Raw genomic sequence first — 288358 nt, forward strand, 5'->3', positions numbered from 1 at the left:
TTCCAAATTTGGGTTGTATTTAAGAGATGGAGTTAAAATCACACAAAAGACTTATGTCTACCAAATAAAATGAAGTTTATTGCAAGGAGACACACACACACACACACACACACACACACACACACATATATATATATAAACAGGGAGCAATACTATCAGTCATAAACACAAGTCCTGTTAGGTCCTGGCCCAAGAGACTGAGTGGCCATTTACCATCCATCATACCTCAGATTTCTTGATGATTAGGGACAAATTGGACTCCATCTAGAGAAAACAAACCCTGATTATAGGGGTTGGACCATAACTCCAAACATAAGAGTTAACCCAAGGCTTACTTTCAGAGAGAGATTTTTATATCAAGGGACTCCATTTTTGTCTCTCCCTCCTTCCTTCTGCCTTCCCTGCTCCCCAGACTAGTTCTCAAAGAGATAAGCAATATATTTCAGTTTCGATCCTATTTTTGAGGCTTTATCATTTTCTCTCACCCTTTCAGCTGAGAATCTTGTTTTATATTTTGTTGAAAATATTGAGGCCATTTTCCAAGAATTCTTTTTCTTCCCTCTTCACTTCATATCTCTCAGGTGCCTTCTATAAATATTGCTTTCTTCATCTTTGTCTTATATAAATAGGTAGCTCTTCTCCTTATTAAGACAACCACTTCTACATCTACAATTAATTCCATTCCATTTTCTGTAGCAGACTGCCCCCTTTATCATCCCCACATTAATCTTCAATCTCTTCCTGTACATTGGCTGCTTCCCTATCGCCTATAAACATGTCCACATCTCCCCATCTTTCCCCTCCCCAAATCCAGCTAGCCACAGTCATATCTCTCCTCCCTTTTGTGGCTAAATTCCTTTAAAAACCATCTATAACTATCCAACTCTGCTTAGCTGCCAAACTTCCTAAAGCACCGATCCGGACATGTTACCCTACCCTATTCAATAATCTCCAGTGATTCATTGTCACATTCAAGATCAGTGACAAAAATCATTCAAAACTCTTCATATTCTGGTTCCTTCCTACCTGCATAGTCTTTTTATACCTTACTCCCTTCCATGTACCCTTCGAGCCAGTGACAATGGTCTTTCTGCTGTTCCTCACCCAAGATACTGCAAATTCTGACTATGAGCAATTCTCTCCTTCCTCACATCCATTTCCTGGATCCCTGATTTTCTCCAAGCCCTAGTAAAAATCCCATCTTCTATGAGATGCTTTTCCTGATTCCCTCTTAAGGCTTTCTTTTTACTGAGTTATCTCCAATTTATCCTGCATATATTTTGTTTGTACAGAGTTACTTTCATGTTGTCTTCCCTATTAGACTGGGAACACTTTGAGAATAAGTTCTGTCTTTTGCTTTTCTTTACATCCTCAGTAGTTGGTATACTGCTTGGCACATAGTGGACATTTAATGTAAATATACTGACTGACTGATAGAAACATTTGATGCCATATCCCCAAATTTGTACTTCAGATGCAATAGGAAATTTTCCCTTTTTTCAAGCCTAAATCTGTCTCTCTAAAATTTCTACTCATTGCTCCTACTTTGGCTCTCTGGAGATAATCGGAACAATTTCAATGTCTCTTCCACAGAGTAGCTATTGTTAGTCAAAAATCATTTATTAAGCTCTTGCTCTGTGTTAGACACTGTGTTAAGCACTAGGTTATAAAAAAAGGAAAAAGATAGCTCCTGCCTTTCAGGAGATTTTAATGTAATGCCGGAGACAACAAGCAGAAATGTACAAACAAGAATCAGCAGAAAAAAACTTACAGAGGGAAGACACTAAAATTAAAAGGGATTGGGACAGGTTTCCTATAGGATATAAGATCTTAGTTGGGGCTTGAAGGAATCCAAGAGGCAAAGATGAGGAGAGAAAGCATTACACGCATGCCTGAGAGCCAGAGAAAATGCCTAGAGCTGAGACTGGGTCTTATTTCTGGAACAGCAAGGAGGCGTTGGATTGAAAAGAACATAGAGTTGTGTGAGGTACAAGAAGACTGGAAAAGTGCGTTTGTCTGTGTGAGTGCCCATGTACCAGAGGATTTCGTATTTGATTCTGGAGGTGATGGAGAGCCACTAGCATTTATGAAGTAAAAGAGCAATATGATGTGACAGGCACTTAAAGAAAATCACTTTGGCTGTTTATTGGAAGATATAACAGAGGAGCCCCTTGTGGCAGGCAGACCAATCACAATATTGCAGTAGTCCATTCATGGGATGATACAGACCTGCACCAGGCTGATGAGAGCATTAGAGGTGAGAAGGGGGAGAACTAGAGAGCTGATGCATGGATGAAAGGGACAAATCTTGGTCCCAGGTTGAATGGAGGAGGTGAGAGACGGTGAAGAGCTGAGGATGACATCCAGATTGTAAGCCTGGGGTATTGGTGGTGCCCTTGATAGTAATAGGGAAGTTGGGAAGGTAAGAGAGAAAGAGAAATGTATTGATTGAGGCAACATAATACATCAGAAAGAGGGTAGAATTTGGAATCAGAAGACTTGAGTTCTGTTCCTGGCTTGGTCATTTATTCCCTATGTGGATTTAAGTAAATAAATTAATCTCTTAATCTCTCTAGGTTTTTTTCCTGAGGCAATTGGGACTAAGTGACTTACCCAGGGTCACACAGCTAGGAAGTGTTATGTTTCTGAGGTCATATTTGAACTCAGGTCCTCCTGAATTCAAAGCTGATGCTCTAGCCACTGCACCATTCTTCATCTTTAAATTTTTTTTTTAAATCTTTAAAAGAAGTTGGATTAGATGATCTGCAATGTCCCTTTTAGTTTTAAATCCGATCCAAAAAACAGGCTTGGAGACATTTATCATGTCCATCCCTTTTATTTCTGAAATTGATTTTTTGAGTCAGTTTTGGGGCTGGTTCACATAATTTCTTAGCTCTTTGATTGTTTGGAATCTTGACATTGTCATGAAACCTATAAGCCATTCTTGTGTGATTTATCAATGATTCCTCCTTTGCTTTAATAACGGACTTCTCATAGGCAGCTGGGTAGTGCAGGGCATAGAAAACCCTAGGCCTGAATTCAAATTTGAATTTAGGTCATCTCTAACATCCTTTCTTCCTCTCCTTCCTCCTCCTCCTTTTTTTCTCTTTCTTTCTCCTTCCCTCCCATCTTCTTCTGTGGTTTCCAGAAAGGGGGCATTCCCCGAGCCTTCATTTGAAGACACAGCCAACATGCTTGGTGCTTTTCCATTTCCCAAGGCATTGATGAAAAAAAGGAGGGGGGGTAGGAATGAGCGTTTAGTTTTTGCGCATGTCCAGTAACGTCACCTCCCCCATCATCTGCTTTTCTTCCCCCCTACTCTCTCCCTACCGCCCCAAAATGCCCCGCGGCAGACTTCGTGTGGGCTGTGAGCTGCATGGCGCTGGGGCTGCCTTGGTGGGTGAGGCCTGGACCTGGGTGGTTTTGTGTACCTGGAGGAGGGGCTTCAGAGGATCCATCAGCACATCTTCTGTAGCGGGGGCTCTTGAGTGCTTCTCCAGTTGAGTATGAACCCCGCCCCTCCCAGGACTCATGAATGCAGGTGGGTGGGGGTGGGGCCGGCACCCCACCTTAGCCTGGGCAGGAGGACCCCGATTCCTCCCCCTCATCAGTTGACAAATAAACCACTAAACGTCCACCTTGTGCAGTGTTGGGGGAGCCTTCTGGGCCTTATTTTCTCCTCAGTACCCTGAGGGGGGGGGTAGTGACCAGCTTAGACCAGGCCCGACCCTGAGAGCAAAGGCAGCCACCCAGCAAGGCCTGCCCTCGGGGAGCTCTACTTCTCCCACTGTAACTCGGCCTTGGCTGGATGGGAAATCAGGCCTTCCTGACTCCAAGTGCCGCCTGTTCTTCAGGCCCCTCAACTACTCACCTTCTCTCACCCCTCCCTTACTTCTGGAGGATTCCAGAACAGAATTCAGGAATGAAAAAAAAATCCTCATTTTATGAAAGCCATTTTAGCACCTTGTTTATAGAGCCCAGGGTGAAGGGGACACATTCTAATGGTTTGTATAAACCACATAACTCTCCCTTCTTAAGGATAGCATTTTTGCAGTTAGAAACAAAGCCGGTAAATGTGAGAGCTTTCCTTGGTCAATTCAACTTTCATGAAGATATTTTCTGATCGATATGTGAATCTTAATATGATTTTTATGTGTATTTTAAAAAAATACCAATTTTCAATATTCTCAGAAAGAAATTTAATAATTTCAGAATTTTAATTAGAAAATTAATTTTTTAGAAAATTAATAATTAAATCATTGTTCTTAATACCGTTATTCTAATGATAGTTACTATTCATGTAGTCTTTTTAGATTTACAGGATGATTACATTGCTCTTTGGCACTTAATTACCATTTTTCGTTTTTAAGTGTCTACTACTACCATTATTCTTATATTGAAAACAGACATATAACCTAGAAAAAACAAGCACATTCTTTCAGGAATGGTTTATATTTATCTGTTCTATGAATCAATAACTGTGGGGGTAATTCAGTATTTCTAAACAGAACTTTTCCATCGGAGCTACAATGAATTATTTCTTTATTGTTTCAGGAGACTAGAATGAGAGCTACATAGTAAGTTTTCCAGGACTGCAGGAATAGAAACATAAAATGTTACCCTATCGGGAAGCCTGGGGAATGGCGAGGCCTTAAATGTTTAAAAAATCAGAACCATCTGAATAATCTTCAAGGCGAACATTCCAGAGACCTAGATCAACATGACTTTTCCCACTGGAAGGCTGGCTATTTACACTTCCATAAGAGAAACTACAGGTGAACTTACAAGGAAAAGGATCCAAAATTCTGTAATTTCAGGAATTTGTACCATTAACTCCAGATTCAGGGAAAGAAACTTATATGAGTGGGACAAAGGAAACAAAAAACAATTTGCAAGCTAAGAAAATCTTGAGAAAACATAATAAGTACAAGTAATTCTTCCATGGAAAAGAGTTCAGAAAAGCCCCTTAGTTCTACTTTTTTTCTGACTTGGTAGCCTAAGTGCCAACTGAAAGTCCCTTTTGAAAAGAAATTGTGTGGCTACAGTGACAGTAAGAACACATTGATTTCAAAATCCCATGTCCTTCATCTGTAGCAAATTTTTTTTCCTAGAAGAAAAACCCTCTTTGTTCATCAGAGAATTCACACAGGAGAGAAACTGTATACATGTGATCAGTGTAGCAAAGGCTTCCTTTGAAGGGCATTTCTGACTAGTCATAAGAAAGTCCACACAGGAGAGAAACCTTATAAATGTGATGAATGTGGTTAAGACTACATTCAGAGAGCTTACCTTAGTGCTTATCAGAGAGCACAAATGAAAAACCTTATACTTGTGACCAGTGTGGAAAAGAATGAAAAAGTTACCCAAATTTTCATGAAGTTACTCAAAGTTTAATTAGAAACTCCACACAAGTGAGAAACCCTTTCAAGGGGATGAATGTGACAAAGACTTCATTTGAAGAGGATGTCTTGTTGATCACCAGATAATCCACACAGGAGAGAAACCCTATAAATGTGATGACTATAGTAAAGGCTTCATTTGAAGAGCATACCTTGGTGTTAAGAAATATCACACGGGAGAAACCCAATAAATGTGATGAATGTGGTAAAGGCTTTATTCAGAATGCTTGCTTCAGTACTCGTCAGAAAATCCATACTGGTGAGAAACCATATGCAAGTGATCAGTGTGGAAGAAGAGTTCAGGATTACTCAAATTTTTATAGACTTCAGAGTCTTCACATCAGAACCCCTATCAATGTGATGACTGTGACAAAGGCTTCATTTAGAGGACTTGCCTTGGATTCAGCAAAGGATCTACTCAAGTGAAAAACAATAAAGTGTGTTGAATGTGGTAAAGGCTGCATTTATTCAGGTTGCCTCAGTTTTCATCAGAGAACCCCATACAGGAGAGAAACCATATATATGTGACCAATATGGAAAAATATTTCAGCTAAAAGCTGCACTTTTAAAGACATCAGAGAGAAGCCCTGTACTTGTCATGGTGGCAAAGGGCAAAAACTCTTAATGTTCCTTAGAAAGCCCATTGAGGAGAGAAACTCTTTAAGTGTGCCATGGTTGCAAGAGAAGCAGTCCTCACATTTTCATAGACGTCAGGTAATAAATATGGAAGAAACCATATTAATGCAGTCTTTGTGACCAAATTATCTAGAAGACAATTAACCTCACTGTTCAATGGAAAATTCACAGGAGAGAAATTATAATTCAGGAAAAGCTTTAGTGTTCAGATATTTGTTTAGAGAATGAACACGTGGGAGAAACTGGTTAAATTGTGGCATTTGTGGAGAAAGTTTTGACTTCTCTTTTATCTTTAATGCTCACAATAAAGTATAATCAGCGATGAAATCCTATATATCGTATACCTTATCTATAGTAACAATTTTTCTTAATTTCCCCTTGAACAGCAAATTTTGAGTTGTTGCATCTTTACTGTTGATTGAGCAAGGAATGCTGTTTTTGTCTTTCTTATCCCATCCCTGCAAAATCTCTTTAAAACACTTGTCCTGTATTAGCTGTCAGACTTGATTTACTATGTTACTATGACATTGTCTCTACACTTGAACATTGGGAACATCAGACAGGTCACAAGTTAGGTCTTTTGCTGAATAATTTCTGAGCTCCTTACCTTTATCATATTTCATTTCAAAACTTATAATTTTGGCATATAAGATCTACAATTCCACTTAATCATATTTGTAAAGGAAATTAGTTTTCACAATTTAAGAGAATATAAGTGAGCCCGCATCTCTTGTCTTCTCAGGCTTTTAACATTTTTTTTTTTTTTTAAGATGGTAATACTCCCTTATTGACCTGGTTGGCAAAAAAGGAAATGGGAATTGGGGGGAGCTGAATATCTGTCTTAAACCTGATGGAATAAAAATGAAATATGGGAATCCTGAGATTATTGTTAGGGGTATTGTGTTGTCCAATTCTTTATATTCTTGCCACCATGTTTTTTTTTTTTTTTTTTTTTAAAGAATATGTCAATTTAGTCTTAGAAACATTTGTGTGTTCTTTAAATATGTAAATTATATAGTTGTACATAAGATCATTACAGAGTAGTTGGTTATTTTAAGGATGTTTTTTAAATATATATATATATATTTTTTTTTTTTTAGAAAAACAAGACTGAATAGGGAAAGAACATACCCATGTGACCTACTGTTTGTGTTCTATCAAAATTTGAGGAGCATATAACTTCCACATCAATAATTTATCTCATCAGTTTCATATTCTTAGTCTGACAAAATGTGCAATGCCAAGATTAAAAAAGGATCACAATCAACTAGTAAAATGCAATTGTAGAGTCAGTAGGTACCATTTTATAGAGTCCCATTGTTTACTTTTACATAAGACACAAAAATTGCATGCATTATGCAGCTATTTAGCTCGTCTAGTTCTACATTAATAGATATCATTTACATAGTGCTTTAAGGTTTGCAAAACATTTTGCATATGTTATCTCATTTGGTCCTCCCAACAATGTTGTGAGAGCGTCATTATCCTTATTATATGGACAAAGAAAGATTAAGGGACTTGCTCAGGGTCATAATAGTATATGGCTGAAGCAGGATTGGAATCCAGGTTTTCTTAACTGATTTTAACACTTTATCTCTACTATCATTTTTCTATTTTAACATTAATATTTGGTGTTTGGTTGACTAACAACTACAACTTAGCATGTCAGAATTAATAGCTGATATACCCTTGTGTCTGCTCAACTCTTGCTAAATCTCTTTTCCAACCTATTGGTCTATGTTTTCATGTCTGGTAAACCATAATCATAAAACATTTCAAATGAAAAATCAGTTAACGACAAAAGAATATAAGGAACCAATAAAATAATTATAGGGTATGCCAATGTATAAATTTAAAATTATTAAATCAACAAGGGTAATTCCACCACTCACTCCTGCAATCTCATGTTTTATAAATACATCTAAAGTCCAAGTTTGAGTTACTTACTAAATGGGGCACAGGGGTGCTTAACCTTCAAAATATATTGGAGTATTGGGGTTTTGGATTTCCTTGTAAGGCCACCAAAATGATGGGATATGGCCACCAAATATTGGGGGGAAGGAGTGTTGGAACCCAAAAGTATATGGAGTTATAGCTTGTCTCAAAAAAATTTGTAGCCTTAGACTTTCTCCAAAAAGGGGCAAAGACTTTATTCAAGTATTGACAGTGAGCTAAATCCATAAGGATAAATATCAAAGGAAAGGGTTTTAGCAGTTAACAAGGGAAGTTCCCTAATGGAACCCACAAGGAACCCCGGAAGAAACTCCTAGGTAAGTTCCTAAAGCTAAAGTATACTTAGCAAGCTTACTAACCCTAAAAGGGGTTAGCTTCCTAATAGGCATGTGCAGGGCAGTGATTATGGTAGAATAGATCTTTTATAGGGAGAATATAAACTTCGGGTTTGATACCATCACTTGGTTTTCTCATTGGATACAGTAACTGAAGTTATGTTGTTTTTTCAGACAGAGGTGGGGCTGTAATAAAAGTAACAAAAGACCTCATCAAAATTATCCTTGCTCAGGGAGAAGCTGAACTTCTTGGTACCACATCCTGCTATCAAAGGCTGGGGTCTCATTCAGCATTCACCACCAGTATTGTCTCATTGAGGGAGGCTTCCAGAAAGGAAATTGTAGAATTTCAGTGTTTTTTCTTAATCATATTACTTGAGTGACATCATAGCATGGCTTGGTAATGATTGCATAGTTCTTCACAAGTTTTCAGTAGGATCATAAATTTAGAGCTGGAAAAGACTTTACAGAATTTTACAGAAGAAGAAGCTGGAACACAGAGAAGTTAAAAGTCCAGGGTCACAGAACTAGTGAACAAAGTTGACTTTAAACCCAGTTCTTTCTGACTCCAAATCCAATATTCCATCTCCTATATTATACTGCCTCTCTGTCATTTTGACTGTTTACCAACTAGTATTGGTAGACTTTATTTTGCTAAAATGCTTACCAGTTGAATCTACCTAATGTTATAAGGTTTTAGTTCTAAGAGATATTTTGCAATTAGCTAGATAATGACTGTTTCTGTCTTGGGATCTGTATTTCCTATTGGCACATTATGTGTGACCTCTATTTGTGACTTCAACAAAATTGGCATTTGCCCATTGTAAACTTTAGTCTAGCATCTTCAGATCTTCCATGTTCATTTAAGAAATATTTATTTTGAGCCTTCACTTATTTTTAAATTTTGAATTCCAAATTCTCTCCTTATCTCCCACTTCCCCACCTACTGAGAAGGCAAGTAATATGAGGTAGATTATAAATATGAAATCATGCAAAAGAATTCTATTCTAGACATATTGCAAAAAAGGAAGAAAGATAGAGGAAATTACACATAAAATTAACACTAGACTTTATAATTTCTGTGAAGGTGGATAGTATTTTTTCAGCATAGGCCTTTGGAGTTGTCTAGGATTATTGTATTGCAGCCAAGTTCTTTCATGGTTGATCACCATTGCAACATTGTTGTTACTGTTCAATGATCTTCTGGTTCTTCTAATTTAACTTTACATCAGTTCATACAGGTCTTGCCATATTTTTCTGAAACCAACAAGATTATCATTTCCTGTAGCATACTCTATCACAATTATATGCTCCAACTTGTTCAAATATTCCCCAATTAAAAAAAATGCCCTTTATTTCTAATTATTTGCCACCACAAAAAGAACTGCTATATTTTGTACATATAAGTCTTTTTCCTTTTCCTAATTTTTTGGGGATGCAGTGGTAGTATTGTTGAGTCAAAGGATGTGCACAGTTTTATAGTCCTTTGGACATAGTTCCAAATTGTTCTCCAGAATGGGTGGACCAGTTTACTACTACATTTAATGTACCTATTTGTCCCTCATCATCTTCAGCATTTATCATTTATGATAGGTGTAAAGTGATGCTTTGGAATTGTTTTAATTTATCTTTCTCTAATTAATAGTGATTTAGAATTTTTTTTTCATATGGCGTGCATAGCTTTGATCTCTTCTTAAAAGTGCCTGTTTATATCCATTAAGCATTTGTTAATTGGAGAATGGCTCTTATTTTAATTTTTTTTATTAAAGCTTTTTATTTACAAGACATATATATGGATAATTTTTCGACATTGACCCTAACAATTTGGACTTCTGTTCCAAATTTTCCCCTCCTTTCTCTCATCCTCTCCCTTAGATGGCAGGTAGTCCAATACATTAAATATGTTAAAGTACATGTTAAATCCAATTTATACATATTTATACAGTTATCTTGTTGCATAAGAAAAATCAGATCAAGAAGGAAGAAAAAACTGGGAAAGAAAATAAAATTCAAGCAAACAAAAAAAGAGAGAATGGTCCCCCTCAGTTCCCACTGTCTTCTCTCTGGATATAGATGGCTCTCTTCAATCACAGCTCTAATTCTTATAAATTTGAACCCAGAATTTCCTTACTCTGATCTAAGGTAATGCGTCATTTTTCTTTATAATTTTAATTATATATAGGCTCTTTAACTTTGACTTTTAAAGTAGTTTAATAATTCTTGAATTTCTTCTGAGATATTTCATATTTTCTTCTATTTTTAATTCTTTTGATTTTGTTTTATTGTTTCTTGATGTTGCATGAAGTCATTGATTTCTAGTTACCCAACTCTAATTTTTAAGAAATTATTTTCTTAAATGATACTTTTGTATCTCGTTTTCCATTTGGCCATTTTTGTTTTTTAAGGAGTTCTTTCAAGTGGATTTTTGTGCCTCTTTTAACTTTAGGACAATTCTGTTTTTAAGATATTATTTTCTTCAGGTTTTTTCCCCTCTCTTTTATCAAGCTAAAAGTTAATTCTCTTTCCATAATTTTCTTGCATTACTCGTTTCTTTCCCAATTTTTTATCTACCACTCTTATCTCTTTAACTCCTCCACGGATTACTGTTAGACTTGGATACAATTTGCATTTTTCTTTGAAGTTTGTATGTACATGTTTTCATATTGTTGTCATCTTTTGAGTTTATATCTTGGTCTTACCTCTTTATAGCCTGTGTAACTTTGGGCAAATCATTTAACATTTGTTACCCTCAGTTTCTTCATCTTTAAAATGAGAGATTGCACTAAATGACCTTTGAGATCCCTTTTAGTTCAATATTTTTGATTTTTTGATTCTATTCTAAGATTGAGGTCAAATTAACTCCATCCTATTTTATCTTTGATACCTTAACTAGCTGAGAATTTTCCTCTCAACTCCTCTTTCCTTTTGACTCCTAGAAGCCTCTTTTCTTCCTTTGCCCTGATTTTTTTGGACAAGTGATAAGATTTTTTAAAAATTATTTTTATATATTTCATTTAGTACTTCCCACATACATGTAAAAATGTTTAAACAATATTTTTTAAAATTTGGAGTTCAGAATTTCTTCTTTCTTCCCCAACCCTTGAGAAGGTAAGCAATTCTATATCAGTTATACATATGAAGTTATAAAAAAAATTTCCATGTTAGCCATGTTGCAAAAAAAACAAAACAAAAAACCCCCAAAAAACATGAGAAAGAAAATTTATGAAAGGTGTGTTTCAATCTGCATTCAGAGTGCATTAATTCTCTCTCTGGAGATAAGTAGCATTTTTCTTATAGGTTATTTGCAATTTTCTTGGATCTGCTTTTACCAGAATAGCTAAGACTTTCACAGACCATGTTTATAAAATTGCTGTTACTGTGTACACTGTTCTTATTTTCCTTTGTGTGAGTTTCCAGATTTTTTTTTCTGAAACCATTTTGCTCCTTATTTATTATACCACAATACTATCATATCACAATCATATATTGTAATACCTTCAATCATTCACCAATTGATGGGTATCCCCTCAATTTTTAATTTTTCTTGCCACCATAAAAAAGAGTCACTCTAAATGTTTTTGTACAGATAGGTCCATTTCCCTTTTCTCTGATCTTTTTGGGATACAGACTTGGTGGTGGGCTTGCTCTATCAGAGGGTATGCACAGCTTTATAGCCCTTTGAGTATAGTTCCAAATTATTCCTTAGAATGGTTGGACCAATTGACAATTTCACCATCAATGCATTAGTGTCCCAATTTTTTTTTCCCCTCCAGTATTTGTAAATTTACTTTTTTTTTTTTTTGCTATATTAACTAATCTGATAGATATGACATAGTATCTCTTGTTTCAATTTGCATTCCTCTAAACACTAGTAATTCAGAGCACTTTTCCCATGTGACTGGATGGCTTTGATTTCTTTTGAAGTGGTATGTTCATATCCTTTCATTATCAACTGGGGAACAGCTCTTAGTTTTTTATAAATTTGGCTTAGTTCCCTGTTGAGAAATAAACCCTTTGTTAGAGAAACTGGTTATACGTTTTCCCCTTCCAGTTTCCTGTTTTCCTTCTAATTTTAGTCATAGTTTTGTTTTTGCAAAAGCTTTTAATTTAGTGTAATCAAAATAACCTCTCTGTCCTCTCTGTCCCTTTTTTGGTCATAAACTCTTCCCTTATCCATGAGATTTGACAGATACATTTTTCCATATTTCTATAATTAACTCATGATATCACTTTCTAAATCATTTTGACCTTATCTTAGTAAACAAGATGAGATGTTCTATGTCTAGTTTCTGCCAAACTGCTGCCCAGTCCTCCCAGCAGTTTTTCTCTCATAGCAAGTTCTTGCCCTAAAAGCTTAGATCTTTGGGTTTATCAAGTACTAGGTTACTGTAGTCCTTAACTACTATGTATATTATATATCCAATTGCCTATATTGATCTGTGACTTTATTTCTTATTCAGTACTGTATTGTTTTGATTGCCATTTTATAATATAGTTTTAAAATCTGGTACTGTTAAGCCACCTTCACTTTGTTTTTTTTTTTTTTTTTGGTTTGTTTGTTTGTTTGTTTGTTTTTGTTTTTTTGTTTTTTTCATTGATTCCCTTGTTGTTTTTGATCTGTTCTTCCAGAAAAGTTTTGTTATTCTTTTGTTCTAGATTTATAAAGTAATTCTTGACTGGTTTGATTGGCATGGCACTGATTTAAGTAAATTAACATAGTAGGATTGTAATTTTTAGCGTATTGGCCTGGCCTTCCCATGAGAAGTTAATATTTCTCCAGTTGTTTAGATCTCTGTGTGAAAAGTGTTTTATAACTATGTTCAAATAATCCCTGGGTTTGTCTTGGCCAGTGGACCCCTAAGTATTTTGTAAGTCTCTTGTTATTTTGCTTTATTATTTGTTATTTTAAATGGAATTTCTCTATCTCTTGCTGCTGGGTTTTAGGAGTATATAGAAATGCTCGTGATTTATGTGGGTTTATTTTATATCCCGCAACTTTGCTGAAGTCATTGTTTCAGTCAGTATTTTATGTTGATTCTCTAGAGTTCTCTAATAATACCACATCATTTGCAGAGAGTGATAATTGTGTTTCCTACTCACCTATTTTGTATTACGTCAATTTCTTTTTCTTGTCTTGTTGCTATAGCTGACATTTTTGTTACATAGTGGTGATAATAGACAACTTTGCTTGTCTCGTGATCTTTTGGGAGATTTCAGTATCCATCCCTATTATAGATAATGCTTGCTCTTGGTTTCAGGTAAGATATTCTTTATCATTATAAGAGAAGCTCCATTGATTCTTACAATTTCTAGAGTTTTTAAAAGGGAATGGGTATTGCATTTTGTCAAAGGTCTTTTCGGTATCTGTTGATATATATATATATATATATATATATATATATATATATATTTATTTATTTATTTATTGATAGGGTCTATTATTCTGATAGTTTACTTAGTACTGAACTAGCTCTGTATAACCAGTATAAATACTAACTCATCATAGTGTATGATCTACATGATAAGTTACTGTAATCTTCTTGTTAGTATTTTACATAACATTTTTGCGTTGATATTCATTAGGGCAATTAGGAAAAATTCTCTCCTTTGGCTCTTCCTAATTTAGGTATCAGTACCATATTTGTGTCATCCAAGGAATCTAGCAGAAGTCCTTTTTTGCCTATTTTTTCCAATGGTATCTGAGCTAATTTTTCTTTAAACATTTAGTAGAATTTACTTGTGAATCCTTCCTGGGGAATTTTTTCTTAGGGTGCTCGCTGATAACTTATTTAGTTTCTTTTTCTAAGATGTGTTAAGTATTCTATTTCTTCTTATGTTATTCTGGGCAGTTTATATTTTTGTAAACATTCATCTACTTCACTTAACTTGTCAGTTTCATTGGCATATAATTGGACAAAATAATCCCTAATGCTTTATTTTAATCTTCATTGGTGTTGCATTTATTTTTTTCATTTTTTTATACTAATAATTTGGTTTCCTTCTTTATTGTTTAAATCAAAGTAACCAATGATTTAGTTATTTGTTTCCCCATCATGAAACCAGCTCCTAGTTTTATTTATTTGTTCACTTTTTTTTACTTTCAATTTTATTAATCCCTTTTTTTGGTGTTTAATTGGGGATTTTAAATTTATCTTACCATGATTTTTTTTTTTAGTTGCATGCCCCATTCATAGATCTTCTTTTGTTACTTTTATTCACAATTGTCTAGAAATACAAATTTTTCCCCACATACTGCTTTGGCTGTTCCCATTTATTGTCATTCTCTTTGATAAAATTCTTGATTGCTTCTATAATTTTTTCTTTTACTCTCTTATTCTTTAGCATTGGATTATTTAGTTTCCAATTAACTTTTAATGTATGCTTATATGACTCTTTATTAAATATAATTTTTATTGCATTATGGTCTGAAAAGGGTGCATTTAATAATTTTGATTTTTTGTATTTGGTTGTGAGATTTTTTTTTAATGCCCTAATTCCATGATCATGGTTTCTGCTTCCATTCAGTTTTCTACAGAGGTCTATATTTCACTTCATTATTGTTGCTTAATATTTCTTTATTAGATTTATCTAGCTCTGAGAGTAAAGTTGAGATCTCATATTAGTAGAGTTTTACTATTTATTTCCTTCTGTGATTTAACTTTTCTTTTAAGAATTTGGATGCTATGTCATTTGGTGCATATATGTTTAGTACTGACATTTAGCAAGATAGACTTCCCTTGTTCATCAAGTTATCTCTTTGTTTTTGCTTTGTCTGAGATCATGATTGCTATTCTTGCCTTTTTTTACTTCTTGCATAATAAATTCTGCTCCAGTCCCTTATTTTAATTCTGTGCATGCCTTGTTTTTTTTCCCCACGTGTTTCTTATAAACAACATATTGCTGGATTCTGTTTTGTAATCCATTCTGCCATACACTTCCATTTTATAGGCGAGTTCATCTTATTCACATTAACAGTTATGATTACTGTGCATTTCCCTCAGGCCTATTTTCATCTGTTTATCCTTCTCTCTCTCTTCTTTCAACCTGTCTCTGAGGTATTTTGCCTCTGACCACTGTATTTTCTTATCTGTTTCCCTTTTAATATCCCTTCTCCCACCCTTCTCTCTCTTTTATTGGTTTCCCCTCCAATCTATTGCCAATTAAATATGTATATATTTTCCTTCTATAAGCCAATTTAGATGTAAATGAGGTTTAAACATCCCTCCCCCATTTCCCCCTCTACTCTAAATATTCTTCCTTGTGTGTTTCTTTTATAGGAGATAGCTTTCTCCATTCTACTTCTTCCTTCCCCCTTCCTCAGGATATTCTTTTTTTTAATTATCAATTTTTTTTACATTGTTCCAACATAATTGACTCCTATACTCTCTTTAAATGTAGAATCCTTCTAACTTTCCTAATAATGATAGTTTTTAGAAGATACATGTATGTATCATCTTTCCATAAAGGTAAACAATCTAACTTTATTGACTTCCTTATAATTTCTCTTTCATGTTTACCTTTTTATATTTTTATTGAGTTATTATTTAAATAATATTTTTATTTTATAAAGGTAGGAACATAGTATTCATCTGGAAGAACAAAAGGTCAAGAATAGCAAAGGAATGAATGAAAAAGTACAAGTGAAGGAAGGTAATGTACTTGTACCAGATTTCAAACTGTTTTATAAAGCAGTAATTATCAAAACAATCTGGTACTACCACAAATAGATTGGTAGATGAGTAGAATAGATTAGGTACCACTATACATTTTAGCAGATGTCCATAATAATTTACTGTTTTATAAACCCTAAAATCCAAACTTTTGGGACAAAACTCATCATTTGACCAAAATTGTTGGGAAAATTGGAAGACAGCATGGCAGAAACTAGGTATAGACTAATATCTTATATCATGTATAATATCAAGATAAGTCAAAATGGGTATATGATTTAGAAATAAAGGTGATAGAATAAACAATGTCTGCCAGATTAATGGATGAGAGAATAATTCAAAATAAAAAATATAGAGAGAATATTATTAAATCTAAAATGAATAATTTTTACATATATAATTAGAAAGTATTTTGCAAACAAAACAAATTTGACAAAAATTAAGAGGAAAGCAGAAAATTCGGAAAACTTTTACAGGAATTGTCTCTGAAAAAGATCTCATTTCTCATATAAAGTCAAATTTACAAGAATAAAAGTTATTTCCCATTGATAAAATGATCAAAGGATATTAGCAGGCACTTTTCAGATGAAATCAAAGCTATCTCTTGTCAAATGGAAAATATTTTAAATCACTATTGATTAGAGAGAACTGCAAATTAAAACAACTCTAAAATATATCTTATACCACTGAGTTAGTTCATAAGACAAAAAGGAAAAATGTTAGACTGCATATAGGAAAACTGGGACACTAATGCAATGTTGGTGAAGTTATGAACTGAGTGAACCATTATGGAGAGCAATTTGGAACTATATCCAAAGGATTATAAGACAGTGTCTATCCTCTGACCCAACAATACCACTTCTAAGTCTGTAGAGATCAAAGAGATCAAAGAAAAATCAAAAGGACCCATTTTTACTAAAATATTTATAGCAACTCTTTATGATGGCAGAGAATTGAAAGTTGAGGGTATATCCATTAATTGGAGAATAATTGAACAAATTATATTATGTGATTGTGATGGGATGGTATTGTGCTATAAGAATTGATGAGCAGGATGGTTTCAGAAAAACTTGGGGAGACTTATATGAATTAATACAAAATGAAATGAGCAGAACATTGTACACAGTATGAGAAATATTACAATATTACAATGAAGACCTGTGATTGACTTGTCTATTCTCAGCAATACAACAATCCAGTTTCAGAGAATTCATGATGAAAAATGCAATTCGTCTCCAGAGAAAAAAATTGATATTGTCTGAATACAGAGTAAAGTATATTGTTTTTTACTTTCTTTTCCTTTAAGTTTTTTTTTGCATAAAATGACTAATATGGAAATATTTTATATGATTCCAAATGTATAACCTATATTGGGCCATTTACTATTTTAGAAAGAGATGGCAGAAGGCAGGGCACTCAAAACTTAAAAAGGCAGCACAATGAATATTAAAAATTGTTTTTATATGTAACTGGGGAAAATAAAATATTTTTAAAATAAAAAATTGTCTATTCTGCTTTTTTTGTGAGAAATGTTCAAAGTCCCTCTATTTCATTGAATATCTATTTTTGCTCTTGAATGAACATACTCAACTTTGTTAGGTAGGTTATGCTTGGTTGTAATCCTAACTTTTTTGCCTTCTGGCCCCACAAATTCCAAACTACTAAATCTTTTTTTTTTTTTTTAATAATATTATCCCTTGTATTCATTTTTCCAAATTATCCCCCCCCTTCCCTCCACTCCCTCCCCCCCGATGGCAGGTAATCCCATACATTTTACATGTGTTACAATATAACTTAGATACAATATATGTGTGTAAATACCATTTTCTTATTGCACATTAATTATTAGCTTCCGAAGGTATAAGTAACCTGGGTAGATAGACAGTAGTGCTAACAATTTACATTCACTTCCCAGTGTTCCTTCTCTGGGTGTAGTTATTTCTGTCCATCATTGATCAACTGGAAGTGAGTTGGATCTTCTTTATGTTGAAGATATCCACTTCCATCAGAATATATCTTCATACAGCATTGAAGTGTACAGCGATCTTCTGGTTCTGTTCATTTCACTCAGCATCAGTTGATGTAAGTCTCTCCAAGACTCTCCTGCTGGTCATTTCTTACAGAGCAAGAATATTCCATAACCTTCATATACCATAATTTACCCAACCATTCTCCAAGTGATGAGCATCCATTCAACTTCCCCAAACTACTAAATCTTATGTGATGCTGACTGTGGCTCTATAATATTTTTATGTATCTTTCTGGCTGTTTGAAGTATATTCTTTTTGATCTTGGGAACTTTGGAATTTCAATTATAATATTCCTAGGAGTTTTCTTTTTGGGATTTCTTTCAGGAGGTGATTGGTTGATTCTTTCAATTTCCATCATTCTGGTTCTAGAACATTAGGGCAGTTTTCTTCAATAATTACTTAAAATAGGATGTCTTGGCTTCTTCTTTAATTTTGCATTTTAGGTAGTCCAATAATTCTTAAATTAGTGCTTCATAATATGTCTTCCAATGCAATTTTTTTTGTAATGAGATTTCTTTTCTTTATTATGTAGTTTTTTATGTTCTAAGATTTCCTGAAAAATAGTGTCTAGGCTCTTTTTTTCATCATGGATTTCAGGGAATCCAATAATCCTTAGATTGTCTCTCCTAGATCTATTTTCCAAGTCAGTTGTTTTCCTAATTAGATATTTTACATTTTTCTATTTCTTTTCTTTTCTTTTTTTCTTTTTTCTTTTTCTTTTTTTTTCTTTTTGGTTTTGCTTGACTGATTTTTGCTTTGAGTCATTCATTTCCATTTGTTCTGGTCTGAATTTTAATGAATTATTTTTTTAATTTACTTTTTTTTTTTTTACTTCTTTTTATATTTGTCCAATTGAATTTTTAAATGAGTTGTTTTGTTCTATGGAATTTTTTTCCATTTCCCAAATTCTGTTTTTCAGGGAGTTGTTTTCTTTTTCCATTTTATCAAATCTATCTTTTAATGAGTTATATATACCTTTTCCAAACCCTCTTGCAAAGTTTTTATTTCCTTTCCCCATTTTTCTTCTAGCTCTCTTTTAAGATTCTTTTAAATTTCTTTTAGGAGAGCCTTGTTTGATGCGGATCAGGCTATATCGCCTTTTGGGGCTTCATCTGGAGATGATCTGCCATTAGTCTCCTCAGGGTTTGAAATCTGTTCTTTTTCACCATACAACTTGTCTATTGTCAGAGATCTCTTTGCTTTTTTACTACATTTTTTTTTTTTCTAAGTTAGGATCTATTTTTAGGGCAGGGGAGGTTTTCCAAGCTTCTTCTAAAAGTGGCCTCAGCTACACTGAGTCAGTGGTGACTCACTCCCAGTGCTGGGTGGGTGTGGCCAGATCCCCTGATACTCCTGAAGGGGTTCTCAAACTATGGCCTGTGGGCCAGATGCAGCTCACTGAGGAGATTTATGCGGCCCAGGTTATGGCAAATGGGCTGAGGGGCAGAGACAGTGTGAGCTTTTGTTTTTACTATAGTCCGGCCCTCCAACAGTCTGAGGGCCAGTGAACTGGCCCCCTATTTTAAAAGTTTGAGGACCACTGCGAGTGTATAGTATTGGGATTCACTATTTACCTTTTGTGTCTGTGTTGGATGTTTTACATCTTCTCTGCTGATCTACTCCCTTGAAAACAGTGCAGAGTGGCTAACACTGCTGTAGATTCCTCCATGTAAATTCTCCACCTCCAGGAGTTTGCACCACCCATCCCAGAACTTTGAGCTATCAGTGCTGGAGTCTGTTCTCAGTTTGCTTGTGCTTGGCTGCCTCCCTCCATTTCCTTTTGAAATAGAACTTTTCAGGTGATCTTGGAAGTTATCTTACTCTCCCAATATTTGTGGATTCTGCTTATCCAGAGCTAATTCAGAGGCTGGATTTGCTAATTGGTCTGAGGATTGTAAGGAGAAGGTTAGAAAGAAGTGTGTCCTTTCCACCATCATTACTCTGCCCCTGGAAGTCCCTTGTTTTGTTATTTCTCGGTTTCTTTTGACTTAGTGGCTTCTCTTTGTCCAATTTTAATTTTCAAAGAATTATTTCTTTAAGACGGTATCTCTTTTTCTAGTTGGTTAACTTTTATTTTTTTCATAATCTTATTTTGATTGGATGGTTTTTATTTTATTTTTTTACATTTTTCCTTAATCTTCTCATTTGATTTTTAATCATTTGTTTTTCAGGTTTTTCTATAAATCCTCTCTGGGCAGGAAGCCATTTAATGTTGGTCCCTGGGATAGAAAAAGCTCTTTTTACTTCAGTGTTCTCCTTTGAAGATAAAAATCAGGTCTTCCCTATTCCCATAGTAAGTTTTTATAGTTGGGTTCTTCCTTTTTTCTTTGTTGATTCATTTTTTTTTTAATGAGAAGTATTAGTGGAAGCACCTCTAGTTGTGGGCGAAGTCTCTAGCTTCTATCTTGTCTTGGGCTGGTAGAATATTTTATTCTGACCTTTTAGGCTCAGAGTATAGTGGTGTGGTAAAATGAATGGGTTAATCCAACCCTGTTAGTAGCAGGCTGTGTCAGGTGGAAGCTATGATATCAGGCAGGAGACATTCTTCCAGGCCCAGGGTGATTCAAACCTCCCAGACTAGCACACTCAGCAACAAGAATGGGCTTGCAGACTTGGGAAGGAGGAAGCACTTTGGATAGTTTATTTATTTTCGAAGTTTTCAGCAGCTCCATCATTAACTCTGTAGGATCACTCTACACTGAAAGTGGTTTTGAGCTAAACTAATTAGAAGAGAGGAATAGTGAGAGAATCAAGGGAGAGTGGGGCAAGGAGGGACAGATATTTCAGGTTCCCTTATTCTTGGCTTGAGGCTGGAGAGTTTGGAGAGGATACAGAGAGATGGACTGAGGTGGGTGGGAATGCAGGTGTTTGTGAAGGCAAAAAACCACCCTGAAAACAGTATATGTGAAAACACAATACAGCTTTTGGTGGGCATGGAGACCTGGGGAGATAGAGTAATTAGGTTCAAAATGTTTCTGCAATAATTGTAAACTTGGTGCAGGAATTGTGTGGCTCCCATCGGTACCTACGAGTGCTCATTAAGCGTCTGCTGCCAATGGGCAGGGATAATTATGTGCTAGAAGCAGTGTGGCAAAGTAGAGCTGGCCTGAAAGCCAGAGAGACCCAGATTTGTGACTGGGAAAGATACTTAAACTTTCAGTGCCATAAGAAATTGTGTGGATTGTGTAGAAAATTCCAAGAATTGCCAGCCTGACTTGGTAGAAGGGATTTTATCATCTAGAAGTTCCTTATGTTAATGAAATCAGGGGGCTAATCATTGCTCCTTGTACAGGTTAAGATGGTAAACCCTTATTAAACTGGCATTAGTATTAAGCAGAGGAAAGAATAATAACCTTGTTCTTTAGGTAGAAATATCCTTATAAATGGCATCAAATAAATACCCCAATAATTGGCTTTTCTTAATTCCATGACACCTTGATAGAAATATCCCTTATGATTTTCCAACTCCTGGACTTTAATTCTGTGGTCGCTAAGCAACTTTCAGAGGGCATCCTGGTCCCATGTAAACACTATCCATTCCTCTTCACTCTTTTAAATTCTCATCTGTAGTTCCTTACCTTCCACATTCTACATTTTGACACAGTTGAACACCTCTTTCAGAACACTCTTTCCTGGGTTTTTGTGACATTATTTCTGTTTTCCTTCCTCTCTTAGTCATCCTTTCTATCTCACACATTACTATCACTACTTAGCCTACAGGCACTTTCAAGTAGATCTTTCAGATACTAAAAACAAAAAAAACTGCTTCTTTTGACTCTGAAAAATTTTTACAAATTGTCATTTTGTTTCTTCTTTCTCATTGCAAAGTTTCTAAAAACAAGTAACCTGTACTCAGTTTTCATTTGGGTATACCCATGATAGTTAACATGTTTGTTAATAAATGTTTTTAAGTTGAGTTGAATTCTGAAGGTGAACAGATTTGAAGATACTTTGCAATAGACTCAGAAAGAGCTTTATTTTTTAAAAATTTGAAGCCATTTTGATACCTTTGAAGAATTGTGCAACATCCTTTTTATTTCTAAAATTAGGAATCACTGCTTAATATTATTACTTCTGTCTTATTAATTTTATTTGCATAGTACCTTATTCAGTGAAAACTGTACATTTTTATGTGCTCATTTATATACATGTACACAAGCGTAGACTGTAACATTTTATAATGACATGTTTTACAAATCTTTCCATTTTTTCTGGAAATTCAAAAGAGAAAACATTTCATCTATTATTTCAGGCTTTGTATAAGCAGACTAGCTTAGGCTACAGGGTATTGACCAGCAAACTTCACCTTCCTGATACTATTTATTCTTAAATTGCTGTATTTTTCTCACACAACAAATTGCTATGAGGTTGATCAAAGCTACCCATGGCTTTGATGATGAATGATAGGGGAAGAGAGTCCAGGAATCAGGACATTTACATACTTTGTATTGACTTACATATGTATACATGTTTCCTCCTATAAAATGTAAGCTTCATTTTTGTGTTTCTAATAATCAGCAGAGTACCTAGCACTTAATGTCATTCTAGATCCTTTTGGACCTATTCTAGGTGATTCTAAGTGCTTGTGGACCCCGACTGCTTCTTACAAAAGATTCATGGACTACTTTTAAAAATGGACTCCTTATATGATATTGACAATTCTGTGCATTAGGACTGAATGTATGTACAATGTTTGAGAAATGGCTGGTTCTGACAAGAAATTCTTGGGAGTATATTCCTTCCATCACTATGAAGAGCTATCTTAAAAGTATTTTTTGTTCTAACATCTTTAGTGGCTCAGTCTGATTCTTATGAACATTTATGTCATTACTAGCTAAATAGTTTCACAAAAGCTTTTTATAGAACAGTAGAGGTTTTTTTTTTTTTTTTTTTTTTTGTTAGAATGAGAGGACCTTACTGTGAGAATAGGGAGAATTAAACTATGATGACATTAACAATATTCAGCTAAGTATTGCTGATCTTTCATAGGTACATTGGACCTCATTTTTTTTCCAAGCCCATTTTATCAAAGATTCTAGGTTTAGAATATTGTATTAAAAGTTAATACTATCTAAGAGATATAATAGCTATGTATTATATGTGTATATATATGTGTGTATATATATATATGTGTGTATATATATGTGTATATATATATATGTGTGTATATATATGTGTATATATATATATATATGTATATATATGTATGCATATATATTATACCAGTTTTGGGGGGATGAGTACTGTCCCTTTCAAAGAAACAGAAAACTGGGAAAAACATAATAATATCATGTCTCCATTCATCTTTTACTTTCCCCAGTCTCATTCCTTCCTTAGGGACTGACTCAGATATGCCATTCAGTGACTCTAGGAAGCAATTTGCTCAAGTTTTTTCCCTCTGTATGATGGGTTGCTAATTTGCCATCATGAATACAACATTAAAAATAATTTCTAGCACAAGCCTGTCTTTTTGTTCCAGGAGTCTTCTAATACAGGATCAAAATAGGATCATAAGCAAATAGTGAAAACCATTTATAGAATCTTCAATAAGTTATATTATTTACAATTACAAAATTTTTCATGCTATTTGCATAAATCTTTTTTAGCTGGTAACCTATTTTGATATTTACCTCAATGTCAGAAGTTGAAGTTTCAAGAATATTAATTTTATTGTTTAATATTTTATTTTCTTCAGTTACATGTAAAACATTTTTATATTTGTTTTTAAAACTTTGAGTTTCAGATTCTCTTTTCTTCCTTCCTCCTCACCCCCATTGAGAAGGCATATGTGAATTTATACAAAACATTTTCATAAACATCATGTTGCAAAAGAAAAGATAGATCTTCCTCTCCTCCCCCTCTCCCCCCCAAAAAAAAACCTCAAGAAAAATAGAGTTAACACTTCCAGTTGATCAATGATGGACAAAAACAACTACACCCAGAGAAGGAACACTGGGAAGTGAATGTAAATTGTTAGCACTACTGTCTATCTACCCAGGTTACTTATACCTTCGGAAGCTAATAATTAATGTGCAATAAGAAAATGGTATTTACACACATGTATTGTATCTAAGTTATATTGTAACACATGTAAAATGTATGGGATTACCTGCCATCGGGGGGAGGGAGTGGAGGGAGGGGAGGAGATAATTTGGAAAAATGAATAAAAAAAATAATAAAATAATAAAAAAAAGAAAAATAGAGTTAAAAAAGTAAGCTTCAATCTGTATTTGGATACAATCAGTTCTTTCTCTGGATATGGATAGCATTTTTTCATGAAAAGTCCTTCAGGGTTGTCTTGGATGATTGTATTGCTGAGAATAGCAAAATCATTCACAGCTGATCATCTTATTGCTGTTAGTTTGTACATGGTACTTTTCACTTGAGTTCATAGAGGACTTTCAAGGTTTTTTTTTTTTTTTTGAGAGCATCCTACTCATAATTTCTTACATAACAGTAGTATTCCATAATAATCACATGCCACAATTTATTCGGCCGTTCTCCAACTGATGGGCATCCTCTCAATTTCTAGTTCTTTGCCCTGAGAACAGAGCTGCTATTAATAATTCTTGCACTCATAGATTCTTTTCTAATTCATCCTCTGGTTCTAAAATCAGTTCCATTTTTCTTGATAATTTCTTGAAAGATGATGTCTAGGCTAATTTTTTTTAATCACGGCTTTCAGGTAGACCAATAATTTCTAAATTACTTCTCTTGGATCTGTTTTCCCAGTGAGTTATTTTTTCCAGTTAGATATTTCACATTGTTTTCTATTTTTAAAAAATTCTTTTTTTATTGTTTCTTGATTTCTCAAGCTTGGCCTTTAACTCTGTTAAAATAGGGCTCTGTTTCCAGGATGGAGGGTAGCAGTATCCCAGGTTTCAGGGATTTTATGCAGCTATTTTCAGAGAGCCTTGTAGAGAACTGTCTTTTCAGTTTTTCCAAGCTGGTATGGTCTGAGAAATGTTTTTTGCTGTCTTTATGCCTTTGACCACAGGCATTCTTTTCTGCCCTGTAACTGTGATTCAGTGGCTTCCAAGGCCTGCTCCCATCATGGCCTAGTGTGACAAAACCTGTCTGACAAAGTTCCAAGTCATCCCTGGTATCCATGGGCCGAGATATCTGGATTGCTGTTGCTGCTGCCATTGATTCAAAGGCCCAAAAGTCCACCCCTGCTTGCCAGGACTGGGGCTCTGCTGGCACTCTTTGTGGCAGGATTGCATTCCAATCCCACTCTGGTACAATGGGACTTTCTTGCTGATCTTTTAAGTTGTCTTCAGCTGGAAAATTGTTCCATTGTTTGTTTGTTTGTTTGTTTGTTTGTTTGTTTTTTGTGGATTCTAATGATCTTAAAATTTATTTCGAGTCATTATTTAAAGCTATTTGGTGGAGTTTGAGGGAGAGTTTTTGCTAAGTCTCTGCCTATTCTCCGTCTTTCCCTGATTAAATTCTTGACAAGTTTCTTATGGTGGCCAATTCCAAGGCCAATACCTCTACTTATATCCTCAATTTCATCTCTTCCATATCTTTTGGAAGATTCCCTTCATATTCATCCTTTCTTTCTCTATAATTTTTTTCAATGGATTCCTATAGGTTGCCTGCATACATGCTTATGCTTGAAAATGAAGTAACAGATAACTGACAACTTGGGACCTTTAAACTAGATACCTGGAGGAATCTCTTGTTCTATTAACCTACTAAGGAGGGCAGCCTGTCTAGAAGCTGAGGTATTTGTAATTTGGAAATCAAGTGATTCTTTTCCACATACAAATGAAGGAGGAAAATGTCTTTCTCAACCCTGGAACTTGCAAAGGCAAAACTAGAAATCTTTTTTGCCCAATTTTTCACTTAACTGACATGAATATGATTTTGTTCAACATTATAAAGGCCAAACTAAGAAGATGCTAGAATTCATGGAAAATGCTTATCTCTCCCCACCCAGCCTTTTAAAAAATAATGTTCCACTTGACCTTATTATCTACTTAATCTATTTTTTTTTTTTTTTTACCTCTCCTTTGTTTCAGGTCAAGCTACCCAGTTCTCAACACCTTGCAATAGTTTCTTTTTTTTTTTTAAATTTAAATTAAATACAAAATAGAAAAGAAAAAAAATTCTGTGTGTACAGTAGAAGACAAAATGATTCAAAATATGAGACACTAAATTTCCATTTCAAGAAAGCCTATATAAATATTGTGAAGTCCAGGTTAGCACCCTGAGTGCCTTAGAATCAGGCGGAGTCAGGATAAGCAAAAGTCCTTGATCTTTATTCTTGGTCTTTAGGGGGAGAAGTGAAGGAAATGGACACAAGTTCTCCAAAACCTCCCTTCTCCTCTGTCACTGCAAAAGTGACTATGGCTTGTTTTACTCCACCCCCTAATCCCTCCTACAATTCTCTGTATACACCAAAAAATCAAGCCAGCACAGAATACTGGGAAGGGCCATTTTCCAAGCATATGCTAATGGAGTATTGTCTCTGATTCCAGTGCACCTACTCAGAATTTCAGCTCTTTACAAAATACTATCTGTACTTTATGTACAGAGCTGTCCATATTTTCTTTGCTTCCTTGTAGGTTTTCTTTTGTCCTGTGCTCAACACTTTTTACTTTATTCTCTTTTATCCTTTTCTCCCTTTCTCTTCCTCCAAGAAGGCTACAGTTAAACATGGTTGGTTCTTATCTTTCATACTTGAAGAGGACCAAAATGGTATCACTTTGTTAGAGTTGACTGTGGTGGATCAGACCAATAGGAGCTCAGAATGCTCTGATACAGATTGGACACAGAAAATCCTATAAACATTTGGGGGGGGGGATTCTCTAATTTTGCTCATCTCATGTTTCTTTTGGGCTAATTCAATTCTGCTTTGCTCATGGAGCCCAACCCCTTCTCTGAGGGCACGCCATGCTGGGCAGTCCTGTGCCAGTGTCTCCCATGTCATGCAATCAATTCTAAAGTTATTTTTTAAATTAATTTTTATTTTAATATTTTTATTTGCCAGATGTATGCATGTGTAATTTTACAACATTGACAATTGCCAAACCTTTTGTTCTAATTTTCCCCTCCTTCCCCCTGCTGGATGGCAAGTTGACCAATACGTATTAAATATGTTAAAGTATAAATTAAATATACTACATGTATACATGTCCAAATAGTTGTTTTGCTGTTCAAAAAGAATTGGACTTTGAAATAGTGTACATTTAGCCTGTGAAAGAAATCCAAAATGCAGGTGGATAAAATTAGAGGGTTTGGGAATTCTATGTAGTGGTTCATAGTCATCTCCCAGAGTCCTTTTGCTGGGTGTAGCTGGTTCAGTTCATTACTGCTCTAGTGGAACTGATTTGGTTCATCTCATTGTTGAAAATGGCCACATCCATCAGAACTGATGATCATATAGTTCAATTCTAAAGTTCTTAAGAGAAACCTTGAGGATGTCCCATATTGCTTTTTCTGACAGCCTTGTGAATACTTACCCTATATGAGTTCTCTATAAAATATTTTTTTTGGCAAGCATACATTTGACATTTGAGTGATGTGGCTAGCCCAGTGGAGTTGGAATGTTGGCACTTTGGTTTGAGAAGAGACCTCAGTGTCTGGTATCTTACACTACCAGGTGATCTTCAGAATCTTCCTAAGACAATTCAAATGGAGGCGATTCACTTTCCTGGCATGGTGGTGGTACTGTCCAGGTTTCACAGGTAGACAGCAATGAGGTCTCAGCACAATGGCTCTGTAAGTAGTCAGGCTAAGAGCTCTCCTCTCTCACACTCTGCCTTGAAACTTCCCAAACACCATGTCAATCTCATTATCAATGTGGACATCCCTGGAAAGTATCCTGCCAAGGTATGTGAACTTATCCCCAGCATTCCAAACTTCCCCATTTACTGAGATAAAATAGTATGATGATGTCTTTGATTCATGTGTAAATGAGATTTAAGGGAGGCAGGATTGCTCTTCCAGTGCCATCACTGTCCAATGGCAGGACAGAATCAAAATGTCTGGTGATGACCCGAGATGCAGGGGATGACCTTGTATCTTGGATGTCTGACTAGGTTCTTAGGGCTCCACAACACTCAGTTCATCTGCCTGCATGGCTGGTGGATCAAATTGTTCCCAACCACCCATTCCACCGGAGGAAGTCTTTACATGCCTGGGATAGACATCCTCCTAACTCGCTGGAGCATTTGAGACCCTTTGGTTACCCTCAACCTGGTTTAGCCCAATCTGCCAAAAACCAGAATGTGGTCACTGTGCATGCTAGAGAGTCAGGTAGATCAGATGATAGCCAAAGGTGGAAAGCAGCCCTGAAAAGAACTCAGCAGCCTTCACAGCAGAAGTACTCCTGTGCCTAAACACACCCTATACCTCAATACACTATACATATATACACCTATATACACATTCATATGGAATTATCTATAGTCATTCACATATATACACATAGAGATTCATATACCTTTATTGAAGGTTGTACTATGCTTGTTTTCTGTTTCTTTAAAGGTAGTATCTTTGTTCATAAGTCTGAGTCTTCCCATATTTTTCTAAATCCACCAATTCATTTTGTACACCACAGCAACATTTCAATCTTTTACTATATAGTTTAAATAGTATAAAACAATATTGATTAATATGGCTGCCATGTAGTATAGTTTCTCTATTTTTCTCTTTTGATTAAATCTATTTTAGCTTTTATTTTCTCTGAGATCAATGATGATTATTCCTGCTTTTTTTAATCTAATAAATTGTATTTTTAATCATCAGTATTATTATGTTGATGTTTATCTTATTTTCTTATCCCTATTGACTCCCCTGCTTTATTTCTACTCACAACTTTGCCTTGCTATTACTTAAACTACTCCCTTCCAAAAACTTTTTCCTATCTTCTCCCCCCAGCCTTTCCCTTTTTCTTTATCTTATTCCCATCAGTCTACACACCTTTTCCCATTTCCTTTAATGTGCACGCTCTTCTATACTCTCTTCCCAAGAAAAATTCTCTCCCCCTCTTATTTCTTTATAATCTTAGAAGATTTTTATACTCTTCTTGATTTGTATGTTTACTCTTTAGCCCATTCTCAAGGTAAATAAGATTCCAGAACTACCAGCTCTCTTCCTCCATCTAAATCCTCTGGATCAGATCTTGCTCTTATACCTCATTCATATAAAATAATTACTTTTTTTTTTTTTTTTACCTTTTCCTACATTAAAAAAATTATATCATACCCATTGCTACCCCAATCTTTCTTTCAAACTACTAAACTACTAACAACAGTCTTAGATAGATGGTTTACATTTCCATATATAAAGAATAGTTTGTCCTTATTGTTTATCTTATATTTCTCTGGGATCTCATATGCCAATTTTTTTTTCCTATTAAGTTCAGGTTTTTTGGCAATAAAATTCTGAAAGTTTAGCAGTTCAATGAATGTCAATTTTTTCCCCAATTCAGGATTATGTTTAACTTTGCTTGGTATGATATTTTTGGCTACCACCCTATTTCTTTTGCTTTTCACTGGATAATGTCCCAAGACCTGTGGTCTTTTAGTGTAGCTACTGCTATGTCTTGTGTGATTATAACTCATAATGTTCTCTTCTTGATTTGGTTGCTTCAGAATTTGGCTATGATGTTCCTGTAGGTTTTCCTTATAGGATATCTTTCAGGTGGTGATTGGCAAATTATCTCTACTTCTATTTTCCTCTCTTAATCTAATATTTCAGGACACTTTTCTTTAATTATTTCTTGTGTTGTTCTGTTAAGATTACTTTTTTGATTGTAGCTTTCAGGTAGCCCAATTATTCTTATGCTTTTCTCCTAATTTGTTCTTCATATCTGATGTTTTTCTTGTGAAATATTTTTACATTTTATTATTTCTTAGTTTCATATAACTCTCCTGTCTTCTCTTTACCAAGTTCTGATTTTCAAGTAATAATTTTCTTCTTTAATTTTCTGGATCTCCTTTTCTAGTTGATTGACTTTCCTTTCGTATCTTTTTGTTTTTCTTGGATTTTTCTTTCCCCCCCTCAATTTCTCTCATTTGATTATTTAAAGTCTTTTTTTGAGTTTTTCTATGAATTTGTTTTCGACAGGTGATCATTTAACTTTATTTTTGGAGGGAGAAGCCATTTTTTAAAATTTCAGTATCTTCCTTTAAATATTTTTTCTTCCTTCCTTTCTGTGACTTGCCCAGGGTAACCCAGGCAGGAAGTATTAAGTATTAAGGCAGGAAGTAACTCAGGTCTTCCTGAGTTCAGGGCTGGTGCTCTAACTACTGTGCTAATTAGCTGCCCCCATAGTAACTTTCTATGGCTGGATTCTTTCTCCTTTGCCTGCTCATATACTTTCCTGTATAATTAGAACAATTTTCTCTAAAGTTACCAATTCTTATAATTAACAAATATTTTACTTCTCTGCAGCATCTGAAACTGTTGATCATTTTCTCCCCCTGGATATTCTCTTATCTCTAGAATTTGTGACAGTTCTTTTTTGATTTATTTATGATTTTTTTTCTCAGATTTCTTTGCTAGTTCACCATTCACATCCACCAATTGAAAGTCTGCCTCAAAATTTAGTCCTATATTCCTTCCTTTCTTCTTTTTCCCTTTCATCTTTTTGTTTCCCTTTCCTTTCCTTTACCCCTGTAAGAATCACCCATCATAGAATCACCCATCATCCTTGCATTCACCTAGAACCTCCAAATTATCCTTAAGTAAAGATATTCCTTCACCTCACATGTACAATCAGTTATCAAACACTAAAGATTCTGCTTCTGCATCTGGACTTTGGGTTTTTATGTTTTTAATTTGCGTGAATTAAAAAAGAAAAAAAATGCACAACAACAAGGTTCCAATTTTCCTTTGTTCATTGATTGTTATAAGACTATGTTTTCCCCAAATTTGAAAACTTTCTTATGTTAAAAAATTAAATTGGGGTCACTGACATAAAATGATTTGTTTCAGATTTGTATCTTAGTATTACTTATCTCACAATTTAAAATTCAAATTCTTAGCATTAAAAATGTCTCTGCTCACACATGCAAATAAAGCATTTGTGTATCTAGCAAAGGCATTGCCTACACTGTTCAAGGAAAGACATGAATACATGCTTATTTTACACATTCTTATGAGCTGAGAATCTTTACTAATAGGTTTTTTGACAGTTTTGGCGGATCATACCAAAGAACTGACATTCTATCTTGAAACACAGGAGTGTAAATTTATAATATTAAAATGATATATGTTTGCCACATTGGGGACTTTTTAACTCAAGGACAAGCATTTAAATAATTATTCAGAAAGATGAGAGTTTGCTCCTTAATCAGATAACTACTCAATGATGGGTTTAAAAGGCTATTGATAGGGCTTTCTAGATGCCTAAGTACAAAAAAAGTCACAAAGAAAATCCTGCTGGGTTAAGATGCTTGACTTTAGAACCACAATGACTGACAAAGAAGTTTGGCAGCTGTGCTCAGCAGAATCAGCATGGTGTCTTCCTTAAATATCCTTCTTGTGATATGACTAAATAAATCTCTTTTTATGAATTGTTTGGATCTCGTGTGCATTATCTTTCCAGTAATATTAAACCTGAGGTATGATACCAGTCTGGTCAGCCCTGATTTGCAACAATTAGGGGTGAGACCTCTGTACCCCATAATTCTTCTACCACTTAGCACTTGCTGCCTGAGGGGAGAAGGGAGGGGAGAGCATGAGACACACATACACACATACAGAATATAGATAGAGAAAGACAGAATTCTCTCTCTCTCTCTCTCTCTCTCTCTCTCTCTCTCTCTCTCTCTCTCTCTTCTCTCTCTCTCTCTCTCTGTCTCTCTGTCACTCTCTCTCTCCATATATATATATATATATATATCCATATTGATAGCTTGCAAATGCTTTTTCAGGGTCTCAGAGATTTTGTTAAGGCCCTTTATAATGATATAGACTTGCATTGAGCTATATGCTCTCAGGGCACTAATGGCATCCCATATAGACATTAAAATATTTTTTAATTGAACCCGTCATTAGTGTCCTCTTGCTTTTTTCCTTCTTCCACATGATGCTAGAATTTTCTGGGCACTATGTCTTATACAGCCTGTTTTAGCACCTCACTATACTAGTTTTAGTCAATAGAGCTCTTACCTTGGTGTCTTGATTAGCACTGGATTAATGCTACTCTTTAAGGGAACTGGAGAGTTTTTGATATGGGTGGGAAACCCACAAAGCTCTCTACTCTGCTATGAATCCTAATCCCGTGTGGTCCCCAATTTAGTATCCATTTACTGATAGATTATTTTTCCCCTTTAAGAATGACTAATCTATTCAAATAAGTAAGAGTCCTTTAGAATCAGACACACTCAGCCAATTGAAATTGGGAGAAGAGATGCTCCATCTTCTCTTTGCACTGTCTGCTCCTCATGCCTAGAATGTTGTCCTCATCTCCATATTTTCAGGATCACTGAAGAGCTTTAAAATTAAACTTGTGTTGTTTTTTGGTTAAAAAACAAAAACAACCACCACACACACATACACAAAAAACACAACAACTTCCAAACAGTTTTCCTCAACTACTAGTACCTTTCCTTCTAAAGTTACTTTGTGCCTACTCTATATGTAATAAAATATATAATGCTGTATATTATTATATAATAACATAGAGATATGACTGTAATAATATAGATGAAATAATTTAAGTGTTAGGTGATAAGGGCTATAAATCCTGACTCTACCCTGAGCCAAACCTCCTCCAAGTTATAGTTTTCAAGTTAATTTTTTTTGTTCCAGAGCATAAAAGCTTATATTTATTCCTACTAAGTTATATTCTCTTTTATAGACATATTAATAGAAAAAGCTGTAGAAATCCATTACCTCCAATTCTTTTTTCTATTCACTCCTTAGCTCCTTGTAATCTGACTTCTGATCTCACCACTCAACTAAGACTATTAAAAGTATCAGTATCTCTTAATTACTAAATCTGAGAGGCAGTTTGGCATAGAATTTAGATCCTATCTTTAGGAACTTAACTGTGTGAACTTGGGGACAAAATACTTAATTTCTCTGTACCTCAGTTTTTTCATCTATTAAAAAATTAGGGGAGGAATTAGGCTCAATGGCCTCCAAAGTCCCTTTCAGTCCTAAAAATGTGATTCTGTGATAGTGTCTTAGTTCTTATTTTTATTAAATCCTTAACCTGTCTGCCTCAGTTTCCTTAACAGTAAAATATGTATAATCATAGCATCTACCTCACAAGTTGTTGTAAGGAACAAATAAGATAATATTTGCAAAGTGCTTAGCACAGTGCCTGGAATATAGTAAATTAAATGCTTAATACATTGTTGTTTCCCTACAGTCTTAATCTTCCTGTAACTTTTGATACTGTTGATCTTTTTATTTTAATTAAAAATATTTATTTTCAAAACATATGAATAGATTATTTTCAACATTCACCTTTGCAAAACCTTGTGTTCCAGATTTTTTCCTTCCCTTTCCCCAACCCCTCCCCTAGATAGCAAGTAATTCAATATGTTCATCATGTGCAATTCTTCTATACATATTTCCACAATTATGATGTGTACAAGGGAAATCAGATCAAAAAGGAAAAAAAATGAGAAAGAAAACAAAATGCAAGCAAACAACAACAAAAAAGTGAAAATGCTATGTTGTGATCCACACTCAGTTCCCACAATCCTCTCTCTGGGTGTAGATGGCTCTTTTTATAACAAGATCATTGGAACTGTCATCAATCATCTCATTGTTGGAAACAGTCACATTCATCAGAATTGATTGTTCTATGATGTTGTGGTGTACAATGATCTGGTTCTGCTCATTTCACTCAGCATCAGTTCATGTAAGTCTCTCCAAGCCTCTCTGTATTCATCCTCCTGATTGTTTCTTATAGAACAATAATATTCCATAACATTCATATAGTATAGATATTTTCATACATATAGGTCATTTTCCTTTTTTGTAAAGTCTCTTTTGGAATACATGCCTAGGATGGCACTATTTGGTTAAAGGATATGCATGATTTTATAGCTCTTTGGGCATAGATCATATCTTTTGATCATTTATCAATTGGGTAATGGCTCTTTTTAATATAAATTTGACTCTGTCCATATATATTTGAGAAATGAGGCCTTCATCAGGGAAAGTTGTTTCAATTTTTTTTTACAATTACTATTGTTAACTATATTTCCACTCATTTATTTCTGTTTTCTTTCTTCTTTCTCCCTGTTCCTCCTCAAAAGTGTTTTGCTATTAACTACCATCTCCCCCATATCACCTCTTTTTTATTTCTCTCTTCCCTTCCTGCATCCCCTTCCCCTTCTGCTTTCCTGCAAGGTAAGGTAAATTTCTATATCCATATTGAGTGTTATGCTATTTTCTTTTTGAGCCAATTCTGATGAGAGTAAAGTATATAACTATTATCTTTCCAGAAACTGAATGATCTCCAGCTAAGCAGTTCATATACCATTAGCTGCTTATTGGACATGACAAGTTGTTTGTTAAATAAGTATCCCTACTTTAATTTGTTCAAAACATATATCATTATCTCCTCCTTCAGAACATATCCAACCCTTCTCCAAGCGTTGAGGGCATCACAGTTTATAATCATCCAGGTTTAAAACTTGTAGAGTTATACAAGACTCTTCTCTTCCACTGTCTTCCTCTTCCCAAATACAATTAGCTTCCAAGCTTTAGATCATTTCTCTTGTATTTATCTCCTTCTCTTCATTTACATGACCACTACCCTACTTTAGGCTTTTATCTCTTCTCACCTGGAACATAGCAATGTCTTAATTGGAATACTGTCTTCTAGCCATTCTTCTGTTTACTGCATTCTCAAATGCAGCTACTAATATAACTTAAGAAGTAAGTCTTATTGTGTCACTCTTAAGCTCAAGAATCTTCATTAGCTCCCTATTGTCTTTAAGAAGAAAGGCAAAATCCTTATTTTAGCATTTTAAGTCCTTCATGATCTGGCTCCATCTTACCTTTCTATTATTTCACATTCGTCCACTTCCTCTATGGATAAACCAAGTTTATCTACTTGGATTTCTTCATATTCAGCATTCCATTTCTCTTTTTTTTCCCCTGATGGCTGCCTATTACCTATATGACTTTGGGAAAATAATTTTACTTTTCTGGACTTGTTTCTTCTTTAGAAAAATGAGAGAAATGAACTATATGAATTAAAAAAAATATCTTCCCAGCCATACATTTCAGATCCTAGAGCCAAGATGCCACCATTTTCTACTGCTCGGAGAAGTTGGGAGCAGAAACTCTCTCTTAGTCCACTGAGAGATTGTCTTCTTTGTATAATTGGTAGCTTATTGAGAAAAACTCTTAAGTGAAAGAAAACCATTGCTACCTTTTGAATGTAACTAAATTTAAGTCCCTTAAATAAATTGAACAGAGGGCATTTGGGGTGAGTCATTCCAGTATCCATTGACTCATGCACTATACATTATGGGTCTTAAGTTGGCAGGGATTAGATTTGCACATATTCCATTGCTGATTTATATGACATTTGAATTGGTTAGCATTTTTACTTGTTCTTACAGATATCCTGCTTTAATAATTCTTTAAAAAATTCCTAGAAGCCCTTTTCATAGGAAGGTAATAAAAAGAAATGCTTTCCTGGGGACTGAAGTATATGAATGCAAAGACTAATCTTTAAAGTGTATTGTTTATGGAACTGTTCTCATGAACTCAGTACAAGGAAGTTGAAATGGAAACAGCTTTTTAAAGCCTATTTACTTGTCTTTATTGAATATGAGCTATAGTATTATGGCTGTAGAAATCATTGCTAAATACTACAAATTAGAACATGGAAAGAGAAAATACACACACACATATATATGTATGTATGTATGTATGTATGTATGTATATATAATTTTTACCTCTAACTTCAAGAGTGAAAAAGAAGTGTTGAGCCTATTTCTCAGCAGGAAGTTGCAAGGAGCATGTTCCTGCAGGTTCCCTAAGGGATTTTTTTTTCTTATAGTAATACCAACTCACTACAACTCAAAACTGAGTTTAATCCTTTACCAGTCATGACAAACCTGAGCAGATACACGGAAACATAGAAAGACTGGAGAATTATGGAGATTACAGAGATTTTAGGGATAATCACATCTGATTTTGAAAATCTTCTGTGGTTCTTTTGGTGACAATTGTTTTTAAGCTGATATTTAAGATGCTACAATTTGTGCACATTTAACATATATTGGATCACTTGCAGGCTGGGGGAGGGGTGGAGATAAGGGAGGGAAAATTAGAACACAGGGTTTTTTAGGGGTGAATGTCAAAAATTATCCATGAATTTATTTTAAAAATTTAAAAAAAAGATGCTTTAATTCTGCATCAACCTATCTTTCTAATTTCTCTCTCTCACTATTATGTTCCATATGCTTTATGCTCTAATCAAATTGGATTACTTGCTACTCCTTAAACATATCTCATAGTTTTCTGTTCACATTTCTTTGCTCCCAGTGTTAGTTTGCCCTGATGGGCCTGCTTTCTTTCTTCCTTCCCCTCCACAGATGCACCTGTTTATTGTCAACCCATCTTTTAAGATTTTTTTTAAAAATGGGTTTTTTTTTTCAATGAAGTCTATCCTGGTGGATAGAAGGAAATAATTTTTCTCTCTTCTGAACTAAAATAATACTTGAATTTTGCCTACTAATTTTCAGGTTTAAATTATAATTATTTGTATACATGATTTATTCACTACCTATGCTGTGATGTCCAAGGCAAAAACTATGTCTTATTCTTCTTTATGTTCTCTGTAGTACCTCTAGTAGTATTGTTTGAACATATTATAAGTTTAATTAGTATATTTGTGCTGGATTTAATGAAATCTAATCCAGTTTCAGAACTATAGAGAACAATACTTAAAAATTCTGATATGGTTTTAAATTCATTTGAAAAATGAAGAGGAAAGGCAATAAGATTATATTTTCTCTCAGTCTGTGATGCTAAGGTAACTTAGTTAAGGCTGAATTTATTTGTAAGCCATTAGGCAGTCACCTATAGCTCCCTTTCTCCTTCCCCCTGTCCCAAGACTCTCTACCATAGCACACTCCATCCCACCCCATTCATGAAGTGTGGTTATAATGTTTCTCCAGGAATACAATTAATAGTATGTATGGTTCAAAGTTTCTGCTTCAGTTGCAGGACTTCTCAAATAAGGAGAGCTGATGAGATAAAGCAAAGGAAGAGGTCAGCCTGAGGAACCTAAGGCCAGAGGCAGTTAGATGGACTAATAGTGGGAGCACTTGTCTTAGATTTGGAAGACTTGAGTTAAAATCTAGCCTCAGGGTTGGGGACCCTGGGCAAGTAACTTAATCACTATCTACCTGTTTCTGTCTCTACCCCCCTCCATAAGATTACCTTTCATCTATTTTCTATAATATATCTTATATCAATTGAGTTATTAAAATGTTTCTCTGATTAGGATATCAGCTCCATAAGAGCAGAGACAACAATGCTTTCTTTTCCATGTATTCTCCACATTTAGTAGTGTGTGGAACATGATAAATGCTGCTTGACTGACTGATTACGAGCTAAACTAAAGAGCAAGTATTCTTGCAGTCTGGTGAAGCTCTGGGTACTCTATCAAAATGATATTTTTAAATGTAGGAAATAAAATAAGGTGGATAGAGGACGGAGACCATGGTTAGGAAGACTCATCTTCCTAAGTTCAAATCTGATCTCAGACTCTTACTAGCCATGTGAACCTCAACAAGTCATTTAACCCTGTCTGCTTCAGTTCCCTCATCTGTTAAATGAACTGGAGAAGGAACTGACAAGCCACTCCAGTATTCTTTGCCAAGAAAATCCCAGTTAGACATGACTGAAAAACAAGAGAACAACAAAAAATATAGATTTAATAAGGAACCCAATTATGTTGAAATATAGTTAGCAAAATATCTTAATGTACATGAGCTCCAGGTTAAGAACAGTTGTTCTGAAGGTTCATGTATGCTTATCTTCCTTAGTTTATATCTCATGTAATTGAGTCATATGCATGCATATGAAAAAAAAAGATGGAATGTGATTTTACTTAGAATATGTTCTTCTAACATGATCCTAAGCATCCCCTTTCCCCCATGTCAAGGATCCAGGCTTATTCTCTTGTTCATCTTATTTTTACTAACAAGTAGTTGATGGTACTTTGAGACATTCACCATTTCCCCTTCTCTGTCTCCTGTTTCTTAAACCAAGGAGTACCCATGTGTCCTTCTACCAGGAAAGTGGAAAAAACGTTAGGGGGCAATGCATGTTGCCACATTTTCTACAAAATGGATATATATATATATACATACATATATATCTATATCTATATCTATATCTATATCTATAAATATAAGATATCTCAACAGAATCTAAGGGGATATTTTAAAAATGAATCTAATCTAGCTTCAATTTGGTTTTATAGAAAATCCAGTTTTCAGGACCTTAAGTTAAAAAAAATCAATAATATCTAGAAGATGACTCATTTGTCCTAAACCCTAGATCTGATTGTACCTGCTACTGAATAATTACTGCTTCTTGTTTCTTATTTCTGAATCTGTAAGTAGAAAGATAAATTTTCCCAATAGAGATGAAGTTGGTCATTTCTCCTTTCTTAAGAAAATGAGTCCAACAAACATCCTTGCCAATTAACTTTGAAATGTTTATTGTTACTCAAGTTCAGAGAATCTTTCATGCTGGGTCTAACTATAAAATTTATTTAGTTATATGGAATTCTTCCTGTGAACCACACTGTCTAACATCTTCATTGAAGAAGATGGGTAGTAATTAGTTTGCCAAAAGAATGAATTTAGTTTATTAATTAATGTCTGTTCTGGAATCTGAGAGATAACCTTTCCTCTGGGTCACTTTCCATCCAAATACCCTACCTTCCCTTCTTAGCTTCCCTTTCTGTATTGTCTTTTCTAATAGAATGTAAGTTCCTTCCCTCCCTCCCTCCTTCCCTCCCTCACTTCCTTCCTTCCTTCCTTCCTTCCTTCCTTCCTTCCTTCCTTCCTTCCTTCCTTCCTTCCTTCCTTCCTTCCTTCCTTCCTTCCTTCCTTCCTTCCTTCCTTCCTTCCTTCCTTCCTTCCTTCCTTCTTTCCTTCCTTCTCCCCAGAACATAGTATAATACTTAGCATAAAGTAAGTGCTTCATAAATACTTTATGTCATTTGTTATCATCATTAATTCATACTCTCAATCCCAGTTTTACCTCTGACTAGGCAGGTGATCCCTGACAAATCATTTAAGCTTTCTGGATCTTGGTTACCTAAGGCACAAAATTCAGGGGTTGTACTTGATGACCTTTGGGAATCTCTTCCAATTCTAACATTCCATGAGTGGGTATACAAGAAGTGGAAAATTCAGGAGTAGCTCAGTGTCCCACTCAATTAACTTCAGAACATCTTAGAGATCTATGGGGTTGACATCTTCAGAAACAAAAAAAAGAATTTCCAGGATGGGAACTGCATGGAAACTGTGCTCCATTTTTCCTAGTAATTTAGCGTATTTACCAAAATGTTCATCTTGACTAAACAATACATCTTGTTTAGTTAAGAGGTTTGCAACTTTAGTTTGCCAGTGAGTTTGCAATTCTCTGTATAACCATCTCTTCCTGACCAGCCGGTTCACGTCCTGGGACTCTGTCAAATCCTATTCTAAGTCACTCTGTCTGTGACTTATATCTGACTATTAAGTGAGTCCTCCTTCCTTCTTCTGGGGATCATTAGGTAAGCATCCACTTGGCATCAGTGCCTTACATCTCATATGTCCAGTTCTGTGGATGTAATTTTAAGCAAGGCTTTTGTTGTGTTGAGAGCAACTGGGCAGTTTTCAAAATGAGGTATTTGCAGCAAGCCAAACATTTCAGCCTTCCTCATTACATCTACTTCAAAGCTTATTCTAAAATGTGAAATCTGAGTGGCAAGTTTCTATAACATGAGTTGAATTGAATACTTGTTAAATCATATTTTCTTTTCTACTCTTTGCCTGACTATTTTTGTCTTCATATGCAGAGAAGAAAGGGCACTCTTTGGGGAGTCAAAGACCTAGCTAGATTTCTTCTGCTACTTAGTAGATTTATGACCTTTAGCAAGTCATAATCTCTTTAAGCTAGTTTCCCTATCTGTAAAATAGCGATGATAATATTTGCACAATCTAGCTCACAAGGCTTCTTCAAAGAAAACACTGAACAAGTTGTAATGTTCTCCATGTATATGTATGTATGTATATGATATTTTTCCAGTATGAGCATTCCCTTCACTAATGGAGATTGTGTCTCCTCAGTGTATTAATAGATGATCTTTGCAAACTGTCCTGACCAAAAAATTTTCTTATGCTAAGGACAACCTGGTGATGAACCTTTTTCAACTTAGATAACTTGGTCCTTAGACCACAAATACTTGTGTGTGTGTGTGTGTGTGTGTGTGTGTGTGTATGTGTGTACTTGGTTTTTGCAATTTGTTAGGACTTGATAAAACTTGAATCTCCAAGTTCATATCCATACCAAGATGAATCACTAGGCTAAGACTTTAATGTACAATTTAAAAATAGATAAAAAGAAGTGCCATTCCAGGGAAGATCATCTCTGGTAATATGTCAAAGTAATTCAGTTGTTCTTTTTCCTGTTTCCTGCCAGGCCATGTTGTTGAAATAACAATAACACATACTTTTATGGTGTTTTAAAGTTTACCAAGCACTAACAGCCTACCTACACAAGAATTATTGTTGTAAAGAGCTGAAACTCTGAGTTGATGCTCTAAGGTCGGACAACAGAGCACTTAAGGCTAATTACTGATTGGACAATACTCTATTAGCATATGCTTGGAAAATGACCCTTCCCACTATTTTGTGCTGGTTCAGTCTTTTGGTGTATACAGAGAATTGTGGGAAGGATTAGGGGGTGGAGGAAGATAAGCCAGAATCACTTTGGTGGTAGATGAGAAAGAAGAAGATCTCAGAGATCCTGTGTCCATTCCCTTCACTTCTACCCCAAGAATAAAGACCAAGGACTTTTGCTTATCCTGACTCTGGCTGAATATAAGGTATCCAGGGTGCTAACTCGGTCTTCACATATTGTCATCTTCATTTTACAGATGAAGAGACTGATACTCACAGTTGAAATTATCTGCTTGGGATCATATGGATAATGTGGTAAGAAGTGTGACATTATATTGAGGATGAAACAGAGGATACAGGTGAAGGAAGTCATTCTTTCTTTGAAAAAATTTATCATGGAAAGATTTCAGCTTTTATAAAGATATTTGGTATCATAAAATAATTTTTCTCTAATAAGAGACAGAACAGACTTTGTGTTTTGGTTGAATTGGTATGGTAATTGCATTACAATGAATAGCTTCAGTTCTTGGCCTGTAAAACTAACCTGTGACCCATTGTTCTTTTGGAAGGCTGGGATTTTAATCATATTGAATTTTTCAAGGGCCCAGTATCACTCATGAACACTTTGTAAGGTTTCCTCAAGGCCAGATTTGGAGAGTCGCTATTTTCCTTTTTTTAGAAGGACAAAGAATGTTAGTATTTGTGGGAAATTATGCTGATAACATTTCCATGGAAATGATTGAGAATATGCTTGGAGCAATCAGACCTCTTGTTTAACTAAGCAAGAAGCCAGAATGTTTGTGTTGTAATGAGATGTATGAGAGCTGAACAAAGAATCATGTTTCTCAGGTTGTATCCACTTTTAGAACAAGGCAATATTTTTCCCATCTCAGTTCTTTAATATATCAATGGATATATGATGTCATTAATGTAAAGACTTCTCCCACAAGTATAGATCTAAACCTTATAATGTGAAATTTTTGTTTATATGTTTCTATACATCCTCTATAGGTAATTTACCTTTGGAACCTTCATTTCCTTTTTTTTAAAATTTTATGTATGGCAGACTTTTGGAAACAAATCTCTGCAAGCAGAGAGAATTCTTTAAATTTTAAAATAATATTTCTTAATTACATGTAAACATAGTTTTCAACATTAATATTTTTATAAGATAGGGGAAAACCATAAAAACAAAGTGAAAATAGTATGCTTCAGTCTGAATTCAAGCTTGATAATTTTTTCTCTGGACATGTATAGCATTTTTCATCATGGTCTTGGATCATTGTATTGTTGAGAAAAGCTACGTCAATCATAACTGATCATGACACAAAATTGTTACAGTATACAGTGCTTTACTGGTTCTACTTGACTCAGTATCGGTTCATGTAAATGTTTTCAGGTCTTTTTAAAATCTACCTGCTTATCATTCTTATAGAATAATAGTATTCCATTAAATTCTTATACTACAGTTTGTTCAGGAATTCTGCAGTTGATGGATCAGCTTCATAACTTTCTAGAAAAGGTCATCCAAACAGACAGTTGTTTCTTCCTATGTGGGAAAGACCTGAGACTCTGGCAAGACTTGTGCATGGACAAAGAAAATTTAGTGAAGTTTATTTTTAGTAATACTATCTTTTGATATTGCACAATTCCTGAGAGGGAAACTGAGTGCCTGGGATTCAAATGGAATCAAAGAGAGAGGAAAATTCCAGAAACCATTTTTGCAGTGAAAATTAAGAGACTGAAAAGCTGAACAATGGGGCAGAACTGCTGCCTAAGGAACCAACAGCTTGAACTCTTGAGCAGCTACTTCCACTATCCATAGCCAGAATGGAAGGAAAGAGTCTCTGAATTACCAGTGTTTTCAGATTTTCTATTTGGGAGAATAAGCACTAAAATGTGAAATATGATTTTTCCTGTCTCCCTTGCCGCCTTAGTTCAAATAAGACAGAAGGTAAATTCAAGTGCTTGTCAGTTTTCTAGAATTACTTTAACAATTCATATTTTAGTACTGTAGTTGGAATTAGCCAGATAGAGAAAATCCAATTGATCCTAACTTTTCCTAGTTGTGTGATTCATTTTTTTTTTGGGGGGGTAAAGAGAAGGCAGAAATAAAGGAAGAAATTAATGCTTTGTGGTGTGTAGGGAGAGATTAAAAACTGAACAGAGATTTGAACCCTGGCCAAAATTTTTCATGGCTGAGGCCTTGATGCAAATGAAAAAAAAAATCAGTAAGTTTTAAATTATTTATATTGAATAAACTTTTTGACGTGGCTCAAAGCAGAATATTCCTTTTCTACTTTTAGGTTAAAGAGAGTCAGATAGCATTGGCTGAAAAGACAGTTTAATCTTTTGTAGGTAGTTTCAAATAAAAACATATTTTAGGAAATATAGTGAGCTATGGATTACATAGTAAATTATTTAATTTGGCATTTGACACCCAAATCACAAGATTTTTGTGAAGGTCAAATGAGAATATTTGTAAAGTGCCTGGCATACAATAAATTCTTAAACTGCCCCTCTTTCCTTCCTTCTCTCCCTTCCTCCCTTTCTCCCTCAAAGAAGTTGTGCATCTCTCTTTCCCTCCCTCCCTCCCTTCCTCCTTCCCTTCCTTCCTTCCTTCCTTCCTTCCTTCCTTCCTTCCTTCCTTCCTTCCTTCCTTCCTTCCTTCCTTCCTTCCTTCCTTCCTTCCTTCCTTCCTTTTTGCCTTCCTAATGTTTCTTTCTCCTTTTTCATTCCTTCCTTCCTAATCTTTCTTCCTCCTTTTTTCCTTCCTTCCTTTTTCTTGCTCACCTCTCCTGTTTCTGGTATCTTTCTTTGCGCCTCCATTCAACAACTACTGCTTCTGGATAGCTGGAAATTATTAGGCTATAATTCCCTAAGGAGCTGATGCTATTACAGAATGGGGCAGGATAGACTGGGAACTTGTACAGTGGAGTTAAGAATAGGAGAGTGTGGGAAGATAAGGTTAGTATAGTTAGTTGTCTTGAAGTCAAGCTCCATGACTGGATATCCTGAGGAGAGTTGACTTTCAAAAATCCCTACCTTCTGATGGATTGATTACATACTCTTTGGAGAGGCAGGCTATACTCTCTTTAGGTCAGGTCCCTGCTCCCTAGGGAACTCTGTCCCTACTTTGAAGACCCTTGCTTTAGATCCTTGTGTATCCACCTCTACTCATGCTCTGCCTCTCCAATTCATTTTCTGTCATTTCCCTGAGTTGATGCTTCTTGCTTCATCTGATCTTACTACTACATTTCCTCTCCTTTGTGTCCTCATGTCCTATGCCTTTATTATTAAATTTCTTTTTTATGAACTTTGAAATATGGAATAAATTGATCTGGTTGTGGAAAGGACCATTTAAACAAATAGGACAAACTCCATGAGAAAGCAAGTCCCTTTCAATAAGTCAAATGATATAAACAGAAATTTTTCAAAAGAAGAAACACAAATTATTATAATTACTTGGAAAATGCTTTACTTTACTAATAATCAGAGACATAATTAAAACAAATTTAAAGTACTACCTTATACCTATGAAATCAGCAACAGTTATTAGATTGGCAAAATAATTAAAAACAACAAAACTCAATGCTAAGAATGCTATGGAAAAATAGGTATACTCATTTTTGATGGAACTGAAAACAGATATTTTGGAATGCAGTCCACCAATAGGAGAAAAGGAGAAGTTGAACTTAAGATACATGAATTTCTAATAGGAAATATGTTGAGAAAAGGCCATAAAAACAGTGTATTCTGATTGTCTGAGAGTTCCATTCTTGCACAAAGCTTAATCTTAAGGCCACATAAAAGAAATCTCATACATTTCTTATAGAAAGTAATGAACACTAATTGGCCCCAAATGGGCATTTTTGTAAAATAATTTGACCCTCTGATTCTGATTCTGGGGGGAAGAGTAGATTTTATACTGGCTAGCAGGATCTCCTTCCCTGCCACCCTCCCACTCCTATCCATTCATTGCTCAGGATGACAAGTAACTAGTTACCTCAGCTTTCAAAGTGTAAGAAGAGAGCTGGTTAATTTGATAGTGGTCCATTTTCCAAGCAAGTTAAAGGTAGCAATTTTCAAATGCTACTTTTAATGAGGTCTCTTTAAGGGTCATTTCACATGGAAATCCTATTTATGTGGTGGGTGGAACTAGAAATCTTTTATCTGGAAAAAGATCTCTGAAAAAGTTCAAGATGTAATTGGAGTGTAAGTTTGAAATGTTACTGTAACTTAATGTCTAAACTTTGTATTTCATATATTAGCCATTTGATAATTGTTCATTATATTGAATTAATTTCATTTTTTAAAGCTATTGCATTTTCCCATAGTTTTTATGGATTCTCCTTTCCTTTTTTTTAAGTTTGTGAATAACTATTTTCACAATCATAAACATGTGGGAAACTTCTAATTTAAACCAAGGAAAATGTCTACCTAATTAGGTACCTATAACTAACCTTTACTGAGGGCAAGACATGGCATGGAATCAACAACAAAGAATGAGATCCAAACTATGATCACATAATATTCTAGGCAAACTCTACTTATACCCTAATGGAAACCTGTCTCTATGAGAATGACTCATATTACTACAAGGTAGACTTAATATATCAACTCCCGCTCTCATATTTTGGGTCTTGAAAGAATGTTCTTAATGATATTGTTTCTTATAGTGGTTGTGGTTATATTGATTGCCTCCACTATTCAAGGCCTCGTACATCAAGTGAATTTTTTTTTTAGATACCCCACTTTATTAGGAAATCATTTGGAAAGTGATCTAGACACCATCCAGTAAATTTATTAGGGAACTCCTTTGATCAACCCCTATACCAAAGCTGCTTCAATTTGGATTTCTTTGGTTATTAGAACAATTATCTTTAATAGGCAAAATAAACAGATAATAGCAAAGACAGGGCTTTTTTATTTTGTTCTCCATTTAGATCTACTCAAAGTTTTGCCATCTTTTTCTTCCTGTTATATATCAGATAAATAACACTATTGTTATTAAATCTAGATTGACTAATAAGTAATTGAAGAGATCTTACCTAAGATAGGACATTATAAAAGCTTTTTTGAAAGTTAACTTCCCTTCAGATTAACAAATGAAGTTGTTTAATTAGAGATTCTGATCACTAGAGAATTACTGTATATTGAGTATCAATTGTTAAAGATGAAATAAAATAAAACCGATGACACAAGCTCCCCTGAACATAATTTAATTAATGACATGTGATATAGTAGAAAGAGCATCTCAATGAAATAGGAGGCTTGACTCTAATACTTTATTAGCTGTGGGGCTTGGGACTGCACAATAGAATGAGCAATCAGATTCAACCTCAGTAAGTAAGACTCAACCTCCATCAGACATCAAGAATAGATAAATAAACCCTCAATAGGAAGATACAATGAAAATCCTAAACAAAAGCTCACCACCCTGAGCTAATCCGAGAATTCCATTTAGGAACATCTTAGAAGAAGTCGTTTTGATTTGCATTTCTTTGATTATTACAGCAATTGATTTTTCCCATGTGATTATTGGTAGTAGTTCTTCTTTTGAGACCTGCCTACTTATAACCTTTGACCACTTAACAATTAGAGAATGCTCAGCTCTGATTGTGATTGCTGCCAGGAAAATTAGCTTTAAAGGAACACTGTAGTGGGGACTTCTAGACAGCAAAACACGTTAAGGTAAATTTATTTCAGTTCAATTTAATAAACATTTTTAATGACTTGTAGCATACAAGGCATTATAATCTAATGTAATGATATATAAGCAACTATGCTATAGCAGAATGTGGAAAGATATGCTTCTTGCTCACCTTTTTGAAAAATTAATAATTGAGAATTCTGACTCAAAGACCAAGGCTTTTAGAACAATTTTCATCATGTCTCTCCTGATGACAGCTGAGACCTGAGATATATTCTTTTGTCATATTGCTTCTTGCAAATCATCTGGAAGAGTAAACACATATTTTGGCAGACTCTTCCACTGGATATTTTGTTCTGACAAGGGGAGGGATGTCACATTGGTCAGAAGCATTCTCTTTTTTATAAGCACATTAGTACCCGCACCAAATCTCTTCACTTGATTTTTCAAGTTTCCTGAAAGGCAAAGAAACAGAAGGTACAGACAGTTCTCTGTGACATCACTTGAAAGTATGTGTATGTATTGCTATTTTGCTAGACTTCCATTAATTAGTAGAGCTACTTTTTACTTATTATTTTTACTTATTTGTTTTATTTATTACTTACTTTTACTTATTATTTGTCATGTCATTTTATGGCAGATAAATAAAGATAAAGTAGAGGTACTATGCAGTAGTAGATAGAATGCTGGACTGGGAATAATGAAGATATATTAAAATTCTTTGAAACCTATTAGTTTTGTGATCTTGGGCAAGTCACTTAGGCCACATTTTATGTGAGAAACAAGGAGACTAGTCTAGATGCCCTCTGCAATCCCTTCTACTGTACCTTTCTGTTATCAACAACTCAATAAATTGCAGATGAGAGAAGTGATTATTTCTCTCTCTTATTAAAAAAGAACAATTGATAATATTGTGGAGATTCAGGATTTCTCTCCCTATTTCCTCATTCCAGGAAGGAAGAATAGGGTTTATAATGAGATTGTATTTTAAAATTCTCCTCAATCTTGTTCAGACCCCACCTCACTTTCCAATGAAGAAAGATTACTTCTGATTAAAGAGAGTTTAATCTGGGTTAATTCTAGCCTATTGTGTGATAGTCTGGAAAGAAAAGTAATCTATCTATTATAGGTGATTTTATGTTTTTTTTTCTTTATTAATCTTTTATATTTGGAAAACAAACTTAAAATATCTGATACTATATTTTGGATTGATTGGTATGACACACTTATGCTTGTTCATGAGTTCTATTAAAAATTCAATAAACATTTATTAAGGACCTTGTATTCTCTGTTTCTGCTAAGAGAAATACAGAGTTAAGCAAGTTTTGGAACTGAGCTGAGACATAATCCCTGTTCTCATGGAGCTCATATCAAATGGGATAAAATTCAGAATCCCAATTTTGTTATGGTTGAGGTAAATAACGTAACTTTATAATATAGATTCTTTTTTTTCCTTTCTCTCCCAAATAATGGGATCACTCTTACACTGTCATAGACATCTTTTGTTCATTAAATTTAAAATGCAGAAAAGAAATGAACTAGATCATATTTAGAAAATGGCATAGAACTTTCAATGACCCTTAGACTGCTGGAAGCCTAAAAAAGCCATATTTTTAATATTAATTGTTTTCCCAGTGATATAATATGGTTGAAAATCATGGAACACCATGCTTTGAAAGGAATTAAAACCACAAAGAACCCAAAGGGCAATAGAAAGACACATGATAAGTACAAGCAAACTAGCAAGTTGTAAAAGGCATAAAAAGGTGTACAAAAACATAACTAAAGACATATAGAACTAGAGAATTAAAGCTGTTGTATCCAATAAGCAATAGAGAGATATAGTGGGGGACTATGGCACATGACAAGTGAGGAACTATATAATATAAATGATATAAAACATCATCAGAGAGATGTATGACTGGAACGCAAGGTGAGTTAGTCCTGTAATCAGATCAGTGAAATGACTGCAGGTTTCACTGGTATCCATTAAATGTTGTATCCTTTGACCACCTATCAACCAGATAATGCTGTTCTCTGGTTTTGATTGCTCCTGGATAAGACTGCTTTGATAATATCTTGCAGGGGGATTTATAGACAGTATACTGACTAACGCTCAGTTACCCTGGATTTAATTATCCATAACCACATAAAGATTTTTAGAGGAAGGTCCTCAGCATGTTGAATGGATCCATATTGAGTATTTATGGGTTATATAGAATGGGTTATATAATGAGATAGAGAGCAATCAGCCCTGTTGGAGGGAATCCTCACATAGTAAAATTACATAAGGGGCTCACAATCAATCTTTTAATACTTACCACTTGGATGGTTTTGGGCAAGTAACTTAACCAGCTCTTATCCTGAACAATTCTTAACTATATTTGTCATAGAGTATGCTCCAGAGGCACTCTGGTTCTTTTAATATTTTAAGGATACCAAGGTAGCACACAGGCTGTTTGTCCATGTATAAGATGACTTGAAGATGCACTTTATTGTCACAGGTGATCTCAATCAGGTGGCTTTCATGTCCAGTGAATGAATGAATGAAAATGAACTTCTTAAGCACATATTATAGGCCTGGGGTCCTCAAACTACTGCCCTCGGGCCAGATGCCGCCTGCTGAGGATGGTTATGCAGCCCACCAGGTTATGGCAAATGGGCTGAGGGGTGGAGACAGAGTGTGAGGTTTTGTTTTTACTATAGTCCAGCCCCCTAACAGTCTGAAGGAAGTGAACTGACCCCCTATTTAAAAAGTTTGAGGACCGCTGCTAGGCAAACACTGAGGACACAAATAGAAAACTGACCTAGTTCTTGCCTTCAAATAGCTCATATTCAAATTAATATTTGAACTCATATTCAATTCATTTTCTTTAGTTGTCATTTCCATCAGTTTTTGATGGTGAAACATTTCACAAAGCCAAAGATTTAGAAACCAAGAACTTCGTTTTCTAAGTCTTCAATAGCTATGGCTGCTCAGCAGACAGGGGACTGCAACACTTTAGAGGTAGTATCAAGTCATATTTCTACAAGATTGTGGTTCCCTTGGACAGAGCCATTGGGGCCAGACTGGAAGCAGGACCAGTGGTCTGCTATAATCAATGCAGCTATTCCTGAGGCTCTTGGGCTTACCTGCCTATTCACAGCAGTTGGGCACTAGTTTTTATTGGTGATGAAAGATATAGAAGGCGCTTTCTTCAAAGTGATTGAAAGGCAAGTTGGAAGCAGGGTAAGTAATCTGAACTGAAGGGGTAGGGAGGCTGATGTTCACAAGGTTTTGGGAATCATAATCGCCATTATATGATCATTTGCTTATACTTAAAAATGTTTTTCTATTTTCTTGTGGGCCCTTGTAATTATGAGTCTTCTGTGATCATGGGGTTTCATCATTTGGAACACTAGAAAAATATTGGAATGAAAGCAATGGACTTTAGCAGTTCTGAGCAATTTAGGGACATAAAATGACCTGTACAGTTTCCCAGATGGGGTACCACCCAGCCCAAATGCCTTCTCCATTCCATTTTGAGCCTAGTACATTGCTTATCTGCAGTATCAGTCCAGGGTACATGTATAGATGTACTTAGTGAATGATTGCTCATCTAATTGCATATCATAATCTGGGCAATATTTATTTTTAATCACTTTATTCTACCCTGTGTGGATAATCTTCCTTGAATGACCATGGATTTTGCTAAGAAGTTACTGTAACGTTTTTGGTATTCTGTACCATTAACATGGGCATTTGCATGTGCTTTATTTGCATGGTTTATTTGTATGGCTTTACAAAAACATTTAAAAAATGATGGCCAGGAATGTGATGATATATAAGGTATGTTAAGTCTTTATCTTTCATCCTCCCCTTGTTTACGATGTATTTTAAGGATTGTTTTATGGTGAGCTTTATCTGATTCTCTCTACTCACCAAGTAATTTTTCCCCCTGGAAATTCTGCTGCTTCTGTTAGAGATCACTGATGTGTGGTAAGAAAAGGTTCAGTAGATTTCCAGGGATAGTAAGGAATGTTATGGCACAGTTCTGACAGCTATAATTGAAAACAATTAAATATGGATTGTAGAGAAAAATAACCGTGGACTGCTTAGCTGCAGGGAAATCAATAAGGGTGTCAGGATGCCCAATCTCAACAACAAGGATTCCCCTGCAAAAGAAGTTACTTTTTTCCCCATCTGAAAGAGATTTGATTTACATTTTAAAATGATATTTGGTACCAGATCTGAAATAGACTTTGCTATTTTAGTAGGCCAAGGAAGATTTTGGCTTGTAGTTTGGCTCAAATATCAATGTTATTTCATAAAATGTGAGCCCAAATGTGTTTTGTAAAGAATCCAAAATTTAGATGACATGCCCCTGATATATGGCCATCCTTGACCCCAAGTTTATGTACATTGAATTTCAGATACAAACTCAATAAGAGGCAGTAGCCAAAAGAGCTAATGTAGTTTTAGGGTATATTAAGAAAAGAATGATGTTCAGGATAAGGGAAGCCCTAGTCCTATCCAACTTAGTAATTAATAGTGTTCTTTCAAGTATCATTGAGTTCAAATAGAAGGAACCATGTGCAATGTCTACCTTAGAGGTATCAAAACACATTCCCTACAGGCCTAGCCACAATATTATCATATACAGTCCATTTCTGTTTGAGATCAGCACTACTGATATACATGACAGAAAGTGAATTGTACCAACTGTATATATCTGTTTTCTGTGACTTGGAGATTTAAACAGTGAAGGAAGGGAACTGTTAGTGCACAGTATGAACAAGGCTCCATCTTTATTTTGTAACTTATTAAATATGTCTTATTGATTCCTTTTTCCTTAACAACAATCATTTTTATTCGCCCCTCCACTGCAAATTGACCCCTAAAGCAATAAAGAAAAATAAGCAAAAACATTTAAATTGGTGGTTTCCAAAATTTATGTAATACTACCCATGTTTTTTAATGTGGATGTGGGATCCTCTGTCTTTTTTCCTTCCTTTCTTCCTTTCTTTCTCTTCCTTTCCCTCCCTCCCTCCCTTCTCTCTCTCTCTCTCTCTCTCTCTCTCTCTCTCTCTCTCTCTCTCTCTCTCTCTCTCTCTCTCTCTCTCTCTCTCTCTCCTTTCTCTGTTCCTGTCTCTGTCTCTGCCTCTCTCTGTCTCTGTCTCTCTGCCTCTCTTTGCCTTTTCCGTCCCTGCTAAGAAAAGCTGAATGCAGTTGGAAGAAATCTTGCAGCAGAACTGACATTACAAACCATATTATCCAACCTTAACTTGTCACATAGTGCTACAAAATGTCCTTTTATTTCCTCTCTAATCGACCTCTAAACTCCTCTTTTACTCTCTGAGCTGACACTTTGTCTTACTTTATTGGAAAAAAAAAGACTGTTCAATGTGGGCTCTCTCTTCTCCCTTTATCATCATCTCAAAACTCATTGACATCACCCTTCACTCTTTTTTTTTTTCTCCCCATCTCTGAAAAAGAGTATCCTTTCCTATTGCCAAGATCAGTCCTTCTGCATATGGGCTTGATTCCTCATCTCCTGTCTTCTCCAGAAGATTGAAGCCTCAATCACTCATTTCATATCTTCACACTCTTCTTTTTGATTAGTTCCTTTCCTATTGCTTTCAGAAATGCACAAGTCTCTTCCATTCTTGAAAAATCTTTATAAGATGTTACCATTTTCTCCAAATATTATCCTCTCTTTCTTTCCTTTCTCAAAGTTCTTGAACAAGTTATCTCTATTCCCTGCCTCTACTTCTTTACATTTACTCCTCTATTCTTTGTCTCATTCTGTCTCTTCCCACACATCTAATATCCTAATAATACCTAATTTTACCATACTTCTACAACATAGCTTACATCTGAACCTTTCTCTCCATTCATACAGTTATCATGTTAGTTCAAACCTTTATCACTTCTTACCTACATTATTGTAAGTACTTATTGTAATTGGTTTCTCACCTCTCGAGTCTATACTACATACTACTACTAAAGTAATTTCCCTCAAAAACAAATTGATTCTCCCTAATGACTTTTTATTTCTTTTAGGATAAAAAACAATCTTTTGTTTAGTTTTTAAAGCTTTTCACATCCTAGCCCCGGCTGATTTTTCCATTATCATTAGTTATTCTATTCTCCCACACAAGATTATACATTGGTACATCAGTGAAATGATCATTGGGATATTCTAATAAGTATGGAAAACGTTAGTAGAAAGAGTAGTTTATATGTAAGATATCAATTATGTTCTCTGTGGTTAGTTTGCTTATTGATAGGACATAGAGACAATGATTATGTCATAGGCAGCTGATTACGTGAAATTCATTAGAATGGTTTTTCTACTAAAAGAGTTGGAGGAATATAGATAAATTAATCTTTTCATGGCTTTTTTCTAATTTGACTATTTCTACTTTTGTTATCTTTGTCAATATCTTGTGTATGAGATGAAACTCAGAGTATTTTTGATGTGAATTTTATTATTAGTGATTTGGAACAGTCATCCATATGACTAGAAGTTTATGAGAACTATTTATTTAAACACATCCTTTGGGGAATGAATCTTGGGCTTATATATTTGGGCCAGTTCCATATATATATATATATATATATATATATATATATATATATATATATATATATATATATATATATATATAGACCTTATTAGAGATATTTGATACAGTTCTTCCCCCAATTTATATTTATACTTTTTATCCTAGTTACAATGATTTTATTTGTGAAAAACCTTTTCTATTTTTGTGCAATCAAAATTATCTATTTTATCTTTTTTGATTGTACCTATACTTTATTTAATTAAGAATATCCAGTTCATCCCAATAAACTTTTATTAAGCACGTACTATATGTAAGACACTGTAGTATGCTTTGGGGATACAATTAGTAAAAAGACAAACAGTCCTTGCTCTCTGGGAGTTTATAATCTAAAAGGAAAGTCAATGCCAAAAGGAGGCAGGAAAGTGGGGAGGGGGAGAAATGAGACTGTCATGTGGAGTGTGTGTGTGTGTGTGTGTGTGTGTGTGTGTGTGTGTGTGAGAATGGGGGATGGGTTTTGTTCCCTGGAGCTGAAACTAGACAAAGCAACAAGTCCAAAGTAAAATAAGCTGAGAATCCAGTTTGTGCCTTTTATAAAGCAAGATATTGGGAGAATTTTGATATTCCACTTTGTAGAGGGGAGAGGAAGCTGAGGGAAATTGTATCAATCAAGGCTTGATTTAAAAACATACTAGTGAGATTAGAAGTGATGAATTTATTCTGGAAGCGGTATCTTGTTCATTGGATATGAAACCAGGCACAGCAAACTCAAAGTAGAATGACATTGATGAATATTTCCTTTAGACATTACCAGGAATTTGTTTTTTTTTTCTTTTTTTTTTTTTTGATGACCTTTAATATTCAGATAGCATATTCATTTTGAGTTTCAATAGTATATAAGATTTTTCTTTAAACCTAATTTATGTCAGCATGCTTTTTAGTTTTTTCAGCAGTTCTTGTCAAAATTTTTCCTCAAGTAATTTATCTTCAATTTACTGAATTAAGTTCTATTATTTTTATTTTTTATCTAGTCTGGTTTTCAAATTTTTTTTTATTTTTACTAGTGACAAAGATTTTATTTTGATATCTAGAAGTGCATGTTTCCTTCATTCTTACTTTTTTCATTATTTTCCCTGAGTCTATCAATCTTTTGTTCCTTCAAATGAATTTCGATATTATTTTATCTAGCTCTATAATATTTTCCCTTGATAATTTGATTAGTATAGCACTACATTTGTAAACTAATTTAGTTGCTGTCATTTTTATTATATTAATTTTGTCCATCCACAACATTAAATATCTCTCCAATTATTTGCCATTCTCTATTTTTCAAAGAGTATTTTGTAAGTGTATGCATTCAAATTTATATTCAAAATGATATATATAAGTTCTGAGCAAGCCTTCAGATATAATTTTCATTTTGTAGTTATTTTGGTTGATTTAGTTTCTATTATTGCCTTTTTAGGTTTTATTTATATGGAAAATCCTTTTTTATTTTTGTGAGTTTATTTTTAATATCTTGTTATTTTGCTAAAGTTGTTAATTATTCTTTAAGTAAGCAATTTTGTTATCAGAAAATAAGGATAGTTTGGTTTCCTTTTTTGCTTATATTTGTACTTTTAATTTCTTTTTCTTATCATAGTGTTATTGTTGGTATTGGTAAAACTTCATCAAACAACAGTAGGAAAGGGGACATCCTAGTTATACTTCTATATGTCTAGCACTTTTCCATTATAGTTAATGCTAGCCTTTTATTTTGGATATATCTTTTTTAACATAAATATTATATTTTGCCAAAGGTTTTTTCTACATTAATTCCTGTGGTTTTAGAAGGTTATAATGTTATTAATTATATAACTTTCTTAATGTTGAATTCCTCGTATTGCTAGTATGAATCTGACTTGGTCATGCTGCATATTATTTGGATATTCTGTAGTCTTTCTGCTAGGATTTTATGTAATTTTTATTTGATATTCATTAATGATATTTTTCTATAGTTCTCTTTGCTCTATCTATCCCTAATTTAAGCATTAACATTATATTTATATCACAAAAGGAATTTAGTGGAATATTTTCATGTTTGATATAATTCACTTGTAAATCAGAATCAGATTTTTTTTTTCTTCTTCAGTAGTCTTTTTAATAGTTTAATAGTTTAAAGATATTTCTTTATTTGAGATTATATTAAGACTTTCATGTTCTATTAGTCTGAGTATTATATATACATATTTATATATGTATCTATCTCTGTATTTATATCTATATAAATATATATTCATATTATGATAACCCTCTATTCTTTTTTATTAATTATAGTTTTTATTTATCAGATATATGCATGGGTAATTTTACAACATTGACAATTGCCAAACCTTTTGTTCAAATTTTTTCCCTCCTTCCCCCCTCCCCAGGTGGCAGGCTGACCAATACATGTCAAACATGTTAAAAGTATAAATTAAATACAATATATGTATACATGTCCAAACAGTTGATTTGCTGTACAAAAAGAATTGGACTGAATAGTGTACAATTAGTCTGTGAAGGAAATAAAAAATGCAGGCGGACAAAAATAGAGGGATTGGGAATTCTATGCAGTGGTTCATAGTCATCTCCCAAAGTTCTTTTGCTGTAACCCTCCATTCTTTTTAAGTTCTTGGGTTTTATGGCATATAACTGTGTTCCAATAAATTCTGATCATTCTTTATAATTTTATTTTTTTAAAAAAAGGTTTATTTTCATGATTTATTTTGGTAACCTAATTTTACCTCTTTTTGAGAAAAATAGCTAGTATTTAAAAATAAATAGTATTTTTAAAAAATGTTTTTAGTCCAATTAATTCAGTAATCTTTGTTTCTCAATTATCTATTTTCCCTCTAACTTTAAAGATTTTATTAAGCAGCATTGTTCCTTGCTAGTTCCTTGTCCTCTAAGTTTACCTTGTATCTACTCTGAATATTTCTTCTACATGTCCATTTGTGTATATGTTGTATCCCCTATTTAAAGTGTAAGATGCTTAATAGCAGAAATTGTGTTCATTTTTTCTTTGTATCCCTAAGAACTTAGAGCATTATTTGCCACATAAATGAAGTTAGGAATTCCAAGGAGTGGTAGTAAGGAGGGAGAATGTCCCAGCCATCTAATATGGGAATTAAGTAGATCAAGTTTACAAGAACAAGGGGTAAAATGAAAGTGAGAAATGTGCCACAGAACGCCCTATTGCAAAGAATTTAAGGGACCAAATAGAAGAAGTTGTCAAATGAACAAGTAAGATGGCATAGGTAAAGTATTTTGTAATTTTTAACACCTATAAAGATACCAGTTATTAAGATTCTGGAGATAAAGGGGGAATCATTGAAACTTTTTTTAGGCAGAAAAGGACTTAGTAAGGCCTGTATTTTGGGGATATCAATTTGGGATATGTGGGGGGATGTTTTAGAGAGAGAGGTCAGATGTAGGTTGGGTACCAGTTTGGAAATATTTCAGTAAACTACGTGAAAGATAATGGTGTTGAGGCTGTGTGAATGCAGAGAAAGAGACAGACATTGATGAAACTTGTCAACTGACCTGATATGGGTATGGAGCTAGGGGAAAACTAAGGGGGAAAAACTCCTACATAGTGAACCTGGGTGCCTAGAATTTTGATAATTCTACAGAAAGAAAGGTATAAAGAAGTAATAGATAAAATAGGTTAAAATAGAGCTTACAGAAGCTCTAGGAAGGAATAGGTTTAGGGTGAGAGAGAATGAATTCAATTAAAAACATATTGAACCAGAGATATCTGGTATCAATAAGTAATCTTCAGGTATATCTTAAGGAGAAGTCTTATCTATTTTATGATCCTATTACTAATTTTTCCCAAAAGAACAAAATGAAATCCAAGCAACTCCCCTACTTTTTTATCTTAAGTTTTCTTGTCCATTTCACTATACTTTTACATCTCTTGCATATCTTTTGTGTTTTTTGAAACATTTGTGAATTGCTTGTGTGTCAGCATTTTCCCTTTCCTACTCATCAGAATAATTTCTTTTGTGTTATTCTGCGTCTTCAGAATTTCATCCTTTAAAAATTCTAAACATAACATCACCTTACTAGAATTACTATTACTAGAAATTATTATTGACATGGTGGAAATGCTTCTGAATTATCAACCTCCCATCAAGGAAAGATTGTCAACTAGCTGCTTGCTAAAATACTATGAAAAAACACACTGAAGTCACAGTAATGATTCTGAAGAGGAAATTTCCTTCTGAATCTGTCCTAATAAATAAGCAATGCATAAAGCTTATGAGATATTGCATTGAAATTTTGAGAACAAAATCTTTCATGAAATTATAATAGAAGTAAAATAAATTAGCATCAGTGAAGGGCAATTATTAGTATGAGGGATAAAATGCCAGACCTGGAATCACAAAGATTCCTCTTTCTGATTTCAAATGTGACTTCAGATACTTAACAGTTCAATCACTATGGGCAGGTGATTTGACTGTTTTCCTCAGTTTCCTCATCTGTAAAATGAGTCAGAGAAGGAAATGGCAAACCATTCCAGTGTCTTTGCCAAGAAAGCCCCAAATGAGGCCACAAAAAGTTGAGCTTGAATGAAAATGGCTAAACCACAAAAAGCATAGCAAAGCCATATGGTCAATTTGTAACTATTAGACTAAAATATGGCAAAGTACAATTTGCTGTGCCTTTAGTGACCTTCTTTTCAACTTCCTCATGAAGTTCTTTTGGTATATGAAAAACACAACACTTATCTGTGCTGCCATGGTGTTTTGAATAACAAACCTGTTTAGAATTTGTTCAATTGTTTGATTATCTCTCTGTCCATATAATCTTTCCGGACCTGTTATTTCATTTGTGTTGAGTGCTGTCAGAGTTTAAATTTTCTGAAGTGATATAGACCAGCAATTTCTCTATAATATATTTTGGAAAATTCCCTGAAGCACTTAAAGGTTTAGTGACTTATTCACTATATTAGACAGCTTTTATCAAAAGCAGAATTTGAACCCAAGGCCTTGACATCAAGGCCAGTCAATCAATAGATCACACTGTCTTTTATTGGAATAAGAGAGACTAAATGTTTTCAAATTTAAAAGTGAAACCTAAAGAGACATTATAGAACAAAATACTGTTTGTAACACATTCTGCTTATGAGAATTCATGTCAGCAGAAATAAAGAGTAGAAAATGAGGAATTTAGTCCTAACAGCAGCTACAAAATCCCACAATTTTAAAATTCCTGCAATATTCTTTTTTTCTTTATACTCCCAAGTCATTCTCCTCTCTCCCTCCTCTCTTCTCCCCACCCCTGAAATTGTGCTTTTTAAAATAACTTATTGAGTAGTGACTTTATGCCTGGAGATTCTATCTCAGGATAATCTGGGCTTTTAAGACTGGGACATTTTTTGCACACTGGTGTTTATACAGAAATAGTCTGGAGAGAATGCTTACATAAATTCCCTTGGACCCATAGAGACATTATTATCACTGCTAGGATTATCCTCCTAATGTATAATCATAATGACAGACATAGACAAATAGTGGTAAATTCACTGTTGCAGCCCATTTAATGCTGGACTCTGATCAAAGCTGCTGACCTTGTCTCTTGCTTTTTTGTAGATTTTTAAAGTATTGGCAGCCACATTTCAATCAAAAGCAAGGAAACTTATCTATCTATGTCTTTCCAAATAAACTATTGGATCTCCAAGATAGGAGTATGTGCTATTTCTTATGGATTAATAGTATAAATCATTTGAAGTACTGCATTGTGAATCAGATTGAAAGACCCCAAGCCTATACTAATTTCAGCTCCCTGTATGATGTCTCATATCCATGTTTTAATTTTGTATTTCTGCTTACGTTCTGTTTCTTAGGAATGAATTTCTTTATACGAGTTTGCCAGCTTCTTTCCCTCCTTCCTTCCCTCTCTCCTTCCTTTCTTCCTTCCCTCCCTCCCTCCCTCTGTTCCTCCCTTCCTTTCTTGTCAGCTAGCTGCTTACTAAAATGCTATGAAAAACACACTGAAGTCACAGTAATGATTCTGAGAAGGAAATTTCCTTACTGAATCTGTCCTAATAAATAAGCAATGCATAAAGATTATGAGATATTGCCTCCCTCTCTCCCTCCCTCCCTCTCTCTCTCTCTCTCTCTCTCTCTCTCTCTCTCTCTCTCTCTCTCTCTCTCTCTCTCTCTCATCCATCATGCTAACACAGTGACATTAATGATTTACCTACTTATGCTTATTATTTAAACTGGGACTTCACAAATGCTTTTCTCCATTAGTACTAAAGGCAACAGGGGCTAGAAATAGGAAGAAAACTGATTGATGGCAATAGGCAAATTAAATGAAATTTGGTGAGAGTTTGAGTGCTCTTGTGTCTTTACTTCATGTCTGCTTTTTGTTCTCTGACTATATCATTACCTTGACCCCTATAAAGAATTTTACCTAGTAAGTCTAGTCCCAAACTCCAGTAACATCCAAGCCAGGCTGCTTGAACATAAGAAATGCATAATAAATGTATAAGTAAGTAAGATGAGAATCTTGGACACAGGCTGGGGAGAAGCAGAGGAAAGTCATTATTTTTATCAGTTGTGAACTGCAGGTTCCAGTGTAATTAATTGCTTTTCCTTGCCATGGAACAAAAAAGACTATGGTTATCATATCCCTGTAACCAAAGATTCCTGGATTTGTGCCAAAAAATAGGTACAAGGAAAACAATTTTGGTTGAATAATTTGGGGAAAAGAAATACATTTTTTTAAAAATTTTTTTATTATATATATATATATTTTATAATATTATCCCTTGTATTCATTTTTCCAAATTACCCCCCCTCCCTCTATTCCCTCCCCCCGATGACAGGCAATCCCATACATTTTACATGTGTTACAATATAGTCTAGGTACAATACATGTGTGTGAATATCATTTTCTTGTTACACAATAAACATTAGAATCTGAAGGTACATGCAACCTGGGCAGACAGATATTAGTGCTAACAATTTACATTCACTTCCCAGTGTTTCTTCTCTGGGTGTAGCTACCTCTGTCCATCATTGATCAACTGGAAGTGAGTTGGATCTTCTTTATGTTGAAGATTTCCACTTCCATCAGAATACATCCTCATACAGTATCGTTGTTGAAGTATACAGTGATCTTCTGGTTCTGCTCATTTCACTCAGCATCAGTTGATTTAAGTCTCTCCAACCCTCTCTGTATTCCTCCTGCTGGTCATTTCTTACAGAGCAATAATATTCCATAACCTTCATATACCACAATCTACCCAACCATTCTCCAACTGATGGACATCCATTCATCCTCCAGTTTCTAGCTACAACAAAAAGAGCTGCCACAAACATTTTGGCACATACAGGTCTCTTTCCGCTCTTTAGTATTTCTTTGGGATATAATCCCAGTAGTAGCGCTGCTGGGTCAAAGGGTATGCACAGTTTGATAACTTTTTGGGCATAATTCCAGATTGCTCTCCAGAATGGCTGGATTCTTTCGCAACTCCACCAGCAATGTATTAGTGCCCCAATTTCCCCACATCCCCTCCAACATTTATCATTATTTGTTCCTGTCATCTTAGCCAATCTGACAGGTGTGTAGTGGTATCTCAGAGTGGTCTTAATTTGCATTTCTCTGATCAGTAGTGATTTGGAACACTCTTTCATGTGAGTGGATATAGTTTCAATTTCTTCCTCTGAGAATTGTCTGTTCATATCCTTTGACCATTTATCAATTGGAGAATGGTTCGGTTTCTTATAAATTATGGTCAGTTCTCTATATATTTTGGAAATGAGACCTTTGTCAGAACCTTTGTTTTTAAAAATATTTTCCCAATTTGTTACTTCCCTTCTAATCTTGTTTGCATTAGTATTATTTGTACAGAAACTTTTTAGTTTGATGTAATCAAAATCTTCTATTTTGTGATCAATAATGATCTCTAGTTCTCCTCTGGTCATAAATTCCTTCCTCCTCCACAAGTCTGAGAGGTAGATTATCCTCTCTTCCTCTAATCTATTTATTATCTCCCTCTTTATGCCTAAATCATGGACCCATTTTGATCTTATCTTGGTATATGGTGTTAAGTGTGGATCCATACCTAATTTCTGCCATACTAATTTCCAGTTTTCCCAACAGTTTTTTCCGAATAATGAATTTTTATCCCTAATGTTGGTATCTTTGGGTTTGTCAAAGATTAGATTGCTATAGATGTACCCTTTTTTGTCCTTTGTATCTAATCTGTTCCACTGATCTACCGGTCTATTTCTTAGCCAATACCAAATGGTTTTGGTGACTGCTGCTATATAATATAGCTTTAGATCAGGTACACTTAGACCACCTTCCTCTGAGTTTTTTTTCATTAGTTCCCTTGCAATTCTCGACCTTTTATTCTTCCATATGAATTCTGTTGTTATTTTTTCTAGGTCAATGAAATAGTTTCTTGGGAGTCTGATTGGTATAGCACTAAATAAATAGATTAGTTTGGGGAGTATTGTCATCTTTATTATATTCGCTCGGCCTATCCAAGAGCACTGAATGTCTTTCCAATTATTTAAATCTGATTTTATTTTTGTGGCAAGTGTTTTGTAATTTTTCTCATATAATTCCTGACTTTTCTTTGGTAGATGGATTCCCAAATATTTTATACTCTCAACATTTGTTTGGAATGGAATTTCTCTTTGTATCTCTTGCTGTTGCATTTTGTTAGTGATATATAAAAATGCCGAGGATTTATATGGATTTATTTTGTATCCTGCCACTTTGCTGAAATTTTGAATTATTTCTAGTAGCTTTTTAGCAGAGTCTTTGGGGTTCTCTAAGTATACCATCATGTCATCTGCAAAAAGTGATAGTTTAATTTCCTCATTTCCTACTCTAATTCCTTGAATCTCTTTCTCGGCTCTTATTGCCGAGGCTAGCGTTTCTAGTACTATATTGAATAGTAATGGTGATAGTGGGCAACCTTGTTTCACTCTGATCTTACTGGGAAAGGTTGCAGTTTATTTCTATTGCATATTATGCTTACTGAAGGTCTTAAATATATGCTCCTGATTATTCTAAGGAATAGTCCATTTATTCCTATACTCTCAAGAGTTTTTAGTAGGAATGGATGTTGGATTTTGTCAAATGCTTTTTCTGCATCTATTGAGATGATCATATGGTTCTTATTAATTTGATTATTAATATGGTCAATTATATTAATAGTTTTCCTAATATTAAACCAGCCCTGCATTCCTGGAATAAATCCTACTTGATCATAGTGTATTATCTTGGAGATGATTTTCTGAAGTCTTTTTGTTAATATCTTATTTAAGATTTTAGCATCAATATTCATTAAGGAGATTGGTCTATAATTTTCTTTCTCAGTTTTCGATCTACCTGGTTTAGGTATCAGTACCATGTCTGTGTCATAAAAGGAGTTTGGTAGGACTCTTTCATCCCCTATTTTTTCAAATAATTTATATAACATTGGGGCTAATTGTTCTTTAAATGTTTGGTAGAATTCACATGTGAATCCATCTGGCCCTGGGGATTTTTTCCTGGGGAGTTGATTAATAGCTTGTTCTATTTCTTTTTCTGAAATGGGACTATTTAAGCAATTTATCTCCTCCTCTGTTAATCTAGGGAGCCTATATTTTTGGATGAAGTCATCCATTTCACTTAAGTTATCAAATTTATTGGCATAAAGTTGGGCAAAGTAACTCCTTATTATTTCTCTAATTTCCTCTTCATTGGTGGAAAGATCCCCCTTTTCATTTGTAAGACTATCAATTTGATTTTCCTCTTTCTTTTTTTTGATCAAATTTACCAAAGGTTTATCTATTTTATTGGCTTTTTCATAAAACCAACTCTTGGTTTTATTTATTAATTCAATAGTTTTTTTACTTTCAATTTTATTGATTTCTCCTTTTAATTTTTGTATTTCAAGTTTAATTTTTGGTTGGGGGTTTATAATTTGGTCTTTTTCTAGCCTTTTAAGTTGTAAGCCCAATTCGTTAATCTTCTCTTTCTCAATTTTCTTCAAATAAGCCTCTAAAGATATAAAATTTCCCCTTATTACTGCTTTAGCTGCATCCCAAAGATTTTGATATGATGTCTCATCATTGTCATTATCTTGGGTGAAATTGTTAATTGTTTCTATAATTTGCTCTTTCACCCAGTCATTCTTTAAGATGAGATTATTCAGTTTCCAATTACTTTTTGGTCTATTTACCCCTAACTTTTTACTGAATGTAGCTTTTATTGCATTGTGATCTGAGAAGAAGGCATTTATTATTTCTGCCTTCCTACATTTAATTTTGAGATCTTTATGTCCTAATATATGGTCAATTTTTGTATAGGATCCATGAACTGCTGAGAAGAAAGTATATTCCTTTCTATTGCCATTCAGTTTTCTCCAAAGGTCTATCATACCTAGTTTTTCTAATATTCTATTTACTTTTTTAATTTCTTTCTTGTTTGTTTTGTGGTTTGATTTGTCTAAATCTGAGAGTGCAAGGTTGAGATCTCCCACTATTATAGTTTTATTGTCTATTTCTTCTTGCAGTTCTCTTAACTTTTCCTTTAGAAAGTTAGATGCTATACCACTTGGTGCATATATGTTTAGTATTGATATGGCTTCATTATTTATGCTACCTTTCAGCAGGATATAGTTTCCTTCCTTATCTTTTTTAACGAGATCTACTTCTGCTTTTGCTTGATCTGAGATAAGGATAGCTACCCCTGCTTTTTTGGCTTTACTTGAAGCATAATAGGCTCTGTTCCAACCTTTTACCTTTATTCTGTATGTATCTCCCTGCTTTAAGTGTGTTTCCTGTAGGCAACATATTGTAGGGTTCTGCTTTTTGATCCAATCTGCTATCCGTCTCCGTTTGATGGGATCGTTCATCCCATTTACATTTACAGTTAAAATTACTAATTCTGTATTTCCTGCCATCGTATTATCCCCAGATTATGCTTTTTTCCCTTGACCCCCCTGATCCCCCTCCCCGATATTTAATTTACAGACCCCCCTTGTGACGCGCAACCCTCCCTCTTTTTTTTTTTTTTAGGATCCCTCCCCCCTCCCTCCAAGTCCCTTCACTTATTCTCCTTTTCCTTTTCCCTTTTCCTCTCCCCCCTTTTAATGAGGTGAGAGAAAATTCTCTGAAAAACAAATATGTTAATTATTTACTCTTTGAGCCTCTCCTGATGAGAGTAAGATTCACACAATGATTCTCCCCCTCACTAAGTTCCCTCAGATATGGTGTATTTTCTATGCCTCTTCCTGGGATGTAGTTTCCCTCTTTTTATCACTCCTTCCCCTTTTTCTGAACCGACCTCCTTCCCTTTACTACACCCCCCTTTTTTTCTTTTATATCAGTAAAATCAAATTATCCTTGAGTATTTTTTATATACCCACAACAGTGTTACAGTTCTCAAGGGTTCTGTGTACCTTTTTCTGTTTCTCTTCAGTCTTGTGGATGTAGATCAAATGTTTTGTTTAAGTCTGGTTTTTTTCTTAGAAACATATAGAATTCCTCTGTTTCATTGAATGACCATCTTCTTCCATGGAAAAAGATGCTAAACTTAGCTGGGTAGTTCATTCTTGGTTGCAGTCCTTGATCTTTTGCCTTATGGAATATCAGGTTCCAGGCCCTTCTATCTTTTAATGTGGAGGCAGCCAGATCTTGGGTGACCCTTATTGTGGCACCTTGGTATTTAAATTGTTTTTTTCTAGCTGCTTGCAGGATTTTCTCCTTTGTGTGGTAATTCTGCAGCTTAGCCACTATATTCCGTGGTGTTCTTTTTTTAGGGTCTATTTCAGAAGGAGTTCGATGAATTCTTTCCACATCTACTTTCCCTTCTGTTTCTATTATCTCTGGACAGTTCTCTTTGATAATTTCCTGTAAAATAGAATCTAGGCTCTTTTTTTGGTCATAGTTTTCTGGAAGTCCAATAATCCGCAGATTATCTCTCCTAGATCTATTTTCCAGGTCTATAGATTTTCCCAGTAAGTATTTGACGTTGTTCTCCAGCTTCTCGTTTTTTTTGTTTTGTTTGACTGATTCTTGGGTTCTCTGTGAATCATTCATTTCTATTTGTTCCATCCTGACTTTTAAGGAGTTATTTTCTTCTTTCACAGTTTTTAGTTCTTTTTGTAAATGCCCAATTTCATTTTTAAATGAATTATTTTGCTCTATTGAATTTTTTTCCATTTCCCTAATTTTTTTTTTGAGAATTATTTTCTTTTTCCAATTCAGAAATTCTATTTTCTTGAGACTTTTTTATCTTTTCCAATTCAGAAATCCTACTTTCCTGTGTTTTTTTAACCTTTTCTAATTCATAAATTTTGTTTCCCTGCATCTCCTGTGAATTCTTTATTTTTTCCAACTCCAATTTCAGGACGTTGTTATTCTCTATCATAGCTTCCCTTTCCTTTCCCCATTTTTCTTTGATCTCCCTCAATTTTTTAAGAGTTTCTTCTAGGAGAGAGTTATGTGATGGGGGGCAGGAATCGTTCCCCTTTGGGTTGTTATCTGCTGTCTCTCTGCTGTTAACTTCCTCGGGGTTGGATACCCGCTCTTTCTCTGTATAGAAGGAATCTATGGTTTTTCTAGCTTTTTTGCTCATACTTAAAAAATCTTTTGTGGTCTGTCCCTGGGGTAGGAAATTATTTACTTCTTTACCAGCTTCCTCCCAGACCGGATGGATGCAGCGGCTCCTGAGCCTGAGCTAAGAGAGAGCTCTGGGAGAGAGTTCCCCACCCCCTCCCTGGAAGTGCCTCAGAGGTGATTAGCACTACTGTGCTTCAAGGGCGTAGAATAGTAAAGACAGCATAAAGCCCAGCCTATGTGTCCGGGTGGGGAGTGGATGTCTGCAGCAGGTGACGTGAAAAGCCCCTGCGCTCAAACTGGAAGTGTCTGCCAGAAACCGCGGTCCCTAGTTCAAAGGTTCCGCTTCTCTGGGACTTCCTGGAGCTGAGTTCCACTCCCTCCAGCTAAGCTAGGCAGTGTGTGTTGCCTTGGGCCGTATCCACCCACTTGTCAATCTCTTAACTATTCTCAGGTGGTAGCTGAGGCCACACCCCCTGGTGCCAAGAGATCTGCTGAGTCACCCCCAGGGTCCGGGGAAAATCTAATCTGAGTTTTAAAATATTTTGGCTTTCTCTTCTGAACTGCTAAATAATTAGCAGAGAAGAGCTAACAGCCTGTGCCAGATTCCTTTACCTCAGTGGCTTCTCTGATCCCAGAGCCCTTCCCAGCGCAATGGGCGCAGTGTGCCACTCCCCCACCGTCTGTGCTGGTCTCTCTTATTCCTCCCCTGAGAACTGACCTTTCCTGTTGAAACTCCAGATTCTCTTCAGCTGGTAAGTCGTGCTTCCAGTCCTTGTGGTATCTATCAGTCCTGGGCTAATTCTGCGACTTAATTTATCTAATTGGTTGTGAGGGAGTGAGGACGTTCACTGAGTCGTGTGTTTCTTCTCCGCCATCTTGGCTCCGCCCCCAAGAAATACATTTTTAAAAATTCCTTATGAGAATTTGAAGTTATGGGTATGAAATAGAGTCTTTTATCATTAAAAGAGAAATATGAATCAGAATTCTGGGTACACAAACATTCACAATTTCTTTTCACCCAGACCAGGGTCCTCTAAAAACCTACTCGGACAATCCATCTATTGGAAATCTATATATTTAGTAAATCCAGGGCAATTTAGAAGTTTGCTGTCAATCTGCAGGAAGGTTTAATTCTGGAGAATATGCACCTAGAGTAATTAATGTTCAAGCAGAATGTAATTAAGTGTGTGTGTTTGTGTGTGTGTGTGTGTGTGTGTGTTTATGGGAAATACAGAGGATTCTGGGAATTTTCAAAGCAGTGTTCTCCAGGGATTGTAGTCCCTTTTTAGTTGTAATCCTATACCAGTATGATTAAAACAGGTGAGGCAACTAAGATAGTTTAGAGCCTAGATAGCTCATAGAAGATATGATTTGAATCCTGTCTCAGTTACTAACTGTGTGACAAGTCAGTTTCTCTCAGCCTAAGTTATTTCTTCTGTGAAATGAAGAAAATCATAGCATCTACTTCTGGGGTAATAATGAGGATCAAATGAGTTAACATATGTAAAGTGCTTTGCAAACCTAAATATAAACACTCCAGTACAATAATGTGTCCCCAAAGGATCAGTGCAGTCTTGAGCTTGAATAGTTAAGCCTGACTAGTTTCAGTCTGCACTGAGACTGGGGGACATACTGTATAAGTTCTAATATAAAAGTAGGTAAGGAAAAGTAAGGGAAAGGTATCAACCAATTATCTGGAATGTTTACAATTTTCAAGGATTAGAGCTATTAGAGAAAATATATATTTACTTTTCTTGAGGCTGACATCCAGTCCAGGGTGTGTGATCTTAGGGATCCAGTACTAAAAGTTCTGTGAAAAAAGAGCAAGGTTTCTGTGATCAGATAATTTGCCATTACAATGAAGAATTTATGATTGAGTGGAAATGGTTAACATGGACCCTGCTGATGATTCACATTTGATTGCAGGATGTCCTTTTTGATGAGCATTAATGGTATGGACTCTGATTAAGGATCTTCCCACAAATATAGCACTTAGTTTCTTCTCTATGCTTATTCTTTAGCTACTGCAGATTTCCTAACTCAGAGTACAGCTTTTCCTTCATTTGTTTTATATGTAGAGTTTCTCTGGTGTGAATTTTCAGATGAACATTGAGGTCTTGCCTCTGCAGGAAAACTCTGTCTCATATATTATGTTTAGTTTTCCTCATGCATGTTTTCTGATGTTTATTAAGATAGGAGAACCTTCTGCATGCTTTCCCATATTGATTACATTTAAAGTCTTTTCCACTTAAACTCTCTGATGAATGTTGAATTGAAGGAATTTTTGAATGAATCTTTTGTCACACTGCTTGAATTTATAGGTTTTCTCCATGTGTGGAATTTATGATGTTATAAAAATGTTCTTGATCTTTGAATTTATGTATACAGATGTTGATCATGTAGATCATGTAGATTCTCTGATGAACATTGAAATTTCTCTTTAAAGAAATCTTTGTTACATTTATTACATTTGTGGAACTTCTCCCCAGTGTAAATCTTTTGATGTGTATAAAAAAATCAGAGCTGCTTGCATTTTCTCTCACATTAATCAGACTGATAAGATTTTTGAGGTGGATTATTTATTGAAAACTGGGGAGAACTTTTTTTATTATAACTTTTTATTGACAGAACATATGCCTGGGTAATTTTTTACAACATTATCCCTTGTACTCACATCTGTCCTGACTTTTCCCTTCCCTCCCTCCACCCCCTCCCCAGATGGCAAGAAGTCTTATACATGTTAAATATGCTATAGTATATCCTAAATGCAATATATGTGTACAGAACTGAACAGTTCTCTTGTTGCAAAGGGAGAATTAGATTCAGAAAGTAAAAATAACCTGGGAATAAAAACAAAAATGCAAACATTCTACACTTATTTCCCCGTGTTCCTTCTCTGGGTGTAGCTGATTCTGTCCATCATTGATCAATTGGAGCTGAATTAGATCTTCTCTTTGTCAAAGATATCCACTTCCATCAGAATATGTCCTCATACAATATTGTTGTTGAAGTGTATAATGATCCCCTAATTCTGCTCGTTTCACTCAGCATCAGTTGATGTAAGTCTCTCCAAACCTCTCTGTATCCATCCTGCTGGTCATTTCTTACAGAGCAATAATATTCCATAACATTCATATACCATAATTTACCCAACCATTCTCCAATTTATGGTATGGACATCTATTCATTTTCCAGTTAGTTTCTAGCCACTACAAAAAGAGCTGCCACAAACATTTTGGCACAGACAGGTCCCTTTCCCTTCTTTAGTATTTCCTTGGGATATAAGCCCAATAGTAGTACTGCTGGGTCAAAGGGTATGCACAGTTTGATAACTTTTTGGGCATAATTCCAGATTGCTCTCCAGAATGGTTGGATTCTTTCACAACTCCACCAACAATGCATCAATGTTGCAGTTTTCCCACATTCCCTCCAACATTCATCATTATTTGTTCCTGTCATCTTAGCCTATCTGACAGGTGTGTAGTGATATCTCAGAGTTGTCTTAATTTGCATTTCTCTGATCAATAGTGATTTGGAACACTTTCATATGAGTGGAAATAGTTTTAATTTCATTATCTGAAAATTGTTTGTTCATATCCTTTGACCATTTATCAATTGGAGAATGTCTTGATTTCTTATAAATTAGACTCAATTCGCTATATATTTTGGAAATGAGGCCTCTATCAGAACTTTTAACTGTAAAAATGTTTTGTTGTTTCTTTTCTAATTTTGTTTGCATTAGTTTTGTTTGTACAAAGGCTTTTTAATTTGATGTAATCAAATTTTCTATTTTGTGATCAATAATGATCTCTAGTTCTTTGGTCACAAATTCCTTCTGAGGGGAACTTTTTAAATAGATCATTTATCACACTGATCACTCAGGGTTTTTCTTCTTATGTAGATTCTGTGATTATCTATAAAAATTTGCTTGATCTTTGAACTTTCTTGCCCCTTTTATAACATACATAGAGTTTGTCTTCATGTGTATCCTCTAATAAATACTGAGACTTAATCTCTTTGCCATATTTGTCACATTTATAAAGTTTTGCTCTAGTGTGGACTCTGATCAATATGAATGATTTATTTTTAATCAGAGAAAAACACATCACACACCTGAGAATTTATTGTGCTTTCCCTGCTGTGTATTTGCTCTGGTGTTGTAATTTACATTACAATACTACATGTGTTACATGTCGTAATTTCCAAATCAAAGTTTTCCTACCATCAGTATATTTATAAGATTTCTGGGTAATGTGGTCTTAAAATTTGTTATTTTGGCTAAATGCCTAATCTTTTTATTATAGAGAACTCTCAGATTGATGTTGACCTACTTTTCCTAAGACTATTGCCATGGGAGCATTATTCCTGAACATTACTTTTGCTCTCAAACTTTTTACTGATTTATAAACAACTCTTCCTTCCTTACAAGAATTCATCCAGAAAGGCTTCTTTGCCAGAGTCTTAAGTGGTCTTCTCTATTAAATTTTGCTAAGGTATAAAGTCATGATGGAACTAGTTCCTTAAAGATGAATCATGTAGTTTTCCCACATGAAAATGGAAATAGCAATATTTTCCCCACCTTATTGATGGAAAAATGCATGAATGTCTAGTTGGAGGGGATCTTCCACTCAAAGATACCTGATATGTTGCTGATTCCCAGAAACTTAAATATTTAAATTATTTTCATTCTCCAGAACAGCCAATAGGATAGTCTCTTTTAAACACACACACACACACTCACACACACACACACACTCCAGACCACTGAATCTTTCTTTTTGAAGATTTATTATATAGTTTCTTCTCTAGTTTCCTGAAAAAAGAAAGAATTTACTGTGAATCAAGATTCTCTTTAGAAATATCAAACTATCTCATTCACTGGCCTATAAGACAGAAACAACCCCCATCATTACCAAGCAGGCAGCTAGGTAGCAAGGTGGATAGAAGGCTGGAAGGAAGGAACTCAGAAATAAGAAAGCAAGAAAGAACTGAGCTCAAATACGGACTCAGACACTTAAGAGTTATGTGGCACTGGGCAACTTCCATTTGCTTCAAATTTCCCAGTGATGGAGAGAGCCATTTCCATCTAGAAAGAGAATCATGGAGACTTAATGAGGATCACAGAATAGTATTTTCACCTTTTTTGTTGTTATTTGGTTGTTTTTTTCTCATTTTTTCCCTTTTAGATCTGATTTTTCTTGTACAAGATGATAAATGTGGAAATACATTTAGTAGAACTGCTCATGTTTAACCTATATTGGATTAATTGCTGCCTAGGGGTGGGGGATGAAGGGAAGGGATAGAGAAAAATTTAGAACACAAAGTTTTACAAGGGTGAATGTTGATATCATTTTCACTCTTTTGTTGTTAGCTTGCATTTTGTTTTCTTACTCATTTTCTTTCCTTTTTGATCTGATTTTTCTTATGCAGCAAGAGAATTGTATAAACTTGCTTACATATAGTGGATTTAACATATATTTTAACATCTATAACATATATTAGATTGCTTGCCATCTAGGGGAGGGGGTGGAGGGAAGGAGAGGGAAATTTGGAACACAAGGCTATACCAGGGTCAATGTTGAAAATTATCTGTCCATATATTTTGGAAATAAAAAGTTTTTTTTTAAAGAAGATAAACAAAAAGTGAATGTTGAAAATATATTTGCATGTATTTTGAAAATAAAAAGCTATTATTAAAAATAAAATAGCTTTAGAAAACAAAAACAAAATAAAACAAATTTCTCATCTATAAAATGGAAACAACAATAGCACCTCCTTCCCAGGATTATTGTGAAGATAAAATGAGAGAATATTGTAATATTAATATTTAAAATATTTTACAGACCTTAAATTACTATGCTATTATTGTTGTGGTTAATAATTATTATTAATTATGTAGGTGTAACATAGTTCTAAAACCTATTGGTATGGGACTCTCTCTTCATTGGTGGAGATTAATTTTCCACCTTGGGGTTGGAGCAATCTTTAAGCTTTTGGAATATTGCCTAAGAGTCAGCTTGCTTATTCTAAGATTTTAGATGAGAGCCTACAGTTTGGGGTAGGATTCTGCTCTTATTCTGAAGGAATCAGGTAATACCTGTCAGAGGGGTAGTGAAAGAGTCCAAAAAAACCAGCAGGTCTGCAGTTCTCAGAGTTAACCTGGCTACTGATTCCTCTGTGAAATGTGCTTCTCTTTACTGGCACCCTTCCCTAAAGCCACCCATAAATTGAAGGGCCCCTGACAGAAGAATTATGTGATATCAATCTAGGAGAATAAAACAATTTTCTGTTCATACCCAGAAAACCTACACAAAATGCTGATTATAATTTTAAAAAATCGATCACCTGAGAGGCAGGCTGATTTAATATTTAGAGGGCAAGACCCAATGTTAGGAAGAGCTAAATCCTTCCATTGACACACATAAACAGTGTGACTAGGTTAAATCACTTAACCCCAGGTACTTTTCTAAATCTGTGAATTACAGATGAGTTATTGGAGTTGTATAGGTGAAGAAAATTTATACAACAGGCATTTCTTATGCTGATAAAATAATAGGTACAGATAATAGTTCAGGAAAGGAAATTTCCTCCACTGATGTAGCTTCCAACTGTAAATATCTACATAAAACAAAATAAAAATTAGTGAATTAGATGAAAGCATGGTTATTGAATATACAGATGTTACAACCTGAAAAGGTAGCTAATGAGCTAGATCAAGATCCAAAAATGAGATACAAATATATTGGGCTGAATTTATTAAGATACAATTTAATAAAAATAAAATCTTTTAATTGAGGCAAAAAAAAAATATAATTTTTTAAGTTCAAGATGCCAGAGATGCCAAGCATGGTAGTCTCAAAAAGACCTGAGGGTTTTTAGTGGTTAGCTAGGCCATTATAAATCAATAGCATGATATGGTAGACAAAAAGTAAATGAGATTTAAAATATAAAACATTTTATTGGAAACAGTATTAAATGTTAATTCAAACAGGTCATATTTCTCAGTAATGATTTTCATTTCAATTAAATAATTTTGATACATAAAATATGATAATAATCTTTCAGTCACTCTCTCAAGTCCCCATCAGGATTCTTTATTCACAGTGACTTGAATGATCATTATGTATGCACCATTTTTTTTCTGAATTTTTTTTTTTGCTTTTCATTGTTTCATGAAGCTCTTTCTAGATTTCTTTGTATTCCTCCCATTTGTTGATTTTAATTGCATTGCAGCATTCAATTACGTTACAATTTCACACTTGATTTAGCCGTTTCCCTTAAGCTTGGACATTCAGATTGCCTCCAGTTTTTTTTTTTTTTTTTTTTTTTGCAATTATATGATACTATGAAAAGCTTTAAAGAGATCATACATTTGGTTCTTTTTTAAAAAAAGCCATTTTCAAGACATATTGGGAACATTAGAAATATTGGTCAAATTTTGTAACATGTATTTAACAGCAGTTATTTTGAAAAAAGATCCCACCATACTTTTTTTTTTGTCAGAAATGAATATTTGAGTAGTTCTTATTATCACTATGTTAGAAGAGCATTGATAAGTTGTAAAATTTCCAGAGGAGAGCAACCAGATTAGTGAAGTGTTTTCAGTTTATGTCATATGAGGTTAGGTAGAAAAGAGTCTAGAGAAGAGAACTCGGGGAGGCATGATAGATATTTTCAAATATTTAAAAGGCTATTTGGAAGAGAGATTAAATTTGTTCTGTTTGGCCTCAGAGTACTAAACTAGAAAACAGTGGGTAAGAGTTGCAAAGAAGACACTTTAAGATGAATTTGAAATTAGAGCAAACTATTAGAGCTATTGAGAAATAGAAAGGGCTGCCTTGAGAGATAGCAGCATTCCCTTTCTTGAAAGAAGGCAAGCAGAGGCTGGATAATTGCTTATTGGATATGTTATCCTGGGAAATTCTTTAATTTATAGGTTAGTCTAGGTGGTTGCTGACGTTCTTTCTAATACCTGAATTTTAGGATTCTGTGAGCATACTTATTTCTGTACAATTAGGCCATTAAAAAATTTGCAGTTTTGTAAAATTGAGGGCTATGATGTGGTATCCCAAAGTGGTTTTAATTTGTATTACACTATTATTGGTAAAGTTAAGCATTTTATCGAGTAATTATTAATAATTTATGTTCCTTTTTTGAAAATTGTTTTTATTCTTTGATCATTTAACTCCTATTAATAGGAGTGATCACTGGAATTTTCAAACATTTCCTTACACAGTTTTATATCAGATTTTTATCTGTGATATTTATAATGAATATTATTTCCAATCTACTACATTTCCATTTATTTTAATTATATTTTACTGTATAAATTTTTAATGTAGATAAATATATTTCTATTATCTTTAATAAATTTCATTTTATGAATCTGAAAAATCCCCTTTTCAACATATAATAAATGCTTCATTCTATTTTCTTGCAGTTATTTAACTTGAAAAGGTTACCAGCCAACATTAAAATAGAGAGAATTAGTACTCAGCTTTTTGTTCTCAGATGATTGTGTACACAATGCAGCCCCTGAGATTAAGATACAACAAAGTATGGATCAATTCTCTTCCACTGTACTAATTTTTGCCTGAAAGTTAACAACAAGAAAATACAGATTTTTTTTTTTTTAATCAGCCAGCAATGCACCATTGTGGAACCATTGGTTACAGCAAATGGAGAAATATTGAAAGCTGTGGATAAGTTTATTGACCTTGATGTATACTTTCTAGCCATGTACACATAGATGATGAGATTGATGCAGTCATTGCTAGAACCAGTTCAGTATTTGGAAGACTCTGAAAGAAAGTGTGGAGAGAAGGGGTATCAGGATGCCTACTAAACTGCAGGTCTATAGAGCCATTATGCTGACCTTATAGACTACCAGCACAGTGCCAGAAAATTGAATTGCTTCTGTTTGAATTGTTTTAGGAAGATTATGAAGATCTCCTGGCAGGATAAGATACCAGACACTGAGGTCTTTGTTAAGCTGAGTTACCAAGCATTTAAAATCGAATGCACAGAGCACAATTGATGGACTCATCAGTTTGAATGCCAAATAAACATTTGCCTACGAGACTATTTTATGGAAAACTCACACAAAGCAGTCACTCATGGAGATCAGAGGAAGCAATACAAGGACACTAAAGTTTTCTCTGAAGGATTTAGATATCAATTATGAGGCATGGGAAACTCTGGCACAGGGCTGACTAGCATGGCCTGACCGTATCAAAGCAGAATGAAAGTAGCCCAAAAGAAACAAGGCAAATTTAGAAACACCTCCACCCTGAAAGTTCATCAAACTATTTGTGCCCCATTTATAGTAGAGCCTTCTGAGCTTGTATTGGAGACCCTGTGCATTGAATTCATAATTGTGAAGATTTTTTGGTCGTCTTCAAGCACAAAGAACAAACAATAATAACAATTTAAAAATAAAGTTCTCTTTAGATTAGACACCTGGCTGATAATGTCTAAGATGTGGATACAAAACCTACTGATATGTAGGGACACATGTACAAGTGCACATGGCCAGAACACACTTGTGGACCAGTAATTCACAAAGTCCACTGCTGTAGGACCCGTTGAACATCTGCTCCTCACTGGTTTCACACAGCATGATGTTTTTGTGGTGTCTGCTGACTTCACAACCCTGTTATTCAGTGTTCACATTATTGTCCAGGGATTACTGCTGGTTGCTCTGAGGTTTGAGACTGACCATGAGGTTGTGGGGCTTCTCTCTGGTTCCAGATCCTGTTTTCAGTAAGCCTTAATTAAAATCCTGCCTTTCTCTTTGGGGAGGAGTGGACTCTGCCATTGACTCTCTTGACTTAAAGCTCAGAGACATTTTCTGCTGCTTATTTCTAGAAGGCAAGTGCTTTTAACTTACTCAGTAGTAGGACTATAGAGCCTTACCATTCTCTGTAGACTATCAAGTTGTCTAACATCTCAACTACTTGGTATGGAAAGTCATTCAAAAGGCTTATTATTTTGCTTGTTGTCACGCTCACCAAAGTTTCTTATCAAAACTATTAGTGTTGAAAATCTCTTAAATGATTTTGGGCACTTTTTCCCCCTATTAGAACTTTTCTGAGTGAAGGCCAAAACTGTATTGTAGTCTTTATCTTGCTCATCCTCTTAACTGAGAAACATACAGTTTGTTGAAATGCATTCTATTTCCCTAACTGTTGAAAATCCAGAGTACAAGTTTCCATGTAGCATGAATTGATGGTGCTTTTCAAGGGACACATTGGGCACAAGTTTCATACTTTGAGAGATTGATACCATTTAGATGAAGTAAATTTGTTTCTTAGAAACTCAAAGTCTCCTGTCTTTTGACTCAAATATCCAAAATCAACATGTAGAATTGTTATGGCTAAAGAGAAATAAGCCTTGGATAGTACAAGCTATTTCCTGGTAGTATATGATGGATTAATAACAGTTTCATGCAGTCCTTCATTGTACTCCATCACTCTAGCTTCCATCATTATTTCAATAAATAACATTTTTAAAATGAAGCTAGTGTCTCCAATGTTTAGTTCTTTATTTCATTGCTTATAACCATTATCATAAGTCCTTCAGCACCTCTGTGTTCTTAGAATCCTATTAAGAAAAAAATAAAGTTCATCTGCAAGAACAAAAGGTCAAGAATTTCAAGGGAATTAATGACTAAAATGCAAATGAAGGTGGCCCAGCTGTACCAGACCTAAAACCATATTATAAAACAGTGGTTATCAAAACCATTTGATATTGGCTAAGAAATAGAGTAGCTGATCAGTGGAGTAGATTAGGTTCACAAGACACAATACTCAATGACTAGTAATATAGTATTTGATAGATCCAAAGACTAGCTTCTGGAATAAGAACTCACTATTTGACAAAATTTCTGGGAAAATTGGAAATTAGTATGCCAGAAACTAGTAATTTATCCACACCAAATTCATGATTTAGACATAGTGATATTATAAACAAATTAGAAGAACAAAGAATAGTTTCCCTCTCAGATCTTTGGCCAGAGAAGAACTAGAGTATATTATGGAATGCAAAATGAATAATTTTGATTATATTAAGTTACAAAGTTTTTGTAAAAACAAAACCAATGCAGACAAGATTGGAAGGGAAGCAAGTAAACTGGGAAACAATTTTTATATCCAAGGGTTCTGATAAAGGCCTCATTTATAAAATATGTAGAGAATTGACTCAAATTTATAGAATACAAGCCATTCTTCAATTGATAAGTGGTCAAAGGATATGAACAGACAATTTTCAGATGAAGAAATTAAAACTATTTCTAGTCATATGAAATCTCATTGTTCTTCAAGCAATGCAAATTAAGAAAAACCTGAGGTATTACTACACACCTTTCAGATTGGCTAAGATTACAGGAAAAGATAATGATGAATGTTGGAGAGGATGTGGGAAAACTGGGACATTGTTGGTGGAGTTGTGAGCTGATCCAAGCTCTGGATTCCAATCTGGAGAGCAATATGGAGCTATGTCCAAAGAGCAATAAAACTGTGCATACCCTTTGATCCAATAGTGTTTTTATTGGGCTTATATCCCAAAGAGATTATAAAGGAGAGAAAGGGTCCCATATGTGCAAAAATGTTTATGAAAGCCCTTTTTTATAGTGTCAAGAAACTGGAAACTAAATGAATGCTTATTAGTTGGAGAATGGCTGAATAAATTATGGTATATGAATGTTATGGAATATTATTGTTCTATAAGAAACCACCAGCAAGATGATTTCAGAAAGGCCTGGAGAGACTTACATGAACTGATGCTGAGTGAAATGAGCAGGACCAGGAGAAAATACATGGCAACAATATTATATGATGATCAATTCTGATAGATGGAGCTCTTTTCAAATGTGAGATGATTCAGGTCAGTTCTGATGGATGGAGAGAGTCATCTGCATCAGAACTGAGGATTGTTGGAACTGAATGCAAAGAACAACATAGTATTTTCACTCTTTTTGTTGTTGTTTGCTTGCTTTTTGTTTTCTTTTTCATTTTTTTCCCTTTTTGATTTGATTTTTCTTGTGTATCATGCTAATTGTGGAAATATGTATAGAAGAATTGCACATATTTAACCTATATTGAATTAATTGCTATCTAGGGGAAGAGGTGGGGGAAGTAAGATAGGAAAAAACAAAAACAAACAAACAAAAAACTAGAACTCAAGATTTTGCAAGGGTGAATGTTGAAAACTATGAATATATTTTGAAAATTAAAAGTTATTTATTTATTTATTTATTTAAAGATTGCTCTCAATTACAATTGAAGCAAATAGAGGGTATTCTGTGAAAGGGAGTTTACATACACTGTTGAAACTACACATTCTTTGACGGAAGCTGTGTGTTGTCTTACTCCCTCAGCAAAAATGTTTATTGACTGGGAGGATTCTGGAAGATGGCACAGTAAATTGATAAATTTCAGCTCCAGATTCCCTCACAAACAACAAATTTGCGTCTCAGGGTGAGCGCTGACTGGTGAAAAACTAAGAAATTGGGCCAGAACTGGGATCCTCCAGATAGAAGCCGTTAAGTTCGGAAGAAAATCCCCGGGGCCAGGATTAACCTAAGTGAAGTGCAAACCCCTCTGGGCTAGCTCTGCAGAAACGCCCAGTGGAGAGCCCTGGGATTAGCGGGGTGTGGCCGGAGCTTCAGCAGGAACCACAGAGGCTTTCACCTCCTGGACTGTTTGTCCAGTCTGGGTCTGAGTCCAGGCAGTCAGAGGGAACTTCGGCTGATTGGGAACACCTAGCCCAGCTATGCTGCAGACATACAGTCCTGGGCGAGAAGCATTTAGCACTTGTACAGTGCAGAGGCAAGGGTGGGGAAGGGATGCTGCTGGCTGTAGGCATTTACAAGAGGGAGGCGTTCTTGGTTTGGGGTTCCAGATCAGAAGGAAGAACTGAAGGGCATCCACTTCAGGATTAGAGGTGTTTACAATGATACCTCTTATTAAAAAAAATCAACAAAAAAGAAAGAACCCCACAATAGAAACTTACTGTGGGAACAGGGAAGACAGGAATTCATTTTCAGAGCAGGACACTGAAGTAAAAAGAGCTTCTTTCATCCCAAAGAGTAAAGTGAAATGGCTCCCTGCCCAGAGAGAATTTATAAAAGAACTCAAAAAAGAATTTAAAAATTAAATGGGAGACATTGAGAAAAAATAAAAAATAAAAACCATCCAAGAAAAACAAGAAGATCATGAAAAAAATTACAATTAGAAAAGAAGATGCAGAGCCTCAAAGACGAAAATAACTCTTTGAAGATTAGAATTGGACAAGGGGAAGCCAGTGAAGTTATGAGAGACCAAAAAATAACAAAACAGATTATAAAGACTGAAAAAAAAGAACAGAATGTAAAACATCTTATCAGAAAAATGACAAATTTAGAGAACATATCAAGAAGAGAAAATATGTTATGGAATATTATTGTTCTGTAAGAAATGACCAACAGGAGAAATACAGAGAGGCTTGGAGAGACTTACATCAACTGAAGCTGAGTGAAACGAGCAGAACCAGAAGATCATTATACACTTCAACAATGATACTGTACGAGGATGTATTCTGATGGAAGTGGATATCTTCAACATAGAGAAGAGCTAATCCAATTCCAATTGATTAATGATGGACAGAATCAGCTACATCCAGAAAAGGAACACTGGGAAATGAGTGTAAACTGTTATTTTTACTTTCTGAATCCAATTCTTCCTGTGCAACAAGAAATTCGGTTCTACACACATATATTGTATCTAGAATATACTGTAATATATTTAACATGTATAAGACTGACTGCCATCTGGGGGAGAGGGTTGGGGGAGGAAGGGAAAAAATCTGAATAGAAGTAAGTGCAAGGGATAATGTTGTAAAAAATTACCCATGCATATGTACTGTTATAATTATATAATAAAGTTATAATTATAAAATAAAATAAAAATTAAATTATATTTAAAAAATCAAAAAAAAAATAAAAAGAAGAGAAAATATAAGAATGATTGGACTGCCTGAAAATTGTGACAAAAAAAAAAAAAGGATCTTGACACAAAAATGCAAGAAATAATCCAAGAGAATTGTCCTGGAATGATAGAACATGAGGGGAGAATAGAAATAGAAAAAAATAGATCCTTTGTAAGAACACAATTATCACATTGTGAAACCCCCAGATCAAAGAGAATATTTTTTAAGATACAAGAAAAAATAATTCAAATACAGTGGAGCTACAATTAGAATTGGACAGGACTTATCAACAGACACAATAAAAGACTATGGTACTGGAATCATATCTTCTGACAATCAAAAGATATAGGCCTCTGGCCAAAAATATCATATGCAGCAAAATTATCTATAATATTGAATGAGAAAAAATGGACATTCAATGAACTTGCAGACTTCTAGGACTTTCAACCAAACTCTGACTTAATAGAATATTTAACAATTCAATATAAAAAATCAGTTTCAAGGAACTCAACATGAACAAATTATTTATCTATTTTTTACATGGGAAATTTATGGCATATGTTTAAAATTGACATCAACAGTATAACAGCTCAAAAGAAAGTTTGGGGCAGAGTTAAGATAAAAGTAGTAATTATAACAAATGAGATACAGAGGAAGAATAGACACAGAAGCATTAGAGGGAGGAGTGCTCATAGTTCTGAAAACCTACTCAAATTAGGAATGGATGAATAGACAACACTACATGTATAACATGATAGGCAAAGCACACTGCAAAATCTATAAAGAAATAAGGGGGTAGAGATGGGCAGATAGGGAAACAAAGAGTGAAGAAAGAAGACAAGGGAGGGATCCCTGAGGAGGAAGGTTAAGTAATAGAAAGGCAAGTTAAGAGCAGAATTAAAGCAAAGGGTTAGTAGAAAAAGAAAAGATATGTGTGTTTGTGTATGTATATATCTATATATGAATATATAAATATATCCTTTTATAATTACAGCCTGTTTGGGGGTGGTGGGGGAAATGAAAGGGAGAAAAAGAATAAAGTAAATAAGGTTCACAGCAGAGAACAAAAGAACAATTTACAAAGAAGTCAAGAAAAGATATATAATCATAAATATAATTTCTTCTACATATATATACATATATATGTATATATATGTATATATATATATATATATATATATATATATATATATATATATATATATATATATATATATATATATATATATATATATATATATATATATATATATATATGCTTTCTTGAAGAGATATTTGCTATATATTTTGAATCCTCCTTGATGTTCTGCTGGGCATATGACAATGTTCTCTTTTATTTAATTTTGCTTTGTATTACTTTTTGGAAAAAAATGCTTATTGACTGATGGATCTGTTCTAGCCCATTAAAATCTAAGACGATGTAGACTAAGTGACAAGATTTTTTTATATTTGACTATTTGTTGCAGACTATATGTTGCAAACATCTCTGGCATGATAGTGTTAACTGGGGCCTAAATAAGAGGAGGAGGTGATGGTGGTGCTAGAAATGACTAGCTGAGATAAAATGGACACTTGAGAAGATTTTGTGTAGGCATTATAAATATAGTTTGAATCAGAAGAAAGACAAGTAGTTTGGAAAAAATCACAGGAAATTTCTTTGATAGAGATCTAATAGTCAAGACATATAAATAATTGTAGAACTCTAAGAGACTTTCCTCCATAATTGTGTTCAAAGGATATGAACAGACAGTTGCAAAAATGATAGCTATCAACAACCATAAGAAGAGATGTTTCAAGTCACTAATATAAAATTAATATTAAAACAGCTCTAAAATTCTATTTCATACTTATCAGATTGGTGAAGATGATGACAGAGGAGAATAACAGTCATTAGAGAAGATGTGGGAGGACAGAAACACTTTATATCTCTTAAAACCAAAAGATACTACTACTAGACATATATAGTAAGGAAAAGAAGTAAAGGATAAGAGGAAAAAGGTTCAAATTGAAATAATATTTTTAATATAACTTTTTTTGATAGCAAGTAAATACAAATGTAATGTGTCCATAAATTATAAAATTGCTGAACATATGATTATAGCGACATATTGTTTGACATATTATTATGGTGGAATTTTATATTACATTGAAAGATATGGGAAGATGTGTTAACTAGAGTGATTTTAGCAGAACTTAACAGGAAAAAGTACAATGAGCACAATATTGTGAAGAGAAATAATTTTAAATACCTTGGAACAATGACCAGTACTATAATCAAGTAGTAATCATGCCTTTAAAATATTGAGGATAATTCATATTTGCTACCCCTTGGCAGAGAAATAATATACTAAAATTAGAGAATTTGACCTATATGATATGGAGGTATATGTGTGTATGACATGCCTCTCATTTGTTCTATGGGATGACTTGTTCACTCTGGATTACTCTTATACTAGCAAGTCTACTCTTTAGGAGTCCTAGGGTTAATTCTATTTTGGGAGGAAATAGAATTCTTGAGCCCCCACTGGTGCACTTTCATTTATACAAGTCCAGCCACTTATAATGATGGCACATTGAATCTTAAACATAATCATTTATGTCATAATAAGATGAAAGCAATAATAATCACATCAGAGATACTCACATAGGTCAAATAAAGGAATAACATAGTACAACCCACATGTATAATGCACTCGTTTTCCACCAATCTACTCCCTACATGTTGAGAGAAATAGGCACACATGGAAACCTAGCTGGAAAATACATGAATATGAAAAACCCATATGCTTGAGGTAATTCACAACTCTGGAGCTATAAATCTTAATGTTATCTTTCTGTCTCAGTAAGTGTTCAAAAAGTTCCTTGATGAATGTATTTCTGTGTTGAACAGATGCTTCATTGCTAAGCTGAGTTGATCCATTCTATGTTTGGCTAACATCTTATTGGGTACAACATTTTCCTCAAATTAGTTGTACAGGGTAACTTTTCTGATTTTTTGTGCTTTCAAGCTGTTCCTTTACTTACTCTTCAATTGTAACTGCAGTACCCATCATTTCTAGTTTTAGGTTTAACTGATTCCTTTACTTTATAAAACAGAAAGACAGAGACAGATAGAGATAGAGAAAGAGACAGAAAGATAGAGAGAAACAGAGAGAGAGGGAAAGGGGAGAGGGGGATAGTTTCAACCCAGCAATTCTGAAATCTTTTTTTTTAACCTTTCATCTCTTTCACTGCTCTTTTCTTTCTGGGTTCACACTCTGCATCCACCTTGTTTATGCTTAGTAACTAAATTCTTATCATCTGTGATCTGATCAGGTAAATTATATTTGTCCAATAATCATAGAAAAGGTTTGGTGTCTATATTTTCCAAGGTTTTTTACCTAAAGTTATTAGTTTATTCATATAAATGAATTGTTATAAAATAAAGATAAACACAAATCACATAAAAACTATTAATGTAAAAATATTAAATTATCCATGTACTGAGTCACTGAAGTATAGTGTGTTCTTCAATTGTTCTGGAAACCGAGTGTCTTCCCCTCCCAGATTCATTCATTCATTTGTTCATTTAGATTTTGGGGTGCATTAGACTAAAGAGAAGATTCTTTGCCTCAATTGCTACCTCATTTTAATCACTAAATGGGTGTTGCCTCAGTAAAACCCAGTTCTGTAAAATATTTTAGCTTAAAAAGGCCAAAGTCTCTCATTTCATAGAGGGCCATCTCTAGTTTTCCTGATCTATACCTGGTCACCGGACCTAGATGGTTCTGGAGGGGAAAATGAGGCAGGTGACCTTGCACAGCCCTTCCTCACTTGAATCCAATCCACTTGCATGTCATGGCATCAACTCCCTGATGACATGATCCTTTTCAAATAGAAAAGACAATCAACAATAATGTCCTATGGCTTATTACATTCAAATGAGTAATTGATAACTTAGAACTTTGAGTCAGATTAGAAAGGTTTCTTTAGGAATGCTGATATAACCTATAGCCCAGTCTAGATAGATAGATAAATTGTCTAGATAGAATAACTCAGTTCTTTTTTTTTTTCCAAAATATTTATACCTTAGACAAGTGAACTGTCTTAAAGGATCATTTTCTTACATATGTATTCTTAGCCCATGCCTAATATGCTGACTTTTTTGTCCCACAATTCACATATGTTATAAAAGAATGTTTCTACTCATTGGGTTTGTGGGGGAGAGAAAGGGAAGGATTAATGGGTAGTATTTGATATACCCATTACATTTTGATATTTTATTTGTTGAGATTAATTTAATCTTAATAGCTAATAAACAACTTTAAATGGCTATATTGGCAATATTAAGTTCTAACTAACATTTTAGGAAACAAGAAATAAACAAGGCACTATATAGATTCATGTTTCACTAATGTAAAGTTCAGCTAAAGAGAGAGGAGGAGGGAAGGGACAAAGCCATCACAAATTTATCCATAGTATAGAACCCAAATCCCTAATTTCACAGATGAGAAAACTTAAATGCTGAAAGATTAAGTGACATGGCTAAGGCAGAATAAATAGTAACTGACAGAGGTAGGATATTGATGTTGGTCTTTTGACTATCTCTGCTGTACCATGATATAGTAAAATCCTGATATGGTTTGACTCTTTAACTGTTCAAATGACAGGATCCTGCACATTTTATTCCTCTAATATTGCTTCAAATAGCATTTTGTTTTGAATCTTTCCTCTTCTGCATTTACCACCCCTTATTTTGTTTTATTATAATCTCAGGATCTGTTATATCCTTTTACTGCATTTCAAGTGCTATGAAAATACACTTCCTGTCTTGTGTAAAACTTGTGTCTTTCAAGTACCTAGCAAGGGACTCTATACACAGTATACATTTAATAAATATTTGTTAAATTGAATCCAAATGAATTAAACTGAATTCTAGGTGTTCTGACTTTGGTCTCAGCAGAAATAAGTGAAAAGGAACTTTACACAAATCGGGAGTTGGTATGACTGGTAGCGTCACACAGATGGATTGTGTGGCAGACTAGGTTTGAATAAGCAAGCTTTGATTTATTCTTGTGATTATGCTATTTGGATAAAAATACAACAGAACATTATGATTCCACATGCTCCTGATGTCACAAACAAATGTCAGAGGGTGATTGAGGGCTCAGAAGCAGCAGGTTTAATCAAAACCTTCATTTTGTAGCTATATGTGGTAAGGAATGTTTATCATAGGGGAAATCTAATTTATGGAACAAGATTTTTACAAAAGTCCTGAATGTTCTCTGTGAAGCTTGCACTATTTTCCTTCATACCCTAGGACATACCCTCATGGTGCCATATTTTGAGATTTCCTCCTCAATTCTCAGAAGATGATTCTCTTGAAAAGACATTTGGAAGTGATGCTTGTGGTGAGTGTAGGCAGTTTTCCTAAGGCGTTGACTAAGGAAATTCAGTTTAGAGAATTAAAAAAATAAATTGCTAAAATTGTTGATCCACATTATTAAGTGCCTACTATGAGCCAAGCATTGTGCTAAGTTCTGGGAGTACAGAGAGACAAAAAAAATTAATCCATGTGCTCAATGAGTTTACAATCCAGTGAGGGAGACAACAGATTAACAAACTGATGCAAAGTAAGTTATATATGGAATAAATAAGAAGTAATGGTAACTTTAAACTTTTCCCTCCATGTGGTTTGGCTTGCTGGTTTCTAAGAATGACTTCTACTACTGGATCAAATGAGGTTATATTTGTAAAGTGATTAGCACATAATAGACATTTAATAAATGCTAATTCTCTTCCCTTCCCATTTCATGGCTTCACAAATATCACTATTCTATTTTTTCCTAATGGCTTTAAGGCTTGAATCCACAACCACTTGGTTGGTCTTTTGCTTGGATTGCCTCTGTGCCATGGTGAGAATGTTTGCTGTAAGCCTTTGCAGCCCCAGTCCATCCTTTGTAATCCTAGGACAGGATAGGATACCAGATAGAACTTTCACCATTTAGGACATTTAGAGCTATAAGGAACTCTAGTAATTCCTGGATGTCAAACTCTATTATCATTTGGCCACTAACAATCATCCTCAAAGTACCATACAGATATTTGCCCTTGAACCCTCTCTTTGGGAAGTCCCACTTTCTTGTACCTGTAGAGTGACCTGTCACCAAGAGATCATATAGACTCGGGGGGAAGCTATCTTACTCAGAAACATCTCTCTGTAATAATGACACAGATTCCAGTTTTATCCTTTATGACTTTTTTTTAAAGCTCTTTATTCACTATGATGATGAGAGAGAGTCAGTGCAAGGATCACTGACCCCTCTGGCACAGTTGTGGCAGCCAAGACTTAGAAAGGAGAAATGACTTTCCTTGGATCATACAGGTAGAAAATGAAGTTGTCAGACCTGAGCTCAGGTTTCCTGGCAGGGCTCTCTGTGGCAAACCATGCTGCTGGAAGGAGTCTATTTGCTTTCTCAGGACATTTTTTCCATACCTTGTATTTGTTTCTCTGGAGAGATTGTTTAAAAAATTGCTAAGATTGAATGTCTCTAATGCTACAAAGTGAAGTAGCATTAAAGTAAATCAATGTTTGTGTGTATGTGTTTGTGTGTATGTGTGTATGAAAGTGTACAGGCATACCAGTGAGTGCGTTTAGGCATGTGTTAGTGAGGAAAAAAAGTTAAACTAGTCACAAAAGTAAAATTATTGTACCAAGTACCACCAGATTAAGCCCATAAAAATAGTTAATGTGACAAGATATTTCACAAATGGGATTTTATACTTGGTTGCTGAATTTCTTTAACACAGCAGAAGATATCCATTAATTTTTATTGCAGTTTGAGTTAAGGTGGAGCTAACAGCTTGCTAATAGTCTAAGGATAATGGAAAGGAGAGAGGAGAATCAGTGGAGGAGACACTGTATGTAAAGTAAGAAGTGGATATACATTTGCTAGTTTTCTGAAAATTTTCTCAAAATCAATCTAATAAACAGATACCAGGGTGCATAACTATAATTCCTTCTCTAGTGAAGCTTGAGGCTGTGGGTCATTTGAGCTCAGTAATTCTGAGCTGCAATAGGGAGGAAATCTATGAAGTATCTACATTAACTTTAGTAGCAGTAGCTTGAGGAGAGGAAATAGCTCAGGTTGGATTCAGAGCAGCTGACAGTTTCTCCTCCAATCAATAATGGAATTGGAAAGTGAGTGGCTAAAGAATTGTGGTAAGAAGGCAGAATATGGCAGGAAATTGCCTGGTCTCCCTAATTTCTTCCCTTTCCCATAATTTAAAAATCATACTTCAAAGTGAATTTTAAAGCAGCAGAAACAAGTAAAAGTTGGAGTAAAGCAGCCATCCATCTTGACAACTTGGGAGGAGATTGGGAAAGATCTGACCTACCATGGTGGTTTGGCCAAAGCCAAGTACAAAAATCTCAGAGAACAAACATCAAAGCCTGTAAGTAGTCATATAGTGGCAGCTTTAGCCTGGGGAAATTTTGCCCCAGAAATGGGAGGCTGATCAGAAATGGGAGGGGGTGACCTTCTGTTAACGCTATGTGTGAGACCCAGATACATTGATTGGATGTGGTTCCAGGCTATGCAGCAGGTAAGGCTGAGTAAGCATACACCTGTGAGGTGAGAGCAGTTACAGAGGGTTAGGTCACTCACAGGATGGGGACTCCCTGGGCAGTCTAAGGCAGAGGGGCATTTTGAAGCTGCAGAGGGACCTCTAGAGCAGAGGTTCTCAAACTAGGGCCCACGGACCAGATGACGCCGCTGAGGATGTTTATGTGGCCCGCCGGGTTATGACAAATGGATTGAGGGGCAAGACAGAGTGTGAGTTTTTGTTTTTACTATAGTCCGGCCCTCTGACAGTCTGAGGGACAGTGAACTGGCCCCTATTTAAAAAGTTTGAGGACCACTGCTGTAGAGTATTTATGATGACAGCAAGCCTGGAACTCTGGTCATGGCTCAGGGGGAAAGTGGAGAACATGAGGTCACTCAGATCAAGATTAGCTGGAGGAACAGTGGCTACTTCTGGCCTTGGATCCCAGCACACTGGAAGAACCAAAAAGTCCCTCCTACCCATTGCCAAGATAGAGCTCAGAAAACAACAACACAAATAACCTGAAGATTGAGTTATTATCCCTATAACCCAGGAGCAGAAAATAGGCCATTAAATAAATAAATTAACAACAGAGAAAGAACCTGATCATAGCTTATTACGACAATAATAAAGACCAGTGTTCAAACTCAGAAGATAATTGTCAAAACAGCTACTTTTAAAAGTTTAAATTAAAATGTAAAATGGTCACAAACCTGAAAAAAAGTTCTCAGAAGAGCTTTAAAAGGACATTAAAAACCAAATAAGAGGTATAAGAAAAAATTGGAAAAGAATGAGTAATGCAAAAAAAAATCATAAAATGTATGAAAAGTAGAAATAGAATTGAGAGTTTTCTTTGCTTTGGATAGGACTGAACGCTGTGATATAGGTAAGATCAAGAAATTAGGGAAGGATTCAGAGGGATCAAAGTTTCACTGCTTCTGACATTGTGACTTGAACAATATCCTGCCCTTGGATATCTTAGATCTCAGCTTGCATCATGGTCCATTGCATAACACCTGGAATACAAGTGGTATCCTTGTCCTGATACTCATGGAAATACATTAGCATAGAACAATGAAGTGAGCTTGGATGGGAGTCTTGAATGCCTCAAGGTCTGACTCTAACAGTTTATGATCATTGGAATGTGATTTTACCTCTTTGAGATAGTTTCATATTTTGTAAAATGGAAATAAAAAAAAAAAGTTTCTGCTCTGTAATTCACAGGATCATTTTGAAGAAGTACTTTGTAAACAGGACTTTGTATGGCTCAGGGGGCCTGGATTCAGGAAGACCTGAGTTCAAATCTGGTCTCGGGATTGGCAAACCATCCAAGTATCTTTGCCAAAAAAAACCCCATGGACAGCAATGACATGCTGTGGTCCAGGGGGTCATGAAGAGTCAGACTGAACAACAACTTCGTAAGTAATGTTGTATCCATTCAAATAGATGAATTTTCAGTGTAAGCATTACACTTCAGAAATGGGCAAACACTACAGAGGGAGGACTTGATTTATTGTCGTGTTGATTTTCTAGACTTGAGAAAACAAGAAATATGTTAAAGTTTTTTTTAGAAACTTAAAAGTATATCTTGTGTTTATTCTCTTGTTGTGCCCTGAAAGCCAGTTTTTCACAAGCCATTTGTGTGAGCTATTATAATAATGAGACTCCCTGGACTAGAACTTTCTTGTACTTTTTCAAAGAAAAAGTCTCTTACACTCCTTTCTTCTAAAAACCTAGCCAAATTGTAATGGGCTGTCAAGCCAGTGTCTTGAACTCTACTTTTTGTTGCTATCTGTAGACAGTTTCAGAATGGCTGAGGCTAGTGCCCTTGTTTAAAGCCATCAGCAGCATCTGCTACCTACTGGTTATACGGATCAGTTACTTTATTTCACTGATTATGATTTGTCAGAGTTCCTTGCTTCAGAGACAAGAGGAAAAAGTTTTTAAGAGGCAGATCACAGATCCTGGGTTTCCAGGAAATGCAGGGGAGAATACCCCACCTGGAATTCCTAACTCACAAACTAACTCTCCACTTTCCACCAGCAGGTCTGCTTGGTTTGGACTCCATGGAACATCATGTCACTATATTCTACTTCCTGATACTCCCCTTCCTTAACCACTTCCCAAATTCCTTCTGATGTGTTGCTGCCCCAGGATAAACTCTGTGAGGGCAGGGATTATCTTTTTTTTTTTTTTCTTATTTGTATCCCCAGCTTTTAGCATAGTAGGCACTTAAAAATTTTGAGTTGAATTATGCAGATATTCAGCAGAAGAATTATTTTTTATTAAAAAAACAGAATAAGAAAAACAGAAAAGAAGTACAAAAAAAGTAAAATAAAATAAGAGAATGTTGATATATGCCCAACAAAACATCAAGGAGGACTCAAAATATATAACACTGAATTACCAGTTTTAAAAAAAGTATATGTATACATATATGTATATAAGTAGAAAAATTATATTCATAAGTTCCATCTTTTCTTTATTTTTATTCTCTGCTGCAAATTTTTTTACTTTATTCCTTTTTTATCCTTTCATTCCCCCACTTTTCCCAAGCAGTTATAATTAAGAAAAGATATATATATATATATATATATATATATATATATATATATATATATATATATATATATATATATACATACACACGCATACACATACAAATACCCTCCCCCCACATCTGCTGACTCTTTGCTTTAACTTGCCTTAACCTTCCCCCATCCAAGGGTCCCTCCCTTGTCTTCTTCCTGCACACTTTGCTCCTTCCTCCACTCATCCCTCCCCACCCCCATATTTCTTTATAGATTTTGGAGGGTGCTATACTCTCCATGGTATATATGTAGTGTTGTCTATTTAACTCATTCCCAATGTGAGTGGGTTTTTAGAAGTACAATCCCTCTTCCCTGCTAAATTCTTCCTCTGCACCTCATTTGTATAACATAATTATGATTTTTACCTGAACTCTACCCTGACCTTTCTTTTGAGCTATTGTATTGTTGATGCCAATTTTAAACATATGCTATAAATTTTCCAAGGAAAAAATCATAAACAATTTGTCCATATTGAGTTCCTTGAAATTGATATTTGATATTGACTCTTTTATGTTAAGCTTTGTATTGAATTCTAGTTTGATTGATAGAAAATCCTGAAAATCTGCAGGTTCACTGAATATCCATTTTTTCTTACTCAATATTATGGATAATTTTGCTGGATATGATAGTTTTGGCCATAGACCTAGTTTTTTTGATTGTTGGTAGATATGATTTCAGGATTTGTAGTCTTTTATTGTGGCTGCTGATAAGTTCTGTATAATTCTAATTGTAGCTTCAGAATATTTGAATTGTTTTTTTTTTCTTGTTTCTTGCAAAATTTTCTCTTTGATCTCAGGATTACAGAATTTGGCAATAATATTCCTATGTGTTTTCTACAAAGGTCTTATTGAGGTGGTGATCCTTGGATTTTTTTCTATTTCTATTTTTTCCATATGTTCTGTCACTCCAAGACAATTTTCTTGGATTGTTTTTTGCATTATTATATCAAGGTTCTTTTTGTGGTCACAACTTTCAGGTAGTCCAGATATTCTTATAGTTTCTCTTTTTAATCTGTTCTCCAGATGTCATTTCTCTCATAAGATATTTCATATTCTGTTCTATTTTTTCATTCTTTATATTATGTTTTAGTTTCATCTTTGAAACTGTATCTCCCTTTCTATTTGGCTAATTTTTTTTTCATAATCTTGTTTTCTTTTTGATGATTTTTAGTTTTATTTTTTATTTTTTCCTCATTGTCTCTCATTTGATTTTTAACTTCTTTTTTTAAATTTTTTCCTATAAATTCTCTTTGGGAAGAAAACCATTTCACAGTACTCTTTGGGATAGAACCTTTTTTTTTTTTTTTTTTTTTTTTTTTTTTTTTTTTTTTACTTCAGTATCCTGCTCTGAAGATGAACCCCATTTGTCCCTGCTTCCATAGTAAATTTCTATGGTTGGGGTCTTTCTTCTTTGCCAGTTCTTTTTTTTTAATGAGAGTTATTAATGTAAGCATCTCTACATGGTATGGGGAGATGGTACATCTAACTTCACTTCAGCTCTCCCCTCTGACTTGAAACTTAAAACCAAGAACTCCACCCTCCTGCAAGAATTGATATTTTTAACAAGCATTTATTAAGTGCTTACTATGTGTTACACATTGACTTATCTCATTAGATCTTCGCAAAAGTTTGAGACCAAACTTGAATAGGGTTTCCTGACTTCAGGCTTGACACTCTATGCATTATACCACTTAGAATGAGGGGAAAATCTTTAGCCCTATCTCAGGAAGCTTAATTTCTATATCTAACTCTCCTACTGACATGTAGCATTGTTCTCCATTATACTGTTTCTTATTTTTTTCTTTTTAAAAATATTTTATTTTATTTTTAATTTATGGATAAAACATACATTTCCATAACATACTATAATAAAAAAGATAATTGCACATGAAATTGCAAAATGTCCAACTTACTATTCCTTTTAAATATATAATAAAGTTATTATATGACTTTTTTATTCACTCAGAGTTGTTCACAAAACAATATTGCTGTTACTATATACAATATTTTTTGTTCTGCTCATTTTTCTCTTCATTATTTCATTTCATGCAAGTTTATTCATATTTTTATAACATCATCAAGCTCATTTCTTATAGCACAGTAGTATCCTATCACAATCCTCTGAACAGGCAGTTTTTAGATAAAAAAATCAAAACAATTTATAGTCATTTAAAAAAAGTGCTCTAAATCATTATTAAAGTAATATAAATTTAAAAAGCTTGAGATATTATTTTGCATCTATCAGATTGGCTAAAATGATTGAAGAGGAAAGTGACGAATATTATTTTTTCTTAATGCATTGGGTAGTTGAAAGCCTCTGATTCCTTCTCACTCCTCCTAATTCCCTCCTCTCCAGCCATGAAACAAACAGAGTCTGAGGGATCCCTCCTCAACTGGTAACTTTGCATCTGGGAAAACAGGACAGGATCTTCCCAGAGTTGCCTAGCTATTTCCTTTTCTTATTTTAATACCTCTTCACACTGCTCTCTTCTTGTTAGTTCATTCTTTTGATTCCATTGGTAAAATCTCTTTAATATATCTATTATGGGATGTTATACAATCTAGGCACCTTTGTGAATATCCCCCTCATTAGATTGTAAGCTCCTTGAGTTCAATGGTTTTCTCTTATGAAAGTGCTGTTTCCTCTAGGACCTATATTTATTTATTTATTTTGGTGCATTGAACAAGTACCATCTTCTATCTGCATCTAAGGTCCTAACCCTTGGATGAATTCATTTTAGAACTACTTCTTAAATAACCATTCGAACCTAAATCATAAGCATCCCTTGTGTCTACCTATCCTAGTTTCCTGAAAACTCCTTTGCTCTGGACATAACGGTAACCTTATTAGCTCTATTCATTTAGGCTTGCTCTTCACAATATACACTCATCATTCTCTCTTTTTTCATGACTTCCATTAATACTCAGCAGGACAGGTTCAAGGTCTTTTGCCAACTTCTGGAAGCCCCTCTATGATAGGATTCAGAGAACAAGACCCCTAAGAAAATGTTGTAGGGTCATGTTCCAAGGGCCTGAGATTCCATTGCAATATAATTTGGATCAAGGGCCTGGTGACACTTCCCTTGGACCATCTTAAGATCCCATAGCTGATAATAATACTACTAATGGTTTATGTATAATTATGTCCTACCTGAAAGTTTATAAGGTGCTTTATAGACATTATCCAATTTGATCCTCAGAATAAGACTGTTAAATAGGTACTATTATTATGACCACTTTTAAATGAGAAAATTGGTATTCAGAGAATAAATGACTTCTCCGGGGTCAAACATATAGTAAGTTTCTGAAGCTGGATTTGAACTCAAAATTTATATATTTGTTATACTAGATTGATTTTTCATGCGACCTGACAGGGTTTCTTTCCAAGATAGGAGTCCCTGAGATTTCTCAAATATGCTTCTTTTAGACTAGTGATAGAGGAATTAGTAAAACGGAAACAAATTCAATCAAAGGGCCTTTCTTTGAAAGAGGGAACAGAGACATTAGAATAATGACTTCCAGGTATTCAAAGTGATGCCTAAGTAATCTGGTGATAGCATCTTTGTTCAGTAATATTTGGGCTCATTCCATCTCTGATAGCAACTCATCTAAGAACAGAAAAGACAATCAGAGAGGAACAAAAGAAACAGGAATGGCTGTGTGTTCATGGTCATGTGGAAAGAAAAGGCAATCAGTAACAGCCCCTTTTACCTCTCTATCCATCTAGATTTTGGGGCAATTCTTGTCTCTTTTGTCACCAAGGAAAAGAGCTTTCCTCTTCTTTTTGTAAATTAGTAATTTGTCCAAGTCAACCTTTGAATCCAGGCTATTTTTTCCCAACTCTGTTTTTAAAAATTCATTTACTTTTAATACACATTGCTTTATATATCATGGTGGGAAAGAAAAATAAGAGCAAAAGGAAATAAAGCATGAGAAAGGGGAAAAAACAGAAAAAAGAAGTGAGTACAGTGTATATTGCTTTACATTCAATCTCCTTAGATAATTTTCTGGATGCAAATGGCATTATCTATACAAAGTCTATGGGAATTACTTTGGATCACTTAACCACTGAGAAGAACCAAGTCTTTCATAGTTGATCATCCTACATTCTTGTTACTGTGTACAATGTTTTCCTGATTCTGCTTGTTTAATTCAGCATCAATTTGTGTAAATCTTTTCAAGTCTTTCTAAAATCAGCTTGTTCATAATTTTCTATAGAACAATAATATTCCATTATTTTCTTATACCACAATTTATTCAGCCATTACTCAATTAATGGGCATTTACTCATTTTTCAAGTCTTTGCTAGCACATTTTTTGCACATGCGGGTCCCTTTCCCTTCTTCTAAATCTTTTGATCTTTTCACATTGCTTTGAACCTTCTTGATTGGGCACAATTGATTAGCTCTCCACAATATAGCCCCTAACTAATTTTCCTGCTTTATTTCATACCGTTTCTCTTTACATATGTTGCCTATCAGGCAAAGTGACTTAATAACTATTCTCTGGACTCAACTTCTCATCTTTTAGCTCCATGACTATATACCATCTGATTCCCCAGAGAGAATGCTCTGCTCCTTTCACCTCTTTCTCTTAAAATCCTTCATTACCTTCAAAGTTCATCAAAAGTTCCACATCTTACTGGAGGCTTTTCCTAATCTCCTCAATTATTAGTTCACTCTCCTCTCTTGTATTTACTTTTTCTTGTATTTATTTATTTGTGTCCATGTGCACATGTTATATCCCTTGGCTAAATTCACATGCAAATCTATCTGTCCCTGGAGATTATTTTTAGGGAGTTGATTAATATCTTGTTCAATTTCTTTTTCTAATATTGGACTATTTAAGTAATTTATTTCCTCTTCTGTTAATCTGAGCAATCTATATTTTTCTAAGTATTTCTCCATTTCACTTAGATTATCAGATTTATTGAAATATTCTAATTTGCTTTTCATTGGTGGAAAATTCTTCCTTTTCATTTTTGTTATTAACAATTTGATTTTCTTCTTTCCTTTTTCTAATCAAATTAACTAAAGATTTATCTATTTTGTTGGTTTGTATCCCTTGTTGAATGTAAGCTCCTTGAGAGCAGGAAAGTCTTTTATTTTGTCTTCAATGTTTACTTAATATACTTAATACACTAAAGCTACACACATTTGGATATATATATATATATATATATATATATATATATATATGTAATTCACTTATCAACTGCAAGTGTGATTCTGAAAATTTATCCTTGACCAGGGACGTTGGAGGCATCTAGTACAATCCCCTCATTTTGCAAATGAGGGAACTGAAGCAAAGAAGAGGTGCGGTGGACAGAAGGTTGTTCCTGGAGTCAGGGAGACCTTAGCTATAATCTAGCCTCAAACACTGGATGTATGACTTTGCAAAAGTCACTTAACTTCTATTTTCCTCACTTTTCTCAATTATACAATGGAGATAATAATAGCAACTTGCTCACAAAGTTGTTCTAAAACACTGTTCCTGGCACATATTAATAAATGCTATAATTTTCTTTATAATGACCCAGGGATTTGGTCAACATAATAAAAACAAAATGTTTGAATTTTCACTCCTCTAGCTCCAGAATCAATGCTCTTTCTAAGCTTGGTCACCTTGAGTGAGAGTTCTAGGTTACTGTGAAACTAGTAATAAAGAAGGAAGGAAGGAAATATTCCCTGAAGCTTGCAGGGCTTCATGTCTTCTCAGAACTCCCTAGAACTTAGTCATTATAGCTCTCCACAGTCTATCTATGGAGGGAGATGACAGCTCAATTCCTTTAATCTGACACATCTAGTTGGTACCAGGTATGAATTTTGAACACTTAAAATAAATATAGCATCCAAACGTGAGTTACAGAAGTCTGAGAAAAACAACATAGAGGAGTTTTGGGGTGAAAGTATATGTAAGATCTGTGAGCCAATGAGCAAATCTCAACATATTTGGAGAGTTAGACATTTGCCTCATATATAATCAGAGTAATTCACCTACCACCTGAAAGTATGTTCTGAAAATTTATCCTTGACCACAGTGCTATTGAAAGCTATCTAGCCTTGTTTAATTGTTAAGGAAATTGAGGTATCTCTATGGTACAATGAATAGAGCTTTGGACTTGGAGTCTGGGTGACCTGAGTTAAAATGCAACCTCAGATCCTTATTGGCAGTGTGATCTTGGGTATTCCACTTAACATTTATTTGTCTCAGTTAAATAAGACAAGTTTTCCAGGACTGATATGCACTGAAACACAAAAAAGGTTAGTTAAGCAACCAAAGTAATGTAGCTCACAGGAAGTATTTGAAGAAAGGTCTTTTTGATTCCAAGTCAAGGACATCATTATCAACTATTTAAAGGTGCCTCTTTGTGGGAATTATGAACCCTTAAATTTCTCTAATTATTTACATTTTTAAAAAATGCTTGCACACACACTATTATCAGTTGTTCTTCAAATAAACCTGTTATATAGGTTACACAGGTATTTAGGACTGGTAATTAATTTATGGATCTCCCTCTATCAAAACATAATGTCAACACCTCTGAAGTCTATTCCTAGGGTAGAGAGAAGTTAATTAATTTTTCAACAGGCACACAGCCATGCCTTCCTAACTCCATGGCCAACTCTCTTCCCACTATAAAATGCAGTTGAGGAAAATCAGTTGAGCAGAGGAGATTCTTACAACTAATGACTAAGTCCAATATTTACATTTTCAGCTGAACAGTAGCACTCTTTTACCAGAAGATATATGTCATCTTTGTATCTTATTTCTGGTGTCTTGATCAAATGAGATTATATTTGTAAAGTGCTTACCACGGTGCCTGCCATATAGTAGATGCTTAATAAATGCTTATTCCTTTATTCTCCATTCATGGTTAGATTTTTGAAACAAATTGTCTCTAAATAGCCAGTAGATGGCATCAAGCAGTTTTTCTTTTTAATAAATACCATCCTATCTGGTCAAATCAATAAAAATATGCAGACACTAATGAGATTTTGTTTTATCTCCACTTTTAATTATATATCCTGATAAATTTAGATTTAATAACTATGCTTTTATAATTATTGCATAATTTTACGTAAGTTCTCAAAAATATAAAATTTGGTTCAGCAGTATTTCTAAGGAATCTATAGGCTAATGATTTTTTATCTTAAAAGAATAAAAGAAAAAAAGACCTAGAATGCTACTGTTATTTTTAAATGATGTTGCAAAGTAAATGGCTCTTCTAATGCCTTGTAAATTAATTGAATATAAAGAAATGGCTAAGGCAGGAATAGTGTGGGTGGAAATCCTGGGAGTGCCAATAGTGTACCATGAATTGTAATATGAAATCATCCCTCACTCAGTCCAACGTAGAGGTGAGCCAGCACTCTTGAAAGCTATGTCAGCAGACTGATAGCTCTGTCAGAAGGAATACGGGAAAGGCTTCTGGCACAGGACACTTGATTGCTTATATGTTTGTTGCCCAAGGTCAGTCTAGCCAAATTCTGAGAGGCTTGTGGCCAGATTGACCATAACAGGTTAAATATTTTGACCATAGTATCTTACAAAGACCATCCATTAAGATAAAGAGGAATCATCAATTGAGGAACTATTCACTCTGACAAAATTGTGGACTTTTGGAGCCTTATAGTTCTAAATCTTTGATGTTACAGACATATTCTGCCTGCTTTATTAGATCTTAGATACAAGACTGAGATATCTCAGACTCGTGGAGGAATGTGGATTTTGTGAGTATCTCAAATCAGAAGCTGTTAAGACTGAGAGCAAGATGGTCTTGGGGAAGAGAGCTTGATTTGTGGAATCACCATAGGAATTCCCTTCTGTTATTGGAGCCCTTTGTTTTTATACACCCAAAGACACTAAAACTCAAATATTAAATGTACCTCACTAGAGTATCCATTGGAATCTCAATAATGCCTTTTTTGATGTTCCCAAAAAGTAATCTTTGATGAAGGGCACATGTATTTACATGCACACATACTTAGTTTGATATTATTAATTGGTTTCATGAAAATGAAATTACATAAAGCATTGTAGGAAGCAGTTATCTACCATTTATTTATTTATTTATTTATTTATTTGTTCATTCATTCGTTCATTTATTTATTTATTTATCTATCCATCTATTTATTTATTTATTTTTTTATTCATTCATTCATTCATTCATTTATTTATCTATCTATCTATCTATCTATCTATTTATTTATTTATTTATTTATTTATCTATTTATTTATTTATTTTTTTTACTGTATCACCAGCCTCCCCACCATAGGGGAAAAAGGAAAACAAAATTTTTGTACAAATATACATGGTCAAGAAAAAGAAATTTCATATATTGGCCTTGTCTCAAAATGGATCTCTCTCTTTCCCTCTTTTTCTCTCTCTCTCCTTTCCTTTCTCTCTCTTTCTCTTTTTTTCTCTCTCAACAATAGCATTTTATTTTCAAAATAAATGCAAAGATATTTTTCAACATCCACCCTTGCAAAACATTATGTTCCAAATTTCCTTCCCTTCTTTTCCTTCACCCCTCTCTCCTAGATAGTGAGTGATCAAATATATGTATTTCCATACTATGCTGCAAAAGAAAAATCAAACCAAAAAGGAAAGAAAAATTAGAAAGAAAAAAACAAAAACAAGGAAACAACAACAAAAAGATGCAAATATTATGTCATGATTCACATTCAGTCCCCCTCATCCTCTTTCTCAATGCAGATGGCTCTCTCCATCACAAATCTATTGGAATTGGCCTGAATCATCTCATTGTTGAAAAGAGCCAAGTCTATCAGAAATATCACATAATTTTGTTTCTGTGTGTCATGTTTTCCTGGATCTATGCATTTCACTTAGCATCAGCTCATACAAGTCTCTTCAGACCTTTCTGAAATTCTCCTACTGATCATTTTAGTAGAACAATAATATTCAATAACAAACATAACATAACCCAACCATTCCCCAACTGATGGGCATCCACTCAGTTTCCAGTTCCTTGCTACTACAAATATTTTTGCACATGTGGGTCCTTTTCTCTTTTTTACTATCATTTTGGAATATAGAGCCAGGAGAGATCAAAGAGTATGCACAATTTAATATCCCTTTGGGTGTAGTTTCAAATTGCTCATCAGAATGGTTGGATCAATCAAAATGGTTATATATAATCACCCCTCTGTGAGGAGGTGGGCAGCATCTTCAGTCCTCTGATTGTGGTTAATCTCATTGAACTGATCAGTTCTTAAGTTTTTCCAAACTGCTCATTTTTACAATATTGTTGGTATAATAAAATTAGTCTCCTGATGTTTGCTCACTTCACTATATATTAGCTTTTTCAAGTCTTTCCAGGTATCTCTGAAGAGAAAAAGAAAAAAAAAGTTTTTCTCTTAAAAAAATTTCTTATATTAAAAGTGTAATTTGTTCATCCATTTCCTAAGTGATGGACTTCCCTTAAATTCCACTGTATAAATTAATGAATGCTGCACCTGGAATCAGGAAGACCTGAGTTCAAATTCAACTATACAGACACTTATTAGGTTTGTGACTGTGGGCAAATTACATAAACTTTGTCTGATTCTGTCTCCTCTTCCATTAAGTGGGAGTTATAATAACATTTATTCCCTTGCAGGATTGTGGTGAGTATAACATAAGGTAATTGTATATTAAAAACCTTAATATTGAAATTTAAATAATTTTTAAATAATTTAAATAAATGCTTATTATTAGTAATAATATGAGCTATGTTACAAAGATTTTGGTAATAATAAAATATATATGATAAATAAATAATGATAAAATAAAGATACTCAATGAAACATTGAAACCAGAATATATTAGATGGTGACTGAGAAGTTATTGCCAACAAGGGAATTTGTTAATAAAGTTTCTTGCCTTCAAGGGAAGCCATAGTGTCAAACTACTATTATTGCCCATGTAGTTGGATTGTTGTATAGCTACTTTGCTATTTTTGGTCAATCTTACTACTGATTTGGTCAGATTTGGTGAAATGACAACAGTCAGTGTTGAAGTCCATGAGATTATTGGATAAAACAGGTCCCTGTTGGGCCATTCCACTTGATAGGAAAGAAAGAAAGAATGGGGACTTATATGTATCAGAGATTATAGGGTTATAGCAAGATTTGATAGATCTAGAGAGGGAAAACATGACTAGGAATGAGGGGAAGCATAAACTTTAAGTTAATACACCAGAATTTAGGCTGGGTTCAAGTCAAAGCCAAGAGTTTACAGAAACAACCAATCCTAAGCAAAAAGTCATGAACTCAGCCCAGGAGCAGGTAAAAGGTGATGGGATCCAAAGTTGGAGGGAACAACCTGAGTAGCCAGAATAGCCATCATGAAAAAGGACAGGGGGAAGCAGGAAATGTCAGCTAATGATAGTTTATTTCACAGAAGGAAGTTTAAAAGAGCAATGGTATCTACTATCAGCATCTATTCTTCACACAGCTGTGGGTCTGGACAGCCATGACTGATTGTTGTATTAGATGGACCTGACGAAAATAAGAGGCAATCTAAACAGAGGCATAGGGAAAGGCAGAACTGAAAACAGATGCTGGGCAAAGTAGGCTCTCCACAATTGTTGATTGATTGATGTTTGATTAGATCCTTAGATTATTCTCCCAGTCAATATCTGGTGCTTTTCAACTGATTCAGCACAAAGAATGGGGTTAATTAAGGATTCATCTCTTACAGTATTCATGTAGTCACTTGTGCATAGTTTCACTTACATTGTTTGAAAAACTGACTGTATTTTCTTATAAAAATAAAATTAAAAAATAATATTAAATCATAATTTTAATGGGAGTCACAAAGAATAAAGAATGCTTTTTTCTGTTCTTCTTTTCAGAGCTTCTTTTTAAAACTACATTATGTTGCCCAACAAGCCAAAAGCATTTACCATCTTTTGCCTGTGTGTTATCAAAAACCGCAGCCAACTCAGGCAGTTCAGGAGAGGAAATGAACTGTTTGATTGTCATCATACAGACTGAAGGTCTGGTTGGCTGAATTTTTTTCCACAACTCAAAAGGAATCATGTACACATAGGCACAGGCCAATAGATTCTTTATCTGTCTGCACAATGCCAAAATAACCAGATTGTCAGTGAAAAAGCCCTCAACAATATAATAACAGGTTAGCGCTTTTATGTTAGACTGAGCGATATTTTTTAAATGTGCTGGATAGTCGTTTAACTCAATTTTTTTTTTGTTTTTTTCCATTGTTTTATTCCATTGTTTGTTAGTGCATTGGAACTACTAGTTGATAAAAGTTCTGCCTTAATACAAAGGACCTTGTAACTATTGACCACATCTCTTTTATTCAGTGAATTAAAAGAAAATTTCTAGTACTTTAAAAAGATAAGATAGTGGTGCATGTTTTCATTATTGTAATGCTAGCCTTTAAGATGAATTCACTCAGTTTTGTTGATTCTAGTTTTACACCTTGTGGACTAAAGAAAAGAGTGAAATTTGTAAAATATTATTGTAACATCTCAGTTTTTTTAAATGCATGGGCACATGGTAACCCAGACAAAAGGAACAACCAAGTGTCATCACAATGTTGGAGGAATTCTATTCTATCCTGGATGAGATTAATTTTAGGTGAGATTAATTGGGAAAGCCTTGGAAATAGAGTTAGGATATCCCAGCTTGAATGACTCATTTAATATCTTTCCACTTTAGTTTCCTCATCTATAAAATGAGGATAATAATACTCTACTTGTACCACCTTTTCTCCCTTCCTCCTTTCTTCCAGCTCCCTGAGACAGTAAGCAATCCAGTATAGGTTAAAAGTGCAATTCTCAACAAATTTCCATATTTTTGTGCTGTGCAAAAAAAAAAAATCAGATCAAAAGGGGAAAAGAAAGGAAAAAAACCCAAAGAAACAACAACAAAACGGTGAAAATGTTATGTTTTATTCATATTCAGTCTCCACAATCCCCTTTCTGGATACATAGGGCACTTTCTAACCCAAGTCTATTGCAATTTCCTTGAATCACCTCATTGTTGAAAAGAGCCAAGTCCAACATAGTAGCTCATCATATAATCTTGTTTTATAACCCTTTGAGTATAATTCCAAATTGTTTTACAGAATGGATTAGATCATTTCTCAACTCCACTAACAACACAGTTTTCCTATGTACCTGCCAACATTTATCATTACCTTTTTTTGAGGAAGATATGTGTTTAAATCTGATCTCAGGAACTTATTAGCTATGAGTTCTTGGGCAAGTCACATAACCTGTTTGCTTTAGTTTCCTCAACCAAAAGTGACAATAATAACAGCATTCACTTCTCAGAGTTGTTCTAAGATTTCAACCCCCCCCCGTATATTTGTAAAATATTTAGTATATTACCTGGCACTACTATATAACATATATCACTACTATAATAGGTGCCATATAAATGCTTAGTATTTTTCCCCTCTAAGGTAGCAATTTGTCATCCGTTAGTATATGAAGGATAGAAAGCTTCTGGTATTTAATTCTGTCCACTTATGTTCGTCTTTCTGGATAGTTTGGTAGTGATAAAATTTGCAACCTACAGTGATTTATTGCAGAGATTCAATTTTTACTTTGCAAAATATGTATTGATTAATAAGTCTCAGCTCTGATTTTTGTTAACATTGTTAGGGATTTTGTTTGGACAAATTCTAGATTGGTATAGTTAAGTTTGGTGCTGCATAGATGTTACATGCTCTAAATGTATTCTTCTCTGTATGGATTCCCAGGATGCCAGCCTTTTTGCACTTTTTTCTTGACATCCTCACAGCAGCATTGACCTAGAGTTGAAAGTGACTACAGGCATCTGTAGTCCCCTCACTTTACAGATGATCAGGCCTAGGGAGGTCAAGTGTCTTGCCAAAGATTACATATATAGAAAGTGGAAAGCCAGCAATTAAACTCAGAAAACTTGATGCTAAGTTCAATTACCTTTTGAATTTTAAAAATAATAAATTTACTCTGATGAAATGCAGACCTCACATTATTATCACTGGAGAAAGTAACTGTTTAATGCATTTTTCAGTGTAGTTCTCTAACTTAAAACTCTCATTTATTTGAAAGGCCTACTCAATTCTGTTCAGAAGTCATGATAATTGATTTAAGATTAACCATGCTAGAAGCACAGTGGGCTAATATGGTCTTCTTGGAAGTTGTCTCTAAGAGATTTTAATATCAATTGTTCTTGACATTAATGTGTTAGGCATATTTTTAAATAAAGAAAAAATTTGCATGAGGACAAATACTTTAACTTTTTTTGGTACTTTAATATATATTTGCATTGTATGACTGAACCATGAGTATGGAATTGAATCAAAAGCAATACAATAATCAATAAAGGCAATATGAAAACTGAAACTTTTCATATGCTGTTTTCCTGTAAATATTTATAGTTTGTTTGAAGGATAAAAGTTCTGAATGTTTTGTATGAAACACAAAAATACAAAATTGGCCTTTATTTTGAGGGGTTCTTGATCTCATTCTTGATAAAATTTTATTATTTATTACCTCTACCTTAATCTCTTTTCTTCTTTGTGATAGCCTCAAGCTTGTATCAGAGAGGAAACTAGTAAAGCACTTTGCTAGTAAATCATATGCTATTGTGAAGCATTTGAAGCAATTATGGGTCTCATCTGAGTATGAATTTCTAGTTTTTATAAGACGCTAGAATTTCAGTTCCTATTTATTTGATTTAACCATTATGTTAACATTCTCAAGCCTTCTGTTTCAGCTTTGATCCAGCTTGAACTTTCATCATTTTGTACTGTTCTCAGTTATGTTCTCAGTTCTCAGATCTGAAATGTTACATGTCTCCCTTCATTAGAGGTTCTCCCTTTCCTCTAATTTCTTTTTTTTTTTTTCTCAAATCTCTATAGTCTTAGATTGTTCCTAAATTATGTTGTTCTTTGGTGGTGCTTTTGGATTTTGCTTTTAACTATTAAGGGGATAAATAATTTTTGATATGCTGTTATTTTTTTGTATTCTATTCTGCAGTGTTTTTCTTTGCCTAGATTTGGTAATATAGTATAGAGAATATTAAAGCTATCTACTAAACCCATTGGCTAGATATTAGTCTTCTAATATTTTTCCATTGGTCTTAAATAGTTTTAAATTAATATAGTATTTATTTTTATTTTTGTGAGGCAACTGGGGTTAAGTAACTTGTTTAGGCCATAGATCTAGTAAGTGTTAAGTGTCAGAAGCCAGATAGTAAATGCTTTATCCATTGCATCATCTAACTGCCCTAGTTAATATAGTATTTATTTATCTTCCCTTTGTCAACTGCTTGTGGAAGTCTCACAGGGTCATGAGGCGCAGGGGCTAGAGAAAAAAGAATATGGGGAAGTAGAAAAGGTTCTTTTACACGTGGGGAGGGCTATCATGAGGCCCAAGAACCCTGTGGCCATAGACAAGGCAATGCCTGGGATGGTGTAGGAGAGGAGCTGTTGCTTCAGTAACAGCTTCCTGCAATAAGCAATGATGAGAATTCCAAGTACAATCCCAGATTTCGGTATAGATCTTGGCCCTAGAGCCTGCTACCCCTACAAGGGTATTTCCAGCCCCATTGAGCTTGGCTGCCGGGTCACTGGAAGCTGTATCTGGGAATGGCTGAGGTCAGGGGCCCTTGAGGCTGCAAAGATTTCTTTTGTTTGAATTTCTGGTCAATTCAGCACCACTGCAGATAATCAAAGATTCAGCAGCTGAGAATTTGTCACAAGGGCAGCAGTAGGAAGCAAAAAAGCTGCCTATAGTGTAGACAAGCCAATAGTTTTTTCTGACATGATGATATTTCCAATTACATGTAAAGACAGTTTTCAACATTTATTTTTGTAAGATTTTTGATCTTTGAGACATCTGCATTCAGACAGAGGACTGCGGGAACTGCATGTGGATCACAACATCATATTTTCACCTTTTTTATTGTTATTTGCTTGCATTTTGTTTTCTTTCTTATTTTTTTTCTTTTTTTAAATCTGTTTTTTTCTTGTGCACCATGGTAATTGTGGTAATATGGATAGAAAAACTGCACATGTTTAACATATTGGATTACTTGCTATGTAGAGAAGGGGATGGGGGAAGGGAAGGAAAAAAAATGGGAACAGAAGCTTTTGCAAAGGTGATGCTGAAAATTATCTATGCTTTTGAAAATAAAAAGCTTTAATTTCTAATAAAAATTTAACCCCCCCCAAAAAAAGATTTTTGATCTTCAATTTTTTACTTCCCCCTTCTCCAAGACAGCAAGAAATCTGATATAGATTGTACATAACTTCCATATTTATCAGGCTGTTAAAGAAAAATCAGACTAAAAGGGAAAAAAAAACGCATGAAAGAAAAAGCAAAAAAAAAAAAAAAAAAAAAAAAAAAAGGTGAAAATAGTATGCTTTGATTCACATTCAGTTTCCATAGTTTTCTCTCTGGATACAGATGGCATCTCTATCCCAATCTATTTCTTCCCATATTTTTCAATGACGTTAAGATAGAAGTGATTATTTATACTGAACACCGGTGGAACTATTTCACAAGTGGATAAAATAACTGCTTTGTATAGTACAATAAAAGAATTAGGATATAACCTTATCCTTTCGGGTAGAAATTCTTACATTGTGCATGTGTGTGTGTGTGTGTGTGTGTGTGTGTATATCTGTGTGTGTGTATCAGACTCCTCTGGAAGTTTTGTGAAGCCTTTTTCAGAACTGTATTTTTTAAACACATAAAACAAAGTATTCAGGATTACAAAGGAAACCAATTATGATGAAGTACTATATATATATATATATATATATACATATATATATTTATATATACACATACATTTATACATGTATGTGTGCATACATATAAACTTGCATTTATTTATTTATTCATCCATTTGACAAGCATTCATTATGTATCCACTATGTGCCAGGCGTTTGTGTAGAAATGAAGGATACAAACATAAAACAGTCTTGGACTTTGAAGAACCCATTCCTTACCAGAGATGAATTACACATATAAACTAAAACAAAAAGTTCTATGTATTTAGTCTTGCAGTCTGACAGAGGCAGAATTGCCCTTGAAAGTGTAGTTATGAAACCGAATAGCCAATAACTATGTTTCCAGTTAGAGAAAATTCTTTAAGAAATCATCCCTGAGTCAGGAAAGGTAACTTTGTCCTCTGAGGTTCCCAGAGCTATCCCAGATCCTCATGTCCCAAATAAGAGGACATAAGTAAATGCAAAGGACAAAACCAACCACATGCAGTATTAGAAATGGGTGGCCAGATTTCTCCATATATATTTGTTTTTTTCCCCCTTACTGTTCCAGTCAACTGAGAGAGTGTCCATGATTAAGAACAAGAACAAAAATAACCTCATATTTTACCTCTTTAGTTTCCACCACTCCATTGTCCCAGGAGGCAGCAAGAGTTTAAGTCACTATCATGACTGCTGCTTTTTGAGGGGCCAGGAAAAGATTTATATCCCTTCCCTTGGCTCTCTTGAGAAGGAGATAATTAAAACTTCCACTGTGGAGGAAAGGTCTTCCTCCAGTCCTGATCTTTCCTTAGCTTCTTCTCATCTTGAACTGGGAAGACAGACAACTTCCTAAGTCTTTGGAGACTTAGACACCAGGCAAAAAAGCCAGTCCAGTGTTTCCAGAATGACTGCTAACAGTCACAAAGAACATAAAAGGTAATGTTGGTGGGATGGGGGGCACACTGACAGCTTGGGGAATCAGGGAAGACAAGCTGGGGAAGCTAAGCTAGGATGAAGGAGGCAGAGACATCAAGAAAATACAACAGGTGTGAAGAGGGTTCTTTCAGGACTGAGAACAGGGTGACCTGGAGTGAGGGGTCCTAGATGCATCGCCAGCAGATTAGTCGACCTTGGCTCTGATAGCTAACTATTGACTTATTGCCACACTCCTCTGGGTACTCAATGGGACATAAACCCATCTGCTTGGCCCAGCCCTGACAGAAAATGTGATTTAGGACAGTCACTGTGATTTCTGGGTTAGATTCCAAACAATTTGGAACACTGATCCTTTTGGCTAGGCACATAAAATGTTGTCCTCCTCTGCATAGAGACAAAACTGAGAGCCTCTCTCAGGATTTCCAAAGGTTTCTGTGGGCCATTGGTCCTGGAGGGTATACCAGGACAGGGTCTAAAAGAATTATTTCCAGCAATCCTTTGGCAGGATGAATTCTCCAAGCTGCCATAGAGTTCTCTCATATATTCTCTCTACTCTTTTCTTTTCCTGTCATCTCTCTCTCTCTCTCTGTCTCCCTCTCTCTCTCTGTCAGTTTTGTCTGGTCTCTGCCCTTGTGGCAGTGGTTTTGAAGATAGAGTTGATTGGGTTGGGGAGAACAAAGTCAGATTTTCAAATAACTGTGATATATTTTTTAATTTGTTCCATTTATTTGACATTTTATTTTTCCAGTTATATGTAAAACAATTTTTAACATTTGTTTTTAAAAATTTGAGTTTGATTCTCTCCCTCTCTCCTCCCCAAACCCCACTAAGAAGGCACATATAAAGTTATGCAAAATATTTTCTGAAAAGTCATGTTGGAAAAGAAAACATAGATCTCCCCCCTACCAAAAAAATCTCAAGAAAAATAAAATAAAAAATATTCTTCAATCTGTAGTGAGATATAATCTGTTTTTTTTCTAGGTATGGATAGCGTTTTTCATCAAAGGTCCTTTAGAGTAGTATTAATCACTGGATTACTAAGAATAGCAAAGCTATTCACAACTGATCATTCCACAGCATTGGTATTACCTACATTTCACTTTGCAAGAGCTCATAGAAGTCTTTTGATGTTTTTTCTGAATGCATCCTGCTCATTATTTCCTGTAAAACAATGGTATTCCATCATATTCACACATCATAATTTATTTAGCCATTTCCAATTGATGGACATCCTATCAATTTCTAACTCTTTGTCCTGAGAAAAGAGATGCTATAAATATGTTTGTACACATATATCCTTTTCCTTTTAAAAATAATATCCTTTGTTATACTACCTAATAGTAGTTTTGTTGGGTCAAAGGCTGTGCATAATTTTATAGCCTTTGGGGCATAATTCCAAACTGTTCTACAGAATGGCTGAATCACTTTACAAATTCCACCAACAATGCATTAATGCCTCATTTTTGTGGGTCTTATATTTCCAAGGCAATTTTATCTCACATTTCACAGTGGTTGATGCAACTTATTTAGTGAAAAGTATATTATTGTTTGTCATCAGTAAAGGATTTATAATTGATAGCAACTTCAGGTGCTATAGCTTACATTGTAAAATGCTTCCCATCAATTTCTATTTTCCTTTTCACTTACATAAGCAAGTATTTGGGGGAGATTATTTCAGTTCATCACATTTTCAATTTTAAAATGCTAGAGTTTTATACTAAAATTCCATCTATTTTGTTTGTAAATGTTTTTATAGTTTTGCAGGAACCATAGACATCTTTTTTAGAAGTTGGTAAAATAACAGATTTGTCATCAGACAGTATAATATACTAAATGGAGTTCCAGCCTTGGAGTCAAGAAGACTTGGGTTTGATACTTCCTGTCTATGGCAACCCAAGAAAACCATTAAGTTAGCTCTCCAAACCTCAGTTTATTCATTTGTGAAAAGGGGGTAATACCAACTTGTTACCTAATGAGATTGTTATGAAAAATAAAAGGGGAAAATATATGTAAAGCACTTGGAATCCTTAAAGTGTCATATGAGTTAGCAGTTATTATTATAAGGATGAAGGGGTTAGAGATTTGAAGTTGGTGTTAGAAAGATCAGAATTCAAGTAAGTCTTCAGATAATTAGTAGCCAGGTGACCCTGAGCAAGGCATCTAACTTCTGTCTGCCTCAGTTTCCTCCTATGCAAAATGGGAGCAATAATAGAATTTACCTGCCAGGGTCATTATGAGGATAAAATAAAACATTTGAAAAGTGCTTTGAAAACCTTAAAGTACTTTGAAAGTGCTAGCCATTGTTATTGTCACTGTAAAACCTTAGATCTCAGTTTGCTCCTATATAAAATAAAAGGTTGGACTAGATCTCTGAAATTCCTTGTACCTGTAGATTAGTGCTAGAAATATAACTTTTTGAGGTTGGAGATTTCTTCGTAGTTTGTCTTTTTTTTATCCCCAGTCCTAGGTATTAGGACACTTAATAAATGTGTAATGAATCAATCCTGTTTATTACAGGTCAAGTTAGAAACCACTACCCTTCAACTTTTTTTCTCCTTCTGCATTTAGGACTCGATGCATAAAGAAAATCTGCTTGTATTTGTCAGAATCTTGGCTATTAACATTTTTGCATTCTTGCCTTTTTGATTGTACCCAATTATCTATAATGAGCATTGGTGCCAAAAATATTGATGGTTAAAATAAAACCCAACAATAGCTAAAAATCTCTCATCAACCTAAGAATTTAAATGGATGCTGATTAATTTACATATACTCTGCCAAGATAGAAAGACAATCAATCAACTGATTACAGGTTACTAAGTGTTGGTCCTTTTTAATGATTTATTCTAATTCAATAAAAAGCCATATGTTCAGTAGAAATCTATTCCTAATGCTTCTCTACATTAGTTGAATGGATATGTGTGCAACTTATATAGAAAACAAAGTAGGCAGAATTAGCATGTGGAGGACTCCACCGTTTGAGAAATACTATCCTAGAATATAACTCAACTCAATTCCATTCAAAACATTTAAGTACGCATTATATCTGAGGTCCTGGTGATACATAGATAAATACTATTTAGTATGTATTAAGCATCAAAGAATGGTCAAAAGCAAGGGAAGTATGAGGAGAGAGGAATCATTTCTGTTTTGAGGGATCAGATAAGATTCCATAGTGGAAGTACCTTTTGAACTACCCTTGAAGGATTTAGAGTTATTTCTCTATATCTATTTTATTCTTTTTTGTTCAATTTTATTTATTGTTTTGTCATATTTTAAATTCTGAAATATCTCTTTTCCTCTCCTCATCTTGCATTAGAGAAGACAACCATTTGACACAAATACATGTGCACATAAACATACACATATCTATATCTATAAATAAAACAATACTATGCATACTTCTATTTATCAGTTCTTTCTCTGGAAGTGGATAGCATCTTCCTTCATATGATCTTTATAGTTAATCTCAGTATTTATAATGCTCAGAGTAACTTTTATTGTTTAAATATTGCTATTACTGTGTACAAAATTATCTTGGTTCTAGTAATTTCACTCTTCATTATTTCAGTCTTTTCATTAAAACAAAACAAAAAAAAAACAAAAAAAAAACCTGCACATCATTTCTTAAAACATAGTAGTATATCACAACTTGTTTAGCCATTCTCCACTTGATGGACATTCCCTCAATTTTTGGTTCTTTGCCAGTACAAAGAGAGCTGCTATAAATATTTTAGAATATCTAGGTTCTTTTCCTTTTCCCCCTGATTATACTGGGAAACAGACCTAGTAGTGGTATTTCTGGTTCAAAGGGTAAATGCTTTGGATATAATTCCAGATTGTTTTCCAAAATAGTTGGATCAGTTCAGCAGTCCACCCATAGTGTATTAGTTTCCCAGGTTTTCCATATCCCCTCGAATATTTGACACTTCCCTTTCTATCATTTTAGTCAATCTGATAGGTATGAGATAATATCTTGGAGTTATTCTAGTTTATGTTTCTCTAATCAAAAATAATTTAGAGCATTTTCACATGACTCATCATTGAGAAACTGCCTATTCATATCTTTTGACTATTTTCAATCAGGGAATGACACATTTTGTAAATTTTACAAAATTCTTTATATATTTGAAATAATAGACCTTTATGTCTGAGAAATTGTCTGAAATCCCCCCCCCCCAATTTCTTCTTTCTTTCTAAACTTGGATACTTTAGTTTTATTTGTGCCAATCCTTTTTAATTTAATATAATCAAAATTATTCATTTTATAATACAATACTCTATATCTCACTTATTCATATATTCTTATTCTATCCATAAGTCTAATAGGTAATATGTTCCATATTCTTATTCTTCTAATTTACTTAGGATATCTGCCTTTATATCTATGTATCTATTTTGACTTTGGTAAAAGGTATAAGATAAGATAGATTTTGTCTATACCCAATTTATGCCAGACTGATTTTCCATTTTCCCAATATTTAAACCAAATAATGATCCCCAAAGCTTAAATCTTACATTTGTCGAACACCAGATTATTGTAATTATTTATTACTATGTATTGTATATCTACTCTGTTGTACTGATTCACTTTTTTGTTTCTTAGCCAGTGCCAGATAGATTTGATAATTGCTGCTTTGTAATATAGTTAAGATCTGATACTGCTAAAATCTTCATTTTTCTTTTTTCCCCCCCATTAATTCTTTTGGTATTCTTGATCTTTTCTTCTTTCAAATAAATGTTATTATTTCTTCTAGGTCAATGAAATTTTTTTTGGTAATTTAATTGGGATAACATTGAATAAATAGATGACATTGAATAAATAGATTAGTTTGGGTAGAATTATTATTTAAATATATTGGTTCTGCCCACCTATGAACAATTAATATTTTCTAATTATTTAAATCCAACTTTATTTGTATAAGTCTTTTATAATCATGTTTAATGTACTTCCTGGGTTCATCTTGGCAGGAATTTATTGTTGTTTGTGGTTATTTTAAATGAGTTCTCTTTTACTATCTTTTTTGCAGGATTTTGTTGGTTCCACACACACATGTGCTGATATTTATATAGTGTTATTTTTATATACTGCTACTTTGCTAAAATATTTGATTATTTCAATTAGCTTTTTGGTTGAATCTCTAGGATTTTCAAGCATATCATCATTCTATCTACAAAAAGATAGTTTCATTGCCTATTTTTATTCCTTCAGTTTCTTTTTCTTTTCTCATGTTATTGCTAGTACAATATTGAATAATATTGGCGATAATGAGCATCCTTGTTTAACCTCTAATATTATGAGGAAGACTTTTAGCTTATCCCTATTATAAATAATGCTTGCCAATGATTTTAGGTAGATTCGTCTTATTTTAAGGGAAAATATCTGTTTATACCTAAGCTTTCAAGTCTATTAAATAGGAGCAAGTATTGCATTTTGTTGAAGCCTTTTTCTGTAACTATTGATAAAATCATATGATTTTTGTCCCTTTTGTTATTGACACAATCAATTGTGTTAATAGTTTTCTTTATTTCAAGGTAGTTCAAAAAGTGAAAATATTGAGGGAATCTAGCCTGTACATATAAAGATCAGCAAGAGGCATCAGGATGAGTGCAGAGATTAAAACAGCAGTCATGTATAGCTATCACATATTGTTTATGAAAAAAAAGTAGTATGAAATAAGAGTGGAGGATTCAGAAGACCATGAATTACAATCTGAATCATCAGAGTTTTTCCCCTATAGGTGACAAAACATGATAAGGGTCCATTTCCTTAGGAAGGTAATTTTGGTAGTTGTATGTTGGGCTCTTTAGATAGGAGTTAGATACAGGGAAAACAGCTACAAGATTATTACAAAGGTCTAGTTAAGGATAAGTAAAAGTCAAAACTAGAGCAATGATGATGAGAATAAAAAGGGAATGAAGATAGACCCAGCTATACTGGAAGCAAGCTACTACATATTATATGGCCACTTCTGTTTCTTATCTCACTGTTGTGTCTCTTATTTCACTGTTGGCATAGCAACTTGCGTGAAAGTATGCCTTTAAGTCTACGGAAGATCGATCATATTATCATTTCCTGTCCCATGCTATTTAATTAGGTGTCTTTTTCTTTGTATGAACACATTCTGTTATGGTCTAGGAAAAGAAAATATAGGCAGGGGCTCAAAAGCTATAGTTTTGGAGAGGATGCTAATGCATACTCAAAACAATGCCTCAAACTTAGGATAATAATCAGAGTACCCAGATGTAAGGATTACCCAAAAGGTTATATTAAGAAAAGGACAGGTAGATTCAATTAGAATAATGCCTAAATTTTGCTTTATTTGACCATTTCTTCGACTATTCTGGTCCCAAAGATAATCTTTACAGCTGCCTTCAGTAACAAGTTGACCTTTCCATTTTATTTACTGATTTTTTTGAGCACCATGGAGAAGAGAAACAAAACTACCAAAAATGATCTCAAAATTGGCAGGTGAGTCAAAGGAAAGGAAGAATAAGATGTGGCCATTATAATAGTAGCACTTAAATGTTTTCTCAGGGAACAAATTGTGCTTTGAAAGCAGAATATGTATTTATGTTAATTTCTAACTCCGGAGAGAATTGCAGTGCTGTCATATTTCTCTGATGGTTTATTACTTTGGTTCCAAAATGGCCAAATGTTTAGATGCTTCCAGTGTGCTGCTGACTCATATTTCCATAAGTAAATTTGCCTTTATCTAGCAAACTTCTAACATAGCATTAGTCTTCTATTACAGATCTAAGAACTGCCATTTTCCTGTTCTTTATGTCCTCTTCTTCACTTCTGATATGAACAATGTCTCACTCAATACTTCCTAAATCCTTTTTTGGCTGTCCAGAATCTATTTACATTGTTTGTACTTTGTAGAATTTGTGATGACGCCCCATTATGGCCTTGAAATATAGGCTAGCAGAGAAATCTCCCTTAATGACTCTTCCCCATCTCATAGTGGGCAGAGGGAATAGCAACCTGTTTTTTATTTTTTCAATGATGAGTTTTAAGCACTCTAGCAAGTGCTTAATAAATGCAAGTTGATTCAATGGTTGTAGGGTTGCTCCAGAGTGTATAGAATGTCAAACCTGGAATCAGTAAGATACCAATTCAAATTTGGCTTCAAATACTTATTAGCTGTGAGATCTTGGGCACTTTATTCTATTTCTGTTTGCTTCATTTTTCTTATATTTAAAATAGAGTAATGATAGCACTAACTTCCAGGGATGTTGTGAAGATCAGATGATAAAATTTGTAAAGTACTTAGCAAGGTGATGATACATTGTAAGTAAAATGTTCACTGTTAACTGTTATTGTTATTGTTATTATTTCCATTGGAATTTCTCATAATGCAAAGTGATTTTGGGATTCAGAGATTGTAGGATGATTTACAAGAAATCATCTTTTCATTTTGGAGTCCTGTAGGTAATACGTTTTAGGTATATTATTTTTATAGTGTTTTATATCATCTTATCACATGTATCATTTTATAGTGTTTTACATATATCATTTCATTTGAGTTTCATAACAATTCTAAGTGTATATTTCCCCCATTTTTCAGATCAGGAAACTAAGCCTCAGAGACACTAAATAATCTGTTCTCCATATGACATTAATGACAGAGCCAGAGCTACAATAAGTCTTATAATTCCTCAGTTTTCTTTCTATAATAATGATTTCCTTTCTAGTAGAGATTTTAAATACTTTTTTTGTTTTGGCAATGGATCCTTTTGATACTTTGTTGAAGCCCATGGACACATTCTCAGAATAATGCTTTTGAATACATAAAACACATAATTATCTACATTAAAACATCAATATCTATATCTGGAATAATTTCTAAACTTTTGTGGGAGTAATATACCAAGAAAACAACAAAAAAGTAAAAAATACAAATGTTGATACATTGAATTTATGGGAAATAGTAGGTTAAGTTTCAGTGACTACCAAAAACTATAATCTTTCACTAAACATTGCTAAAAATATACCTTCTATACTATTCTTTAAAATAAAATATTAATTTTGATGTGTTCTTTTCCTAACACAGTAACTGTGAAATAACCCACCAAATGCAGTAAACAAAAGAAAATTGGTAACATGCAAAATATTTTTCTTGCTAGGAATTCCCTAGAATTGCAACCTTTTGGTTAGTTTCCCAATAATAACAAATATTGATTTCAGACAATAATCACTTTTCTTGATATATGAAACATATAGTTCCATAAAACATAACAAATAATTTTTTTACAATTAAAACATTTTAAACCTGAATCTTACCTTCCACTGTAAACCTCTCTACCTTGGCTGCCCTCAGAAAATCAAGAGTGAAGTTGCTGAGATTTTAGTCCCCATTGTTGGTAAATGACAAGACTAGCAAGGTCTTGAAATCACCCCAGATATTCTTTCAAGGCTGATGCATGTCATTGGAGATTATGCAGTGCAGATCAGCTTTAAAAATTGGTAATGCCTACTTCATGTGCAGGGTGAGATCCTTACAAGTCTTGAAGTTTGGGAGTTAGTACAGGTGACTTGCTATTTAACCTTGAGGATGCCCCAATTGGGATTGACAGCCTTGATGTCTCTAGCAAGCTGTTTGATTATACCAAGCCACTTTTGTAGCTTGGAAACTGTCAGTAGCATAATCTTTTGAGCTTATTTGTTGTTGTAACCTCTTTTTATCTCCCTATACTGCATGATTGCCATCTTGAAAGTGAAAATGAGATTGTTAATCAAGTAGAAATGTTTGATGTTGCAAAAGTTAAAGGCTGAATATTGAAGACTGACTTTATCCATCCATCCATCCATCTATCCATCCATCTATCTATCTATCTAAGCAAAATTCATGGATTCCAAGTTAAGAACCTCCATGGTCTATAACTTCTTGCGTTTCTCCTCTAACTTGTTAAGATAAATATAATTTGTTAACATAAATCAGTTCTAATTAGGACTTTAATCTGTGTTTATGAACATTAAAAATATTTCTTTGGTAATGAAATTTTAGAATCTCTCCAGCTACCATTATAAACACCATTCCATTTTATGGAAGATGAAGCTAATTTCTAATCCCATCAATAACAGTAACAGCATTAAAAATAAAGGTCTATTTGTCAAACATCTCAAACTTTTCCAAAGTTATTTACATTTTGCTACTTTATTGGCCCTCTCTCTATGCTTAGGGAATCATTGGAACACCATTAAAATGCAAAGGACTTGTTATTGCCAATTTTTCTCTATTTTGATGGCTACAGTCTTCTGAATCATGTAATTATAAATATCCTTTCGTCTTTTTCCTCCATTCCCATCCCCAACTCCTCAGCTATCTCCAGCCCTTAGTGTCTAAAAAAGCAGGGTTGGAATGCAGAACAGAAAGCCAGGGAGGACAGAGGATCAGCAATCAATCTATATTGCTAGACCCAGCATGGATACAGACTCTGGAGCTGGCTCTTATAGGTAAATGGTCATGGACACATATGACCAGCAGCATGATGTAATGGAAAGAGAACTGGGTTCAAAATCAGAAGTCTTGACTGAATTCTTCTGCCAGCTCTTGATATTTAATAGCTGTGTGACCCTCAGCAAGTGCCTTAACTTTTCTGATACTTCCCTTATCTGTAAAAATGGCATGATAACCTTGAGCTCAGGATTGTTGTGAGGATCAAATGGAATGATCAGTGTAAAGTCCCTTATAAGTATAAAGTGACAAGCACATGCAAGCTAAGCTTTACTCCAATGGGGCTATAGAATAATGCAAGATTTGACTATATGAGTGACTACTTATGAGTTTTACTCAGAAGTATGTTAATAAACATTTTTAAGCACCTATTATGACCCAGGCACTGTGTAAATGTTGAGGCTATAAAGAAAGGTAAAAAAGATGAACCCTGTCAGCAAGCTCATAGTCTAGTGACTCTAGAGAGACAAAAAGGAGATATTAGCATTATTTTCTCCAATCTGGACCTATTTGGATTTAGGATTCTAAAGGAACTTCCCTTCTTAGCCCTTCATATTGGAGGGGGCAGAAAAAATGGAAGTTTTGCAACCTAAGGGGAAGAGTAAAGAATTTGAATTTTATCTTTCTTTTCATTACCTATCTTCCAGTGGAGGAACAACTGAATAATGAAATTAGGAGGGTAGATGTCACAAAAGAGGAGAGGCAGTGGAAAGACAGGAGTCCTAGTTAGTCTGTGCATAGACCACTCTATTCTGAGATCATCAAGCTGCCTTTGTTAGACCGTCTTTATCTCTTCTGCAGACTTTTGGCAGGATGGATCTCTGCTTACTTTTCATCTCGACAGCCGTTATTTCATTTCTGTCTCTTCTATATGTCTCTTTTCCTTGCACATCTTTGTTATTAACTCAAGCTTGCTTTTTAGACATCCCAGCCATGGCTCCAGGGAGAGGCAGGTATAGCCTTAAGACTCTTGTCTGTGGGGTTTCTGGTGATTGATTATGTTACCCTTCACATCCCACTATCTCAAACGAACACCCTCTCCTTCCGTTTCTGCTCTCTCCCATTGGGGTAGTTTTGTCAATGTCAAGGGGAAGAATTTTAAAGATATGTCTATACAATAAAGGAATCATATTATTTTGGCCTCAACCACTTGTTTTATATCCATCTACATGGTAGCAAACTGATGGATCTGCAAGGAAACAGCTGGTGACACAGAGGGGTTGCTTAACAGCCAAGCCAATTTAAGGCCTGGAAACGTCACTATTCATAACTCTGCACCCACTACCTGCTGCCACCATAGCTAAGTGACTCAATTCTTTGGGCTTTAACCAACTGAAGGATCTCATCAGTAACAAACCTATATTCACTGTTGAAATATCAGTGTCCTTGGGGTTACAGCCAACCCACAGGACCTCTCAGTAGCCTGAGTTGCTTTTATAGTATTAAGGAATTATTTTTTTAACTCAGCTTTCTTACCCAGACAAGTGGGAGCCTTAGACATTAACAGATTGCATGAATAAGCATGGTCAGCATTTCATCATCCCCTAAATTCAACCTATCATTTTCCATTTCCATGTTTATGTGCCTATATCTAGAAGACCATTCTCCCACAGTTCTTGTTGAAATCCTACTCATCTTTCAGTATCCAGCTCAGATATCATCTCCTTCATGAAGCCTATCTATTCTTCTATCAAGAAATTATAGTTCTCTTCTAAAATTCTTTAATACTTCTTTATGTGTCTCTTTCCTATATAGTTATCACATGTTATATTTGGTGCCATAGTTATTTATGTATCTTTCCTACTAGATTTGAAGTTCTTAACTTTTTTTCATATCATGAATTCCTTTGGTAGTTTAGTGAAACCTGTGGACTGTCTCTCAGAATAATTTTTTTTAACTAAAGCTTTTTTATTTTCAAAACATATACATAAATAATTTTCTTTTTAAATTTTAATAGTTTTTATTTACCAGATATATGCATGGATAATTTTATAACATTGACAATTGCCACAACTTTTGTTCTAATTTTTCCCCTCCTTCCCCCACTCAGATGGCAGGTTGACCAATACATGTTAAATTACATAAATAATTTTCAACATTTTCCTTTGCATATTGTTTTCCATATTTTTTCTCTCCTACCACTCTCTCCCCTAGACAACAATATATGTTAAACATGTGCAATAGTGTTTTTATGTGTAAATAAAATGCATTATGTTATAAAAGAAGCCAATTATATTGAAATACGGCTATCAAAAATAGTTTTAAAAGTAAATTCATAAGACAATTTTCAGATGAAGAAATTGAAACCATTTTTACTCATATGAAAAGATGCTCTAAATCACTATTGATCAAAGAAATGAAAATTAAGAAAACTCTGAGATAACTCTCAGATTGGCTAAGATAACAGGAAAAGATAATGATGAATGTTCTAGGGGATGTAGGAAAACTTGGATACTAATACATTGTTGGTTTTTCTTATGGAGTACAATAATTGTATAACATGTTTACATATATTGGATTTAACATTTTTAACATGTTTAATATATATTGGATTATTTGCCATCTAGGGGAAGGGATGGGGGAAGAGAGGGAAAAATTTGGAACACTAGGTTTTGCAAGGGTCAATGTTGAAAAATTATCCATGCATATGTTTTGAAAATAAAAAGCTGTAACGAAAAAAGATTTAAAAAGCAAAAAATAAAAATAAAAAATAAATTGTGTTAAGAACACCTCTACTAGATTCTAAGTTCCACAAGGGCAGGTTCTGCTTCCCTATAATATCGAGCATAGTGGAAGCACAGCAACAACTACAATGTAATTGCTTATTGGTTATTATTATTGAAAGCATTCAGGATGAGAGAAGGATGGAGCTGAGCTTTGAGTAAAGAGATTTATGAAGGAAAAAAGGATATAATAGAACATAAGGAGAAGGGCAGAGCTCCACATCAATCAAGATTTAACCAAATATGAAATACACAAGAGAAACTGGCCATGAATGACTACAGGTGATTATCTTCATTGGTTCAGTTTTCCTATTTTATAGCCAAAGCAAGTTAAAAATAAATAAAAAGCAAAGCTCTCTACAACCACATATTGGAGCACCTTCCTAAAGCATTACTCTCAGAAAAGCAGTTTGTTTTGTCTCTCTTTGTATATCCTTCCTCAGCACAGTGCTTGACACTTAGGTCTTAATGTTTATTGGCTGATTTTCATTTACAGACACCTTTTTGAGAGGGTTGCTATTTTGGTTGGTTGGAAAAAGGATCCCCATATACAGATGTTCCTAAACTAAATATCTTTCAGGTCCTTTCCAACTAAGATTTTGTGACTATCACAGAGTCATGAAGTGGTAAGGAGTCCATCCAGCTAGTGTATTTCATAGGCTGCTACAAAGGTTAGAGGTGGAAAAGACCTGGCAAATAATCCATTTCTCTCATTTTAGAGATGAGGAAACTGAGACTAAGAGAAAGAAAATAACTTGTTTTGGAACATGATTAACAAAGGGAAAAAAATAAGACCAGAATGGCAGACAGATTATGTACTATTCAATTAGAACCTTTTCCAATAGCCCTTTGCTCTTGCAGCCAGATTGTAAGATTGTTTTGTACGTGTGACCATTATTTCTAGTCCCACAGAAATTATCTAATTGTTTTAGTTCTAACATTTGTTAGAAGTTCCATTCCCTAGGTTTTAATAGTTTAGGTGACCAGTTTTATCTTGTATTGTCCAGTAATTATAAGCCTTAGAAAATATCTTTTAATTAATTGTTAAGAATCTAAAACAAGTGGAAATCTTTTTTGCCTGAGGAGTGAAAATGCTAATTGTGTTAGTTGATAAATGCTTTTTGAATACCTGCTGTGTGCTGAATCCTTTGTAAAGCTCTATAGGGAAGAAAAGATACAAAAAACAAAATTCTATAACAGTCACTCCAATTTTACTTTTATATTAAATGTAATCATTTAATTTTCTTTTGCTTCTTGGTTATTAGTGGAGTTGTGGAGAGGAATGGATCACTCTTCTTCAATGATATTAAATGATTCAGTGCTTAAGTCCCAAACTGAACAACAAATTTACAGGAAACTCAGAAATTTGTTCAGTTTATTCCATCAGTACCTACTGTGTGCTGACCACCATCCCCATAGATACTTAGCCTAAATATTTTGGGAAGACTCTTGTCATTTCAGTGTCCATAAATGCAGATTATGACAATGGTAAGGTCTCCAGACCAAAAGACTTTAGTCTTTTTTCTGGAAACTATCAGGCTACATAGCTTTTTCAGAGGGGAAAAAATGACAATACCTAGATGGGGATAGAGACAGTGAATTCTACCTTGGCAAAAGACAAGATCAGGGAGGAGAGAATGAAAAAAAGAGGAAAACCCATGTTAAGTAATGCTATCATTCTTCTAACAGATTTCATTTTCTCCCCTCTACTTCTGAAACTATCATAACCCATCTGACCCATCTTTCCTGTTTACTCTTCCATGCTTTTTTTCTCCTTTTACCTTTCTTTTTCTCATATTGTTTTCTCTTTGCTCTCTCCTCTCCTCCAAACTTCCACTTGTGGACAGAGCATGATTAAAGTCTATGATATCAAGCTGAAAGGGAAACCTGTGGTCCCTTTTTTACTCTACTTCACATTCTAGAAAAATATCACCATGGAGATCTCAATAATGCTGCCCATTAGTGATTAAATCACTGACAATTCTTTGTCAATAATGTCAATATAACAAATCCTTTATTGTTTTTAATATCAAAACTATTTTAAGAGCTGATAAAGGGGCAGAAGATGTACAGTTAGTTGACTAACTGGATGGAAGAAATCATCTAGGAAGAAAGCCAGAAATAAAGAAATTAGAGAAAAATTAATGTTAAGAGATCAATATGACAGGAGAGAAAAGACCAAAAAAAGGAAATTGTGCCATTGAAACTGCATTTTATTAAGTTGCTTTTTATAAGAAGTGATTCTAGACATTTATAAGAAACACCATTCTAGCATTAAGAATGAGTTACTAGCAGTAGTAGAAGGAATCTCCTTACTTTATCCAGAAAAAAGAATGCATATTCTGTGTCCTGATTATTACTTACCTTTTGCTGAAGGTCATAGGCATGACCATGTATTGAACTGATCAAGAAAATTGATAAATTGTCTTTTTTCCCCAATTAATTATGAGGAATATCTCTAAGCTGATGAGATCCAGTGTCCATCATCCATTTCTTCCTATTTATATGGGAATGAACGAGATGGTCACTAGGAACCTAGTAGGCATTTTTAAAGATTTAGAAATTCTTTGTGGAGGAGAAAAAAAAAACTTTAAGGTTGGGACAAAGCACAATTGGTACTTCCATCTCTTTTTAGTTAAATGTAATTTTAAATATAGGGTCCAGGATTATAGATGATTATTTTATTATATTTTTCTTTGTCTATTTACATCTAGAATGCTATATACAGTTCTGGATATTTCATGTTTAGGACATTGACAGGCTTATATGATATTCCAGAATCATGAAACCAATGAATCAAGCAAGGGAATCCAAAATATGCCATGCAAGAACAGGTTAAAGAAAATGGATAAATGGGTAATGTCCAGTAAGGAGAAAATAAGGATTAGGAAGATCATATTATCTCTTTTCAAATGTTTAATGAACCATTACATGGAGGAGATATTAGACTTTTCTTTTTGGCCCCAGAAGGCAGAACTAGAAACAAAGTGTGGCAGCTTCAGAGTCAAATTTCAACTTGATATAAGGAAAAAAAAATCAATTATTAGTCCTGTCCACAGGGGAAATAAGTAGCCTCAGGAAATAATGTGTTCCTTATCATTGGAAATCTTCAAATCAACATTGGTTGGCTTCTAGTTGCAATGTTGAAAACAGGTTTATTTTGTTAGTATATGGGTTGAACCAAATGACTTCTGAAAGCAATTTGGGAAATTGAAATGGGAAACGAAAAATTTTACCAGTGAAAATTTATTTTCTTGAATCATAGCTTGCAAAACCAAAATGATGAGATCTAGTAAAGAACATAGCTCGTGAACATGTGAAAAGAATTTGTTTTTTAAGAGGCTTGCTGATTTCATCAAAAGAGCTTCAGACTAAATTCTGAAAGGGACAGAGAATAATATCAAGATAAAACTTTAGAATTGTATATCACTGAGGATAGTAGGTACGATAAAAGAAGTGATGTAGTAAAGGAAGAACTGTGAAGGTAAAATGATCAAGGAAGAAAATTAAATAAAAACCTTATGACCTCATATATCAGCATGTCAAAAGAATAAATAAGAAAATTGTTTAAAATTATTTTGAAAGGGTATTGGGGGAATTTAGTGAGACTTGATAGAATAAACCTAATGATTGGATTATAATGTTGGAATATATATATATATATATATATATATATATATATATATATATATATATATATATATATATATCTGTTCCAAAAGAAACACCTGAGAGAAGGGGAAGGAGAGTAATGCTATATTGAAAGAATGCAAACACCCATATGGAAATCTGCGTACCTAATAGTAGAAAGATGGTGAGAGCATATGGATGAGACTAAAAAAAGAGAAAAATCTTGTTGCTGTGGGAGTACAGTACAGACAAAGATTTACATATATATATATATACACATGTATGTATAGATATATTAATAGCTATTGATATAAATCAAGGATTTAGTTACATGTCTGTATTAAAAAATCATCTAATGACTTCTAATACAAACACATGTAACTATAACATACAGTATTATATAATATAAGCAATAGTGAGTTAAAAAATAATTCTAGGTAAAGACTGAGGGGGAAGGTTGTTGATCTCTGAGGAAATGAAAGAAAGTTTTGTAGAGGGAATAGCCTTTGAATTAGACTAAGAAAGAAGTGAGATTAAATGGACAAAGAGGAAATTTCAGGCTTCAGGAACACTATGAGCAAAAGTATCATGGTTATTTATTTAGTCAAAAATGTATTTGTGGGGATAAAGAGCATTTCACTTTAGTACAGAGTTCTTTAAAGAGCAAAAAAAGGGACCAGTATGATATAAAGTTGAAGAGGTAGGGGGGCACCCAGTTATGGAAAGCAAAGTACCTGAATTTTACTTAGTAGGCAATAACTACTAAAATTTTTTTGAGGTAATAATTAATAGCATTATTTAGTGCAATAAAATTTGCTAAGTACTTTACAAAAATTATATCATTTTGTCCTTATAACAATCCCATGAGATAGTTAATATTATTTTTCTCACTTTGCAGAAAAGGAAATTGAGGCAAACAGAGATTTCCTAGGGTTACATAGTAAATGTCTGAATTCAAATTTGAATTTAGGTCTTTGTAACTCTAATATTGGGCTCTATCCACTATGGTACCAATACAAGAAGGTAGAATGGCCCAAATATGCATAGGAATAATTAATTTGCTAATTGTGTGAAGATAGATCAAAAGGAAAGTAGAGATTACTGCAGTAGTCTAAATGAGGTTTCCTTTAAGGGCCTGGACTTTGGTGATAGTAGAATTGAAGAGGAGGGATGTGAGAGATAGTTGAAGATTTGAATGAATGCAATATGAAGCTGATCAAATATGAAATATGAGGAAGAATAAAGTCTAAGGGAATTTGCAGTTTCTGAATTCTGGTTTTCTTCTTATTTTCACTAAAAACAATGTCAATACTAAAAATAATAACAAACAACAATAATAATCACAACAAAAAAGTATATGTGTGTGTGTGTGTGTGTGTGCGTGTGTGTGTGTGTGTGTGTGTGCGTGTGTGTGTGATTAGAATTCTATATAAGTGAAGACGTAATTAGAAGCCAAGCATCTGCTTTAAATAAGTTTACTTCAGGACCAGATGCATTACATTGAAGGACACAGAAAAAATAATGTGATTATGATATTAGAGTCACTTTTATAGATCTTTGAAAAATCATGGAGATTTCAAAAGGCTGAGAATAAGCAAATATTGTTCTATTTTTCAAAAGGAGGAAAAGATCAGATTCCAGAAAATGCAAGCTCATAAACTTGATACTGAGCAGCTTACTAAAGTCATTCTTAAGTACTTAGAAAAGAAAAATGGGATTACTAGGGGCCACCAAAGTTTCAATGATTGTCTTTACTATTGTTATTACCTGTCTCCTGCCTATTTTCCCCAATTTTATGTATCCTCATTAGATCTGTAATTACCTACTCAACTTAATTTCCTTCATGTTTTATCTTAAGTGATCTTCATCAAAACTTTAAGGAAATCAGGGATTCCAAAATGTAAAGTTGAGGAGAGATGGTATTCCATATGTGACTGGGGAAAAAGAATAATCTGGTTTGTCTTGAATATCTAATGAGTAAAAGGAAGTTATGTGAATTAAGTTTGAACAAGTCAACTGGTGCCATATTGAGAGGGATTTTTAAGATCCAAGTTAAATTTGGTGTTTGTTTTATCCTATGGGATCACAGAGTCACTGAAGATTCCTATTCAGAGGAATAAGATGATCAGACCTTTACTTAGGATGATGGTTTTGGAATTTGTGTGAAAGAGGGAGTGGAGAGGGGAAAGATTAAAATTAAAAGTCCAAACAAGAGGTTTTAGTGGTAGTCCAGATGCTATAGAAGGGATCCCTATAAATGCAGAGGATGCATTATCAATTCTCTTCTAATACTAAGATTTGTCTTTCTATTCAATTCTAAGCTCTAATAATTGTCTATCTGTGGTATATATCAATATGTTTATATCTATATATGACTGTTAATAATGGCACACCATAATCTCAGAAAGTTTACATATATATATATATATACATATATACACATACATACATACATACATATTCTGTAAAATACATGTATTCTTCTATATAACATATATCATATCTATATATCATATGTGTAATGCTGGAGAAACTGAGACAAAATAGAGATTAGAGAGTATTTAATAATTTATTTAAAAGGGAGAGATTTACTGGGACGAAATGGATCCATGCTTTGGTCCCAGGGCTGAATGGTCTTCAAGAAAACAGAAAACAATGTGAATTCTCAATGAAATATATATATATATATATATATATATATATATATATATATATATATATATATATATAGCTAGATAGATAGATAGATAGATATAGATAGATAGATAGATAGATAGATATGTATATACACATGGCTCATACACAGGAAGTAGACCAAGGCAGAGGCAGAGTCAGGGTGCTGAGAGAGGGAATGGGACTCTGACAGGGTGGGGTAAGCTACTGGAGATGAGGGAGGGATCTTGATAAGACAGTATCTGATATTCTGATAGCCTGTATATATATATATGTTCTTTATAAACATCAAGGCAGGACAATTTAGGGAAACTGATTCAGGACATAAACATATATATATGTTCATTTATATATATATATGCCACATACACACGTTTATCACAACCCATAACACACATATGATATACACCACCTGTACAATGTGTGATTTTATATGTATATATGTACATATCTGTATATGATTTTCATGATAAGATTATGGTGTTCCATGATTCATAGTCATAAAAGTATCTTTGAATAATATTGATGTTTAAAAGAGGTGCTTTAGCACTAAGAAACAGTTTAGGATCACTGAGTACTGAATTTATTTCTGTATGGTCTAATTAAATGATTTTCCTGTTCAATTCAAATTTATAATCTGGCTAATGTACATTTATTCATTTGGTAGAATATAAATTCTTTGAGAATAGAATTATTTTAAATTTTCTCTTTGTATCTTAAATATCTAGCACAGTGGTTTGCATGTAGTAGGTATTTAACACGTGCTTACTAAATTGAAAATTGCCAACAAATAGTCTTCCAGACTTATTTTGGAAACTCTAGTGAACCTACAACCTCCTGAAGCAGTTTGTTTCACCTTTTCAAAGCTCAAAATAATTCAGATTTCCCTTTCATTGATTCTATAGCTGACTCTTTGCAACTTTCAGAGAGAAGAGAAAAGATCGGCATTTATTTATTAAGTCCCTACTACATGCCAGGCACTGTACTCAACATTTTACATATATTATCTTATATGATCTTCTCCACAACCCTAGGAGAGAAATGTTATTATTATTCCCATATTTTTAGTTGAGATAGATATTTAGTAATTTGACCAGAGGTGCAGGACCTGTAAATGTGTGAGGTCAGATTTGAATTCAGATCTTTCTAATTCTAGACCTATTGCTTTTTCATAATATCACTTAATTGTCAAAAGTTTGGCTGGATGTGCATTTAAGAAATTGTAGAATATATTTAATGATTCTAAACTTTTCCTTGCATGTAAGCCCCTCTTTTCAAAATTAATGGTATTTCGGGACATTTTTTTTTTTTACTGTGAATCATGGAATACCATAATCAATGACTCAAAAGACAATGGAAATATAGATGATTGGCAAATTAATCTGTAATATATTAAAAAATAAAGGCTTATGAAAAGTAGTTTAAAGACACTGGAAAAGTATGAATGACTGGAAAAGAGGCAGGTCATATGGTGAAAGGAAGGGATACCAAAGGGAGGGTTTGCTGGTATCCATGAAAATATAAAGATATTTAAAATTTTAAAAGATCTAGAAAAAGGCCTCTGGAATCCTGGTTAGTTGGAAAGACATGAGGAAGGATTATACATCATGAGAAGTCCTAGATGATTTGTGATTTATATTAGGTAAAATGCCTACACATAATGATGCAACTGAAAATACATCAAAATATTAATGTACCCACATGAGGAAAAGAATGGTTCTAAACACAGATTCTGTGCTTAAGGAGGTTACATTCTAATGGAGGAAAACAACATATAAAGAGATGCTGGGTTGAAACATATACTTAACAAGATAACTGACATTCTCAAAAACAAAACAAAAGAGGAATTATATATTAGAGGTAGAAAAAATAAAGCTGAATCTACAGGATAAGAAAACAAGGAGTACCACAAAGTTGTGATCTTTTTTTATTAACAGAATAGTAATTTCTTAATATGCTCACTTATTACCCCTTCCTTATCATCTAACTTGCTGCAGCCAAATGTATAGTGATCCAAAGATTATACTTTGAGACCAGCTCAGGAATTTCCTTCATTCTTCCGAGGTTATGTTGGCAATTGTATTCCTAATCGATATCCTATCTCAGTGCAATAAACAGTAGATGTTGACCCTGTGAAGAGAAGGAGGTAGCCATTAGGAGAGCTTCTTTATTCCTAGGGTAGCCCATAGGATTGGGAATCTTAAGAATGCAGAGATTCTATCTGGAATACTCCACCCTCACCCAATTCTATAGGAAACAGAAGGTGCCCTTGTCTAGTAGAAAAGCAAAGAACAGATGGAACTGGAACAGGGAACCAGTATGTATATGTTGCACCAGGAAAGGAGACTAAAATTCACCTGGAGCAAGTCCTAAAAGTTACATTCAATAGAGAACAACACCTAAGGCTGAGATAATGTTGTGGATCATCCCTCAAGATATACCCTTCATAAAAAAAATATGAATCAAAACATGAATAATAGAAATGAAAGGAAAAAAGCTATAAACACCTAATATTTCAAAAGAAAAATGTTTCAGTTAAAAACCTAGAACATATACAGGTAAATCAACCATGGGGATACCTAAAATTAGACAAAATGAGGAATATTAAAACATCTAAATGATTATAAAATTTCTAAAGTAAAGAAAAAGGAATTAGAGTCAATGTTTGATGAAACACAGAACCTGTGGAATCCCAAGGGACCAAGGAACAATAGCAATATGTTCCAAAATGCTTCATAAAAGAAATGAAAACCTAAAAGAAGTTAGAAAGAAACAAATGTTAGAATTTATAGCCTACATAGCAGAGATAAATAGTAACTGTTTTCCAGAAAAGGGAGAGAACAGCAGATTTAGAATACAAATATATTGATGTTGAAGAAAGTAATTTTTTCTGATGAGGCAGTTAGGATTAAATGTCTTGCCCAGACTCACATAGCTAGTAAGTATTAAGTGATTGAGGCTGGATTTGAACTCGGGTCCTCCTGACTTCAGGGCTGGTGTTTTCTCCACTGTGTTGTTAACTGCCCTGGTTGAAGCAAATCTCAAAGGAATTAAGTAAAAGGCAATACATGATATCTATATAAGGAAAAGCCAATAGTCTTGTGCAGAAATAAGGACCATAGGCCTCCCAGAAAAAAATATGACAAATTGAAAAAGCTGACCATCATAATATAGGAAGCAATACAAGAAAACTGCCTAGAACTTCTGAATATAGAAACAAAGCATCAATCAAAGGAATTCACATTTTGCTTCCAGAAAAATAATAGCAAAATCTTGCTTGGACTCCCAAGATACATAGTTGCTAAAATCAGAAATTTCAAAGATAAATAAATTCTTCAAGTGACTAACAGAAAGACCTTCAAATAAAAAAAAGGAAATTTGAATAACATTCAACTGTTCCAAATCCACTAAAAACTATAGAAGGAAATTCAATAATTGTTAGGATTACTAAGTGAGAACTCGGGTTGTCTGGACAGTGACAAGGTGAGAATTCAGGTTTTCTGGACAATTACAAGGTGAGAACTCAGGTTGACTTGATAGAGGGGGCAAGCTCATTGGCTGGGGTGGTTCTTCCCAGAAACTCTTGCATTATCCCACACCCATTCTCTGGGAGGATAAAAGAGACAGCACTGGGCGCAGAGAGCAGATCGGCCTGGAGAAGGATAAGAGCTGGAGGAGATTCAGAGCCAGGATTCAAGAAGAAAGACTCTGCATTGCATCAGGCTTGACGAGGCTCTCTGCAGGAAGGGAAGTCACTTCTAAGGACAAGAGTTAACAGCAACTGCCTGGAGACAACGGTTCGTTACAGGAAGAAGAATCTGTCTGAGAGATTTGAGTAGAAGACACAGCAGATCTCTTCCCAGAGAGTGATCCGGCAGCTTCTAGAGACGACAGCGTGCTACAAATAATATATTACCAAAAAAAAGCATATCAAGATGTAATCCAAGCAGCACACTTTGAATATCAGAGCTTTATCATCAATGAACAACATTGATGTTCAATAAAAGATACAATTGAAATATGGCTGCAGAACCCCCCGGATATAAGCATATTATTTGATTTGAAAACATACTAAACAACAGAAATAGAAGAAGGGTAAATAAATATAACAAGAAAAGAATAAGTAATGGAATAAATTATCCTATCTCTAGAGGTTATTTAAAAATAAAGAAAGCTAGAGAAACACATATTGGTTTTTTATTTTTATTTTTATTTTATTTTTTTTAATTTTTATTATATATATATTTTTATAATATTATCCCTTGTATTCATTTTTCCAAATTATCCCCCCCTCCCTCTATTCCCTCCCCCCGATGACAGGCAATCCCATACATTTTACATGTGTTACAATATAGTCTAGGTACAATACATGTGTGCGAATATCATTTTCTTGTTACACAATAAACATTAGAATCCGAAGGTACATGCAACCTGGGCAGACAGATATTAGTGCTAACAATTTACATTCACTTCCCAGTGTTTCTTCTCTGGGTGTAGCTACCACTGTCCATCATTGATCAACTGGAAGTGAGTTGGATCTTCTTTATGTTGAAGATTTCCACCTCCATCAGAATACATCCTCATACAGTATTGTTGTTGAAGTGTACAGTGATTTTCTGGTTCTGCTCATTTCACTCAGCATCAGTTGATTTAAGTCTCTCCAAGCCTCTCTGTATTCCTCCTGCTGGTCATTTCTTACAGAGCAATAATATTCCATAACTTTCATATACCACAATTTACCCAACCATTCTCCAACCGATGGACATCCATTCATCTTCCAGTTTCTAGCTACAACAAAAAGAGCTGCCACAAACATTTTGGCACATATATGTCTCTTTCCGCTCTTTAGTATTTCTTTGGGATATAATCCCAGTAGTAGCGCTGCTGGGTCAAAGGGTATGCACAGTTTGATAACTTTTTGGGCATAATTCCAGATTGCTCTCCAGAATGGCTGGATTCTTTCGCAACTCCACCAGCAATGTATTAGTGTCCCAGTTTCCCCACATCCCCTCCAACATTCATCATTATTTGTTCCTATCATCTTAGCCAATCTGACAGGTGTGTAGTGGTATCTCAGAGTGGTCTTAATTTGCATTTCTCTGATCAGTAGTGATTTGGAACACTCTTTCATGTGAGTGGATATAGTTTCAATTTCTTCATCTGAGAATTGTCTGTTCATATCCTTTGACCATTTATCAATTGGAGAATGGTTCGGTTTCTTATAAATTAGGGTTAGTTCTCTATATATTTTGGAAATGAGACCTTTGTCGGAACCTTTGTTTTTAAAAATATTTTCCCAATTTGTTACTTCCCTTCTAATCTTGTTTGCATTATTATTATTTGTACAGAAACTTTTTAGTTTGATGTAATCAAAATCTTCTATTTTGTGATCAATAATGATCTCTAGTTCTCCTCTGGTCATAAATTCCTTCCTCCTCCACAAGTCTGAGAGGTAGATTATCCTCTGTTCCTCTAATCTATTTATTATCTCCCTCTTTATGCCTAAATCATGGACCCATTTTGATCTTATCTTGGTATATGGTGTTAAGTATGGGTCCATATCTAATTTCTGCCATACTAATTTCCAGTTTTCCCAACAGTTTTTTCCGAATAATGAATTTTTATCCCTAATGTTGGTATCTTTGGGTTTGTCAAAGATTAGGTTGCTATATATGTATCCTTTTTTGTCCTTTGTATCTAATCTGTTCCACTGATCTACCGGTCTATTTCTTAGCCAATACCAAATGGTTTTGGTGACTGCTGCTATATAATATAGCTTTAGATCAGGTACACTTAGACCACCTTCCTCTGAGTTTTTTTTCATTAGTTCCCTTGCAATTCTCGACCTTTTATTCTTCCATATGAATTTTGTTGTTATTTTTTCTAGGTCATTGAAATAGTTTCTTGGGAGTCTGATTGGTATAGCACTAAATAAATAGATTAGTTTGGGGAGTATTGTCATCTTTATTATATTCGCTCGGCCTATCCAAGAGCACTGAATGTCTTTCCAATTATTTAAATCTGATTTTATTTTTGTGGCAAGTGTTTTGTAATTTTTCTCATATAATTCCTGACTTTTCTTTGGTAGATGGATTCCCAAATACTTTATACTCTCAACATTTGTTTGGAATGGAATTTCTCTTTGTATCTCTTGCTCTTGCATTTTGTTAGTGATATATAAAAATGCCGAGGATTTATGTGGATTTATTTTGTATCCTGCCACTTTGCTGAAATTTTGAATTATTTCTAGTAGCTTTTTAGCAGAGTCTTTGGGGTTCTCTAAGTATACCATCATGTCATCTGCAAAAAGTGATAGTTTAATTTCCTCATTTCCTACTCTAATTCCTTGAATCTCTTTCTCGGCTCTTATTGCCGAGGCTAGCGTTTCTAGTACTATATTGAATAGTAATGGTGATAGTGGGCAACCTTGTTTCACTCCTGATCTTACTGGGAAAGGTTGCAGTTTATTTCTATTGCATATTATGCTTACTGAAGGTCTTAAATATATGCTCCTGATTATTCTAAGGAATAGTCCATTTATTCCTATACTCTCAAGAGTTTTTAGTAGGAATGGATGTTGGATTTTGTCAAATGCTTTTTCTGCATCTATTGAGATGATCATATGGTTCTTATTAATTTGATTATTAATATGGTCAATTATATTAATAGTTTTCCTAATATTAAACCAGCCCTGCATTCCTGGAATAAATCCTACTTGATCATAGTGTATTATCATGGAGATGATTTTCTGAAGTCTTTTTGCTAATATCTTATTTAAGATTTTAGCATCAATATTCATTAAGGAGATTGGTCTATAATTTTCTTTCTCAGTTTTCAATCTACCTGGTTTAGGTATCAGTACCATGTCTGTGTCATAAAAGGAGTTTGGTAGGACTCCTTCATCCCCTATTTTTTCAAATAATTTATATAACATTGGGGCTAATTGTTCTTTAAATGTTTGGTAGAATTCACATGTGAATCCATCTGGCCCTGGGGATTTTTTCCTGGGGAGTTGATTAATAGCTTGTTCTATTTCTTTTTCTGAAATGGGACTATTTAAGCAATTTATCTCCTCCTCTGTTAATCTAGGGAGCCTATATTTTTGGAGGAAGTCATCCATTTCACTTAAGTTATAAAATTTATTGGCATAAAGTTGGGCAAAGTAACTCCTTATTATTTCTCTAATTTCCTCTTCATTGGTGGAAAGATCCCCCTTTTCATTTGTAAGACTATCAATTTGATTTTCCTCTTTCTTTTTTTTTGATCAAATTTACCAAAGGTTTATCTATTTTATTGGCTTTTTCATAAAACCAACTCTTGGTTTTATTTATTAATTCAATAGTTTTTTTACTTTCAATATTATTGATTTCTCCTTTTAATTTTTGTATTTCAAGTTTAATTTTTGGTTGGGGGTTTATAATTTGGTCTTTTTCTAGCCTTTTAAGTTGTAAGCCCAATTCGTTAATCTTCTCTTTCTCTATTTTCTTCAGATAAGCCTCTAAAGATATAAAATTTCCCCTTATTACTGCTTTAGCTGCATCCCAAAGATTTTGATATGATGTCTCATCATTGTCATTATCTTGGGTGAAATTGTTAATTGTTTCTATAATTTGCTCTTTCACCCAGTCATTCTTTAAGATGAGATTATTCAGTTTCCAATTACTTTTTGGTCTATTTACCCCTAACTTTTTACTGAATGTAGCTTTTATTGCATTGTGATCTGAGAAGAAGGCATTTATTATTTCTGCCTTCCTACATTTAATTTTGAGATCTTTATGTCCTAATATATGGTCTATTTTTGTATAGGATCCATGAACTGCTGAGAAGAAAGTATATTCCTTTCTATTGCCATTCAGTTTTCTCCAAAGGTCTATCATACCTAGTTTTTCTAATGTTCTATTTACTTTTTTAATTTCTTTCTTGTTTGTTTTGTGGTTTGATTTGTCTAAATCTGACAGTGCAAGTTTGAGATCTCCCACTATTATAGTTTTACTGTCTATTTCTTCTTGCAGTTCTCTTAACTTTTCCTTTAGAAAGTTAGATGCTATACCACTTGGTGCATATATGTTTAGTATTGATATGGCTTCATTATTTATGCTACCTTTCAGCAGGATATAGTTGCCTTCCTTATCTTTTTTAACGAGATCTACTTCTGCTTTTGCTTGATCTGAGATAAGGATAGCTACCCCTGCTTTTTTGGCTTTACCTGAAGCATAATAGGCTCTGTTCCAACCTTTTACCTTTACTCTGTATGTATCTCCCTGCTTTAAGTGTGTTTCCTGTAGACAACATATTGTAGGGTTCTGCTTTTTGATCCAATCTGCTATCCGTCTCTGTTTGATGGGATCGTTCATCCCATTTACATTTACAGTTAAAATTACTAATTCTGTATTTCCTGCCATCGTATTATTCCCCAGATTATGCTTTTTCCCTTGACCCCCCCTGATCCCCCTCCCCTATATTTAATTTACAGACCCCCCCTTGTGACGCGCAACCCTCCCTCTTTTTTTTTTTTTTTTTAGGATCCCTCCCCCCTCCCTCCAAGTCCCTTCACTTATTCTCCTTTTCCTTTTCCCTTTTCCTCTCCCCCCTTTTAATGAGGTGAGAGAAAATTCTCTAAAAAACAAATATGTTAATTATTTACTCTTTGAGCCTCTCCTGATGAGAGTAAGATTCACACAATGATTCTCCCCCTCACTAAGTTCCCTCAGATATGGTGTATTTTCTATGCCTCTTCCTGGTATGTAGTTTCCCTCTTTTTATCATTCCTTCACCTTTTTCTGAACCTACCTCCTTCCCTTTACTACACCCCCCTTTTTTTCTTTTATATCAGTAAAATCAAATTATCCTTGAGTACTTTTTATATACCCACAACAGAGTTACAGTTCTCAAGGGTTCTGTGTACCTTTTTCTGTTTCTCTTCAGTCTTGTGGATGTAGATCAAATTTTTTGTTTAAGTCTGGTTTTTTTCTTAGAAACATATAGAATTCCTCTGTTTCATTGAATGACCATCTTCTTCCATGGAAAAAGATGCTAAACTTAGCTGGGTAGTTCATTCGTGGTTGCAGTCCTTGATCTTTTGCCTTACGGAATATCAGGTTCCAGGCCCTTCTATCTTTTAATGTGGAGGCAGCCAGATCTTGGGTGACCCTTATTGTGGCACCTTGGTATTTAAATTGTTTTTTTCTAGCTGCTTGCAGGATTTTCTCCTTTGTGTGGTAATTCTGCAGCTTAGCCACAATATTCCGTGGTGTTCTTTTTTTAGGGTCTATTTCAGAAAGAGTTCGATGAATTCTTTCCACATCTACTTTCCCTTCTGTTTCTATTATCTCTGGACAGTTCTCTTTGATAATTTCCTATAAAATAGAATCTAGGCTCTTTTTTTGGTCATAGTTTTCTGGAAGTCCAATAATCCGCAGATTATCTCTCCTAGATCTATTTTCCAGGTCTATAGATTTTCCCAGTAAGTATTTGATGTTGTTCTCCAGCTTCTCATTTTTTTTGTTTTGTTTGACTGATTCTTGGGTTCTCTGTGAATCATTCATTTCTATTTGTTCCATCCTGACTTTTAAGGAGTTATTTTCTTCTTTCACCGTTTTTAGTTCTTTTTGTAAATGCCAAATTTCGTTTTTAAATGAATTATTTTGCTCTATTGAATTTTTTTCCATTTCCCTAATTTTTTTTTGAGAATTATTTTCTTTTTCCAATTCAGAAATTCTATTTTCTTGAGACTTTTTTTATCTTTTCCAATTCAGAAATCCTACTTTCCTGTGTTTTTTTAACCTTTTCTAATTCATAAATTTTGTTTCCCTGCATCTCCTGTGAATTCTTTATTTTTTCCAACTCCAATTTCAGGACGTTGTTATTCTCTATCATAGCTTCCCTTTCCTTTCCCCATTTTTCTTCAATCTCCCTTAATTTTTTAAGAGTTTCTTCTAGGAGAGAGTTATGTGATGGGGGGCAGGAATCGTTCCCCTTTAGGTTGTTATCTGCTGTCTCTCTGCTGTTAACTTCCTCGGGGTTGGATACCCGCTCTTTCTCTGTGTAGAAGGAATCTATAGTTTTTTTGGCTTTTTTGCTCATACTTAAAACAATCTTTTGGGGTCTGTCCCTGGGGTAGGAAATTATTTATTTACTTCTTTACCAGCTTCCTCCCAGACTGGATGGATGCAGCGGCTCCTGCGCCTGAGCTAAGATAGAGCTCTGGGAGAGAGTTCCCCACCCCCTCCCTGGAAGTGCCTCAGAGGTGACTAGCACTGCTGTGCCCCAAGGGCGCTGTGTTTTAGAGGCTTCCCTGAGATTTGAGACTGAACAGTAAAGGCAGCACAAAGCCCAGTCTATGTGTCCGGGTGGGGAGTGGATGTCTGCAGCAGGTGCCGTGAAAAGCCCCTGTGCTCAAACTGGAAGTGTCTGCCAGAAACCGCGGTCCCTAGTTCAAAGGTTCTGCTTCTCTAGGACTTCCTGGAGCTGAGTTCCACTCCCTCCAGCTAAGCTAGGCAGTGTGTGTTGCCTTGGGCCGTATCCACCCACTTGTCAATCTCTTAACTATTCTCAGGTGGTAGCTGAGGCCACGCCCCCCCCTGGTGCCGAGATCTGCTGAGTCACCTCCAGGATCGGGGGAAAATCTAATCTGAGTTTTAAAATATTTTGGCTTTCTCTTCTGAACTGCTAAATAATTAGCAGAGAAGAGCTAATGGCCTGTGCCAGATTCCTTTACTTCAGTGGCTTCTCTGATCCCAGAGCCCCTCCCAGTGCAATGGGCGCAGTGTGCCACTACCCCACCGTCTGTGCTGGTCTCTCTTCTTCCTCCCCTGGAAACTGACCTTCTCTGTTGAAACTCCAGATTCTCTTCAGCTGGTAAGTCGTGCTTCCAGTCCTTGTGGTATCTGTCAGTCCTGGGCTTATTTTGAGACTTAATTTATCTAATTGGTTGCGAGGGAGTGAGGACGTTCACTGAGTCGTGTGTTTCTTCTCCGCCATCTTGGCTCCGCCCCACATATTGGTTTTTTAAAAAAAGCCTCCAACAACTGAGGGATCACTGGAAGATTTCTTCTGAAAAGAACACAATAAAGATAAAATCAAAATTCAAACAAAGAGAAGTGATGGTAGAGGAGCAGTCTAAACACCAGAGACCTCATCAGCTATGATGAAATGTTCTCTGACATTTGCAAAATCTGGGAGATTGCGAACAGGTTGTCCCTGGAGGTGGAGGGGAAGATGGTCAGTAGGACAGAGGTACCATTGATGATTCACTCATCAGTGGAAATGCCTCTGCTGAAGGTCCTCAGGATGAAGGAACAGATGCTACTGTAATCACTGGAGTTGACATAGTAATAAACCATCAGCTGCAAAAAAAAAAAAAAAAAAAAAGTTTCACAAAAGAATTCAACAAAAACTACATGAAATCAATCAAAGGCAGACTTGAAGAACACAAGCCAGATAGAGTAAAACCTTTTATGATAGGAGCTGCAGAACAAATCAAACATATCCTTGCTAATTTTAAAAACTATCAGTTCTTCCCTTGCAGGTGAATTATGTTATGTTATGCATCTAAATTGTGGAATTTGAATATGTATGCACTGGGAGAGGGAATGTGGAAGATAGAAGAAAATGTAGTGTACCTAAATCATTTGATGAGTGAACAATGAAGGATAGGAAAATCTTGTAGACTCAGCACAAAGAGAAGCTACAAGAAAATGGAAGAAGTAGAAACACAAAAAGGAAGGATTAAAATAGAATGAAAGAAAGAGTATGAGGGGTTTTAAATCAATAGGAAAATAGGTCTTACTGAATAGTACTCCCAAGGGAAAGAGGTATATATCTATAGGAAAATGGGGTCTTTACAATGGGTCTAATCTAGGGGATATTGATGCACAGGAAGGCCATTTCCTCTGAGAAAGTGTTGCAGCCCTATGAATAACATCCTGCCTTGGAATAAGGGAAATAAGTGTTATTTATTGGGTTATTTGGTACCCAGAAGGGTGGGTGGACATTTATTCAGAAAAGCTATTTCATGGTGAATAGGAAAGAAGAATGATCATTGTGAGGGTAGGGGGTAAGAATTTAACCATAAGACTTGGGACATAAGAGTAATTTCAACCATAAAACAATGCTTCGATCCTTATTACTTGCTTAGTTAACTGATAGTTTTGAGTTTGAAGCACACAAGATAAAAAAAGGACTATGGGACAAGATCTACAAAAGCAATAATAGAAATCAATAAGAAAGGAGAAGGCCTTGGTATTTCAGAAGGATTAATTCCATAAAGAACACAAAGAGATTAAATAAAGAATAAATAAAAACAAAGGCAATAGAGTTGGGAAGGAATCAATGCAGAGAAAAAGGTAAAGAAATCCTTAAAAAAGGACAGAAAATGGGGCAACTAGATGGATGGCTCAGGGGATAGAGTGCTGGCCCTGAAGTCAGGAGAACTTGAGTTCAAATTTGACCTTAGACACTTAATACTTCCTAGCTGTGTGATTCTGGGCAAGTCACTTAACCCTAATTACCTCAGGGGAAAAAAAAGAGAAGAAAAAACAAACAAACAAAAGAAATTAGAGGAGAATGATGGAGGGAGGACTTTGAAATAGATATTTAACTAAGAAAGGAAGAATTGGACAGCTATATAAGAAAGAAAAAAGGTAGCAATAAGTTAAATTCCACACCTAGAGAAAGGGACATCTCATAGAATCATGGATATCAGTGGCCATCAAGCCCAATGTCTTCACTTTATAGAGAAGGAAACCAAAGATTGAGAGGTTAAAACTCACATAGAGTATCAGAGAAAAGATTTGAACTCTGTTCCTCTGATTTCCGAACCATTATTTTTTTTTTTTTTTCAACTCCACTGGGAAATGTCTCCATGTGGTGAGAGGTAGGGTAAGAAAAAATTTCCATATCACAGCACATTAACCTTTTCAAGGATTCCAGCTGATTGGTCCTTGTGTGAGAATTTAGTGTTAGCATAATGGGAAGTATCTGTTCCTAACAGGGCACTTATCCTTCAGCTTTCCTGATGGAAATTTTTCTGAGGAAATTCCTTTGTGTAAACCACTGTGCTGCCCCATTAAGCTTTGGCAGAAAATGGTTTGTGACCTGTAACTAACTTTGGGCATAAACACAATCAGGAAACATCCAGATAAAGGTGTCTAGATGGCTCAGATTCCTAAAGTCCTTTATATTATTCAGAAATTATGGAAATTCAATTCTATTCCATGTGATTACAAGCCAATCGTTGGAGATAATCATCTATAATTGTGATCTTGTTATAAAGAACTCTTCAGCTCTGCAAAGCAGAGACAATAAAACTGATTACCTGAGATTTACAGCACAGCTCACAGAAATGACAAAAATAGGGCAGAGTCCTCTGTTGAATATGGATTAGAGAAAGGCAATCTTTTTTGTAAAGAGGGCATCTTCACTGAGGATCAAAGGAAAGGCCCTTCATATCAGCACTGGCCAGCACAGATTTTGGAGGAGGATGAGTGTGGAAAGGCATTGGTACAGAGGCTGATGATCAAGGTGAACTTGAAGGATAAAGAGGTCCCTGGGGATGACAACAATTCAGAGGAGTGAAGCTAGTGAGGAATAATAACAATAAACACAGGGAAAAGGAGTTGATCTGTGATTTCAGATCCTCAAGGGAGGATTAGCTCTGATTTATAAAAGGAACCATGTCCTCAAGGATCACAGACTGTGGACTTGAGAGTATGGAAAGAAAGCTATGGTTGAAGTCACGAATTGACCAAGATTCCAGTCCTACCTCTGACATCCTCTGCTTACTATAAGACTATGGGAAAGTCACCTAACTTTTCTGATTCATAAATTGGATTTTTATGTCCAAAGTCAATCACAAGTCATAAATCATTCTGCCAAAGCTTAATGGGGCAGCTCAGTGGTTTACACAAAGCAGTCTACACAAAAATGATAACTGCTTCACAAGGATTGTTGGGAAAACCAAATGAGAAACCTTAAAACCTGCATTTAATATTAGCTATCATTTTTTAATTGTAGCCCTTGTAATATAAGTTTAGGAGATGCCTCCAATTAAGTAATACTGCTAAATATTCAAGGCCAGGAAAGGGAAAGAATAGGACAATCAATCAATCAACCAGCATTTATTAAGTTTCTACTATGTCTTAGGCATTGTGAGGGATACTGGAGATGCAAATATAACAAGGAAATAATTCCTATTTAAGGCCCTTTCATTCTAACAATATGTTGCTTAAATAACATTGAATTTTGATTTTCAAAGATTCATTAACCAAGAAGCTTCTTAGGCTTATAGCTTTAGAGCCAAAATGGGTCCTAAAGATTATCTGTTCAGCTTTCACTACTTTACTAGTGATCAGACTGAGGCTAAAGAAATGAATGAATTTATCTAAAGATGATAAATAGCAGAATGAAGTTTATCAACCTTAAAGAAATATTTTAATAACATGCTATTTTATATTTTGTTTAATAATATATTTTATTAATATAATAATATAGTAAGATTTGTTTTAGTAATATAAGTCACATCTGAATAGTGCTTTATATATATTTAATGTGATTCTTAAAACAATGTAAAGAAGACCCCATTTTACAGATAAGTAAAGTGAGGATCAGAAGAATTAATTGACTTGTTCATGATCATAACACAGCTGGTGATGAAATGATGAAGCCAGGATTGAAGACTCTTTCACTAACTTCTATGAGCTTGGCTCACTATCCTAGCAGCCTCCCTATGATTAAGGAGAATATAGTCATAATGAGCCATTGGGGTCCCTCTTATTGGGTGCCAGCTAATTAGAGGTAAATAACCATTGCAAGAATCAGAGAATGAATTTTTACAACATTATCAAAAGATTGACAATGATTTTCACATATGATTCCTCCTGAGTGTTGGCAGTAAATTCCCTACACATCAATTTGAAAGTTGCCCCTGCTAACTCTATTTTTCATATCTCTTTGAAATGAAAGAACAAACATGAATGTGAATGCTTCTTAGAGTTTTGTGACACAAAGCAAACAAATCCCCAGCCCTCTGTGCCAAGAATACATTTCTCAGCTGCGGTAGGGTTTTGACAGGTGGTAATACATGTTGGGATCTTAGACAGCATAGTTGGTAGTACCTCGATGCCACTGGGAAATATTTTACCTTCTACTTGGGCCTTCAGGAAAAAAAATTCGTAAAAATCCCCTTTTGCACACAACCAACAGTATCTCCCAAAATGAAGGACTTCAAAGTTTTCCAAAATGCTTCTCAATCCCAGGCACTGTGTTCTATTCGAAAATTAAATTTTATTTGTAACAGATTTAATTTTATTTTCAAGCACAGTATAAAATGGGGAAATGATTATAGGTATTAAAAGTATTCCATGGTTCTTAAAGATGCTTGCCATAAGATCATAACTCCTTCCTAAGCTCTTTAGAGGGACAAGTTAGGAATAAAGCTGGTTCTAGGTGAATATAAGTAGCATTAGTTTTATGCTACCCATGAATTCTAACAAAGTTGGCTGTGAGGCAAACTCTTTTCTCAATGAGTTTTATAAGAAGTTTAGAACTTTATTCCAGTAGGGGAAATAAGATGAAACATTATATTGGAACCTTTTAGCAATCAGTCAATAAACATTTATTAATCGTCTGCTGCTGTGCCAGGAAGTGGAGTTAAAAATAGGAAAAAAATAATACCTGTCTTCCAAGAAGCTTGCAATTTAATGGGGAAAGGCAACACACAAAAGGGAATTGCAAAAGAGAGAAGCAAAGGAAAAGTTCTAGTTGAGGTGGGGGGAATTTGATGGAGATTTCCAAAGAAGGGCAGATGGCAGGGAACTTGGCTACCTCCTTAAATAAAGAAGTTCTCTGTTCTACCCTCCAATCAGAGAAACCTCAAAGCAGTGGATACTGCTAAGGTGTCAGTACCACAATTGATAATCAATTTGATCTTGAAGAATGATGAGTTCCCTGGAGGGATGACAGAAATTCAGAATGCAGGTGGTTGGGATTTGAACAATAGTAATAGAAGAGATAGGTGATCTAAGTACCATATATCTGAGTGGTGATTTGAGTTTAGGATAAACAATTCTAGGCAATCATGAGAGTACTATTAGGAAGCAAGTTCCAAATAATTAATATGGGGTTAGTATCCACGGATTTAAGGCAAAACAGGAAGTTAAGAAGTGGAGTCGAGATGGGCAGGATGAAGATTCTAGAAAACTATGGTGAGGGCTAGCTCATCAGTCCAACAAAAATAAATGGGATTTAGCATTCAGGACAGTGGACTTATGGTTGCTGATACAAGGCTAGAGGTTAGCTGCTTTCTCCCCTGGGTCTCCTGATGGGTAGGAATACAAAACTTCCTATAATAGTTCAACAGGTGGTCATAGCAACTAATGGTGGCAGACTACTAGGTTTATATGACAAATCAATTGCTTTTTTAATCTATATTTTGCTAAATAATTGATTTCTATATCATCCTTCATTTCATCGTCCTCCTCCCTTTGTGGTTATGTACATAAAATACCTCAATAATATGTTGAGTTGGTAATTTGGTGGTTGTCATTTGTCATATTGTCCCTCTAGAAAAAGGACAGTTAAACTATATTAGGTGAGTTAAATCCTCTTTTGAGATTTGAAGCCTTTTTTAGTTGACTTTTTTGATCAAGAATCCTTTTCTGTGCTTTTGTATGTGACTGCTAATATTGTCAATGACAACATATTAGAAAGAGGGCAGGATTAGGAAATTGAAATTAGCCTTCTTTTCATGAAATAAATAATTCAGGATAAGTTTGGTGAGTGCAGATTAGGAAGGGATTTGCATAGGAAACCCAAACTTCTTTCTCCTGTTCCTTCTCTGAACTTCTGGACATGAAGACTCTCAATCATCAAGACTGAATAAGTTGGTTCTCATCTCCATAGAAAATTTTCTAGTCTTAGCCAGAGGTTAGTCTTTGTGTTTATATCATTATGTCCATCAGCATGATGATTAACCCACAGAAGATCTACAGGTCAAAGGTTATCAGAATCATAGATTTAGAGTAGAGGTTGTTAACCCTTATAGATGTCAAAGACAGCTGTGGCAGCCTAGTGAAGCCTAGGGATTTCTCAGAATAAAAACCTCTCTCTCATATACGCATATGTTTATATATATATATATATATATATATATATATATATATATATATATATATATATATATATACACATGCATATTTGTGCTTATATTTTATATGCATGTATATATATATGTGTATCATGTATACATGCATATAAATATGTATGTAAGTGCAATTCTAAAAGTTTCTCCCTCCCATCCAAGTTCACACCCTTTGAAACCTCGCTGCAGATGCCTGAATTAATAATCCTTGATTTTGAGTCAAAACGGAGGTTAGAATTAATTTTATCCAGCCCCCTCATTTCAGATTTTATATAACTGAGGCCCAAGGGAGAAAAGAAGCATAATCCACAGGGTCCTTATACAACTTCTTAACCCTCTTCCTGTATCATGACAGCTCTCATTTAATTACTCTGTGTTTGATATGTAGTAGGCAGTAAAGAAATATTTGTTGAATTGAATTGAAGTAATTACATGGTGTCAGTGGTGACTCCGGAGTCTCTTAACAAATATCTATTGAATTAATAAGTAAATGAATAAAATAGCATACTGGTTTCTTGCGTTTTATTTTTCACTGTGGATTATATACTAGTTTGGATATAATGGAAGGTTCCTAGTCTGCTTTACCTCAAAGAACTCCTTCAGAAAAGAATTTTTAAAAATCCAAATGAACACCCATCCCTCAGTGCTCAACAATGGCTTGAACACCAGGTTTATAGCTAAATTGATGTTAGTGAATGTTATGACATGGGAGGCCAATCTGATCCTTTTGCTTGCTGTCTTTCTGATTCATCTAGCAGCTTTGTGGAGGAATAATGACATATTTTCTGCCTTTTAAACAATAAATGTTTGGTTTTTTACATTATAATTCAAATTGAGTACTCTGTGTCGTCTCTGCCTTCCTTCATGGCTCATATTATTTTAATAAAGAAAGCCATATGACGTCCAGTGGTAATACCTTCCTTCAAAATTGTATTTCTCCTTTCCAAAATTGAAAGGTTACCTTGAAATTAACTAGATCTTATCTGGAAAACTGAGAAACTGATTTTAATAGTCAAAATAGTCCTGCTTCTTTATAATATATAGTGAAGAGATGAATCCACCAATCAATGAACTTTTATTCCTTTACCTTCCATGGTCCCAGCACGATTCAGAAATATATTATCTAGCACTTCACCAGGATGTACTCACGATTATTATCTCTCTATGTGAATAATAAATAAATAAAATTGACCCCTTGAACGCTTTTCTATTTCTGTTTCTATCTTCATCTGAGGCAGGAAGTAAGATAATAGCAATTACAAAGTTTGGAGAAAATAAAATCTGTAATTCAGTTCTGAAAACTTCCCAATATTTTAAAAATAGTTTGATTGTGTGAAAAGCAATACAATATGCACTTTTTCCTTAGCAGTGATTTTTTAAGAGCTAAATTCCCTGGCCTTTTCTCCATTTTTTTTCCTTTTTGAACTCTCTGTAACATTTAATGCTGTTGGCCATCCTCTCCTCCTGGATGTTGTATCTTCTCTGGGTTTTTGTGACATGGCTCTCTCCATCCTTTGCTGATGCATCATCCATGTTCTTCCTCTTAGCACTGGATGACCCCCTAGATTTTGCTTTGCACCCTCATTTCATCTCCATCTCCATTCTGGTTCTTAGGAATATCACTAGTATTCCTCACTTTACAGATGATTCCCACACCTAATTAGGAAGCTGCAGTCTCTCTTCAGAGCTCCAGTCCGACTGTGCCATCCCCTTGCTTGAAGTCTTTGTTTCAGAGATATTTCCCTATTTCCTTACACCTCACAGCCTGACTACTTCCAGTCTTTACAGACTGAATTTATGTTCTTCCTCAAACTAACCTACTTATTTCCTACATTTGGCATTTAATCTCTGCCTCCCTGCTTTTGGGCAAACTGGCCCCTATGCCTAAAATATATTTCCTCTATCCCTCCACTTCTTAGCAGCCCTAAATTCTTTCAGTGTTCAGATCATATGCCATTCCCTCTGTTTTAAGTGAATTAAAAAAAAGTTTTATTTTTTTAAGTGGGATATATCTTAGATATCTTATATATCTATATCTATATCTATATCTATATCTATATCTATATCTATATCTATATCTATATCTATACCTATATCTATCTATCTATCTATCTATCTATCTATCTATCTATCTATCTATCTATCTATCTATCTATCTTAGATATCTTATATCTAAGCCCCTCATTTTATGGATGAGGACCTTGTTTTTTTAGAAATATTATTTATTAGTATTCTTTCCTGCCTCAAATAAGCATCCATCTAGTCATCTATTTTCATGTTGTTTTTACCCTACCCTCCTCTCCATTTCCTACCTCCCATAACCTTCCCAAGCTTAATTTTGGAATATGGTTTGATGTATCATTAAAGGGTCAACAAATTTCCAAAAAGCCATTAAAATAAAAATATCAAGATTATTCTGATGCCATAAGTAGGTTATATAATTGTTGCTGACGTTTTTATAGTGCTTCATTGTTTGGAAATATCACAGAAATTCACCATATCATTTGATCCTCACAACCTTGTAAGGTAGATAATTTGGATATTGATATTCCAGTTTTCTCTAATAGGAATAGACTCAGAGACATCAAGGAACTTGCCATGGTCACACAGTTAAGTAACTGTTAGAGAGAAAATTTTAATTATGCTTCTCTTGGCTTTTCCCACTATTCTCTACTGTACTCTAATATCCAAAGGCTTTAGAATTTGTGCAAAGCAAGAGAACTACAGGCTAAGTGACATACTATACTATACTTTACTGTGTGTTATTAAATGTTATTCAGATTAACTTTGATGATAGTATCATAGAAAGTGATACTAGATGTGCCTGGATATCAAATAATCCTAGATTTAGAACTAGAAAGGACCTTGGAGGCTAAGTCCAAATCCTTCATTTAACTTATGAAAATATGTAATCATGGAGAACTCAGGTTCATAGATATAAGAATCTGTCTGAGGCAGTATATGAATTCACATTTTCTTGACATCGACTCTAGCCTTCTACTCACTGTAACCTCACTGCTTCTCTTTCTGCTAGTGAGAAACTAAATATAGAGCTGAATAAACAGATAGTTGAGCTCATTTGGTCTTATGTAGAGAAATGTCCTCTTGAGTTAAGGGAATGATTAATACGAAGATTGCCAATTTAGAAGACCCTGTGTAATGTATATTAACTATTTTGGGACCTGATTTCCTAGGCAAAATTAATGTGTATTTCAGAGTATCTTCCAGAGAGGCAGTTTCCATATTAGCTACATCTGCCTTGGTCTAGCACTTCAGATGCTACTTGGGAAACTGAAGGGTAAGCAAGGAACACTATAAGTGATTTTTGGATGCTAATTTTTTTCCCTCTGGAAGGTCCCAGTCTGAAAGACTAAAATAGGGATGGGAAATTTAGGTGGGGCAGATTCCAGGGAGAGATCTGGCAGAAAGGATGGTCAGAGGACAAAAAGGGAAGAAGAAATAAACCTAGTTATCAATACAGGTAAACCTAGCCATTTTCCCATTTGCTGTTTTTAATTCCTTGTAGGTTCTTGGTGTGAGGCAGCAAGGGGGAGTGGATAGAGAGCTGGTCATGGGTCCAGTTCCTCTTCCATGTAATGGCTGTGCTTGGACATGACACCAGTGTTTTTGTATATACCTATGATTGTGCACGTTATCGCCTCATTAGAATAAAAGTCCTCGAAGAACAGAAACTTTTCACTTTTGTCTTTCCAGCCTAACTATCTAGCATAAGGCCTGGACCACAAATGTTTAATAAAAATCATTTATTGCTTGATTGTTTAACCTCTCAGTGCCCCAGACATCTCTTTAAGATTATAAATTACAGAGCAGTGGCAGATCTCCTCGTCCTAATTTCATTAGAGACTGTCCTGCACCCATGAACTTGTAAGTCTGGAGGGAAACAAATGGTTTCCCCATAATACTTAGTAGTAAAACCAGTCACTTCTTTGGGCTTCAGTCCTCATCTATAAAATGAGAGTCTTAGATTAGGTGATGTCTGAGGCATTTTACAACTTAAAAACATAAAAATTCCATTTAAAATTCTGCAAATCTGTGTCCCACTCCATCTTAATGCCTTTAAAAGGTCTGTATGTAATTTTCTGAAACCCAGAGCATTGGAGAAATGTAGACAGGGAAGGATGGCATCTTTTCCCATCAAAGATATTAAAAGTCCAACCCAGAGGAAAGATGGAGGTGGTGATAATAAATGAGAAGGGGGCACCAGGAAGCCAAGTCTTAGAGCTTCAGATGAGAAGTTATTGATTCTGATATCACTTATTTGGGAGGACACAAAGAGAATTAGCTTTGAAGGGGAAGGGGCAGAGGTGGATCAGAGAGACTGCTGGTAAAACTAGCACAAGTAGAATGAATTAGTTTCCAACTTTCTGAAAACTCTGTAACTGTTGCTGATTTAGGTTAAGATGGCAATAATGTGGGCTATGGGGAGTGAGGGATGATGGGGTGGCACTGTAATGTGTATTGGGAGAAATGCAGCCTCTAGATTTGTGTTCACTGAGGCAGGTGGGGCGAGGAAGTTGGGTTCATTAACTGGCTATAGAAAGACTCTAGCAATATATTAAATATGCTGAAGTCTGCCATTTATCATCCCCTTAGCTAGAATAAAGTTATCAGCTGTCATAAAATCTTTCAAAAGGTATAGCAAATCTCTCTCTCTTCCTCCCTCCGTCCCTCTTCCCTTACCCCCTCTCTCTTTCTCTCTTCTTTTCTCTCATGTATGTGTATGTTTGTGTGTGTGTGTGTGTGTGTGTGTGTGTGTGTGTGTGTGTGTGTGTGTGTAGGAGGTGGTAGGTTGTGAGGTACATAGTGACAAGGTCTGAGGTACACTGACTGCACAGTTCATTTCCTCTTATGTCCCTAAATCTCCCTTGGATTTAGGATATTGGCTCTGCAGTAGAGGCAATCACGAGGATCATTCCAGGGATCCTTTATCTCAAGGCAATACCAGCACTTGGGGATGTTGCTACTGAATTTCTTCTATGATATCTCCAAGAAAATAAAATCATTCAGATGTTCACTATTCCCCAGAGAGTCATTTTTCTAAAAGTAGGTGGCAAAAAAAAAAAGATGGGGGGGAGATACTTTGAATAGAAAAGTGGTATTTCGAGAGAAAAGTATTTAACTTCAGGGGTAGCCAGGAGGGAGAAAAGAACTTGTTCAAAGAACTATAATGACCCATTCTCTCTTCTCACTTTCTATTTTACTTGAATTGATTTCTGCTAGCAAAGTCTAATAGCTGAGAACAGTTTCTATGCCAGACGGGAGATTCTTTCTTCCCTCTCTGCTCCCCCACCCCCAATACTTTAAGAGACAGGGACACCATGACAGAGTGTAGAGGTCTTAACCTTTTTTGTCATAGATTCTCTCTGGTAATCTGATGAAATTTAGAGGCCTCTCCTCAGAATTGTGTATTTAAATGTATAATGTAAAACACACACAAAGGTATCCAATTATGTAGAAATACAGTTATTAAAAAGATACATGAAAAAATATCAAATAAACAACTCTACAGATCCCAGTAAAGAATGCCTGAATGATAAATAAATAGAATTAGGCTTGGAGTCAGAAAAATATAAATTCAAATTCCTGCTTCTGCTATTAGTTATATGATCTTCTTCAAATCACTTAACCTGCAAATCACTTAACCTGCAAGTGCTTCTAGCTACTTACCTTACAATTAAGTCAATGATGGGTCACAATTTGTCTCATGGAGAGAATTTCCCCACAAGGAATTCTCTGTTCTGACACAATCAAATTATTATCTGCTTAAGAGGAAAGTCACTAACTTACTAAATTGAAGAGTAGACTGTTAAAAATCTCTGTAAATATCTTTATAAACTTTCCAAACTTCATGTAATTGAATCAATCCTGAAAAAAAATTATCATAGCAATGAGATTGAGTTTTTCTCTTTTACATTATCCTAGATGTGACCAGGATGTATGTTAAGACACAGAGGGGGGGAGAATACTCTGCTCTGGGCTTTTCCAATTTTCTGCAAATTATGACAAAAATCAAAGAGGGCAGTCAGGGGAGTAGAGGTTAGTGGGCTTGGTCCTAAAAAACACTCACAGAGGCCTTCCATGTTCAGCTAACTCCTTTCTTTATTGTAATATCAATCCCTGAGTTGGAATCATGAGTCATGAAATTATTGATCTTTTCTTGTCTTCTGCTACCAACTCCATTCAGTTTGACATCATCTGTCAACACACCTTTATTATTTGCCAATGCAACATAGTAGACACTGAGAGTATAAAGATAAAAAAAAATACTTGAACTCAGGGAATTTAGACAACATAGGTTATCTTTCTTTCTTTCTTTCTCTTTTTTTTTTTTTTTTGGCTGGGGTTAAGTGACTTGCCCAGGGTCACACAGCTAGGAAGTGTTAAGTATCTGAGACCAGATTTGAACTCCGGTCCTCCAGAGTTCAAGGATGGTGCTCTATCCACTGCGCAACCTAGCTGCCCCATAGATTATCTTTCATCATTGGAGATAGTTTGTGAATCAATGGACAGAACTTTAGATCTGGTGTCAGGAAGTACAGAGTTCAAATTCAGATTTAGATACTTTTTTATGACCCCAATCAAGTCACTCAATCTGTTTAACCTCAGTTTCCTCAACTGTGAAATGAGGAATAATAATAGCATCTACTTTGCTGGGTTATTGTGAGAATCAAATGAAATATTTGTAAATTTTTGAAAATTTACAAATATTTATTAAAAATCTTAGGATAGTACTTGAAATATAGTAAATACTTAATAAATATTTAATCTATTCTATTTCTCCTTAATCTCATCTCTATTCCTCCTTCATCTAGTTTCATGAATTTGCTCTCTCATCTTTTCCTGTGGGCCACACCTTGACTTAGAAAATCACATATTAATGTTATCTATGTTTGATTGAATTTTTATTTATTTTCCCAGCTACATTTTAATCTGTGAACTGGGGCATGTTGCTCTCCATCTGCTCTTTAACAATTCTTAGATGCCATCCTCCTTGAGTCTTAGGTCTCCACACTGTTCTCTCACTAAACTCCTATCTTTTCCTAACCTTATACCCCATCATAACTTTTCCCTCTTTTCTTATTGGTTAATCTGACATGACAAATCTAGGGCTAATAAATTCTGGATACCTTTCCCTTGAGTAATCTATGGAAACCTGTTAGGCTCTTACTACATTAGTACTTAGTAAGAACCTAACAGAAACCAACACATGGCCCATGCACAAGGGTGTGGATCAAGAAAACACTTTAAAAAAATTAAAAATAACCATGAGTCAACATAAAGAAAATTCAAAACACTTCTACCTACCCCTATTATATGAGCAGAGTGAATTCACTTTATATACCCTCCTGATCCTCACTCATAAACTGTCCATGTGGCTTGAGAAAATGTGAAATTCTACAGAATATATGGTGTTACACAGTAGGGAATTTGTCCTCCAACATTGGCAATCAGCATCACATGAAAGCAAGATGGAAAACCCACTGAAAGCATACTGTTATTTTCTTCTATTCCATTTTGCAGATGAAGAAACTGAAGCACAGTTAGCTGATGTGACTTGTCTAGACTTTGTACTTGCAGAATTGGGACTGAACCCCCAAACTCTAGAGTCGTACCTCAGAATTTTTCCTAAGAATTTGACAAAATTGGATACACTCAAAAAAAAAAGCTAACAAAGATATAAAATCGATTTGGAATTCCATCTGCTTCTGCTGAGACAGTACCAACTCTCCAAAGAAAAGAAATCCAAACTTGCAGAAGTCATGATATTTCTCAATACCATTGTTAAACAAGTGGATTTATTGGCTTGTTTGCTGCTTTCCATACTGATAATGTTAGAATAAACTCATTTTAAAAATTAAGCATCTGGTTAATAACAGCTGGCTCTACCAAACAGATGAATAATTATATACTTGATATTCAAATATGTCTATTTATTCAGGGTTGGAAATATTTGTTGCCATTTGAATTTTGTTCTTGAGGGACTCAAGCAAAGTCTTGAAAAGTTCATCTGCCTGCAAGTTCTTAGGGACTTCATTATAGCTTATTCGTGCCAGTCCAACTTCATCAATACTACTTGCTGTATGTTGCAACTAGAGGAAGAAACCTGCCCATTTGCAGATGGGCCTATGTGCTACCAGGGAGTCCAACAATGATTACATTTGAAAATGGTTGAAAGCTCGCTAAAATTGGGATTTTTATCTCAAAATCAATATTTAAATAAAAGTTGTATTTTTTCTTCTCCACATGGGATGTTACTGTTCAAATCCTCAGACCAAAGCTTTCAAGTTGAAATACGTTATAAGTATCTATCCCAATCACAGGCAATTTGATATTTGTATTATTGATGACCTTGCAAAGCATATTGATACTTAAGTTATCTTTCATGTCACCCATCGTTTCTATCAGAACTATTACAATGTTCTGTTAATATTCCTACCTCCATCCCCTTTCTCATCAAATCTGTCCAAGAATTGTCCAGTCCAAGAAGATTTATATTCTGTCTGATTAGATCCAGCTTTGTTATAAAGCTACGGGGTGGAGTGGAGTGGATAAAGCTGGGCCTAGAATAAGCAAGAAATGAGCACCATTGACACTTCTGAGCCCTTAAATCTACCCTGAAGTTAAACTTTCTGCTATTTACTGTCTCCTCCATTTACAATGTGAGCTCTTTGAGAGCCTGAACTGTCTTTTTAATTTATATCCCAACACGTAGCATAGTAGTAGGCACACAATGAGCTTAATATGTGTATTTTTTTTATTCCTTCATTCTATGCTCTATCAAGTCTGAACTATTTGTCCTCCTTAGGATAGTTCTTTTATTGCTGATCCTGCCTGCTTTCTATCTTTGGCTTTCCTCCCTGACTACTAACATCCTATTAGTCATCTTTTAAAGTCATTCCCACTATGAAGCCTTCCTTAAAACCAGTCAATATTACTTTCCGCTGTACAAACACCTTATATAATACTCTCTTAGCACTTCTCTCATAGACATATCTTTTTGTATTATAGAAACCAATGTATCATATCCCATGTTGGATTGTAAATCACCATGTTTTATTAAACTTTCTATCTCCCTTGGCATATAATGTGGTGCTATGTATATAGTAGATACTTAATAAAGGTATCTTTATTCATACAAACCAAAGAAGCTATAAAGAATAGTCATGTATACTAAATATAATTGCATCAAATGGCATAGTGTCTGGATTCATAAAATTCATAACATTCAATCTCAAAAATACTCAGATATTAGCATAATAACTGTAGAACTTAATGCTCCTTCCTTTGGAACGAGACACATTTAACAGAGAAACAAAAAAGGGAAGTATAGAACAGCAAAATTGGAGAATTTAAAACTGAAAAACTTAAGATATCTTCTAAATGGAATTATTAAAGAATGAACATATTTTTCAGCACCTCATGATATCTTTGTAAAAAGAGACCATGTTCTTGGACAGAGAGAAATTATAACTAAATAAACAAATAAGAAAGACTAAATGTATCCTGTAAAAAAATAACTTAGGGAAAATAGCAATTAATATGGAGAACATAAACAGGAGAGATTAGTCTAAATAAAGTCTTATTGTAATAGTATTGCTTGCCCCCAGGTTCAATTGGTTTAATAAATATATATATATATATATATATATATATATATATATATATATATGTATATATATATATATATATATATATATATATATATACATACACATATATACTAGTTTCTCAATGAGGTATTAACTCATTATTTTAGTGATCAGAAAAACTTTGATTAATTTCAATGTGAAATATCCTATTTTGCAAAAGATAGGCAAGTTTCTGGGTGACCCTTAAAAGCAAACTCATTTGGAAAGTTTAGAATTCAGGTAGTCAGAGAGAGAATTCTTCTCCCTCACCTTATCCCACTAAGAGCAATTTCTTCTCAGGCCTGACCAGTTTTCTGTTCTTCTAATCGCTAGACTTCTTTTAATTCCATCAAAGTTGTTCACACTTTGTAATGGATCAGTAGGTGTTAACAGCTTGTTTACGCTTTATCACCTTATTCCTCCTAGGTATTCTTTGAATTCCATGATTACATAAAGTACAGTGGTTGGTAGGGAGCCAACTTTCCCCCTGACCTCTTTACAATTAAAAATAGCATCTTGAATAATGACTAGGTAGAAGAACAAATCATATAAATGATTAATAACTATCTGAAAGTCAATGTTAATGAGAAGACCATATACCAAAATTTTCAAGGGCAATGCTAAAGCAGTCTTCAGAGGAAAAACCTATATTCCTGAGAATATACAGGAACAAAGTAAAAAAAGAGAGAAGACTGATGAACTGAACATATATTTAAAATTCAGCAAATAAACTCACAAGAATCACACACACACAAAAAATTAATCTTGAAAATTGGAGGAGAAATAGATAAATTGGAAACCAAAAAATCTAGAGTATAAACAAAACTAAAAGATTATTGTTGGAAAAAAACTAACAAAATAGATTAACCTTTAAATAGTCTGACCAAAAAGAACAGGGAAAAAAAGCAAATTAATAAAATGAAAATGAACAAAATGAACCACACACAAGAAACAAAAAAAGGATTAATAGAACCTAACATATGTCACTATCTTCCAGCAAAACTGAAGATGATAAAACAAATGAATTATCTACAAAAATATAAAATATCCAAATTAGCCAAGCATGAAATTAAACAATCCAATTTCAGAAAATGAAACAACCAGCTGTAAATGAACTGCCAATGATAAATAGGTTGTAGCATATTGTGTATGATGACTTGCATGTAAGAAATAACCTAGGAGTGTAGAGGGCTGAAAGTCCAGAAAGGTGTGCTTGAATCAGACAACCCAGCACTTAAGGCTAATTACCTATTCCATGTGAGACAATGGCTCTATATACATATGTAGATAAGATGGTGATGTGATGGCTCTCCTCCCCATGGGTGCTTGCTAAATGTTTGGTGTTGAGATAATTGTAGGCAAGGATTGGAGAGCAGAGGGAAAGAAAGCAGAATCACTTGGCGGCAGGACAAAGAAGAGAGAGCATGGAAACTCCAGACTCCAGAATCCAGGATATATCATTGGTAAGTCGCATGGCAGCTTGCCTGCCTCCTTCACTTCTCCCCCTAAAAACCACGGACTTTGATTTATCCTGACTCTGGCGGACCCTGAAGCCCTCAGGGAGCTAGCCTACTCTATATAGGAGTATAAAAAAAAAGTTGTAGAGCATTTATTAAGCACCTACTATGTGCCAGAGAGCTACAGTCCTAGTATCTAGATTGATGGATAATTAATAGAGTTTATGGAACTCATTTAATGTTAGATCTGGAAGAAAATTCCTTGAATGAAAGATTGATAGAAAGATATGGAAAAGAGTCAATAAAGATGATGGGACAAGCTGAGATGTGCACTCTTGGAGGGAATGACCACACTGAGGAGACTCATTAATGCCATGAAATATCACACAAAATTAGCAAGGATAACAGAAACATTTACACATTATTGTTGAGTTATTTTCTGCCAGCTCTGACTTTCCGTGACCCCATTTGAGGTTTTCTTGGTAGAAAAACTGGAATGGTTTGTCATTTCTTTCTTTAACTCATTTTACAGATGAGGAAATTGAGGCAACAGGGTTAAGTGACTTGTCTAATGTCACACAGTTTAATAAATATCTGAGATTGGATTTGAATTTAGTTTTTCCTGACTACTTAATACCACCAAGCACTGTGCTAAGTGCTTTACAAATTATCTCATTTTATCCTCACATTGACCCAGAAAGATGAGTGCTGTTATAATCCTTTGGGTAGAGCTCTGAACCTGGAGTCAGAAAGAACTACTCTTTGAGTTGCCTTTAGATTAAGAAGTGATGGAAATTTTGTATACCCGATATTCTGACTGGAAGGGCAGTGTTCTTTCTACTACCTTGCTTCTCTAGGTCCTTCATCTTGAACATATCATTACAATCAAGTTACTAGAAATGAATGAGATCTTCTCTCTCTCTCTCTCTCTCTCTCTTTGGAAATTTGGGCATTCCTTTGATCAAAGTCTTAATTTCTTAATCTCATTTAATCTAAAGTAGAGGTTGAGCCAGAGGATCTCTGAGGACCCTTTTATTCAAATCTGACATTCAATGATTCTTTATTCTAACATTTTCTGATTTGAGAGTACAAGTGAGAAGCAGTGGAAATCTCATCAGATTTGGAGTTGGTATATTGGGGGAAAATACCACATTAATGATTCTGCCACTTGTTAACTTGTGACTTTGGGCCAGTCATCTAATTTTAAATTCATTCTAATAATGCCACAAACATTTAAAACCTTTGTTTTGTGTTGGTTATAGCTAGACACTGAATAAAAAGGCTGTGGTGTGACTAATAATTATAATCTAGTTTAGGGCACTGAAATGAAAAGGAGTAATTACTACACATGACTTTTAATATTAAATGATTTATGGTTGACCTATAGTAGATTATTAATTTGGAAGAGGGAGGAGTTTTAATGCAAATTAATTAAATTTTGAGTCCTTTCTGATTAGGCTGATGGAAGTGGAAAATTCCAGGTTCTTTTACTATGCTGCTAAACATGGCTTTTGGATACAAGATCTGCATAATGATCAAGTCTGTGTAGATAGAGGACCCAGTGCCTTTCTCATTTTTCCAAAAGCACATCTGTTCCAGAGAAGTATATTTACACATGCTTTATTTGACCAGAGAAGCCTTTTATCCATTTCATTTTGACTCTTTATATGGCCTGAGGGGAAATAGAGGGAGTAATAGACTCATAGCCCCGTGAACATTCAGGCCTGGAAGGATTTTCTGTTATTCTCTCTTCCAAACTTTCATTTGACAAATAGAAAAGGCACAAGGTCAAACAGCAAGGTCATGGCAGAGCTGATATTTGAATCTAAATTTTCTGATTTCCTAGTCCATCCTTTTTTCACAATGTCAGGCTCCCTCTTGAGGGAAGCAAGAATAATAATGAAACAGGAAAGTATTATTACTGTTTTCTGTGCTTAGGTACTTGTCCTCTGTTTTACTATTCTTTGTCTTCTAAATGTCACATAATTTACTTTTGGAATAATTAAGACAACCTAGTCTTTTGTAACTATCTTCTTTTTTTGTTTTTTAAATGTATATTGTGATCATATCAGTTTCATGAGGTTTAGAGTTTATCTTGATTAAGACAGTTTCTTATTTCTTTCAAAAAAGCACCAGTCCGGGAAATCTTTTTTTTAATCATCTCAGTATCCCTCTAAGGAGAAAGAGAATGAAATTAACATTAGGTTTCATTTGCTTGGCACATATTGGTACCAGTCAGAAAGAAGATGGGCAAGGAGCTAACAGCAAGCCTGAAATAAAATTCTCAGCATCTAGGATTGAATTCAAAGGAAGAATCAACCCTCTTCTAACTTTTCTCTGAAGTGCCTGATCTGAGGTTTTGGTCTGCAGAGTGCCAAACCATGAAAATCAGTGTTTTTGCTGCAGTCAATGGCCCAGTGCTTTCAGAATCAGTTAAGCTGAAGAAATCTAATAGAAAAATCTGCATAATTAGCTGTTTGACTGATTTCACACAGTGTAAGATAGAATTTCAGCTGCAGCAAAGTGGTTCTTAGTCTTGAACTATAGAAAACAGATCCTCCAGGCTTTTGACTTTTTGGTTGGTCTAGGATTTTGAGAAGAATCCTGTTGATTTAACAGAATGTCCTCCTAGATTCCTGCTGACTTTTCCAGGTGATGAAGGGCTTTGTGAAATGTTCTTTATGAACATGGGACTAGAATTTACAAAGAATCCCATAAAGATCACCAAAAAAAGGGAGTGTTAGGAAGTCAGTATATATTAAATCTGCAAGGGACCTTAGCAATCAAATAGTTCAACTCTCTTAATTTTAAAATAGGGAAACTGAGAACCAGACAGTTCATACATCTGGAATAGACTCCAGAAACCATCTAATCCAAACCCTGCATGAGTACATTGAGACTCAGTGTGGTTTAGTGACTTGCCTATAGTCACACCTTGACTTAAGGTTAAGATTTGAATCTAGATTCTCTGACTCTAGGGACAATGCTTTTTTTCTATTTTACCTAGTTGTTTTCTTTGCCTTATTCAAAGCTACTAATCTAGGTTGACTTCATCTACAATGTGATCAATATGCAGAGAGAAAGTATAAACAGAAGTGGATTGGGTATTAGAAGATGTATATTTGAACTTTGATAGCCACTTATCAGCTGGGTGAATTTATACAAATCATTTAACTTCCTGGGACTTTAGTTTCTTCAGTTACAAAAACTAGAGAAAAGCAGGTAAAACTTAATCAAAACACTGAAAAAAAATCTAACTGTGCTCATTGTTCACATCCATAAACTCCCCCCTCTCAACTTCTACAAATAAATAAGGGGAAGTATCTTTTCAAATGTTTTCTTTGTGGTCAAACTTGTACTTTCCCAATTATTAAACTTTCATTTTTGATTAGTTTATGATTGCTTTTATTTCAATTTACATGTCATATACATACATACATATATATATATTTACTTTGCTTACTTTATTTTACTTCAGTTCATATACATCTTCTTATGCTTATCTGCATTCCCTATGCATAGAGTTTCTGACAGAACAAGTACTATTCTATGATATTCATAAACCACAATTTGTATGGCCATTCTCCAATCAAAATCAGAGCTCCACCAGCAGTACACATATATGTCTGTTTTTCTCCAACCTCTTCAACATTGACTAGTCTCATTATTTTTGTCATCTTTGCTTTGTTACTAGACATGGTGTGATACTTCAGGTGCTCTATGCCAGGCTTATACTAAATCTTGGTGATACAAAGAAAAATATAAACATAGTAGGTAAGCTAGATAGTGTATTGAATAAAATGCCAACCCCCGAAGTCTAGAGGACCTGAATTGAAATCCAGCCTCAGACACTTGATATTTAGTAGCTGTATGTTTACTATCGGTGACTCATTTAACCCCAATTGCCTCAAAATAAATAAATAAATAAAAAACCCACAATAGTTCTTGCTCTCAAGGAGCCCTTATTTTATTTTTTTAAATAGTATTTTATTTTTCCAATTACATATAAAGATAGTTTTCAACATTTGTTTTTATAAAACTTTGTGTTCTAATTTTTTCTTTCTCCCTTCCTACCTCTTCTCTCCCTAAGACAGCAAGCTATCTGATATTGGTTAAATATGTGCAATTATTTTTAACATATTTCCATATTTATCATGTTGTGTAAGAAAAAAATCAAACCAAAAGGGGGAAAAAACATGAGAAAGAAAAAAAAATGCAAAAGAACCATGCTTCTATCCACATTCAGTATACATAGTTCTCTCTCTGGATGTGATTGGCATTTTCCATCCCAAGTGTTTTGTTAATTGCTTTGAATCACCACATTTTTGAAAAGCGGAAATCATCACAGTTGCTCATCAGATAATCTTGTTGCTGTGTACAGTGTTCTCTTGGTTCTCTGCTCACTTTGCTCAGCATCAGTTCATGTAAATCTTTCCAGGCTTTTCCGAATTTATCCAGCTCATCATTTCTTATAGAACAATAATATAGCATTGCATTCATATAATATAACTTATTTGGCCATTCCCCACTTAATGAGCTTTCATTCACTTTCCAGTTCCTTGCCACTACAAAAAGGGCTGCTACAAACATGTTTGCACATGTAGGTTCTTTTCCATTTTTTATTATCCTTAGGGATATAAACCCAGTAGTAAGATTGCTGGATCAAAGGTTATGGCCCTTTAAGCATGGTTCCAAACTGCTTTCCAGAATAGTTGGATCATTCACAGCTCCATCAACATTAAGGAACCCTTATTTTAATGGGGGTAGACAATATGCAAATAATTATATGCAAGACATACTATACAAATTATTATAGGCCAAAACTTGAAACAAAGGATTCTACAAGGTGCTAAGTCAGTGTAATTGATAGAGATAATGGTTATTTAGCATGTTGCTTAATAGTTCTCTAGTTCAATACATGTACTTAGTACTTAATATAGTTCTACAAGATTCATACCTATGAGAAGAGAGCATATAAGCTTGGACAAACTCAGCCAGAATCAGAACTGGAAAATAGAGACTGTGGTGACAGTCCTTCTGCCTCCCCCACAGAAACCAAGACACATTTAGGAGGAACTCAAGAAGCTGAGAGAGGCAGAGAACACAAAGGACTGGAGGCAGGAGCTCAAGCTCTTGGAACCAAGGAGAGAAATAGGCCTTTAAGAAAGCTAACTGGAACAAGCTATTAACCAACTCCCTAAGAAAAAATCCCCAGGACAGATGGATTTATATGTGAATTCTACCAAACATTTAAAGAACAACTAACTCCAATGCTATATAAACTATTTGAAAAAATAGAGATTGAAGGAGTCCTACCAAATTCCTTTTATGACACAGACATTGTACTGATACCTAAACCAGGTAGGCTGAAAACAGAGAAAGAAAATTATAGACCAATCTCCCTAATGAATATTGATGCTAAAATCTTAAATAAAATATTAACAAAAAGACTACAGAAAATCATCCCCAGGTTAATACACTATGACCAAGTGGGATTTATACCAGGATTGCAGGGCTGGTTCAATATTAGGAAAACTATTAGCATAATCGATCATATCAATAACCAAATGAACAAAAAACATATGATCATCTCAATAGATGCAGAAAAAGCATTTGATAAAATCCAACATCCATTCCTACTAAAAACGCTTGAGAGTATAGGAATAAATGGACTATTCCTTAAAATAATAAGGACCATATATTTAAAACCTTCAGTAAACATCACATGTAATGGCAATAAACTGGAACCTTTCCCAGTAATATCAGGAGTGAAACAAGGTTTCCCACTATCACCATTACTATTCAATATTGTACTAGAAACACTAGCCTAGGCAATAAGAGCCGAGAAAGGTAATGAGGAAATCAAACTATCACTCTTTGCAGATGACATGATGGTATACCCCATGGAGAACCCCAAAGACTCTGCTAAAAAGCTATTAGAAATAATTCAGAACTTTAACAAAGTTGCAGAATACAAAATAAATCCACATAAATCCTCAGCATTTTTATACATCACCAACAAAATGCAACAGCAAGAGATACAAAGAGAAATTCCATTCAAAATAACTGTTGATAGTATAAAATATTTGGGAATATATCTTTTTTTTTTTTTTTTTTTTTAATTTTTTATTTTATTTTATAATTATAACATTTTTGACAGTACATATGCATGGGTAATTTTTTACAACATTATCCCTTGCACTTACTTCTATTCAGATTTTTTCCCTTCCTCCCCCAACCCCCTCCCCCAGATGGCAAGCAGTCTTATATATGTTAAATATATTACAGTATAATTTAGATACAATATATGTGTGTAGAACCGAATTTTTTGTTGCACAGGAAGAATTGGATTCAGAAGGTAAAAATAACAGTTTACATTCATTTCCCAGTGTTCCTTTTCTGGATGTAGCTGGTTCTGTCCATCATTAATCAATTGGAATTGGATTAGCTCTTCTCTATGTTGAAGAAATCCACTTCCATCAGCATACATCCTCGTACAGTATCACTGTTGAAGTGTATAATGATCTTCTGGTTCTGCTCGTTTCACTCAGCATCAGTTGATGTAAGTCTCTCCAAGCCTCTCTGTATTTCTCCTGTTGGTCGTTTCTTACAGAACAATAATATTCCATAACATTCATATACCATAGTTTACCCAACCATTCTCCAATTGATGGACATCCATTCATCTTCCAGCTTCTAGCCACTATGAAAAGGGCTGCCACAAACATTTTGGCACATACAGGACCCTTTCCCTTCTCTAATAGTTCCTTGGGGTATAAGCCCAGTAGTAGTATGGCTGGGTCAAAGGGTATGCATATTTTGATAACTTTTTGGGCATAATTCCAGATTGCTCTCCAGAATGGTTGGATTCTTTCACAACTCCACCAACAATGCATCAGTGTCCCAGTTTTCTATTTGGGAATATATCTACCAAAGGAGAGTCAGGAATTATATGAACAAAATTACAAAACACTTGCCACAAAAATAAAGTCAGATTTAAATAATTGGAAAGACATTCAGTGCTCTTGGATAGGCCGAGCAAATATAATCAAGATGACAATACTCCCAAAACTAATCTATTTATTTAGTGCTATACCAATCAGACTCCCAAGAAACTATTTTAATGACCGAGAAAAAATAACAACAAAATTCATATGGAAGAACAAAAGGTCGAGAATTTCAAGGGAATTAATGAAAAAAAAAAATCAAATGAAGGTGGCCTAGTAGTACCTGATCCAGAACTATATTAAAAAGCAGCAGTCACCAAAACCATTTGCTATTGGTTAAGAAATAGACTAGTTGATCAGTAGAATAGGTTAGGTTCACAGGACAAGATAGTGAATAAAAATATCAATCTAATGTTTGATAAACCCAAAGATACCAATTTTGGGGATAAGAATTCATTATTTGACAAAAACTGCTAGGAAAACTGGAAACTGGTATGGCAGAAACTAGGCATGGACCCACACTTAACACCATATACTAAGATAAGATCAAAATGGATCCATGATTTAGGCATAAAGAACGAGATCACAAATAAATTAGAGGAACATAGGATAGTTTACCTCTCAGACTTGTGGAGGAGGAAGGAATTGGTGTCCAAAGGAGAACTAGAGACCATTATTGATCACAAAATAGAAATTTTTGATTACATCAAATTAAAAAGCTTTTGTACAAACAAAACTAATGCAAACAAGATTAGCAGGGAAGTAACAAATTGGGAAAACATTTTTACAGTTAAAGTTCTGATAAAGGCCTCATCTCCAAAATATATAGAGAATTGACTCTAATTTATAAGAAATCAAGTCATTCTCCAATTGATAAATGGTCAAAGGATATGAACAGACAATTTTCAGATGATGAAATTGAAACTATTTCCACTCATATGAAAGAGTGTTCCAAATCACTATTGATCAAAGAAATGAAAATTAAAACAACTCTGAGATACCACTACACACCTGTCAGATTGCTAAGATGACAGGAACAAATAATGATGAATGTTGGAGGGAATGTGGGAAAACTGGGACACTGATGCATTGTTGGTAGAGTTGTGAAAGAATCCAACTATTCTGGAGAGCAATCTGGAATTATGCCCAAAACGTTATCAACCTATGCATACCCTTTGATCTAGCAGTGCTACTACTGGGCTTATATCCCAAGGAAATACTAAAGAGGGGAAAGGGACCTGTATGTGCCAAAATGTTTGTGGCAGCCCTTTTTGTAGTGGCTAGAAACTGGAAAATGAATGGATGTCCATCAATTGGAGAATGGTTGGGTAAATTATGGTATATGAATGTTATGGAATATTATTGTTCTGTGAGAAACTATCAGCAGGATGGTTTCAGAGAGGCCTGGAGAGACTTACATGAACTGATGTGAACTAAGTGAAATGAGCAGAACTAGGAGATCATTATACACCTGAACAACAATACTATATGAGGATGTATTCTGATGGAAGTGATATATTCAACACAGAGAAGAGCTAATCCAATTCCAATTAATCAATGATGGACAGAATCAGCTGCACCCAGAGAAGAAACACTGGGAAATGAATGTAAACTGTTAGCATTTTTTCCTTTTCTCCCCAGGTTATTTTTACCTTCCGAATCCAATTCTTTCTTTGCAACAACAACAACAAAATTCAGTTCTGCACATATATATTGTACCTAGGATATACTATAACATATTTAATAAGTATGGGAATACCTGCCATCTAGGGGTGGGGATGGAGGAGGGGAAAATTCAGAACAGAAAGGAGCACAAGGGATAATGTTGTAAAAAATTACCTATGCATATGTACTGTCAAAAATGTTATAATTATAAAATTAATTTTAAAAAATTAACAAAAGAAAGCTAACCAGGCCCCAGGAAAGGAGACAAGATTTTGAAAGAGATAATAAAGGATTTGGACTTTAACATCTGGCTGCACTTATGGTGGTGATTACTGAACTGAAACAAAGGCTGTTCCCAGAGACCCCAAGAAAAACTAAAACAGAGAACATTACAATAAATGAAGAGCAACATATGAGGGAAAGTACTAGCAGTATGAAGACATCTGCAAAGCCCTCCTGCAGAAGGCTGCATTTGAACTGAGTCTTGAAGAAAGCCAGAACTGCTGTTTTGGAGATGGAGCATTCTGAGCAACTGTCAATAGGCCCAGTGTAGCTGGATTGTAGAAACTTGGAGGAGAAAGATAGGAGGAGCCAGATTGTGAATGTTCTAAAATGCCACATATTTGATCATGAAGATCCCAAAAAGTCACTGTAATTTATTAGGAAGAGAGATAACAAGTTGTATCTACCCATTAAGAAAATTATTTGAGCAGCTGAACAGTAGATGGATTTATCCATTCCGCAATAACAAAGTGTTATTAAGATCAAACAGGTAGGTTGCACAGTGGATAGAGCACCAGTGGATAGAATGGATAGGCAGACCTGAATTCAGCTCTGGTTCCAGACACTTACTATGTGATCCTGGACAAGTCACTTCACCCTTTTTGCCTCAGTTTTCATATGTGTAAAATTGGCTGGAGGAGGAACCACTCTAGTATCATCGCCAGGAAAAGTTCACCAAGAATTGGGTGTGACTGAAAAACAATTAAACAAAATCAACAATCATGCAGATCATAGCATTTGGATATGTAAGCCCCTTTTGCAGCCGAATTAAGGAATAAGTAAACATCTATCCACAAATATGTTTCTAAATGTAAAAAAACAATTGTCCAACTATTTCTCCTTAGATTGGTCCTATTGTTAGTGGTCTTTCATAGAAGTAAGGTCTTGACAAAAAGAGGCCTAGTGTTTGAATTCTTAATCTAAAATCAGCATTCTTGAGCTGAGGGTCTGGTATTACGTATCCAATCTTGAGATGAGGAGCCTGGTATCTGGGATTCTGATCCTAGAAGTTAAGGGAAGGTGTAGTCCAATGCATAAAGATCAGTTCCCAGGTAGGGTCCTAGAGATTAAGGACAACTGTCCAAGATATATTTAATGTAATATCTAATATTACATAATAGTATCTAATATAATATTTAATATCAAACTGTTATTCAAACTTAGGTCTAAGAACATGTCTTTAACATGTTATACAACAGGTTTAAAGTACTATCTACTGGAACAACTATTTCTTAAGTACTTGTTATGAAGAGATAAAGTTGTGAGGAGATAAAGAATGAAAAAAAAAAAAGTCCTGTCCTCAAGAGACTCACACTTTAGTGGGGAAATAGAACATGCAAATAAATGAAGATACGCCTGATTGTTAGACAAGGGAGAGAGAAGTTACCATAAGCAGAGTTAGGAGGGCTTTTTTGTAGGACATAGGACCTGAAATAAGCAATGAAGGAAATCAAGAATTAGAATTGAAGATGTAGAGTTTGTCATGAGGAAGCAGTACCTTTTGCAGCATTGAGGAAGTGGAAGATCAGGAAGATTAGCAGAAGCCAATGTGGCTAGTGTGGAACTCAGAGTCAGGAAAGTAGGGCAGCAAATACTTAATTTCAAGATATAATAGAAAGCCATGGAAACTTCTTGATCAGGGAAATGAAATGTTTATACAGACTTTAGGAAGACTCTCTTGGCAGGTTTGTGGAATATGATTTGGAGATCCAAAAGACTGGAAGCTGTTGTGTCTACTGCTCTGGGTTTGGTGGCCATATGAAAAGAGAGAAATGTGAAAATATGTTGTGTACTTGGACATGTCTAAATATAGACACCGATTAGATATGGGATGTGAGAGAGATAATATAATAAAAATGATTGGGAGAGTTTGAACCTGGGTGACTAAAAGGATGGTGGTATCCACAGCATATATAGTATAGGGAAGCTGAGGAAGCTAAAATTGACTTCAAGTTTGGGAGATTAGCACATAAGGAAAACCTACATCAGATGACAAATTAAGAAGTTTTAATTATATAAAATTTGCTGTGTGACTTTGGGCAAGTAACCTCAACTCTCTAAGTCCATATTTCTTCATTTGTAAAACAGATTGGATTAGGTTTTTCCACATTTCCATATTGCCTTGATTCAGGATTCTAAGATTTCAAGTCCCATTTCCTAAGGTCCCATGATAATTAGAGAAATGAGATTGAACGGACACCAATTCTGCAATCATTGCAGAAAGCTATCCCAGCTTTGATCATTTGACTAGATCTTCCAACCATCAAAGGGAAAACCCCCACTTTTATTTTGTACTTAATTGCCTATCAGAATAGAAAGGTAGCAGCGATGTTTTGAACAAAAATAGTTCCTAAAAAAAATGATTGTGGTCTGATGTTTTGACATTGTTTCATTTCCCACAATTTATTATTTCATTATTGTATACAAATTGAGTGTGATAATTGGGATATGTTGAGATACAGTTGGGATACAGACCAACTTTTTGGGTCTTCATTTTAGACTGATGTTTTGAGGAAAATCAGAGGTCATGTAAATCTTCTCTTTAACCTTGCTTATTTCATCCTTTCAATATGAGGTTTGCATTACTCTTCTCTTGCCTGATATGATACAGGCTGAGCCGTATGAAATAAAATATCATCTGTGAATTAATTATCCCTCACAGTAACAATATCAATAAAGCAACCTAGTTTAATAGACCACAGAAGAAGAATAAAGTGCATATTATATAAACCCTATCAATTGAGCATAAATGCTTCTGAGTTTTGCATTAGAAAAGTAGTCTGAGAGTCCTCTGGGTCCCAGAAGGAGCTCACAAAATGTTAAATTCATTTTAAAATAAATGATATTATTTCTTTCTTTAGAACATTATACTCATTTCTGCCTTTGGAACTATTAACAGATTTCATCTAGATTTGAAGATTAGAGATTCCACATAGCTTTATATATTTGGAATAAATGAAATTCCATGTACTTTGTGCAGCTCTGATTAATGGCTGATAGGAGAAAAACCCATAATAGTTCTTCAGTTCACTTACTCATTCAAGAAGCATTTATTATTTATCTACTATATATGAAGCACTGCTCTAGACTCTGGGAATACAAAGACAGAATTAAAACTATTCTTGCCTTCAAGGAATTTATATTCTACTGGGAAGATTTTTTTACATATACATATATAAATAAATATGAAGTATCTAGGGGAAAACATTACAATTTAAATGATTCAGGAAAAAAGATCATGTAGGATTAGTCTTCTAAGATTAGTCTTCACAAAGCAAAAGAATCAAAGAGCTAGAGAGAGAGAGAGAGAGAGAGAGAGAGAGAGAGAGAGAGAGAGAGAGAGAGAGAAGAGAGAGAGAGAGAGAGAGAGAGAGAGAGAGAGAAGAGGGTAGAGGGGGAAAAGGGAGGGAGGGAGCATTTTTTTCATGGAGGATGGCCTTTGCAAAATGGTGGAGGTGGAAGATAGAATGTTTTAAGCATTCAATGCTTCAAAGGATCCGTGATTTCCCTGTGAACTTGTCTCCACTATTGGCAGTCATAACTTTTCCATGTTTTTGCAAATAGTCTCAGAGATATGGTGGTCAACCTCATTCAGAGGCATTTATCTTGGTTGAATAGGGCTGGTTCTTGGAGCACAAGTTCATTTTCTATCATCAGATCTGTACCTCTGAGCTTCATTGGACTTATGAGAACTTATACTTTACTCCAAGGTTACTCCTAGACAATGATGAGGTACTTTAGTGGAGGAATGAAGTAGTTAACAACAAAAATAAGAAAAAGTGGATTGAGGCAAGAGGATTGAAAAATTAGATAAATATTTCTAATTTTATCCACTTGAGAAAAAATAGACAATAGGGGGATCAAATATCATTGTTTTACTTGATAGATTATAGTTGAATTCCAGTAAACTTAATTTCTTACAAGGATCTAGTGAACTTATGTTCTTTCTTTTAGTTTGGACATGGGAGGTGGTGTCCCAAAGCAATGACCTAGCATTAGATGATTTTTTTTGAAAAAACAGATCACAAAAAAAAAAATCATTAGATAACTTTTGGTTGAGTTGGAAGGCTAGTCAAGGGAGTGAAATATAATGGAAGACTTCTGGACTAAAAGTCAGAAGAATTGATTTTATGTTCCAACTCTTTCATTTATCAATTGTATGTCTTTGGAAGAATATTTTCAATTTTATGATCTCAATAAAATCATATATCTAGAGTTTGAAGAGAAAAATCATAGGCTATCAACTCATTGATGTAGGATTGGAAAAGATCTCAGAGGCGACCATTTTAAAAATTAAGGAATTGAGGCCCAGGGAGATTAAACAATGTCTATGACACAAACAACAAAAGGTAGGTTGAGAAGTTGCTGAATTTTTATGAATGAAATGAAATTAAATATACAGGCAATAGGGAAATCAGCTATCATTGCTTCAATTGACATATCATTTTGCAGTCTAAGATCAAATGAGATAACATATGTAAGCCACTTTATAAATGTTAGCTATTATTATTACTGAACCTCTCATAAACCATAGTCACACGGGTATAAGGCACCAGAAATGCCTTATAATATAATCGCAGGTCCCTTTCTTTTTCCACTATACCATATGCTCTCATGTCTAAAATGAGGGTGATAATACTACTTTATATTGCAAAGGGTTGTTCTGAGGATACAAAAAGATGTCTGTGAAGTGCTTTATAAATATAAAACATTACATTACAATTTCAACTATCATTATTATTTAATTAGCACCTATTTTTATCTCATGCCTGATAGTACCAAGAATGCCTTACTTTTGCACAGAACTCCTTAAATAGGTTTGAGAGATAGGAGAGTATTTTCCTTAGATCACAAGGATGAGGTCACTAGGTTCTCCTTGAGAAAGAGAGACATTCAGAAGGGTAAAAAAATCAGGTAGCTATGGTTACAAAGTGCATTTGCAGACTGAATTGTGTGACATAGAGTGCATTGACATTTTTCCCAATAGAAAACTTTTGTTTTAGGGTCTAGGGGTCAATGGTAGATCTGGTTCTTCCTTTGAGATTTGAATTTGAGTTGCAAGACTCCTCTTTGGTTGAATAAATATGGGTGAGATTTGTAGTGCTTGTCTTTCTGTCTCTGTTTTGTCTTTCTGTCTTTGATCCATCTATTGAGTTACAATTAAAATTTTAAAAGTTTTGGCTTCTTGGTCAATCAATTTGGTTTGTAAATATTGGGCAGCTATAACTTAGGGATAAAAGCATTGGATTTGAATTCTGCCCCTGTAGGATTAATTAGAATCTTGATTTAAATAAGACATAAGGCAAGAGAAAACTCAAAGCATGAAAGTAATACACAATTAACAAATATGGTGGCAACCATAGTGACACTATAACAGACAATTATCATACATTATATAATATACATTATCACCACTCCGAGGAAGCACCTCTATCTGAATTCTAGCTAGGAGGACCCATTATCATAGCTATTCAAAATCTTGAATGAGAGCCATTGCTAGGCAAGCTGAACACTACTTCCTAGACAGATCCTCAAAATCTCTTTCCACTAAAGGGTTTTTGTAGCCTGAGAACAAAGAAAGCACTACACTAAGTATTCTCATTTGTTATGTGCCTCTTGAGGCAGAGTAGCTCCTTCAGGTACAGAATACTCCATCACAAGAGGCCCACCAAGGAGAATTTTTGTCCATTCCTTTAGGAAGATTATGTTTACTCTAGGAACTAACTAGGTTTATGGGGTAAACACAGGCCTGAAATAAAGGGTACTCATTAATTAAGGTACTAAAAGAATGTGACTCCCAAGGATACACAATCAGAAGCAATGCTAGAATACAGGCAGCTAGTTAACTTGCATTTATTAAATACCTACTATATGCCAGATACTGTGCTAAAATGGGTCTTCTTGATTTTAAATCCTGTTTTCTAAATAGCATTTCTACATCTGTTTAGACATGATGGAGAGATAAACAGAAATAGAGACAGAAAGACAAGCACTTGCAAATCTCACACAGATTTATTCAATCAAAGAGGAGTCTTGGGGGCCTCCTGAGGCTATCTGGAAATATCTACTTTAAAAAAGATAGCTTCAAAAATGGTCTCATTTCTAGCAAGCTTTTCCATATGAACAAAAGGGATAGAGGGAGAAACAGTGCTGTCTCCTTTTCTAGCCTTCAGAATTCTTTCATTTATGTGTTTGGAAGAAAATCACTTCCCTCCCCTCATTTTGCAGCTGCCACAATGAGTGCAATGAATCAGCTTGAATTTCCTGAGTCATTGTGCTCCCTCTTTCATGCCAGGAGAATGGAAGAATGTCAGCCATCTCAAGCATACTGAGGTGAAGGATGGGTATTGAAAAAAAGCATTGCACAGAAAAGAGATTTTTATATTCACTGACAGAAAGACACTACAATATCAGAAGGAAATAAGTGTCTAACCCAGTATTGAGATTGGTTTGGAGTCTATAGAAAGTCAGTGGATCAACTTTCCCACTGAAAAAAAGCTCTAAGAGGGAAAGGCTTAGTCGCCAGAGATAGGGGAAAAAAATGAGAAAACCAAGTAGATATTTAAGGAACATTAGAAGTTACTTTAGAGAATTAAAAAAAAAAAAAACTCAGGAAGTCATATCAGGAAAGAACTTTTGAAATATATTAATCATAAACCATAGATTTAATATTAGAAAAATCTTATTCACTCATTTTATAAGAAACTAAGGACTTTTCCTAGGTCACAAAGAATAGAGAGAGACTTAATCAGGAAGATGGGTTCAAATCCCATCTCTTACATTTACTATCTGTGTGATCCTGGGTAAGTCACTCTCTCAAACTCAACCTCAGTAAGTTCATATGCAAAACGAGACAGTAGAACTCAAAGACTATCAGTTGCTTTGTATTAGTAGAGGGAATTATTTTACCTAAGGAGTTGTTATACTTGTGAAATCTCTGTTTCTATTTCTATCTTTATCTCTGTATTTCTATCTCTTTCTCTATTTCTATCCCATATCTATTCAGGCAATGTATCCTCAGGCACAGAAGAGAGAAAAGTCTCTCTATTGATGGAATTGAATGAATGAAAAGATAGTTATTAAATGCTGAGGATATAAACACAAAAAGCAAGACAAAAATGCGTGCCCATCTAGGAACTACTTACATTCAAATTTTGTAAATGAAGCCACAATGCAACCATTTGTCATATCTCTTCCAGAAGCAATGGGAGTATTGATTTGATTATAGTGATCAGACAAGGAGATAAAAAGAGGAAGTGTGCAATGTTCTGCAAATGGCAAGGTAGCCTTGGTAGATGACTGAATAGAAAGTTAAAGTGTAACACAATTCAGTTTACTGTCTAGGTCAATTAGATATAGTGGGCTAAATTTGTGCTTTTTCAACTTTTTCATTAATTAAAATGGCTGAGCCCCTTAAGAGGTATTCCAAAAAAGGTAAGGATAAGGATTATGGGTTATAGAGGTTCTACTACCTTTTAAAGCTGCAAGTTCCAGTCACAGGTGGGGAGAAGCAGAGCAACAGTGGCAAGCATTTGTCAAGATAACCTGAAAGGATCTCTTCCCTACCAATTTTAACATTCTATTTCTGTTGCTTCCTGTATCCTCTTCCCTTCCATTCCCTCCCAAACTTTTCTATTTGAGCACACATCTGGGAACAACAGCTCCAGTAACCCATGTAGCCAATACCAGCAAAGCAATCTCATTGCTTGGCTTTATATTATGAAGCAAAACCAATGGAGGAGAAGGCACCCACTCTGTAGTTCAGTCTGCAGCATGTGCTTCAATACCATTTGACTATAAGTTGCTGCTGCTTAGTCCCAGAAAGGCACAAAGAGAGCAGGGGGGCAACAAGCAAGTCACTCACCCTTCCTGGGTCTCTGTTTAGTCATTGACAAAGTAAGGATTCAGGGGCTCTATGTCTAAGATCCTGTGTTTCTGTCTGCCACACATTTCTTGTAATGGCCATCTAAATTGCATTAGGCAATTTCACATGGTCAACAGGTGTTTCAGATTCTTTGCGCTTTGATATTATCATTTGTAAAATGAAGGTGAACTTCTAACAATTGTTCTAGCTTAAAACATTTGTGGGATGGTTATTTTTGAATGGCATCTGACATATCAGACCATGGCCTCAGTCAATGGACTGATTGAAGATAGAAGTCATATCAGAAATGTGCAAAATAAAGGTAAATTTGGCAAAACACTGACCTCTAGGATAAAACAAAATGAAAAGGAAGCATTCAATGACACTGATATTTGCATGATATGAAAGCAAGGTAGTAGAAAGGGCCCAAGAGTGGGAACTGGCAGAGCAATGATGCTACTAAAGGATAGAATACACAACAATCAAAGCTACCAGCATGGTTAAAAATATGGATTTTTAAAATCCATAAATATAATAAAATATTATTATCTTTATTTTTATTTATTTATTCTTTTTAAGGATTTTATTTATTATGTTATAAATAATATAAATATTTATTAAATATTTTATTTATCCTTTATAAGGATAAAATTGTCTATTCTCTGTCCAGCACTTATTCAAAAGAAGGAAGCAATTCAATTTTCTGGCATGGTGCTGCTGACTGTCCAGGTTTCACAAGCATACAGCAATGAGGCTAGCCCAATGGCTCTGTGGACTTCTAATTTGGTAGGCAACCTAACACCTTTTCCCGCTGACATTTTCTTTCAGAGCCTTCCAAATGCTGAGCTAACTCTGGCAATGTGTTCATCAACCTCATCAGCTATGTGGATCTCCTTGGAAAGTAAACTGTCAAGCTAAGTGAATTCATCCACAGCATTCAGAATTTCTCTATTTGCTTTAACCAATAATGATTTCACATAAGGATGGTGGTGCTGTTGGCTGGTGGAGATCTTGTTTTCTTAGTGTTAATTGCCACGCCAAAATTAGCGCAATTAGCACAGAATCAATCGGTCCTCTGTTGCATTACAGCCTTAGAGGCCGCATTGAGTTCACGATCATTTGTGAACAAAAAGTCTAGAAGGAGAATATAAAAGCTGGCTTGAAGTTTAACATCAAAAAAACTAAGATCTTGGCAACTGGCTTCATTACTTCCTGGCAAACAGAGGGAGAAGAAATGGAATCGGTGTCAGATTTTATATTCTTGGGCTCAAAGATGGCTGCAGACAGCAACTGCCGCCATGAAATTAAAAGATAGTTGCTCCTTGAGAGGAAATCTATGGTGAATCTGGGACAAAAAGACATCACCTTGCCAGCAAAGGTCCCTGTAGTCAGAGCTATGGTTTTTCCAGGAGCAACGTATGGCTGTGAGACTTGGCCTGTAAGAGTGGCGCAGAATCGATGCTTTTGAATTATGGTGCTAGAGAAGTCTTTTGAGAGTCCTTTGGACAGCAAAAGGAGGTCAAATCAGTCAGTACTGAAAGGGCAAATAATGAAGCTGAAGTTTAAATGTTTTCCACATAATGAGAAGACAGGAAGTCATTTAAGGACATGTTTCAAGCATCTTACAGTGTTTATTATTAATAATAATTATGATGATAATAACTAGCTTTATATAGTGTTTAAAGTGTCATATTTAAAATGCTACACCATTTGCATTATGTCATGTGTCTATCATGCCTCATATGACATGCCTAATAATGAACCATGTTTGTCACAAGAAAAAGCATTCTATCCATGACACACTGTGTCTGTCATATAACTTGTCTATTAGTCTCATGATACAATGTGCCTTCGGATGAAGTTACATACATGTCACATTATATAGTGTATCCAACACATGCTATTATTTGTCTGTCACTTGACATGACATGTGAATATTACATATTTCAATCACACGATGTGATGCATCTATCACCTGGTATATCTTTACATGATGTGCCCTGTTATATAACATACCAAAAATCCTTTAGGCTAAATTAAAATCATTGCCCAATATATTTAGGAAGGAAAAGAGAAGGAGAAAGGAGAGGAGAAGAGGCTGAGGCTTTTGGAAAGGCCTTTTTTGTTTTTCCTGACCCAGATATTCTTGCCTTATCTATTCTGGTCCATCCCTCTCCCTATAGTGATGAGCCCTACATCATCCTTAAAAATGATGCTACAAGCTATTACTTGCTAAATACTGGAAATTCTAATTCAGTTTTAATATGTAAGCTACATTTTAAGTACTTCCACTGGTTCTCTGAATATTGTAGGTGTCACAGGAAAACCTCAGAGTATTCTGAAATGAAAATCCTTATGTCCAAATTCCCTGTAAATTTATTAGGATAAGAAATCTTATCCTAACTTAAACTTAGGGTTACTATTTTTTTGTTCTGTCAATGGAGTTCTCTCCTTACAACTCTCTGAAGACTCCCTCTGTTTTTGTTCCCTGTATTGGTTTGGAATGTCCAAAAGACCCTGACTATAACCTAGGGATTCATCTGACATCTCTTAATCATAAGAATACCTTGAAATTATGTGGTCTATTTCTCTCATTTTAGGTGAAATCACTGAAAACTGGAGAGATTAAGTGACTTAAAGGAAATAATCTAAAGGCAGATTTTTTACTCCAAAATCCACTGGACTTCCAACTCCATTATGCTATCACTATTCAGTCATTTTTTTTCTTGATGAAGGTGTTTGTGTGTGTGTGTACATGTTCCTATATTTGGGAATTTTTTATTCCTTCTCTAAGAACTCAAGGGAAACAAAAAAGAAAAGTTGTTGGTTGGCCTGAAGATAATAAATAGAAATACATTTTTTCTTGTTATAGTCCTGTTTCCACTGCTATTAAATCAAAAGAAACATTAGAAGAATGATTTTTGCCATCCCAAATATTCAGACAATTTGTGTCCAACCTATGGACTATTTATATTAGACTAATCAGCAACAGTTGGACACATTATACTTTGAGCCCAACATTGTGATATCATTTTAATCCTCTTTAAGTGCAAAGGACATTTCAAAAGCAGGCCACGATCCCAGACAATTCACTGTTTTTATATTAGAAATTATTTATTAATGTTATCTACTTTCAAATGGGATTCCATGTTGCTAAAACTTATTTCAAGAGGCTAAAAGTAATATAGAAGCCTTATAGAAAAAATCCACTGTGATTTGTGGATAAAACAGATGATTATCATACAAATGAAGCTGAACAAAAACAAATGTTAGTTAAAGAAAGCAAGGACATGCAAGAACACATAATTTTAGGAACGGAGGTCCTCCAGTTTAAACCATGCTTGAAAAAGAATCCTTATTTAGCATTTAAAAACTTAAGGAGTCTGATTATTCTCTCTCGGTACAGACTTATTTAATATCGTTCCCCTTCACAAACTTTATGTTCCGAATTTGGTTTTCAATTTCTTCCCTCTAGCCTTTTGCATGTACTGTTTGCCTGGAATGTAATTCTTTCTCAACTGCATTACTTAGAATCCTTAATTTCCTCAAGGCTCAGTTCAGGCTGGATCTACTATGGAATTCTTTGCAGGTCTCCCCAAGCTCCTCCTCCAATAATTTCTTATTTGTATAATTGTTTTATTTCATCATGATGTAAGGTTCTTTAAGACAGAAACTTTTTTTCCTTGTAGTGTCCATATGTCCAGTGCCTATGATAGTGTTTTGTATAAACAGGTATTTGATAAATGTTTGTGGGTTTTAAAAAAATCAAGTAATAGAGTCTTTTCTGTCCTCCTACACGAATGAAATCCTCTATACCTCCATAGGTGGGAAATAGTAACCTTTTGGGAAAACTTATAAGAAGGAAAAAGTATCAATTAGCTTTCTCTCCTCTCAGCATGTTCTCAGTGCTCTTTTTGGAGATTTGCTCATTTATTTTCCTGCCATACAAAGTACGAACAGAAATAATTAATGCAACTTGGAAAATACAGAACCTGACAATCATGGTATCTCTAAACCTCATCTTCTAGAAGCCCCTTGGCTTAGCTCCAGGGGACCATCATGCTTCTGCTAGGAGCTCTTAGATTTTGGAATTCAGTGGCAGTGCTGTTCTGCTTCTAGCTCTCTTTTCCAAATGCAGCCCACAGTTGCCTGTCTCTTGGTAGCTCAGAAACACCCCAGGACTACCTGAATGCCAAATTACTCCTTCTTTCCATACCATTTCCAGCTGCTAATTCCTTTTCTTCTTTCCTAAGGAAACTTCTTTCCATGAAAGTTTTTTCCTCTGTTAGCATTTAACACTCCTTCTGCCCTCTTCCCCCAAATTGGTGTTGTCTGATGCAGTTCTGGTTGCTGGGTATAAGGTTCCTGAGGAGTATGAATTTTTTCTGTCTTTTCTATTGTGGGCTTAAAGTTGGTCCAGAATTTCCTGTTAAAGATGGTAATTCCCACTTATGTTTTATTAATGTGATATCTATTGGTCAATTTCCCTAAATTAGAATCCATAAATCTATGAATCCAGGGATTCTTTTCTATTTTTTTCTGTTCTATATGTGTACAATTTTCTGGAAAATGGTTTCTAACTTTTGCATATGTGAAAAACTATTTACTAAGTATGATGCTGTATATCCATTGTAGAAAGATGAATGTATATATGCACAACATAAATATGCATATGTGTGTATACATATATATGTGTGTAATACATAAACATGCATAATTTGAACTTATGTACTTCAATTGTTTATTTCTATGTGTTATATTGTAAATTTTTTAAAAGACTAAAATATTTTGAAAATTAACAAGTGTAAAGAGTTTGTGGCAGGGGTTACCCAGAGCAACATATCAAATATAAGAACTAAGAATGATTCAGTCTAATAAGCAAAGGATCCTGCCTGGTTTATTCCCATCTTTATCACCTTCCCTTCTCCCACTCCTATGATCCATAGGGTGAAGACTTCAGTGTGATTTGTGCAGTAGAAATTGAGTCCAACTAAAAATCAAGAATTGAAATTAAACTCTGATTTGGTTAATTAAAAACTTTGATTTCAAAGAAGTTGTTTCACCTCCCTGAGGCTCAACTTCCATATCTATCAAATAATGGAATTGGATTAGCTCATTTATCAAGTCTCTTTTCAATAGCTTGGGCATTTCACCCCATTTCTCCTGTAGTGTCCCTTGACTAAGGGGTAGCCAATAGACCCTGGATTTAAAAGAGGCACATTTTAATTCATTGCTTTGAAATAATGAGTCTAATTGAATATGGATTGAAGCACAGTATTTTCACCTTTTTTGTTTATTTGCTTTTTTTCTCACATTTTTTTTCCTTTTGGTCTGATTTTTCCTATACAACATGATCAATATAGAAAAGTTTAAACGGATTGCACATCTTTAACTTATATCAGATTGCTTGCTGTCTTGCAGTTAAGAAGGAAGAATAGGAGGGAGAAAAATTTGTAACATAAAATCTCACAAAAATGAAAGTTGCAGGACCAGTTGATGTAGTGAATAGAGCACCAGTCCTGAAGTCAGGAGGACTGAGTTCAAATCTGGCTGGCTGTGTGACAGCAGGCGAGTCACTTAACCCCAATTGCCTCCAATTGGAGGCAAAAAAAATGTTGGAAACTATATGTGTATTTTGTTATGGGCCAGAACTCTGTATTTAAAACAAGGATTCTTACAAGGTGCTAATTCAGTGGAATTGATAATGCAATGGTTATCTAGTTTAGCATGGTAATTAATAGTTCTTTAGTTCAGTACATGTACTTAGTACTTAATATTGCTCCATAAGATTGACGCCTATGATAATATAATTAGGATAGAGCATATGAAGTGGGACAAACTCAGCCAGGGTTAGACTCGGAGAAGAAAGAAGACTGGAGACAGGAGCTCAAGTTCTCAGAGCCAAAGAGAGAAATTCATTCCATCTTCATCAGCCTTGTGGTGTCTGGCCTGTCCTCCTGTTCCCTCCACTGAGACCAAAGGCAGTCTGAAGGGCCTCAAGAAAGCTAGCCGGGCCCCAGGCAAGGAGACAATACAGAATTTGGACTTTAACATCTGGCTACACTTCTGGTGATTACTCAACTGAAAAGAAAGCTGCCCCAGAGACCTCCAGAAAACCAACCAAGAACACTACATATTTGGAAAATAAAATATTATCGAGGAAAACTCACACACAAAACCAATAACAACAAAGAAATTATGAGTTTCAAGCATTTACATTCAGTGGAAAGAGTTGTAGCTGACATTTACATGGCACTTTTAGGTTTTCAAAACCTTTTCCATATCTTTTCTAATTTGACTCTGATGATAATATTGTGATTTAAATACTTCAGGTATCATTACATCCATTTGATAGATGAGAAAATCAGTTTTCAGAGGAGTTGATTAACTTACCTATAGTTACTTGACCAATAAATATCAGAGGACTTGAATTGTTAATCAGAAAAAAAATATTACAAGTTCATGGGATGTTTAGGGCTGATTCCAAGTCCAGTGTTCCATCCACTAGAACATGTTGCCTCTCACATATGGGTTCTAGTCTCATATCTGCTGCTGATTTGCTGTGTGATCTTGGACAAATCAGAGAACTGGATTCTGCTTTCTTTCTCTATAAATAAGGAGGGAAGGATTAGAGTATCTGACGCTGGAAGTTCCTTTTAGTTCTGACATTTTTATGACTGTATAGATGGCATTGTGAACTCTATCCTCAATTAATGCTTTGCTAAGATTTTAGTGTTCTAGGAAATAACAAGTAACTGATAATGAGTAAGTCTTAATTATAGCCTTGACTCATTAGCTGGACAAATCCTTTGTCTTGTGTGAACCTTTGCTTGTACATTTTGTTAATATGGAAAATGTAGGTGCTAATAGACAGTTTACATGCTGCAGTGAATAAAGTGCTGGAACTGTAATCAGGAAACCATATTTCTGAGCTCAAATCTGGCTTTACTTAACTAATTGTGATGTCTGACTGTGGGAAAATCACTTTGTGCTGTTTACCTCAGTTTCCTCATCTGTAAAATGAACTGGAAAAGGATCTGTAAAATGAACTGGAAAGGCAAACAACTTCAGTCTCTTTACCAAGAAAATCCCCATGTGAGATCATGAAAAGTTAGACTGAAACAACTGATAATAATGTTTTCTAAGGTCCTTTGTAGCTCTATACTTCTAGAAATAAACATAAATTTCCATAATCCTTGTGTAAGAGATGATTACATATAACAATCCCTTTGTTAAGCATCCTTACTTCTTCCTTTATCTTGTGCCAATTGTTGAATCATCTATTTGAAAAAAAAGGCCCAAGATGGATCATGGTCAGTGGGAGAAGAGAACATTTTCCATTTTCAGTGAAAAGTTTCCTGGGGGAAAAAAGAGATCATTTTTGATATGAACATTAGTGTGGCATTTCCAAACCCACACTACTGCGTTCTCAAAATTGCTATTAATTTTTCCCAGCCCACTGCCATTGTAAGAATTACCAGACTATGATTATGTAGTAATTTACTTGCTATCTTTGCCTTCTCCATCAACAGTGTCATGTATAATTGAACCACATGCTTGGGGGCTGGGGGAAAATGCACTTTTATACTAAGAGGTAAGTGAGCTATTGTCTCAAGAAATCACCCAGGACCAATTTCAATGCTAAATTGATGTCAATGGGCATTATGACAAAGGCAGTCAGTATAAACAGTATGCTTACTGCCTCCAAATTCATTGAGAGTGATGTCAGAGCTAATGGATTTCTTAGTATGGTGGAGAGGAATGTTGTTAGAATTAGTAGGGACTTGGATTTCTAGTCCTGCTTCTGAGACTTCCCTGTTGCATGATCCTGAATCGATCAGGTAATCTCTCTATACCCCTTAACTGTAAAATGAAGCTGATAATACCTGTACTATTAGATGATACAGATGACTCTCAGGTACAGAGTCAGTAAGTTGATATTGTTGTTCTTAGGTCATTTTAGCCATATCTGACTCTTTGTGATCCATTAGGGTTTTCTTGGAAGAGATACTGCAGTGGTTTGCTGGAACTCAAAGTGGCCTCAGACACTTACTAGCTGGGTGATCCTGGGCAAGTCACTTAATCTTGTTTGCCCCAATTTCCTCAATTGTCAAATTACCTGGCAAATGAAACAGCAAACCACTCCAGTGTCTTTGCCAAGAAAACCCTAAATGGGGTTGCAAAGAGTTAAGACACAAGTGAAAAGCAACTGAATAAGCTGCACTACTTGCCTCTCCTCTCTATGAGAAATGTGCTTTGCAAACCTTAAGGTATTAAAGCAATGTAACCTTACTATTATTAGCAATAAGCTTGTAAAATGTCAGATTGAATATTATGATAGAAAACTATATTAAATACCTTAGACACACCACTGGATTAGTTAAGTTAAATGACTAAGAAAAAATAGAGCAAAGAAATCCATGACTTAGGGGCAGAAGAATAATTTGCCAAATATACTAATAGATTTGGGGAAGAAGAGCTATGATGAAAGTACTTCCATGTTTAATAGGTAGAGGGGGAGCAGATGCAAATGAAGTTATCATTATCACAAAATTCAGTAGCATTTTTCCATTTCATAAATAGTCATTAGTGAAAATAGATAAATATTATTTTTATTCTCAGTCCATTAAAGTACTAAAGCAGATGTACCAAATAGATGGGTACATTTTAACAATCATTCCAAGCTAAAACCTATGTGATAATTTGGTTTGGATATGTAAGACAAAGCAATTAATGTGTTTTATATTAAATTTAATTTCAGTCAATTCACTAAATATTTATCAAGCAAGTCTCTATACCAAAATAGAAATAGCACTTCACAATGCCTGCTTCTTGGCTGTTGGGATACATTCTTTTTATCAGCTCATTCTACCAGGGGAAGTCTTCACATATATGGGGGTAGACACATCCCATTCTCCTTCTCCCCAAGTCATTGATTCACACCCTCAACCTAATTTTAACCCATCTGCCAACATGGTTTACCAAGATGTGACTGCTGAGAATGCTACAGCTTCTTGGAGCCATAGGTAAGAGTTAGGTGGATCAGGTGAACATCAAAGGTGAAAAGCAGCTCATAAAAGGACTCCACAGCCCTCACACCAGAAGTACAAATCTTCCCTGAACATAACTTACACATCACAAGATGACCAAATGGTCTGTGAAATGACATTTCTTGTTACTTCTGGATCAATCAATCATTTAAGGATTTTGAAGGACCTACTATGTGCCAGGCAGTGTGCTATGCATTGACCATACAGTTATAAAAAAGAGTCTCTATTATCAAGCATATATATATATATATATATATACATACATATGTATATATATATACACACATCAATATATGCAGAATAAATATAAGGAGAATAAATGCAGAATACATAAAATACAGAACACAGGGAGCATCTGCAATTTAGAGAATCGGGAAGGGCTTCATATAGAAGGTAATAATTGAGCTACTGTTAATTTTATTATATATTTAAAAGGAATAGCAAGTTGTATATAATAGATATGAAACTTTATATGCAATTATCTTTTGTATTATGTTATGTTATAGAAATGCTTGTTTGATTCCACAAATTAAAAATAAAATAAATTTTAAAAGATTATACTATGAGATAGAGGGGAGGAGAAAATGCACTCCATGCATGGGGGTTGGCCAATGCAAAGGCATGGAAATGGGAGATGGCATATTATATAGGAAAAACAAAGAGAAGGCCAATTAAAATGGTTTACAAAGGATGAGACATAGTGTATTGTCCAGTGAAGCTGGGAATATAGGTTAGAGCCAAGTTGTAAAGGATTTTAAGAGCTAAACAGAGGAGTATCTCTTTGATCCTAGAAATAATAGAGAGCCCATTATCAGCATTTTAAGAAAATTGCCTTGCTAGTAATGGGGAAAATGGGGTGAAAAGGGAACACACTTTTAGGAGGTAGACCAATTAGGCCTCCTAATTAATCTAGGCTAGTGGAAGTGAGAGACTGAACTAGCATGGTGGCTATGTAAGTAGAGAGAAGAGGTATTAGAAATTGGAAGTTAGAAAGAGCAAAAAATAAATAAATAACAATTAATTAGATAACACTGTCATGAACTTGAGAGATTTCTGAGAATGATGAGATAGAAAACTGTCTGCCTGTTCCTATCCCTTGACCCATTATCAATTGGGAAATGGCTCTTATTTTTCATAAATTTAATTCAGTTCACTATATAATTGAGAAATGAAGCAAGACATCTTTATTTTAAACAATATTCTTCAAGTGATGCTATATAGGTAAGACATGGACATACCACAGTCACAGAAGAATTAAAATTATATCCAAAATACAATAGAGAGATACAAACAGTATCAAAGTGAGGATAGAATGTAGCACCAAATGAAGAATTTCATTCCTTTGCTAATGAAAATCTTCATTTGGGTACCACATTCTATCCTCACTTTGAAATATGTTATGGGAAAAGAAAGAGCTAGAAGAGTCCGTCATACTGTACTTGTTATTGAACAATGGATGTCAGGATGGCTAAAGGAAAGACCTAAGCATATGGCTTGACCCTTTTTGTAGAGAATTTATAGGAAATCATGGACAAGAGCTGCATATAATGAGAGGTGTAGTATGATTGTAGTCTTCATGGTTGGCAGCAATACCCACCTTGATTATGGTCTCCACAGAAATACAGAAGTATTGAGTGAGGAGCCAGTGAACATTTTTGAACTGATGAGTGATGTAATCAGAATTGTAGTTTAAGAAGATTATTCTGGCAATTATTTCAGGGACTGACTTTAAGAAGTAGTTTCTGAGAGGTAGGAAGACCAGTTAATAGATTATTGCTGAAGTCCAGGTGGAAGATGGTGAACACCTGGAATCAGGATGTGACAGTGGGAATAAAATGAGAGTAATTGGGAAGTCACTTGGCCCAAACATAATATTATTGAGATTGACCTGATGTATTCAATGATGTGAAGAGATAATTGTGGTGAAAAAGCTACAGAATAATTGGGAGGGAAAACCTTTCCCCCCCTGATTTCTGCTTTGAGATATCCTCCAGATGTCAAAAATTTCATGAAAAAAATTTCTAGATTTCAGAGAAATCTCTTCCTGTCTCTCGTCTCTTCTCCCTCCCTGTCCCTCCTCTCTCTCTCTCTCTCTCTCTCTCTCTCTCTCTCTCTCTCTCTCTCTCTCTCTCTTTCTCTCTCTCTCTCTCTCTCTTTCTCTCTCTCTCTCTCTCTCTCTCTCTCTCTCTCTCTCTCTCTCTCTTTCTCTCTCTCTCTCTCTCTCTCTCTCTCTCTCTCAATATATATATATATCTTATTGTTAAAAAAGCTGGATAGCCAAAGTGCCCAGCTTCTTAAATTATGATTTGCAACCTCATATAGGGTCTCATAATTGAATATGGGGGTTATGAAATTATGATTTATTATCAGTTAAGTGTTTGATTTTATTTTATATTCTTGTATAATCAGGGTCACATAAAAAGGGGTCACAAGTAGAAAAAGTTTAAGAAGGCCTTCCATAGTACATCAAGCAATAGGTCTAGAGTTAGAAGACCTGATTTCAAATCCTGCCTCAGACACATTACCTGTATGACTTAGAAAAAGCCATTCAACCTCTGTTTGTCTCAATTTCCTCAACTGTAAAATGGGGATACTTATAATACCAGTCTCCCAGGGTTGTAAAGATAAAATGAGGTATATTTGTAAATCTGGTAACTGGTATATTTTTATTTAGTCATTTTTCAGTTGTATCCAACTCTTTATGATCCCATTATATCCCATTTCTTGGCAAATATACTGGAGTGGTTTGCCATTTTCTTCTCCAACTCACTTAAAGATGAAAAAACTAAGGTAAATATAGTTAAATGACTTGCTTGGGGTCACCTAATTAGTTCATGACTGAGGTCAGATATGAACTCAAGAAATTTAGTCTTTTTGACTTCAGGCCCAATACTCTATCCACCTAGCTGTCCCATGGCATAAAGTAGGTATTACATATATAAATGGTTTGTTGTTGTTGTTGTTATTGTGATTATTAATTATTATCTATGACCTTCTCTCTCAAACTTTAAGTCAGTGTTACTTTTATCAACTCACATAGAAATGGAAAGGCTATTGGTTAGGGCTAGGTAGTCAGTACATGTTGTTTGGAAGCAACAGAGGTCATAAATTATAGAACTAGGGGCTAAAAGTGACCTTAGAGACAATTTAGTCTTATCCCTTCATTTTAAAGAGCTAGAAACTGAGGATCAATGAGGTTAAGTTGCATTGAATTATTTATTGAACTCAACATAAATGCCATCTATAATTTTATAGCTTTTATCTAGGGCATATAAGTTTACTTTATTTTATTTTATTTGTATATTTGCTTTAAGTCTTCATTCATGAAAAGGTTTTGCTTTTTACTCCATCTAAATCTTTAAACATATTTTGGAAAGAATACAGAAAATAATCATAAGGGCAGGTTGGCAATGGCTCCTTGGTACTGTTCATATAAAACATGAATCTTATGTTTAATTTGGCTAAGAGGTTCCTAGCCTTTAAGAGTATGAGGACAGTTTAATGTTTTAAAAAGTGAATTTAAATGTACATGATAGAAGCTGCATTATTATTTCTAACTTAAGAAATGCCTGATGTGAATCTGGTAATGCTTTTAACTATATTTTTAAAATTCATGACAACAACTTATACGTACATTAAAATATAGTAATTCATTTGGACACAAGGTCTATTATGTATCCAAACTCCAGAAGTTATGTTTACTCATTGATTATATTGAATCATATAGTATATTTTGATAGAGATAAATAAAGACAATGCTTCTCAAGCATAAGTATTCTCAGATTGCCTCTAAAGAATCCATGAATCCTGAGCCCAATGGATGTGAATTTTTAATCAGCTTTTCATCATTTTGCATAGAAGGAAACTGAGACCCAGGGAATTGAAGTAAAATAGAATTAAGGAGAAACAATTTGGGGTCAAATGATATGAAAAAAGCATTCCACTTAACTGTCTTATCAAATCACTGTGTTCATTGTACTATATTCAATGCAATGTAAAAAAGTACAGTTTAGCAAGTAGGTAGCACAGTGGATAGAGTAGTAGGCCTAGAGTCAGACTAACTCATCTTTCTGAGTTCAAATCTTACCTCAAACACTTACTATGCCTTACTATGTGACTCTGGGTAAGTCCCTTTACTCTGTTTTCCTCAGTTCCTTCATCTGTAAAATGAGCTGAAGAAGGAAATGGCAAACTCTTCCAATATTTTTGCCAAGAATGCCCCAAATGACACTGATGCATTGTTGGTGTGAACAAATCCAACCATTCTGGAGAACAATCTGAAATTATAGCCAAAAAGTTATCAAACTGTGCATACCCATTGATCCAGCAGTGTTACTACTAGGGTTATATTCCAAAGAGATACTAAAGAAGGGAAAGGGACCTGTATGTGCCAAAATGTTTGTGGCAGCCCTTTTTGTGGTGGCTAGAAACTGGAAAATGAATGGATGTCCATCAATTGGAGAATGGCTGAATAAGTTGTGGTATATGAATGTTATGGAATATTATTATTCTGTATGAAATGACCAGCAGGATGAATACAGAGAGGCTTGGAAAGACTTACATGAACTGATGCTGAGTGAAATGAGCAGAACCAGGAGATCATTATATATTTCAACAACAATAGTGTATGAGGATGTATCCTGATGGAAGTGGATATCTTCAAGAAAGAGAAGATCTAATTCAGTTCCAACTGATCAATGATGAACAGAATCAGCTACACCCAGAAAAGGAACACTGGGAAATGAGTGAGAACTGTTTGCATTTTTGTTTTTCTTATCAGGTTATTTTTACCTTCTGAATCCAATTCTTCCTGTGCAACAAGAAAACTGTTTGCTTCTGCACACATATATTGTATCTAGGAATATACTATAATATATTTAACATGTATAAGAATGCTTGCTACCTAGGGGAGGGGATGGAGGGAGGGAAGGGAAAAGTCGGAACAGAAGTGAGTGCAAGGGATAATGTTGTAAAAAATTATCCATGCATATGTACTGTCAATAAAAAGTTATAATAAAAAAAAAGAAAGAAAGCACTAAATAAGGTCACAAAAAATCAGACATGACTGAAAACAATAAAAACAATAAGTACTATTTGGATAGTATACTAATCCAGTAAATTTTTGACCAAGGAACCAGAGATATGAATTAAGTAACAAATACTTAATTAAGAGAGAAAAGAAAAGTAAATAACAATAATAAATAATTTTTATATATTATGCTAAGGTTTGAAAAAACTGTATTTTAATTCATTTAATCAAGTAATATAAAGATTTCCAGTTCATGATACACAAAGGGATATAGATTTGCATGACATTGGAGAAGACTACAAATCCCCTGGGAGACTCTTGCTTTGAGGTAGAACTCTATTTCACATCCCAGCAAGAGTCTCCTGCATAAATAAATATAGCTTCACCCCTTCCAGTTCTTTGGCTTGGTTCAAGCGCTGTTACCTCTCTGCTCTGTGAGGCATCCCCTCAGGATGTTCTTGTTCTTACTTGCTGGGACTCTACACTCATTTGCTGGATGCAGACTCCAAAAAAAAATTCTAATTTCTATTTAGTAGAATTATTTACTAATTCTGTCACTTTTCTTCACTGCTTCTTGTTGCTGATGCTTTGGTGAAATGGTATCTTTCTTTAAGACTTAGTCTACCTGGGTCACATGCCTTGGACTAGTCAACATATGTTAAAGCATTGAACTTTCATGGCCTATAGCCTCTGCTCTAACAGAGCCTTCAAAACTGCTCATGGACCCCTGTTGACCTGCCTCTGTCGGTGGGAGTCTCCAGGTTATTCTCTTAGTTCTGAGTGTAACTGATAACTATTTACTTTTTCTCATTCTCAAGGTAGAAACAGCCCAAGGTCTGGTTAGCTCACCCACTGAATCTGTCCAAAACTGTGACTATAAAATTGCACTTTTCCCTTTGTTTTTTAAACTCCTGATATGCTCAGGGGCTCTAATCTGGCCATGCAAATGGACCTGAAATTCAGGAAAGCCCCCAGACAGCTTGTAGGTGGAGAGGGGTATGGCTCATCTGGTGCCTCCATTTGTCCTGCACTTACAAAGAGTTCTATTGCCCTTACATTTGCAAATGTTTGAGCTTCCCTAGACAAAGCCATGAGTCATGTCTTCTTTAAGAATTCTATCTCAGATTGACTTACAATTACTTCAATCCAATTAGAATTTTTTAAAACAAGGATATTGATTTTTTTCCAAAGGAAACTCAAAAGTTGATTTGATTTGATCCAACTTGATGTGAATCTATAGACATTTGCTTTTTAAGATTAGCTTACAAGAACCAGTTCTGGTTTGGAAATGTGGTGGCACACAACAGTGAATAATCTAGTTTGAGTTTAGCTTGCCAGAGGATTTGGAGCAGAAACAGACTTAGAGATCCATCCAGTCCAGGGTGTCTGAACATGGAGTCCATGAATTTAATTAAAAAAACAAACAACAACAACAAAAAAAACTGTTGATAGCTCCAACATAGTTGCTTATTTTTAAAAATTATGTTCCTTTGTGATCATATACATTTATTTCATGCATTGAAAAGCATTATTCCAAAAAGGGTTCCATTGGCCAAAGAGGTCTATGACCTTAAAAAAATGATTAAGAAGCACAAATAGTCTAATCCATTCATTTTGCAAAGGAGAAAATTCAGGCCCAGAGAGATCAAGTGAATTTTCCAAGGGTTCTCAGAGAGCAAGGAGTAAACTCAAACTCCAAATACTCTGTGCTGCTGTCTGATCTTTATTTTATATAAAACAATCCAATTCAGTAATGGTAATCTGTAAGACAAAAGGTAATAAGCAAACTCTCTCTAGCTGCATACCCTCTTTATGGAAAATTCTAGGACTATCAAAATGTAAACATATAAAGAATCTTTTTTTTTTCCTTTTTTATACTTCTTTACTCTTCTCTCTTTTCCTCTTCTCTTTTCTTCTCTCCTCCACTTCCTTTTCTTCTTCTCTTCCTCCTCCTTCCTTTTTCTTCTCCTTTTTTTCTTTTCTAAACTCTAAGATAAGAGATATTTCTAGATGCTCTACTTAAACGTGATTTAGTTGGGAAGTGCTAAGTTATAACCCTAATTCACTGCTTGTTCCCTAAATTTGACATTGCCTTCAATGCATACGAGGTAGAATGAATATTTAAGGTCAAAGGACCACTACTTGACTCAGTGTAGATGCTGATATTAACTCTTATAAGAAGTTAAGAGCTCAGAAAGATTTATCTTTTCCCATTTCTCTGGGCAAATTCAGGGACCAACTTCTGTGGTTTTGTGTCTATAGAATCAGATTAATGGGTTGGAGAAGAATGACTAGATCTGATGAATGTGATGATGTGACTGAGCCTTCTTCACAGTTGTACAAAAATAATACCCTATTTTTGCATTGCACAATACCTTTCACTTTTTCAAGTCTTCTCTCACCTATGGTCTCATTTTATTCTTCCTATAATACAAGGAAATAAGTACCTAAGAATCACCCCATTTAGCAGAAGAGAGAGCTGAGAAAAAGGGAGAGCAGCCAATGACTTGTCCAGGTCACAGGGCTAAGGAATATAAAGTAAGAAAGCTAATCTTGGCCCCACTGATTTTTACTATTTATGTTAAATCATATTGTGCCAGCTAGACTGTCACTCCGGGTCAGAAGTTATATGTTTCTGCACAAACAGAAAAAAATCCAGAATTTAAAAACATGCTGAGCATTAAGGTTTATTTTCCACTTTCTTGAATGATGGATTTATTTTATCCTTAAGCACAAAGTGCTGTGTTCATAGGCTTTGCTGGAATCATGTTCCATGGGTTTGTGGTCTAGAGAAAGAGGAGACCCTATTTTACTTTCTTATATTCTACCTGCCATGTGATTTCAATGATCTTAGGAAAGCTTATTATATTCTCTGGTGTCTTGGATTTATGATTTTTAAAATTAGGTGAATGGACCAGAAAATATTTAATGGATGTTCCAATTTTCAAACATTCCATGATTATTCTGGTATAAAACCTGAGTTTAAAAAAAACAAAAACAAAAACAAACAAACAAAAAAAAACTTGTCTGGTGTCTGGGTAAAATTAAATAGTGTCCAGTTCTGATACTGGTGATCTGCCATAGGCTTTGATGGACCCCCTGTTTTGGAGAAAATCAATACAGGAGCAAGGCTAACCATGAAAAAAAAGATGGACATTATAGAAGTGCCATCTTTTCTATTTGATTCTTCCTATTTAATGATCATATAGCTGTGGAATTCTGGTGAAGGGATGGAGTTACTCAGGACTTGAGAGGGCAAAGATGAGAAGAAATGATTCACTCCTCTATTTGGAGAGACAACTGTCAAATGCTATTAGCTTTATTGTTACCCCTATCTACTACTTTTGGTTTGAGAAGAAATAAGGGAAAGAGAAGGAAAAGAAGGAAAATGAAGAAAATAGGAGGATATAGGAGAGTCTTCTGGAGTGTTTTGCTCTGCTCAGAGATATGGAGAAATGGAACTGATACTAGCAAATAAGAGAAGGGCAAATAAGGCAGGGTGATTGGAGGCTTTTCCAAAAGCACATAATCTAGAATATGCAAAAATTATAATATATATATATATAAATATAATATAATAACTTTAAATGATTGGGTGAACAAATATTAGTTTCAGATACTTTTTAAAAAGAATTTGTGCTCCAGAAATGTTTATAAACAACTACATTTAGCACCTAGTTGGTAAGAATAATTAATCAATAAGGGAAGCTACCTAATGGTGTATTTTCCCTAGCTAAGTAGCTGAACTCCAAATGACCTCTTTCTGAGATTAACTTCACTCTCCATTGATCTCTGGCTGATATTAATTTAAAATTCTTTGGTAATAGTAATATTTTGTAATTCCTAGCCATAATTATAACACATAAAGAATGTTATTGTTTAGAGAGTATTGGTATTAAAGATATGAGCTTTGTTTTTTTGTTATTTTCTCCTTTAGAAAATTGACATAATTTAAAGAACTTCCCAATTTTCCAAAGGCATTCCAGCCTATTCTTTATTTTTCATTTAATTTTGGGTCTAACTCTGTCAAAAATCTCTATGGCCTGTCTATATTCACAGTCTGAATAATAGGCATCCTTCATGTTTTTTTTTTTTTTTCTGTATGGACTTTTGCTTTCCACCATTAACCAAGGCTAGAACATAACCAAATTACAGAGTGAATCTGCCCTAAGGTAGAGGAGGAAGATTGCCTTTTTGACTATTTAGACAAGAGAATGAACTAGGAAACCCACCAGATATCATTGTTCACAGTGGGATATTTTAAAAAAAGAATTGGAAGCTGTTACTTGGAACTTCTTAAGGTACCTTCTGTCAAATCACAACCACAAAAGGATAGAAAAATGGCCATTTTTATGGTCTCTATTTTCCTTAGTTTAAATATAATTCAATACATCATGGACCTAATGACATTTTAACAGTTTAAAATTGTAATGGCTGTCAGAACATCAATCATCTAAAACCTAGGACACTATAACCAACAATAACTCAAAGTAAACATATAGCTCAAAACATGGAAAATGCTTTTTCCCCTTCTCCAGCTTGAATTAATCATTTGAACTGAGTCAAACCACTGCAACAAAAGACATTTTGTAGAAAGCTGATGGGTCCAAAAGCCACAAGAAGACGAGAACAGAGGATTAGAAATAGATTTGGAATACTAATTAGGAGCCTATCTCTGTATGTGACTTAGGTCAAATTACTTCATTTTTTTTTTGAGCTTTGGTTTCCTTATATGTAAAATGGGAATAACAGTGCTTACATTATCTATTGGCCAGGGTTATTGTAAATATCAAATGAAGTAATATGTGAAAGTGCTTAAATATATATATATATATATATATATATATATATATATATATATATATATATATATATATATATTATTAGGCAAACACCATTGTTGATTTCATGCAATTAGAATTTCAGGCAATGCCAAATTCTTACTTGTTTTTATAAATTTTTAAACAACTAAAAATTATGTTAAAATTTGTATAGAACCAAACATGACACCACTAATTCTGTTTATCTTCAAAAAGATTACTTTGAAAAGAAGAGCATAGCAATCAATCCTGTTATGCCTGTCTGGAGAAAAACCACAATATTTCTTTTAGTAGAGATAACTACTCTACTGTGGCAATGTCAACCATCTTTCTAAAAGGACATAACAAATCACTGTAGCTTGCTGGCATACGAGAAAAGAAGAAATTTCAATGCTGTAGAATTAGGGAGCTGGAAAGAACCCTGGAAATCTTCTAGTCAAGTCTTCTCATTTTACATGAAGGAAAACTGAAGTCCAGAGAGATTGAATTATTTACCCCTTGGTCACGCAACTAGCAAGTAGTCAACCTAGGACTTTTATGTGTTACATCAAGTTTCTCCTCTCAAATGTGCAATTTTCAAACAAAGACAGTGTAGGGACTTCAAACTAAAGACCAGGGAACCCGATTTTACTTCCTAGCAAAATTGCTTATTATATATTATTAAATAATATTGTTATCTAAAATACTATCATAAGAAAAGTTATGATTAGAAGTTAGTTAGTGAACATAAAAATGAAGTAATGATCATAAATAGCCAGCATAACTTCATAAAAATCAAATCATGTGAGATTATATTCTTTGATAGAATTACTACATTTCTAAATCAGTGAAAACCTGTTGGGAAACTATACCAACAAGTTTTAGTAAAGAATTTGACAAGGACTTTCATGCTATGCTTTGGTGATACACACACACACACACACACACACACACACACACACACCAATAATATACACCAATAATACAACTTGATGCATTTAAAACTGATTGAATCCAGAGTAGTTATTTATAGGTCATTGTGGACCTTTATGTTAACTTGGAGAGAGGTTTCTAGTGGCGAGCCCTGGGGATCTCTGCTTGATTTTTTGTCAATGGCAACTGAATCACAATGCTGCTCTAACATCTGTGTTTATATTCAGGGACTTCATTCTATACTTTGATTCTCTTTTAAGCAAGTTGACCTTCCAATTCATCCATGTTCTAGACTCCATAAACAATAGCTTCTTTCTATTTCAATTGCCCAGAAGGATGATCATCTCTTAGACTTCTTCATTGCCATAACTGTACCACTTTCATGACACTGAATTTTCTGATGACAATAGGGCCAGGGAATTTGGAGATGCTTTTGACCAGGCACAGGACTCCTCTACGTTTAGATATCTTAAAGCACTCATGTCTCTTTGGGCCTGGTACCTAATGTTCGTTTTCCATGGGACTTCTTTTCATTCATGATAAATTGGTTTTTCCAGCTTAAAGTTTGGGAAATCTTTGCCAGCAAAACTCAAGCAAAGAAAAATATATTTGTGGGCTTTCATTTTATTTTTCTAGTTGTAAAAAAAAGATCTTTCTTTTGGAGGGTTTGCTTTAACCTTGTTTAAAAAACAAAAAACAAAATGAAAGGCAATATTTCAGATGAAAAAATGGCTGACTTCCTGAAGAAACTGTTTGCATATGTGATTTTCATTTTATGAATTCTTGGGAAACATAAAAGAACCATTTTACTCAGCAATAATTCTGACATCAGATTTTAGACTACTTTAACAAGGCTTGTGAATTGTGCAAAAGTCTTATCAAATTGATAGCGCTGGGAATTTTTCTCTGGAAGCCTAATGCATTAAAGCTTAATTGGGTGGGCTTGGAAGTGTCAAATTTATTTTGGTATTTTGGTTCTGTGAGATGGGAAAAAAAGAGCCAATGTTGAGCATATAAAAGAGGTTCTCTCCATGATTGTGAACTAATTGATTTGCTATAAATGAATCCTTATATTCTTCTGACTGGCATGAAATCAGTGCTCAATTAAAAAGAGATCAGCAATATTGATTAAATTTACAATATTTCCTATGGTTTTGGATGTCCCCACGTACAACAGATTGTAGCAACTGCAGAACACATTAGATATATCTGTTAAATATCTTCACAGCTTTGAGGCAGATTGCATTAAAAGAAAATGACTTCTTCCTTTACTTGAAACTATAATTAATAGGAATGAGTTGATCTTTTGCTTTAGTGAATCCAAATTGTGGTATTGGAAGCACATTGTTCTGGGAATGGACATCAGATTTTGGGAGAATATGATTCAAGAGGAAAATGGGAGAAATGTTCTGTTGTGTAAAGAAAAGCTAATTCTAAGTTATCTCGCTAAACATAGTCCAAAGTGGGTAAAGCATCTTCCCAAAAGCCAACCCTGCATGGACAGGCATTTCATAGGATCAAGGTACCTGTGAAAATTGATCATCTCCTTGGTTGGCCTTCATGGTCTATGGAAAGGTAACTTCCAATCCTTTGGAACTAGCAGCAGCAAAATCTGTTGTCTACTCACTTATTCTGCCTTAACTGAGCTCCTCTGAGAGCTCTCTGCTCCACAAGGTACTGTGAAGAGGGATCAAAATGAAACTCCCTATTTTTAATCCTGTTTCTCTTCCTAGGGAGAATATCTGCTCTATTTTCTTCCTAACTTCAGTCAAAAGAAAGCTGCCTCTAGTGTGCTTCCACACAGGTGGGAAGCAGTACAATTACCATAATTATTTGTTAGAAATGACATAGGAGTCATTTTCTTCCCCTATTGAAAATCAACTGCTCCTTTTTTGCTTAGCAAATGAGAAAATTAATTGATTTCAATAAAAGAACCATTTAAACCTGTTCAGTTACTTGCTTTGGAAAGCCAAAAAATAAAAATAAAAAAGCAGCTTTTTATTGAAAATGTGCATTTGGTATTTATATCCTGAGTCATTCAAAATTTATTCTCAAAAGGCATAAAGAAAAATACTCAGTCTCATCAGATTTAACATCAATTTTAAAGACTATAACTGAAATACTCAGGATTGAGTTAAGTTACACTTATCTAATTGACTGGAAAAAAATTTTGGTAGCATTTCTTAACATATAACACTATAGGACTATATGGCATATCTCTGTGGGGCAATTTATAGTAAGATATGGATTAAGTACTTTATCCACTGCATCATCTAGATACAAGCCTTCCTAGGTACAAGACAAGGCAATGGAGACATAGAGGGAAATCTAGCTTTCATTTTATAAGGAACATGTGACTAACCTAAGGGGTTAACATTTTTGAAGTTGTGATGCCTTTTCATTGATTTCAAATTCCTCTCCCATTCTGGCTCCAAATACACCTAAAGAACTATATGGAATGTATATAGACTTGGAATAGATGTTAGAGATGAATGGAACCAAAATATTTATTGTATGGTTGAGCAAACTGAGGAACATGAAATCACTTTGTCCAAGGTCATTCAGATAATGAGTAGCACGGCTAGATTTCTAAGTTCTCCACTTCCACATCCAGTGCTTTTTCCAAATTAACTTAATTTAGGTTTGAGGACCTTTTGACATCCCACAAGAAATCTGGGAATCCTCCCCTATGTCATGAAATCACAGTTGACAATGCTGAATTGGTTCTGTAATTCCTTAATGACATTTATCCATTTGAAGTAAATTCTGAGTAGTTAAAATGGAACCATCTACCCCTCCCCCACCCTGAATCCCTCTGAGTATATCTTCATTCTATCTCCATTTTACATATGTGGAATCAGGTCTATCCTTAGAGAAGAATCTCCAAGGCAACAATGGTAAGGAATGGGTCCTTCAAAATTACATCCTCTCTAGAAACTATGGAGGCTCTAGAACTCTATCTTGCTTTATAGATACAGGAAAATCAATTCCCACTGGTGTTTTCCCTGACGTCAAGACCAACAGCATAACTCATAGTTCAAACACCTGCTTTGTCTATGACAAAAATCAATTTAATGTCCCATAAAGAATTTTGTCATTTCTGGAGGGAGTGTGGGCTGGATGCTGAAGATACAAAGATAGAAATTAAAAAGTTTCTGCCTTCAAAGAACTTACATCCTAAAGAAACAAAGTGTACATATACAAAACACACATAAAGTAGATACAGGTATACACTTAAGGGAAAGCTAGTTACAAGGAGGACTAGAAAAGGCTTCCTATAGAAGGAGTTATTTAAAATAAATCTAAAGAAAATAAACATTTCAAAAGATGGCGTAGAGCCAGGCCTGAGGAATAGTCAATAAAGAAGCTTGAGGGTGGGGCATAGAGTGTTGTATGGAATCAGAAAACCTGAGTTCCAATTCTCTCTAATACCTGTAGCAGCTAGATGGCAATTGATGGAGAACTCTGTTGAGAATCAAAAAGATTCATCTTTGTGAGTTCAAATCTAGCCTTAGACATTTACTAAATGTGTTTTGTGATCCTGGGAAAGTCATCTAATCCTGTTTGCTTTAATAGCCTCATCAGAAAAATGAGCTAGAGAAGGAACTGGCAAATCACTCCAATATCTCTGCCAAGAAAACCCTAAATGGGATCGCAAAGAGAAGGATGTAACTGAAAACAGCTGAACAAGAAGAATTTTATGTAAATTATTGAATTTCTCTGGAACTGTTTCACCATCTATTTAATGAGGGGATAAGACTTGATCTTTAGAATCTTATCTAGTTCTAAGTTTATTATTTCTAGAAAGATGTTTTATTGAATTAAGTAAAGAAACTAATCTTGTCTTCCCAGTCAACTGAGTATATAATTTAGCAGAAGAGATCAATATAGGTTTTAAGGAATGGGTAGCATTTCATCTGGACCTTGAAGGATGGACAAGTACGACTCCAAGTGATGTAAATACAAATGAAGGCTCTGATATATTTAACCGAGATGATCATAATATAGCAGAAAGAATACTGGATCTAGACTAAGAAATCCTCAGTTCTAATCCTATCCCTGAAGCCAACTACTTCTGTGATGTTCACCTTCCTAGACCTCAATTTTTTCAACTGAAAAATATGAGAATTGTACTAGATAACCTTGGAGTACTGTTGTGGCTCTAGATCTAAGAGTCTCTGATTAAAAATTAGAGCCCGCTATGTCCCTTTTGTATTTTGAATAAGAATGATAAAGAGCAGCATAAGAAACAATCATTTTTCCACAATACCTTTGAGTACAAGGCCAAAAGAAAGATGAGAATTTTTTTGTCTCTGTTGTATAAATCAGAATGATAAGGTGAATACTTTATGGCTTCTTTGATTTTAGAGACCTCTTTTATGCAAATACAGTTACTGCTCAATCAATTCAGATAACATTTTCCTTTTTTTAAAAACAAAAAGTGAAGCAATCTTCTGCAAAGAGCTGATATCATTCTGTCAGTCAAAAACTATCTGCTGCATAGGAATTGCCGCACCAAGAGGGAGCCTAGTCTTGCTGGTCCAGAGCAGTCAGCCAGTATGACAGCAGATTTTTCATTTGGAAATTGCATTGTAATTGGATATTCTTTGACTTTCTCAGATACTATATGAAATGATTGGATGACCCCTCTTTATGATGGTTTCTATTTCTTCATAACTGCTGATTTCCATAACCTGATGGCTCTAATAGGCTTAGAGAAGCAATTAAAAAAAAAAGAAAAAGATTAATGCTACAATCAGCCCATCAATCAGCAAGCCTTTGCTAAGCTCCTACTATGTGCCTGATACTGAGCTAAACTCTGGGAATAGAAAAATGAAAATGAAGCAGTTTTTGTTACCAAGGAACTTACCTCCTTTGTGGGTAATAGAATAAATAGAAGTAACGGTTGTATATATTGAGGATCCAGTTGTGGGACTGATTAAATGGAGAGCAAATGATTGACAGAGATTTTCCTCCCCAATTTAGGAGCCAGAGAGAGGGCTCAGAATACGAGTGATGGTGGATATAAAAAGGGGCTACAATGGGATGGACAACACAGTATGAGCCATCCTCGTGTTGGTAGAGAAATTTTAGCTGAGGAGCCTAAACCAGCAGAGGGTAAGTGATGGGAGGCAGAAGGTGCCATCATGTTTAGCCTTGTTTTTCTTCATATTTGTTCATTGTGTTTTTATAGGATATGTGTATGGGTCAACAAGTTAAGTCAACAAACAATTTATTAAATACCTATTATATGTCAGTGACTATCTTAATTGCTGGAGATTCAAAGAAAGCTAAAAAACAGTCCTGTCTTCAAAAAATTCTCACTCGGGGATTTGGAGAGATTGTACAAAAAACAAAACTCAAAACACAACTATGGACAAACAAAATATATCTTTTAAAATTCCTGTTTGTGTTTTTTACCTCTACAGTTTAGCTAGAATTGGGGAAGCATGTAGTGATGATCAATTTGGTCAGAGCCAGAAGATCTAACTCTGCCTTTTTAAATTGCGCCAGATGGTTCCCATATCATTAGAAAAGTTCTTTAAGGGGATCATAAATACCTACTACTTTTTAATTGCATTATAAATGAACAACAGACAGATTATAAATCCCTTAAAACAGGATCTTTCTCTTTTTAATTTTTAAAAAAATTTTCAATTGTATTTTATTCTTCCAAATACATGCAAAGAGCTTTCAACATTCACCTCTGTAAAAGTTTATGCTCCAATTTTTTTTCCTTCTCCCTCTCACCTCCCCCTTCTCCAAGACAGCAAGCAATCTGATATAGATTAAATATTGTAATTTTTTCAACATATTTCCACATTTGTCATGTTGTACAATAAAAATCAGATTTAAAAAAAGGGAAAAAAAAGCTACAAGAAAAAAAAAACACACACACACACACACCACCGACAAGAAAAAGGTGAAAATACTGTGCTTCAATCAACATTCAGTCTCCATAGTCCTTTCTCTGGATGGAGATGGGTATTTTCTATCTCAAATCTATTAGAATTGCCTTGAACTATAATGCCTGAAGCACCGCATAAATAAGATCTCTTAATCTTTTTCATGTCATTAATTCTTTTGAGATTCTGGTAAAATATCTTGACCTCTTCTCAGAATAATATATTTTTAAAATTTTCTCAATAGTATTTTATTTTTCCAAATACATGTAAACATAGTTTTCAACATTCCTTTTTATAAGATTTTGTGTTCCAAAATTTTCTTCCTTCCTCCCTTACCTCCTACCTCCCCAAGACAGCAAGCAATCTGACATGGGTTAAATATGTGCAATCCTTTTAAACATATTTCTATATTTATCAGGTTGTACAAGGAAAATCAGATCAATAGGGAAACTCCCTGATTGGGAGTTTCTTGAGGACTAGGATCAGACTAAAAAGAAAAAACAAACAAACAAACCAAAAAAACAAAAACAAAAAAAAGGTGAAAATATTATGCTTTGATCTATATTCAATCTCCATCTCTCTCTCTCTGGATGTGAATGGCATTTTTCATCACAAATCTATTGAAATTGCCTTTGATCACTGTATTGCTAAGGAAAATCAAGTCCATCACAGTTGATCATTATATAATCTTACTATTAATGTGTATGGTGTTCTCCTGGTCCTGCTCGCTTCATTCAGCATGTCATATAAGTCCTGTAAGTCTTTCCAAGCTTTTCTGAAATGAATTTGCTCAACATTTCTTACAAAACAATAATATTACATTACAATCATATATCATAACTTTTCAACCATTCCCCAATTGATGACATCCATTCAATTTCTAGTTCCTTGCCACTACAAAAAGAGCTACTACAAACATTTTTCACATGTGGGTCCTTTTTTCTCTTTTATGATCTCTTTGGGATATAAACCCAGTTATGATACTGCTGGATCAAAGAATATGCACAATTTTATAGCCCTTGGGGTATTGTTCCAAATTGCTTTACAGAATGGATTTATCATTTCACAACTCCATCAATAAGTTATTGTCGCAGTTTTCTCACATCAACTCCGATATTTATTATTATCTTTTCTTGTCATCTTAGCAAATCTGAGAGCTTCATCTAAAAATTATCTTTTCATATCCTTTGACCATTTATCAATTGGGAAATGACTTATTGAATAATATTTTTAAATTCATAAACTATACAGGATTATAATGGAAATATAATTATAAAAAAAATTTAAGTTCCCAGTTCCCAGGTTAAGAATACCTCTTGTAAAAGGATAAGCAGTATAATACTCAGGTAATTCCTAGGGAATAGCTTTGAGACTTGGGGTATTTGATTCAAATCTTTATCCTGGACAGCCAAATTCTTGAATACTTTAGTTAGAGTCAGACTAGTGAGGAAGCTGTTCTGGGTGAGGAAGCACTAGAAGGGATTCTCTATTGTCTTATAGGATTATAAATGTGGCCTTGGTTTTCACAGATGTAGGTCTCCTGAAAAGCCACCCCAAGTTCAAGGTTATACTAGTTCAAAGCAAAATATAATTAATTTAACAGCATAGTGAAACAAATGGCAAGGAAAATTACTGCTGTATACAAAGGGGTACACCCTCCCATAAATGACCACATCACAAATGGGAGAAGCAGCATCTGTGGGTAATGTGTGTGGATAAGCTACATGTGGTGAACATAGGGAAGAAAAAGCTTCTTCACTGGGAAAATACATGGGCAGGGAGTGTGGCAGAGATGATTTGTGCATCCCTGCTGGGATGTCTCCATGGAATGCCCAGTTAGCTTGTAGAGTAACCATCATCACCTGGTGGTCTGTGTCCACTACTTGATACTTCTGGGCTCCTCTGTTGTCTGCTGCACTGTCATATGCTGGTGTCCAGTCTGAAGTGCATCATGGTTTCTGTATTTCATTGGCTAGTTCTTCACCAGATTTCAGGTGTTGTATAGGCTCTCTTCCTAGAAAAACTGAATCTTTAAGGAAGCAAAGAGGTGAGAAAGAAGAGAAAGCATTCAAGACATGAAGGATGGCTAACAAATTTGCATTTCATCCTCAAGTCAATTAGGAGCTTCTGGAGTTTTTTGAGCAGGGGAATGAGAAAATTAAACTTATACTATAGGAAGATTATGTGAAAAGTGGATTTGAGAGGTATGACATTGGGACTAGGCAGATCACTTAAGCTACTGTAGCAGTCAACATCAGAGGCAATAAGAGTCTGAAGGGGAGTATTAAAAATTAGAACAGAAAGGGAATAGGTGGAACAAATTTTGTGAAGACAGAAGCACGAAGACTTGGCAGTTCCTTAGCTTTAGGCAAAGATAGACACTCAGTTAGTAAACATTTATTAAAAGTCAACTATGTTCCAAGCACTATGCTAATTCATAGGGAGACAAAATAAGGTAAAAGACAGTTCCTATCCTTAGGGAACTCACAGCCCAGAAGGGGGGCAACATTCAAAATCTAGAACAAATAATTAAACTACATATGAGATGAAGTGGAGATAATCAACAAAATTAAGGAACCCTACTCTATACGATACTAACATTGAAACTTCCAAGTAACATACTTTAAATAGAACTCAGTATTTTCCCTTAAAACTGTTCTGGTCTCTTCCCTGATTAAACAAACAAACAAAAAAACAAAAAAAAATTCAGGAAAAGAAAAATAAGGAGTTTATTAAAAGCATCAAAGCCAAAAACTGGCCTTGAGTGCCAACCTCAAATTCAAAATGGAGATAGCTCTTAAAGATAATTTTTTTTTAAATAATAGTAAGATAATCTGATAGATAAAAAGGGTATTAAAGGGTATGGCTCATTGTGTTTCATCTCTTCCCCCATTTTCACAATCATAGGAAATGAGATTAAAGATAAAGGAAATAAGATGAAATGGGATTTTTGTGTTGAATAGCTGGCAATGCAAAGGACAAAGAAACAAATGGGATCAGAGTATGTGTAAAATACTGATGCCTCCCCCCAACCACATGATTAATGCTAAATGCTGGTTAGCAGCTTCTTATATATAAGACAAATAAAATTAAAGCAATGGGGTTACTAAACACAGATTTCCATAAATTAATAACACTAGTACTATCCTAGTCATCTTTGCCTTTTCTTACTTCATTCCCTATAGCTCACCAGTGGCCTACCAGTTTATTCTTCAGAATGTTCTCTATCTTCCCTTTCATTTCCTACTGATGTCATGCCACATTGAAACATTTCAAGTCTCTTAACTGATCTCCTTATTTTTAGTATTTCCCTAACTGACCCATCCTGTACACTGGGACAAATCTTTCCAAAAATACTTATTTCATTATTTCACTGCCCCACAGGATAAAATTGAAAATTCTAAGCCTACTATTTAAAGTCCTTCATAATGAGCCATAACTTACCTGTTTTACCCCTTGTTAAAGGTTGTCCAGTCCAACATCCTCATGAAGCTAAGGAATATAAGACTTAAAGTGGATAAAGAATTGCCTAAATCCTATAAGTGATATCAAAGAGAGAAATCCATGCCATATGAGTCCAAATGCAGGATTCTTGTTAATGTCCTCTTTCCACCCCAGTTCTCATGTCTTCATATAATCTACCCTATTTTCATTTCTTTTTTTCTGGATTCCTATAGTATATTTTGCTTATATTACATATTTTGGCACAGATAAATAATCTTGTATGTTGACTTAACTATGTTGTATATATGTCTTATTTCTCTATCTAAACTGTAAAATTTCAGAGAGCAAGACCTGCACCTTGCCTTTGGAGGAAGTTTGATGTGTGCATTGCCTATATAAGTTATGCATATCTACTTAAGTCTATCTTGAGGGAACTCAATTCTGGTAGAGCTGCTTTGTTCCCTAATTTGAGAGAGTAAAATTGATGAGAAATAGGAAAGGGGGAACCCTGTTTTGGTCGGTGCAAAGATAGTCCCATTACGGCGCAGTGTCCTCTGTAAATACATTTACAGGCCCAAAAACCTAGATTGATAAAAAGGTTTATTATAGGAATTTAGAAGTAAAGTTTAAGGTAGAAAAATGCCAAGGCCAAAGGTGGTCTCTGGGTGGGCAGGAACCCTAAAATGGTCAGAAGGATGCCATGTTTGGGGGGAAGGGCTCCTGCAAAGAGAGAGCTCCAGTCTGGCTCTTTTATACCTAAAAGGGGCTTGTGGGCGGTGCCCCAAGTTCCTGGTGGGCTTTTCAGATAAGGAAGAAACTGTTTGTGGGGGGTTGGGGAAACCTGAGCAGATAGCGGGGTCTGAGAAAACCCAAGCCAGCTCAGATCTGGTGGGGGCTGGGCCCAGATATTCAAAAGGGTGCTTTTTGACCAGGATTTGTGAATCAAAGGTCAACCATGGGGGTTGGGAAATCAGAAAAGAAATCTTAAAGGGACCTCAGCCTCCATCAAAAATGGCTCTGATTCAGTGCTTGGCACTTTGACATGTGAATTGATATGGTCCCTTGGTGGCAGCTTTGGGCAGAGGGGTTCAAAAATTCATCAAAAAGGATTTGCCTTGAGTCAGGAAAAGCTGCCCATCCCAGTAAACTTTAAAGGAAGAGACAACTTTTACACTTACTGTTGATGAGAGTTAGGTAAGGGGTATGTAGATGAAATTAGGGTTAATTGAGGTCTAGTGGCAGGTTTGGGATACAGGGAGTCAAATATTACTCTCCTGCAACCCCTTTGGATTCAGCACAAGGATACAGAGTTAAATGAGATCTAGTAGCAGAGCAAGAGTTGGCTGTAAAAAAATTTACAGACCCGAAAACCTAGATTAATAAAAGAGGTTTATTTTGGGGTTTGGAAGTAAGGTTAAAGGTAGAAAGATGCCAGGGCCAGGGGTGGCACCAGGCGGACAGGAACCCTTAGCATAGCCAGCATATGCTATGTTTGGGGCTCCTGCAAAGAGTGGACTCCAGTTTCTCTCTTTTATAATGGGGGGCTTTTGGTGAAGGGGTCTGTGGGTGACGTTCCAAGTTAGCTCCTGGCTGGTTTCAGCCAGGGTTAGCATTTGAATAGAATTCAATGGGTTTTTAGATAAGGAACTGTTTGTGCTGGGGGTGGGAGTTGGGGAAACCTGAGCAGATCATTAGAATGGGGGCTGAGACAGCCCAAGTTAGCTCAGATGCAGTGGGGGCTAGGAAAGCCCAGATATCTCCCATTGGGATTCATGGGGGCTGAGAATTAGAAAGGAATCTTAACCCATATCACAGTCTTTTTCCTCTTTTATGAAAGTATGACTTGGAACACTTCCTGTAGGACCTACTAAGAAAGGTGGTAAGGATGTCTCTCCTCTCCCTACTCCCATATCTGTTTATATATGACACATATGTTGCCTAAGGACTCTTGTTCTCCTTAACCACTGGGACTGTGGTTAGAAATAAGGTCACTCGTAGGTTCCTATGTAGAAATCTGTTGGTACTTTCAAGTAAATGAATGGAAGGGGGAAAGGGAGAGAAGGAAGCTCTTTGCCATTGCTATATAAAAGGGTATAAGTAATGTCATTGATTTTATGTTATCATCACTATCATACACATATTTGATTCAAAGTATATAAAATATTTTTGAAAATTGATTCAATTATAGTTTGGTCATAAGATGTGCCTGTTATTAAAAAAAAAGGAAAAAAGAAAAAAAAAAACTAGTATCATTTTTGTCTGCATAAACTGATGATACATTTGTGTCTCATGTCCTTTTATTAAACTAATCAACATCAATCATAGGATTTTTGACAATGAATAAATGACAAGTGAGATCAGAAGTAAAAATTTGTTGAACAAATTTCCTATTGGCAATGCTCCCCTAGGACAAAAGAGATGTTCAATGGAAAAATCTATGGCTTGTGATCTTAGGTCTTTAAGTGGAATCAATGGCCAAGTCATCATGAAGGACTAATTCCTAGAGGGATCTCAATTTCCTCCTTTCATGTTTTAGTTCTCCCTCTGTTCTTTGATTTTCTTTCTCTTTGATCTCCTCTCAGCTTGCACAGCCAAATCCATTCAAACCTATCTTTACCTCTGCCAAGATCTTGCATCACTACCCCAAAATAATGTTTTTCTCTTTCTCTCTTTTCCTTCTCTTCTTTCCCTTCTTTATATGTGCTTCTTTCTTTTCCTTCCTTCCCCACTTTCCTTTGTCCTTTCTTTGTGTTTATCTCTTTCCCCACTCTCTTTTCTCTTCCCTTAAGTCTTTGATTTCATATTTCTCTGGGGGGGGTAAGAATAGGGTAAAATAGGAACTAGAAGGAAGAGAAAGCTTTGCATGGAATAAAAAGATAGCACTTGCCTTTGAAGCAATTGTTATCTATAACAATTAAGAGATTATTTAAATAGTAATGCATACAAATAAAAATTAAATTAAAAATTGAAACTATGTGTATGTGTTTGTGTGCGTGTGAGAGGATTGTAGGTGTGCTTTGTCCTGGACAATATTTTTTATTTATTCCCAAGTGAATCTGATCCTTCTTACTAACAAGATGAAACAATGTCATTATTTCATAGAGTACCTAAAATGCCTTAAAAACTACTTGCATCCTTTCCTAATAGGTGGACCTGTGAAGATCTAAAAACAATTTTTCCCTATAATGCCTAGTAGGGAAAATGGAATAGAGAAGGAAAAGATAAAATTGGTCTTGATACAAGAATGAGAAAATCAGGAAAGCACTGAGATTATTATTTCATTGTCCAGATTTTACTTTTGTCTTAAAATTAATATCTCCCTACCCTGTTTTAAAATATGGCTGGAGCTAGTAATTGTAATGTCTTAACTAGAGATGAATGAATAGGAAAAGAAGTTTCTAAAATTCATCACTGTTTTTGTAAAATTATCTTGTTAATAATGATATTCAAGGGTGAAAATAGGTTCCCATTTTATAATTTGGTCTGAGGAAAACAGATGTGAGCCATAATCAATATATGACTGAATGATCTCTGGGGATATTTAATCATTTTAGGCTTCATCAGAGAATCACAGAATATTAAAGATAGAAAGGACTTACACTTTATTTAGTCCTTTTCCTTGAATAGATGAGGAACAACATCCCAGAGAGTTTTGACAATTTGTTCAAAGTCTTACAACAAAGTTGTTGACCTTAGAGCTGAAAGTGGAAAGTGACTCTAAAGTCAATTATTGTTCCAATATACCACATACATTGGATAGTATCTGGTAAGTAGGCAGTGGTTATCTATTCTATGTGGAGCCTGAGGAGAACTAGAATACTCTTCTGCCCCATAGTCCTTTACTTTCAGGGTGCATTCTGTTATGATTATAATTAAGGTAAAGTGAGGAACGTGGTTCTGAGCACATTCAATTTATTGGTAAAGTTAGCAATTACCAATTAAAGGTCTCTTGACTCCCTAATCATTAAAAAGATCCCAGGACAGAACTTAACAGCCGTCATATAGTTTTGGAAAATGTAAGACAACATAGAATAGGAAGCATAAAAGAATATGGTCAGTTATGAAGTCTAAAGTAAAATAGATGATGCAAAACAGTTTCATTGGAGGGAAATCAGGAATTCAGGACTATCAGAAGTATCTCCTTCCATCTTGTTGCTATGAAAAGTTCATTGGTGGTGTTCACCTGAATGGATAATGGTATAGACTTTCTTGAAGAACAACCAGTATTGCAGAGATAACAGGTTTTTCAGAGCTACCTGCATCTTTCAAGATCTATTAGTGATCTGGTGTAGATGTGTAGAAACAATATGTTTCTTTGAATTATAGAGATTTGTGGGACAATTTACTTCATAGAGGAAAGCTAAACTTCTGAACTTAACTCAAAGACAAATAAATACACATTAGGCAATTTTGCAACATATTGGAGGTGATACAAAATAGAATCAATTATCAAATAAAATGAAAATCAATTTGATTTTTTCAATTTTTTTTCTCAAATTTCCATTGTGAGAAAGTATCCAAGACAGTCAATCTTCCATTCTTTTTCAGTGCTGGCTCTATAGGCTTTGATCACCATGGTTTCTTGGGCTATCTTCTCCTTCCCTCCCTTTCATTTCACTTTTAAATATTGTCTGTACTCCTACTCTCATCCCCACCCATGGTAGAATGTAAACTCCTTGAGTATAGGGATTCTTTTTGTTTGTTTTTGTATTTCCAGTGTTTAGCATAGTGCCTGGCACATATTAAGTACTTAATAAATTATTGACTTGGCTTGCTCAATTAAGTCCAAAGTGTCCCTTTTTTCTCAGATTGAAGATTTCATGTATTCTGATGCCACATATATGGAACTGTCTATGTTCTTATGCCTTGACATAGTTTTGGCTGCATCTTAGAGCAAAACCCAGTCAAACATTGCCCTGTAAGTAATATTATCACACAATCCTTCACTGGCTACATCCCATATTTTCCTCTGGGCATTGCAACTAAAACTCCCTTTGGGTTTTTATGAAAACCTGAAGCCTATATCCATGTGTTTGGCACATTAGAGAGATAGTTGCTGACTCCCTTATTCTATTTAGGCCACCAATCATTACCATATTTCTTTGACTAATGAGGCTCATATTATGTAAAAACATCGTTACATGGTACCTCTGATGTTGGTAGAATGAAAAATGGGAAGACAATTGCTTCAAAAGTTGACTTAGGTTATAGAAGAGTGAGAATTCAAATCTTTGCTATATTTATATTGAAGATAACAGATGCTCCCCACCAAAGATTTACCCCCAACATACACATAAACACACAAAGCATATTTCTTTAAAATAGTTTAGCCAACGCTCCTAATAGCATATTACTTTCCATTTATACAGTTTTATATTGATTAAGAAAAAAGAAGGATGCATAGATATGGTTTCAAATATTACTATTGCCTGTGGTATCAGATCTAAATTGTATTTTTTTTGTATTGTTTTTATGTATAATGTAATCATTGACTATAAATATATATCAATATGGCTGAAAGAAGTTCCAGAGATCATCTAGTCTAATTGACAGAAAAGACAACTGAGATTCAGAGAAAGAACATGGCTTGTTCAAGGTTACATAGGAAGGTAGAGTAAAGTTGGGACTACAACATAAATCTTCCACTTGACAATACAGAGACCTTTTCATTCCAGTAAAACACCCAGACAGTGGTAAACATGATAAGCCAATTGTCCTAGTGGAAGCTCAATTCATGGAAAATAGGACCACCTGTTCTTCCTACACAATGCTTTTATACCAGACAGAATCTCCTTCTGAAAGCAAATAAGAAGTAAGCCTTTGACCAATGCTCAAAATGGGAACCTCCTCTGAATCTTTTTCAGATATGTTTTGGGGACTCTCATATACGTCTTAGCACTATTTTATTCCAGTATGAATGTTAATCTAAGTTGAGAATGATTTCCCCTTTGTAAATGAAGTCATTTGGAAGCTTATTTGAGGGAGATTTCTCTAGTTATGATGTGGTGGAAAGGGTACATAATCTAATAGTCATTCATTAAGTAAGCATCTTGAATATATTTTCTAGCAGATTGAAAAGCAAAGCGTCTGATTTAACTATATTACCTGTGTGATTTCTCCATGTATTATTAAATTTTGTGCTTCGTGTGATTATATCAGAATCATCTAGTCTTTATGTTTCATTTACCAAACTTAATCTCCAGTCTAACGAAAATTAATCACTGTCTATGAGATCACCTCTTCCTCAGGTTCTTTTATCATTTCATCATATTAATAAAATCAGTGCTAAATGGATAAAGAATGCCTGCTGTCCAGACTATTATTTGACCGTAGAGTTCATCCTCATTAGAGATAGCTGGTGGTACAGAGAATAAAGCTCTGATCTGGAGTGAAGAAAGCCCAAGTTCAAATTGTACCTCAGATATTTACTAGTTATGCAATTCTGGGCAGGTTATTTAATATATATTTGCCTCAGCTTTCTCAACTATAAAATGGAGATCATAATGGCACCTAACTTACAGGATTGTTGCAAGGATCAAATAAAATCATTTATAAAAAGTATTTGATACAGTGTCTGGCATATAAATGCTTATTCTCCTATCTTCCTTCATCAGTATCCATGTATGTATATTGATATCTATTTACATGTAGGTATGTATAAATACCTACAAATATATAGTACACTCACAAATATATGTGTATGTATATATATATATATATACATATATGTATATATATATTTTGGATGGACTCTGCAAATAGAAAATGAAGTAGAGAGAATAATGTTGGATTAAATGGTTGGATTAGCTTTGGAAATAATACAGTTCCCTTAAAAATCCCAAACTCCTACTAGAAACAAAGGCTCATTTGTTGTTGCTGGGTTGTGTGTGTACGTGTGTGTGTGTGTGTTTTGGTACTAAAATTTTCCTGGTGATATTTGTGACTAAAGTCATAGAATCACCAATTTCAGGATTGGAAAGGACTTCAGCAGCCATTTAGTCCTACTCAAACCTGAAAGGAATCTCCTACTGTGATACCTATTGACAAGACCTCAAAAGAAGGGAAACCCACCACCTCTCAAGTCAACCCATTCAACTTTTGCACTGCTGTAGTTCTTAGGAAGCCTGAAGTTGCCTCCTTGCTCAAGATGTTGCTTATGGCCAAAGTGAACAAAGCTCATACTAAAGACCTTTGCATACTTGAAGACACAGCTACCATGACTCTCCTCTCCATTCCTGCCCCACCTTCTACCCTCCCACCCTGCCCCAGGCTTCTCTAAATTTTATGTCACCACTCCTTCAATTGATCTTTATGTGACGTGGACATGAGGCTCTTCACTTCATACAGGGAGCAATCTGGTGCATAGTAAAATTGTTGAACTTTTCTACCAAATATGGAGTTGTGAAGCCTGAGTTTGACTTACCCTTGTGCTACTTATTCCTGTTATTTCTGTCTGACTTAGAGGAAGTCCTTCACCTTTGAGCCTCAGTTTGTTTATCTATAAAATGAAGAGATTAGACTGAAGTCCTCCTAAGTTTGGTATAGCTCTAAATCTGTGATTTGATGATTGCTTCTCTGGAGGCTCTGCACCTTAAAAACAACTTTCTTAAGACATGGTATTTAGAGTTAAACAAAATCCTCACCCATTACAGCCAGGAAGACTTGAAGAAGACCTCTGGAATTTTGGATAAATCTGGTATGATAAACTTACGTGAGGTCATAGACAAGGGTTTCACTTATGGATGGGTTTTGATTTTCTTCATGGGTGGGAACACATATGTTTATGAGATCATCGATCTGTTTGAGTATCTCAGTGCTGGGATATTCAGAAATAATAATCAATATCATGTTTTAAAGCTTCATCACAAGTTTTGCTTTGAGATCCAGGGGGCTGATATAGTAATTGTGAAGTCTGTGTGTTTTCAGCTTCAGATCCACATCATAGAAAAAGCCTTGGATTTGGAATCAGAGTGCCTCTATTTAAAATTGTGTGCTATTATATCCTACCTGCTTGTTTGGTGTTGTGCTTTGTTCTAGAAGAGAACCATAATCAGTATGTTAGAGTCGAGTTACAATGTGTCCAGCTGTGGCTGATCAGACCAATACTAGCTCAGACACAAATAGCCCCTATGAACATTTGGGGTGGATTCTCTTTGTACATCTCATGTTTCTTCTGTGCTAATTCAATTCTGCTTTGCTCATAGAGCTCAGCACCTTCTCTGATGAGGGCACACCATACTGGTGGTCCTGTGCCAGTGAGTCCCATTTCATACAATTGATACTAAAATTCTTAAGAGAATTCTTAAGGTATCTTAAGAGATATCAGATCACTTTTCTGATCACTTTGTGAGTGTTTGTCCTGTGTGAATTCTCCATAAAATAATAATTTTTGGCAAGCATACATTTGTCCTACCTTTGTATTGTGAAGCAAATTTCTTAGGTACTTGTAAAATGAGAGACTTGGGTTGAATGACTTCTGAGCTCCTAGACAGTTCTAAATACTTGATTTCACAACATGTTGAGCAAACTATTTCCCTTAGGGCTCAAGTTCCTTATCTGTAAAATGAGACTGAACTTAATAGTCAATTTCTAACATACTAATATATGATCCTTTGGGACCAAAACAGAACAAAACAGCAAAAATCAAGGAGAAATACAACATAAGTGGATTTTTGGGGAGGAGTATATACCCAAGAGCTACTGACTCATTCCTTCTGGCACCCGACAAAAGGTATATACATTTGTAGATACAGTGACCATGGTTGATCTATGTGACTGATGGATACTTTTATATGGTTTCCCAATAAAAAATGGACTGCCTTCCAGGTACCACTGAATATTTTGTTTGGGATAATTTGTAAAGGAAAGTGTGATAGAATAAAATGACCTGAGTTCAAATCCTAACTTTGTTTTTTACTAGTTTTTATTACTTTTAACTTGATCTCTTTAGTCTTCATTTGCTTTAGCTTAACATAAAAGAGTCAGACCAAAAGGCCTCGCTAGTACATTTCAGCTCGATCTTGGATGCTATGACAGACACATTTCTTATTTCATTAAGTATTTCAGTATTTGATATGTGATCTTTTGGACTTGGTATTTATACTTTTAAACTCTGAATGTTAGAGATCTGAGTCTGACTGTTTTTACAATGTGTTGAATTTTCCTATTCTCCAGGGGGTAGATTGTCAAAGAAAGAGAAGGCATAAGAGCAAAATGCCTACTTTGCTTCCTATTCATCTTAGCAAAAACTTGAACTAGGAAAGGCTCAAACAATTTTTTGACATCAAAGAGAGGACTTAGACAGAAATAGAAATCTTCCCCATTTCATTTGATTCAGCTCCTGTCAGAACACTGAGCACACATATTCAGTCTGAAAGGTACTGCTTAGGAAAATAGCATATTTGCAGTCTTCTTCCTCATGAATTGGAACAGAATTAAGGGCATTTTGTGAGCTTTTAACCAGAGATGAGGACATCCTACTGGAAGAGAGAATTGGCCATTTGCAAAAGTTTTATGCAGAGTTTGTTTGAGGAACAAAAAAAGAAACTATAGAATTAGGATAGGGAGAAACTTATATGATTGGGAACAAGAAGAGTTTTAGAAAATTCTCAAAATACCAAAACTCAGTTATATCAGGATTTGATATCCCCTCTCCATCCTCTACCCTGAAGATTTTTCTATTTATTCTATCCTCACTTAGTTTAACTGATAGCAATGTCTTTGATTTAGAAGTCCAGATTTTTAGTTATTTGTTTGTTTTTAAACACCCACTTTTTCTTTAGAATCCTGTGTGATACCTCAGTGTTAACCATTCACAGTCACATTAGAAGTTACTCCTCAAGGCCATTCACCTTCAATATGATTGGTTTGGTGGATTTTAATGGACCTTATACATGACAAAGTGACTTGCTCAAAATCCAGTTTGGTGGAAAAACAATTGTGATCTCATTCTTAATTCACTGCTCTATCCAATTGTCTTCCAGTTTCAAAATTTAGTACACATATATTGGTAACCATATAATCAACCTTCAATATGACGGGTTTGGTGTATATTAATGGAGCTTATACATGACAAAAAAAAATCCAGTTTGGTGGAAAAGCAATTGTGATCTTATTCTTAATTCATTGCGCTATCCAGTTGAATTCCAATACCAAAATTTAGTACACATAAATTAGTAATCTCTCACTATCCCATCCTTGTATCCAATCATTGACCAAGTTTTGTTCATTCTTTCCTCAAAATGTATGTTATATTTATCTTTGAATTCATTATTGCTTCTAGTAATCTGATCTGTTTGTCTCAAATCTTTATCTCCCTCTAAATCATCTCTCACAACACTTTGAGATTAGTCTTTTTGAAACATTGCTGTCCTTATGCCACTCTCACTCTTGGTAATTCCTATTGATAAAAATCCAAATGTTTTGACCTCACATTCAAAGTCCTTTATCATTTGACTTCATCTTATCCCTTTCCAACTCCTATTACTCTTCATCACCCATTCATCATTTTAACTAGAATGATATACCTGTTATTATTTGAACTTATTTTTATTCAAATCAAACCTCCCTACATTTACTTGGACTCTTCCCTCCCCTTTCTCTCAATTTACTCAAATCCTACTCATCTTTAAGGTTCATCTAAATAATCCCATACTCTAAGAAGCCTTCTTTAATCACAGTGGTCTTTCTCTCTTTTTTGAAGTCCACAGCACTTGTCTGTACCACTCATTCTGTACTTAATCACAGTTTGTTACATTGTTATTTGAGATTTGTATCTATATTCCATTTCCCCCAATTAGTCTTCAAACTTCTTAAGGTCATTGACATTTTGTTTCTTACTTTGTATCCTGAATGAATGACACAGTGCTTTGCATGTAGAACTTAATTAAATGTTGATTGAATGTAACCTAATTGGATCCCAAATTGCCCATAATGGAAAAAAGTCCATCTCTTTAACATTAATATTCTCCTGGTGTAGAAATACAATTGAGGATTGTGGAAATGTGATAATCTCAAAAGAAAAATAATTATCAGTAAAACCTGAAGGAAAAAAAATGTATGGTGGATAAAAAATGGCCTCAGATATTACCAACAGTAACTTTTACAGTGAGAGATAACATAATTGAGATTGCTAACAGAATGTGAGCCACTTAAGGGAACTATTTCTCTTTTGTATTTGTATCCTCAATGCTCAGTATAGTACCTGTGAGAGCTTAATAAATATTAATTTGTTCATTCATTCATCAGTCCATCACAAAAGGAGATAATGCATGGATAATCTAAGTGATATTGTTCTGAATGTGATATCAAAGGATATGGATGAAAATCTTAACTCTCATATTTATTATTTTACTACCTTGGACAAGCCATATAATTTTCCCAGGCCTTAGTTTCTTTATTTAAAAAATGAAGTTGGATTATATAACTAAGATTCCTTTAGCTGTCTATATTATGACTGTCTTTTAATATCTACATGTTCTATTATGAGGCTGAGTATACATTAGATATTTGAGAATATTTGTTGGATGGTTTTGAATAATTGCAAACTCTTACACGTTTAAAAACACTCAACCATGTCTATATAGCTTTTTTAGGATTATAGTTCTTTAGTATAGGAAGATCCCTTAGTTTACTTAGTCCAACACCCCCTCTCTCTATTTTATGAATGAAAAAAACTGAGTCCCATAGAAACTAAATGATTTTCTTATGATACAACAGGAGCAAATTCAGAATTCAAACTCAAATCACCTGACTTCAAGGCCAATGCTCTGTTCAGTGTCAGTTAATAAGTTAAGCACCTATTATGTGCCAAGCACTGTGTTAAATGCTAGAGATATAAAGAAAGGCAAAAAACAAACAAACTAAACTAGTCCATGATCTCAAGGAGCTCACCATACTTCTTCTGGTACTAAATTCATTCAATAGAAATCTTTGAGAATAATTAATTATGAAATATTAGGAACAGAGATATTTTTTAGTTGAATAAAGGAATCAATAGGGTATTTAAAAAGTGTATCTGAGGAAGTTTCTGTGTACACTAATTATCCTCTGCAACTGTTAAAGATATTAGCCAGATGTGACATTGTAGTTAGTAGACTTGAAAGTTTAAAAAATATGGAAAATTCAACATTATGCCATAAAATCTTGGTATAATTTAAAGTAATTTTCATTTCTTGGTTAGTTATGTCCAACTCTTTACAATTCCATTTGGAGTTTTCTTGGAAGAAATACAGGAATTGTTTTCCATTTTCTTTGCCAATTCATTTGAGGATTGATGAGGAATTGAGGCAAATAAGGTTAAGTGACCTTTCTAGGTCACTTAACTAGTCACCTAGCTAGTAGGTATCTGAAACTGGATTTGAATTCAGATCTTTTATATCTTCCCAACTCCAGGCCCAGTGCTCTCTCTCCATTGTATCACCTAACTGCCCCTAATTGTTATCAATCATGCAAATAAATTCCTCTTTATAAGAAGGCAGTTACAGATTCTCAGAATGCCCAGAATTATGAATGTCACATTTAGCACATTTTAATTTCTGTTATCTTTCTATATTAATAAAATCAATGCATTGAGGAGGCTTAGTGGAAAGAGCTCTGGATCTGAAGTTAGAGAGATTTGAGTTCAAATACAGCTTCAGATATTAAACTAGCTATGTGACTTTAGACAAGTTACTTAACTTCTTTTTGCCTCAGTATCCCATTTGTAAAATGATGATAAGTTTAGTGTTTGGTTTTGTTTTTTTAATTTGCTCTTTTTCTAGCTTTTTTTTAGTTGCAAACCTAAGTCATTGATTTTCTCTTTCTCTATGAATGCAAGTAGGCTTCTAGAGATATAAAATGTTCCCTTATTACTGCTTTCACTGCATCCCACACATTTTGGTATGTTATCTCATTATTGTCATTTTCTTGGATGAAATTATTAATTATGTCTATGATTTGCTGTTTCACCCAATCATCCTTTAGGATGAAATTATTTAGTTTTTAATTATTTTTTGGTCTATTTACTCTGGCTTGTTATTGAATGTAATTTTTATTGCATTGTGATCTGAAAAGGATGTATTTACTATTTCTGCCTTTCTGCATTTTAATTTGGGATCTTTATGTCCTGATATTTGGTCAGTTTTTGTATAGGTTCCATGAACTGCCAAAAAAGAAGTTTAGTTTTCTCCAAAGATATATCATACTTAACTTTTCTAGTATTCTATTTACCTCTTTAACTTCTTTGTTATTTACTTTGTAGTTTGATTTATCTAGTTCTGAGAGTGCAATAGTTGAGATCTCCCACTATTATAATTTTTCCATCTATTTCTCTCTTTAAATTAGATAAATTTTTGCTTTGCTTGATCTGAGATCAGAATGGCTACCCCTGCTTTTTTGACTTCACTTGAAGCATAGTAGATTCTGCTCCAGCCTTTTACGTTCACTCTATATGTATCATCCTGCTGCAAGTGTCTTTCCTGTAAATAACAGATTGTAGGATTCTGGCTTTTAATCCAGTATGTTATCCGTCTCTGCTTAATGGGGGAGTTTACCCCATTCACATTTATGATTAAAATGATTAATTCTGTATTTCCTGCCATCTTGTTAACTCCAACTTATGCTTTTCTCTTTTCTTTCCCCCTTATCACCCTCCCCAGTATTAAACTTGTGAGCACCACTTGCCTCATTCAGCCCTCCCTCTTTAGAATCCCTGCCCCTACCTTAGAGTCCCTTCCCTTTTATTAACTCTTTTCCTTACAATTTCTGTCTTCCCTTCTATTTAGTTTATTCCTTCCCTTTTCATTTTTTCCCTCCCACTTTTCAATGAGGTGGGAGAAGTTTCTCTGTAAATTGAATATATCTAATAACTTGATTCCAAGTATGAGGGATGGTGCAAGCAATGGTACAGAACTCTGAAAGGAAAGGATCACAATAAGGAATGGAAGGCAATCTTGTTTCATTACACATAAATGACAAAAGGAAGAATTAAATGATAATTATGTATGAAAAAACTTTGAAATGTTAAAGCACAATGCCTTAGCTCTATGCTAAATGGACTATCTACCTGAAATGACAGTTGAGAGAATCAAATGAGACAATATACAGAAAAAAACTATATATGTATCAACCATAATTACAAATACAGTGAGAATACAAAGATGGTATAAAAAAATAAGTTGGGTGAACCCAATCAGTTTGGAGCCCCACTTTATTCTAACAGACTCTGGCAATTCAGCCTAAAGAGGAGAAAATGTAAAGTTGGAACTTCAGAAGGACAAGGAACTAAATGCTAGAAAAGGGGACTTTTTTTTAAGTCTTTGGCCACAATAGGGTCCAGATTGAGTAGGAAGAAAAATAAGGCTACAATATAGCAGATGAATTCGGGGATCTATTAGCTAAATGACAATGACCTACAAAATGGCCCTATAACTATATATCTAGATCTAAATCTAGATCTAGATATATCTATCTCTGTGTGTGTGTGTGTGTGTGTGTGTGTGTGTATAAAATGTTATTTCTACTTTTATTACTGAAATTAAAGAGTATTTTTGGGAGCCAAGATGGTGGAGACACCAAGAATCAGTCAAGCAAAACCAAAAATATATATATATTAAATACCTATTTGGGAAAACAATAGACCTGGAAAATAGATGTAGGAGAGATAATCTAAGGATTATTGGACTTCCTGAAAATTATGATGAAAAAAAGAGCCTAGACATTATTTTTCAGGCAATCATCAAAGAGAACTGCCATATATTATAGAAACAGAGGGTAAAATAGACATTGAAAGAATTCATCAATCACCTACTGAAAGAGATTCCAAAATCAAAACTGCAAGAAATATTGTGGCTAAATTCCAGAACTATCAGACCAAGGAAAAAATACTACAAGCAGCTAGAATAAAATAATTCAAATATACAAGGAGCCACAATAAGGATTACTCAGAATCTAGCAGTGTCCACATTAAAAGATCAAAGGGTTGAGAATCTGATATTCAGAAAGACTAAGGAACTTGGTATTCAGCCAAGAATAACTTACCTAGCCAAAATGAGCATTTTTTTTCCCAGAGAAGAAGATGGACATTCAATGAAATAGATGAATTCTATCTATTTCTGACAAAAAAAAAAAAAAAAATCCAGAACTAAACAAAAAGCTTGACCTCTAAATATAGGACTCAAGAGAAACATGAAAAGGTAAAAATGCTCTTCTTCCCATTTTACAAATGAAGAAACTAAAGCTTGGTTAAATGAATTGATCATGGTCATACAAAAAAATGAACGTTAGAGCTGAATTGGAATTCAGATCTCCTCCCTCTGGGACTTTTCCTATTAAACCAAATAGCCTCTCATAAATTCATCACATGAAGAGTCCTCCATCATGGAGGAAAGATAATGCTGAGGTATATGTTCCTTACTATCCACTCATTCTTCAGCTCTTAGTAATTTAACTTTCATCACTACCATTCTATAGAAATAGTGCTCTTGTGAGCAGAGCCAAGATGGCAGAGAGTTGACATGTCTTTATTTGAGCTCTCCCTAATGTCCCTCAGATGAGCAGCAAATCAAGCCTCTGAATTGGTTTTTGAGTGACAGAATCCACAAATGTTTGGAGTCTAACAAATTAACTCCTAATTTCCTCTTCATTAATGGCAAATTCTCCCTTTTCATTTTTAAGACTAATGATTTAATTTTCTACTTTCCTGTTTCTAATCAAATTTACCAAGGGTTTATCTATTTTGTTAGTTTTTTCATAGAACCAACTCTTAGTTTTATTTCCTAAATCAATAGTTTTTTTTTAAACTTTCAATTTTATTAATCTCTCCTTTTATTTTTAATATTTTTCTCTTTAAGCCAATTCTGATGAGAGTAAGATACACACTATGTTCATCCCCCTTGCTTCTTTCCCTCAGATAAAATAGATTTCCTTTGCCTCTTCATTAGAGGTAGTACCTCCACTTTTCCCTTTTTCAGGTACAATTTCCTTTCCACCTCTAACTTCTTTTTTATATTATAACAGTAAAACCAAATTATACATGTATTTTTTATGTATACTCATAACAGAAATATAGTTCACAAGATTGCTTTTTACCTTTTCATGTTTCTCTTGAGTCCTATATTTAGAGGTCAAACTTTTTGTTTAGTTCTGGATTTTTTTTTTTTTTTGTCAGAAATAGATAGAATTCATCTATTTCATTGAATGTCCATCTTCTTCTCTGGGAAAAAAAATGCTCATTTTGGCTAGGTAAGTTATTCTTGGCTGAATACCAAGTTCCTTAGTCTTTCTGAATATCAGATTCTCAACCCTTTGATCTTTTAATGTGGACACTGCTAGATTCTGAGTAATCCTTATTGTGGCTCCTTGTATATTTGAATTATTTTATTCTAGCTGCTTGTAGTATTTTTTCCTTGGTCTGATAGTTCTGGAATTTAGCCACAATATTTCTTGCAGTTTTGATTTTGGAATCTCTTTCAGTAGGTGATTGATGAATTCTTTCAATGTCTATTTTACCCTCTGTTTCTATAATATATGGCAGTTCTCTTTGATGATTGCCTGAAAAATAATGTCTAGGCTCTTTTTTTCATCATAATTTTCAGGAAGTCCAATAATCCTTAGATTATCTCTCCTACATCTATTTTCCAGGTCTATTGTTTTCCCAAATAGGTATTTAATATATATATATATATATTTTTTTTTTTGGTTTTGCTTCACTGATTCTTGGTGTCTCCACCATCTTGGCTCCCAAAAATACTCTTTAATTTCAGTAATAAAAGTAGAAATAACATTTTATACACACACACACACACACACACACACACACACACAGAGATAGATATATCTAGATCTAGATTTAGATCTAGATATATAGTTATAGGGCCATTTTGTAGGTCATTGTCATTTAGCTAATAGATCCCCGAATTCATCTGCTATATTGTAGCCTTATTTTTCTTCCTACTCAATCTGGACCCTATTGTGGCCAAAGACTTAAAAAAAAGTCCCCTTTTCTAGCATTTAGTTCCTTGTCCTTCTGAAGTTCCAACTTTACATTTTCTCCTCTTTAGGCTGAATTGCCAGAGTCTGTTAGAATAAAGTGGGGCTCCAAACTGATTGGGTTCACCCAACTTATTTTTTTATACCATCTTTGTATTCTCACTGTATTTGTAATTATGGTTGATACATGTATAGTTTTTTTCTGTATATTGTCTCATTTGATTCTCTCAACTGTCATTTCAGGTAGATAGTCCATTTAGCATAGAGCTAAGGCATTGTGCTTTAACATTTCAAAGTTTTTTCATACATAATTATCATTTAATTCTTCCTTTTGTCATTTATGTGTAATGAAACAAGATTGCCTTCCATTCCTTATTGTGATCCTTTCCTTTCAGAGTTCTGTACCATTGCTTGCACCATCCCTCATACTTGGAATCAAGTTCCCCTAATTCATCCTACTCTTGCTGAAGTTCTCTTTGTTTCAATTCTAGCTCAGCTTCCATCTCATCTCACAAGGGAAGTCTATAGAGCTTAAATATTAAATGCTAGACTATAGCAATATGAGAGATAAGAAATGTCTTTTCTATGATTTAAAATTATTACTTTAATAAAGCATGGACATTTCCTTTATCTCAAATTCATTTATTTAGCTGGCATTTTTCAGTTGATCTATTCCTTTTTTCTTGAACCTATACTATGTGCTCTTAAGTGTACTATACATAGATATGCATGGATACATGGGAAGGGGTGATGCACAGAAATATTCCATCTGGTTCCTACTCTTAGGTAGCTTATAATCTGACTAAGAAGATAAAAGAAGAAAAAAAAAACAACAACCCAAAAACAAAAAACAAAAAAAAAACAAACCCTATGAAATAGCCAAATGTAAACTTAGATCTTACAGATGTGATTAGCATACAACTTATAACTGCTATTACTCCATAGTCAAGGTAGAAATTATGTAGCAGAAATCAGATTTATCTAAAAGTTTTCTTGGCTCACACATCTCTAATTAGCAACTATGGAGAGGAAGCTCACAGAACATATATTCTAGCAGCATCCCAACTTCTATGAGAAATTGAAGATTCTATATTCATCAGCCTCCATTCATGTTTCCTCCTTCTAAAAGGCATTCTTCCCCCTAATATTTTCCCAGCAAGAGTCCTGTATGTCTCATCCATTTGTTGCTTACCCTTTTTGTAATATCATTGCTTTATATGCTGGCATAATCTTATACATATCCATCCCAAACTCTGGAGAGCAGACTCCTCTGTCACCAAACAATAATTATTTTGTGGGTTTTTTTTTTTTTTTGTCACCAGATGATTTGACCATTCTCTAAGAATTTGACATCCCTATGAGCTTATTACATGTTACTTATTTTCACATGCTCTATGGTTTACTTAAACTATAATATCTTCTTCACACACAACATCTTACTTTCCATCTCCAAGTCTTTGTAAAGTCATGGAATTCTCTCCCTCCTTCACCCTGAATCTTAGATCCCTAGCTTGCTTCAAAGCTTAATTCAAGACTACCTCCTGCATGAAGCCTCTCCTGATCCTCCTAGCTGCTAATGTCCCCCTCCCCCAATTCTTCTGTATTTACTTTGTGTATATTATGTATATTCTAACAAGTGACTGTAATGTTTACCACAATTTCATTGCTATACTTGTATCCATAGAACCTAGTATAATGCCTGATACATTGGAAACACTTAAATGTTCATTGATTGATTCTGCATAGAGTCCTCTTCTTGTTTATGTGTCAGGTGAATTTTATTTCTCTAAGCCCACAAGGATCGTTCCTTATAAGCACTTGTATTCCATGGTGTAAAATTCTTTTTTTTTTTTTTTTTTTTTTTTTTTTCCAAGCGAAAACATATTTTATATCACTTTTGTATTAGGCTGCGTAGGTGGCAACATTTTCTTTTTTTTTTTTTTTTTTTTTTTTTTAATTTAAATTTTTTTTTATTATATATATATATATATATTTTATAATATTATCCCTTGTATTCATTTTTCCAAATTACCCCCCCTCCCTTATTCCCTCCCCCCGACGACAGGCAATACCATACATTTTACATGTGTTACAATATAGTCTAAGTACAATACATGTGTGTGAATATCATTTTCTTGTTGCACAATAAACATTAGAATCCGAAGGTACATGCAACCTGGGCAGACAGATATTAGTGCTAACAATTTACATTCCCCTCCCAGTGTTTCTTCTCTGGGTGTATCTACCTCTGTCCATCATTGATCAACTGGAAGTGAGTTGGATCTTCTTTATGTTGAAGATTTCCACTTCCATCAGAATACATCCTCATACAGTATCGTTGTTGAAGTATACAGTGATCTTCTGGTTCTGCTCATTTCACTCAGCATCAGTTGATTTAAGTCTCTCCAACCCTCTCTGTATTCCTCCTGCTGGTCATTTCTTACTGAGCAATAATATTCCATAACTTTCATATACATGGTGTAAAATTCTTGCAAAACAATATAAGGCTCATGCAGTTATTCAGGTGTTCAGTCATCCTGACCCCATGGACCATAGCATGCCAGACCCTTCTAGCCTCAATTATCTGCAGAAGTCTGTCCAAGATCACATTTGTTGCTTCCATGGCACAATCTATCCTTCTCATCCTCTGTCATCCCCCTTTCCTTTAACTTCAATCTTTCTCAACATCATGGTCCTTTCCAATGAGTCATATCTTCTCATTATGCAATCAGCATATTTAAATTTCAGCTCAACGAAGCAGAAGTTAATTAAGCAGAAGTTTTTCTGCAACTCCTTTGCTTTCTCCTCAATCCAGTGATTGTTGACAATTTGGTCTCTAGTTCCTTTGTCTCTTTGAAAACCAGACTCTTCTGGTAATTCTCATTTTACATATTGCAGAAGCCTATCTTGCACAATTTTAAGTATAACCTTGCTGTGTGAAATGAACACAATTATTTGAAAATTTGAACTTTTTGACTTTTTCTTTTTCTTTTTTCTTTTTTCTTTTTTGACTTTTTCTTTCTTTAGAATTGGTTGATTCCAGCCAGTGGACACTGTTGGGTTTTCTAATTTTTCTGACACATTGAATGAAGCACTTTAATAGAATCACCTCTTAGGGTTTTAAATAAGAAATTCGGTCACCTCCATTAGCCTTATTGTTAACAATAATTTCTAAGGCCCAGTTGACTATATCATAAGGCTAGATAATTTTGAAGATGTGCCACCATTTTGAGCTTCTACATCTAACTAGAAAAACCTGCGTTTAGGATAGCTCATTAATCCCTCTTTTCCCTTTATTCTTGGCTTCTGTCCCTCCTGTGCACTAACCAGTTGGCTACTATCACAATGATTTCAATGACACCAGGGAGGCCATTGTACTTGAAAAAAAAAATTATCTATCCCCCATTTTTGTTATACATATTAAAATATGTGTTAAATCCAACATATGTAAACATATTTGAACAATTATCTTGCTGCACAAGAAAGATCAGATCAAACAGGAAAGAAAATAAATAAGAAACAAAATGTAAACAAACAACAAAAAGAGTGAAAATCCTATGTTGTGATCTAAATTCAGTCCCCACAGTCCCTTCTCTGGATGTAGATGGCTCTCTTCATCACAATATCATTGAAACTGACCTAAATCATCTCACTGTTGGGAAGAGTCATGTTTATAAGAATTGATTGTCATATAATATTATTGTTGCCATGCACAATGATCTCCTGATTCTAACTCATTTCACTTAGCATTGGTTCATGACCTCTTTGAAATCATCCTGCTAATTATTTCTTATAGAACAATACTATTCCATAACATTTGTATATCATAATTTATTCAGCCATTCTCCAACTGATGGGCATCCATTCACTTTCAAGTTTCTTGCCACTACAAAAAGGGCAGGAACAAACATTTTTGCACATGTGGGTCTCTTTTCTTCCTTTAAGATCTCTTTGAGATGTAGGCCCAGCAGAAACACTGATGTATCAAAGGGTATGCACAGTTTGATGACTTTTTGAGCATAGTTCCAAATTGCTTTCTAGAATGGCTGGATTTGTTCACAGTTCCACTGTGTCAGTGTCCCAATTTTCCCACCTCCCTTCTAACATTCATCATTATCTTTTCTTGTCATTTTAGCCAATCTGATCCATCCCTTTTCTTCAGTGAAAGGTTTTGTCCCCATTAAAATGCAAACTTTACAGGAATGCAGGGCTGGTTTAATATTAGGAAAACTATTAGTATAATTGACCATATTAATAATCAAATTAATAAAAAAACATATGATCATCTCAATAGATGCAGAAAAAGCATTTGATAAAACCCAACATCCATTCCTACTAAAAAAGCTTGAGAGTATAGGAATAAATGGACTATTCCTTAAAATAATAAGGAGCATATATTTAAAACATTCAGTAAACGTCATATGTAATGGCGATAAACTAGAACCTTTCCCTGTAAGATCAGGAGTGAAACAAGGTTGCCCACTATCACCATTACTATTCAATATAGTACTAGAAACTCTAGCCTCGGCAATAAGAGCCGAGAAAGAGATTCAAGGAATTAGAGTAGGAAATGAGGAAATCAAATTACCACTTTTCACAGATGACATGATGGTATACTTAGAGAACCCCAAAGACTCTGCTAAAAAGCTTTTAGAAATAATTCAGAATTTTAGCAAAGTTGCAGGATACAAAATAAATCCACATAAATCCTCAGCATTTTTATACATCACCAACAAAATGTAACAGCAAGAGATACAAAGAGAAATTCCATTCAAAATAACGGTCGATAGTATAAAATATTTGGGAATATATCTACCAAAGGAGAGTCAGGAATTATATGAGCAAAATTACAAAACACTTGCCACAAAAATAAAGTCAGATTTAAATAATTAGAAAGACATTCAGTGCTCTTGGATAGGCCAAGCGAATATAATTAAGATGACAATACTCTCTAAACTAATCTATTTATTTAGTGCTATACCAATCAGACTTCCAAGAAACTATTTTAATGACCTAGAAAAAATAACAACAGAATTCATATGGAACAACAAAAGGTTGAGAATTTCAAGGGAAGTAATGAAAAAAAAATTAAGTGAAGGTGGTCTAGTTGTACCTGATTTAAAGCTATATTATAAAGCAACAGTCACCAAAACCATTTGGTATTGGCTAAGAAATAGACTAGTTGATCAGTGGCATAGGTTAGGTTCACAGGGCAAGATAGTGAATAAAAATAGCAATCTAGTGTTTGACAAACCCAAAGATCCCAAATTTTGGGATAAGAATTCATTATTTGACAAAAACTGCTGGGAAAACTGGAAATTAGTATGGCAGAAACTAGGCATGGACTCACATTTAACACCACATACTAAGATTAGATCAAAATGGGTCCAAAATTTAGGCATAAAGAATGAAATCATAAATAAATTGGAGGAACATTGGATGGTTTACCTCTCAGACTTGTGGAGGAGGAAGGAGTTTGTGTCCAAGGGAGAACTAGAGACCATTATTGATCACAAAATAGAAAATTTTGATTACATCAAATTAAAAAGTTTCTGCACAAACAAAACTAATGCAAACAAGATTAGAAGGGAAGTATCAAATTGGGAAAAAATTTTTACAGTTAAAGGTTCTGATAAAGGCCTCATCTCCAAAATATACAGAGAATTTACTTTAATTTATAAGAAATCAAGCCATTTTCCAATTGATAAATGGTCAAAGGATATGAACCAGACACTTTTCAGATGATGAAATTAAAACTATTTCCACTCATATGAAAGAGTGTTCCAAATCACTATTGATCAGAGAAATGCAAATTAAGACAACTCTGAGATATCATTACACACCTGTCAGATTGACTAAGATGACAGGAACAAATAACGATGAATGTTGGAGGGGCTGTGGGAAAACTGGGACACTGATGCATTGTTGGTGGAGTTGTGAAAGAATCCAACCATTCTGGAGAGCAATCTGGAATTATGCCCAAAAAATTATCAAAATGTGCATACCCTTTGACCCAGCAGTGCTACTACTGGGCTTATATCCTAAGGAAATACTAAAGAAGGGAAAGGGACCTGTATGTGCCAAAATTTTTGTGGCAGCCCTTTTCATAGTGGCTAGAAGCTGGAAGATGAATGGATGTCCATCAATTGGAGAATGGTTGGGTAAATTATGGTATATGAATGTTATGGAATATTATTGTTCTGTAAGAAATGACCAACAGGAGAAATACAAAGAGGCTTGGAGAGACTTACATCAACTGATGCTGTGTGAAACGAGCAGAACCAGAAGATCATTATACACTTCAACAATGATACTGTACGAGGATGTATTCTGATGGAAGTGGATATCTTCAACATAGAGAAGAGGTAATCCAATTCCAATTGTTCAATTGATGGACAGAATCAGCTACATCCAGAAAAGGAACACTGAGAAATGAGTGTAAACTGTTATTTTTACCTTCTGAATCCAATTCTTCCTGTGCAACAAGAAATTCGGTTCTACACACATATATTGTATCTAGAATATATTATAATATATTTAACATGTATAAGGCTGCCTGACATCTGGGGGAGGGGGTTGGGGGAGGAAGGGAAAAAAATCTGAACAGAAGTAAGTGCAAGGGATAATGTTAAAAAAAATTACCCATGCATATGTACTGTCAAAAAAAAAGTTATAATTATAAAATAAAATAAAAAAAAAACAAAAAACAAAACAAAAAAATGCAAACTTTAGGGATAATCCTTTAATTATTTACCAGTGGTTCATATCTTTATATCTTAGTGTGCCCTAATTAGCCTGTGAGGATTTTGAAAATAGCGACAAGTTCTCTGCTTCCCGCCCCCCTCTCTCTTTCTGTTTCTCTCTGTTTCTCTCTGTTTTTCTCTGTTTTTCTCTGTTTTTCTCTGTTTCTCTCTCTCTCTCTCTCTCTCTCTCTCTCTCTCTCTCTCTCTCTCTCTCTCTCTCTCTCTCTCTCTCTCTCTCTCTCTCTCTCTGTCCTTCTTCTCCTCCCCTCTGTTGTCTCTCTGTTTTTCTGTGTGTTTGTGGTGGGGCATTTTTCTTTATATTCACAGATCTTAGCTATAATGTCCGGACTAGCTCCCTGCAGGATCTCAGGATTAGTCAGAGTCAGGATCAATTAAAGTTCTTGGTCTTTAGAGGGAGAAGTGAAAGAGGCAGGCAAGCTGCCATACGGCTTGCCAAAGATATATCCTGGATTCTGGAGTCCAGAGTTTCCAGCCCCTTTCCTCCTCATCCTGCAGCCAAGTGACTCTGACCTCTCTCCCTCAGCCCTCCAATCCTTGGATTAACTCACCACCAAATATTCAGCAAGCACCAATGGTAAGGAGAGCTATTACATCCCATATCATCTAAATATATGCATATAGAGCCATTCTCTCACTTCAAATAGGTAATTAGCTTTAAGTGCTCTGTTGTCTGATTCAAGCATATCTTTTCAGAGTTTCAGCCCTCTACACTTAGCAAAGTGCTGGTGCATAGTAGGTGTTTTGAATAGTTGACTGAAGGATCTTCCAATAACTTAGATGACATATAATCATTGATCATAGCCATTTCTCACTAGGTTTCTGTTTTCAAAATCTGAAAAATCTAGGGATTAGATCAGTTCACATCTAAATACTTGATGTGACATGTTTCTGTATCTATCTTGGACTTTTAGGTCCCTAAGGAAAAACAGAGGAGACAGCCAAGAGAATGTTTCTTTTTCAACTGTACTTCCTTAAGTTCTGAAGTCCATAAGGGCTTTAGGAATTCAGAAGTCAGGATAACTACAATAGGCTTATTTGGAAGAAGTTGGAGTCAAGTAGGACCTTGAAAAAAAGAATAGGATTTGTATTGGCTGAGGGGACAGGAAAGGATATTAGAATGAAAGATTTGGAAGCTAGAGTGAATGAGGTATACTTGTGAGATCAGCCTTATCAGGACACAATATTTGTCTTTGGACAAATTGGGACACTAATGGGAAATAAGATGAAACAGTCAGGTTAAGGCTTGAAAGTCAATTGTCAGACATGATATGGTAGAAAATAGAAACCCTTGAAAGTTTTAGAACAAGAGAATAAAATAAATATTAGAAAACTGTGTCTGGTGATGAGGCTGGATGATATGGACACTACTTGGTACCTGCTAGGCACACAAACAGACTAAAGGAAACAGAACTAATTTTGGAGCTGGGATCAGACAGAAAAAAGAAACCTTGCTGTAGGCAGTAAGATCATAAGAGCCCAGGTTTTCATTCTCCCCATTTCTTTTGTCTCTTTCCCCCTCTTTCCTTTTCTCACAACTTCCTTCTTTATCTTTCTTCTTCTCTTGAGTTATGGCTTTTCCCTCGTCCTCCTTGACCCATAGCCTTGAAACCCAATCATGATACTTCTCTAATTCTGAACTACAATTTTAATTGTGACTATATCTGCCTGAGTTTCCTAGATAAAAGGATCTGAATAAAATCTCCTATTATAATATCCACTAGTCTAAATCCCAGAACCTGTTTAGTTAGGATTATTTTGATGGAGGACAGGGATGCATACTTGAATATAATGGGTTACTTACTATCCTCAGCTTCCTTAGGAGAAAAAAGAACTTCTTTATTAACAGAATATATTACTGAGACATCAGGAAAGCTACAGTCTCTCTCCCAGATTGATGAATCTTTCTCCTGGTATTAATGGATCAATGTAAGAAATATAGCAGAGTCTTGGCAACAAATTATTCCTCTGTTGTCCGATGGCCAACCCAACTAAGTTTTATATTCAAGAGATTCAACACCAGAAGGTTGGTCATAGGGTTATGAATTATTTAAGCATTAAAACTCCCAGCAGCATAGTGTAGCAGAGGGCTTCTCTTGGAGTCAGAAGACTCTCAGTTCAAGTAATACATTTGACAAACAGTTGTATGCCTACAGGCAAGTCACTTAAGTTCTATGACTTATATATGTATACTAGGTCTGTAGACAGAAATGCCAGTTTGATGTATTGAAAACTGATTGCCAAGGGCTGAGATTAAGAAGTTCCATATATGAATCTTGGCTCTAGCACTTTTTAGTTGAATAGCTTTTAGTTTCTTAACTTTTCATTAAGGCTACTATAGGAGCAAGTGACCCCTCTTTGTGATTTCAGGAAGGTGACTAATGTTCCCTTCAACAAAAGGATTTGGACTAAAGATATGCTCCCCATTAAAATGATGTAAATCATGGGATCATGAACTGGAAGGAATGTTAGGACTCATTGAGTTTAGACCCATCATTTAAATTTTTATTTTATTTTATTTTTATTTTATGGAATAAAACAAGAATTCCTGTAATGTAGCATAATTGAAAAAAAAAAAGATGATTATATATGAAACTGCAAATCTATGTACAACTTGTTATTCCTTTTAAATATATAATTATCACATACATTTATTTTTTCTAGGTAATAGGCTTTACTGTTCCATTATGAAGGTATTTGGACTTTGTTGGACTAATTCTATTTTGGGAGTTTAGTTTGTGCATCACTTTCTGATGGCAATTGATTTAGCTCTGGTTTGACTTCATAGCAGTGAAAATGATAGGTTTTAGAATGAAGCTTTGTTAAAGCTTCATTCTAAATGATACCAATGTAGGAATTTTTGTAGTTAATGGGTATGTCATTTTTTTTCTGTTTCCACTTTTTCATTCACAACAAAAACGAAATCCAATTGATCAAGTAATATCCAGAGTTATTTCTCATAAATAGAGAGAGCCATTCTTTAACTCCACCTTCCCACCAGGACATCTGGTTTTTCACCAGAATGGTTGTTGCTTTCTGGTTTAGAAAGTGATTCAGAGGTTGAAAGGTATTGCTGCCTCCATTTTCCACTCTATAGTAGACGTTTACTAAATTTTCAGACCCTATTGTTACCACCTCATGTAGTTACATTCTGTACTTGGTTAAACTAGAGAAGGAGCATTACAAATTAGTGGAGCAGTGGTGACTTTTACATGTATTATTTCACTGGGTTATGACAACTCTGTGAGGTATATACCCAGTATAGTATTATAAAACATATATACCTACATTTTGTTCTGTCCTAATCCATTGTATGACCTAGGATATGTAATTTCCCCTCCCTCTGCCACAGTTTCCTAATTTGTATAATGAATAGTTAGAGAGGAGATGATCTCTTTGGAAACTAACCAGGATATAGAGAATGGTAAAAGTCAGAATCCATATTCATTGTATAAAATGAACTGCATTAGATTAAGCCATACATTGAATAGGCAGCCAGCCCTCAAACGCTCCATTTTCTATGATTTTTCTTGTGATAATCACTGCTGGTAGAATGAGTCTACTACTGTGATTTTGATTATAATGGCTTTCTTAGAAAATATAAGGCAAGTTTTGTGTTTGTGTTATTTTGGTGGAGGTGTGTTGCAGGGGGATTATTTTCTAATTGTTTGTCTAATACTTTAGTGTAACTGTTCATAAACCTTTTATTCAGTTTCAATACTTTAAGGTAAATAACAACATTTGAATAATGCATACTAATAAAACATAGGAAAGGAGGAGTAAAAAAATGTTTTGTTTGGGTTCATAATAAATTTGTAGCCACATTACCGTCAAACACAGTTTAACAGCTTAAAAAATGACACTTGCTGCAAATTATTTCCATGATTGTGACATTTGAAAGCCGCTAGAATGTCTTAAGACTTTCTGCAGTCTGGTGTTGAATTGAATTAATTATTTCTTTTGATTTCTGTCTCTTATAAGCAAAAGTTCCTTGTGTGAAAAGGGAAGAACAATTATGCAAATGAGCACCAGCAACTTCTTAAACAATCAGGAATTAGTGATTATTGTCCAGGTCCCCATGCCTGATGGCACATACTGCAGGAATGGAACCCCCATGTTCATCCCTTCTCTAACTGCTTGATTAGACCTGAGTAGGCCTTTGGGAGGACATTATTTCTTCAGAGGCCTAGCTTGGATCAGTGCAAATTGACTTTGTACACAAGAGAAGCAACAGTTAAAATTGAGGCCAGGCCACCAAGGCCACAGAAGCCCAATTACAAGACATCTGGAGCTGTACCAGCAAAAAGGCTAATGGGCCATAAAGGACAAGTACCATGATGGAGGAAGAAAAAGGGAAAGGGTTTAGGATTTATAAGTGGAATTCACTGTGAAGGGGACTGTAATGTGCATTCTTGATCATTTTGAGGTCCTTACTAATTTATTTGCAGTAGGAAAGAAAATACAAAGGGAAAGAAAAGAACTCTTAAGAATGAAAAATTACAGTTGCTTTGCTCTACTATACTCCAAAGCTTGGCTCCATCTTTTGATAACAATCTGGGTCAACCCATTTCCCTATTCAGCCGGGTGTAGTAGCACACAATTGTAATGCCTGCTACTGGGGAAGCTGAGGCTGGTGAATTGCCCAAGCTATAAATGTCAGACCCTAGCATAGTAAGTCCTTGAATGGAGAAGGGGAAGACCACAAAGCTGACTAAGAAGGAGTCAGTTGGCTCAGAACAGAACAGAACAAAAGCTGGTCAACTCTCATGCTAGTCAGTACAGGGATAGGGTCCATATGTGGCTACAACACATATAGTCTATGCAAGATAGAAAAATTCTGTTTTAGAAAAAGTCCAAAGAAATGAAGCCTCACACAATATTATTATGCCATTTGTAGTCATATCTGAATCTTGGTGATCTGATTTGGGCTTTTCTTGGCAAAAATATCATAATGTTTTTCCCCCTTTAGCTCATCTCACAGATGAAGAAAATGAGACAAAAGTGATTTGTCCAGGTTCATATAGCTACTAAGTTTCTGAGGTTAGATCTGAACTCAGGAAAATGAATTTTTAGATTCTCAGACTAGGGCCTTGTCCACTGCATCACTTGCATGCCTATTTACATAATATATTTCTGTTTGTAAAACTTAGGTAAAACCTGGAAAATGAGATAAATAATGTAAGAACCAATAGGTTAAGCAAACATTTTAAAAAGTCAGTATTCAGATATGCATGGCAAACTGAAGTTTTAAAATGATTACCAGATCAAGACTAATTCATTTATCTAAATGTTGTTGAGAATATTTATTGGACTACATTGAGTGGATTATTGCCCAAGTTCTGCTTTACCTTGCATTGAGAAGACAAAGCCATAAATCTGAAGAATAAAAATAACTTTGGGATTTTTTTAATAAAGCATTTTATTTTCAAAATACAAGCACATATAGTTTTCAACATTCACCCTTGTAAAACCTTGTGTTCCAAATTTTTTCCCTTCCTTCTCCCCACCCCCTCCCCCAGACAGCAAGGAACCCAATGTATGTTAAACATGTGCAATTCTTCTATACATTTTTCCACAATTATCATGCTGCACAAGAAAAATCAGATCAAAAAGAGGAAAATGAGAAAGAAAACAAAATGCAAGCAAAAAAACAACAAAAGTGAAAATACTATACATTCAGTCCCTACAATCTTCTTTCTGGATGCAGATGTTTTTCTCCATCACAAGTCTATTGCAATCATCTCATTGTTGAAGAGAGCCACGTTGGTCAGAATTGATCATCTTATAATCTTGCTGTTGGTTCTCTTGGTTCTACTCATTTTACTCAGCATCAGTTTGTGTCTTTCCAGGCCCCTCTGAAATCATTCTGCTGGTCATTTATTATAGAACAATAATACCCAATCACGTTCATATACCACAACTTATTCAGCCATTTTCCAATTGTTGGACATCCACTTAGTTTTCAGTTTCTTGCCACTACAAAAAGCACTGTTACCAATATTTTTGCACATTTGGGTTCTTTCTCTTTTTTATGATCTCTTTGAGATACAGGCCCAGTAAAGGCACTGCTGGATCAAAGGATATACACAGTAGGATTTTTTTTTTATGAGAAAATTGTCTTAAAGGCTCATTTCATGAGTCTTGACTCAGCCAGATCATCTAAGCCATTCTTAAAATCTAAACACATTGTATACCTCAAAGGTCTCAGTTTGTACTTGCAAGATACAGTCATCTTTTCAAATTTGGATATATTTGCAAACTTGTTTCTTAGTTATTCAAAATGATGTAATCATGCATTAAACTGAAAGCTCCTTGAGGACAGGATCTGTCTTTTGTCTCTTTTTATATCCCCAGCTTTTATCATTCTATCTGTTCCATACCAAGTGCTTAATAAATATTGATTAATTGATTGATGCTCTGTTCTGGGGTATTTGATGTTTCCCAGACTTGACATTATATTTTTTATCTCTATAATTTTGTGCAAACTATCTCCTATGTTTATGATGTATTCACTCCTCATTTAGACATTTTAAAAGAAAGTTTCATTGGAAGGAAAGAACACTTAATTAATACAGAACAGTGAAAAGACACCTACTCCAGAGTCAGAAGAATTGGTTTTAAATTCTTTGTCTGGTGCTAACTATCAATGTGATCTTGGGCAAATGCCTTAACCATTCTAGTCTTCAGCTTAATCATCTGTAAAATTAAGGGGATAGGTTAGATAGGTAGTCTCTGAGGTCCCTTCAAACTCTAGGTCCTGTGATCATAAGCAATTTGTAGGAATATTTTAATTTTTATTCTCTTGACTATTAAGGCCTTCTCCCTCTTCAAATTATACTTATCACACCTATAGATAACAGGCTGCTTTTTAAAAACCTCTGCATTCTCAGAATCTGGTAGACTACCTTGCTCACAGTAGGTACTTAATAAATGCCTGCTAAATGAGATAATTTTGGATTAGTTAAGCACAACAAAGAGGAAACAACAGAGGAGGTGAGGAACTCGGGCAAAGAGATCACAGATTTTATGAAATATGAATCTAGTGCACCAGCTGGTGAGAAGCTAGGGGAAAATCTAAAAATATGTTCGAGGAGCTTTTTAAATAGCATAAGGCAAGACATGGGAACGCAAATGTACCAACAAATTGCTTAAGTGTCCCAGTCTAATCAGTCTGAAATTATACATTAAGGGAAAGATGAATAATGTGTAGTAGCATGGCAGACAGAAGCCCTGGATTTGACATTAATATTCTTTGGACAAATCATATCACCTTGTCAGCTTTAGTTTTTTCATAACTAAAATGAGGATGAGGGTAACTGTAGCAATTCAAATGTTGGTGGGAGTATCAAATAGTAATAATAATCATAACAAACCTTTAAATAATACTTTCAGTTTTATGAAGCATTCTACAAATATTGTCTCTCATTTGATTTTTATAATAACTTTATGAGACAAATACTGTCATTATCTCCCTTTTATATATAAGGAAATGAAAGCAGAGAGATTAAGTGACTTATCCAAGGTCACATAGCTAATAAGTATCTGAGACAATGTAAGAATTTAGGTCTTACAGTATCCACTATGAGGTGATATCTATAAAGCTTTTTTGTAGCTGTGAAGTATTTTACATACTTCACAGCATATGGGCTACCATTATTATTATCTTGTAATAGAGAAAATATTATGTCAGACACACTACCTCTATTTAATAAACTCTACCCTTTATAAGCTTTAGAGTCAAATATAAGATCCTCTGTTTGACATTTAAAGCCCTTTCCATTACTCCTTTTTATATACTCAAAGATGCAGCCTGACTGGTTTTTTTTTTTTTACAAGTCTTCAGACATAACATTCCAACTCTCAGCCTTGTACCTTTTCATGAGGTTATCTTCCCCCACTCTCCACACCAGGAAAATATTCCTTTCTTACCTCTGCTTTTTGGTATCCCTGGTTCCTGTAAGACTCATCTCAAATGGATCTTGCCTGATGCTTTTTACCACAGCTGCTCATGCTTTCATCCTCCTGTCAAAGCTACCTGATATCTATTTTGTATGTTTGTGTGGTGTGTGTGTGTGTATGTGTGTGTGTGTGTGTGTGTGTGTGTGTGTGTGTGTGTGTGTGTGTGTGTGTGTGTAACCCTGCTAGAATATAAGCTCCTCATGGGCAGGGACTGTTTTATTTTTGACTTTGTATCTCTGGGTGCCTAACATAATGCATGTTACAAAATAGTCACTCAACAAATGTCCTAAGAATCCTAAATATATTTGCTCATCAGCTTAATGCTTAGTATGTTCAGTTATGAGTCATGCTCAGTTGGACATAGATTTCTTCAGCTCAAGGAAGAATAACAAAGTTTTCAAGCTATCCAGCATCAGATAGCTTCAGTTTCCATGCTGCTCTCCCCTACTGACCCTCCCCTGGCAAAAAGGATGTTGAATTCTTCCTCTTTCCCTTTCTTCTCCTAGTTTCTCTTTTATCAGGGTTTAATAACCTGGATGAACCAGGGGTGCCTAGCCAAGCTGATTATAGGCACAATCTGATTTAAATTGAAAAGTTCTTCACCTATTTTGGGGCCTCTTTATAACTTGGTTCAAATCTACCTGACCAATGTAATGAATGCCCTTCTCCTCCGCTCTTTCTATACCCTTACCCCAGAATCCAAACAAAGTTGATGACTTGCTGTTTCTGATTCTTGGCTTTTGCATGTGCCAGAGGATGATTACAGGTTTTTAGGTTGAAAGATATCACAGAGAACATCTAGTCCCATGACTTAATTTAACATTTGAGGAAACTGAGATGCAGAATAATAAAGAAGGTTTCTGAAATGAAGTCTTTTGTATTGCATTTTCTAAGGGCAAGAAAGTTGTAAGTCTACCCTGCTGAAAGTCTTGGGGAGAGGGCATGCAAAATTTTGGGGACTTTCTCAAAGTATTATTTAATGCTTCTTTCCTTTTTCAGAGACTGGCTTCTTTTATAATGGAAGTTCTCAGTCTTAGTGGATGGCAAATTATATTTGAGATGATAAATGGCTTTTTAGATTCATAGCAATTCTCGGCTTCTCTCCAGCTACTAATCAATCTCAATTTATTGCTTTTTATGATATAAACCAATACAGATAGTCTTCTGTTAATGTATTCTGGTTGTGTTATTTTGTATTTGATCTGTGGAACATCACTTACTTTTCTAAGGCTGATTACAGAAATGTGAGTTGAGCCTCTTCTCTGGAGGTTTAGGAACTTTATAATTTCCACATTTCCATCCACAGTAAATGTCAGCTTATAGATCATTCATTGTGTTTACCATGGTAAAGAAACAAACCCAATTCTCTCATCTATAAGGGCAGACAGAAGGATTCTCAGTCTTTCGTGTGTGACCTTGGACTAGGAATATAACTTATGAGTCTCAAGTTTCTCATCTTTAACTTCTCAAACACTTAAAATATATCTGGGATCTTTTCAAATACAGCAATTTCCCAAAATGATGCAGATCATAATCCACTTCTACCAAATGTATTTTGATATATCTATTGGTCATGTTCTTTCAGTTTGGCATGGAGGCTTGACCCAATTTGCTAAAGGCTTTCCTTCAGTTCTTCTAAAGTTTTGAAGATACCAATAGTATACAATAGAATTGGTTTAAACCTCATTCTCATCCCATTAACAATTCATCTTTTCCCCTCCATTTTCCATTTGTTTGAAGACATCTTTTGTTGTTTCTACTTTGTACTGATTCTCCTTGTGTATAATATGTGGCAACCTGCTCCTGCCCATATGAAAGCTGGGGGTCATAATTTTCATTTTCAAGTGAAATTATCTTTTATTATATCATGTTATGGAAATGCTTGTTTTAGTCCATAAATTAAGAATAAAATAAATAAATACTTGCCCTATATACTTCAAAAAGATGCTGTAAGGGAGGACCTGAGTTCAAATATGGCCTCAAACACTTAATACTTCCTAACTGTGTGACCCTGGGTAAGTCACTTAACCCCAATTGCCTCAGCAAAAAGAGAGAGAGAGAGAGAGAGAGAGAGAGAGAGAGAGAGAGAGAGAGAGAGAGAGAGAGAGATACCATATTTTGTAAACTGAAATGTGATATATAAGCAAAAGTTATTGCTGAGGATTCCATCTAAGCTTCTTTATCACTTGAATCCTGGAGGAATTTTTTCTCATTTCATAGTAGTAGATTAGATTTTCCAATGATACAGATTTTAGTATAAATTTTATTGCTTTGGTCAAGTGCAAAAAGCAGGCACAATTTTACATTTAGAGTTAAATTATAAAAGTATGATTTCCAAATATATGAAAATTATTATTCACAAGTCATTTTTAATAGGAATTATAAGACTGGTACAGATCTTAAGGAGCAAAATCTTAGAGATCCCCATAGGATTTAGAATTACAAGGGACTCCAGGCTAGAGATCATTTTATAGATTCCTTTTATAGATGAGAAAACTAAAGTTCAGAGCACCAAATGATTTGACCAAAATTACCCATTTAATAAATGATAGATCCAGAATTTAAAGCCAGATTTTTTTCTATATTATGCTGTTCCATACATGACTAAATCCCAGAAGTAACTTGCCTATTCTGGAATTTCTATTGGATGAGCCCTTGTTAGAATTACTCCAAGGAACTTCCAATATGGATCTGTATTTTTCTTTAAAAAACTATTTAATTCACTTTTTTTGGTTATACATGTACATTCATTTTTTTAAACATATTTCCATTTGAGTCATGTTGGGGAAGAAAATCAGAACAAAAGAGAAAAACCATGAGAAAGAAAAAAACAAAAAACAAAAGGAAAGAAGAAAATGGGAGAAAATAGAATTCTTCAATCTGTATTTTTTTGTTTTCCTGGTTCTGCTCAATTCTCTCAGCATCATCTCATGAAAATCTTCCCAGGCTTTTCTGAAATCAGACTGTTCATCATTTCTTATAGGCCAGTAGTATTCCATTACATTCATGTACCATAACTTACTCAGATATTCCCCAATTGATGGGCAGTAGATCTATATTATTCAAATATAATGAACTCTAAAATATCGTAATGCTGAGACACATATTCAGTCAGCATTTATTAAATATCTATTAATAAATAAGCAACTGTGAAAGACCCTGGGGATATAAAACCAAAAATCAAATCATCTCTGTTCTGAAAGGGAAATAATTCCTTTATTCCCCTAAGTAACCCCACTTTCACTTGAATTGGTAGACCAGAGTCCTGAAAGGACCCTTGCATCTGATTTATGGATATAATCATGAAGGTAACTGAAGTTTTCCAGTATTTTTTTCTCATATCTCTCCTACTCTAGTATGTTCCCTATTGAATATTAGCCGAATTATTAGTTTTTAGAAAGTGTGCTTGATAGCCAGACATAGTTTGGACAGTTGTTACAGAATTGATCCTTCATATTGAAAATGTGCTCTCCTCTTGTAAACATATAATCCCTGAAGAGTGTGAACTTGGAAGAGGGTGGCTAAATTGATAGTCTCCTTAGATGTAATTCTCTGCTGTTTTTGAGGATCAGTGCCTGGGTAGATTCTTGAAAAGCTGCCTCCCCTTAATATATCTTTCAGCTCAATTGCTGCTCCAGGGACACAGATAGATATTGTCAATAGACACTGCTACTGAGTCTCAGTTTCAGGGAGTCCTCTATTGGATCTTCCAAATTTCAGATGATTTCTTGGATGGGGTAGGGGAATGGAGGAGAGAAACTCCTTCCTTTCTCCCACATGTCCTCCCTCCTCCAAAGACAATTCCCTCTCAGAATTTCTTCATGGGTATGATGACGTCTAGATTTGGGACACCCAAATGAAATTGAGGTCTAGTGGCAGGTTTGGAATCCAGGGAGTCAAATAGAGCTCCCCTGCAATCTCTTTGTATTCGGTGCAAGGATAGGGAGTTAAATGCTGTCTAGTAGTAGCAGAAGAGTCCCCTGTAAAGGAATTTACAGGCCTGAAAACCTAGATTGATAAAAAAGGTTTATTATGGGGTTTGGGAGTAAGTTAGTGTAGTTAGTAAAAGGTTTTAGGAAAAGAGAAGAGGGCACTGGAAATATTATTCTAGTGGATAGAGACCCTTGGCATGCCAGGCATAAAGCTGGCATGTTTGGAACCTCTGCAAAGAGAGGACTCCAGCTTGGCTCTTTTATAATGAGAGATTTAGATAAGGAGCCGGTAGGTGGAGTCCCAAGTTGGCTCAGATCCAGTGGGGGCTGGGACTAGCCCAGATCTCCTATTGAAATTCAAAGGGGTGCTTTTGACCAGGATTTGTGAATCAAAGGTCCTAGTTTCTTGAATTGGTAATGCATCAGCTAGGAGGGGTTGGGAATCAGAAAGGAATAAATCAATCTGAAAGTACTAGTTTCTTAAAGGGACCACAACCCACTTCAGGTAGACTCATTCACCTTTGCATTCACTGCTATTGCAACTCAGAAGCAGCTTGCTGAGGTTATACAAAGTTATAGAGATAAGTCTGATTCAGCCAATGAATCTATTTTTTTCCCCAAATGATTTAAGATTGTCTCTGATATTTTCAAATTTATTTAGGACTTAAATCACACCTAGTTAATTTTTGATTGATTCAATCAAAATTGGCCTCTTATGATTACATTAAATATGTATAGATAAAGTAAATAGGTAGTGGTGATAGAATTAGAGGTGTAGTCACCATTTTGTTTGGGAATTAGGAAAAGCTTTGTAGGTGGATTCTAAGAGATGGGGATGCAGGTATAACAGGTTGATGGGATAACAGAATTAAATGGTATCTGGGTGTGGCAATGGATTGCTGTAAAGGCAAAAATATAGTTCTCTCTGGTTCTGTTAAGTCAGTTCTTTTATACTGTTCTGTCGCTGTCTTTTGCTTTCTTTCTGTCTGTCTCTGTTTCTGTTTTTGTCTATTCTCTCTCCTCTCTCCCTTTTCCACCCTTCTCTCTCCCTGTCTCTGTCTCTGTGTTTGTGTGTGTGTGTGTGTGTGTGTGTCTGTCTTTTTCTCTCTCCCCTTCCCTCCTTCTCTCCCCTTAAATAAGATTATCCAGAGCATTTGAAACTGCTCTTCCTCTTCCCAAACACCAAAATCTCTCTAATGTTGACAGTTTTCACATTTCACATATCAACAATTAAAACACTTTTATTGACAAGCTCACTGCAATAACATATCTTAGATGAAGTGATGCAGAACAGGATAGAATGGGTAGAAGGAGCAATTTTCATGGCTACTTCTATATAGTACCAAAATAACAAATCTGAATGGAAAAGAAAGTGGGTGAATTTTTGGTTGCTCTGCCTAACACCAAACAACTAGCTCAACAGACTCTGAAGGAGTTGCTTTTTATTGGGGGACTCTGCTAAAAGCACACTCTCTGACTCATCTATTTTTAGAGTGTTGGGAAGTGACTAGCTTCTTCTACTATGTGCTGTCATCTAAGAAGATGCTGAAAATATATAGAGAGAGCCCTCAGGCAAATATATAAAGTAAGTTTTGGTGTACTTTCACACTCCACTCCCCAACCCCATCCCTTTTTGTGCTGATCTTACTTTCTTTGTCATTTTGTCCCCCTTCGTTTTCTCTACTTCTCCTTACCAACTGGCAGGTGCCTAGACACTTTCTTGGAGCTTCCTAGTCTTGTAGAGATCCATATAATAGAAGTTTTTTTAGCCCCATAAGTAAGACTTTTTCTATTGCTCACCTTAACAAAACTAATCTGTTTATGTTCCCTCAGGACTTTACTGTTAGAAATCTTAGAACCTACTTCCAGAGAATCTGAGATGCATCATGATATAGAAGAAAGTGGGCCATAAAATCATGAAGACTTGGCTTCATGTCCTACTCTTAATTCTTATTGGCTGTGTGATGTTAGGAAGGTTACCTAACCTTCTCAGTATTTTAGGAAATTCTCTTAAGACTTCAAGTTGCAGAGAAGGTTCGGGTATGCTTTTGTAGAAATTTCCTTACCCTTCCCAATCTCTATCCTAGAGAATCTGTAAATGGCTTGCTAATGGTTTGATTCCCCTTATGCAGATAAAGAAATTGAGGCCTCAAGTAGGTAAGTGCTTTGACCAACATCTTATAGGTCTTATATATGAGTCAGTATTCAATTTCTGGTCCTTTGATGCCAAATCCAGTGCTCTTCCTAATGTACCATTTTGCTTATCTCTGTTACTTTAGGTGGCACATTAAGCAGAGTGCTGGACCTGGAGTTAGGAAGACTTACCTTCCTGATTTCAGATTTGGCCTCAGGCACTTACTAGCTGCATGATTCTGGGCAAGTCACTTAACCCTGTTTGCCTTAGCTTCCTAATCTGTAAAATGAGCTGGAGAAGGAAATGGCCCTATATTTGCCAAGAAAACCACAAATGGGATCATGAAGAATTAGACATGTCTGAAAAACAACTCAACAACAACAACAATGCAATTGCATTTTAATGGTGGCTTCATGTCAGCTGTGTTCCAACTCAAATGAATAAATTGACAGGGTAGTATTGTTATACATGACCTCATACATAAAAAGTAATGAAAATTTAGGCTACATTAAGTGGAGAGAGAATGTCCATGTCTGTGGGATTATCTAGAGCTATGGCATGTTCTATTCCAAACAGATGACATCTAAATTATTCAGTACTGGGGACCATTTTTTAGAAAGAACATTGATAAACTTAAGAATTTCCAGAGGTTGGTGACCAAGTTGACTAAAGGCTTTAATATTATGCCATATAAGGCACAATTGAGATTCTAGGAATATTTAGCTTGAAGATAAAATGACCTGGAGGGAGATTGGGCATAGTAGTTGTTTCTAAATGTAATGTTCAGCCCTTTTGAAGCTTATTACTAAGCTAAGTTCCTGCTAGAATTCTAATAGAAATTGTTACTCTAAGAGTTTTTCTGAACTATTTGGCTCATAATTCTGAGGCAAAGAATGGCTTCTTTCACCTAGTCAAAACTCAATCTGGGAGGGGAGGAAAACCTAAGATATCTTAGGAAGTTTGATAGATGTCACAATAGATGTGAATCCAAAAGGATATGAGAAAGGAGAAAGGAGCAAAATGACATATTTGAAGCTGCTCAACTATGTTTGAAAATGGGAGTGTTAGATATTATGATTTTCATTGCAAGGCAAATCCAGTTGGACAAAGAAGCAGACTGGAAGCAGAGAAGTCACTTAGGAAATCAATTAGTTTCTTAATACATAATGCTCAATGCAGTTTTAATAGGCATAGCTTAGATAAACTCAGCTTACAATGGAAACATCTATTTAACATGGAAGCTACATTTATCAATAAGCATTTTTAGATAGCTTCCAGGAAAGAAAGAAAACACTCAAGTTTATTGCTCCAGAATTTTAAGCTACCCTGAGCACATGTGCTTTTCCTCACTCTTGTGTTTCCTTGACAGCTTACTATGAGAGTGTGCTCATTCTCTCTAACAAATATCTAATAAAATGGTGGGGGAGTTTAGCCTTGATTTATGTGTAGATTGTGATATATGTATTTTTCATGTATTTGTTTTTAACGTACAAGTACTTGCAATATTATTATTAGCAGCAATAATAATTTCTCTTGATTTATTGATAAGTGAATGATTATGCTTAGGTTTTAAAAATATCATTATTGTGAATGGCTAGTTGTGGAAGTACATTGATGGGAGCTCAAGAGTTAGAGTGTTAAATATGACAATTGTTTTTCTCTCAACAGGATCACTCCTAGGACTCTGAAAAAATTTGAGTATAATCCTCTCTTGGACCCTAGAGCTGCATATGAGAGCAGTTTAGAATGAGTGACTCACCCTAAATTAAGTAGATATTTCTATCCATATGCATGGGAGGGGTGAATAGTTGGAATGGTCATTCCACTTACCATTACAAAAGTATTGGAAGAGCTGTTGTGAGGAAAAGAAATTAAACTTGCTCTACATGGTCTCATAGAACAGAACAAGGAACAGTAGGATGAAATTGGTGACACATGTTTAGGTAAAGAGGCATTTCATAATTGTCGCTATTCAAAAGTGCAATGCACTACTTTAGAAGAGAAAGAGGAAGCTCTCCTCATTGGATGCTGGAAGATGTTGTAAAAATAATTTCTGATCAAATACCTTTGAAGTCTGAGCTTTTATGGAAATCAGAGGTTCCATTATTGTGTGAATTTCAAGCTCAGTGGTATACTGGTAGAGAGAAATTCTGGGGTGTGAGAAGGAATTTTTAGCTTCCCTAAAACCACTATATAAATTCAGCCATGTGTATGGACCATTCCTAAATAGCAGAAAAACTGAATCTCTGAGCAACATTTCTCATTTTTTTTTTTATTATATATATATATATATATATATATATATTTTATAATATTATCCCTTGTATTCATTTTTCCAATTTACCCCCCCTCCCTCTATTCCCTCCCCCCCGACGACAGGCAATACCATACATTTTACATGTGTTACAATATAGTCTAGGTACAATACATGTGTGCGAATATCACTTTCTTGTTGCACAATAAACATTAGAATCCGAAGGTACATGCAACCTGGGCAGACAGATATTAGTGCTAACAATTTTCATTCCCCTCCCAGTGTTTCTTCTCTGGGTGCAGCTACCTCTGTCCATCATTGATCAACTGGAAGTGAGTTGGATCTTCTTTATGTTGAAGATTTCCACTTCCATCAGAATACATCCTCATACAGCATTGTTGTTGAAGTGTACAGTGATCTTCTGGTTCTGCTCATTTCACTCAGCATCAGTTGATTTAAGTCTCTCCAGGCCTCTCTATATTCCTCCTGCTGGTCATTTCTTACCGAGCAATAATATTCCATAACCTTCATATACCACAATTTACCCAACCATTCTCCAACTGATGGACATCCATTCATCCTCCAGTTTCTAGCTACAACAAAAAGATCCGCCACAAACATTTTGGCACATATATGTCTCTTTCCGCTCTTTAGTATTTCTTTGGGATATAATCCCAGTAATAGCACTGCTGGGTCAAAGGGTATGCACAGTTTGATAACTTTTTGGGCATAATTCCAGATTGCTCTCCAGAATGGCTGGATTCTTTCACAACTCCACCAGCAATGTATTAGTGTCCCAGTTTCCCCACAGCCCCTCCAACATTCATCGTTATTTGTTCCTGTCATCTTAGCCAATCTGACAGGTATGTAGTGGTATCTCAGAGTGGTCTTAATTTGCATTTCTCTGATCAGTAGTGATTTGGAACACTCTTTCATGTGAGTGGATATAGTTTCAATTTCTTCCTCTGAGAATTGTCTGTTCATATCCTTTGACCATTTATCAATTGGAGAATGGTTTGGTTTCTTATAAATTTGGGTCAGTTCTCTATATATTTTGGAAATGAGACCTTTGTCAGAACCTTTGTTTTTAAAAATATTTTCCCAATTTGTTACTTCCCTTCTAATCTTGTTTGCATTAGTATTATTTGTACAGAAACTTTTTAGTTTGATGTAATCAAAATCTTCTATTTTGTGATCAATAATGATCTCTAGTTCTCCTCTGGTCATAAATTCCTTCCTCCTCCACAAGTCTGAGAGGTAGATTATCCTCTGTTCCTCTAATCTATTTATTATCTCCCTCTTTATGCCTAAATCATGGACCCATTTTGATCTTATCTTGGTATATGGTGTTAAGTGTGGATCCATATCTAATTTCTGCCATACTAATTTCCAGTTTTCCCAACAGTTTTTTCCGAATAATGAATTTTTATCCCTAATGTTGGAATCTTTGGGTTTGTCAAAGATTAGATTGCTATAGATGTACCCTTTTTTGTCCTTTGTATCTAATCTGTTCCACTGATCTACCGGTCTATTTCTTAGCCAATACCAAATGGTTTTGGTGACTGCTGCTATATAATATAGCTTTAGATCAGGTACACTTAGACCACCTTCCTCTGAGTTTTTTTTCATTAGTTCCCTTGCAATTCTTGACCTTTTATTCTTCCATATGAATTTTGTTGTTATTTTTTCTAGGTCATTGAAATAGTTTCTTGGGAGTCTGATTGGTATAGCACTAAATAAATAGATTAGTTTGGGGAGTATTGTCATCTTTATTATATTCGCTCGGCCTATCCAAGAGCACTGAATGTCTTTCCAATTATTTAAATCTGATTTTATTTTTGTGGCAAGTGTTTTGTAATTTTTCTCATATAATTCCTGACTTTTCTTTGGTAGATGGATTCCCAAATATTTTATACTCTCAACATTTGTTTGGAATGGAATTTCTCTTTGTATCTCTTGCTGTTGCATTTTGTTAGTGATATATAAAAATGCCGAGGATTTATGTGGATTTATTTTGTATCCTGCCACTTTGCTGAAATTTTGAATTATTTCTAGTAGCTTTTTAGCAGAGTCTTTGGGGTTCTCTAAGTATACCATCATGTCATCTGCAAAGAGTGATAGTTTGATTTCCTCATTTCCTACTCTAATTCCTTGAATCTCTTTCTCGGCTCTTATTGCCGAGGCTAGCGTTTCTAGTACTATATTGAATAGTAATGGTGATAGTGGGCAACCTTGTTTCACTCCTGATCTTACTGGGAAAGGTTGCAGTTTATTTCTATTGCATATTATGCTTACTGACGGTCTTAAATATATACTCCTGATTATTCTAAGGAATAATCCATTTATTCCTATACTCTCAAGAGTTTTTAGTAGGAATGGATGTTGGATTTTGTCAAATGCTTTTTCTGCATCTATTGAGATGATCATATGGTTCTTATTAATTTGATTATTAATATGGTCAATTATATTAATAGTTTTCCTAATATTAAACCAGCCCTGCATTCCTGGAATAAATCCTACTTGATCATAGTGTATTATCTTGGAGATGATTTTCTGAAGTCTTTTTGCTAATATCTTATTTAAGATTTTAGCATCAATATTCATTAAGGAGATTGGTCTATAATTTTCTTTCTCAGTTTTCGATCTACCAGGTTTAGGTATCAGTACCATGTCTGTGTCATAAAAGGAGTTTGGTAGGACTCCTTCATCCCCTATTTTTTCAAATAATTTATATAACATTGGGGCTAATTGTTCTTTAAATGTTTGGTAGAATTCACATGTGAATCCATCTGGCCCTGGGGATTTTTTCCTGGGGAGTTGATTAATAGCTTGTTCTATTTCTTTTTCTGAAATGGGACTATTTAAGCAATTTATCTCCTCCTCTGTTAATCTAGGGAGCCTATATTTTTGGAGAAAGTCATCCATTTCACTTAAGTTATCAAATTTATTGGCATAAAGTTGGGCAAAGTAACTCCTTATTATTTCTCTAATTTCCTCTTCATTGGTGGAAAGATCCCCCTTTTCATTTGTAAGACTATCAATTTGATTTTCCTCTTTCTTTTTTTTGATCAAATTTACCAAAGGTTTATCTATTTTATTGGCTTTTTCATAAAACCAACTCTTGGTTTTATTTATTAATTCAATAGTTTTTTTACTTTCAATTTTATTGATTTCTCCTTTTAATTTTTGTATTTCGAGTTTAATTTTTGGTTGGGGGTTTATAATTTGGTCTTTTTCTAGCCTTTTAAGTTGTAAGCCCAATTCGTTAATCTTCTCTTTCTCAATTTTCTTCAAATAAGCCTCTAAAGATATAAAATTTCCCCTTATTACTGCTTTAGCTGCATCCCAAAGATTTTGATATGATGTCTCATCATTATCATTATCTTGGGTGAAATTGTTAATTGTTTCTATAATTTGCTCTTTCACCCAGTCATTCTTTAAGATGAGGTTATTCAGTTTCCAATTACTTTTTGGTCTATTTACCCCTAACTTTTTACTGAATGTAGCTTTTATTGCATTGTGATCTGAGAAGAAGGCATTTATTATTTCTGCCTTCCTACATTTAATTTTGAGATCTTTATGTCCTAATATATGGTCAATTTTTGTATAGGATCCATGAACTGCTGAGAAGAAAGTATATTCCTTCCTATTGCCATTCAGTTTTCTCCAAAGGTCTATCATACCTAGTTTTTCTAATGTTCTATTTACTTTTTTAATTTCTTTCTTGTTTGTTTTGTGGTTTGATTTGTCTAAATCTGAGAGTGCAAGGTTGAGATCTCCCACTATTATAGTTTTACTGTCTATTTCTTCTTGCAGTTCTCTTAACTTTTCCTTTAGAAAGTTAGATGCTATACCACTTGGTGCATATATGTTTAGTATTGATATGGCTTCATTATTTATGCTACCTTTCAGCAGGATATAGTTTCCTTCCTTATCTTTTTTAACGAGATCTACTTCTGCTTTTGCTTGATCTGAGATAAGGATAGCTACCCCTGCTTTTTTGGCTTTACCTGAAGCATAATAAGCTCTGTTCCAACCTTTTACCTTTACTCTGTATGTATCTCCCTGCTTTAAGTGTGTTTCCTGTAGACAACATATTGTGGGGTTCTGCTTTTTGATCCAATCTGCTATCCGTCTCCGTTTGATGGGATCGTTCATCCCATTTACATTTACAGTTAAAATTACTAATTCTGTATTTCCTGCCATCGTATTATCCCCAGATTATACTTTTTTCCCTTGACCCCCCTGATCCCCCTCCCCGATATTTAATTTACAGACCCCCCTTGTGACGCGCAACCCTCCCTCTTTTTTTTTTTTTTTTTTTTTTTTTTAGGATCCCTCCCCCCTCCCTCCAAGTCCCTTCACTTGTTCTCCTTTTCCTTTCCCCTTTTCCTCTCCCCCCTTTTAATGAGGTGAGAGAAAATTCTCTGAAAAACAAATATGTTAATTATTTACTCTTTGAGCCTCTTCTGATGAGAGTAAGATTCACACAATGATTCTCCCCCTCACTAAGTTCCCTCAGATATGGTGTATTTTCTATGTCTCTTCCTGGGATGTAGTTTCCCTCTTTTTATCACTCCTTCCCCTTTTTCTGAACCGACCTCCTTCCCTTTACCACACTCCCCTTTTTTTCTTTTATATCAGTAAAATCAAATTATCCTTGAGTATTTTTTATATACCCACAACAGAGTTACAGTTCTCAAGGGTTCTGTGTACCTTTTTCTGTTTCTCTTCAGTCTTGTGGATGTAGATCAAATTTTTTGTTTAAGTCTGGTTTTTTTCTTAGAAACATATAGAATTCCTCTGTTTCATTGAATGACCATCTTCTTCCATGGAAAAAGATGCTAAACTTAGCTGGGTAGTTCATTCTTGGTTGCAGTCCTTGATCTTTTGCCTTTCGGAATATCAGGTTCCAGGCCCTTCTATCTTTTAATGTGGAGGCAGCCAGATCTTGGGTGACCCTTATTGTGGCACCTTGGTATTTAAATTGTTTTTTTCTAGCTGCTTGCAGGATTTTCTCCTTTGTGTGGTAATTCTGCAGCTTAGCCACAATATTCCGTGGTGTTCTTTTTTTAGGGTCTATTTCAGAAGGAGTTCGATGAATTCTTTCCACATCTACTTTCCCTTCTGTTTCTATTATCTCTGGACAGTTCTCTTTGATAATTTCCTGTAAAATAGAATCTAGGCTCTTTTTTTGGTCATAGTTTTCGGGAAGTCCAATAATCCGCAGATTATCTCTCCTAGATCTATTTTCCAGGTCTATAGATTTTCCCAGTAAGTATTTGACGTTGTTCTCCAGCTTCTCATTTTTTTTGTTTTGTTTGACTGATTCTTGGGTTCTCTGTGAATCATTCATTTCTATTTGTTCCATCCTGACTTTTAAGGAGTTATTTTCTTCTTTCACAGTTTTTAGTTCTTTTTGTAAATGCCCAATTTCGTTTTTAAGTGAATTATTTTGCTCTATTGAGTTTTTTTCCATTTCCCTAATTTTTTTTTTTTGAGAATTATTTTCTTTTTCCAATTCAGAAATTCTATTTTCTTGAGACTTTTTTATCTTTTCCAATTCAGAAATCCTACTTTCCTGTGTTTTTTTAACCTTTTCTAATTCACTAATTTTGTTTCCCTGCATCTCCTGTGAATTCTTTATTTTTTCCAACTCCAATTTCAGGACATTATTATTCTCTATCATAACTTCCCTTTCTTTTCCCCATTTTTCTTCGATCTCCCTCAATTTCTTAAGAGCTTCTTCTAGGAGAGAGTTATGTGATGGGGGGCAGGAATCGTTCCCCTTTAGGTTGTTATCTGATTCTCTGCTGTCAACTTCCTCGGGGTTGGACACCCGCTCTTTCTCTGTATAGAAGGAATCTATAGTTTTTCTAGCTTTTTTGCTCATACTTAAAAAAAATCTTTTGGGGTCTGTCTCTGGGGTAGGAAATTATTTACTTCTTTACCAGCTTCCTCCCAGACCGGATGGATGCAGCGGCCCCTGCGCCTGCGCTAAGAGAGAGCTCTGGGAGAGAGTTCCCCACCCCCTCCCTGGAGGTGCCTCAGAGGTGATTAGCACTGCTGTGCTTTGAGGGCGTAGAATAGTGAAGACAGCAAGAAGCTCAGCCTATGTGTCCGGGTGGGGAGTGGGTGTCTGCAGCAGGTGACGTAAGAAGCCCCTGCGCTCAAACTGGAAGTGTCTGCCAGAAACCGCGGTCCCTAGTTCAAAGGTTCCGCTTCTCTGGGACTTCCTGGAGCTGAGTTCCACTCCCTCCAGCTAAGCTAGGCAGTGTGTGTTGCCTTGGGCCGTATCCACCCACTTGTCAGTCTCTTAACTATTCTCAGGAGGTAGCTGAGGCCACACCCCCTGGTGCCTGAGTCACCCCCAGGGTCCGGGGAAAATCTAATCTGAGTTTTAAAATATTTTGGCTTTCTCTTCTGAACTGCTAAATAATTAGCAGAGAAGAGCTAACAGCCTGTGCCAGATTCCTTTACCTCAGTGGCTTCTCTGATCCCAGAGCCCCTCCCAGCGCAATGGGCGCAGTGTGCCCCTACCCCACCGTCTGTGCTGGTCTTTCTTATTCCTCCCCTGAGAACTGACCTTCTCTATTGAAACTCCAGATTCTCTTCAGCTGGTAAGTCGTGCTTCCAGTCCTTGTGGTATCTATCAGTCCTGAGCTAATTTTGAGACTTAATTTATCTAATTGGTTGTGAGGGAGTGAGGACGTTCACTGAGTCGTGTGTTTCCTCTCCGCCATCTTGGCTCCGCCCCCCGCCATCTTGGCTCCGCCCCAACATTTCTCATTTTTATAAGTTATTGCGAACAGAGGATCAGAGTTGTGTGTGTGTGTGTGTGTATGTATATACACTCACACATTGGTCCATATAGTTGTATGCATTATTTAGCAAGGTTTCTTTTTATTATTTCTTATCCTTACTTGCATTATTATTTTCTTATTCATATTGTTATTTACTTTATTCTTGCTTAGAATGTGTTATATGGATGCCTACAATTTAGAATACAGATCTATTTATTTTGGCAGCTTTTCATTTTCGTTTCTTTTAAAGAAAATCTCTCAAAGATGTTTTGTCAGAAAAAATTTAAAAGCACCTTTCCAAACATTTAAGTTGTATGTATATGCATATACATTTATGCTCATATTTGATCCTTCTCTTAATTCCTCCCTGTACTTCCCTCCCGCCATATCCCCCTCATCTCCATTTACACTTGTTAACTCATTTGGCCAGCAAAACAACCCTGAGAGATAAATACTATTATCATTCCCATTTTATACATGAAGAAACCAACCACTAAGAGACTGAGATATTTGAGCACATGCACATTCAAATAAGAAATGATGAAGGGAATGGTTTCAGAAAAATCTGGGAAAATTTGAACTGATGTAGAGTAGAGTGAGAAGGACCAGGATAATTCATAATTTATCAAAACAAACAATTTTGAAAGACTTAGAAAAACATCAGATGTGATGCCAGAAAATAGATGATGAAGGTGATTGCTTGCCTTTTATGGGAATTTTGTTTGATTGATTATGTATTTTTATATGAGTTTTTATTTTATTTTATTTTCAGTTTGGAGGAAATGAAAAAGAGTAAAAATAAATGTCAATTAAAATTTAAAATAAGCTGAACAAATAAAAGATGAAGATGATTTTATTTACTTGTAGTTCATAGAAAAGACCTAGTTTCTAGTTGCTTCCAAATTTAATATGCATCAACAACAGTTAAAACAATTAATGGAATTTTTGACTATACAAACTTTATTGAATGGTTAAACTGTTATGCAGCACCAAGATTTTTGGGATCTATCTATCTATCTATCTATCTATCTATCTATCTATCCATGTATAGTGTTCAAATTAAAGAAGGTTACACTGCTATCATTCACTTCCTGGTCATACTATACTTGGAAGAGTGGGTTCAGTTCTGAGCTCCATAGTTTAAAAAGAAAATTGTTAAAGCGAAGAAAATTCAAAATGGTGAGAACATTTGGAAGCATGATAAATAAGGATCAATTGAAGAAAATGGGTGTATAAACTACAGAAGAAGAAATGTGGTAGTGTGAAGACATGATAGTTTTCAAACATTTAAAGAACTGTCGTGAGAGAAGAATTATCCTTTTTTTCTCTTTGGTTCTAGAGGTCAGAATTAGAACCAATAAATAGAAATTATAGCAAGACAGATTTCATGCAAAATAAAGATGAACTTCATGACAATTAAAGCTATCCAATAATAGAGTAAGTTTGTCATTGTGAGAGTATGAATTTAATAGTAGTTGAGAATTATATAGCACTTTGAGGTTTAAAAAGTGTTTTAAATAATTATTTCATTTGATTTTCACAACTCTGTATGTGTATGTGTATATGTATGTGTGTGTGTATGTACTATTTGTGTTATTAGCATATTTATTCAATCAATAATCAATCAATCAACCAATAGGCATTTATTGAGCACTGAGTACTATTCTTACTGCAGGGCATACCAATATAGAAACAAAATAATCCCTGTTCTCAAGAAGTTTATATCCTAATGGAAGAGACAATATATAACATAGGGATCAAAAAGACACATACAAATTAAATTAAATGTAACCCTGAAGGGCTAATTAGTTAGTTGCTCAGAGAACTAGGACTGGCTTTCCAAAAATAATAGCAGCTGAATCTCAAAGAAATACAGGGAGAGCCTTGGGGAAAAAAAAAAAAAAAACACACAACACAAGAAATGGGATATGAATTATTGTAAGGCACGACAAATAGACAAATAGGCTGAATGACAGAGAAGTTGGAGTGGAATAATGTGTAACTAGATTGGCAAGAAAGGAAGAGACACCCAAGTTGTAAAGAGCTTTAAATGGCATGCCCCAACTTTCTAGAGTACTCCCTTTCTACTGAGAAATTGTGAATTCCACCAAGGAACTTATAAAACCCCTTTCCTTGCTAACTACATACTCTCAAATTTGTAACAAATCCAGTGCCTTTGTCATCTGGTTAGCAATTATTTCCACCATTTCTTAGGATCTTATCAGCCTATTCAGCATACAAATTGGGGTTCCATACCTCCAACTCTCATCTGGAGTCCATCTATTACCCCAACCATTTGTGTCCCTAGTAATTAGAGTAGGTAATCTTTTACAAATAAAAATGTTTATCATGAAAGTCAGCAATAACAAAAATGCTGAAAGAAACAGATATATTCATCTAGCAATAGATAGATGACTAGGCCAAATACTTATTTGGGATATAATGACAACATATTTTCAGATAGAAAACTGCAAAATCCTAGATCTATTGAATACTTGCCCTGATTATAACATATTGCTATAAGAGGAAAAAGCAGAGACATGATTATAATAAAAAAACTGGTCCTTCAGGTCTCAGCCTGAGAGCACATACATGACAGGATAAATCATCCTTAACTCATTTTAGCAATTCCACCTTTTAGCCAGACTCAGGAATAATCAGGTGGGTTCTTATTCAAAGGAACACCACGGGGAAACTGAGTCAAAGGGTCTCACCCTAAGCAGAGGCCAAAGAGGTTAACCAAAGTTGTCCTTCCAACTTTTGCCCAGATACTAACCTCCACTTGTGACAGTTCAGGATCACATTCCTCTGAGTAGCTTGTGGCATATTCTTTTCAGAGGATGGATTATTGGCTTGATGATCCATCAGATAATCATATCTGAATTCAAAACTCCAAATAATATCAGCTACAGTTTCAAGAGATTTTAATCTCAAAAAAAAATCTCATTAATCAAAGCTTCAGATGAATCTAGCTGTCAAGGATCACATATCCTAAATAGGTATTGACTATGATCTCACATTGATAACAGTAAGAGATTCCTCCTAGAAAGTTCACAGCTTAATGTCATATCTAAGTAAGTGGGTTTTAAATTCAACATTAAACAAATCATTTTACTTCAAGGTGCTCAATAACCACTCTATATCAAAGCCATGTTCAAAAGGACAAAGCCACCACTGTTCTTAGAATCTCCATAAACAATGGAAATAGCATTGCTGTATTGTCATTGTATTATATTGTTATATTATCATTTTTTAAATGACACAATACAATCAATTAAAATTCACATAGAATATCGAATGTTCTAATTTTACATTAAATACCAAATCAGAATTAACATTAATAATTTCTTCATCCTAAAATGTGTTAATTCGACTTTCTCCAATTGAGGAGTCCCTATAAACTTATTTGGAAATATAACAGGTCCAACACCAATATTATTAAAATTTCTCTAAGCACAATTAATCTTCCCTCCTACCAAAGCACCTAATTGCAAAGTCAATTTTAGAGGTTATAAATTGTCCTTAACAGATCATTCTTGAGGTTCCTCCACAAGTTCTTTAAGTCTGGTATTCTCAGCCTCCAGACTGCAGTCTCAATCATCTGTACTATCTGGTAAGATCCTTCCATTCTACTTCTTTCAGTATTTAGTAAATGCCCATTTCCCCTACAAATTGCAAACTCCAAAGATTCAGCAATCCTTGTTTCCTAAGGGCTAAAAAGGGATGAGGACACTGCCAGTATATAGTTTCTTAAAAACTTATACTTTGTTTCAAAAGAGTTTCTTCCCCCCCCCCATTTTTTTCCCTCCCAAATAAAAGTAAACAGCATCTCTTATGGTAAAAGTTCCCGGTCATGTCTGGAAATAGTTGTAATTCTTTAACAAAGTAATAGGCAAACATTTGGTTCAAGGCAATTTAGTCTCTAACATCAATCTGATTCATTCTTCTCACTTTCCCTGATGAGGGCAGATGTTCAGGTGTATGGAATTGCCACTTAATATGCAATCCCTCCCCATTATTTCTTATAAAACCTTAAAAATAAAATATGTTCCTTTGTCAGATTCAATAGTCTCTACCAATCTGTACTTAGGTACAATTTGTTCCAATGTTATTTTTCTAACCCCCCTTAAAAGCAACAGAGCCCAGGGGAAAGCTTCTGCCCATCCCCATTTGTGTAATTTCATTAAAACCTAAATATTTTGGAGCCAGGATCAGTCCCTCCACAGGGATATCTTCTCAATATATTTTCATTTATCTTTAGATATATTATACGCTTTTCAGATATAATTTGTTCTGCAATTACACATATCCTTATACACCAAATTTTCTTGCTTTTACTTCTTTGTTAGAGGAAAAAAGCAAGATTAATCTTAAGATTTAGAATGTAGTGTAATATCTAAATAACTTTGGGCCAAATTTCATAAAATTTATACCACTTACCCAGCTGAGCTGATAAAATGTCAAAGCACACTTATACAATTTTTATAAATTGCTCAATATGCAATTTAGAAAACAACATAGTAGCTTAAATATATTTTACATAGGAAATATAGATGTGAGTTAGCAGAGAACAAAAATATTTTTTAACTTAAAAATCAAATCAAATACAAATTTAAATTCCTAGTAACAAATAATACTTCAATATCAATGCACACATATTTCTAAAATCTTATACCAGAAAAAAAAGTTCACAATTTTAGCATGTACTAGTTAATAGTAATTATCTCATACAATTCCCTAATCAGAATTCCACATTAAACACACACAGCTCCAAAATTTAAGATGGCAGAAAACTGCCCTTTGAAGTTCATCCACAGGGCTTTAAAAAATTGGCAGACTTTAGGACCCTAGGAAAGAGGGCCAGAGAAATTTGGATCCAGGTGTTCAGCTATAGGTGTATGGCTCAGAAATTAGTCCATCCTCCATGCCAGAAATGATTGGGGAATTGGTTGTCAAAGATGGAGGAGCACCTAGTGCAAACCCCAGAAGAATTCAGGCCAGCTAGGGACATTGCCTTAGCCAGGATAGATTCCATAAACCTGAGAAGTTTGGAAAATCCCAGAGAGGGTGGGGTTTTTTCCCCTTCTGCAGTTATTTCTGTAAGCCTCAAGTTCTGGTCCTCAAAAGGTTTTTAATCATGTAAATTAGGCCTACTTAAGAGTAAACCAACTCAATTTAGCTGATACAGAGCCAAACAACTTAAAACTTAGTCTTCAAAACTCCCAGAATCTGCTCAAAAGTTTTTAACAATTCTATAACTTTAATGAACTATTTCTGCAGACCCAAATTGGTCAGTTCTACGTCCACAGAAATGTCAGGTTTTTTTTTTTTTGTTTGTTTGTTTGTTTGTTTTGATGTGGGAGTTAAAAATTTTCCCTATTTCAAAACTAGTCCTTTCTTTGTCTAGCTAAAAGCTGTTTGTATAAGTCCAATTATGTTCAAAACAAGAACTTTTTACATCCCAATAGCCAGGTATTTAGACAAAGCTCATACACACAAACCCAAACTGCTTTCTAAATCAATCAGGTTCTCTGTTCTTGGCCCCACCTTGGAGTGGAAAAAAAAAAAGAGGGAAGTTCTGGTGTTGGCTCTGGCTAGTATTGAAGACTCCTTTGAATTTACATCCAGGCATGGTGGGATGGACAGTTTCTCTAAGCCAGCAGGGCAACTGCCCAAACAAAACCACAGTGTTTTTCCATATATTTTGATACTTAATCCCAATTCTTCCTAAAGAGCTATTTTCCTGGGACATTAGATAGGTTTAGGGCCAGCTACTTTCTTTTTCCAACTTTCACAGTTTCTTATCCTCTCTATGGAGGACTTAGCCCATCTTACCAAAGGAAAATGATAGAATCCTTACAGATTCAAACCTCTTAGGATTTTCCCAATATCACAGGGAAATAGGAGCCTTTTATAGACTTTAAATGCTTAAATTCTCCCAATACCAATCCCAGTCACCCCGGCGGCTCACTAGTTGCTTGACAGAGGAAAGTCCTCTTACAGATAGTCTTTCTTTTCCCCCTCACCAGTTCTTGCTCATCGGGGTTGTGCTACACAATTTACTTGACTGACTTCAAACTTTTGTCAGATGGCTTCTCTCCTGGGCTAAATTAATCCTCTAATTTACTTCAACTTTTGCTTTCTCCAAATGTCTCTCTTTAAGAGTTTACCCAATTGGAGTGAGAGTTCCTGAGCAAAATTCAAGAACCACCAGAGAACTCTCTGAAGGGTGCCTGCCCAAGGATTCAGTAAAGAAGACACCCCTCATGAACAAGAAACAAGCCCCCAAAATGTGTGGGATAAAACAACCACATAAACAATCTCAGACTCTCAGAATACAAAGGGAGTTATTATAATTTCATGAGAAAGGGCATCTCCCAACAGATAACCAGAGAAGGTGTTAGTAAAGAAGTACAAAGCATAAACCGCAAAACACAAGATTAAATAGAACAGAAGCCCCCCCCCCCTTTGACCTTTTCTCTCATTGGTTGATAGAGTCCAGGCTTATCTTTTGAACATGGAAACCTATCCCAGAAATAAAATAATAAAATAATAAACTGCCTTTAAAAGAATGACTTAAATGCTAATTAAGAGTTGGTGCGAAACTTGAGGGGAACGTTCATTCAAGACAATCGAACACCCACAGCTTTTTAGCTATTACTCAACTTGTTATTGTAAATGTCTCAAGTGATAATTAAGGAACAGTTTAAGGCCATATTTCCATGAGAGGGTCATCACTAAGTTCATCCCACATATTCTCAAGCCTTTACTCCAAGGTCTCTAGTAAAGAAATGTCATTATTTAGCCCATTCTATTTTTGGAAAATTAGGGAAGGTGAGAAAATCAGTGCTGTAGTTCTTCATAATCATCAGACACAAGAACTTAACTGGATATCAACTTAGCCCAGGATCAGAACTGCAAATCCAACTACGTTGGTCTCCAAGGTCCCTGTCATCCTCTGTCTTCTTCTTTGTGCCCTTTAGAAACACCATTCTATCATTAATAAATTTTCTTTTGCATTAGAGTTTTTAGAATATTGGATAGAGTTTTAGATTTAGGTAGAGTTAGATTAGATTTAGAGTTCAAATTCAACTTTAGAAACTTGACTCTAAGCATTTAATCTCTCTCTGATTTAGGTTCTTCATCTGAAAAATGGGGATAGTAATAGTATCTATCTCTCAGAATTAATATGAAGATCAAATGAGATGATAACATTTCATAAATTTTAAAGCATTATATTAATTTTATTATTATCTTTTTTATGTTCAAGAAAGTCCAACTCCCTTAGAAGATACCATATCTCTGACCATCCTCTTCAGTAGAGGATGTATCTTCTCTCATATCTTCCAGAGCAAGAAAAGTAGACATACTTTTGTTCCTAACTAGTTGTTCTTAACTTCTACATGCATAGTTTTTCCTCTCTGCCACCCTCATTTAACAACTTGTCTCCACTGAGGCTCATTCCGTTCTTCTCTAGGAGCTATCCAGAGCTTGGCTGCTGCCATATAGAGCAAAGTTTCTTGAACTGTGGCTCATTATGCCATATGGGATTTTTAAAATGAATGTGGGGGTGGGGCTCACAAAATTATGATTTTTTTTATCAATAAGTATTTTATTTGTATACTAATTTTAAATGCTTACATACGGAGGGTCATATAAAAATTTCTCCTGTGAAAAGGAATTATGAGTTGAAAAAAGTTTAAAAAGCCCTAATATAGAGGATTTTAGATAAACTCTCTCTCCTTTCTTAAGTATATTACATGTAGTACCTTAGTCTTTCTTTCCTCCCCAAACCTCCCATTTAGATTGGAGTATCCAAATTTATGAGCCTCCTCATTTTCCACAAGGAAACTTTCACTTCACCTCAGTTACACATGGAAGGATGAGATCTTTGATCTCACTATCAACCATAACTTTTTTGATTGCCATGATCTAGAACTGGGGTTCATCCAGATACTTCACCTTCCCTCCCAAACTACTTTGTATTCATATATTATATATTATGAACATACATAGATAGATATAGTATATGTGTGTACATATACATAAACTTACATGCATATACATGTGTTTAACCTTCCTCATTGGAATGTAAATTCCTGGAGAACAGTTAACTGTCTGTTATTTCTCTGTATTCTTATCACTTACCACAGTGCTTGGCACATTGTAAGCACTAAATAAACTGATTGCCATATGCCAGAAACCTCGTGAAGCACTAAAGATACAAAGAAAATAATGAAAATAGCCCTTATTCACAAGATATCCTTAGAATCTAATAGGGGAAACAAAACAAATATATGTGCAAAATACAAGGCCCTCCTTTCCCTCCCATAAAATGGACACAATTAACTATCTCATATGGATGTTATGAAGAGCAGATGAAATCATTTATGTAAAGCAGTTTACAACCATTTTGGCAGGGAGTTTAAAATCATTGTTGCTAGGCAACAAAAGAATACCAATGCCATTTATTTTTTTTCTTGGGGAGAGAGTGAAGGCAGATAGGCTGATGTGACATCCTTTAGGCTCCTACTATTTGTAATGCTGCACTTGTATCTGAAACTGTCTAAAATCATTAACCAAATTTGATAAAATCAAATTCAATACATTAAGCATCTATCATGTGTATGATCAATGCTGTTCTAGTCACACATTTATGGATGGTTTCCAAGGTTCTGATCAACTAATGATAATGCAAAATTGTTTAGCTGTTTTAGCAAGCACCCTACCTTCATAAGTGATCTCTTCATTAAATTAGTGTTATCAAAGGATGAATTCATTTTAAAAGCTAACTCATACAGAAAGAATCATCTCACCATTACTAAACTTTTAATGAATGTACATTGATGATATAAATTACTATTCAATCTATGCAAAACCAACTTCTACTAATTTACAATGTATGAAGAATCAGGAGGCAGAAGATGGGTTACAAATGAGAACTCTGTAACTTACTAGCCATGGGATTTTGGGGAGCCTTAGTCTTCTTATCTTTAAAATAAGGTTGTTATTAATACCTGGATTACCTACTTCCCAAGAGCCTGCATCCTGTATCATACAAATTGCCTTTGCACCTGGGCTCAGTCTGCCTCTGAGACCTGCCAGCTGCATGGCCATAAATCACTTAATGTGTCCGTAGCTCTTAGGCAACTCTCTAAGACTAAAATATTCAGGAGAAAGATCTGCATTAGCAGAAGATCATTACAGCAATTACAACAATAAAAGTAAACATGAGATAGCTTGTTAAAATTTTCAAAGTGCTTTACATATGCGAACTCATTTAATATTTACTTGGCAGGTAAGTGCTATTAATATGCCTATTTTACCAGTTAGGGCAGGGAGGTTAAGTGACCTGTTTAGGGTTTTATAGCTTGCATGTGTCCTAGATAAGATTTGAACTTATTTCTTGATTCCAAGTCTGTCTGTTTATATCTACTCTGTCACCTGTTAATTACCTAAAAGATTGAAATTGAATATCCATGCAAAGAAACCTCTACCTGTTTAACAAGGCCATTAGGTATGTAGATTACATAAAATTATATAGGATTTATAAAACTTCAAATCCAATTGTTAATAAATCATCAATAAAATCTGGTTAATTGGGTCAGGGGATTTGTGGAGTTCACAGATTATTATTTTATAATGAAGGGACCAATGAATAAGTGATATCTTATAAGTGATATCAAGAACACTGTGAAAAAGGGAATGCAAATATAATTGTTCCCATTTTTACCACTGAGGTAGGTTAAATAGTTTGTCCAAAGTCATAATTATTAAGGATCAGAGGTGGCGCTAATGTGCCAGGTTCTGCTTCTGTATACAGTTCTCCCCTCTTCCATCACTGAGTGGAACATAGTTTAATCTTTCATGCCCCCATGATTCAGAAGGCAATCAGACTACTGCAATGTACTGATGGATGCCTGAGGGTGTTCAGTGTGATTGCCAGCTCTCACTGTTCCAGGCACTCACTGAGAAAGGTGCAGCAGTGTGGATGTCTACAAATTCCAGGAAGATGCCTTTTTTTGGGGAAAAAAAATTCTTGGCAGATGCTTATTTATCATTTCTTTCTTTTTTAAATAAAATATGCTGGTGATTTTACTTTTCAGGCTTATTTGGATTCAGATGAGTAAGAGTTTATCACAGAGATCAATGACGTAGTAAATTCTTGAGTCCAAGATTTATGATATGGGAATGTTAAATGTAACAAGAGCTTAGATTTATCTAAAACTTTATAATATGTTAACTTATTTGATTTTCATAAGAGCTAGGTAAACAAATTAGATGACCATTTCAAAGATTAGGAACCTAGGACAAGGGAGTGGGGTGGTTGAGTTTCCTAGAATCATGTGTCCAATAGGATTTTGTACATATTTGAAAATATATTAAGATGTTTGTATATTATGTATCATGTATATGTTTGCAGCATTAAAAACATTAAAAATAAGCAACCTTACCTTTATCTGTAGATGGTGAGGTCTTATAGAGCCTTTGTGGATGGCATTATATTGGTTATGTCCAATTCTAGTACATTAAGAAAAAAAATTAAATAAGACACATAGTTATAAAAAAAATATGTCTCAACTATCTACCTAAGAAAAAACAAAGATCAAAGAATTTGTATTGTCTAGTAGGTGCTTAATAAATTTTGCTTCTTCCATCCTCTCCATTATAATATCCAGTTGCATAAACAATGGATAAAATTAAACCCTTCAAAAAATTACCTCAAAAAAGGTAATAGATGATAATGAATATAACAAAACAGAATAGGCTTGTGTAGGAGGAGATGAACAGATGGGATTGTATTTGGGAAATTGTGTATTAATTTTAATGACTCTCAACTTTTCTCTGATAGACAGACCCAGTTTTTCCATTACCTTTTGAATTAAAAAATAATCCAGGGATGAATCTTATAACTAAGAGGGGTGGAGAGAATAAAATCTTACCAAAGCTAACAACAAATTAACTGAGCTTGAAGGTATATGTCATATTCCACACCTACCTACATTTTCTCTTTTTTTTTTTATCTTTTTATAATATCATATATTATTTATTTACCCAAAGCATTCAGTTTTTATTTGATTTTGTTTTTTTCCCATTAACATAGCTGTGTATATTATTTTACTCTTTATTCTTACCTCACTCTCTATCATGCTAATCTCAAGCTTTTCTGAATTCTTCATATTCATTATTTCTATAGTGCATTAATATTCCTGTTTTTTCATAAAACTTTTTGTAAAAATATTTTTTTCCCCAATCAATGGGCATCTACTTCATTTACAATTCTTTGCTACTTCAAAAGTACTTCTATGAATATTTTGGTATATATGAAACATTTCCTTCTGTATTTGATATATTTGAGGAATATGTCTAATAGTAAGATCTCTAGGTCAGTATGCATAAAAATTTTAGTCAGTATAATTCTAAATCAAAAAAACTTAAGTTTTAATGCTAATTCTCTTCTAATATTGTTATATGATTGTAAATCATGTGATAGCTATCATAATTTTAGTACAATCAAAATTGAGTCACAATGGCAATGAAGCAATAGATGATGGGTACAAATAGAAAATAATATTTTATAAATAGATAAGGAGTTATTTAAAAGATATTATCGAAAAGATCTGAGTGAAATAAGAGGCAGACCAACTATATATTATATGAGAAGTATAATGGATGAATACTTATATAAAGTCAAGAGACCTAAAAGGGCCCCATTACTCCTTCTCATTTTCTATTTGTGAAGAAGACATGGGGAGGAGTCACAAAATGGAGAGGTTGATTGGATTATGATTTTTATGGTTGGAGGGAGTGCATCCTATTGATAAGATCATAGATTTATTAGTGTTTTAAAGCATATCAACCCAATAAATTTTTTTAAAAATTAGAATGTTGAAAATTTGAAGCTAATTTATTTTATTACTTTTGAATTGAAAAATTATGAGACAAGGTTACTACATAATGATTAATTGTATAATATTGACTAAAATTCAAAACTGAATTAGATTTAATATATACAATATGTCATCATATGGCTGCATTTATATTTTCTAAAGATTTGTACTGATTATTTGCTTGAAGCAAATTGGTAGTGTGTGGAATGAAGAGATAAGGTGAAGAACTTACAAGAATATGTGAATTCTTTTTCTATATTTTATTTTCATTATTTCTGTGTTTCCCCTAACCCTGTATAATATGTGCAGGCCAATATTTACTTGAACTTTGGCCAGCTATGAACATATTTACTTAACCTGAGCTGATGACATTTATCAGTATTTGACATTTATTGATATTTATTCTATTAGCTTGATCACTGTCTGCTTAATTATCTGAAACCTGAAGACCTGATTTTCTATTTCTTAGAAATCAGGTGATTTTAGGGAAACAGAAACCTTCCATCCCAATCTCTCTGGATAGCAACAACCAATTAGATGTCTTCCCCTACTCTCAATGCTCTCTTACTTGTAATGTAATCTCTTGTATAAAATCTGTATCTTTAGTGCTTCTTTAGCCCTCCTACCACAAGCTTTCTCTTTTCCTTATCTCATGATGGGATGGCTCATCCTCCGGTGATTTAATAAACAACCTTTCTGCTTTCTACTGAGTGACTCTGAGTAGTCATTTTGGGTAACGGTCTTCTATATCCCACACAGTAGTAATAGAATAATGAGGGAGACACATCTTATAACAAGGTTGAGGAAAATAAAATATATGTGTAAAACAAGTGTACCACTCCCAATTAATACAATTAAGAAAAATGCTCTGTCTTAATACATTTTATTTTTTAGATGAGAACATCTCTTTTATTAAATTATATAATTTATCAAAGATATAAAATTAAAGAGACATTATTAGACATCTCTATTGAATCAACTGATTGATGAATAACATAAATTAGGGGTGAACAATTTAACCTAGTTGGAAAGAAATACTCAAGCTGTTGGTTGAACTCATTGGAACTGATTGAAAGAATTGGACACACCTCTGGGTTGTCTCAGGATATATTTCATCAGGAGCATTTAAAAAACCATTTCGAGACAAGCTTTAGAAGTATGAGAAAACAGATACCATGCTTCTGAAACCAGAAGGAATCAAAAAGGAAGGGGATTTTGTTATAGGCCAGAACTTGAAAACAAGGTGCTAATGCTTATGTACTTAGTTCACACTTTTAAAGGAGTTCACACAATAGTTCACACATTCACACCTTTAGAGACCATATATAAGGAGGAGTTCACAAATCCACAAAAAGGACCAACCTACTCTTGGATTTCCGGGAGATTCACAAGACAGAAGCCCACTATCCCACTCTCGGAGGCAAAGTCACATTCGTTCCAGATTCCACCTTTGTGTTGGCTAGAGATTCAGAAAGAGATCTTGGAACCAAGGAAAGAGATAGGCCTCTATTAAAGCTAACATGGTCCAAAGAAAATAGACAAGACTTTGAAGGATACAATAAAGGCTCTGGACTTTAATTCCTATCTGCATTTGAGGTGATTATTGAAACTGAATTTAAAGGAAGGCTGTTTCCAGAAGCTTCCCAAGAAACCTGCTCCCAGAGAACATTATATTATAGAGAAGAGAACATTACAGGATGTAAACTTAGAGAGTGCATCACAATCTGATTTCCCCCATGGACTATGTTATGAGAGAGACTGAATGATATATGCTGTCAATACCTGAGAGGGACAAACTGGACATACCAAAGAAAAAAACAAAAAACAAAAAAACTTTAAAGAAGTAGGATTCCTTTAGGATACACATCTTCAGCAGAGAGCTACATCTACTTAATGGCAACTTTGAAAACACCACAAAATGAAGGAAAGAACTTCCATCCAAATAGGACCTGTAAGATACTTCTTTGCCAAATATCCTTTCCAAGTTTCAGCATAATTTCCCTCTGGAATTCATGTGTATTTTGGGTAAAGGGACTTTGAAAAGGGGTTATTTTTGTATTAGAGTCTTATTATAATTTCTCAATACATACTCCTTTGTAAAAGCTGACTGATGTCAATTGTTTAATTGATTTTGGAGAGATATAAACTGGTTAATAAATAACTAACACTAAATGGGGGCTTGTGAACAATATTATTAAAAATTATTAAAAATCAACCACAGTCTGGGGGGCAGAGCCAAGATGGCGGAGAAGATACACGCCACTGTGTAAGCTCCTTTCTTCCCTCACAACCAAATAGATTTAATCAGCCTCAGAAATAGCATTGGACTGATAGAATCCACAAGGACTGGAAGCACGACTTACCAGCTGAAGAGAATCTGGAGTTTCAGCAGGAAAGGTCAGCTCCCAGGGGAGGAAGAAGAGAGGCCAGCACAGAGGGTGGGGTAGTGGCACACTGCGCCGGTTGCGCTGGGGAGGGCTCTGGGATCAGAGAATCCACTGACATAAAAGAATCTGGCACAGGCTGTTAGCTCTTCTCTGCTTATAAAACAGCAGGTCAGAGGAGAAATATAAGCCACTTTAAAATTTAAAACTAGATTGGATCTTCCCGGATCCCAGGGGTGACTCAGCAGATCTCTGCACCGGGGGTGTGGCCGACATAGGCAATCCAGGCTTTCACCTCGGGGTAGTTAAGAGATTGAAGAGTGGGCAGGGCGGTAACTCATAGTGCCTGGCTCCAGTGGCTGGAGGCTGTGGAACTGAAGTCCCAGAGAAGCAGAACCTTTGAACAAGGGACCGCGGTTTCTGGCAGACACTTCCCAGTTTGAGCGCAGGGGCTTTTCACTGTCACCTGCTGCAGACATCCACGCCCCACCGGGACGCATAGACTAGGCTTTGAGTCGCCTTTATTATTCAGTCTCAACCTCAGGGAAGCCGCTAAAACACAGTGCCCTCGGGGCACAGCAGTGCTGATCACCTCTGGGCACTTCCAGGGAGGGGGTGGGGAACTCTCTCCCAGAGCTCTCTCTTAGCTCAGGCGCAGGGGCCGCTGCATCCATCCAGTCTGGGAGGAATCTGGTAAAGAAATAAATAAATAATTTCCTACCCCAGGGACAGACCCCAAAAGATTTTTTAAGTATGAGCAAGAAGCCCAAAAAAACCATAGATTCCTTCTACACAGAGAAAGAGTGGGTATCCAACCCCAAGGAAGTTAACAGCAGAGAGTCAGCAGATAACAACCTAAAGGGGAACGATTCCTGCCCCCCATTACATAACTCTCTCCATTAAGAGACTATTAAAAAGTTAAGAGAGTTTGAAGAAAATGGGGAAAGGAAAGGGAAGCTATGATAGAGAATAACAACGTTCTGAAATTGGAGTTGGAAAAAATAAAGAATTCACAGGAGATGCAGGGAAACAAAATTAGTGAATTAGAAAAGGTAAAAAAATCACAGGAAAATAGGATTTCTGAATTGGAGAAGATAAAAAAGTCCCAAGAAAATAGGATTTCTGAATTGGAAAAAGAAAATAATTCTCAAAAAAAAAATTAGGGAAATGGAAAAAAATTCAATAGAGCAAAATAATTCATTTAAAAACGAAATTTGGCATTTACAAAAAGAACTAAAAACTGTGAAAGAAGAAAATAACTCCTTAAAAGTCAGGATGGAACAAATAGAAATGAATGATTCACAGAGAACCCAAGAATAAGTCAAACAAAACAAAAAAAATGAGAAGTTGGAGAACAACGTCAAATACTTACTGGGAAAATCTATAGACCTGGAAAATCTAGGAGAGATAATCTGCAAATCATTGGACTTCCCGAAAACTATGACCAAAAAAAGAGCCTAGATTCTATTTTACACGAAATTATCAAAGAGAACTGTCCAGAGATAATAGAAACAGAAGGGAAAGTAGATGTGGAAAGAATTCATTGAACTCCTTCTGAAATAGACCCTAAAAAAAGAACACCACGGAATATTGTGGCTAAGCTGCAGAATTACCACACAAAGGAGAAAATCCTGCAAGCAGCTAGAAAAAAAACAATTTAAATACCAAGGTACCACAATAAGGGTCACACAAGATCTGGCTGCCTCCACATTAAAAGATAGAAGGGCCTGGAACCTGATATTCCGAAAGGCAAAAGATCAAGGATTGCAACCAAGAATAAACTACCCAGCTAGAGAGAGGGAGAGGAAAAGGGAAAAGGAAAAGGAGAATAAGGGAAGGGACGTGGAGGGAGGGGGGAGGGATACTAAAAAAAAAGGGAGGGCTGTGCATCACAAGGGGGGTCTATAAATTAAATATTGGGGAAGGGGTTCAGGGGGGTCAAGGGAAAAAGCATAATCTGGGGATAATATGATGGCAGGAAATACAGAATTAGTAATTTTAACTGTAAATGTGAATGGGATGAACGCTCCCAACAAATGGAGACGGATAGAAGACTGGATCAAAAATCGGAACCCTGCAATATGTTGTTTACAGGAAACACACTTAAAGCAGGGAGATACATATAGAGTAAAGGTAAAAGGTTGGAGCAGAATCTATTATGCTTCAGGTAAAGCCAAAAAAGCAGGGGTAGCTATCCTTATCTCAGATCAAGCAAAAGCAGAAGTTGATCTAATTAAAAGAGATAAGGAAGGAAACTATATCCTGCTAAAAGGTAGCATAAATAATGAAGCCATATCGATACTAAACATATATGCACCAAGTGGTATAGCATCTAACTTTCTAAAGGAAAAGTTAAGAGAGTTGCAAGAAGAAATAGACAGTAAAACTATAATAGTGGGAGATCTCAACCTTGCACTCTCAGATTTAGACAAATCAAACCACAAAACAAACAAGAAAGAAATTAAAAAAGTAAATAGAACATTAGAAAAACTAGGTATGATAGACCTTTGGAGAAAACTGAATGGCAATAGAAAGGAATATACTTTCTTCTCAGCAGTTCATGGATCCTATACAAAAATTGACCATATATTAGGACATAAAGATCTCAAAATTAAATGTAGGAAGGCAGAAATAATAAATGCCTTCTTCTCAGACCACAATGCAATAAAAGCTACATTCAGTAAAAAGTTAGGGATAAATAGACCAAAAAGTAATTGGAAACTGAATAATCCCATCTTAAAGAATGACTGGGTGAAAGAGCAAATTATAGAAACAATTAATAATTTCACCCAAGATAATGACAATGATGAGACATCATACCAAAATCTTTGGGATGCAGCTAAAGCAGTAATAAGGGGAAATTTTATATCTTTAGAGGCTTATTTGAAGAAAATAGAGAAAGAGAAGATTAACAAATTGGGCTTGCAACTTAAAAGGCTAGAAAAAGACCCAACCAAAAATTAAACTTGAAATACAAAAATTAAAAGGAGAAATCAATAATATTGAAAGTAAAAAAAAAAACTATTGAATTAATAAATAAAACCAAGAGTTGGTTTTATGAAAAAGCCAATAAAATAGATAAACCTTTGGTAAATCTGATCAGAAAAAAGAAAGAGGAAAATCAAATTGTTAGTCTTACAAATGAAAAGGGGGATCTTTCCACCAATGAAGAGGAAATTAGAGAAATAATAAGGAGTTACTTTGCCCAACTTTATGCCAATAAATTTGATAACTTAAGTGAAATGGATAACTTCCTCCAAAAATATAGGCTTCCTAGATTAACAGAGGAAGAAATAAATTGCTTAAATAGTCCCATTTCAGAAAAAGAAATAGAACAAACTATTAATCAACACCCCAGGAAAAAAATCCCCAGGACCAGATGGATTTACATGTGAATTCTACCAAACATTTAAAGAACAATTAGCCCCAATGTTATATAAATTATTTGAAAAAATAGGGGATGAAGGAGTCCTACCAAACTCCTTTTATGACACAGACATGGTACTGATACCTAAACCAGGTAGATAGAAAACTGAGAAAGAAAATTATAGACCAATTTCCTTAATGAATATTGATGCTAAAATCTTAAATAAGATATTAGCAAAAAGACTTCAGAAAATCATCCCCAGGATAATACACTATGATCAAGTAGGATTCATACCAGGAATGCAGGGCTGGTTTAATATTAGGAAAACTATTAATATAATTGACCATATTAATAATCAAATTAATAAAAACCATATGATCATCTCAATAGATGCAGAAAAAGCATTTGACAAAATCTAACATCCATTCCTACTAAAAACTCTTGAGAGTATAGGAATAAATGGATTATTCCTTAGAATAATCAGGAGCATATATTTAAGACCTTCAGTAAGCATAATATGCAATAGAAATAAACTGCAACCTTTCCCAGTAAGATCAGGAGTGGAACAAGTTTGCCCACTATCACCATTACTATTCAATATAGTACTAGAAATGCTAGCCTCGGCAATAAGAGCCGAGAAAGAGATTCAAGGAATTAGAGTAGGAAATGAGGAAATCAAACTATCACTCTTTGCAGATGACATGATGGTATACTTAGAGAACCCCAAAGACTCTGCTAAAAAACTATTAGAAATAATTCAGAATTTTAGCAAAGTGGCAGGATACAAAATAAATCCACATAAATCCTCAGCATTCTTATATATCACCAACAAAATGCAACAGCAAGAGATACAAAGAGAAATTCCATTCCAAACAAATGTTGAGAGTATAAAGTATTTGGGAATCCATCTACCAAAGAATAGTCAGGAATTATATGGGAAAAATTACAAAACACTTGCCACAGAAATAAAGTCAGATTTAAATAATTGGAAAGACATTCAGTGCTCTTGGATAGGCCGAGCGAATATAATAAAGATGACAATACTCCCCAAACTAATCTATTTATTTAGTGCTATACCAATCAGACTCCCAAGAAACTATTTTAATGACCTAAAAAAAATAACAACAAAATTCATATGGAAGAATAAAAAGTCGAGAATTGCAAGGGAACTAATGAAAAAAAAGTCAGAGGAAGGTGGTCTAAGTGTACCTGATCTAAAGCTATATTATATAGCAGCAGTCACCAAAACCATTTGGTACTGGCTAAGAAATAGCCAGTAGATCAGTGGAACAGATTAGATACAAAGGACAAAAAAGGGTACATCTATAGCAATCTAATCTTTGACAAACCCAAAGATACCAACATTAGGGACAAAAATTCATTATTCCAAAGAAACTGTTGGGAAAACTGGAAATTAGTATGGCAGAAATTAGATATGGACCCACACTTAACACCATATACCAAGATAAGATCAAAATGGGTCCATGATTTAGGCATAAAGAATGAGATCATAAATAGATTAGAGGAACAGAGAATAGTCTACCTATCAGACCTGTGGAGGAGGAAGGAATTTATGACCAGAGGAGAATTAGAGATCATTATTGATCACAAAATAGAAGATTTTGATTACATCAAACTAAAAAGTTTCTATACAAACAATACTAATGCAAAAAAGATTAGAAGGGAAGTAACAAATTGGGAAAATATTTTTAAAAGGAAAGGTTCTGACAAAGGTCTCATTTCCAAAATATATAGAGAACTGACCCTGATTTATAGGAAACCAAACCATTCTCTAATTGATAAATGGTCAAGGGATATGAACAGACAATTCTCAGATGATGAAATTGAAACTATTTCCACTCATATGAAAGAGTGTTCCAAATCACTACTGATCAGAGAAATGCAAATTAAGACAACTCTGAGATACCACTACACACCTGTCAGATTGGCTAAGATGACAGGAACAAATAATGATGAATGTTGGAGGGGATGTGGGAAAACTGGGACACTAATACATTGTTGGTGGAGTTGTGAAAGAATCCAGCCATTCTGGAGAGCAATTTGGAACTATGCCCCAAAAGTTATCAAACTGTGCATACCCTTTGACCCAGCATTGCTGTTATTGGGATTATATCCCAAAGAAATACTAAAGAGTGGAAAGGGACCTGTATGTGCCAAAATGTTTGTGGCAGCTCTTTTTGTTGTAGCTAGAAACTGGAAGTTGAATGGATGTCCATCAATTGGAGAATGGTTGGGTAAATTGTGGTATATGAAGGTTATGGAATATTATTGCTCTGTAAGAAATGACTAGCAGGAGGAATACAGAGAGGCTTGGAGAGACTTAAATCAACTGTTGCTGAGTGAAATGAGCAGAACCAGAAGATCACTGTACACTTCAACAACAATACTGTATGGGGATGTATTATGATGGAAGTGGAAATCTTCAACATAAAGAAGATCCAACTCACTTCCAGTTGATCAATGATGGACAGAAATAACTATACCCAGAGAAAGAACACTGGGAAGCGAATGTAAATTGTTAGCACTACTGTCTATCTACCCAGGTTACTTATACCTTCGGAAGCTAATAATTAATGTGCAACAAGAAAATGGTATTTACACACATATATTGTATCTATGTTATATTGTAACACATGTAAAATGTATGGGATTACCTGCCATGGGGGGAGGGAGTGGAGGGAGGGAGGGGATAATTTGGAAAAATGAATAAAAAAACAAAAACAAAAACAAAATCAACCACAGTCTTCAAAGGTTACTTCTAGAGCCTGAAGGGTAGAATTAGTTGCCTAGTCTCTGGGAATCCCACCTGTCAATTGCTTGTGGAAGTTGTGATAGCAATTTCAGAAGTTTCTTTCTGTTTGTCATTCCCAAATTTTAAACATACAACATGTTAATAATACAATATATTAGAAGAATTATAACTTGGCAAACTGACAAACTTGTCAGTATATAGCAACTGTTTGTTGCTATGCATACCAGCTGAAAAACAAGTACTATTGCTTTTTGTGTAATAGGGCTTTGAAGCAGTGTTTAATCTCTGCAACTGATCTATGAAGTAGGAATGTTAGAAAATATAAGGAAAACACTGTGGAAGAGACATAAATATATTCCTCAATCTAGTGAAAATGAAAATTAAATATAGTATTTCATGATGAAATTCTAAATTTAATCAAGCAATTACCCAGAGGAAAAGGCATTTGATTAAGATATAATCAATCAGAATTCAGGTTTGTGAAGGAATAATCAAATTCAGCAGCTGTCACCATGGTTCAAGATCAAACTCTTACTTGGTTTCACATTAACCAAGATGGAGCTATTATCATTGCTTACATTCCAGTTACACTACGTTGGAAGAACTCAATGAGTTGATACAAGATATTTTTAATATTATGATTAATAATATAATAATTCACATTTAATTTCAAACACATGTTATTTTGATTCTAACAACAGCCCTATGAGACAGATGATCCATTTTACCAATGAGGAACAAGATTAAAAGAGCCTAAATACTATCATTCCCCTGTCACATACATAGTAAATATCATATTCAAGAGTTAAATTAGATATTTTGAGTTCACTTGTATTTATATTATGTTTATAATATTTATGTTATGTTTCTCTCTGCCATACAGTACCTTTCTTGTGATAGGAAAAAGACATAGAAGGCTGACTCACAACAAAGATAGTGGAATATAGAGAATGAAATAGGTCCAAGACAGGGAACCTAGATTTAACTTGAAATTCAAAGGATAGTTGGGATATAGAAAATAGAGGGATGTGGGGATAGTTTTGATTATAGGATATAGTTACCCATTAATAGATAACATACTCTTATAGAATTAAGATTTATTTTATTGTTCAGTAAAAATAATTAAACTACTTAACTCCAACCTTAGGTTATTAAAAGTTATCATACTCAAAAGTTTCCTTATCCCAATAATTCTCTAGGAATAATGGCCACAAAGTGTTTTGGGTTTCTCCAGATCTTGGACTTATCCAAAACATTTTTGTTTTGGGTTACCACACTTGCAACTTGTAATGGATCCACCACTTAAGCTTGTGTTTTGGCTTCCATAGTATTTTGGTTTCATCCAAATTTTATTTAATTCTCATACTTACTCCTATCTCATTCTACTTTGCTTTTAGTCACATTGCTGTGTGTCTTTTACATGTGCACCTTTGTCTAAATCCTATATAATATAGGATTTCCCAATCAGGAAGAAGAGGGAGTCACACCTTCTTTTTAGCTTTCTCTCCTCTACTAAACACTATAATAAATTTATTTCTAATACAATTTCAGATTTTGGGATTTATTCTCATGAGCAATATCAGTAACCTATGATCAGTACATTACATGTTTTGGGTTGATTAAAAGTCTATAGAATTAGCCTGTCATGTACTTTATCTGGTACGTTCTCCCACCTGCTAAAGAGATAAAGTACTTGCTGGCAGACAAATTGTTTAGATACAATTATTTTGTATAAGTTAAACTTTCCTGAGAAATAGTAATAATTTACTATTTGCTATGCTTTTGAATCAAAAACTTGTTTTGAACAATCTAGATAGAGCTTTTGTGTTGTTTTTATATCCTTTCTTCTAATTTGCTGTTTATTTTGACTACCACTCATTGATATGATTGAGCTCAGCTGATTTGAAGCCAGTTGATTCATTTATAACAAAAAATTACTGTCTTTTAAAACAATTGTTTTAGAGAACAAATCACCTTAAATAATTCCATTAAAAACTGTTCTTCATGGGACTGTTGTAAAGAAACATGCTTCCAGTTTTTCTCCTTTGCCATTGTACCTGCAAATTATTTTTCTTTTAAGTAGTGACCTTAAGCTGCATCACTTTTCATATTCAGGAAAAGTGTTTCCCATTTGTAATTCTTGAGACTTTTATGTGATTGTCCTAACTTCCTGTTCTTTTTCTTTTACTTCAACTCTTTCAATAATTTTGATTCTTAGAAAGTCTTCACTTTTCCACATTTCCTGATTCTTTTCTTTCTCTTTTTGCATGGATAAGTTGTTATATATCCAGAATACTGAGGCTATTGGGAAAATTTTTCAGAGATTGGACATTTGCTATGAAAAATGGTTTGTGGTTCTGAGAGTGGTCTTTATTCCCTAGTAGAGTCAATTTCATTTGTTATGTTCATTACTCACATTGTCCAGTACTAGATGAATCTCTTCTTTAAAAAATATATATTCAAATAGTCAATGTGAAGCTTTTGAATAGTCTACAAGCCTATTTCTTTTCTGAATCCTGATATACATTTTCCAAAATTGTTTTTGACAGCTTTTTTTCATGATTACTTTCATCTTAAAATCACTGGGTATCAAAATATATGTTAACTTAATTTAGAGGATCTTATTAAGATTTTCATGGATTTTTCTTTCTTTTTTTCTTTTCAGAGGATCTTAGAACATAAGCTGCAATTATCCTCATTGAGATCCTTTTGATTTGCCTAATTGTGGGCACTTCAAAGAGAAATGATAATATTTCTTGACATAATACCTCCTCCTTATCTTTGTGTATGCAATAAAACTAGATTCACTACTTCTTTTATTGGCCCCTCCAAAGAGAAACTCACAGTCATCCTTCCACTTAGCTTCTATATCCTTGTGTCTTTTTTTCTTTTCATTTAAAGTAAGAACATCAATATTAAGAAGGTTTAATTCATCTAATAGTGTGCCAACTGTTTGGTTTATTGAACAAAGATTGCACATTGAAACAAGTGGTAACTTGTTTAATGTAAGAATTATGCCATGATGAAATATCAGAGTAGGAAATTTATCCAGGTTTGTCTGATCAATGGAGTTTAAATTCTAAGGGGATCTGGGAATTAGTAGATTTTGTGTGTGTGTGTGTGTGTGTGTGTGTGTGTGTGTGTGTTCACATGTGTGCAAGTGTATATAGGAGAACTTTTCTGTTGAAAATAATTATTATATATTAATATAGCTGCTATGAAAAATACCTTTAATACTTCTTTCCTTCTTAATTTTCATAGTTAATTAAATCTAGTACCTTAATTTTTTCTATTCTGCATTTCAAGGAGATCTAACAGTTGCCTTATGTACCTTTTCTCATTTGCTTCCTAATTGATTAGATGAATTTATATTTTAAAATCATTTATTTACTCTAACTACTGTGTTTTCCTTTGGCTATAATTAAATTCCTCAGGTTTGGGTAGACTTGGCAAGCATGATGGTATAAAACCTCTCCAGAGAGCTAATCCTTTGGCAGATTTCCAAACTCTAACAAGTATACTCACCACCTATTTCTTGGTTGTTGTTTTTTTTTTTTTAATGAGGCAAAATACTAGAAAATATTTCATTTTCAGCTTTTTTTAGGGCCCAAACTGCCCTTCTAAATGTAGCTTTCTTTCCCTTGTAGTGTCAGGATAAGAAAGGAGTAAAAGGGAATGTCACCAGAATTTGGAACATAACAGGTATTTTCAGAGAGATGGCACTGGATAGAACCCAAATTAAGTGTTTGTATTTCAGGTGTACATATGGCATATTAATCCACTGCAATTTTGAGCTTTTGAAATAATTTACTGGCAATCTCTCAGTGAGAAGAGAATGTGGTTTCCTGTGATTATATTTGCTAAAGGATAATCGGCTGATTCTGTTTCTTCACTTGTTAATTTAAGCTCTGTTGCAGTTTCTTTTGAGCTCACTTTTCTGTCTCTATCTCCATGGTGGCAGAATTTCCAAGTGCCAGGTTTCTAGGTTGAATTTCCAGCCAAGGGCATTTGGCTGTTTGACTCATCTCAGCTTCTGGTAACTCAACACAAGCTACAAACATTCCCCAAACTTGGCCTAATTCTCCAGTCAGAAGTAGAGCAGTCACATGATGTCCCTTCCATTTTTGACAGTCTTTTTTTTGGACATGAGAGAGTTTGATTTCATTGCTATGAGGAACTCCCAGCATAGAAATAGGCCATCAATGAGATCAACTGCTCATTTGTATCTTAATTATAGGAAATTGCCTGGATATTTACAGGTGATACAACTTGCTCATGATCACTGAGTTTGTTTTATAGGTTATACTTAGATTCAGTACTCTTCTTGAAATACTGACATATTGGGCTTTGGAGATTTCAGTGATTGTCTAAATATCTCAATTAGTACAACACAACTCACTATTCATAAAAGTTAAAGAAATAGATCCAACTGCATAGGACATCATCTAACTCAATTGAAACTAGCTTCACAGGGAAGATGATAGAATAAATAGCCCTCTTTCTTTTTCTAAAATTCAAAAAAGCAAGATACACTAGAACAAATGGGCAGTACAATTCCAGATCCCACCTGGTAAAAATATTTCATTGAAGATAGTTCTGACCCCTAAAGTAAGTAAACCAAAAGTATACATAAAAGTGTACATAAAATACTCTGATTATATATCCATGTTATAAGCTAACAGAACTGGAAACTGAACCTGCCAGTTAGAGGCAAAGATTTCAATCTGCCTTTTGTTCAAGTCATTTAATTTTAAAATTAACTAATGTGGTATAATTGTAAGAAATAACTTAATCTCTAATTCTGGGTTAGATGGGCATAATAGATGAAATTGAAGACCTAAAATCCAAAAAGGCAGAAGTTGAAGAACAAGAAGGCACTAGAAATCTTCACTTAATCTAAACTTAAGAAATTTTACCCAATTCCTTAAAAGATGACAAAAACAAAAAAACAATGATTCAGCTATTTTAAAAAGGAGTTAGAGTTTTTAGAATTTTTAAAAGCTCTATCTGAACTTAAAGTCATGAATCCCACCAACAGACTAACTATACCAAATTAATGATTTTTAATCTAAAAAGAATGTACTTTTCTACAATATTTGACAGAAAGTGTAATAATAATGCAGGATTCATGATATGACTGCATATATTTTGGCTGTTGCCAATATAAAAAGAAAAGGAGGAAACGTGAAACAATGAAGGAATGTTCCTTGGACAAACATCAAACCCCACCATAAAAGAAATGACCTGAGAGAGAAGAAAAGCATTGGAATATTCATTATATAAAAATTTGTCTGATACAGCCAATAGAAAATGTGTATGCTACATTACACAAATGAAGGCAACAAAGAGAACATAGAGAATGGAATCTGGAAAATGAAAATACATAAGAAATTCTATATTTTCTAAATCAGCAATTAAGTGCAAAAGTCAAATGATGAAGGAAATATAAAGAGCCACAGCAAAGGAAAAATAAGTAATTCAATATCAGTAAAAAGCTTTATTATAAAGACTTCAAAAGTAAAGAAATCAGAGAAAGGGGAGAAGTCCCAAATAAGGAGGTGTAGAAATTTTCTGGTTATATATATATATATGTGTGTGTGTGTGTGTGTGTGTGTGTGTGTGTGTGTGTGTGTGTGTATGGCTTCAAAAATCTCAAAATATTTAAAATAAAAGTTTTATTAAATTAAACTCAGAAACCCAGCTAAATAATGAATGATAGAAATATTAACTTAAAAGGAAAGGACTGAAACCTTAATTTCTCTACAAAACTGTAAAGTTTCAGGATCATACAATACTCATAATTTTTGGCTCCAATGTATCACAGTGACACAGGAATTAGTAGCAAAATATTTTATTGCTTCATCTCAGACTTAAGCTTGATTCAACCTTTAGTAATAGAAGACATTACTTATTTGCTATCCAAAGATAAGTATACCAATGACTATTCCAAATACAGGACAATGAACATGTTTGCATGCCTTCTATAAGGTTTTCATATCTTGTATCACAAAAATCCCAAACTATTGTATACTATCAGCACAATAATATTAAGAACATTTGCTTTAAAAACTGGAATTTTTCAGAGATACAGAGAGTTTAAACCTATTATGGTTTCGCTTAGCTTTAAAAAACATCATCATGTCTCTTAAATTGAACAAGTATACAAATTAAGATGGAGTTTTACTAAAACATCTTATTAATCATTCAAAGTTTGACTTTAAACTGTATAACTCCACAAACAAAACAAAAAACAATCCAAAAAACCCAATCCACATATTAGTGTCTTCAGATTGAGAAATCTTTTTCTCATAATATCACAATATTATTTGGATTGCGTTAGTGTAGAAATGCTAATATACACCAAAGAAAAATGGAACCTGAAAACCTAATACTTGAATCTGGAGGTCAAATTGAATGAATGGGCAAAAGCAATTCTCATAGATATCTTTGCTTTCTTTAGGCCCAGAATATTAAGTATAAAGCTATCAAGGAAAAAGTTGTGGTTGAATATATTAAAAGTCTATTGGGTACCATGAAATAAAATATTAATAATGCACAATGCTCTTATTAGTGGATATTTTCAGAAGTGGAAAATCGATCATAACAGATTTGGAAAATATCTTAATAAGTATTCAAGTAATACAATGACCCTTAGGACTCATACTCAAAGGCTGCTATATAAAGATTAACTACCTCATTAGCAATTCCTTCCCCTTTCATGCCTTTTCTGGCTCTATATTTTATTCCAAAATTTTGACATAATTCCCCAGCTGTCTTCTCATTCAGAAAAATGCCTATAAATATAATACTACAAACAAAGAAAAAAGCAAATTTGCTTACAGGTATTCTAATGAGGAAAAATTAGCAAAATAAAAATATATTGTAATTACTTGCTCTGAAAACATTTATTTCAAATTATTTTAACAGTTGAATAAAATGAGGGAAAATAAATAGTTTGGAGGTTTATCATGGTTATAAACAATTCTGGACAAATCCTAAAACTGAATAAAATGTAGTATCACTTCATCACTGAACTTGGATAGATTACCGATTTTTAAAAGTTTATTTTTCTGGTTACATATGGATATTAACTTTTTAAATAAACATTTCTTCATGATTCATGTTGAGAGAGAAAAATCAGAATAAAAGGAAAAAAAACTCAGGAGAGGAAAAAAAAATAGAAAAAAGAACTGCACACTGTATTTGTTGATTTACATTTAATCTCCATAGTTCTCTTTCAAGATGCAGATGTTTTTTTCTATCTAAAATTTATTGGGATTGTTTTCAATCACTGAATCACTGAAAAGAACCAAGCCTTTCATAGTTGATCATTGCATAATCTTGCTGTTAGTATATAAAATGCACTTGTGATTCTGCTTGTTTCACTCGAAATCAATTCATGTAAATCTTTTCAGGTCTTTCTAAAATTAGTTTGTTCATCATTTTTTACAGAACAATAATATTTCATTATCTTCCTATAGTACAAATTGTTCAGCTATTCCTACCAATTTTACAATTCTTCTCTACTACCAAAAGAGCTTCTACAAACATTTTTGCCCATGTGGATCCTTTTCCCTCCTTTAAGATTGATTTTTTTAAGTATATATTTTATCCCCCTCATATTATATATTAAAACAATTTTTAACATTTTTTTAAAAGTTTTGAGCTCAAAATTTGATTCCTTTGTCCCTTTCACACACATTACTGTAATGGTGAACAAATTTTGGTTGTACATGTGCAATTATGTAAAACATTTTCATTTAATCATTTTGTGCAAGATTTGAATAAAAGAAAAAGAATGAAAGAAAGAAAAAAGAAAAATAGCATGTTTCACTCTATTCAAATAATATAAGCTCTTTCTATGGAGGTGGATAATATGCTTCATCATGATTCCTTTTAGATCAATGTTTTGTTGGGAATAACTAACTCATTTACAATTCTTTCTCAAACAATATTGCTGTTACTGTATACAATGTTGTCTTTATTTTGTTCACTTCATTTTGCTTAAGTTCATGTAAGTCTTTTGAATTTTTTTTGAAACCATCTTGCTTGTCATTTCATATAGCTCAAAAATACACCATTATAAACATATTCTTAGCATTGTTAGCCATTCCCCAATTGATGGGCATTCCTTTGATTTACAATTCTTAGTCAATATCAAAAGAACTTCTATAAATATTCTTGTACAAATAAGTCCTCCCACCCTCTTTTATGTCTTTGGGATATATATCTTGGACCACTGATTTTTATCTTCTTGTGGTGCAGGAGGATGGAAAATATATATATTTTGTAATAAGATAAAATAATTTCTGTTTGATTTATCAGATTCTTTTAGCACTTATTCCTACTTTTGAACCACCTTTTTCAAAATTTTAAAAGATCATTTCTATTTTAGAATTTCTCCCAAATAATAGCTGAAGGCAATTTATTTTTTTACTGGGATTTTGGCATGAATTTGCTCACTATGAACTAAAGGTAGCTGAATAAGTTAAAATAATGACATCCAGAAAAATCTCAGGAAATTTCCCTTGTTCAGGGACCTCCAGCAACTGATCCATTACCTTGATACATTAACATGGAAACAGGCAGTTTTTCCACAGCTTTTAGGTCCAGGAATTAGCCCTTAAAATCATCAACAATAGTGATAGAGAATTGAGGATATAGCTTTACTGATATAAGGGGGGAAAAGGGAGGTTTTCAGTAGCCTGAAGAAAGTTCTCTATTTATACATTTCTGCTAGTGTCATTTAACAATTAGGTAATCATGAAGTATAAGTTCATCTCTTCTTAGAGGGAAAGGTAAAAAGGGATGAAGGAATGTCTTTTTAGGAACTAGGTTATCTAAGACAATGAAGTATTCTTAGGAAGAAAAGAAGGCAACAAAAGGAGAAGTACTTGAAAGGAAAACAAAAAAAAAAAAAAAGAAATTAAAAAAGCAGTAGAAAATCTAAACCTCTGTCAAGACACTGGTGGTTAGAGGTATGTGAAAATGAAAAGCAAGGTAAGAAAAATGGCCATTCAATACTTGGTTGTTTTTTAATCACTTCGTGATGAAGAGGGAGTTAGACTTTCTCAGGAATGTGTTAGTGTATGCCTGATTCCTTCTTTTAAGTCTAAGTAAAGAGTACAGACTCCTTCCTGAGAGTGCCATCATTTCTACTTCAGGCACCAGTTCCTCTTAATTCAGAAGAATCAGGTCAAGAAGAGCTATTGTCTTTGCTGCTTACTCTCCCCTTTAAAGAATATAATTAAGTCACATTATGAATTTGACTGTAAACAATCCAACCAAGACAAACACAAAAAGATAAATAAGTAAAAATATCAAAAAAGATTAAGCAATAAATTGAATTTTCTCCTGTGTCTAGCATGAGATGATGCTAGACAATTATTTTTTAAGAAAAATTTTGATCAAAGGCTAGATAAAGCATAGAAAAGAATTATTAAAAGACAAAAAGGCTTAAATAAAGGCTCCTGGTTTAAGGAAAATTTAAAAGTAAGGAAGAGGAAGGAAGAAGATTTGAATTAATATTCCCAGGAATAAAACTCATTTCCCATATAGAAATCAATATTTTCTTGGTAGGGAGGGAAGGGAATAACCCCCTGTCAGCAGAGAATAAACCATCTGTCAACCACAGGGAGAAGTGTGGTCAGAGTAGAGTAGAGAGAATGACCTGGATGGGACAATTGGAGACTATTATTACTCTAGAAGGGGAAACAAAGGGATACCATGTAGACATGGGGGAAAGAAAAGCAACAGGACCCTACTTTTTGTCTAGAGGAGAGGGTACAAGGAAAGAGGGAGACAAATTTGGAACATAAGGTTGGGCAAGGATAAATGATGAAAACTGTCTTTGCATGCATTTTGAAAAATTAAAAGCTATTATAATAATAAATAATGCCTTGAACAAACTTTTGGAGTGGCAAAACCAACAAAAAGTCAGGGTGAGGCATTTTTTCAGACCTAAGAAAACTTGGGAGGTCCTCAGGAGAAATCTGTGGCCCTGGGGTAGAAACAAATCTGGTGCCCCATAGGTAGAAGCAGCTTTGAGAGCTCTCAGCCCAGGGATATTCTAGGTCATGGTTTCAGGTTGGAGAGAAGTACTGTTGGTGGCCAGTCACAAAAACAGCTTCTTTGGTCATTATTTCATAGCTAAGAGGAGTACTTGTGGTTTCAGAGAACCCTTCCTAGATAAAGTCTAGAGTGCAGAGCAGAAAAGCATCTATCACAAATCTCCCTGGCTCACACCACCTTGGAAGTACCAAAAACTTGAAGATTCCTAGAATTGATTCTGAAAACAGTAGCACTAAAAGTCTGAAGCTTGAGACATTGTTTACTATCACCCAAATGAGCAGAGTTCAACATGAACATAAAGTCCAAAGTCAAGAAATAGACTAGAAAAATGAAAAAATAAAATAAAACAGAACTCGACATAGAAAGCTACAAAGTAGCATGGATATAAATTCAAAAAACAATAGCATTAAAAGAGCTACCAGCAACATCATAAAGAAAAATGCTAATTGAATTCAAATCGAACAACAATTCCTAAAAAAGTTAAAGAAAGAGATGAGTGGTAAAGAAAAATTGGGAAAAGAAATTGAAGTGATGCAAGATAAGTACAAAGAGAGAATTAACATCTTCGTAAAGAAAGTACAAAAGAATTCTGAAGGAAAAAACACCTTAAAAACCAGAAAGCCTAATGGTAAAAGAGACACAAAATTTCACTGAAGTAAATAACTCCTTAAAAAATAGAATTGTCCAAATGGAAAAAGAGGTGTAAAATCTCATTGAAGAATGTAATGTCTTAAAAATTGGAATTGGGAAAGTGGAAGCTAATTATTCCACACGGCATCCATATCAAAATAATGAAAATAAAGATGAAAATATGAAATATATCATTGGAAAATTAACTTACATGGAAAATAGATTGAGAAGAGATAGCTTAAAAATTATTTGAACTACTTGAAAACCATGATCAAAAAGAATCTAGACATCATATTTCAAGAAAATGTAAGGGAAAACTGCCTTAATGTCTTAGATCCAGAGGATAAAATAGAAATTGAAAGAAACTACTTATCATCTCCTGAAAGAAAGGCTAAATGATAACTCTGTAATACACCCAAATTTCCAACTTCTTAGATCAAGGAGAAAATATTTCAAATAGCAGAAAGAAAAACAAATTCAAATAACATGGAGCCATAGTCAACATAGCACAAGATTTAATAGCTTCCATATTAAGGGATCAGAAAGTTTGGGAGATTATCAATATTCCAGAAGACAAAAGAGCTAGGATTATAACCAAAAATAATCTACTCAGCAAAACTAAGTATAATCCTTCAGGGGGAAAAAATGGATATATTTAATGAAATAGAGGACTTTCAAGCATTCCTGATAAAAAGTTCAGAGATGAATAGAAAAAATTAAAATAAGATTCAAGAAAAATATAAAAAATATAAAAGAATAATCATAAGGGACTCAGTAATATTAAAATGTTTACATTTCTATTTGGGAAGATGATATATGTAATTCCTAATAACTGTATCATTGAGATAATTAAAAGAAACATATAAACAAAAAGCATAGGTATGACTCAATTATATTGGGATGATCTCCCCCCAAAAATGAATAGGCAAAAAGGGGATGCTCTGGTAAAAGAGTAAGAGAGAGTTGAACAAGGAACATTTTATCACATAATATAGGTGCACAAGGAAAAACTTTTATATGAAGAAGGAAATGGGAAGTTTGGAATTGACAGGCAGTACTCAGACCTCACTCTTATTGGAATTGATTCAAAAACAGATTATATGTGCACATCCAGTTGGCTATAGAAATGTATCTTGCCCAATAGAGAAATAGGAAGGGAAGGCGATAAATAAAAGGAATGGGGAATGATAAAGAGAAGGTTGGACTAAGGGAGCAGAGACTAGAAACATAATAAACTTTTGAGGAGGGATAGGATAAAAATTTGGGAGAGAGAAGAAAAGATTGAAAGAAATACACAGTGGTCATAACTGAATGTGAATAAGATGAGCTCACACATTACAAAAAGAAGCAGATAGAAGAATAGATTAGAAATCAGAATCCAACAACATATTGTTTATAAGAGATCCACTTGCAACAGAAAGACACACAGAAAGTTAAAATAAAGGTCCAAGCAGAAACTTTTATGCTTCAGCTGAAGAAAAATAGTTAGCAATATCAATCATAATCTCAGGCAAAGCAAAAGCAAAATAGAGATAATTAAAAGTAATTAGGAAAATTACATTTTGCTAGAATGCACCATAAATAATGAAATAATATAAAAAACCTATTGCATGTTTTTCTGATAAAGGTTTCATTTTTTTTTCTTTTTTTTCCCCCAAAGTGAATAAAGGCTTAATTTCTCAAATATTTACTGGCTAAAAAACTGTCATATTTATAAAAATAAGAGCCCTCAATAGATAAATTATAAAAGATTGTTAACAAAAAGGTTTTTCAGAAGAAGAAATAAAAATTATCTATAAGAAGGATACATTAACACAATTCAGAGGGATCACCTCCCATCTATCAAATTGGAGGGAAAAATAGATACATTAATAAACTATTGGTGGAGTGGTAAACTGATTCAACCATTCTGGAGAACAACTTTGAACTATTCCCAAAGGGCTATAAATTGTTCATTTCCTTGACCCAGTAAAAAAATAGTACTGCTAGGTCTGTATCTTGTAGAAAACAAAAACAAAAACACACACACACACACACACACACACACACACACACACACACACACACACACACACACAAAAAAAAAAAAAACCCCACCAAAAACCAAAAACCAAAAAACCAAAAAAAAAAAAAACCAACAAAAAAACAACAACAACAAAAAAAAACCCAAAAAACAAAAAACAGAAAAGAAGCTACATGTACAATATATGTAGCAGATTTTTTTCAGGCAACCAAGAAGTGGAAATTAATTGGGGAATCACTGAACAAGAAAAAAGAAAGAAAGAGGCAAAATTAAAGAAAATAAGAGTAAGAAGTGATAAAAAGGAAGGAAGAAAGAAAAAGAAAGGAAGTAAAGAAAGAAAAAAGGAGAAAAAGAAAAATAAAATAAAGAAAGAGAAGTTAGGAAAAGACAAGGAACTGAGGATAAGACAAATAGATTGAAGTAGGTGGAGAGCCTATTTTAAGGGGTCATGGAAAAACTAAGATAACAATTAGTGTAAATAAAACTAATCTTAAAGTTAAAGAGCTCACTTAAAGGGAGGAAAATCAATTCAAAAGACACAGAAAGAAATGCAAACCTAACAAATATAACTTTAAATAAATGTCAGGAACTTTAATAAAAATAAAGAGAATGACAATGTGAATAAGAAGACAGAACCCAGCTATTTGTTGCATACCAGAAATATATTTGGAAATAAAGTTATGCAGAATTTAAATGAGAGGTTGAGGGAAAAAATTGCTATGTGTCAGGTGATTTTTAAAAAAGCAGAAGTTGCAATCATGCTATCAAAGGCAAAATTAAAAATAGACAATATAAAAAGAGATAGATGTTAAATTAAAGTTAAAGTCATCTTAGGCAAAGAAACAATATAATTGATAAACATCCATATACCAGGTAACAAAACTTCTAATATCATGGAGGAAAAGCTAACCATACTTCAAAAAGACTTAGGTAATAATATAACTGCTATGGGACACTTTAATATTTCTCTCTCAGAGCTGGATAAATCTAACAAATATCAACAAAAATAATAATAGAGAAAAAGTGAAAAGATCTATGACATTCTTCTAAGTGTCTGAAAAAGAACATTAATAGTACACATTTCCTTTCATCATATGGTACCTTTATAAAGATTATAAGAAAGAAGGAAAAACTACTAAAGTGTTATTTTGTTTACTTTTGTCGAAGAAAATACTCTCTATAATCTTCTTGACCTGAGGTCACTCAGGATCTTCAGTAATGGAAAGTACATTACCTCTCAAAACATTCTTTTCCATTTGGGGATATCTCTAATTAGTTTGTTTTCTCCCTTATTGCATCAAACCCAAATCTGTCTTTTTACAACTCTTTGTTAACCATGTTTGTTATATCCTCAGTCCCAAATCACTTTCCTTCATCTCATCTTTCTTTTTTTAATTGCTTTTAAAATTAACAAGCATTTATTTTCTCTTGCAGCCATGCCTTTCTCCCAATGGAAAAAAAAAAAAGAAAAAGAAAAAGAAAACCCTTGAAACAAATAAGCATAGTTTAAACAAACACTTCTCACATTGACCATGACCAAAAATCTTTATTTCATTCTGTTTATTTAGTTCATTACTTTCCAGGTGGGTAGCATTTTTCATCTTCAATCCGCTAGCATCAGTAAATGATTATCAAAATTATCTTTTTAGCTTTATCTTATTCTACTTTTTAAAATGCAGTCATTGTTTCAGCTGAACCAAGCTACTACTCATTTTCCTTTTTTTTCCCTTTGCACATAATATCTTGTGTGCTTAGGGTAGTCTCACCTCTCACCTCTTCCTATTGGCATTCTTTCTTTCCCTGGAGATTTTGATTAGGTATTATCTCTTCAAGAAAGTTCCTCTGTTGCAAATCTTTCACTTTTGGAAGCTATCATGACATTTTCTGAGGAGTTTTCCTATATAATTAATCATATTATAATTTATATCATTATTATTACTGTTTGTATCATCCATTCAATTAATTTGTGAATTTATTTGTAGGCAGTTTTGTGCTTAATTTTATTTTTGTACCCTCCAATCCTTCATTCCCAAGCACACTACAAGGCACACAGTAGTCAACTATTGAATGTTTGTTGGATTACATTGACATGTTCTGATTGTGGGGATATCATGCTGCTTCTATGAACCTGAGTGTAGCTCTGTGCCTGCAGTGAATATTCTAGGTTACATCTGATAGGAAGAACCACCTTGCAAGCATGACTTCCTCCCCCTACAAGCTGCAGGTGAGTGGATATTGTGTACTTTTCTTTGGACCATCCAATTCTGCAGCCTCATAATAATCCAAATAGTTTAAATTTTTGTAACACATTATGATTTACAAAATACTTTGTATACATTTTGCCTGGATCTCTTCTTGGACCTTATCACTTTTGATTGTGCCTTTTATCATAAAGATCTGTTCAAGCCTGTTCTTCTTATTAGATTAGAAGACTTTAAGGGCATAGATTTGTTTTATTCCACTTTCAATCCCAAACTCTTAGCACTATCTTTGCATATGATGGCTGCTTAATAAATGTTTGTGGAATTAAATTATCCTAGATTTGCTGATAGATGACTAGTCATTATCCTCTTGACAATTTGGTGTTTTCAAGAAAGTGCTCATAAAGCATCACTATATTGCTATAATAAGTCAAATTTTATTGCCATTGGACATCTTCTATTGTTTTATTCAAAAGAGATGGGAGAAATCTCATTTTGACAAGAGGAATGACAGCTTTAAAAAGCTCAATTTTCAAAAAAAGAAATTTTATATTTCTATATGAGATATATGCATGGAAGATTTGAGAACTGAAAAAGATCTTGGCTATCATCCAGGTTAACCTCCTCCTTTTATAGATGAGGCCCTCAGAGGGAAAGTGACAGGTCATTTAGTGACAAGGTTCTAGAACAGATTTGTATAATAATCCAGGTCTTTTTATCTCTTGACCAGGATACCTTCCTCAACAGCATCCAAAATATATTATCTTATGTTACACACACTCAATATTCAAAAGAATAAGAGTAAGCTCTCAAAAACATATGATAAATGCTCCAAAACTAATAGTATAAGAAATCCAAACTAATATTATCTGCCAGGTTCCACTTCATATCCATATAATTAAGAAAAGGTGAATGAAAAGGAAAATAACAATTACTAATTGGCCAATAGGTACACATTAATGTACCCTTGATGGAGTCATATTCTAACCATTCTGGAGAGCAATTTGGAACTATGTTTCTTTCTCTAACCCACTATGAATATATTTTTTTACCTAATTATGCTATTAATAGGTTTATGTCCTTAAAAGAAAAAAAAAGATAAATATGAAAAAGATAGAGTATTTTTTTTCTGAAGCAAAATCTATTTAAAAAACAAGTACCTACCAAGAAATGGTTGAACAAATTATGGTATATGAATATAATGAAATATTATTGATTCAGAAAGACCTAGAAAGACTCACATGAACTGGTTTAAAGTAAAATAACCAGAACTGGAAGAACAATTTATATAAGGACTAAAATATCATACAGGGTAAAAAATTGTGAAAGACTTAAGATCTATGATCAATGCAATGGTCAATCACCACTCCTAAAGACTAGTGTTAAAATTTGCTTTTCACCTCTTGCCAGAGAGATGATGAACTAGCAGTATGGAATGAAACATACATTTTCACACAGATTTGCGTTTTTTTGTAACTATACTTATTTATTTCAAGGGAGGGATTGTATATGATGAAGCGAGGGGGATTCAAGAGGGAAAAGAGGGTAGTAATAGTAATAGTAGTAGTACTAGTAGTAGTAGCAGTACTAGAATTAGTAGTAATAGTAATCCTTAAAAAGGGACAAATAGAAAATGAATCAAATAATTAGAATAGAGTAGAAAGTACAGAAGGGAAATTGGACAAGCCATGCAATGTCAGAGCTCCCATGTTTAATTTGAAATATTAAAAAAATTAAGCCATCACTATATAGTAGTGGAGTTTTATGATTTCATATGCATTTCTTCTTTTCTGCTTTTCTTTGAATGGGGAAACATTTATTTATTGACATTTGTCAAGTTCATTATAATAAAAAGGAAATGAATTTTAAATCCTGCTAATTCTATCAGGTTTCAGAGAGATGGAGTTTCTTGAAATAATAATGAATAATATCATTATTAAGCAGGTTTTAAACTGTGAATCTCAGAGCCTCACAGCTCTATGGGGTCTCTTTTTGATGGGAGGAATTGTCATGAAAAGAATAAGAAAGAGAAAGCCTTGACATTCTTTGTTCTGCTCAAATTACATTCTGAGTGCAATATTTGGTTCTAGACACTGGTTTTTAGGAATGATATTAAAAGGCTGTAGAATATCTAGAGAAAGTTGACATGGTAGTAAATGGCCTTAAGAACATGGTAGATAAGGATCAATTAAGGAAATGGGTTTGCTTAGACTAGGGAAATTTTAGGAATATGATAGCAAGTCCTTTTAAAGATTAGATTATGATACATAGCCACAGATGGCAGAGCTGGAAGCAGCAGTAGGGGTTGCATATAAGCAAATTTAGACGATTAAAAGAAAAAAAAATCCTTCTAGTTAACTAAACATGAAATGGGCTGCCTCCAGAAGATCTTTCTTTCTGGTAGTCTTCAAATAAAGAATGGATGATCACTTATTGATTATTTTATATGTTAATTCATATACACATATGTATCTGTGTGCATATATATCGGTGTGTATATGCCTGTGTATCTATGTAAGGGGGATGGATTCTTATTTAGAAATGGATTGAAGTGGATGGGCCCTGAAGTTCATTTGGATTCTAAATTATATTATTCTCCAATCCCTAATTCTCTTACTTACTAAGGGTGTGTCATTAGACAAGTCATATCATCTCTCTGAAAGTTTGTTTCTCATCTGCAAAATGAGAATGACACTTACATTTTTGGGGGGAGTTCCATGATGTGGATTAAATGAGACAGTGTATGTAAAATATTTGAAGCCTCTTATAGGAATTTTGATTTCCTTTTATTATTTGAGATGCAAAACCATTTCTTCTATAAATTTTAGTCAATATTAACCTTATCAGAATAAAACCTGTCCCATAAAATGTAGAAATTTGCTTAAAAGTATTCAGCAGTTTGGAAATGGAAGATTATTGATGGATCTAAATAAATTTTCACATCTCACAGACAGATTTTATTCAGGTGAGGTTAATATTAACTAAACTTTGCAGGAGTAAAAGAGGCTATTTTTTGCTTTAAATTTTACTTAGACTTAATCTTTAAATTGGTGTTGACTCAAACAGAGACCAATTAAAGACCTTAATTAAAAAAGATCAAGATCCCACTGCATCCAGGGCCATCTCCCGACATTTTAATCTCTATCCAGTCTAGTCACTGGACTCAGATGGCTCTGGAGGACAAAGTGAGGCAGGTGACCTTAAACAGTCCTTCCTCACTTCAATCCAATTCATTTGCAAGTCCTGGCATCAACTCCCTGAAGACATGGTCCTCTTTGAGAACAAAGGACAAACAATAGAAACAACAACAGTTAACACAAGAGGAGCCTTAACCATAGCTCCTTGGCCACATGTAAATCTTCCTCAATCAGTGTATTTATGTGAATCCTCTAAATGCAGTTTAATTTGTAACATGATTTAATTTACCCATAGAGTTTGTTTGATAAGTTTTGTTTCCTTAGGAGATGAATCTGTTTACTTATTATTATTATGGATTTATTTTCCCTTTTACTTTTATGATCTAAAAGGAGTGTGTAAGATTATCATAGGTAAAATAATTATATCTTTTTATTTTTGTATTTTAAAATTTTTATTTTATTTTTAAATTACAGAACTAAACAAGCATTTCTATAACATAGTAAGATAAAAAATATGACTGCACATGAAACTGCAGATCTATTATGTATAACTCGCTACTCTTTTTAATTAACTCTCTGTCACTCTGATATAACTTTGCCTATAAAAAAGTCTTGTCAGAATCCTCAAGATTATTCAGATTTTATCTGAAGCCTAAATATATGCTTAAGCATGATAATGCGAGGATAGAAAATCCTATCCAAAAATGACTACTCAGAGATCACTCATAGAAAAGCAGAATTATTTATTAGAATCTCGAGAAGTGGACCCCATCCTGGTCTGTGAGCCAAATTCACAGCAGGAGAGAGCCACTCTTAAAAATGTTCACAACTTTTATACATTTCAGACAAAGAACCTCCAAAATCCCACCTTCCATAGGTTGTGATTGGTCATACAAATCTGCACCCCTCCCCCCATTTGGTCAGTGGAATGCAACCGACAAGGTGATTTACAGCCTCTTCTTCTTTGGACAATGGAATGCAGCCTAGGCCTTCACGTGACTGGGGCCTATAGGTCTGGTTTACATTAGCTAGCAGTCTCTGATCAATATGTGCTTAAACTGTAAGTTCTTCACCATATCTTACTCCACAAAATAATAAAACTTAGGTTTTTACTTCTATAATTTTGCATTATGATATGTGTGTGTGTGTGTGTGTGTGTGTGTGTGCGTGCGCGTGTGTGTATATATTCATATATATTCATGTAGGTTCCTAGGCAGCTATATGGCTCTGTGGATAGAATGTTAGAATATCTGAGTTCAAATTTGGCCTTAGATACTTTCTATCTGTGACACCCTGGGCAAGTCACTAAGTTTGATTTACTTCAGTTTCCTCATCTGTAAAATGAGCTGCAGAAGAAAATGGCCATTCCAGTATCTTTGCCAAAAGAGCATCCAAAAGGGGTTCGTGTAGATTTGGACATAACTGAAAACAACTAAACAACAACAAAATGGTCATAAAAGTCATATTTGCTTATTATTTGTCCCTTCATTCACATCTTTTTCAATATGCATCACGTCATGGAATACTAAACTTCAGAAGTTAAAACATTTTCAGGGCTGACTTTGGGGAGAATAGAAAAATATGGCTGCATATTTGAGATCCCATTAATGTAGAAAACTCATCAGGGATGGATGTTAACAACTCATTTTCAAATTAGAATTTTAGCTAATTAAGTAGATACTGAGAGTTTAAGTGTTTGGACAAATCACATAAGTCAGAGGGCTTTGAACCGAAGGATGGCCCTCTAAGTGTAACTCTGCCTACTCCTCTGGACTTCTGTGAAGTACAGCCAGATTATATAGCTGCCAATAGGAGAGATTTGAAGGCCACCTACTAAAATGAATGTCCTCAAAGGCCCTCCACCTTCAACATCCTTCCCTCCATGTTCATTGTTTTCAAATCCTTGTATCACTAGTCCTGAAGGTGCTCATTAAAATGGAAATATAAAGACAATAAAATCATTAATATGACAAGAGCCAGGCAAAACAGCAGCTCTAATCAGTCAGGGGAAAAAACCTAATTAACAATACATTTCAGTATATATATAGTATATAAAGAAGTATCACATATTAGCAGTAGGAGCCAAGTGATGAAATGGCTCTGGGCAGCTCATAAGGATTCAGGGAGAAACTTGCTGCCATCTTTGGCTTCTCTTCTCAAGACTTGGGAAAGCTCTTCTTAAATGTTGATGCTGGGAAATAGTTCTCAATAGAACATTATGGAAAAAATCATTTCCTCATATTTCCTCTCTATCTTGCTTCTGCATAACTGTCGCTGTTTTTTTTTTTTTTTTTGTTTTTTTTTTTACTGTTTCTGGGAGAGTAGGCTTACCTTAGGGCTGTCTTAACTCTCTGCCTATAATACAGTATGTGTTTAATAGAAACATATTTATCTTTATGTAAGGTAAGTTAAAAAAATTGAGGAAAATATCCAAGAACAGAAGTTACAAATGCCAAGGTTACCATTATCCCACTTTCTACCAAGTTAGCCCTTGGGGCCCCAACTTAACCTCATTGCTACAAAGCATTAGCCTTCCCAAATTCATTTCCCAATGCAGCATGACTGCTAAATGAAGTTACTCCCTTGCTGACAGCAAATTCTATCTTTGCTAAGGAAGTCAATTCATTATGAGGCTGGAACCTACTGGTAGCTTCTCACTAGACTCAGTAAAATGGGAATAATGAGAGCCTAAGGAACCTCTCTAGGTGAAATGGGGCTGCCTAAAAGAAAGAAGGTGAGTCATTCTGGGGGCCTGAGAAGGGCAGTGAAAACATATTTCCTTGCCTAGAGTTGTACCTGAATCACTGGAATGTGATGACTGCATTAGTACCTTTCTTCCATTTAGAAATTATTGGTGTCAATTCTAGAGATTTTTTAAAAAATGAACTTCAATTGAATAATGTTATCCTTTCCTAATGCTGACAAATTCTTCCCTCATTTCTTCTAAGAAATTGCCACTGGCTAAATTTATATTTGACATACATACTATGCATTCTGATGGTTTAAATTCAGAGATACATTTTTCTTGTCACCATTGTTCCTACGCCTTTGGGATAGGATGTTCAGGTGACATATAATGGCCATAAAAACAATGTGAATTTTTCTGCTTCATTCAAGGCACATACTGTTCCTGGACAGTATTTATTTACTTCTATTCCCTTCTATCAAAAATGCTAGAGAAATGGTAGTGATACTTCTGGGAAGAACATTTTCTTCCCTCTGTGCTTAATGTATATCCTAGTGAAAGTCCCGCTTTTCATTCTCTTTGCTATTAAACCCCACCACATTTCACTGCAGTGGAAAGAGCTTTGGATTCAATCTGGAGATATGGGCTCAATACTGTTTTTCACTCTTATTAACCTCATGACCATGGGCTAGTTTCTGAGTTTAAGTTTTCTTACCTGTAAAATGAAAATAAGCCCGTGGTGGAATTCTTGCTGCTTAGAGAGGCTGAATCTTTGAGCTAGGAAGTTCTTGGCTACAATGGCCTAAACTGATCAAATGTGTGCACTAAGTTATTAAACATTAATATGATTTGTCTCCAGGTATGAGGAGGGGAGGGAGTAGCAAAGATGATGAAACTCTGGTAACTAGATGGATATTGATAGAGAACAGTGAATTACTGTATGCACTCCAGAAGCCTAACTATTGAGGCAAATAGGGATGAGAATTGATAGGATCCTTTCAATTTTAGGCAGGCCTTTTGTTCAAGTGGACTTTTGATTACAGATCCATTTTAGGTGGAGGACTCTGGAAGCCACATCCTAACCGTTATGCAATCAGATGTCAAACCCCTGAAATCATATTTTCTCTATAAAAAGACTTAACTGTATCTCACAACTCCCTAACACCTTTTTTTAGGGTTAGCTTACTAATCAATGGAGTGTTCTATGGAGTTGTCTAGTTAACTAACTCCTTTGGGTTAGTTTGTTTGCTATGT

This window comes from Sminthopsis crassicaudata, chromosome 2, assembly GCF_048593235.1.
Source record: "Sminthopsis crassicaudata isolate SCR6 chromosome 2, ASM4859323v1, whole genome shotgun sequence".
In the NCBI taxonomy this organism is placed as follows: domain Eukaryota; kingdom Metazoa; phylum Chordata; class Mammalia; order Dasyuromorphia; family Dasyuridae; genus Sminthopsis; species Sminthopsis crassicaudata.